The sequence below is a fragment of the Camponotus floridanus genome, unplaced genomic scaffold (assembly GCF_003227725.1).
Source record: "Camponotus floridanus strain SB8 unplaced genomic scaffold, Cflo_v7.5 scaffold104, whole genome shotgun sequence".
Taxonomy (NCBI): Eukaryota; Metazoa; Arthropoda; class Insecta; order Hymenoptera; family Formicidae; genus Camponotus; species Camponotus floridanus.
This window is the reverse complement of record NW_020229220.1, coordinates 245878-534235: the sequence shown is the minus strand read 5'-3', so window position 1 is coordinate 534235 and position 288358 is coordinate 245878. Positions and strand designations below refer to the sequence as shown.

Genomic DNA, 288358 nt, shown 5'->3' with positions numbered 1-288358 from the left:
TATTCATCGAGCTTCTTCTACCAAATTAAATACACAAATAATATATAATTTGCAAAATATTGACAACATGCAACGAACAAAAAATTTTACATATTCTGAGAAGAATGATTTATTAAATATAATTTTTTTATATCGGCACATAATTGAAAACAAAGAAACTGATAATATAACTAATTTACAAAAAGAAGAAATATGGACAAATATAGCAATTGAGTACAATAAGAATAGAACAACTATCAGATCTGAAAAAAGTTTACGTCTTTGTTGGGATAATATAAAAAGAGAAACAAGAAAATACTGCGCAATATATAAGCGTGAAAATTATAAAACAGGTGAATTTATTTATTATTAAAACTATCCTTAAGATTTTAATTTTATGAATTTTTATTGCATTTGTAGGTGGAGGTGTAATGGTTTTAGAAAAAAATGATTTGCTCGAACGAGCTTGAGAAATTATGGATGAAACAACAGTAAACAGATTATTTAATCCATTTGATTCTGATTGTATTATAGATTCTGACTATATTATGGAAAATGTCGGTACTGTTGATAATATATTACAAGATAAAAATGATAATATTACAAGAAAATGATTCAATGTAGGTATTTTCAGTAAAAATTAAATTATATATTAAATTTGTAAAATTTTATTATGTTCTAAATTTTATATTTCCAATTTGTAATATTTAGTTAAAAATTTAGTTAAATAAAGAAATAATATTTAGTTAAATAAAGAAATTAATGATACGAAATCTTGGGACTCTAAAAAATTAAAATTGAAAAAAAATTTCCCGCTATAGATTAAAGATACACCTACGACATCAAAAAATGTAAAATCGAAAAAGATAAAATTCCAAGAAAATGATGTTAACACATGAAGCTAAAACTGAATAGTACTTAATAATACATATACTGAATAATACAGTAGTATAACTATGTCAGTTCTAACACAGGTCCTCTCAGGGGGGGGGGGGTGAGGCGCGAGGGGAACCGCGGTGCAGGAGGGGAGTGACGTCCGCGAGGTGAAGGGGGATCCGCGGCGCGAGCGATGGACGAGGTGGTCCGCGCAGTGAAGGAGGATCCACGGAAAGAAGACGGTGTGTGAGAAGGACAGCGCTACGTGTGGGAAAAGGATAGTGCTACGAGTGCGGCAAGGATGTCATCATCGTGGGACAAGGACGACGCATAGGTGAGAGAAGGACGATGCAAAGGTAAGTGAGCAACGAGTATATTCTAAGCGAAAGAGAGAGAACGATAATATCGAGAATAACAACGCGTGCGAGAGAGAACGATAATACCGCGAGACTTACAATTAGCGCGCGCGAAAGAGAGAACGATAGCGCGAAGACTTACAACTAGCGCGTGCGAGAGAGAACGATAGCGCGAAGACGACGCGTGCAAGAGAGAACGATAATATCGAGATTAATGCATGAGAGATAACGATACTTAAAACTAGCGCAAGAGAGACGCAGGGATGGGAACGCGAGAAGAGGCGCATAAATAATTAGTTCTTTTGTTTAATTAAAATATAAAATATAAATTTATTTAAAATGTGTGTGTGTGTTAATACAATTGTGTGTGTGTGTGTGTGTGTATGTACTTAAATTATGATTATAATAATAAAATATAAAATAAAAATTTTAAAATATAAAATAATAATAATAATAATATAATGATATAATATTTGGGGGGATGGAGGGATCAGGGGAGCCGGATGAGGGTACCGCTCCTGTAACAGAAAAAAATATATATTTATAATATATATATATTTTTTATAAATCTTATTATAATTATATATATATATATATATATATATATATATATATATATAATTATAATAAGATTTATAAAAAATACTTACATCTGTGCTCCCCATTACACATGCCATTGGGTGCCCGAATCTCCCCGGGCACCCAAATCTCCTCCTCCATGTAGGGCTCTTCTCCGAAGAGCCGCCGAAGGTCAAAGATATCCTCTTCATCCGGCGGACTCTCCGGGGCGTCGCCCCACATGAAGGAGAGGTCCTGTCTCCTCCACCGCCGTTCCGCTCGCACCCACTGTCTGCGCCGTATATTCATGAAGCCTGGTATCTCACCTTCATCCTGAGACTAGAAAATAAAAAATATAAAAAATATAATTATTATAGATGTACAATTTTTATAAAATAAAATTTTTTATCAAATAAAATTTTTTTATTATATAAATTTTTTATAAAGTAAAATACAATTTTTTATAAAATTTTATAAAATAATCACAAAATCAATATTTACATTCCAATGGAACGCCAACTTCACTAGCAAGACCGCGAGCAGGTCCGAAAAGGCCTGCTTCCATCCTGGGCAGTTTTCATTGATATACTCCATTCTTTTATAAAATTTTTTTATAATACACTGAACTCGACTCGCGCACCGGTTAGAACTTTCTGATGCGGCAACGAGGTCCCGGCACGAGGTTTTATAGTAGAGATGCCGCATTATCACCATGCCAAAAACGCGTCGTAAGACAAAGTATACCCGGTCCCATGCAACTCAGCGCGGTATAGTATAATATTAATATCGCGACTTTGTGAGCAGACAAACTTCTCGGTACGAAACTTTAGAATAGGGACGTATCATTATCGCTTTGCCAAAAACACGTCATAAGACAAAACTATACATGTTCCCATGCAAATTAGCACGATATAATGTAATGCGTCAACTGATCAAACGGAAATGAATGATCATCGAACACACGTTGAACGGCTATTAACGGCTCTTCGAACGCTCTTCGAACGGTCATCGAACGGAAATGAACGACCGTCAAACGGTAATTGAACGCTCTTCGAACGGAAACGAACGCTCGTCGAACGGTAATTGAACGCTCTTCGAACGGAAACGAACGGTAATTGAACGGCCATCGAACGAAAACGAACGGTTGTCAAACGCCGTCAAATGGAAATGAACAACCGTCGAACGGTAATTGAACGCTCTTCGAACGGTCATCGAACGGAAATGAACGATCATCGAACGCTCGTCGAACGGTCATCAAACGGTCATCGAACGCTCTTCGAACGGTCATCGAACGGTAATTTAACGGAAACGAACATCCGTCGAACGGTAATTGAACGGAAACGAACGGTAATTGAACGGCTATCAAACGGTCGTCAAACGGAAATAAACGGTAATAGAACGGTCATCGAACGGTAATTGAACGCCCGTCGAACGGAAACAAACGATCATTAAATGGAAATGAATGGTAATTGAACGCTCTTCGAACGGAAACGAACACCCGTTAAACGCAAAACTATATTCATTTATCGAACAAATATTTCAATGTATTACGATGTAGTATTATCGAAATACAATATATGTGGCAGTTGTGTCACGTATGGAAACATGATACATACATAGATAGGGATGAGGAAAGAAAGGAGAGAATAAGAAAGACGATAAAAATATATTGCAACATCAATTTATTATAAATATGGATTCGAAGAATCATCATCATGATGTTTCAACCACCAATTATAAATTTTAAATTCATTTTGTAAAGCGCAATTTTTTACATGATTTTCACAACGCATAGTATTCTTAACATCTAACTTATTTAAAAAAGCTACATCCTCATAATCTGCATCAAAGTTTCGATAATGACATCGTTTCTCGCATCATCGTCCAGTATATCGGCGATTGCCGTTTTTCATGGCCTTTAACGTACACGAGAGGTGACGCATCATCCTCCTCCGTTGCACCCATCATCGCCGTTGTGATTAAACGTTTCGACTTTCAATATGAAACATGTCCATCATTCCACGATCATCCATGGTGGTTTTTAATCAGCTATAAAACCTGACATCTTTCAGATTTTGTAAGCGTGTGCCATGGTATCGGACATGTAAAAATGTAATGAGAAAGTACGGATCCATTTCTCAAAACATCAGCTTCCTTCACGACAAAATTTTTCCCAACGATAAATCCTTGCAGATCCACAAATGGCGCAGTCATTATGATAAGATCCGATCGCAGACTGATGTCGATCGTCAAACATCTCAATCTTTTATATTTTTCTTCATGTGCAATGGAGGGGATATTTGCTGACCTATGTAATTTTGCGGACTACATTAGTCAATGGATTATATTCGACAACCCGATTGTGCAAGATGAGACAATAGGCGGTAGTATTCGCCGGTACGTTTTCCCTACACTCAAACTCTATTCTCACGTCCACGGTAGCAGTTTTGACAGACTCGTTTTGTCGCGAGCAATCAATGACCGCTAAAGGACCGCAATGTAGAAATTTTGGAATGGTTAGTAGCGCCGTGCTATTATCGCATCCGTAATAAGTTTTGCGAAAACGAGAGTACATGTCGAATAGGACGGCGAATCTATTTTTTTCAAAATCTAAATTTAAATCATCGTAGGGATAAAATTCCGAGTTTAAATAGAGTTTAACGTTGGTCAATTTGCAGTCATCGAACAATGTAACATCTTGTGGCACTGAATTCTTTTTACCAGTTTGCAGGGCAAAAATCACGTATCGGTTTTTCTCTAGCTGGGAGGCGACTTTCACGGTCCACGAATGTTTGATCGTGCTATGTAGCAGAGGAAATTCATACAGATTCCAAGATCGGAAATTCGTGTTCAAGTACCGCTTTCCAACATTCGCAACATTGATAATTTATTAATCTCGTTCAATATTACATGAGGCATACGCCACTGTATCTTGAGTAATTCAATCTCAGTTTCCAACGACGGATGTCCGAATAGACAATTATTATCGTTGCGTGAACGTATCAAAATCAATTCGTGACGAGCATTAATCACAATGCATTTATAATCTTCGCAAAATTCCAGCAACATGTTGAGCGGCACGCAAAAGTTGAAATAATTTTTGTCACCGTTGTACGTCAAATCCCACGCAGCGTTCTTCAAGTTTATACTTTTCTGGTGCGTTAGAGAGACATAATTTTTGAGCGTCGATGTTATTCCAACATTTCTGTTGCGATCGATCTCTACTTCATCGTTCGTATCGAAGCTCATCAAACATGAATGCGACGCAATTGTTTTCCAATATAACCTTCATTTCATCATTTGCTTTACGCACATTAAACCTTCCCTCGATGTAAAGAAAGCTTTCGCACAGTAACGTGTACAAATCCTGATGTTGTATAGGTATTCGTATCTCGTCACTGTATCCAAGCGTCGTATTGGCGTACGGATTGTACGTATGAGTCTCAATCTTGACGATGCGATCGTCAAAGACTGGCTCACCTCCGATATTCAAAATATCAATCATTCTTTTCGTACGATGAATCCCAATGATTTCAAAAATTCACGATTCAACACGCTCAGCTTCTTTTTAATGGCTATCTTATTATTGTAACCCGATACCGCTCGACTTACCGCAATAGTATTGTCTCTCGCGTGCTCCGTTTCGTTCAGCACGAACATACTATGTTTGTCGCCGCCGTATATGTAATCTTACGGTAATTTCCTCTTCTCGAAAATCGAGCAATCGACCTCTTTGATCCACAATACGTATCGTTAAATCCATAATGCTACGTATACGACGATCGGCAGATAAATGATCTGTGCCGGCGTTTCCGATATCTTATATCCTGGCTGTACGCTCGGTGAAAATTTATGTATCGTGTGTACGCGCATGCCGTTGCTGTACGCACCAGTAGTCACGTTGCATTCTATACAAATAATATTTACGTTTATAATATTAACAGGTTTGTCCGATTCATACCACTTGCGAGGTTGCAATATACGATTCGACGAGAATCCAAGCAAGGATCCTACATTGTCGGGTTTGGTAAAGTTTATTCTGTAGGCGCATTTGATTTCGCTCTTTAGCGTACTGTGATTGGCGCGGAGCACTATTGGATATTCCTCATCATAATCGTTTTTAACATCTCTGGAAAGGTGTTCATCTCGCAAAATTGCGCGTTTGAGATAGTCATTTATGGCATGCAATTCGTACGACTCTTCGGGAATCGTAATTTCCTTGTCGTCGTTGTCAAAATAAAATTTATTATTCGAAAAATTTACGTTTGGAATCGTATGATAAAGTATTGATACTAAGGGGGTTTAACTCAGGTCCTCTCAGGGGGGGGTGAGGCGCGAGGGAAACCGTGGTGCGGGGCGGAGTGACGTCACGCGCGGGGAAGGAGGAACCGTGGCGCGCGGTGGGTGACGTAACCCGCGGGGAAGGGGGATCCGCGTCGCGACCGATGGACGAGGAAGTCCGCGAGGTGAAGGGGGATCCGCAACGCGAGCGATGGACAAGGGGGTCTGCGCAGTGAAGGAGGATCCGCGGCGCGAGCGATGGGCGGGGGGGTCCGCGAGGTGAAGGGGGATCCGCGGCGCGAGCGATGGGCGAGGGGGTCCGCAAAGTGAAGGGGGATCCGCGGCGCGAGCGATGGGCGAGGGGGTCCGCGCGGTGAAGGGGGATCAGCGGAAAGAAGACGGTGCGAGAAGGACAGTGCAAAGTGTGTGTGAAGAGGACAGTGCTACGAGTGCGACAAGGATGGCGTTAACGTGGCACAAGGACGACGCATAGGTGGGAGAAGGACGACGCAAAGGTAAGTGAACAACGAGTTCTAAGCGAAAGAGAGAAAACGATAATATCGAGAATAACAACGCGTGCGAGAGAGAACAATAGCGCAAGAACAACGCGAGTGAGAGAGAACGCATATGAAAGAGAGAACGATAGCGCCAAGACGACGTGTACAAGAGAGAGAACCATAATATCGCGAGACTTACAATTAGTGCGCGCGCGAAAGAGAGAATGATAATATCGCGAAGACTTACAACTAGCGCGTGCGAGAGAGAACGATAGCGCGAAGACTTACAACTAGCGCGTGCGAGAGAGAACGATAGCGCGAAGATGACGCGTGCAAGAGAGAACGATAATATCGCGAGACTTACAACTAACGAGTATGATAGAGATAGCGATACTTAAAACGCAAGGACGCAAGGAGACGCAAGAGAGACGCAAGGATGGGGACGCGAGGAGAGGCGCGTAAATAATTAGATTTTTTTTCTCAAAATATAAAATATAAATTTATTTCAAAATGTGTGTATTTTATACAATTTGTGTGTGTGTGTGTGTATGTGTGTACTTAAAATTATGATTATAATTTTTACGATTTAAATATAAAATATAATATAATAATATAAAATATAATAATAATAATATAAAATATAATTTAAAAATAATTTTGCGGTGCGGAGGTGCGGGGGAGCCGGGTCAGGGAAATGGCCGCTCCTGGAAGACTAGGGGCGATGTGCCGGGTTGAGGGACTTCCGCTCCTGTAACAGAAAAAAGACACATATTTCATTAGATTTTAATAATTATTTTATAATAATTTATTTAATATAAAAATAATACTTACAATGTTATCCATTTATTTAATTTGTGCAAATGGGGCACATATTGCATGGTAATATTTACTGTAAATTTTTCTTGCACTCTTTGCAATAAGTGCCTATTAATAAGGCACAATAATCCGTTTTATGTTTTCGAACGGAGTATACGTTGTGAAATGATGATGCTAATCTTAAAAAACAATCGGAACAATACTTAGTTCCTTCTTCCATATCGTAATAATAATATTTAATGCGACACATTTTTATAGTAACATCCAGATTATTTATTTCATTACGTTTAAATGTTTGTATTTTTTCAGTCTTAATTCTTCATCATTATCACTGACATAATCTGAATCCACTAAAGGTGGTATTTCCTCCTCGGATTCTTCCTCAGAGCCATTCTCATCTGATTGATCTAGATCATCGACATCCATTTGGTGATCTTCATCATCAATGATAATAATTTCTTCAATGTCCTCATCGACGATAATAACATCTTCGTCTTCATTGTCGATGATGATTACGTCTTCATCGGCCATTGCACTAACGTAATACACAAGACGTAATTAACAAAACGCAAAGAACAATGAAATAATATTCTAATGTCGCAGACTCCTCTTCATTATATATCTTTTTAATATCTCGCGTCTCATTCCAACTAGAGCATCGCGTCTCATCTACCTCAGCATTTCTCTACATCTTTGGCGGAGCGTGTTGAGAAAAATCGTCGACTATTCTTATTCGTATGGAAGGAAAGAAATAAAATCATAGATTGAATAACAATAATTATTTATTGCACGCATCGTAAAGAATATCATTTACAGCACATGTTAATAATTCGCAATCGATCAATGATTCGCTGTCAAAGACATCATTCTCGCGTATCGTTTTTACAGCATCGCATACAGTAGTAATATTACTACGTTGTAATACAGTTTCAAATTGTTTAAATTTTTCATTTACGAGATACGTATTCTCGCATAACCAATTGTGCATATGATCGATACAATTTTCAAAATTAAATAAATGTAATAACGTTTCTGGTTTCATATACAAAGAATTGCCACATAATGCAAGTTTTACAATTTTCGATTGATACATTTCAATCGTTAAATCTCCAATTCTTAATGGGGGAGCAGTCGATTGTAGAAATTGTTCAACGTCTGCTTGCTTCCGCATCAACAAATTCCACGTTGAAAAGGGCAACACTATTTGATTGCCTCGATTATCGCCGAGAATCAGCTCCACGTACGATACAGCTCCAACGCTTATTCCAATGTCCAAATATTTGTACGACGTCGGAGTTAGAGCGTACCTTCTTCCAAGTATGCGAGCCGCACGACGAGGCTGAATACTATAAAAATATAAATAATTAGACAACAATATTAAAAATCAATAAGTAAAAAATTTTTTAAACGATTTAAACTTACGTGTCGCATTTCTGCTTCTTACACGGTGAAGTTTCACTGTTTCGAATCGGAACATAGAAATTCATATTTCTTCAGCGATGAACCTTTCCCACGCGCGATTGATGCAATACTACAATCGTATTAGAATCAATATCAATTCAAATAGTATCCCAAATTGTGATGTAGAGGGGATTATTGCTGACGCAACATTTTAATTTCCTCCAAAATTTTGTCGCGGCGATGTACGGCTGCGATGACATCATCATCTTCGGAACAAAGATTTAGCTGAAATTGTTAAAATCGAGCGCTGATGTACGGCTGCTCCTGATACAATCACGTCAAAATTTTCAAATGTACGTGACAAAACGGGAAATATTCAAGGTTAAGATCTGCATCGAAACTAAGATTTAGCTGAATTTGCAAAATCGAGCGCCGATGTATGGCTGCGCCTGATGCAATCGCATTAAAATTATTCAAATGTACGTGACAAATAGTGAAAAAATAACTGCCAAGGTTAAAATGTGTATCATCTCTAGACAAAGATTTAGCTGAATTTATTAAAATCGAGCGCCGATGTACGGCTGCGCCTGATACAATCATGTTAAAATTATTCAAATGTATGCGACAAATAGTGAAAAAATAACTGCCAAGGTTAAAACATGCATCATCCCTAAACAAAGATTTAGCTGAAAGCGCTAAAATCGAACGCCGATGTACGGTTGCCCCTGATGCAATCACGTTAGATTTTTCAAATGTACGTGACAAAACGTGAAATTATCAAGTTGCACACGGTACTACGGGGAATTTTTTGTAAGATGAAATCGTTCTAGAATGTTCGATGATAAAACAATGCATGAGACGATATATAAATCATGATAGAGAGACGCACCCCACCAATAGCTAAAGTGCGTCAGACCTATCATTAGAAACGCTAAATTTTGCAAGTGTACGTTAGCAATATGGAGGAGCAAATTTTGCGAAAACAATCCGCTTTGCTTGATTCGTTGGAAAACTACATTGTGTGGGAGCAACGATGCGACGAGTACATCGAGTCGTTGGAAGAGCAAAGTCGAATCAAACAGCCGCGATTATCGATCGGAAATCGACAATCACTGATTGCTCGGATCGCGCGCCTCGAAGGTTTGAAAAAATCGGTACGTGGACGTTTCGTACACGCGGGTGCCGTATGTAGTGCGCGTCAAAATGCACTTGTGTGGCGCGAAATTAATACGGCGTTCGAGAGTCGCGTATCGACTGGTGCGGTGATAAATTATAATCACATCGAACCGCGCCAATTTCTCGAAGATGCCAAAGACATTGTGATAGAACATGTGCAGGACGCTCTAAAAAAACACAATTGTGTAAAAGTGAACACTATATTCAATGGTGAATTTGTAGCCGGAGATAAACACGCGAATAAAAGTGTGAATACGATACGTGAAACTATGAACTCTTTTGCACGTCCGATTTACGCGAGTGGTACGAACGGCGCGTTATCGAGTCCACCCTAGCGTCTCTGGAAGAGTTTCAGGAACGCGATAGCGGGTGGGCTTTGTCGCGAATACTGAACTTGACTGTAAATATTAACAAGTACAATCCCATGCGTACATCCCGCGGGATATCACATCAAGTTACCGCGGGAGATTATGATGAAGAGAGCGGTGATTAACGTGCAATCTAAAGACAATGCGTGTTTCGTGTGGGCAGTGATCGCCGCTCTGTATCCCGCCGAAAGGAACGCGGAACGGGAATCATCATACCCGCATTACGCGACAGTGCTGAATCTCCGGGACATTGAGTTTTCAGTGACTGTGAATCAAATTAAGAAATTTGAACTTGCAAATGACATTTCAATCAATGTGTACGGCATCGAAGACAAAAATATTGTCCCGATACGTCTTTCGGACCAGAAACGGGATAAGCATGTGAATCTGCTGTACATTGAAGACGACAACAGCGTGGGACATTTCGCTTGGATCAAGAATTTATCCCGGCTCGTGAGCTCGCAACTGAGCAAACACAAGACTCAAAAATATATCTGCGATCGGTAAGTTTATTTTATATTATTAGGATAATTATAGATTATACACTTTGTTACATAAATCTTAATTAAAATTTTTTTTCTTTACAGATGCCTTCATTATTTTCTTTCGGACACCAAGTTGCAGTCGCATACGGTCGACTGCGGAAAGCTGAACGATTGCGCTGTCCGGTTGCCGAGTGACAAGGACAAGTGGCTCGAGTTCAGCAACCCTAATCGGAAGGAGCGGCTTCCATTTGTGGTATACGCCGACTTGGAATGAGTCCTGGCCAAGACGAAAGAAGAAAAATTATATCAACGCCATCGGGTATTTAGTTTAGCTTATTATGTACATTGCTCGTTCGACGATTCATTATCGGCGTATCATTCGCGTCGTAGCGTTGATTGTATAGCATGGTTCGCCGAAGACCTTAAAAATTTGGCGTTACGTGTAAAAAATATTTTAAAAACAAATGTCCCCATGGTAAATTTAACGTCCGAAGAGTGGGAGAAATTCCGTAACGCCACTCGTTGTCATATATGCGAAAAGCCGTTCGCGCAAGACGATACACGCGTTCGCGATCATTGCCATCTGACCGGGCGGTACAGAGGTCCTGCACATTCAAATTGTAATCTAAATTATAAAGATTCTTTTTGTATTCCGATAGTGTTTCATAATTTATCCGGTTACGATTCTCATTTTATCGAGGAAGCCACAGCGTTCGAAGGGAAAATCGAGCTATTACCGATAACCAAGGAAAAGTATATTTCGTTTACTAAAAGTGTTGATCTTAAAGAAGAAGAATCAAAAAATCAAATAAAATTACGTTTCATCGATTCATACAAATTTCTCGCATCGAGTCTCGATAAATTGGCATCATTTTTAGACAAAGATAAGCTTAAAATTTTAAAATCGGAATTTCAAAATTTATCAACAGGAAATTTCAATTTGTTAACGCAAAAAGATGTATTTTCGTACGAATACATCGATTCTGTCGACAGGTTACATGATACGTGTTTACCGTCGCGCGAATCGTTTTACAGTTCCTTGACCGGTGAAACTGTATCCGAGAGCGATTACGCGCACGCCGAGAACGTCTGGACGCGATTCTCCATTCGAATGCTAGGTAAATATAGCGACTTGTACCTCAAAATTGATGTCTTGTTATTAGCCGACATTTTCGAAAACTTTCGAGATAAATGTATCGAAAATTACGGACTCGACCCCGCGTATTACTATACTCTCCCCGGATACACGTGGGACGCCATGTTGAAGCATACAAAGATCACGTTCGAGTTGCTTACAGGCATCGACATGGTTATGTTTATCGAACGTGGTATACGCGGTGGTCTGAGCCGCGGTGATATTCGGGTAGATACCAGTGTTGTGAGACGGGCCGGGTTTTTTCACGCATGCGCGGCGAACGTAATATCAATGAAGTATCTTTATACATAAAAAGGTGTACCATAGTACCACGTTGGTCATCCATTTATAATTTTGCAAAAGTTTTTATAATTTAAGAGAAAATATTATTTTTTAAATTATTTTATGGATATATTCTCTACAGGATGAGGAGTTAACCATCCTTTAAAAATATCTTCATCTAGCCAAGAATGTTGAAAATTTCTAATTTTACGTTTTTTAACAACTCCTTTTCCAATACTACTACTACTACTATTACTACTATTATTATTATAATCCATTTTAATATTTACTCACCAACAACTATCCAATTTCTCTTTTCCTCTATTGCACGTTAAGCCCGCCAAAACTTTCAGCATTCACGTCGCACTAACCTTCTGCAGATACTAGATACGTACCTGTAACTACTAACCTAACAGTCAACATAGCCGCGCATGCGCGAAAAAACCCGGCCCGTCTCACAACACTGGTAGATACGCTCGCGCTAATAACAAGTACATGGAGTCGTACGATCCATCGGAACCATCATCGTACTTGATGTATTTTGATGTAAATAATTTGTACGGATGGGCAATGTGTCAACCATTGCCCTATGCTGATTTTCGATGGGTCGATGATGTGTCCAATTTTGACGTATCATCCATTGCGCTAGATTCTTCTACGAGCTATATCCTCGAAGTGGACCTCAAGTACCCGCAACATCTTCACGATGCGCACACTGACCTACCGTTTTGCCCGACACGCGACAAACCACCTGGCAAGCGGGAATTCAAGCTGCTTGCAACGTTATACGATAAAAAGCGTTACGTGATACACTACCGCAACCTGCAGCAGTGTACGCGTCACGGCTTACGTGTAACAAAAATACATCGAATTTTACAGTTTTCACACTCTCCCTGGCTTCAAAATTACATAGAATTAAATACACATTTCAGAACATTGGCTAAAAATGATTTCGAAAAAAATTTATATAAATTAATGAACAATGCGGTGTTTGACAAAACGATGGAAAATGTGCGCAATCGTGTCGATGTAAAATTATTAACAAAGTGGGACGGTCGGTACGGCGCAGAGACGATGATCGCGAAACCAAATTTCCACAACAGAAGCGTTTTTTCGGAAAACTTAATCGCTGTGGAATTGCGTAAACTCGAGGTGAAATTCTACAAACCGATTTACGTGGGTATGTGCATCCTCGACATATCCAAGACATGTTTGTCCGAATTTCATCACGAGTATATGACACCAATGTATCGCGACAAATGCCGGGTAATGTACACCGATACGGATAGTCTCATATATCACATTGAATGCGCGGATGTGTATGAGAATATGAAGAGCGACATCGCTAGATTCGACACGAGCGATTATGTGGTGGATAATATGTACGGTATACCGCTTCTAAATAAAAAGGTACCGGATCTGATGAAGGACGAAAATAACGGTGCCATAATGACCGAATTCGTCGGGCTCAGAGCAAAGATGTACGCGTTACGAGTGAATGGGAAAAAGGATACGAAGAAAGTCAAAGATGTCAAGAGCAACGTTGTCGCGAGAACGATAACGTTTGACGATTACACGCGATGCTTGAACGAAGAGATTGAAATGACGCGTCAGCAGTCGTGTATACGATCTAAACTACACCAAGTATACACGATACGCGAGACGAAAATTGCTCTAAGTCCGTACGACGACAAGCGGTATATCGTACACGATACCACCGATACATTACCGTGGGGACATTATCGGATACCGTTGTAAATAAATGTATATTTCGTTTATTAATTGTATATATTTATATTGTATATATTTTGTACATTTTATATTATATATTTGTATATTTATATATTTATATTTTAATAAATTTTATATATTTTATACGCATATTTTATGTTTCAATAAATGTTTACAATACATTATTTTTATGAATCCAAGAGTTGTATGATTTATCCATTCCCAATCATTTCACATAAACCTCGTCACCCTTTTTTTGTAAAATTTTTTCCACGAGATATACGTCGGGATTGGCGACGCGTTGTAAATTGTATTCGTAGAATCCTCCAGAGACGGGATTTCCCCGCGAATCTTCGAGTATGCATGTCGCGGGATTAGTTTTCTGCACCTCGATAATCTTAAAAATTTCGGTCGTCCAATTTGGTGTGAAACCATTTTCAAAGATGGTTTTGTATTTGCTCACGCGTACCGAATCGCCTACTTTAAATTTTGCCGGAATTTTTACGTTGCTGTACACCATATTTAAAAGTTTTTCGGCGATCGCTGGAGTGACGTCGACAGGTCTCATACCGATGGTGCGATGTTTTCGCGTATTGTACTCTGCAACGAATCGAGATAGTTTATCGATCCATTTGTAATTTCCATTCAACGTAAACATTTTCCACATATTGTTTTTTAAAGTACGATTGAATCGTTCCACGACCGAGGCTTTCATAACGGAATATGTCGAGTAATGATTAATGTTGTGTTTCTTCATGAGTTTCTGCACACTCGAGTTGTAAAATTCTTTTCCTCTGTCGGTTTGAAAATTTTTCAGACACCTTTTATCGTTTCCAATAATCTTTGCGATCGTTTCGGACATTTCGTTTCCGCTCTTACTCTTGAGCGGTACGGCCCACGCATACTTGCTCAACACATCGATAACCGTGAGTATGTATTTATGACCCTTGTTGAATCGAGAGTACGAACGCATGTCCACCACGTCCGCCTGCCACAGATCATCATATCCGCGTACAATGACGCGTCTTCGTGGAAAATTTCTTCTCGCCGGAGCATGTAATTCCTCGACTAGTTGCCGCTTTTCGGAGGTGTTTTTGTTCTCTCGCACGTTTGATCGAGGCATAAATAATATGCGATATTAGTATATCTCGCTTACTGTGTCGAGTTAGATGTTGCATGTCTCAGCACATTTTTTATCTCATCCATCATTAATCGCAGTGTCTGCACGTTTGTTTCGAGCGCGATAATTTTTTGCTCCATTTCTCCCTGTCGATCTCTCAAAAGTTTATCCACGTATCGTTTGTTGACGACGTCGGTATCAGCTTCCGGTTGCGCTACGCGTTGAATCTTGCGCGACCTTGCGTCAAAGCCGGTAGTAGTTTGGCAGAGAGCGTTATCGCGAACGTAATTTCTCAATAATCCATTCCATTCATAGTACAAATTGTTCGACGTTGCCAGCGATAATCCGAATTTATTAATCGACATTTCGGTACCGAGAACATTGACCGAATGACACGTATCGCCGACGCATAGTTTAATTTATAATAATGCCGGCCTCGCGAAGTTCTTCGATAATCGACAAGATTTCATTGTCATGAGCATTGTTGCCGGCTCGACGCGAGGCGTCCAGCAATCGCAAACGATCCACCAATTCGTTGGGATCGTTCCAATGCACGTAATCGATCATGTTGTCGCTTAGCGTCATAATGCGCGGCGCGTCTATACCTCTTCCCATTTTTCTATCAGGGAATAATGGCGCAATTATATATTTGTACTTGTACTTGCCTTTATTAGTTTTAATAGGATTATTAACTTTGTCGTCGCGCTTACGCGCATTTACTTTGATATTTATACAAATTGTCTCGAGTATATTTTTTATGACTGGGAAATTTTTTAAAAATCAAATCGTAGACACCTTCGGTTCCCTTGTATTTTATTCCATCGAATTATATTATCTTCCTTGTCCACATCGAAACATTTATCACCGAGCATCATTCCTTCGTTGGTAAATTTAACACCGTAGACGTAATCCATGCTCTTATTTTTATCAACACTCATAATATCTCCTATATATTTTTGCGCCAGTGGACCTAAATGCTCTCGGAACGTTTTCTGACCTTCGGACGTTTCTAATTCGTGTCGGACCGATGTTACAAAAGAATCGGGTGTGGTCTCGTAAATTTCTTCGACGGATGTGAATGGTATTGTTTGACGCGGTTGTACTTTTATCGGAGTAGAAACAGTAGCCATATTAGAAAATTGCTTCCTTCACTTTGATCGAGGGGACCTATTTATAGAAGTGTCTCGACTCGAAATCGCTCAGTATCAAAAATGTTTCTCCTTCTGTCGGATGAGAGAGACATTCTCGGGCTTACCGCCAAACAACTGCAGTATATCCCAAAGATTTTATTACTTCAAAATTTTGGTGATTACGTGGAACGATTGTGGGACAAGCTTCCAGAATATATAAAGGCTGATCCGGAGGTTCGACAATATCGTTCGTGCATGCGACATTACAACCAGCCGTGGCAGCGAACGCACATCGACGGTCCGCCTCCATTGATAAAAGATTGCGACGTATGTCAGCGAGAATTGTAAAAGGCAGCGGCCTCTTAAATCGTCCGATAAACGCGCTTCCCATCGAATACATATTCCCGGTTATCAGATTTGCGGGCCAGGAACTCGATTAAAGAAACGATTGGCTATAGGTGATCGAGGCATCAATCCATTGGACGCGGCGTGTCGCGAACACGACATTGCTTTCGCGCGAAGCAACGACCTCAACCAACGTCACATCGCTGATCACATACTAGCTGCAAGAAGGCGAGAACGCATTACCGCGAGGGATTCGTCTCTCGGTGAAAGAGCAGCCGCTACGACTGTTTGGGCGGCAATGAAGGCAAAGACAAAACTCGGCATGGGGATGAAAAAGCCATCGACGACAAAGAGGAGGAAGAAACGAATACTTCCAGTAGCGAAACGTGGTGCTATTTTATCACTTTTACCGTTGTTGGGAGTTGTCGGTTCATTGGCCGGCGGTGCGGCGGGAATCGCAAAGGCGGTAAACGATAGCAAGGCTGCGCAACGTCAGCTGGAAGAGATGCAGCGTCACAATCGCGCTATGGAAGGTCGCGGACTTTATCTCGCTCCGTACAAGCGTGGACAGGGATTCTCAACAAAGTCTAAGGGAAAAAAAAACGTCGAAAAAACATTAAAAATGCCTACGGGTGCGACAACTAACGTGCAATTGGAACAATTTGTGAAACGTATGCGCATACCTTTCTTTAGAGGTGTTTTCATGCGCAATAATTTACCTATAAACGGTGTACGACGAAACGAGAGTGGTATCGTCAATTTGGATGACTTTGATGATCCCGGTACTCATTGGGTAGCGTACGCAAAGAAGGATGATCGTGTCGTATATTTCGACAGGAAATCCTCGACCGCCCAAGGAACTTGTGCGATATTTCGGACGAGTGAAGATTGAATACAATTACACATCTTATCAAAGTTATAATCAGAGTATCTGTGGACAGTTGTGTTTAAAATTTCTTCAAACGATCAATTTAAAGCCTGACAATCCATCGTCATGACTCAGTATTCGTTCGACATGTCACTGACACTTACGTTGACTGGCAGAAGCAACGTTCTCGCTGTAAGCTATTTCCCCGATATAGATTTGACCGATGCCGATTACGAGCTCGGATTAACGGATTTTGAAACTTATCACACGATTCCGAACGTAAATTTTTCGAATAATAAATTTTATTTTGGCAACGACGACAAGGAAATTACGATTCCCGAAGGATCGTACGAATTGCACGCCATAAATGACTATCTCAAACGCGCAATTATGCGAGATGAACACCTTTCCATAGATGTTGAAAACGATTATGATGAGGAATATCCAATAGTGCTCCGCGCCAATCACAGTACGCTAAAGAGCGAAATCAAATGCGCCTACAGAATAAACTTTACCAAACCCGACAATGTAGGATCCTTGCTTGGATTCTCGTCGAATCGTATATTGCAACCTCGCAAGTGGTATGAATCGGACGAACCTGTTAATATTATAAACGTAAATATTATTCGTATAGAATGCAACGTGACTACTGGTGCGTACAGCAACGGCATGCGCGTACACACGATACATAAATTTTCACCGAGCATACCGCCAGGGTATTAGATATCGGAAACGCCGGCACAGATCATTTATCTGCCGATCGTTGTACGAAGCATTACGGATTTAACGATACGTATTGTGGATCAAAGAGGTCGATTGCTCGATTTTCGAGGAGAGGAAATTACCATAAGATTGCATATACGGCGGCGACAAACATAGTATGCTTGTACTGAACGAAACTGAGCACGCGAGAGACAATACTTTTACGCGGGACAATACTATTGCAGTAAGGCGAACAGTATCGGGTGACAATAATAAGATTGCCGCTAAAAAGAAGCTGAGCGCGTTGAATCGTGAATTTTTGAAATCATTGGGATTCATCGTACGAAAAGACTGATTGATGTTTTGAATATCGGAGGTGAGCCAGTCTTTGATGATAGCATCGTCAAGATTGAGACTCATACATACAATCCGTACGCCAATACGACGCTTGGATACAGCGATGAGATACGAATACCTATACAACATCAGGATTTATACACGTTACCGTGCGAAAGCTTTCTTTGCATCGAGGGAAGATTTAATGTGCGTAAAGCGAATGATGAAATGAAGGTTGTATTGGGAAACAATTGCGCATTCATGTTTGATGAGCTTCGATACGAACTCGACGGAGTAGAGATTGATCGCAACAGAAATGTTGGAATAACATCGACGCTTAAAAATTATGTCTCTCTAACGCACCAGAAAAGTATAAACTTGAAGAACGCTGCGTGGGATTTGACGTACAACGGTGACAAAAATTATTTCAACTTTTGCGTACCGCTCAACATGTTGCTGGGATTTTGCGAAGATTATAAACGCGTTGTGATTAACGCTCGTCACGAATTGATTTTGATACGTTCGCGCAACGATAATAATTGTCTATTCGGATATCCGTCGTCGGAAGCTGAGATTGAATTACTCAAGATACAGTGGCGTATGCCTCATGTAATATTGAACGAGATTAATAAATTATCAATGTTGCGAATGTTGGAAAGCGGACGATATTTGAACATGAGTCTCCGATCTTGGGATCTATACGAATTTCCTCTGTTACATAGCACGACCAAACATTCGTGGACGGTGAAAGTCGCCTCCCGGCTAGAGAAACCGCGATACGTGATCTTTGCACTGCAAACTGGTAAAAAGAATTCGGTGTCACAAGATGTTACATTGTTCGATAGCTGCAAATTGACCAACGTTAAACTCTATTTAAACTCGGAATTTTATCCCTACGATGATTTAAATTTAGATTTTGAAAAAAATAGATTCGCCGTCCTATTCGACATGTACTCTCGTTTTCGCAAATCTTATTATGGATGCGATAATAGCACCGCGCTATTAACCATTCCAAAATTTCTACATTGCGGTCCTCTAGCGGTCATTGATTGCTCGCGACAAAACGAGTCTGTCAAAACTGCTGCGTGGACGTGAGAATAGAGTTTGAGTGCAGGGAAAATATACCGGCGAATACTACCGCCTATTGTCTCATCTTGCACGATCGGGTTGTTGAATATAATCCATTGACCAATGTAGTCCGCAAAATTACATAGGTCAGCAAATATCCCCTCCATTGCACATGAAGAAAAATATAAAAGATTGAGATGTTTGACGATCGACATCAGTCTGCGATCGGATCATATCATCATGGCTGCGCCAACGTTTGTGGATCTGCAAGGATTTATCGTTGGGAAAAATTTTGTCGTGAAGGAAGCTGCGGTTTTGAGAAAAGGATCCGTACTTTCTCATTACATTTTTACATGTCCGGTACCATGGTACATGCTCACAAAATCTGAGAGATGTCAGGTTTTATAGCTGATTAAAAACCACCATGGACTATCGTGGAATGATGGACACGTTTCATATTGGAATTCGAAACGTTTAATCACGACGGCGGTGATGGGTGCAACGGAGGAGGATGATGCGTCACCTCTCGTGTACGTTAAAGGCCATGAAAAACGGCAATGGCTGGCCGATATACTGGACGATGATGCGAGAAACGATGTCATTATCGAAACTTTGGATGCAGACTATGAGGATGTAGCTTCTTTAAATAAGTTAGATGTTAAGAATACTATTCGTTGTGAAAATCATGTAAAAAATTTTGCTTTACAAAATGTATTTAAGATTTATAATTGGTGGTTGAAACATCGTGATGATGATGATGATTCTTCGAATCCATATTTATAATAAATTGATGATGCGATATATTTTTATCGTTTTTCTTATTCTCTCCTTTTTTTCCTCATCCCTATCTATGCATGTGCGCAGTATCGTATTTCCATACGTGACACAGCTGCCACAGATATTGTATTTCGATACTACATTGTGATACATTGTAATACATTGTAATATTTGTTTGATAAGTGAATATAGTTTTGCGTTCAATTACCGTTCGTTTCCGTTTGATGACCGTTCAATTACCGTTCATTTCCGTTCGATGAGCATTCAATTATCGTTCGAAGAGCGTTCACTTGCCGTTCGATGACCGTTCGAAGAGCGTTCAATTACCGTTCGATGACCGTTTGACGAACGTTCAATGACCGTTTAACGAGCGTTCGATGAGCGTTCATTTCCGTTCGATGATCGTTCAATTACCGTTCGTTTTCGTTCAAAGAGTGTTCAATTACCGTTCGATGACCGTTTGACGAGCGTTCGATGACCGTTTGATGAGCGTTCGATGAGCGTTCATTTCCGTTCGATGACCGTTCAATTACCGTTTGATCGGTTGATGCATTACATTATATCGTGCTAATTTGCATGGGAAGATGAATAGTTTTGTCTTACGACATGTTTTTGGCAAAGCGATAATGATACGTCCCTATTCTAAAATTTCGTACCGAGAAGTTTGTCTGCTCGCAAAGTTGTGATATTAATATTATATTATATTATACCGCGCTGAGTTGCATGGGACCGGGTGTACTTTTGTCTTACGACGCGTTTTTGGCATGGTGATAATGCGGCATCTCTACTATAAAACCTCGTGCCGGGACCTCATTGCCGCTTCATAAAGTTCTAACTGGTGCGCGAGGCGAGTGTATCGCAAGTTTGCTTTTCAACAATGGAATATATCATGGAAAATTGCCCGGGGTGGAAGCAGGCTTTCTCGGACCTGCTGTGCGTCCTGCTGGCATTTCACTGGAATGTGAGTATTGATTTTGCGAATATTTTATAAATTATTTTATATTTATATTAATTATATTTTTATATTTTTTATTTTCTAGTCCCTATCTGAAGTCCGGATACCCGGCTTTGTAAATATAGAGCACCGGCAATGGGTGCGGGCGGAGCGGCGGGGGAGGAGAACCGACCTCTCCTTCATGTGGGGTGACGCCCCGGAGAGTCCTCCAGATGAGGAGGACGTTTTCGATCTAAGGCGGCTCTTCGGGGAAGAGCCCTATATGGAGGAGGAGATTTGGGCCCGGGGAGATTCGAGCACCCAATGGTGTACAGAATGGGGAGCACAGATGTAAGTATTTTTATAAATTTTATTATAACTATATGTATATATATTTTTTTTTTCTGTTACAGGAGCGGCCCCCTCACCTGGCTCCCCTGCCCCCCCCCCCGCACCCCAAAATTATTTTTAAATTATATTTTATATTATTATTATATTTTATATTATTATATTATATTTTATATTTAAATCGTAAAAATTATAATCATAATTTTAAGTACACACACACACACACACACACACAAATTGTATAAAATACACACATTTTGAAATAAATTTATATTTTATATTTTGAGAAAAAAATCTAAGGATCAATAGAAAAATTGTAGTCGACCAAACTAGCCAAAAAAATTAAGTTTATTAATACGACGTTTCGACCATGTGGTTGTGGTCCTTATCAAGTATACACTAAAAAAGATTTATCAATACATAAATTAACGGTTTGAATACATAGTAACGCACAGAGAATTAAAGTGTGAAAAGATTTTTACCGATGTAATAATAATCAGAAGACAACATTAATGGTGAACATGTAAAACCACGTAATCACGTAATACAACGTTAATTTATGTATTGATAAATCTTTTTTAGTGTATACTTGACCCTAAAAAATTACCCTTTTAAAAAAAAGGTAAAAAAAGGTGCTAAGTCCGCGTAAAAAACAGTATATGTATTTGCAAAATAGTGTATTATTAACTGTAAAAAACTACTGTATTGTATATCCTACAAAAATAATGATATCAAAAAGGTTGCGCTAAGTGAAAATAAAAGCTTATAAAAATACTTTAACCAAAAAAAGTTATACAAAATAGCTGATTTAATTTTCTACATTATATCCTAGAAAAATAATGATATCCAAAAATTACGCTAATTGAAAATAAAAACTTAAAATAATTTAACTAAAAAAAATTGTACAAAATAATTGTTTTAATTTCATACAAATAATATTAAAAAGTTGCGCCAACTGAATAAAAATTTTTACTATAAAATAGACATATTTCTTTTTTATTTTCAATATTAAAAGAAAAATGATATTAAATGACTTGTAATATATCTATTATAAAAAATCGAATTGAAAATATGAACAATCATATACATTGCAATAATCATATGCATATATCCTGAAAAGTTTAATTAAAAAAAAAAGAAAATGATAATACAAAATACCAAATTAAAAATTATTAAAAAAATTAAAAATTAGAAATTAATAAATAAAAAATAAAAATTTATATAAAAATTAAAAATTAATACATATAAAAAAATTTTAGTTAAAAAACTTAGCGCTGCTACGCTGAACAATGTGCTAATGAAATTAGCAGCGCTAAGTTTTTTAATATTGAAAATAAAAAAGAAATATGTCTATTTTATAGTAAAAATTTTTATTCAGTTGGCGCAACTTTTTAATATTATTTGTATGAAATTAAAACAATTATTTTGTACAATTTTTTTTAGTTAAATTATTTTAAGTTTTTATTTTCAATTAGCGTAATTTTTGGATATCATTATTTTTCTAGGATATAATGTAGAAAATTAAATCAGCTATTTTGTATAACTTTTTTTGGTTAAAGTATTTTTATAAGCTTTTATTTTCACTTAGCGCAACTTTTTTATCATTATTTTATGATATCATTATTTTTGTAGAATATACAATACAGTAGTTTTTTACAGTTAATAATACACTATTTTGCAAATACATATACTGTTTTTTACGCGGACTTAGCACATTTTTTTACCTTTTTTTTAAAAGGGTAATTTTTTAGGGATATCACTCTTTTTTGTACTATATGTTAAACATCTCTAAATAAATGAGCAAAGAACCCGCCATCACCCCCGTCATATTTCATTAAAATTAGACGGTCCTCTTTGCTTACTATATGTATAGATATTCAGATCCTTCAAACTTCTTTGCTACTCTTATTGCAAAAATAACGGATAACTACAAAACAATATGTCATTAGAAACCGTACACCTCTTTTCATTCAAAAACTAAGCATTTTAGAGAAAAACGTTTTTGACAAAAATTGTATGATTTTGAGAGGAACATAAGATGGTGTCATTGGTTTGACCTCGGATGGCATCGTTAAGGTCAGGTCAAGGACATCTTTAATTTCTTAAATGGAATCACCTATTTTTTATTGCATATTCTTATAGCTTATATCGAGAGCTTTCCAAAACACTATAATAAAGTATTTTTTCATTGAGTACTTTTCGATTTATAAAACTTAAAATCTTAATTTTACATAAACTATAAAATATCTAGTAAAATATTTATTTCTCGATTATCTTACCTTAATACTTTTATGTACAAAATAATGAGAGGAATCAAATAGTGTGAAAAAAAACACACAGTTGTTTTTAAGAAAAAATATGTAATTGTTAATTGCAAATTACATATTTTTTCTTCGGAACAATTGTGTTTTTTTTTAGACCAATTGATTCCTTTCATTATTTTGTACATAAAAGTATTAAGGTAAGATAATCGAGAAATAAATATTTTACTAGATATTTTATAGTTTATGTAAAATTAAGATATTATTTTAAACCTTATAAATCGAAAAGTATTCAATGAAAAAATACTTTATTATAGTGTTTTGGAAAGCTCTCGACATAAGCTATAAGAATATGCAATAAAAAATAGGTGATTCCATTTAAGAAATTAAAGGTGTCCTTGACCTGACCTTAACGATGCCATCCAAGGTCAAACCAATGACACCATTTTTTGTTCCCCTCAAAACCATATAATTTTTGTCTAAAACGTTTTTCTCTAAAATGCTTAGTTTTTGAAAGAAAAGGGGTGTACGGGTGGTCTAGGACACCCTGTATACAAGGTGTCCCATTTTAATCGATGGATCCAAATTTCTCCTAAACTACGCCAGCTACAAAAAAATGTTTCAGACAAAAGTTGTATGGCTTGAAGGGGGCCATAAGGTGGTGTCATTGCAAATTACATATTTTTTTCCTCGGAACAGTTATATGTTTTTTTTACACCCCAATTGATTCCTCTTATTATTTTGTACACAAAAGTATTAAGATAAGTTAAACAAAAAATGAATATTTTACTAGATATTTTACGATTTATGTAAAATTAAGAATTGATTTCAAGCCTCATAACTCGAAAACTACTTAATGAAAACTAACTTAATTATAGTGTTTTGGAAAGCTCTCGGGATGAACTATAAGAATATGCAAAAGCATATAGGGTGTCCTATTTAAAAAATTGGATGTGATCTTCACGTAACCTTCAGGTGACTTTTCAATGCCAAACCAATGACACCACCTTATGTTCCCCTTCAAGCCATACAACTTTTGTCTGAAACATTTTTTTGTAGCTGATGTAGTTTAGGAGAAATTTGGATCCTTCGATTAAAATGAGACACCCTGTATATAATAGTCTTAACATCACGGAGCGCCGCTAGCGCAATCTTACGTCGAATGCGGCAAACGTACAACTTTTTACGCTTGCGCATTGGGGACTTGGGCGACGATGACCAAGGAGACGTTTCTTAATGAAAATTTTTCATATTTCGACTTTGGATCATAATATTGCTGTTCACGATGCACGTAGAGCAAAAATAAAGACACTTTTCTTATATAAATCAACCTCAAGCTATCCATTAAGCCTAATAAGAACTCGATCTGTTCAGCGATTATTTCAATATGATAATCTCGAACATCTCCAACTATCCGACTCGCGTAATGATACACGGCGCGTCTTGTTGCTTACGCGGGACTTAGCACAAGATACTACCGTGTCTCTTGATAAGGACCACAACCACATGGTCGAAACGTCGTATTAATAAACTTAAGTTTTTTGGCTAGTTTGGTCGACTACAATTTTTCTATTGATCCTTTGATTACTCGACTAGCGACATTAAATTATTTACAATTTAAAAAAAAATCTAATTATTTACGCGCCTCTCCTCGCGTCCCCATCCTTGCGTCTCCTTGCGTCCTTGCGTTTTAAGTATCGCTATCTCTATTATACTCGTTAGTTGTAAGTCTCGCGATATTATCGTTTTCTCTTGCACGCGTCATCTTCGCGCTATCGTTCTCTCTCGCACGCGCTAGTTGTAAGTCTTCGCGCTATCGTTCTCTCTCGCACGCGCTAGTTGTAAATCTTCGCGATATTATCATTCTCTCTTTCGCGCGCGCACTAATTGTAAGTCTCGCGATATTATCGTTCTCTCTCTTGTACACGTCGTCTTGGCGCTATCGTTCTCTCTTTCATATGCGTTCTCTCTCACTCGCGTTGTTCTTGCGCTATTGTTCTCTCTCGCACGCGTTGTTATTCTCGATATTATCGTTTTCTCTCTTTCGCTTAGAATATACTCGTTGTTCACTTACCTTTGCGTCGTCCTTCTCCTACCTATGCGTCGTCCTTGTCCCACGTTAACGCCATCCTTGTCGCACTCGTAGCACTGTCCTCTTCACACACACTTTGCACTGTCCTTCTCGCACCACCGTCTTCTTTCCGCTGATCCCCCTTCACCGCGCGGACCCCCTCGCCCATCGCTCGCGCCGCGGATCCCCCTTCACTGCGCGGACCCTCTCATCCATCGCTTGCGCCGCGGATCCCCCTTCATCTCACGGACTCCCTCGTCCATCGGTCGCGCCGCGGATTCCCCTTCCCCGCGGGTGACGTCATCCGCTGTGCGCCACGGTTCCTCCTTTCCCGCGCATGACGTCACTCCCCCCCCCCCGCACCGCGGTTCCCCTCGCGCCTCAACCCCCCTGAGAGGACCTGAGTTAGAACCCCCTTAGTATCACTACTTGATAAGTTTCAAAATCCGTTAATCCGAGCTCGTAATCGGCATCGGTCAAATCTATAGCGGGGAAATAGCTTACAGCGAGAACGCTGCTTCTGCCAGTCAACGTAAGTGTCAGTGACATGTCGAACGAATACTGAGTCATGACGATGGATTGTCAGGCTTTAAATTGATCATTAATTAAAGTGGTCAAATAGGCGTAGAGAGCTAAAGATCAAATTAATAATGTAGGTAATTATTCAAAAAATATATTAATAATTCATAATGCAAGCTCAAAAAAACACAAACCGATATAATATATAAGAATTAAAGGTGTGTGCGGACGTTTCGACTTATTTTTAAGTCATCTTCAGCGCAAATTTAGTAACGAAGTTAGAACATTTTATAAAACGGTTCGCAGAGAAAGAAAGCGGTGATTATTAAATACAGAAAGAATATAAACTAATATTAATTTTAAAAAGGAGATACAAATCCGATCGCAACGGTTGTTCATATTTAATAGTACACAGCTTACTAATCTTAAAGGAGATGTACCTCCAAACGCAACGGCATTTGACGCAATGACATTTATATTCTTGCCTTCGTAAGAGAAAGTGTTACAGAAGATTTTTTTAAAAAACGTTAACGTACTTGTACATCTGATGATTCTTTTAACGTATATACATGTTCAACTTTATTCCTCATAACAATATTCTCTAAGGAACCATACTCAACTTTGGGCCAATTAACCCAAACAAAAGTGGTTTCACTTATGGAAACAATTGGAAGCCATTTACGTTTAACCATGAATAACCGTTGAGTCTGGAGGTACATCTCCTTTAAGATTAGTAAGCTGTGTACTATGATGTGTAATATGAACAACCGTTGCGATCGGATTTGTATCTCCTTTTTAAAATTAATATTAGTTTATATTCTTTCTGTATTTAATAATCACCGCTTTCTTTCTCTGCGAGCCGTTTTATAAAATGCTCTAACTTCGTTACTAAATTTGCGCTGAAGATGACTTAAAAATAAGTCGAAACGTCCGCACACACCTTTAATTCTTATATATTATATCAGTTTTGTGTTTTTTTGAGCTTGTATTATGAATTATTAATATATTTTTTGATTAATTACCAACATTATTAATTTGATCTTTAGCTCTCTACGCCTATTTGACTTTAATTTTGAATTTACAGAGAGCTTTACCTCTTTTTGTTTTTAAATTGATCGTTTGAAGAAATTTTAAACACAACTGTCCACAGATACTCTGATTATAATTTTGATAAGATGTGTAATTGTATTCAATTTTCACTCGTCCGAAATATCGCACAAGTTCCTTGGGCGGTTGAAGATTTCCAAAACTGTCGAAATGTACGACACGATCACCCCTCTTTGCGTACGCTACCCAATGAGTACCGGGACGATCAACGTCATCCAAATTGACGATACCGCTCTCGTTTCGTTGGATACTGCTTATCGGTAAATTATTGCGCATGAAAACACGTCTAAAGAAAGGTATGCGCATACGTTTCGCAAATTGTTCCAATTGCACGTTAGTTGTCGCACCCGTAGGCATTTTTAATGTTTTTTCGACGTTTTTTTTTCTCTTAGACTTTGTTGAGAATCCCTGTCCACGCTTGTATGGAGCGAGATAAAGTCCGCGACCTTCCATAGTGCGATTGTGACGCTGCATCTCTTCCAGCTGACGTTGCGCCGCCTTGCTATCGTTTACCGCCTTTGCAATTCCCGCTGCACCGGCAAAGAACCGACAACTCCCAACAACGGTAAAAGTGGTAAAATACCACCGCGTTTCGCTACTGGAAGTATTCGTTTTTTCCTCCTCTTGTCGTCGATGGCTTTTTCATCCCCATGCCGAGTTTTGTCTTTGCCTTCATTGCCGCCTAAACAGTCGTAGCGGCTGCTCTTTCACCAAGAGTCGAATCCCTCGCGGTAATGCGTTCTCGCGCTCTGGCAGCTAGTATGCGATTCGCGATATGACGTTGGTCGAGGTCGTTGCTTCGCGCGTAAGCAATGTCGTGTTCGCGACACGCCGCGTCCAATGGATTGATGCTTCGACCATCTCTAGCCAATTATTTCTCTAATCGAGTTCCCGGCCCGCAAAACTGATAACCGGGAATATGTATTTCGATGGGAAGCGCGTTTATCGCACGATTTAAGAGACCGCTACCTCTTAAGATTCTCGCTGACATTCGTAGCAATCTTTTATCAACGATGGTGGCCCGTCAATGTGTGTTCGTTGCCACGGCTGGTTGTAATGTCCCATGCACGAACGATATTGTCGAACCTCCGAATCAGCCTTTATATATTTTGGAAGCTTGTCCCACAATCATTCCACGTAATCACCGAAATTTTGCAGTAAAAGAATCTTTGGGATGTACTGCAGTTGTTCGGCGGTAAGTCGGAGAATGTCTCTCTCATCCGACAGAAAGAGATACATTTTTGATACTGAGCGGTTTCGAGTCGAGACACTACTATAAATAGGTCTCCCCCTCATGATCATTCGCAAAATTGATTCGAAAGAGAAAACATGCGGTTCGTGCGACAAGCGCGGGTAATCAAAGTATCAAATTTCGACGATAGACTAATATCGGAGAAAAAAATACGCAAGCATGGAAACATGCTACCGACTACTATACGCGGTATCGTTTACGGCCCTTCAAACTGTGGTAAAACAAACGTGTTGATTAGTTTGATAGAAAGTCCGCACAGTGTACGTTTCGAGAACGTGTACGTATACTCGAAATCGCTTCACAGCCGAAATACAAATACTTGGAAAATTTTCTAGCACCTATAGACGAAATTGGTTATTTTACATTCTCTAATAACAGCGATGTCATTCTACCGAGCGAGGCGCTTCCGAATTCCATATTTATCTTTGATGACGTGGCGTGCGACAAGCAAGATACGATAAGAGAGTACTTTGCAATGGGTCAACACTCGAGCGTTGACTGTTTCTATCTTTGTCAGACGTACGCCAAGATACCTAAGCATCTTATACGCGATAACGCGAACCTGCTGATCCTGTTTAAACAAGACGGCAAACTTGAAACACGTGCACAACGATCACGTGAATACTGACATGTCTTACGACGATTTCCGTGCATTGGGTCAGAAATGATGGCAACGCAAATATGGCTTCGTAATCATTGATAAAAATAGTACGTTGATCAAGGGACGATATAGAAGAGGATTTAATGATTTCGCGATACCGTAAAGCGATCAGTCGTCATCGACACATCGATCAAGCATCATGAACGGCGATTGTGAAAAGATTGCGACAGAGATTGCAAAAACGAGCGAATCGATTCGCAAAAAATATCGCGTTTTGAAAACTGGTAGAATGGAGGAAGATATCATATTGGAAAGGCAATTTAAGCAGATTACCGAGCTTTTAAAACAGCTTGTCGAAAATACTGTGGAATCTGATGCGTCGAAAATCGAACCGTTGAGTTTGACGTTTGGAGAGAAGCACGAGGAAAAAATAAAAGAGTCAAAGCAAGGAATAAAGCGAGCACGGATAAATATGCCGATAAACGATTCACCGATATATTCGACACCGAATCGATCAAAACGAAGGAAACAGTTTTCTAATATGGCTACTGTTTCTATTCCGATAAAAGTACAACCGCGTCAAACAATACCATCCACGTCCGTCGAAGAAATTTACGAGACCACGCCCGATTCGTTTGTAACATCGGTCCAACACGAATTAGAAACGTCGGAAGGTCAGAAAACGTTCCGAGAGCATTTAGGTCTACTGGCGCAGAAATATATAGGAGATATTATGAGTGTTGATAAAAATAAGAGCATGGATTACGTCTACGGTGTTAAATTTACCAATGAAGGAATGATGCTCGGTGATAAATGTTTCGATGTGGACAAGGAAGATAATATAATTATCGAAGGAATAAAATATAAGGGAACCGAAGGTATCTACGATTTGATTTTTAAAAAATTTCCCAATCATAAAAAATATACTCGAGACGATTTGTATAAATATCAAAGTATATTAAATATAACAAATGCGCATAAGCGCGACAACAAAGATAATAATCTTATTTAAACTAATAAAGGGTACAAGTACAAATATATAATTGCGCCATTATTCCCCGATAGAAAGGTGGGAAGAGGTATAGACGCACCGCGCACCATGACGCTAAGCGACAACATGATCGATTACGTGCATTGGAACAATCCCAACGAATTGGTGGATCGTTTGCGATTGCTAGACGTCTCGCGTCGAGCCGGCAACAATACTCATGACAATGAAATCTTGACAATTATCGAAGAACTTCGCGAGGCTGGCATTATTATAAATTAAATATGCATCGGCGATACGTGTCATTCGATCAATGTTCTCGATCAATGTTCTCGAAATGTCGATTAATAAATTTGGATTATCGTTGGGAACGTCGAACAATTTGTACTATGAATAGAATGGATTATTGAGAAATTACGTTCGCGATAACGCTCTCTGTCAGACTACTACCGGCTTTGACGCAAGATCGCGCAAGATTCAACGCGTAGCACAACCGGAAGATGATCGACGCCGCACAGTGGTCCGCCTCGAGCCAAACCGCGCGCATGAGACCAAATACAATAAGATAGGAATATACAATAAAATACAATAAGATATAAAATTAAAAAATAACTAATTATATAATAAAATGACGATATATTTAATCTTCTGCTTCATCTGTGTCTTCGCCTTCATTTTTGCTGTCTTTCTCATTTTCTTCTTCACTTTGGTTTTCTTTTTCAATTTCCGATTCAATAAATAAGCATTTAATTTTGTTGGGAATACTTTTCCGAACTTTTCGACAATGGCGAACGTGGCCAAGATGCGTTACATATGGATCAGAAGTTAATAAAAATCTGTTGAATATGTCAGTCATTGTTTGAACTCTTGAAAATTTTCGAGCAAAACGTATTCTGTAATTTTTAAAATCTTTGTTCCTGGCTGCTTGGCTTTCTTCAGAAAGTTGTCCTGCAGAATAATTAAACAATACGTATTACGTACATTAATGTATAAATGCATTACATATTAAAAATACAGATTAACATAATATTTAAAAACAATAATGTGAGTAACATACCTAACGGAAGTAAAGAATATTGAATAAAGTCAGGCCCGTGGATCAGAACTTTATGTACAGAAGATGGCATATCGTACCAAGGATACAGCTTTACAAACATTTTTGCAGTTTCATGTGCATACTCGCCGAATTTAATATACGAAATAGTTTCATTATAATTCAACGCGGAAAGTATGTTTCCGAAATGTTTAATCAGAATTTCATCGACTCCTGTGATTTCTGATGACAATTTTGGATCCGCGAAGAATCGTCGAGAGGTATTGCCGTCGTTTGATGATCCAAAACCTAGCAAATTATATTTAAACAAACCGAAAACATTGGTTACACTGACACAAATACGCGGAATATAATATTTATTAACCTGGTTTTGGTACGTCAACTGTTAGGCCCATCTTAGTTTTGAATTTATATTGAATATCTTTCTTTCGATCGTTTAATATTTTTTTTTGTTCTTCTGATTTTCGACTTCCTTTTTTAAGAACCTCTGGTGGTAGATCAAGTCTAAAAAATAATACATATTATTTGTTTATTTACTTATTTATTTATTTATTTATTTATATTATTTATTGTAGCTACTAATTTGTTTTAGCAGTCGTGTGTTTAAAAATATTTTAAATACAACTCACAAACACAAGCATTTGTATATAAAAAAACACCCAAGTACCTATAACTGAGACGCAGCAGACATTCGAAAAATTTAATTCTGGCATGAAGAGGTGAAATTCCGTACTTCAGTTTATCGCGATCTTCGATAGATAAAGACTTTTTCATATTTTCTAAATTATTCATGTCTTTAGGACCGCATTTACAAATATAACACCTCTAAATAAGAGAAAGAAAGTATGAATTGTAATAAGTTCATAATAAATAATTGCATTATTTCAAGTAGCAAATAAAATTGCTTAAACCTGTACACCTTACCGATGAAACTTTATTTTCTACTACAGCACTGATAACTTTTCCATCAACCATTGTTAACATAAACTCGTGTCGAATAACTGTCGTAGTCTTATCATTATTATTAATCACAATGTCAGATAAATTGCGTATTTCGTTCATCACTCTGATATGTTCCCGCTTTATCATTTCTTTCGTTTCCTTTTCAAATGCCATTCTGATCGGTCGGCAATATCTAAATTATAAATTTGACATATATTGATTTGTGTATAAACAATACTTTAAAGACTTTAATCATTATAATTATAATTTAGTATCATAAAAAACGTGAAACCTGGTTGATGATGGAACTGAATTTTGCCAAATAATAGCACGACTTTCATCATCGGCTATTATTCGAATCGGTACCATTGTTGTACTGACCAACGTTGAATCGCTAGCTTCCGGAGATTGAAATAATTGCTTATATTCGGAATGTCCGGAACTACCGTCAAAGCCCCACTTATAAAAAACTAAACATTTTTTCGGTATACGATCCGTTTGTATAGTTAAAAATAGCCGTGATATTGTATGGTCAACAAGGCTCTGTAAATCGACAACAGCTTCCAATTCTGTTATTTTTATATTTTCAGGGTAGCATTGTTTTTTGGCTTCAATAATATTATGCCCGTAATTAGGATATAAATTTACTTCTAAAATAAAATTATATGCTTATATTAAGTACATTTTATAACAACAAATGTATAATTCGAGAAACGATTTATAAAAAATTGTACTTTTATGTTTTGCTGCTGCTGATATTATATTGCACCTTTCCCGACGCCGCGGATCGGCTCGCCGGAATCAGGATTCGGGAGAAGGGGAGGCTCAGGCTCGCAAAGCACCACACAGTTCTGGGCGAAAATATGTTTATTTAAGAAAAGAACAGATAGATGAGAATTTCGGGCGGTAGACCCGTACAAGTATGCTAGGCTTGGTCTTTACAGGAAGCCGTGACGGAGCCGCGGATGCGGCTTCAATTATACTAAATCTAAGAGCTAACGGGTATGACCTAATACTAATCGAGATATTTACAAAACCTATGCTACAAATGCGCGGACGGTCCTTGCGAACGCGGATCGCGGAAAAACCAAAGGGGTCGCGTGCAGTATAGCACGGACGCGGACCTAACAGGGCCTGCCAACCGAGGTCGGCTGAGGACGGGAGAACCCGTCCTCCGGGTGACGTACACGGGTGCCCCGTGGTACGTCGGGATACTGGACGTCGGTAGCAACCAACCGGGCCCGGTAGCAACCGGGCTCTAGACCAGGGGAATTAAACAGGGCCCCCAGAATAAACACGCGGACGACGGACGAGCAGTTTAACGGGCGACCGTGACGAAAGGTCGGCTGAGGATCGGGTAAGAGGAAAAAGAAAGAACAGTTTATTTCAAAACAATATTATTCCGCGGAGGGCCGTGAGATATGCAGAACGGGTGGGGCGGTCATTGTCCAGGAAACGTGGGTACGGCTGTCCTCCAGGAGCTGCGGTGGTTTCCTCAGGTACCGTGGGTCCGGTTGTCCTCCAGGAGTTACGGCGGCGGTCGTTCCCCAGGTGCGGTGCTCGTCCACGTAGGCCGTGAGAGGGGCCCGTTGTTACCGGAGCCGTGAAAACGGCTAGTTGTTCCGAGAGCCGTGAAAACGGCTAATTGTTCCAGGAGCCGTGAAAACGGCTGTACGGATGCCAGGATGCGAGCCGGACAAGTCCGGACGTCGGTTGAGACCGACCGAATACGGGAGCCCCGTACCCTGGACTGGATCGTCCGTGGCTTGACGGAGGGCTTCTGGACGTCGGATGCAGCCGACCGGGCACGGCTAAGGCCGTGCTCTGGACCAGAAGCAAGGATGGAAGAGGAGTTCGGTAGGCTTCGAATGCCCAGGGTGCGCCCTGTGGCTTCTAGCGTCCCGAGAGTCGGGACAGGAATAGGTACCGGTCTGCCGGAGCGGCCGCCTTATATACCCGGCTAGCTACCCCCACTCGATATCCCCACGCGGTCATGCGCGTAGTAGTGGGGCAGGACGTGACTCTCAGTCCGCGGCTCCCAATTCCGCGGCTCGGTCGAGGTGCTCAATCGGCGGCGCTTGGCGCCAAAAAGGCGCCGCGCGGTCTTGGGCGCTAGTAACGGCCTAGCCGTTACATCACCCCCTTGTTTCACGGGGGGACCTCACGGTCCGGCAACCGCTTCACGGAGCGTTGGCGGCCTTGGTGGTCGAAACGGACCATCCAACGCCCCGTGGTGGTCTGCACCCTATATTTCCGGGCCCGGTGTGCAGCGAAGTGCGGGACCTCGGCGGTCTCGCCGTCCGGCATGTGGACCCGGACTGGTGGAGGCAGGGTCGGGTCGATGGTCGCCCGAGCCGATACCGCGCAGGTCGACAGGATTACTGGTGGTGGTAGTGCGACCCTGGTGCCGCTTGCCGCGGCTGGAGATGGTGCGGTGGTCGGAGGCGGTGCGGTGGTCGGAGGTGGGGGCGACGCGGTCCCGGCTCTTGTTGCCGTTGCGGCTGGCGTCCGGCGGGTAGGCCGTCGTCGTGACGGCGCGGTGGGCCTACGTCCCCGGGTGCGTGGTGGTGATGGCGGCGGCTCGGCCAAGAAAATCGCCGATTTACGGGCCTGGTCGCGGTCCGATCGTTGGACCGTGGTCCCGGGCTTCGGTGGCGGTCGGCGTCCTTCCTCCCGCCATTCCCTCTTCCTCTCCTGCTTCTCCCCTTCTGAGGAGTCCTCAGTCTCGCTTCCGAAAAGCTCACGGAATAGCTTGCGCTTTGCCATGCTGACCGGATACTAAACGGTGGAGCGCTCGTCAGCCTTATATACCCCACCGGGCTGGGCCGAGTGGTGGGGCAGTTGTTGAACGGGGCCTCCTTATTGGCCAACGCCCGGACATGTACTTTTTAGGTCGCGAACGTGTACGCGGCGGTGCCACCTACCAGAATCGTCGCGTAAATCCACTATAACTGGAGAAATAATCTTTCGTACGGTCATTGGCCCCCTGATAACGTGGCGCTAGTTTAGCGTTGAAACCCTCCGATTTGTCGGATATCGGATGGTCCCGTTTCCACACGCGGTCCCCTATTCGCGGTCGCCAGTCGCGCCTGCGTAAATCGTAATACCGCTGTTGCCGTTGGAATGCGCGAGCGAGATTTATGCGCACGACTTCGAATGCGTCCTCGAGAATTTGTCGGACGGTTTCCGGGGCGGTAGGAGTTAGGGGCGGTCGCCGATCGTCCGGGTGTGGAAGTGCGAGTTCCCGACCGTGTATCAGGAAGCTGGAGTGAAACCGGTAGCCTCTTGCCTGGCCGTGTTGTAGGCAAATTGTAATTGGGGTATATTTTCATCCCAATGCCGGTGTTTCTTCCCCACGAATTGCGCAATCATTGTTTTAATCGTTCGGTTGGCCCTTTCCACCGGGTTGCATTGCGGGGTATAGGCTGGCGCGAGGTGATGAGCGATACCGAATGCTTTTAGCAGGTCCTGAAAGGGACGCGACTTGAACTGTGTGCCATTATCCGATACCACTATGTCGGGACACCCGTGGCGATATATCACACGATTTGTGACTTCCCGAGTCACATTGTCGGCGGTTGCTTGACGCAACGGGGCTAACTCCAGCCACTTCGAGAAACGATCCTGTACTGAGAGTAGCCAGGTGTGCCCTTGGGTGGAGCGTGGCAGTGGGCCTACCAAGTCTATCGAAACTTGTTGCCAGGGGGCGTCTATATTTGTCGCGTGTAACCGCCCTGCGGGTAGCTGCTGAGCGACCTTGTGAGCGGCACAGCTCAGGCACTTTCGCACGTAACGGGCTACGTCTCGGTACATCCCGGGCCAATAATACAGGCGAGCTACTCGTGCGATTGTTTTCGAAATCCCCAAGTGGCCGGCAGTCGGGTCGTCGTGAAATCGGTGCAATATTTCTGATCGGTCTGGAGTAGCTACGCACCGTTTCCACTGTTCGTGGGCGGGAGTCTCATGGAAATCCAGGCTATGTAGAATGTGATGGTAAAGCTTGCCCTCCTGCAACCGGAAGTCTGGGTAATCTAAAGGGTTCTTTCGAACGTCTTTACTAATTCGTTGGTACCATGGACACCCTTTACTCTTCTGAACCGCGCTACTTTCCGGCTGTCGAGACAACGCGTCGGCTACTTTATTAAGAGACCCTTTTCGGTAGCGGATGTCGAAGTCGAACTGCTGTAGTTCGAATACCCATCTTCCTAGGCGACCGGTAGGGGCTGAGTCGAGGTTCGAGTCGCTGTAGCCACTTCAACGATTGGTGGTCAGTGACTACCGTGAATCGGTATCCTTCGAGGTAATCTCTCATTCGGCGAATTGCCCATACTACGGCGAGGCACTCTAATTCGGTAGCACTGTAATTCTTCTCGGCCTGATTTAACGTCCTACTCGCGTAGGCAATTACGCGTTCCCCTTGCTCTAGGTTTTGGGTGAGAACGGCGCCTAGACCCTGGGCACTGGCATCAGTTTGCAGGATAAAAGATCGGTTAAAATCTGGGCATGCCAAGACCGGGGCCGTAGTGAGCATGTCCTTTAGTCGTTGAAAAGCGTTTTGCTCTTCGTCGACCCAGGTTAATCGGGTGTTTTTCCGCGTTATTGGGGCCGCGATGGCCGAAAAGTTCGGTACGAATCTTCGATACCATGAGGCCATCCCTAGAAACTGTCGAACTTGGCGGACGGTGGTCGGCGCGGGCCAATTCTTAATAGCGCTTACTTTGTCCGGATCGGTGCGGATCCCTTCTCGGTCTACGATATGACCTAGATATTTTAAACGGTCTCTACAGAAATGGCATTTATCGACATTCAGCTGTAACCGAGCTTGTCGTAGTCGCCGGAAAACTTCCTGCAGATGCGTTAGGTGTTCTTTAAATGTCCGACTGACGATGATAATATCGTCCAGGTATACGAGTACGTGGGGGTCTAGGTCTGGGCCTATGACGTTGTCTAGAAGTCGCTGGAAGGTGGCGGGTGCCGAATGAAGGCCGAACGGCATCACGCGGAATTGTAAGAGACCCCGCCCGGGTATTGTAAACGCGGTAGCAGGTCGGCTATCCGGATCGAGAGGTACCTGCCAATACCCGTCTTTAAGGTCTAAAGTCGACAGGTACTTCGCCCCCCTTAGCTTATCCAGTGTGGCCGTGATATGCGGCAGAGGATAGGCGTCTTTCTCCGAAGCCTGGTTCAATTTCCAGAAGTTGATACAGAACCGGAACGCCCCATCCTTCTTTCTCACCAGGACCACCGGGGAGCTCCACGCACTATTGGAGGGTTCTATCACCCCAGCTTCCAGCATCTTATCCACTTCGGTGTTTATCACGGCTTGCATGGCCGGGTTTCTGGGGCGGTATCTCTGCTTAATCGGTAGGCCGGGTTTTAAGCGGATAGTGTGCGCGACACGGTCGGTAGGACCTCGGATTGACCTGAATTTCCGCAGTTCTCTCTCGAGAAATTGTTTAAATTGTCGGTCCTCCGTTTCAGATCGGGGAGCAATTCCCACCGAGATATTGCCGGTGGTAGTTGCTACCTGCGGGGTAGGTGCGACTTGATCGCGCGGCGGGGCCGGTATATTTATTCCTAGTTTGGCCCATAGATCCGTGCCGATGAGCATGGCACTTCGGGAAGCCGGCATGACCCGGAACCTATGGTCAACCCCGATTCCTCCGACCCTTACCGTGAGTTCGGCGACGGCTTTTACCGCGGCCTCGGTGCCGTCGGCCAGTATTATAGGTTCGTCCACGTCTAGTACCGGTCGTCCGGCTGCCTCCATTCTTTTCGCAGTTTCATCGTTGATGAACGAGATTTCGGACCCGGAGTCAAGTAGTGCCCATATCGCGATCCCTTGAGCACGCACCTGAATATGCGGCCTTGGCGTATATCTTATTCGGAAGCGGGTCGGAGTTCGGCCGCCTTGTCGCCGACCCGTGGGTCGTTTCCCGACGGGGGATGACAGTCTCGCGTCAAGACGCCGTCTTTTCCGCAACGAGAACAAAATTTCCTAGGGGGTCGTTTACAGTCGAGGCGAGTATGCCTCGCTGTTTACAGCGCCAGCAACACGTGTTCCGATCATACGGAACGGTGGCCACACTGGCTTCAGGAGCTTTCTTAGTCTCCTTGGCGCTATCCTTGCGGCGTTGATCGATTGCTTCGTACTCCGCGGCCCGACGGAACAGCTCGGATATCGTGGTAATCTCGTCAATTCGCGCGTAGAGCTGAAATTCCGGGTTGGCATTTTCGTATAGCTGATCGATTTGTTCTTGGGTAGTGTAGCCTCCAGCTCTGCGCATCATCGTTAAGACGGTGGTCGCGTATTTTCGGAAAGGCTCGTTGGGTTGTTGCTTCTGGCGCCGAATGTCTCGCCTTAATTGGCGTTGGTACCCGCGGGGCAGGTACTGGTCTTTCAATTCCTCGCAGAATTGCTCCCACGTGTTCCAGGAGGATCGGCAATTTCTGTACCATAAAAGCGCGTCACCGCGTAACAATTCGGGTAGTCCGGTTAATAACCGTGACCCTTCGTAGCCGTAGGCCGTACTAAGTTCCTCTACCCGTTCGAGGAACGAGAGAGGGTCTTTTCCGTCAAAGTGCAGATCCCATTTACGCATTTGATTTAGAATCGGGGCCGAGTCTTCTACGGGTGGCTCCGGGGTACTGGGCACGCTCAGGTAACGATCGTTTCCGGATTTTGCCATCTCGGTGTTTTCAGCGATAATGTGGTCCCGAAGACGCACGGTCTCAAAGTTCCCGGTGGTGTCTAACCCGGCCGCGGATAATCTAGTAGTAATCTCGGATTTATTCAGTCGGTAAATTCCCGAGAGCATGGGTGTGCGAGTCGGAGCCTCTAACGGACAGGTCCCTGTTCGGGCGCCATGTAACGGGGCACCTTTCCCGACGCCGCGGATCGGCTCGCCGGAATCAGGGTTCGGGAGAAGGGGAGGCTCAGGCTCGCAAAGCACCACACAGTTCTGGGCGAAAATATGTTTATTTAAGAAAAGAACAGATAGATGAGAATTTCGGGCGGTAGACCCGTACAAGTATGCTAGGCTTGGTCTTTACAGGAAGCCGTGACGGAGCCGCGGATGCGGCTTCAATTATACTAAATCTAAGAGCTAACGGGTATGACCTAATACTAATCGAGATATTTACAAAACCTATGCTACAAATGCGCGGACAGTCCTTGCGAACGCGGATCGCGGAGAAACCAAAGGGGTCGCGTGCAGTATAGCACGGACGCGGGCCTAACAGGGCCTGCCAACCGAGGTCGGCTGAGGACGGGAGAACCCGTCCTCCGGGTGACGTACACGGGTGCCCCGTGGTACGTCGGGATACTGGACGTCGGTAGCAACCGACCGGGCCCGGTAGCAACCGGGGTCTAGACCAGGGGAATTAAACAGGGCCCCCAGAATAAACACGCGGACGACGGACGAGCAGTTTAACGGGCGACCGTGACGAAAGGTCGGCTGAGGATCGGGTAAGAGGAAAAAGAAAGAACAGTTTATTTCAAAACAATATTATTCCGCGGAGGGCCGTGAGATATGCAGAACGGGTGGGGCGATCGTTGTCCAGGAAACGTGGGTACGGCTGTCCTCCAGGAGCTGCGGTGGTTTCCTCAGGTACCGTGGGTCCGGTTGTCCTCCAGGAGTTACGGCGGCGGTCGTTCCCCAGGTGCGGTGCTCGTCCACGTAGGCCGTGAGAGGGGCCCGTTGTTACCGGAGCCGTGAAAACGGCTAGTTGTTCCGAGAGCCGTGAAAACGGCTAATTGTTCCAGGAGCCGTGAAAACGACTGTACGGATGCCAGGATGCGAGCCGGACAAGTCCGGACGTCGGTTGAGACGGACCGAGTACGGGAGCCCCGTACCCTGGACCGGGTCGTCCGTGGCTCGACGGAGAGTGGGTCGGAAGTAAGCCAGACAATTCCAGACGTCGGTTGCAACCGACCGAATACGGGAGCCCCGTACCCTGGACTGGATCGTCCGTGGCTTGACGGAGGGCTTCTGGACGTCGGATGCAGCCGACCGGGCACGGCTAAGGCCGTGCTCTGGACCAGAAGCAAGGATGGAAGAGGAGTTCGGTAGGCTTCGAATGCCCAGGGTGCGCCCTGTGGCTTCTAGCGTCCCGAGAGTCGGGACAGGAATAGGTACCGGTCTGCCGGAGCGGCCGCCTTATATACCCGGCTAGCTACCCCCACTCGATATCCCCACGCGGTCATGCGCGTAGTAGTGGAGCAGGACGTGACTCTCAGTCCGCGGCTCCCAATTCCGCGGCTCGGTCGAGGTGCTCAATCGGCGGCGCTTGGCGCCAAAAAGGCGCCGCGCGGTCTTGGGCGCTAGTAACGGCCTAGCCGTTACAATATTATATTGGCCTTTTGATAATTGCGCATCTGCAATAATAGACAGAGCTTCACTGTTTGTATGTCGAATTACTGGAGGTTTATTTGTACATTCTTTATATGCTTTAAGCATTTTTGATGTCATTGCTGACGTTGACTGGAGCTCTTTAAGTAAATTTGAGGCGCCAATGTTACCATTCGCTCTCAAAGACGATGCACATGCAAATAATAACTCATCGGTATCCTTCTTACGCACTTCTGCATGCAGTGCAATTACATAAAACGATACAACATGCAACAGTCATGCAACAGTAAATACACACAAGGGAAAAATTATAAATTAAAATGAATTAGGTACATGCGTAAAATGTTCGATAAACATTTTTAGATTATGTTTGATTATGTTAGATTATGTTAAAATGAACAAGTAATATATCTAATATACCACTGGTTCTTCGCCTTTTCTGAGATTCACTTAAGGAACCGAACTCTTAAAGTGATCTTTTACCAATTCGAGGCACTTTTATCGCATCTGATATAGGCGTTTTTATTATAGAAACATCAAGCCAATTCTTATACTTTGCCTCAAATCTAGTATGGATACGATGACATTCAACCCACTTTTTTTTCCAATTTTTTACAAAATTGGAAATGTCACAATAACCCGGTACTTCGCCCAGATGTTTTCTGACGTAAATATCAACTTCTCGAATTGCTTCCGAACTACTTGTTGAAAGTAAAAAATTTTTGTATAAAAAACGTCTTGTAAAATCAACTGTTTTATCTAAAAAAATTAAACAATACATAACAGCAATCCCTGCATGCTATTTTAAAAAAAATCGACCCCGTAAAAGATGCATACTTCAAAAGATTAATGAACAATGCCATACAAACCTTTACTTTCACCCATGATTTTAAACAGTTATTACACAAAAGGTTGCAAGAAGTAGCAGTTTAATCTTATATTGATTAATTGTTTAAACTTCATGTAATAATATAAGCTTTAACTCATTATAACCCAACGTAACCCTAAAAAGTTGCACCATTTACAAAAAATGCAGACTGACTAAATAAGCGTAACAAAATGTTCTATAATAAATAGTTTATACTTGCATGTATATAGTAAAAGTAATGAATTTTTTGCAGAAAAATAAAGTACTTACTATGTTTATTTAGATATATATTTTTCCATTATGTACTTACCAATATGCAATTAAAAAATTGGATCTCACGTATTGAACGATGAGCTTGCACAATCACAGGACTCGATTGAGAAACACAACACGCGCGCAATTCGCATCTGTTAGGAGAAAGGGAGGGACTAAACAGTTGAAACATGCCTATTACTTCTATTCCAGGATATTTCCTAAAGGAGTATTAAAATAATATTATGATGTTTCATGAAAAATTTTTTCATCTCATGTGCGCATTTTAGCCCGATTCGGACCACTGTGCGCCGTCAACAAACGATACGTGAATAAACTTTTGAGAGATTGACAGGGAGAAATCGAGCAAAAAATTATCGCGCTCGAAACAAACGTATAGGCGCTGCGATTAATGATGGATGAGATAAAGAATGTGCTGAGATATCTGACTCGGCACAGTAAGCGAGATATACTAATATCGCATATTAATTATGCCTCGATCAACGTGCGAGAGAACAAACACACCTCCGAAAAGCGGCAACTAGTCGAGGAATTACATGCTCCGGCGAGAAGAAATTTTCCACGAAGACGCGTCATTGTACGCGGATATGATGATTTGTGGCAGGCGGACGTGGTCGACATGCGTTCGTACTCTCGACTCAACAAGGGTCATAAATACATACTCACGGTTATCGATGTGTTGAGCAAGTATGCGTGGGCCGTACCGCTCAAGAGTAAGAGCGGGAACGAAATGTCCGAAACGATCGCAAAGATTATTGGAGACGATAAAAGGTGTCCGAAAAATTTTCAAACCGACAGAGGAAAAGAATTTTACAACTCGAGTGTGCAGAAACTCATGAAGAAACACAACATTAATCATTACTCGACATATTCCGTTATAAAAGCCTCGGTCGTGGAACGATTCAATCGTACTTTAAAAAACAATATGTAGAAAATGTTTACGTTGAAAGGAAATTACAAATGGATCGACGAGCTATCTCGACTCATTGCAGAGTATAATACGCGAAAACATCACACCATCGGTATGAGACCTGTCGACGTCACTCCGGCGATCGCCGAAAAACTTTTAAATACGGTGTACAGCAACGTAAAAATTGTGGCTCCGGCAAAATTTAAAGTAGGCGATTCGGTACGCGTGAGCAAATACAAGACCATGTTTGAAAAAGGTTTCACATCAAATTGGACGACCGAAATTTTTAAGATTATCGAGGTGCAGAAAACTAATCCCGCGACATTCATACTCGAAGATTCGCGGGAAAATCCCGTCGCTGGAGGATTCTACGAATACGAGTTACAACGCGTCGCCAATCCCGACGTATATCTCATGGAAAAAAATTTACAAAAAAAGGGTGACGAGGTTTACGTGAAATATTGGGTTGCCCGAAAAGTAATTGCCGATTTTTTCATTACAAATAAAATACAATTTTTTTGTACATAGAATGAACTTTAATCAATTATATAGTTTCCGTTTTGTTCGATGACCTGCTGCCATCTTTCTGGCAACTTCATAATTCCACGCTCGTAGAACTTCTGGTTTTTATCGGCAAAAAACTGATTTAAGTGCAATTTCACAGCTTCATCATTATTGAATGTTTTACCATTCAAGTAGTTCTGCAAAGATCGAAACAGATAGTAATCTGATGGCGCAAGGTCAGGGCTATATGGATGTAACATCAATTCCCAACCAAGCTCCATTAATTTTTGGCGAGTGACCAAAGATGTGTGTGGTCTGGCGTTGTCCTGGTGGAAGATGACACCCCTACGATTGACTAATTCTGGCCGTTTTTCGATAATCGCTGCATTCAGTTTGTCCAGTTGCCGACAGTAGACTTCCGTATTGATCGTTTGGTTCCTTGGAAGCAGCTCAAAATATACCACACCTTTCCAATCCCACCAAATTGAAAGCAAAATCTTTTTTTGGTGAATATCAGCTTTCGAGGTGGTTTGTGGTGGTTCATCATGTTTGGACCATGATCGTTTTCGATTGACATTATCGTAAACAATCCATTTTTCATCGCCAGTGATTATTCGTTTCAAAAAAGGATCGAATTCATTGCGTTTGAGATGTACATCGCAAGCATCGATACGCTTTGTTAAATGAATTTCTTTCAGTTTATGTGGTACCCAAATATCAAGCTTTTTAACAAGTCCAAGACGTTTTATATGATCGTGGATTGTTGATTTCGGTATTTTCAACTTCTCTCCAATCTCTCGCTCAGTTACATGACGATCCAATTCGATTATGGCTTTGATTTGCTCATCATCAGCATTCATTGGCCGACCTGAACGTTGCTCATCTTTGAGCGAAAAATCTCCAGAACGAAACTTATCAAACCAATTTCGGCACTGTCTTTCTTTTAAGGTTTCCTCATCATACACATCACGTAACTTTTTAGCAGCCTGCGCTGCGTTTTTTCCTTTACGGAAATAAAAAAGCAAAATATTACGAAAATGCTCGTTTTTGGACTCCAAACTAACGCCAAACTAACAATTTTCAACAAAAACACGTCCAATTTGCTTCTAAAGTAAACTAAAAGTGACAGTTGACAAACGTCAGAAGAAAACAAAACACAACATTGACATAAGACATTCACAAATACCATCAAAGCCATCTATGCGTGAAATCGGCAATTACTTTTCGGGCAACCCAATAGTTTGGAATGGATAAATCATACAACTCTTGGATTCATAAAAATAATGTATTGTAAACATTTATTGAAACATAAAATATATAAAATTTATTAAAGTATAAATATAAAAATATAATATAAAATGTACAAAATATATACATGGTTATGTACAAATATATACAATATAAATATACTTTTTAAGGTAGGATACAATATAAATATATACAATTAATAAACAAAATATACATTTACAACGGTATCCGATAATGTCCCCACGGTAGCGTATCGGTGGTATCAGGTACGATATATCGCTTGTCATCGTACGGACTCAGAGCAATTTTCGTCTCGCGAACTGTGTATATTTGGTGTAGTTTAGATCGTATACACGACTGCTGACGCGTCATTCCAACCTCTTCGTTCAAGCACCGCGTGTAATCGTCAAACGTTATCGTTCTCGCGACAACGTTGCTCTTGACGCCTTTGACTTTCTTCGTATCCTTTTTCCCATTCACTCGTAACGCGTACATCTTTGCTCTGAGCCCAATGAATTCGGTCATTATGGCCGTTGTTTTCGTCCTTTATCAGACCCGGTACCTTTTTATTTAGAAGCGGTATACCGTACGCATTATCCACCGCATAATCGCTCGTGTTGAATCTAGCGATGTCGCGCTCCATATTCTCATACACATCCATGCACTCGATGTGATATATGAGACTGTCCATATCGGTGTACATTACCCGGCATTTTTCGCGATACATTGGCACCATATACTCGTGATGAAATTCGTACAAACATGTCTTGGATATGTCGAGTATACACATACCCACGTAAATCGGTTTGTAGAATTTCACCTCGAGTTTACGCAATTCCACAGCGATTAAATTTTCCGCTTCTGCTGTGGAAATTTGATTTCGCGATCATCGCCTCTGCGCCGTATCGTCCGTCCCACTTTGTTAATAATTTTACATCGACACAATTGCGCACATTTTCCATCGTTTTACCAAACACCGCATTGTTCATTAATTTATATAAATTTTTTTCGAAATCATTTTTAACCAATGTTCTGAAATGTGTATTTAATTCTATGTAATTGTGATGCTAGGGAGATTGTGAAAACTGTAAAATTCGATGTATTTTTGTTACACGAATGCCGTGCCACGTACACTGCTGCAGGTTGCGGTAGTGTATCACGTAACGCTTCTTATCGTATAACGTTGCAAGCAGTTTGAATTCCCGCTTGCCAGGTGGTTTGTCGCGTGTCGGGCAAAACGGTAGGTCAGTGTGCGCATCGTGAAGATGTTGCAGGTACTCGAGGTCCACTTTGAGGATATAGCCCGTAGGCGAATCTAGCGCGATGGATGATACAAAATTGGACACATCGTCAATCCATTGAAAATCGGCATAGGGCAACGGTTGACACATTGCCCATCCAAATTATTTACATCAAAGTACATCAAGTACGATGATGGTTCCGATGGATCGTACGACTCCATGTGCTTGTTATTAGCGCGAGCATATCTACCTGAACATTGACTCAGACAACCGCGTATACCACATTCGATGAACATAACCATGTCGATGTCTGTAAGCAGTTCAAACGTGATCTTTGTGTGCTTCAACATGGCGTCCCACATGTATCCGGGGAGAGTATAGTAATACGCGGGGTCGAGTCCGTAACTATCGATACATTTATCTCGAAAGTTTTCGAAAATGTCGGCTAATAACAAGACATCGATTTTGAGGTACAAGTCGCTATATTCGCCTAGTGTCCGAATGGAGAATCGCGTCCAGACGTTCTCGGCGTGCGCGTTAACAAATTGAAATTTTCTGTAGATAAATTTTGAAATTCCGAATTTAAAATTTTGAGTTTGTCTTTATCTAAAAATGATGCCAATTTATCGAGAATGAATCGATGAAACGTAATTTTATATGATTTTTTGATTTTTTTTCTTCTTTAAGATCAACGTTTTTAGTAAAGGAAATATATTTCTCTTTCGTTATCGGTAATAACTCGATTATCCCTTCGAACGCTGTGGCTATTTCCTCGATAATGAGAAATAAAATGAGAATTGTAACCGGATAAATTGTGAAAAACTATCGGAATACAAAAAGATTATTTATAATTTAAATTACAATTTGAATGTGCTGGACCTCTGTACCGCTCGGTCAGATGGCAATGATCGCGAACGCGTCTTGCGCGAACGGTTTTTCGCATATATGACATTGAGTGGCGTTACGGAATTTCTTCCACTCATCGGATGTTAAATTTACCATGGGGACATTTGTTTTTAAAATATTCTTAACGCGAATTGCTAAATTTTTGAGGTCTTTGGCGAACCATGCTATACAATCCACGCTACGACGCGAATGATACGCTGACAACAATTCGTCGAACGAACAATGTATATAATAAGCTAAACTAAATACCCGATGGTGTTTATATGCGTTTTTCTCTTCTTCCTTCTTGGCCAGGACACATTCCAAGTCGGCGTGCACGATGAATGGAAGCCGCTCCTTCCGATTAGGATTGTTGAACGATAGCCACTTGTCCTTATCGCTCGGCAATCGGACAGCGCAGTCATTCATCTTTCCACAGTCAACCGTATGCGACTGCAACTTATCGTCCAAACCAAAATAATGAAGGCATCTGTAAAGGAAAAAAATTTTAATTAAGATTTATGTAACAAAATGTGTAACCTATAATTATTCAAATAATATAAAATAAACTTACCGATCGCAGATATATTTCTTGTGATCTTTTTTGCACAGTTGTGAGTTCACGAGCCTGGATAAATTCCTGATCCAAGCGAAATGTCCCACGCTGTTGTCATCTTCAATGTACAGCAGATTCACATGCTTATCTCGTTTCTGCTGCGAAAGATGTATCGGGACAATGTTCTTGTCTTTGAAGCCGTACACATTGATTGAAATGTTATTTGCATGTTCAAATTTCTTAATCTGATTCACAGTCACTGGAAACTCACTGTCCCGGAGATTCAGCACTGTCGCGTAATGCGGGTACGATGATTCCCGTTCCGCGTTCCTTTCGGCGGGATACAAAGCGGCCACCACTGCTTACGCGAAACACGCATTGTCTTTTGATTGCACGTTAATCACCGCTTTCTTCATCATAATATCCCGCACTAACTTGATGTGACATCCCGCGCGCATGGGATTGTACTTGTTAATATTTACAGTCAAGTTCAGTATTCGCGACAAAGCCCACCTGCTATCACGTTCCTGAAACTCTTCCAGAGACGCTAGGGTGGACTCGATAACGTACTGTTCGTACCACTCGCGTAAATCAGATGTGCGAAAGAGTTCATAGTTTCTCGTATTCACACTTTTATTCGCGTGTTTATCACCCGACACAAATTCACTATTGAATATAGTGTTTTTTTTACACTGTTGTGTTTTTTTAGAGCATCCTGCACATGTTCCAACACAATGTCTTTAGCGTCATCGAAAAATTGCTGCGGTTCGATGTGATTATAGTTTATCACCGCATCAGTCGATACGCGACTCTCGAACGCCGTATCAATTTCGCGCCACACAAGTCCATTTTGACGCGCACTACATCCGGCACCCGCGTGTACGAAACGTCCGCGTACCGAATTTTTCAGCCCTTCGAGGCGCGCGATTTGAGCAATCAACGATTGTCGATATCCGATCGATAATCGTGGTCGTTTGATTCGACTTTGCTCTTCCAGCGACTCAATGTACTCGTCGCATCGTTGCTCCCACACAATGTAATTTTCCAACAAATCAAGCAAAGCGGATTGCTCTCGCAAAATTTGCTCCTCCATATTGTAACACTTGCAAAATTTAGCGTTTCCAATGATACTCCTGATGCACTTTAGCTACTGTTGGGATGCGCCTCTCTATCATGATTTATATACCGTCTTATGCATTGTTTTATCATCGAACACTCTAGAACGATTTCATCTTACAAAAAATTTCCCATAGTACCGTGTGCAATTTGACCTTAATAATTTCGCGTTTTGTCACGTACATTTAAAAAATCCAACGTGATTACATCAGGGGCAGCCGTACATCGGCGCTCGATTTTAGCAAATTCAGCTAAATCTTTGTCTGGGGATGATACTCATTTTAACCTTGGCTGTTATTTTTTCGCGTTTTATCACATACATTTGAATAATTTTGATGTGATTGCATCAGGAGCAGCCGTATATCGGCGCTCGATTTTAGCAAATTCAGCTAAATCTTTGTTCTGAGAATGATGATGTCATCGCAGCCGTACATCGGCGTGACAAAATTTTAGAGTAAATTAAAATGTTGCGTCTGCAATAATCCCCTCTACATCGCAATTTACGATACTATTTGAATTGATATTAATTTTAATACGATTGCAGTATTGCATAAATCGCGCGTGTGAAAGGTTCACCGCTGAAGAAATCGAAATATGAATTTCTACATTCCGATTCGAAACGGTGAAATTCCGCCGTGTAAAAAGCAAAAATGCGACATGTAAGTTTAAATCGTTTAAAAAATTTGTTATATTAATTAAATTATAAATATATTGGTTTAATTATTTATATTTTTATAGTATTCAGCCTCATCGTGGGGCTCGCGTACTTGGAAGAAGGTACGCTCTAACCCCGACGTCGTACAAGTATTTGGACATTGGAATAAGCATTGAAGCTGTATCGTACGTGGAACTGATTCTCGGTGACAATCGAGGCAATCAAATAGTGTTGCCTTTTTCAATGTGGAATTTGTTGATGGAAGCAAGCAGACGTTGAACAATTTCTACAATCGACTGTTCCCCCATTAAGAATTGGAGATTTAACGATCGAAATGTATCAATCAAAAATTGTGAAAATCACATTATGTGGCAATTCTTTGTACATGAAACCAGAAACGTTATTACATTTATTTAATTTTGTAAATTGTATCGATCATATGCACAATTGGTTATGCGAGAATACGTATCTCGTAAATGAAAAATTTAAACAATTTGAAACTGTATTACAACGTAGTAATATTACTACTGTGGGCGATGCTGTAAAAATGATACGTACGAGTTTTTAACAACGAATCATTGATCGATTGCGAATTATTAACATGTGCTGTAAATGATATTCTTTACGATGCGTGCAATAAATAATTATTTTTATTTCATGTATGATTTTATTTCTTTCCTTCCATACGAATAAGAATAGTCGACAATTTTTCTCAACACGCTCCGCTAAAGTAGAGAAATGCTGAGGTAGATGAGACGCGATGCTCTAATTGGAATGAGACGCGAGATATTAAAAGATATATAATGAAGAGGAGTCTGCGGCATTAGAATATTATTTCGTTGTTCTTTGCGTTTCATTAGTCTTGTGTGTTACATTAGTGCAATGGTTAAAGAAAACGTAATCATCGGTAATGAAGATATGGATGATAATGATGATATGATGGATCCTATTGATGTGGAAAAAATTGAGATTGAGAAAGAGAGGAGAGCGAAATGGAAGAAATTGTATGCGAAGGAAGAATCATTCGATAAGGAACCTGATTTCGATTTTCGAATTAGTGATGTTGAAGAATTACTTCAGTATGAGCGGGAACAACTTTCGAAGAAGAATCTGGAAACTTCAGTCGTTCAGTTTACAAGAAATTGAGAGCTCGGCTTGAAAAAACCCCGCACAATTTCGTTGAAAAGATTTCTCAAATTTCAAGATGTTTGTACGACCTCAGTTGTAAAATGTGGTGAAAGTTGGTGCATATACAGGAGAGATCCTAATCACACTAAAGTAAAATGTTTCGGAAATAGACTATATAAAAATCTTGAATCATTGAAAGGCATAGAAAAACTCGATGAAGATGAGCATGAGAATATGCTACGACATTACTGGAAACGTTGAAGGTAAAATATTTTTGTTGATGTATAATAAATTTAAAACATTTACAATTATTATGTTTAATTTCAGAGTTTACGAGAGTATATAAATGGTCAACGAGAGGATAAACAGATATGCGAATCCAAACCTGAGCCAAAATATAAATTGAGCGTATTGTGTATAGATGAGAATGGAAAATATTACTGGCATACCATATTACTAGCATACCATTTATATTTGTAGAGAACCGCAGGGAATGATAGGTTCGTTTACTCAATAACCACACGGTAGCAACGGTAAAAATAACATTTATTTAATATTCATACATCAACGAATATATGATTTGTGATAGTTTCTCGTGTACGTGTATGGATTCGGGGATCGAGTTTGCGTCCCCGCGTTTTGGATCCGGTAACGGGTAGGCTCTTCTCATTTTCCGTCGGTCTGGTAGACGCGTCCTTAGTGTTTATCGATGTCTGCGTGGCCGTAGACCGGGGAACCTCCTGCAGTCTGGATAGCCGTGGGTCCCGTGGCTCCGGGGAAATGCGTGGCGGTGTGTACTGGCCCCAACGATTCCGTGGTACACACCGCCACGCATTTCCCCGGAGTCACGGGACCCACGGCTATCCAGGCTGCAGGAGGTTCCCCGGTCTACGGCCACACAGACATCGATAAACACTAAGGACGCGTCTACCAGAAGTGGAAAGGCGATGGTGAGGCCAGCCCTGTTCCGTCCTCGTCGTAGGGTAGGTGTCAGAGAAGGATCGTATATGACCCTCCTCTTGTCCTCTTTGAGAGAGGCCGGGATGCGGACTCCAAGGATGACCTTCCTGGAGCGAGGTCTATCCTCCAAGAGGCTCTCCCCCGATCGGGGGCTCCTGTTGGCCGAGGTGGCCCTCCGTGGCAGAGAGAGTGCCACGGATAGTCCCGTCATCGCCTCGTTGCTTCGTCGGCCCGTTAGTACCGGAGCTGGTCGCGTCCTCTGCCGGACGGTGATCTCCTCCGAGAGAGGAGGTGAGTTCTCCTTTGCTGCCGTGATGTCGTTTAGGTCGCTGCTCTTCTCGGATTTCTTCGTTCTTCTCGTTGCGCATTAAAAGCGATAGACGTGAGAGAGGTGTCTTGGCTCTGCGGGGGTCCTCCTTATATTCGCCGCATGCTGTTTCTGAATTGCGGGAAAAGCACAGTCGGCGTGCGCCGCCTAGCGGAGGTGCCCGGTACTAGGCGCGCAGCTTATAAGTAGCCGCCGCGTGCCTGCGCGCTTGCGAGAAAGCCGGGTACCCGCGTGCTCGCGCGCTTGTGAGAAAGCAAAGTCGCCGCGCGTGTACCGCCACAATATTATATCATAAAATATCCTAAAATAAATTATTAAATCTAATGAAATGTATATCTTTTCTGTTCCACGAGAGGTCCCTCTCAGTCTGGCACATCGCCCCCCAATTAATTTTATATATTTTATTATATTATATTATTTTTATATTTTATATTTTAAAATTTTTATTTTATATTTTAAATTTTATTATTACTAATCTTAATTTTAAGTACACACACACACACAAATGTATAAAACACACATTTTTTAATAACTTGTATATTTTAATTTAAAAAAAAAGAAAACCTAATTATTTGCATGCCTCTCCTTGCGTTCCCATCCCTCTCGTCTCTCTTGCGCTAGTTGTAAGAATTTATCGTTCTCTCTATCATACTCGTTAGTTGTAAGTCTCATATTATTGTTCTCTCTTGTACACGTCGTTTTCGCGCTATCGTTCTCTCTTTCGCGCTGTTCTCTCTCACACGTGTTGTTATTCTCGATATTATCGTTCTCTCTTTCACGCGCGCTAATTGCAAGTCTCGCGATATTATCGTTGTCTTTCTCGCACGCGTTGGCTTAAAATATTATTGTTCTCTCTCTTTTGATATACTCGTTGCTCACTTACCTTTCCGTCGTCCTTCTCCCACCTATACGTAGTCCTTGTCCCACGATGATGACATTCTTGTCGCACTCGTAGCACTATCCTTTTTCCACACGTAGCGCTGTCCTTCTCACACCACCGTCTTTTTTCCGTGGATCCCCCTTCACTGCGCGGACCCCTCGTCCATCGCTCGCGCTGCTGATCCCCCTTCACTGCGCGGACCCCCTCGTCCATCACTCGCGCCGCGGATCCTCCTTCACTGCGCGGATCCCCTCGTCCATCGGTCGCGCCGCGGTTCCTCCTTCCCCATGGGTGACGTCACCCCTTCCCGCACCGCGGTTCCCCTTGCGCCTCACCCTCCCCCCTGAGAAGACCTGAGTTAGAACCGGCTTAGTATACCTATTCCTGGCAAATAAATAAATATATTCAACAAACGAACGAAATGTGTAAAAGTATAAGATCCGAAAATAACATTAAACAAACGTGCGAAAATCTAAAAAACATTATTAATAACGATTCTGATACACTAGATAAAATAATAAAACTAATAAATAATCTATATAAAATATCATCAGACAGACGCAGAGGTTTGATAGATGGAGTAGGCTCAATAACTAAAACGTTATTTGGACTTATGGACGCAAACGATATAAAACTAATAAACAAACAAATTCAACTATTACAAAATAATCAACAAATACTAAAACACGTTGCGAAAAATCAAGTAAAGTCTTAAACACTACCATAATCCATTTAAATAAATTAGAAAACATTTTAGATTACAATCGTAGATTAATAAGTCACTCTATTAGAGAATAAACAACACGAGAAGAAATAGACGAATATTTCACTGTAATTATAGCAATGATAACGGATTTAATAAGAAACGCGAAAGACATTTTAGAATACCTCACATACATGCATAAAGGCATAATGCATCCGCTATTAACACTAATAAATGAAATAATTTCCCATTTTGAAAGAAGCCGTCTTCTAGTTACCACGAGGTTTGTATTTTCCGTTCGAAATAAAATATGACAAATGGTTAACAATAGAAAATTATATGAAAGTAAGCACGTACTGCGATAAATAAACTATATATGCAATATTAAAGTTTCCAATAATCGCGCAACCAATGTATGATATTTTAAATGTAATATCGTTACCAACATATAATTATATAAATAAATTTGCGTACATGAAAATAGATAATAGATTAATTGCAATAAATAAAGATATGCGTACATATGTAATCCTAACAAAACAAAATCTAAATGATTGTATAAATAATAATAATCAATACTTAAATAATAATCAATACTTATGCGAAAAAATCAACCAATATATCATGTAAGTAAAAACAACGTGCGAAATTAAAATGTATATACGAGCGTAAGATTACCGCGAATATTGTAACATAGACTATACGATAACAAACTGCACTATATGAATTACGTTACAACAGCCACACTCTTGGCTATATTCGATTGCATCCGAGCAGCAAATTACGATAACATGTAATACGTATCCTGAACATAAGAGGATAATTAAAAAATCAAGTCGAATTACTCTACACGACAATTGCAAGATGACAACTACCGATATGACAATATAGACGGAAATAAGCACATAGAGTCATAGGCCAGCAGTGGAAGCAGGCCAAGCAGGTCTTGCTTCCCACGGAGGGCAGAAAGATAGAGACTCTGTCGGCATATAGGCCTATATGTCTGCTGAATGAGATCGGCAAAATCTTCGAAAGAATCATAGCTAACCGACTCATCCAGCGTCTATCCGGGAACGGAGATCTCCACGAGGAACAATACTTCCGTGAGGGACGATCAACCGTGGACGTAGTACAACGCGTCAGGTCCCTTACAGAGGCCGCCATAAAAAAGAGTGGACGGTAATGACGGTGTCCTTGGACATCGCTAACACTTTTAACATCCTATCCTGGGATAGAGTGGGGGATGCCCTGTTGCATTATAGTGTCTCCTATATACAGGGTGTCAATTAAGTCCCGGGACGGCTGAATATTTTCTCATGTAAGGTATTTTTGAAAAAGGTCAAGGTCATTTCTGAAGTAATTTTCAACGAGGAATTCAACGGTGACCTTCAATTTGACCTTGAGCTTGACTTTCAAGGTTATTTGAAGGTCAAAGTGTTTTTTTTAAATAGGAACCCCTATTTTTGATTGTATATTCTTATAGCTGACCTCGAGAGCTTTCCAAAACACTATAATAAAATATTTTTCCCTCAAGCATTTATCGAGTTATGATGCTTCAAATCATTTCTTAATTTTACATAAACCGTAAAATATCTTGTAAAATATTCACTTTTCGATTATTTTACCTTAATACTTTTATGTACAAAATAATGAGAGGAATCAATTGGCGTAAAGAAAACATATAGTTGTTTTTAAGAAAAAATATGTAATTTGCAATTAACAATTCCATATTTTTTCTTAAAAACAACTATATGTTTTCTTTACGCCAATTGATTCCTCTCATTATTTTGTACATAAAAGTATTAAGGTAAAATAATCGAAAAGTGAATATTTTACAAGATATTTTACGGTTTATGTAAAATTAAGAAATGATTTGAAGCATCATAACTCGATAAATGCTTGAGGGAAAAATATTTTATTATAGTGTTTTGGAAAGCTCTCGAGGTCAGCTATAAGAATATACAATCAAAAATAGGGGTTCCTATTTAAAAAAAACACTTTGACCTTCAAATAACCTTGAAGGTCAAGCTCAAGGTCAAATTGAAGGTCACCGTTGAATTCCTCATTAAAAATTACTTCAGAAATGACCTTGACCTTTTTCAAAAATACCTTACATGAGAAAATATTCAGCCGTCCCGGGACTTAATTGACACCCTGTATATGGTGTCTCATATGGTGTCTCAGGGAGTATTTCCGGGATACGAATCTGGAGTTCGTCGGTCAGGACGGACTCCAGAGCCAATGGAGTATTCGGTGCGGGGTTCCATAGGGATCAGTTCTCGGCCCCCTATTGTGGAACCTTGTTTACGACGGTGGCAACCGTGCAATGCATCATGGGTATGGGTCTCAAATTGGCGGCCAATACGACCGAAGCCTTATACTTCTTCGGAAAGTCTTCTGGTAAACCGCCATCGACCCATATCCGTGTGGAAGGAACCTCAATCTTGGGACAGATTAAAATATCTCGGTTTCCTGCTGAACGGTAGGTAGACATTTGGGCATCACTTTGATTGACATAAGGGCAGCATCTTGTCTTCAAGGTTGAGAGTATATCAGCAGCGCTCAGCAGGCTCTTGCCAAACCTTGGGGAGCCGAATAAAAAGGTCCGTCGCATGTATATGACTACCGTGAACTCGGTGGCTCTTTATGGTTCCAGTTTGGGCGATGGATTTTGCGGCCATGCGACGCGCTAAAAACAAGTACAAACGCGTTCAGCGTGGCATGGCCGCAAGGATAGTAAAGGCCTTCGGCACGGTGTCACATGTCGCAGCCACCCTCTTGGAGTTCCTCGCGAGTATGTATGCCGAAACGTACCGGCGTGAACGAGAGCTCCGGGGGAGAACGAGCAAACCACTGCCAGCCAGGATCAAGAAAGCCATCCAGCCTTCCATGCCTAGCAATGATAGAGAAGTGGGATGCCTATCTCTCTGACCCAAATACAACGGATCAACGTCCGGTCCTGTCTAGCAGAGTGGCTGGACAGGGCTCAGGGAGAAATATCCTTCCGAATGACACAGGTGCTCATCAGAAATGGCTGGACAGGGCTCAGGGAGAGATATCCTTCCGAATAACACAGGTGCTCATCAGAAATGGCTGCTTCGGTGGAATACCTGTGTCGCATAGGAAGGGAATGCACCATTGCTTGCCACCATTGTGAGGCGGTAAGGAATACGGCGCAGCACACTCTGGCAGATTGTCCTGCGTGGGAAGTGCTGTGCCGTGATCTCACCAATGAGGTGGGAAACGACTTCTCATTACCAGTCCTCGTTGCGAAGACGGTTGGCAATGAAAGGTCCTGGAAGGCGGTCGCCTCCTTTTGCGGGTAATTCATGCTGCAAGAGGAGACGGCCGGACGGATTCGCCGCCAAGAGACGGCAGTCGCGGAGGCGGCGACGGCGGTTGCCGCAGCAATGGCCCTTAGCGATACTAGCAAGGAGGCTGTAAGTGAAGAGTATACTAGATTATTATCCTCCTCCATTCCTCCTCTGCTAATAAGGCTGCGGCCTCAGAGACCACGCATGGGGGGGGGATGCCACCGTCGCCCTCCTCCCAGCGGAGGAGATGACATTGAGGGGGGAGTGAGAACTTGAACTAATCCTCTAATAAATGCTCCCCTCCACCTTCAGTCCCCCTACCCATACACTTAACCAGGAAGGCGAGGAGGTGAGAGATGAATCTGCCTCCTCTCACTCGCCCAACGTAGCTGCGATAGGTTAGGAGGAGTCACGTCCCTCTTAACTTCTACGCATAGCGCCGTCATTTTGCTTAATTGGGGAAGCTCCTCCGACGGATCTGTTTTGGTTTCGTGGGGGAGAGGGCGGCTTGCTCCCTCAGCAAAAGACAACGCGCCCATCGCTAACGCAATAGTCGCGAGTTTCCCTCAGGATCTGGTAGTTGCCTGGCGTACAGCGGATTGTCTGGCAATCTATAGTGATACAGTCACAAAGATCTTGAATCACGCACTGGTGGCATTTTTAAACGTGTCCGTGAATCGATGCGTCGACACGTCACTACTTGTATTCAGGAAAATGGTGAACATTTTTAATATTTGTTGTAACATACTCAAGATCTTATTAAAATCAAATGTAAATAAGCCTAATTAAACGATTGTCGTCTATAATTAATCTTAAATTTTGTGTAATACAGCTAACAGTATTTTCAACATAATTCCTGAAATAAACATTTCCGCACATAGGTGCGAATTATGGGTGGTTTTTAAAAATTATTATTATACGCTAAATTAATCTTTGTAGAAACCTTAACTAACAGTACAGGTTTCATATTTATGTGGTGCATTGTTTCTGAAATATTAGATTTCATCCCCAAGGGGTGGTTTTTAAAAATTATTATTATACGCTAAATTAGTCTTTGTAGAAACTTTAACTAACGGCACTAGTTTTATATTTTTGTGATGCATCGTTTCGAAATATATGATTTCACACTTTGTAGAAACCTTAACTAACGGCACTAGTTTTACATTTTTGTGATGCATCGTTTCGAAATATAAGATTTCACTCCCAAGGAGTGATTTTAAAAAATTATTATTATACGCTAAATTAGTCTTTGTAGAAATCTTAACTAACGGCATAGGTTTCATATTTTTGTGGTGCACCGTTCCTGAAATATTAGATTTCATCCCCCAAGGGGTGGTTCTTAATAATTCTTATTATACGCCAAATTAGTCTTTGTAGAAATCTTAACTAACGGCACAGGTTTTATATTTTAGTGGTATACCATTTCTGAAATACTAGATTTCATCCCCAAGGGGTGGTTTTTAAAAATTATTATTATACGCTAAATTAGTCTTTGTAGAAACCTTAACTAAGGGCGCAGGTTTTATATTTTTGTGGTATACCATTTTTGAAATACTAGATTTCACCCCCAAGGGGTGATTTTTAAAAATTATTATTATACGCTTAATTAGTCTTTCTGCAAGTCATAACTAACAGTACAGGTTTTATATTTTTGTGGTGCACTGTTTCTGAAATATTAGATTTCACCTCCAAGAGGTGATTTCCAAATTATTATTATTTTTCAAAATTGTTATTATATAACAATAATTTTTTTAGAAATTTTATTTAATTAAATAAGTTCCATATTTTTATGTTCTTGAGATATTAATTTCCATCTCCCAAGGGGTGATCTTTGAAAATTATACGATAAATTAATCTCTCACACGTATGCACACACATATTATACATATCATACACACGTATTACACGTGTGTGCACGCACATATACATATAATCTTATTTCTTAAGGCATATTTGCACACTCGACAGAGTAATCAACATGAGCGTTGCAAACGCGCCTTGAGGGATAAACTTGCTTTGCGTGTATGTGTGCGAGCATATGTACGTGAGTCTAAACCTGGAAATGATTGAAAACGATAAAATGTCACATTTCTGATGTGCGGTCATTATTTCTCGGGATTGACTGCACCAATCTTATTCAAACTGATCGCAATCGAAAGTTTATACTCAGATTATGTGATAAAAGTGCCGTTAGATTTATGATTACAGCTTTAGTTCTTGAGATATTTTAATCGAAAGTTTATAGGACCCAAAATTCCAGATAAGGTACTTGATAGCGCTGCGTCAAGAACAGTGACTCTCACTGCTCGGATTTTTTATGTACTTGGCATCGCGACGCTACCGCATCGCTTGATATATGTATATATATATATATATATATATATGTATATATATATATATATATATATATACATATTGTTATTACAATGTTTATTACAGCGGCCTTTACTGCAATAATAAATCTCTTGCAATGAAAAAACACAATAAATGATACACAAGACGCTGACATGTTACAACTTTGAAAAAAGAAAAAGGGACACATGCACGTTGAATAAAATAACCGGGGCTTACATCTTTGAAACTGGGAGCCCTGATAATGCGCAAAAAGAAGACGCGTTAGCCGAGTGCTTACGAGAAGTCCTGAGAGGTAAGGAGCATAAAATCACCCATCAAACTGTCGAAATCCGCATCCGTAACATGGATAACTCTATCATAAGCACGGAAGTGATGCGAGCGGTGGCTGCTGTCGAAGGATGTTCAGAGACCGTTAAAATCGGGGACGTAAAGTCCGTCAGCAAAAGGCTTGGCACTATTTGGATGCGATGCCCAATGGGTGCGATCAATAAGTTGGTCGCAGCAAGGAAACTGCATTGGATGGATCAATGTCCAGGTGGAGGCACTGTAAAGGAGACTCCTCCAATGTTTCCGATGCCTCGAGAAGGGGTACACCATTGCGCAGTGTGGCAGCAGTCCCAATCACAGCAAATGCTGCTATCAGTGTGGCAAACCGGGAAACGTCGCCAAGGACTGTCGAGCTCCAGCTAAGTGCCCAATATGCGCTGACTTGGGGAGAGCCTCAAATCAGCGTGCTGGCTCCGAGTCGTGCATCTCCCCGAAAAGAAAGAGAAAGGAGGCTGCAAAGCAGCTTATCAGCCTCTTTTTCTAAGGAGAAGAAAAAGGCAGGAACGGAGACACCACACTTTCTCGCTAATAACAGCGAAGAGAAAGATGTCCCCTTGCCACAAAAGCAGGCGAGGAAAAGAAAGACCAAAGAGTCCGTGAATCACCTTTTTTCTGCCGTTGAATCCAAAGAGGAGGTGGAACACACATTGGAGGTCATGGAGGTCGAGTCAGAGGAGCTTCATAGTCAGCCCTAAATGACGACGAAGCTCCTCCAAGCTAATTTGAACCACGCTCGTCAGACGCGGGATTCTTTTCTACTTTGACGAGCGTGGTGTTAGCTTGGAAATCATGGTTGAACCATACAGCGTCCTCGTCAACAATTCTAATTGGATTGGGTCCAATGGCGGTTCGGTTGTGATGGTGAACACAGCCACACGTAGCTCTCCCTCCTCAAGTTAATTGAGAGAGAGAGGAGGGATGCGTTGCGATCAGATAGTGTCCATCAATGTAATAAGATATTATGTCTCCTCCTCTAGCTAGAGTGCTGCCCGATTTAGCGCGCCTCAAACGGATAGGGGATAGGGTTGTTGTGAGAAATAGTTCCCTTTTCCCGTTCATTATCGTCGAAGATTTTAATACCAAATCCCCGGCTTGGGGCTCGCAAAAGTGCAATGCTAGGGACAGGGTCTTACACGATTGGGCGATATTGCTCACTGGTTATCATCAATAAAGACCGAGCGAGCACTTGTATGTGCCCACAAGGAGAGTCAGTGGCTGATTGGTTCCGGGGCACAGTGCAGGAAGTGCACTGACGCTGCGATGCATTGAACTAGATTCTGCTTTCGCCTATTGGTGGACGAAGGAGATCGCCGAGTTAAAGCGATTCTCCGTCCAGGCTCGGCGAAAATTAAAACGTCTCCGCCCGCCAGGTGATCCTGATAGGATCGCGGAAGCTTTGGCCGAGCACAGGCTAACTGTGTTAAAAATACGCTTTGTGCTTAGCTATCTGAAAGTCCAGGATTAAATGATAAGACAAGTTACTACTCTTTCAGCGTGAACCTAGGGGGGCGACAACATCACAAGATAGTTATGAATAAACATCGACGGCGTCCTCCGTGACCGAGTCCTTGGAAGCCGAAATCCTGAATGAGGTGAACATTTTCTTTCCTAGCGGATGAGAGTGAAACGCTCCATTGGGGTCCGGCAGCTGACGGAGCTGGGGTAGGGATCCAAGCCTACTTCCCTCACCGGGAACAATCTCCCTACAATCTTCCCCAGAAACTGGGAGACTGACTCCGTTGTGGGAGGAGCCTGACCCTTAAGCCTCTTGAGGACCATCTTATAGGGTCTTCTCCACGGGTCCTCATCGAGAGGCCAGAAGCTCCTCTCACGCCGTTCTTTTTGACCTCCTAATAGAATCCCTGAGGGAGCACCAGGCCAAACGGTCCCTCTCCGTGTCTTCAATCTCCTCGATGTTACGGTGACGCTTTCTCTTGATCCGATACAGCCTGGTGGCTACCGCAATACGGCGAATTGCAGCGATTTCATCAGTCCACCAGTACGCCGACCTTCTAGGGCAGGGCTTGGATCGCGGCATCGCGGTGTTACAAGCGCACCACATGATGCCGCGATTCCTTTCCCATTCCTCATCAATGCTGCCCTGCCCCTTAGTAATGGGCCAAGTCTGGGCATATAGAGATTCCATTAGGAGGCCCTCGTCCATTTTCTTCACGGACCAGCGATGTTAGTCCGTGCTCCTTCTTCGCTGAAGCACTCCATGGGGGGATGGCAAAATAGCGGAGCTCGGTGAGCCGATAGGGTTTCGAGCTCCGGCGCCACCCTCCATTGTTGGATCCTCCTTGCGGCCGCATGGGAGACCAATGTGATATCCACAATTGATTCTCCCTGCAACCGCACACAAGTGCTCGCTGACCCCACATTTAAAACTGTGAGGTCAAGCTCCGCACCCCACTCTTCAAGGAGTCCCCCCTCCTGTCGATGCGCGGGCAACCCCAAGAGACCGACTTGGCATTGAGGTCACCCGCTATGATAACCGGTCCGGGGAGGTGGGTCCTAATCACAGTTGCTGGAAGGGGGGATAAGCGGGAATCCCTTCCTTTCCTTTTACTTTCTTTCCGGAAGGGGGAGTTGCCTCTTGGCAATATCCCTCTTTCCACTCCTTTCGGGAGAGGGAGATTGCCTTCGGGCAATATCTCCCTTTCCCTTCCTTTCAAAAGGGGAAGGCTGCTTTCGGGCAGCATTTCAATTCCCTCTCCCTTCCGCTTCCTTCCGCACAGAGGTCTGAGACAAGGGGGGCCCAGAACCCCTCGCCTCCTCTCCACCACTCTTCTCCATTCTCCTTCCCTTGTTCCTCTTCTTTTTCGAAGAGAGGAGGGGAGGGGAGGTAATAGGGTGGAGGTCTCCATATCACCACTCATTCCTTCGATCCCTTTTTTTTCCCTTGGATCCTCCTTCTCCGGGGACGGGGAGGGAGCCTTCGTGGAAACTTGTAGTGGTTGTATTCTGACAGACTCCAGAAATCGGAGTTTCTACGAGAGCAGCCTCTCAAATGTCTCCATTTGTTGGAGGAAGAAGGCTCTCACATCGTGGTCCACTGTGGGGGTAGCCGCCGACTGGCTATCATCCCTCTCCCCCAGGGGGAACCATTGCTCTCCTCTGGGACTTTCCCTCCTCCTACTTCTCGTAGAGGGGAAGATTCCCCCCTCATACCCTTCTTTACTTCACCTAGTGCCGTACGGAGGCGCTTCATCTCCTTCTTCATTTCTGAGAGCGCTATCCTTGCGCTCTCCCCTTCCAAGATTAACCGCGCATTATCCGCTTTTAACGTGCGGATTTGCCTCCTCCTTATCTCGATCTCCTTGGAGAAGGAGGCCTCCGTTTCCAATTTTTGCGCTATAATCACTAAAGTCGTCAAAGTCAACTTAACGTTCAGCGCCGCTAAATTCAGGGCCCTCTTTGCTGTCCCCTTCAGCTTGGATGAAGCCTGGGCGACTCTCGCCACCTCGTCCGCATGACGCATTACTTCCGCCGTGATATCAGGGGTAGGAAGATGGTCCATTTGTTCCATCAAATCCTCTACCAGTGGGAGGTTTTTCCCAAATTTCAATGGAAAAGCCTCATCCATGATTTGGGCCTCCTCCCTACGTTCTTTCTCCGCCGCTTCCAGTGCCGCCTCCTGATTCCTCCTCTGCTTCAGGACAGCATACTGTCCTGTAGTTTCCGGTCGCCCCCTTTTCCTCTTCCTTGGCGGAAGTGCTTCTCCGCCGACACTGACAATCGACACGGACTCCCCATCAGCGAGCTCCCCATCTGATGATAGACACGGAGTCCGAGGAGCCAGTATCTCCAGTCGCCCCCTCCATAGTCAACTCCGAAGTAAGAATCAGATTTACACATCCCGGAGGGGGGGGCATTAACTGCTCCAACTCTTTCATTCCCGGTGAGAGGGCCAGCACTTGTTCTTGTGGAGGAACCGGCGTTGGGGCCCTACACACCTCCATCCTATGGAGCCTAATCTGGAGCTTTTTTTTAATAGCTCCTCTGGCCTCCTTATCACTCACATCCGACTCAGTCGGTGCGGCTACGAAGTCGGCAAATTCTGCGAGACGTTTCCGAAATGGACCCCCTCCTCGCCTCCCTCGTCTCGCTACGGGGAGGGTTCGCTGGAGAGAAACTCTCCTCCCTCCGTCGGAGAGCAAGCCGAAAACCCCTCCTCCATCTCGAATATGTCGGGCCTTACACCACCCACAGCCCCCTCTTCCACCCTATCCCTGTCCTGATCCTCCACATTTGTTTTTTTGTTTATCCATTTATCCATACCTATTTTATCCCACTATCCCCCAGTAGCTCCTTCAACCGGGTATATCCTCGCGATAGTGTCCCGAAATATGCGTTGACGCAAACATCATCATTGTGATGAGAGGGAAGACAGCGCAACACACCCTGGCTGAATAACTAGCTTGGGTTAGGATCCGTTCGGTACGGGTGGGGATCTATATCGGCCAGTGAAGGAATCCCGAGGAAGGCGGACGAGTGGTGTGGTTCTACCCGTCCACGGTAGAGAGAAGAAGAAAAGGGGGAAGGCAAATCAATGCCCTCCCCGGAAAGAAAACCCAGAGAACCAAAATCGCCGGGTTCTAAACGCGGAGGGGAACTCACAGACAAGGACCTGAAGTAATGTATCCGCAAGTCCCGGGTCCTTGTCTGTCTTCAGGACCAGAAAGGCCACGGGGGTTTCAGCGGTTAGACCGACACATAGCGTTCCGAGTTACGCATGTAACGCATAGATTGTATTACTGTTGCGCAGCGCTTCGAGATCGTTCCGTTTTATCAATGCGCATGAAACGATTTAGTTATTCGGAACGATTGTCTGCATATATTGTGCGCTATGATTTGAAAATGGACGCCATGCAAAACATCAAGAATCAAATTCCAATAATTGCAATGTTTTCGTTGAAGTTTTTGATAAAAAAGTTTTTGATGATGAAAATGACAGTTCCGAATCGAGTGCAAACGAAGATAGTGAAAATGAAGATGAAAATATACTTCTAAATGATAAGAGGGTGTGAGGGCTGTATGATAAGTACCCGTTAGGGAAGGAAACGCATCTGTTTAAAATTTTTTTTATTTATTTCTCAACATAGTCTCCTTTCAGCTCAATACACTTAGTCCAACGATATTTCAAATTTTTTAAGCCATCCAAAAAATATGATTTGTCGAACTCCGCAAAATAGGCTTTTGTTTCGGCGATAACTTCCTCGTTTGACATGAACCGCTTTCCGCTAAGCCATTTTTTTCATGTTTGAAAAAGAAATCACAGGGGACCAAATCAGGAGAATAGATTGGATGAGGCACAGCAATTCGTAGCGTAATTCGATCAGTTTTGCTGTGGTGATTGCAGACAAGTGAGTTGATGCGTTGTCATGGTAAAAGAGCACTTTTTTCTTCGCCAAATGGGGCCATTTTCTGATCAAGCGTCGAAGCGGCCTAGTAAATAGTATAGTACTGCTCCTCTCCCTTCTCCAAATATGAAGATGATGCGAATCCCAAAAAACGGTAGTCATGACCTTTCCGGTCGATGGAACCGTTTTCGCCTTCTTTGAAGCAGGTTCGCCGGGTGAAGTCCATTGTTTTGACTGTTCTTTCATTTCTGACGTGTAATGATGGATCCGTATTTCGTCAACAGTTATGAAACGCCACAGAAACTTTTTCGGATTGCGCTTAAACATGTCCAAACAGTGCTTCGAAGTTGTCATGCGACTTTGTTTTTGTTTCACTGTGAGCAAACGCGGCACTGATCTCGTTGAACTTTCTCATGCCCAATTTTTCGTGTAGGATATTTTTTACGTATCCAATGAGATGTTAACAATGTCAACAATCTCTCTGATCTTCACCCGGCGGTCTGCTAACACGATATCATGGATTTTGTTGACCATATCCTCCGTAGTCACCTCAATCGAGCGGCCTGGGCGCTCTTCATCAAAAACGGATGTTCGACCACGCTTGAATTCATCGAACCAATATCTGATAGTAATCATCAAAGATGCATGGTTCTTATAAACGGCATGCAACTTCACTTTGATTTCCTCACACATCTTGCCATCCAAAAAAAGGAATCGAATCACTGACCGATATTGTTATTTTTCCATAGTTGCAAACAAACACAAACTTGCCCGCTTCCAATAGCTATCAAAACAAAACTACTCGATAAATCTGTCTAAAATTTTGACAGGCGACGTTCGAAAGATGGCGTTAAATGATTTACAAATTTTGAGTCAGTGGTGCTATCAGTCGTCAAAAACGAGTACTTATCATACAACCCTCGTATGCAGACGTTGCTTTCCATATTAATAGTAAATAAAGTACATGGAAAACAAACAAATTGTAGTTGAAAAAGTTACAGATTACGTCGATCATATGATTCCTAATTACATTAATGTTATATTTAAAGAACATTTTAGGTAAGTATTTCAATATAAATGTCTAGTTAATTTTTTAATTTTATTAAATTCATTTTACTTATATTATAATCTAATATTTTAGGTTGTATCCGACTACATTTGAAATGACTTTATCACTGATTGGACCAGCACTAAGTACTACAGGTACTACAATTGGTAGAAAACCAATTTGAACAGAGAAGCAATTGTATATTGCTATATGGTTTATAGCTATTCCTGATTCAGGTATGCAGTAATTATATTCTATACTTGTGTAATCACCATTACATTTATAGCATTTTTTACTGGATAACATTAAGGGCCATTTCAGAATACATGCAAATATCCCGTTGCCAGTTGCCAAATCACTGCAATCTATTAAGCTAGTTCAACACTAATTGGATCACAATAGTTCACCAATTGACAACGGGACGTTTATAACGAATTCTGGAATGGTCCTAAGTGCTATATTGCATTCAATTGACATCATCTCTCTTATAGCTATTGCCGAATTTCCGAACTAAAATAAAACACATTACCATCATATAATGCATACCAATGCGGCTAGTGAAAAACTCTATCAAATTATTTTGTGACAAGTTTCTCATTGCTTACTTTTTGGATTGTTACAGATCCATTTGTGTCAAATTTGGAGTTGACAGAGCAACTGCTTTTAGGGCTGTAAGATTTGTTACTTATGCACTTCATTTCATTGCACCTCGATTTATACAGTGGGCCAAAGACGTTGTTGCTGCCGATGTCATGGAACGTTTAAAAAAAACTTGTGGCTTTCCAAATATTATCGATGCTATAAATGGAATACATATTAAAATTCGAGCTCCACCAGTTGATGCAGCTTCTTACATAAACCGAAAAGGTTTTCTATCCTTAAGACCCAATTCTATAATTTATCGTAACCGAAATTAGCTCGTTAAAGGAGAATTTACGTATTAAACCTATTGTATCCAATCGGACGTTATACGTTAAACATTGAACGCAATATAAATCCTCGATTTAACGAGTTAAACTTCGGTTAAGGTAAATTGTGGAACTGGGTCTAAATGTTCAATTAGTATGTGATTCACGTGACCTCTTTACACATTATTATGCAGGAGAAGTAGATTCGATTCACGATGCTCGAGTTTTTAGAAATTCTTTAGTAGCACGTTTTCTAGAGATGCTTGACGTATACTTCCCTAATGACTCTCATATTATCGGACTGCATATGCAATTCATCCGCACTTATTAATCCCATTTCAAGGCAATGGAATTTTATCAAATCGACAAAAAAATTTTAATTATTGTCTATATCATCAACAAGAATGGCAATTGAAGTGCGATTGGACAATCAAAAATACATTTTAAGATATTATTAGATTGTCTATCACTGACAGATGTTAAAAAAATTCCGAATTCAGAATTCATCATAACCTGTTGCGTGTTACATAATATTTGCATATTACAAAATGATATAATGATTGCTAGCATCCAACATTATGAACAAGTACAGACACTTGTTCGTAACAATAACACTAAGATGGAAAATGTTAAAAGAATAAAAATAATGAATTGCAAATGAAGCTCAATTTAATGATAATAAATATTTAGTATTATGAAAGATTTTATATTGTTGGTAAATATGTTGAATAGGGGAATCGGAGAGAGAGCCCCTTTTATGCATAAATACTAAAGATTCTGTGTATACTGTCCGTCAATAATTTATTCCGTTTCTCTAATGAGGAAAAGCAATTCTTATCTTTTACTAATGTATAAGAATCCTATGCATTACCAAAGGATAGATATTACTTCTCCTCGCTAGAGAAATAGAACGAAATATTGAAGGACAGTGATTTAAAATTAAAATTTGATTTAAATTAGAATAGGTTTGGGTTAGGATATATTTTCCGGAAGTGGAGCCTCCCCCGTAGAGGGGGGGGGCACAACCCACTGTAGCCATGCATGTATTTTACAAGATAAAACGAAGTTCACATGGGCAACTTTTCACGCAAAACAAAGTTCACCCCAAACTAAATTTTAGTTTTAAATCGAAAATAGATTTGCGTTAGGTTATATCTTCCGGAAATGAGGCCCTTCCGTGGGAGCGAGGCAGAAACCATTGTATCGACGCATGTACATTTCACCTTGACTCTTAAAATGTACATAGTCTGTAAATGTCTAAAAATTACATATAATTTATACAACTTTTTTTATTAATAACTTTTTAATAAATGACGAACGACGGCTAAAACTTTTTGAATGTCACTCAGGACAGTAACTTTGACAACATATGTCAAGGTCAAGGTTATTGGGATTGGGTCCCCTATTCAGCACGTTTACCATATTGTTTTTTTATGAATAAACATTTTGGTTAATAAATAGACATTGATTATGTTTAATTTTTAGTTCTAGTCTTATTATATTAGTCAATCTTACATTTCGTTGTGAAAAATCAATTATAAATAGTATTTTTAAATTATTGTATATATGTTTATGCTCTTAACATTTCAAAAAATAAATTTCTCTTAAAAATAGTTGAAAAGAGAGTTTAAAAGAAATTCCTTGAGACCTTTTGCTCATAAACAATAATATAGTAACATGATATTATATTAAACTTTGAGGAAAATTAAAACTCTATACTTAAAATAAAAAAAATTAATATAAAATAAACAAGGTTTTAAGTAATAACGCTTAACTTAAAAACATATTCTTTACACAAGTCTAGAACAATATAAATTATATTTTATCAAGAAATTGTTACATTATGAAAACTAATGACTTCTGTATGTCTATTTGCTCATTATGTTTTCTGTCACATTCTCTTTTCTTCGCGTATTTTTTCCCTATTTGTTTCTCATCTGTTCATTTCTTCTTTTCTTTCTTCTTTTTCTATTGCAGTATTGTCTAAAAACTCTTCCATGATTTTTTCGGTTCGTTTTCTCTTTTTTGGCAGGCCTGTAGTAGATAATACAAAAACGTCATTATATTATGATAAATAACTGAATTAAACTAAATTAATTTTCTCAATCTTGCTTGCACATTTTGTACTTCTATTAGAAATGGATGCTTTCCATTTAGCGACACAAGTCGACATAAGCATTATTCATTTTTCAGTGAATAATAACAAATAAAGATAGAATGACTCTTGTGTTGATTTGTGTCGCTAAATGGAAAGCAATGTATATTGATGTATGTATGTAAACAACTCAAAAACTATTTTTAAATCACTCTTATTGTGATGAGAGCACTTTACAATACATCATATTATTCAGAAATATTGGTGTAATCTACTAACACAAAACTACAAAAACTTACTTTTCAATTTAGGACATGAAATGTCAGGAGACGAAATCTCCGGAAATGAAAACGACATCCTTGCTGATTTGGGTCCGAGGGACCATCACGTGTGGCAATTGCAGGAGGTCTAATGGACTTGTCGCCAAATAATGAGTCCATAACCTAATATATAATAAAAATAATGATAATTAAGAAACGAGCAATAAGAGCCTAAAAAACGCGGATGGCAATGCGTAAATTTTTTCGAACATTAATTGTTCGCGAAAAAATTTTTAAGACATATACATATATGCCAAGTTATAGATTCTCTTGGTTTGAGACTTCTATAACACCCCCTTTACCCTCCTGGACAGATGTAGACAGGAAAAATATCGGGGCGAGTGGCTGAATCTTGAATCGAACCCGAGTCTTTCGCTTGCCGGGCGACTGCTCTTACCACTGAGCTATTCAGCCCCACACCGACACTTCTCCTGTCCGTTTTTATTAATCTATGGAAATAATGAGAACACGATCATTTTAGTTCGGCGTGTAGTTTTAAATAAATTGATAAATAATACGGCTCTATGTATTTAACGACATGATAATTAAGAAACGAGCAATAAGAGCCTAAAAAACGCGGATGGCAATGCGTAAATTTTTTCGAACATTAATTGTTCGCGAAAAAATTTTTAAGACATATACATATATGCCAAGTTATAGATTCTCTTGGTTTGAGATTTCTATAACACCCCCTTTACCCCTCCTGGAGAGATGTAGACAGGAAAAATATCGGGGCGAAGTCGCTGAATCGGGAATCGAACTCGAGTCTTTCGCTTGCCGGGCGACTGCTCTTACCACTGAGCTATTCAGCCCCACACCGACACTTCTGTCCGTTTTTATGAATATATGGAAATAATGAGAACACAATCATTTTAGCTCGGCGTGTAGTTCTAAATAAATTGATAAATAATACGGCTCTATGTATTTAACAACATGATAATTAAGAAACGAGTAATAAGAGCCTAAAAAACGCGGATGGCAATGCGTAAATTTTTTCGAACATTAATTGTTAATTGCGAAAAAATTTTTAAGACATATACATATATACCAAGTTATAGATTCTCTTGGTTTGAGACTTCTATAACACCCGCTTTACCCCCCTGGAGAGATGTAGACATGAAAAATATACAATTTTAATGTTATTTTAATGGGAACGAATATTAATTCTATAATCTTGTATCTATATATTTCGCTCTTGTATACTAGTGTGTGTGCGTGCGTGTGTGTGCATGAGTATGTAACAAATACATGTATACATATTTAATATTAGTTTTAATGCTAACGTTAATTCCATGATATGTACATATATTTCGCTCTTTTATTTCAAGATCTTTTCATACAAAGACATATTTTTTTACTTACTTGTGTCTTCTATACTTTGCCCGTCCTGTTCTGCTCTTCTTGGTAAATGTTCGAAATGAGAGTACGATGTAGAAGCTATAAAATTTATTTTGATGAAGCACATACATTGTTAACGTTATTTTTAATGGAAACGAATATTAATTTATAATGTTGTATGTATACATTTTGCTCTTCTATACTTGTGTGTCTGCGTGCGTGCATGTGTGGTATGTGTATGTGTGGATCTTGCTTTGCAAAAATATTTTTTTTACTTACCTTCGTCCTGCTTATCATTTTTATCCTTTTTATCTCCCTCGACCTTTTTATTTTCTGTATCTTTATTCACCTCCTCTGTTCCTTCGATCTCTTTTATTTTTTCTCCTGTTGAATTGAAAAAAGAGAGAAATTAGGTACAAAATTATCTATAAAATTTATCTTTACAAAACACATGTACGCATACTTAATGTTAACAATATTAGTTCTATAATATGTATATACATTCGCTCTTTTTATATATGCCAAACATCTTTTTATGTAAAAACATATACTGTCCGATTCGTAAGGGACCAAACGAAAAGTGATGATAGATTGAGTCAAATTAAGAAGAAAAGTCCTTTACCATTTTGCAAAATTCGCAATACTTATTAAGTAATAAGCAAAAATGTCCCGGCGCATGAGAAGCGGTAGACCGCATGCATCGAGCGGCGAGCGACGAGCGACACGCGACATATGATACCGCGTCGAACAGTATTAAAAAGTATTGTCTTTTCATTTCTTCGATAAAATGATGCGTTATCATGTGGTAAGAGCAGTCGCCCAGCAAGCGAAAGACTCATTTCGATTTCCGATTCAGCGACTTCGCCCCGATATTTTTCATGTCTACATCTCTCCAGGGGGGTAAAGGAGGTGTTATAGAAGTCTCAAACCAAGAGAATTTATAACTTGGCATATATGTATATGTCTTAAAAATTTTTTCGCGAACAATTAATGTTCGAAAAAATTTACGCTTTGCCATCCGCGTTTTTTAGGTTCTTATTGCTCGTTTCTTAATTATCATGTTGTTAAATATAGAGCCGTATTATTTATCAATTTAACATAGAGCCGTATTAAACATAGAGTATTAAACATAGAGCCGTATTATTTATCAATTTAATAAGAATAATGTATTAAATGATATACAAATATATCATGTGCATGTTGCACACTTATATATGTTGCATACAATAAAATATGTGTGTATGTACAGTAGGCGCAATAATGCCTTAATGTATGAAATTGGTCGCATTCGAGACTAATAATAACTTAATAATAACTAGTTATTATTAGTTCGGAATGCGACTAATTTCATATGTTAAGGCATTGTTGGCGCCTACTGTAAAAAAATGCCCACGAATTTCTATTATTGCCGCTTTTCTTGTTCATATCAACAATATTTTTATAAGTTCGCTTCAAGCCATACATTTTTGATGTACATTGTTGTGCTGTTACTTATAGGCAAGATTGATTTTGTTCATTTCAACAGCAATTTCAGCCCAAATTTTGTTGCTTCGCTTGAAACCACTTAAGAATTCTTCCTCCTTTTCTGTATACATTTCAATTAATAGAAGTACCTGTGTAGCTTTGTCTGGTCACGTGAATGTTTTTAACTTATCTAAAAATTAAATTACAAAGTAAATAGAAATTTTAAAGAAATATTAATATATATATATATATATATATATATATATATATATATATATATATACAGGGTGACCCATTTTAACTTAGGCAGCCAAATAACTCGAAAAATAAGCACACTACGAAAAAATGATTAGAATCAAAATTTCGTCATTTCGAGGGGGACGTACAATGACGTTAAAATCAGCGCCCCCCACCCCTCTCCCTGGGCGGTGAGGGGGGGCAAGTTTGAAATCTTAAATGGAACCCCCTATTTTTCATTGCATATTCTTGTAGCTTATCTCGAGAGCTTTCCAAAACACTATAATTAAGTACCTTTTTATTAAGTACTTTTTGAGTTATAAGGCTTGAAATAATTTCTTAATTTTACATAAACCATAAAATATCTAGTAAACCATTCATTTTTCGATTATCTTACCTTCATACTTTTATGTACAAAATAATGAGAGAAATCAATTGGTGTAAAGAAAACATACAGTTGTTTTTAAGAAAAAATATGGAATTGTTAATTGCAAATTACATATTTTTTCTTAGAAACAACTATGTGTTTTCTTTACACCAATTGATTCCTCCCATTATTTTGTACATAAAAGTATGAAGGTAAGATAATCGAAAAATGAATGGTTTACTAGATATTTTATGGTTTATGTAAAATTAAGAAATTATTTCAAGCCTTATAACTCAAAAAGTACTTAATAAAAAGGTACTTAATTATAGTGTTTTGGAAAGCTCTCGAGATAAGCTACAAGAATATGCAATGAAAAATAGGGGGTTCCATTTAAGATTTCAAACTTGTCCCCCCTCACCGCCCAGGGGGAGGGGTGGGGGGGCTGATTTTAACGTCATTGTACGTCCCCCTCGAAATGACGAAATTTTGATTGTAACCATTTTTTCGTAGTGTGCTTATTTTTCGAGTTATTTAGCTGCCTAAGTTAAAATGGGTCATCCTGTATATATATATATATATATATATATATATATATATATATATACAGGGTGTCCCATTTTAATCCATCCAGTCGAATATCCCGAAAACCAAGTCCGAGAGAGAAAAATTTTTCAGACAAAAGTTGTATGGTTTCTAGGGGGACATAAGATGGTACCATTGATTTGACCTTGAAGAGTTATTTGAAGGTCACATGAAGGTCACCTTCAATTTCTTAAATGGAACCTACATTTTCTCATTACATATTCTTGTAGCTTATCTCGAGAGCTTTCCAAAACATTATAATAAAATATTTTTTTATCGAGTACTTTTCGAGTTATGAGGCTTGAAATCATTTCTTAATTTAACATAAACCGTAATATATCTGGTAAAATATTCATTTTTCGATTATCTTGCTTTAATACTTTTATGTACAAAATAATGAGAGAAATTAATTGGTGTAAAAAAAACACATAGTTGTTTCAAAGAAAAAATACGTAATTTGCAATTAACAATTACATATTTTTTCTTTGAAAGAACTATGTGTTTTTTTTACACCAATTGTTTTCTCTCATTATTTTGTACATAAATGTATTAAGGTAAGATAATCGAAAAATGCATATTTTACTAGATATTTTATGGTAGACAGCTTGGTGCGTTTTTTTTTTTTTTTTTTTGGTATTATCATCAATTTTTCATATTCGCGGATTAATTTAAAAGTGAAACAACTATAATAAATATAGAAAATATGCACAAAATTCTTCGTGCAATGTCGGCGGAATTTGTCTTATCCCGACAATATTTTGTGGACCGACGAAGCGACTTTCACACCGAGTGGCGTGTAAAAAAAATTAAAAAACGCACCAAGCTATCTATCGCAATGTAGTGTGGAAATGATAGCGCATCATTTTTCCATCGCCAAAGAAACAAAAAAAAATTCTTTTTAATACTGTTCGACGCGGTATCATATGTCGCGTGTCGCTCGTCGCTCGCCGCTCGATGCATGCGGTCTACCGCTTCTCATGCGCCGGGACATTTTTGCTTTATTACTTAATAAGTATTGCGAATTTTGCAAAATGGTAGAGGACTTTTCTTCTTAATTTGACTCAATCTATCATCACTTTTCGTTTGGTCCCTTACGAATCGGACAGTATATGTTTTTACATAAAAAGATGTTTGGCATATATAAAAAGAGCGAATGTATATACATATTATAGAACTAATATTGTTAACATTAAGTATGCGTACATGTGTTTTGTAAAGATAAATTTTATAGATAATTTTGTACCTAATTTCTCTCTTTTTTCAATTCAACAGGAGAAAAAATAAAAGAGATCGAAGGAACAGAGGAGGTGAATAAAGATACAGAAAATAAAAAGGTCGAGGAAGATAAAAAGGATAAAAATGATAAGCAGGACGAAGGTAAGTAAAAAAAATATATTTGCAAAGCAAGATCCACACATACACATACCACACATGCACGCACGCAGACACACAAGTATAGAAGAGCAAAATGTATACATACAACATTATAAATTAATATTCGTTTCCATTAAAAATAACGTTAACAATGTATGTGCTACATCAAAATAAATTTTATAGCTTCTACATCGTACTCTCATTTCGAACATTTACCAAGAAGAGCAGAACAGGACGGGCAAAGTATAGAAGACACAAGTAAGTAAAAAAATATGTCTTTGTATAAAAAGATCTTGAAATAAAAGAGCGAAATATATGTATATATCATGGAATTAACGTTAGCATTAAAACTAATATTAAATATGTATACATGTATTTGTTACATACTCATGCACACACACGCACGCACACACACTAGTATACAAGAGCGAAATATATAGATACAAGATTATAGAATTAATATTCGTTCCCATTAAAAATAACATTAAAATTGTATAAATGTGTACATGTGTTTCGTTAAGATAAACTTTATAGATAATTGTTCCTAATCTTTCTTTTTTCCATTCAACAGGAGCACATATAATTGAGATGGAAGAAATGGCGGTAGGAATTGATAAAGGAGCAGACATGAAAGCGATGATGGATGAAAAAGATGAAAAGGAGGAAAATGAGGAAAATGAAATGGACGACGAGGAAGACGAAAAGTTTAACGGTAACAAAAAATATACATATATTTTTCCAAAAAAAGATTCACATAGGTATAGGAAGAGCGACATATATAATATACAGGATGTTCGATTCGTGAAGGACCAAACGAAAAGTGTTGATAGATTGAGTCAAACTAAGAAGAAAAGTCCTTTATCATTTTGCAAAATTCGCAATACTTATTAAGTAGTAAGCAAAATTGTTCCGGCGCATGAGAAGCGGTAGACCGCATGCATCGAGCGGCGAGCGACGAGCGACTAGCGACACGTGACATATGATACCGCGCCGAACAGTATTAAAAAGAATTTTTTTCGTTTCTTTGGCGATGGAAAAATGATGAGCTTTCATTTCCACACCACATTGCCATAGATAGCTTGGTGCGTTTTTTAATTTTTTTTACACGCCACTCGGTGTGAAAGTCGCTTCGTCGGTCCACAAAATATTGTCGGGATAAGACAAATTCCGCTGACATTGCACGAAGAATTTTGTTCATATTTTCTATATTTACTATAGTTGTTTCACTTTTAAATTAATCCGCGAATATGAAAAATTGATGATAATACCAAAAAAAAAAAAACGCACCAAGCTATCTACCGCAAGATGGTACTGAAATGATAGCGCATCATTTTATCGAAGAAACGAAAAGACAATACTTTTTAATACTGTTCGGCGCGGTATCATATGTCGCGTGTCGCTCGTCGCTCGCCGGTCGATACGGTCTACCGTTTCTCATGCGCCGAGATTTTTGCTTATTACTTAATAAAATTATTGCGAATTTTGCAAAATGATAGAGGACTATTCTTCTTAGTTTGACGCAATCTATCATCATATGTATGTATGCATGTATGTATATATGCACACATATGTATGCATGTATGTATATGTATGTACATTTTTGCTTATTACTTAATAATTATTGTGAATTTTGCAAAATGATAGAGAACTATTCTTCTTAGTTTGACCCAATCTATCATCCCATTTCGTTTGATCCCTCACGAATCGGACACCCTGTATATACAGGGTGGCAGGGAATTTTTGATCTTAACGAAGTAAGGAGGTAGATTAGTTCAAATTAAGAAGGAAGGATCTCTATTGTTTTGTGATTGTCGTAATAATTAACGAAAAATTAAATAAAGAAGATCGGCCAATGCGCGTGGCTAGAAGCACACGACGGCGAAGGCGGTCTGACTGTAACATAATGGTGGCGCGCGGCGAAGCGGTGATTGGGGAGGGGAGGAGCCTTTGCGCTTACACACTCATCGCTCCTCCCCTCCTCACAGTGGGGCGAAATGAGAAATCGTGTTTCATAATTGTCTACAATCTTCAATTCCTAACGTATTTTAATGCTTTTTTTAAATTAAATGCTTATTTAATTGCTAATAAAGTTATCGAAGCCGATTTTTTAATTTGGGCTTTTTTTCAAAATGGCGAATGTAATACGGCAGTTGAAAAATAGGAAATTAAATCGATTTATATCAAATTATGTGTATGCATGTTTTTGATGTTACAGATTATAAATCTATTATTAAAATTACAAAATTAACTATATAATAAATTGAATATGACTGCCATAAACAATAAAAATAATATATATATGAATAAATGATAAATGAATCGTTACGAACCGATTAACACAGCATAGGAATAAATATTTTTAAGGTCTTTAATTGTAAATATGTTATAATAATTTTAGGTCACTGATTATTCGCGCGAATAGTTATACTTCCCTTATAATCCCATTATACAACAGTGTTATTTTCATCTAACAGTAATTGTTGAGCTTCGATGTCAATATCTTTCGAAGAATGTTTCCATTGATTCCGTTGACTACTTATATAGAGATCAAACGAAATTAATAGCTTTTTAATAATATCTTCATTTGTAACACTTCTACAATGTTTTCGCGTGTGGTATTCTCTAAAACGTTTGAAATATTTATTACGTGCTTCCTGCGCTTCTTCAGATAATTCACGATTGGTAATAAATGTAATTTTATAATCTTGCTCCCATGAAAAAGAATTTTGTGTACTGAAGCAGGCATGTAATACCAGGGATAAAGTTTTATATACAGTTCTGCTGTTTCAAATGTATATTTTTCAAATTGAACAATATTTATTTTTCTTCCACAAACAAACGTCTCTAAAATAATTCCAAATCTTTGAATAAGATTTTCATTAACACCAGTTATTTTTTAAGTTGTTTCAGGATCTCTAAAAAAATCTTCTCGCCGTGTTCTCATCGTTTGAGGATTCTGAACCTTGTTGTGGAATATCTATATACAGACCCATTTGTTTTCTAAATTCTTCTTGAACTTTTTTTGGTTTTCTCCATATTATCCTGAGGTTCCTTTGCAGCCCATTTATTGGGTTGAGTAAAAAGTCATTGCGTATTTTTGCAACAGATGGCATTAATTCAGTTTTGGCAATACTAGAGTCATTCACACATATGTTTGTCATATGCCGTTTAACAGCTGACGGTTTAAGCTTCATTTGAAAAAAAAATTGAACGATTTAGTTGAGTTTTTGGAGATTTTACAACAAGTTGAGGATGGAAGGCCAAGCTGTGCATTTTCGCCATATTTTACTGTTTTATTTCCGTAAAGGGAAGAACGCGCGTCAAGCTTATGAAAAATTGCGTAAAGTTTACAGTGACGATGCTCTACAAGAACGCCAGTGCCAAAACTGGTTCAAGAAATTCCGCGCTGGTGATTTTAATCTCAAAGATGCTACTCGGTCAGGAAGGCCCACCGAGGTTGATGACGACAAAATAAAGGCATTGATCAAGTCAAACCCACGTTACACGACACGAGAGATTGCAGAAACATTGAAGATCAGTCAAAAAAGTGTCCACCTAAAGAAGCTGGGATACGTAAGCAAGATCGATGTTTGGGTTCCTCATGAACTCAAAGAAGTTCATTTGACGGCGCGTATAAACATCTGCGATATGCTCATAAAACGTGAAGAAAACGATCCTTTTTTAAAACAAATGATAACTGGCGATGAGAAGTGGATTGTTTACAACAATGTGGAACGCAAACGGTCTTGGTCCCGACGTGATGATTCGCTTCAAACAACTTCAAAAGCAGAACTTCATCAGAGGAAGATTATGCTCTCAGTGTGGTGGGATTGGAAGGGTGTGGTGTTTTTTGAGCCCCTACCAAGGAACCGAACAATCAATTCGGATGTGTACTGTCGGCAATTGGACAGTTTGAACGAATCTGTCATCCAGAAACGTCCGGAGCTTGTCAATCGTAAAGGAGTTGTGTTCCATCACGACAACGCGAGACCACACACATCTTTGGCGACCCGTCAAAAATTATTAGAGCTTGCATGAGATGTGTTGCCCCACCCAGCATACTCGCCTGACCTTGCGCCGTCAGACTTCCACTTGTTTCGCTCTTTTCAAAACTCCTTGCGTGGAATAACATTTAATTCAGATGAGGCGGTAAATCAGCACTTTATTCAGTTTTTCGCCAATAAAGACAGGTCCTTCTACGGGGAATTATGAAGCTCACTGAAAGATGGCAAAAGGTCATCGAACAAAACGGACAATATATCATTGATTGATCTTTGTTCTTCATATAAATAACTTTGAAAAACTGACTTTGAAAAACATACAAAAAATACGCAATGACTTTTTACTCAACCCAAACAAAACTTAGCCGATAAGATATATGCAATATACACTCCATAAATCGAATCCACGCGTGCAATGTTGAGAGATCATATTCAAAATGTTGTACAATTTCTTGCTTGTTTTTTAATTTAGAAAAATTATTCATTTCGGATGGTTTTGCTCCGCATATCATACATGTTGATGCAGATAATGTTCCAGTTAAGGCCTGACATACTTTTCCATCTATCATTGTTAAAATCATTTTATGTTTCAGTTCGTAGTAACCCGTGCCAGTATCTATAATAGTAGGAATTTTTTATTTGATTAACTTCAAATATTTTTTTTTTTTATTCGGAAGCATATTCAAATTTAATGGGTCGACAATACTTTGTTAATGATGGGCGAGGATTTTTCCATAGCTCTTTCCATTCAAATGAAATGTTAATTTCTAAACGTAAAGGAACCATGAAAATCATGAAAATACTTTCATCTGATAATGTTTCATCAGCAAACTTTTATTTATATTTTGTATGTCCTGATGCTTCATCACATCCCCATTTTGTTATCAACCGTAATGACATTTTTTCTTGTACAGCAAGTGGAAGTTCAACATTTAGAATTAATAATATGCAATTAACAGTGTGATCTAACAGTTGCTGTAAGTTAACTTTGTAACGGAATACCTTTCCCGATGCCGCGGATCGGCTCGCCGGAGTCAGGGTTCGGAAGAAGGGGAGGCTCAGGCTCACAAAGAAGCGCAGGAAGCATGTAATACATAATAAATATTTCAAACGTTTTAGAGAATACCACACGCGAAAACATTGTAGAAGTGCAAGAAATGAAGATATTATTAAAAAGCTATTAATTTCATCTGATCTCTATATAAGTAGTCAACGGAATCAATGGAAACATTCTTCGAAAGATATTGACATCGAAGCTCAACAATTACTGTTAGATAAAACGTGAAAATAACACTGTTCTATAAGGGGATTATAAGGGAAGTATAACTATTCGCGCGAATAATCAGTGACCTTAAATTATTATAACATATTTACAATTAAAGACCATAAAAATATTTATTCCTATGCTGTGTTAATCGGTTCGTAACGATTCATTTATCATTTATTCATATACATAATATTTTTATTGTTTATGGCAGTCATATTCAATTTATTATATAGTTAATTTTGTAATTTTAATAATAGATTTATAATCTGTAACATCAAAAACATGTATACACATAATTTGATATAAATCGATTTAATTTCCTATTTTTCAGCTGCCATATTACATCCGCCATTTTGAAAAAAAGCCCAAATTAAAAAATCGGCTTCGATAACTTTATTAGCAATTAAATAAGCTTTAATTTTAAAAAAAGCATTAAAATCGTTAGGAATTGAAGATTGTAGACAATTATGAAATACGATTTCTCATTTCGCTTCACTGTGCGGCGCTTCGAAAATGTAATGAAAATTTCGATCTACTCGTCAGATTCTTGTACAGATTTTATCCTTTTTTCTCTTTTACTCGATTCTCTAAACAACAGCAATATATTCGACAGATTGAGTAATAATCGAGAATGATTAATTTACGAAGACGGAGAATCTCGCTTGCGACAAGCACGGTCGATACGATCGATATTTAGCCGTCGGATGACGGTTTTCTTCTCGGCGTAACGCCTTTTTTTACGCAAATTCTCAACTTTCGGCAATCTCTTAATTTGTTGAAATCTACGCATCGCGACACACTTACTTACGCGACAAATATCACAAAATAGATACAATTCACACTCGTAACGAGCGCGACAAAGATAGCACGATATTCACGTCACGATACGCAGCGGTCACACCCTCACATACACGCTAATTAACGAAGATCGATTACGGGAATGTCTTACGCGGCTTCGACAACTCTTTTCAACAGCACGGATAGTGAACGCAATCCCCGCGATTTATTGCGCACGTGATCGATATACGAGAGCTGGTTCGCTACGCGTTTTACGACACCCCGAATTCCGGAGAGAGACGAACGGTTCTTTATCGATTACAGCCGACGTTACGATCGTCCTTAATGCCTCAGTCGCTTGTCTCCGGTCGCCCGAAATGCATGCGAGCTCGGTACAAAGCCCGAGCGACAACGTGACACGAAAATAGCGACGGCGACAAGACAGCCGGCTTACGGACGGAATCGCGTACGTGACTTTCAATATAGCGATGAGTAATCTCAACGATCCTTGCTCCCGCAGTCAGGGGGATGATCCTCGGCTCATCCTCTCGGTCAGATCTTGATAGCGACACACGACGAACAAGACTCAAATCAACTACACGATATGACCGTCCGCACCAGAGTGAGTCCCTGGATCTCGCGATCGATAGCGGCATCAATTCCTACGCGCAGGAGTGCGCGGCTTCGCGGCCAATAGCGCCGCGACACGCGAGGTATTAATGCACCCCGCGACAACGCCGTATCGGGGGCCGTAACGGCCCCGAATATTCGAAAATCTTGCTGTCGACGACCCGGCTATCGACGGTCCTCCCGAGGATGATCGTCCGTTCTCTATCCTTGGAGAGTAGCGTTATATACCCCCGGTCTACAATAACTGTTTCTTTCCGGCTTTTCTTCCTCTGGCGGTTGGAGCGAATTTCCCTCTCGACTCTGCGCTGTTTTGATGTTCAGGCACTATCTCCGCTCTTGATTAGAAAGCCGAGCGCGCCGGATCGGCTGTTGTAACAATCCCTCTTCTTCTTCTTCCTCAAGATGTTCTCCGGCGGGTTGCCTAACATACAGGATAATAAAAAAAATAACAAAAAATAATTATTAACGAACGCGAAATACCACTACGGCTCGTCTCTCCGGATATTTCGATACGGCTCTTGCAATCTTTCTCTGGTGCGGCCGCTCGGCTCGCGCCCCGTCAAGATTTCCGGGGCAGGTGGACAGCGCGCGTCGGGACGGCAACGTCACAGAATTATTAATTCACAATATTTTAATATTTTAATTTTTCTTTTAAAAAACGTAGACTCAAAAAATACGTTCAAAAAGAAATTTGTACAGGGAAAAAAATGGAATTGTTGAATTAGCAAAGCTACATTTTGTTGCATAAATTTAATATTTATAATTAAGCAGATTTGTTAGTGTAGCGAGAAAATTACTAAAAGCAATTGTCAACATGTTCATAGAACAAACTCAGTTTTAGTATCATTCTAGTAATTCAAATTAGTTAATCTAGAAAACTAATATGAATTTAAAAAATATAATCCAATAATTTTAATAAAACATGATGCTGCAGTTACAAACTATTAACTACTACTAACAGTTATTACAGTATTAAACAGTTGAAAATATATACTTTTTAGCAAAATTACTTTTTATGGTAATTAGGCCTTTTAATGTTTAATGATAACTTCTTTAATCATTATTAGTAAATATATTGTAAAGAATATATTGCAAAGAATATATTGTAAAGAAATTTGTTTTATGTATGAATAATATTTATAATTTTATTTAAAATTTATTACTATTATATTATTAAAAACGATCGACCGTCACTTTCGTTGTTGGCTTGATAAAAAGAAGATAAAAACAGTATATTTATCTTCTTCTACTTTTTCGGAAGCGCCAAGCAAGTAATGCCAGTTTCAAGCAGCTGCCCGCAGCGCATACAAAGAAAAAACCGTGTCTGTTTACGTTCTTAGCGCTCGGTTAGCTTTGGACAGAAGAGCACAGACATATAATCTGCTGTCTTTTTCGCAGTTATAACTTGGGAAGCACATGCGCTGCAGGCAGCGTCTCGAAACCGGCGTCAGTAGCGTCGAGCTTACATGCGATTTTTGCTTTTGTTAAATGCGAAAGTCTTTTGTTTCGTGCGTGGTGATGTTATATACAGCCAAGTGTATAACTTTGTGGAAATATGTGATGTGACGTGGCCGTCCCGTCGCGTCTATCCGCCCCGGCAATTTTGACGGGGCGCGGCGGGAGCCGAGTGGCCGCGCCAAAGGTCAAGAAAGAGAGAGAGCTACCGTACTCCCCGGAGAGACGAGCGAATTGGTATAGTTGCGTATAATAGTAATTGTTTTTTTTTGTATTTTTTATTTTGTATCGAGTCCGGATCGAGGCACCTCATCACCGAAGAACAGGAGAGAACAGCATCGCCTCTCCGCGACAGCTAAAAACGACGGTTAAAAACGACAGCCGAGGGAAATTCATAAGAGCCGAGGATCCTGGCCCAGAGAGCCCTGCATTGTGAACCCGGGCAGGGGAGAGCAGCATCGCCTCTCCACGACCGCCGGAAGCGACAGCCGTTGCGACAGCCATCCTCCAGGAGAGGATAAGTCCGTGAAGGACCTCACCCGGGCCATACAAGGGCCCGCGACAGCATTCAGATTTGGCGCTATTTCGCGCGGGGCGCGATAATGCCTCGCGTGGCGCACGAGGCACCAGGACCTCGCGCGTGTCGGCCGCTAATTGGCCGGGGGTCCGCGCATCCCCCTGCGCGGCCAACGATCCCGCCATCGACCCTGGATCGCGAGATCCAGGGCGCACTTTTGTCGCGGCCGCTCGACTGAAACAGTCAGAAGCATTAGTCGGATTGTTTTGTGCGCTTGTGAACCTCGCTGACGAGACGAAACACCGAGGACGAGGCCGAGGATCATCCCCGCAGGCAGGAGGAGCTCCATCGGTGAGGTTGCCCACGAATTATTGTGCACCGCGTAATTAATTGTGTCCGCTTGCCGGCCGTTCTATCGCCGTCGCCATTGCGGCGTTTATCGCGACCGCTCGAGCCTTCTGCTGAGTCGGTCGATTTTGGGCATTTCGGGCGACAGGAGACAAGTGGCTGAGGAAGCGCGGACACTGGCGACGGAAGTGCATATCGTAGGGTAATTCTCGTCTCTCTCCGGGTGTCAGGGTGCGTAATACGCGTAGCATTCGACCGTTGGGTATCGACCGCGTGCGTCGTAAATCGCGAGCGATGCGTAGTTCGCACGGGCTGTCGTTTGGTTGTCGAAGCCGCGTTTCGCACCTCTGGAAGAGGTCTCAGAGCGAGTCTGTGGAACGTAATTGGTCGTGATTAATGAGTCCTCGGGTAGTATCATCGTCGTTCGTGAATATTGCGTGAAACTGCGTATTATTGTCGCGTCCATTGTGTGCGTGCGAGTTGATCGTCTCGAAAAAAGAAACTTAATTTCTCGAAATTGTCGCGGTGTGCGGGTATCGCACGATTCCAAGTATCGATATCTGAGGTCAGGAAATTCCTGGCAAATATTGCGGCTAACGAAGGAGGCGCGGTGCGGGACTGTCGCCCGGCCTTCCTTATTGCCTTGAGATCGAGAAGATAATTAATTCTCACGCTGTTGAAGGTATCGGGGGTGTGACACGACATTGTCGCATCGCCCCGATTGCCAGAAAAATTTAAGTTGCGAGCGTCGCAGAAAAAGGCGGAAAAATCTTCGACCGCCGCCGGCTATCGAACTTCGCCGGTATCGTCCGCCAATCGTATGCGAGATCTCTCCTCGCGAAACTAATATCTTTTCGCTTATTGCGTAACTAATCGGCTGTCTTATTTCTGGGTTGTCGACTTCGAGTACGCTCGGAGGAAATTGCGAGATACGCAGTTAATTAGTAAGATCTCCGCGAGGCTGTCGAAGCTGCGAATGATAGGCAGGTACTATCGCTCTCTCTCTCTATCGCGTATTGTACGACCGTTAGCGAGAATTCGAATTACCGAAATTCCGTTATAGAAATTATGGTTCTCAGGAGCTTCGACTTTAGGAAGCCTCCGTAATAGACGCTCTTTGTTAGACCGACTTAGAATATCGCGCGTTTTTCTAGCGTTTCGAGATTTATTGTCAGTTCGTGGCTAGTACATTATTTCTGTTTCCATTCTGTATCGAATTTTATTTCTTTTCTGTTAATACTTTCTTACTCTCTTAATAAATCTGTTATTTTTTTTTATTAAATCTCGCGTTCTTTATTTGGCTGGCGATCATCTGTGATTTCTGTGTTGTCTGTCAATTTAGTAAGCTCGCTCAATCAATTAACTTTTTCTTTCAAACCCCACCCCTCTACCGTTAGGCGAGCTAGCCAGCCCGTGGCGAAGCGGGCTGTCGTATCCTTTCGCGTTTTTCGAAAAATTCGTGAAAACTGGTACGTGAGAGACCGTGCCTGGCGCCCATTTCCGAGATATCGAGACGGCCTTCGCTCCGCCGCGGCTCGCGCGCGGACACCCTCCATCCCTGTCCCGCCGATCGCGAGTACCCCAAAACCCTTGTGTTTTTGACGGCGCTTCCGCTCCCCCGCGAGAATAAAAATTAGAATTGAAAAAGCGTCGCAGTATGAAACAATACGAGTATTACTAGAAGAATGGAATTTTCGCTGAAGAAATTATCAAGGAATTTGAGAGTAAGTAAGGAAGAAATCATTATTTAGATAATACTTTTAAATATACAGAAAAACAATAAATGGTCCAAATACCATAAAAATACGAAATAAAATTAGAAGGCTACGAAACCGTAGCTCAAGGTGTTAGAACGTAAAAAATAAAAGTAATAATAAAAGACTCTAAGTAAGAGGCATAATATATTAATAATCAGTTAGATATAAAATACATACGTACGTTTCGATCTATTCAAGATTCTTTTCAATGCTCAAGAAGTCGTTAGGATATAAACAAAATTGAATTTGAAACGGCTCTGCCGTTCCTGAGCACTGTACGCATGCACGCTCGCGCCAAATTGGCGCCGAGCGCCGCCAATTGAGCACTTCGGCCGAGCCGCGGATTGAGAGCCGCGTACTGAGAATCCCGGCCTTCCCCACTTCGACGCGCATGACTGTGTTGGGGATAGAGCGTGGGGGTATCCAGCCGGATATATAAGGCAGCCGCTCCTATTTCTGTCTTGATTCTCGGGACGCTCGAAGCCACAGGACATTCTCTGGGAATTCGAAGCCTACCGATCTCCTATCCTTGCCTCTGGTCCAGAGCACGGTCGTCACCGTGCCCGGTCGGTTGTAACCGACGTCCAGTGGTATCTCGTCTAATCACGGACACTTACTACTAACTCGGTATAGGGCAGTGCTGCCAGAAATGAACCCCTGCACGCTCGGCACGGTTACGCACACAAAGAAGGGGGACCGTGTACGCTCGGCTACCTTCGGCTCGGCGCTCGGCTACCTTCGGGCGACTTCGGATAGAGTAGAGGAGCGCCAACGTATAATCTACTGTCTCCTTCTCTCTCGTGCTGTAGCTATAGCTAACGTCTCGAGAATCCTATGTTAGCGGTTCGATCTATTTATGAGGTCTCGTGTGAAAACTTGTAAAATTTGCGCGTAAAATTTAATAAATCCTTAATCCTGTCAAAATTTAAATAAATTAATTAAATAAATATTTAATAATAAAGGATGAAAAAAGAATAAATTATAAAAATCCACTCTTGGCCAACGTGTACGTTTTTCTCTTAAGAAATAAATATAATTAATTTTATATATCGCGCATTACATGTGTAATCACTTGATAAAAATAATATATGTATTTTAAACACATGTTTTATACACAATGGACATTAAAAACAATAGGACTTTATGATTTTATTGAGAAATATCTTATATATTTAAAAGGGGAATGTCTTATTTAAAATAATTTAAAAAATACAATTTTATAACGTCAATTGTATAAATACATATTTATAATAAGTATATTTATATTTTTTATTCCTATAATAGAACAATTTTAAAGGTAACTCTTTTGTTATTTTATTGTTTTATTGTTTTCTATTTTATTTTTTTTTAATGAGAAATGAGTATGCCGATCTAATGTTATGTAATATATATCAGAAGCAAATTGACTGGATTTTGCAAATCGTGTGTGTGTGTATACACACACACACACACACATATACATACACAACTTGCATATATACATATACATGCCAGCATATGAATATTTAGATTTAATTTTTATTTGGTTCATATAAATTGATTTAATGCATTTTTGTGCAAAATTTAATTAAGCATTAGTTTTCATACTTTTTCAAAATGAAAGTGTAAACCGATTTTTCTTCCGAATATTTAAATATCCGATTTTTTAAAATACATAAAAACGTGTACATAAAACGTAGTGACGACTTACTTTTTCTTTCTGTCGCGTGTCGCGCATCGCGCGTATTTGTTTTCTGAGATGCGCAATTGTTACTTGTTGCACGTTAAACTGCGTTTCGCTACCAAGCCGCTTGCACGTGCGTGATATCGAGACGATCAAAGAGTTCTCTTCTTCAAACTTTCCACGGTACTTTTTCTCATTTTTCCAATTTCCGTTTTTATTCTTTAAGTTCTTTTCTATATTTTTTTGCTTTTCTTTCCTTCTCTTTCTCTTTACTTACGTCTTTCTTTTCTTTCTTCGTCTTCGTTTTTCTGCAATCTTTGTCACTTCTCTCTTATCTATTTCTCTGTTCTCTATTAATTTTTTAATCAATATGGAAACATGCAATGAACTGAAGAAAAAGTCAAAACAAAAATTCTCGTCAGCTTGGCTTAGCGATGATTGCTATAAATCTTGGATTTGCCAAGTATCCACGGAGAGACACCTCCGATTAGACACAGTACAATTGAACACAACTGACTTTGATTGGCTAATCGTGCTTGATCGTGCTGGTTACCCTAGACATCGGTCGATATGATTGGCTGTGTCTAATCGTACTGTGTCTAATCGGGCAATCCCCTCCACGGATGACACTCTTTATTTTTGTAGTATATGTAATAAAACTTTTTCTTGTTCATCGCGTGTTTGCAGGCATACGGATTCTGCGTGTCATAAAAAAAATAAAGAAAATCTCTAGACTGATGCCAAAAATTCATTAAAAATAGCTAAACGTTTTAGACTGCTATTAATATACTTGCAATTTTTCTCAGAAATTCTTCACAACATTCAGGTATTTTAGCGCATGCAGCGTGTGCAGCTAACGCAGCAGAATGACAAGGACATGCAAATGTTAATAAATTTTTGCATTTTGATTCGAGATTTTTTTTAAAAGATAAATGTTTTCCTGATTCGAGATTTTTTTAAAAGATAAATGTTTTCCTGTCATGACAGAAGCATTATCGCATGACAAAGCAATAATATTTACAAATGGAATCTGAATGGAAGTTTAGTCATTTCTAATTCAAAAGCTTTAAATAATTTTTCTGCGCTACAATCTTGGCTTCGATATCAATTAATTTTACTAATTGCATTCGAATATCTAAAGTTTCAGGATTAATATATTTAACGAGAAACGTCATTTATTTTGTTTTCATTATATGAAACGTGTTATCAACAAAAACCAAAAAAATTTCATATTATAAATATTTTTAATTGCATGTTCAGTCTTACATTAGCTGAATAGGGAACTCTTCTGATCTCTGGTACACACGTGTATTAACATTACAATGTATACGCATACACACACACACACACACACACACACACACACACACACACAGGTAAAAAAGGTTTAGAGTCATTAAATACTGTGGGAGCGAACCACGGGGTCCTGATTTTTATCTGTAACACTTTTTAAACTTTGTATACTCATATTATTATGGCCAAAATATTAAATGTTTCATTTGTTCGTTTTTTTCTCTAAATTTCTTAGAAACTAAAATTTTATTTGAAAAATAAAGTTTGGTATCCGTGTTACTCAAAACAGAGTGACTTTTTAGTCCTATGGAATAAAAATTTTACAATTATTGAAATGTTATTTACTATGTGAATGAATTTTTCCACACTAGATATTATATAATTCAGAATTTATTCGAAAAGGAATGAAAAATTCATTGTAATTGTAATTTGAAACATTTATTTATATGAATTGCAAATTTTCTCTATAAATGTGATTAAATATTTATTTTTATAAAAAAATGAAAGGTCACTTCGTAATAGTAATATTATTACTACAGGGTGTATCCCAAAAGTCATGAAATATATTTTTTTGTCGCATCCCTACTGGTCGCAGCGTGTTCGAACCGGTTGGGTGAAGTAGGGGGACCCTTAGCTTCACAGCGCACCAACGGTCAGTCTGCTGCGAGAATCAGAAGAATCAGAATAGCTAATTTAGTGCAACCTTGTTTCAAGACCACGTCACGACGCGCGATGGGGGATACTTTCGAACAACGTTGGGCGATCAAATTTTGCACAAAACTCGACAAAAAAGGGTCATCCGCGTGCGAAAAAACATCGCTACTTGCTGCATCATGACAATGCGTCCAGCCACACGTCTCTGCGCGTCCGTGAGTTTCTGGCGAAGCACAACGTGGTAACGCTGCCACAGCCACCCTACAGTCCCGATCTAGAACTTTTTTTTGTTCCCGAGGATCAAGACCACACTCAAAGGACGCCATTTTGACAGCATTGACGCTATCCAAGCGGCCGTGACAACAGCTTTAAAAGAGATTCCCGTCGAGGCCTTCGAGAGGGCGTACCGGGCATGAGAGAGTCGATGGAAAAAATGTGTAGATGCTCGTGGAAAGTACTTTGAAGAATATTAACAATTTGTACCGATATTGTCAATAAATCTTTTTAAAAAATATATATTTCATGACTTTTGGGACACACCCTGTATTGCTTCAAAGTCTTATTAATTTCGAATGGAATGTCACTCCAAAAAATTTAGAGAATTTATGTTTTACTCAATATAATACATAAATTTATCTCAAATTTATATTAAAAAGGAAATTACATATTACTTTTAAATAATATAGAGAATACTTTCCTCTAAACAAAGATATGTTTTATTTTAATTTATAATTTTACACACAAAATAATGTTTAGTAAAAAAATTGCCTGGTATAAAAAGAACAGTTTCAATATTATTTTTTACATGTTTATAAAAATTTTTTTTTACATTTTTAAAAATTATTTAATTTACAATTTTAAAGTTAACTATATTGTTATAACTATAAATATTGTGCACCACTAATTTAACATTATATGATATGTGAAAATTTGTTCTTTCGAATTTTACATGTTTGTATAAATATATATATTATACATACATATTTGTATATATATATATATATATATATATATATATATATATATATACTTTGAATTATAATAATATTAACCTGCATTTTTGTAAAAGTGATTTGTAAAAGTCTCCGGATTGTTAATCTTAGACTACTAGCAATTTGTCTTAAAAAAATATTCATTATCTACTATTGAAAAATAATGAAAAAAAATAAAATAGCCACCGATATATTAATTATAAACCGATTTAAAAGAGCTTTATGAAGAATAACAAGATGGATTTGCGAAAATTGTAAAAATTTCTCAGATCTGTATTCTTCTAATTTCGACTCTTGATTTATACACAGCCTTTCCCCAATTGGCAAAAGCAGGAATCATCTTCTGTGTCCATCCTGCCACATCTGTGATGTGAAATTGCACTATTAGCAATCATTTTTTTGACCAGCCTGTTACATCTATGATGTGAGGTTGCATTATTAGCAATAATTTTCTGTGTCCAGTCTGCCACATCTATGATGTGAGATTGCACTACTAGCAATTTGTTGCTAAAAATATTTAGCAACTAATATTTGAAAAAAAAATGAAAAAAAATAAAAAGCAGTTACCGATGTATATCAATACATAAAAATAGAAGATATATACATCCAAAAAAATGATATTAGAGTACATAGGCATATACAAAGTGTGTGTGCGTGTGCGTGTGCGTGTGCGTGTGTGTGTGTGTGTGTGTGTGTTCTATATAATCCTCAAAAACTTACCTTTTTAAAAAAAGGGCGCCAAGTTCATGCATTAAATATATCCAACTGTCACACTGTAAAAAAAGTCGGTAAATTTACACAAATAATAGACGTAAAAATTACATAAATAATGCAGTAAATACACAAAATCATGTAATTTTAAAAAAGTTATATTATTTTACAGAAATTTTGTAATTTTACAAAAATTATGTAGATTTGTCTATTATTGTGTAAATATATCTTATTTTATATGGAAAATTACATAAATAATATAATATTTCAAATATTTTATGTAATTATCCTAATTTTTGTAATATTACCAAAATATAATGGTAATATCTCGCTGCAGAATATGCGCGATGTGATGGCATTAATGGATTTGTTCTTTTTAGCTGAACTGGCTGTACTAGCTCAGAGTTTATCTTTTCTTCTCCATATAGAAAGGAGAAAGACAAACTCTGAACTAGTGCAGTCAGTTCAGCTAAAAAGAACAGACCTTATATCTCGAGATAGGCGCGCAGCAGCTACTCGTAGTTGATTGTTAGCGATCGCGTAAGCAGCGCTGTCGCATGCGTGTTATAAGTCTGACGTACTAGTAATGAATTGGCTAAACCGTCGAAATGACGATCGGAAAGCTGCCAGTTCGTGTTCGTGCGTGATTGCATATTGCATCAGCCATTAGCCATTGTACTTTCTAGCCCTAAGCATTGTCCGATTGTCCGGATCCCGAAGTGCGTGAATTTTTATATATTTCTGCTGTGAGAGAGAGAACATCCGTATAACATTCATCGAGATTATCGTCTTTGTTCAATTTGCCTAAATCGTTATTGTTTGTTCAATCACGCAATCTTTTGGTCTCACAAGATAGGTAAGTAAAATATTTTAATAATTAGTTTCGAAACATATACATTATAAAGAATAGCTGTTCATTGTAATTTCGTTCAATCTTTATAATATCATTATTTTTTATATTGTAATGTTCAAACAAAAAATTTTTTGCATATATATTTGTAAATTAATAGAATCTTTCATGCTTTTTAAATAAAATTTTATCGTTTTTACATAAATTCAACTTACAATCGTAAAAATTATTTGAAAAATCACAGTTTTACATACATATAATTTTGTATTTTTAATTTTATAAATATTAATTTTTAAATTTGTTAAAATCTAAGTTTGTGCTATGTAATCTGACATATTTTTAACTTAAAATTTGCAGTGATATATAATAAAAGAAAGAGGATTCTTCTAATGACCTTGAGCAGATCATCTCTAACTATTAACTTCGTTCTGTTTATTTCCTCATACAACGTTTTCTAAAGCAACATTCCAAACAGTTGAGTGAGTCTACAAAAAAAATTTACCAAGGACAAGGTAAGATCATAATATGATATGTTTTATTAATTGATTTCAAAACATGTGCAACATACAAATGTTATAATTGTCATTGTAATATCATTCACTTGTGACTTGTGACATTCAGTTTTATTTTCCTTTTTTCAATAATTCTTCATATGAAATATGTTGCAGTTACTACTTTGAAAGGAAATATCCTTATATGAATCCTATCTCAGTCCAGTTTTATTTCTCCTTTCACACAAACTCCTTCCTACACAATTATAAATTTCTTTATTTATTTATTTGAAGATTAAATATTGAACAATGTTCAAATGTGTAATGTGCAACAGTACATTTTCATCCATTCTTTTGTATAACAAGCATCAAATTTTTCATAAAAACATGCCTTATTTAAAAATTATTTGTCTGTTCAAAAACTGTGGGCAACATTTTAATAAATATGTTAATTTTAAAAAACATATTCTTAGATGCCACACCAAAAATTATAAAGAAAGAACATGTGTTACTTATTGTTGCAAAGAAAAAAACTGTAACAATTATTTTACAAATACAGTAGATTTTCATAAACATTTATATAATCATATTAGGCAAAGTAAAATTGGGATTTGTTGTGGATATCGATCTTGTCTTCTAAATAACACAATTTTCAAGACAGTCAATAATTATGCAGTGCACATATGTAGACATCATTCATATAATAATAATGAAAACAATTTTGATAAGCAGTTTATTGTTAATAACGAAGAATTTAATTTTGATGTGAGTAACAATTTCAATCTTGTTTCTCAAGAGATAACTTCAAATCAAGTTTTTGATGATATAGAAAATACTAAAAAAGCTATTTCACAATTATATTTAAATTTGACTGCAAAATATTTTCTAACAGAATTTGCTCTACAAGCTGTAATAGATGGTATGTCATCTATACCGAAACTTATTCATGAACACTTTATTAAGTCTTTAAATGAAAGTGATATTCAAGATGATATAAAAGATAAAATTAAAGATATGTTTCAACACAGTTATTCTTTTTTTGAAAATATTCATAATTCCATTAATGGTAGTCTTCGAAATACGTATTCAAGAAATATATATTTTCAACAAAATTTTCACATTGTGATGCCTGTACAAATTAATTTAGGAATTGATAACAATCACAAACAATGTTTTTATTATTATATTCCAATTATCAAAACTATTAAGGTTTTATTACAAAATTCTGATATTCAACACTTTTGTTTAAATTTATTTCAGATTTATAATAGTAATGCGCTCTTTGATATTAAAGATGGTAGTGTAATAAAAAACAATAATTTCTTTCGTAATAATAAATATACATTACAAATTTTATTGTATCAAGATGCATTTGAAATATGTAATCCTTTGGGTTCAGCCAAAAAAAAATTTAAACTTGTTGGCGTATATATGGTGCTAGGAAATTTACCCCCTTATCTCAGATCAAAAGTTGATAATATACAGCTTGTTATGTTATGCTATGAAAAACATGTAACATTTTTTGGTTGGGAAAAAATAATGGAATATCTTATAAATGATTTAAAATGTTTAGAAAATGGAGGAATAGATATTAATGTTGATAATAAAACAATAAATTTTGTTGGCACTGTTGTTGCTATGTTGGGAGATAATTTAGGAAGCCATCAAATTGGTGGTTTTACCGAAAATTTTAATTCTGAATATTTTTGTCGTTTTTGTGATATAACTCAAAATGAATTCCAATCAAAGTATGCATGTACTAATATAAACAGAAATTCAGATAATTACAATTTGTGTGTCACACAAGCAAAAAATATCATGAAAGCTGTAAAAGGAATAAAAAATGATTCGCCTCTGAATAAACTTAATTATTTTCACATTTGTAATCCAGGATTACCACCCTGCATAGCACATGATCTTTTTGAAGGAATCGTTTCATATGATCTTATATATTGTATAAAATATTTTGTGAAAGAAGGTTGGTTTCCTTATCAATTTCTAAATTATAGATTGCAAAAAATGAAGTTTTTGTACGAAAATGTACGTAATTGTATTCCTCTTATAAGAGATTCAACTAAAATTGCAGGCACTGCAAGTCAAATCAGAAAAATATTATTAATATTTCCCTTAGCAATCTTTGATGTAGTTAAGAATATTAAGGATGATGTTTGGATATTAATGTTATATCTTCGAGAAATATGTTCTTTAATTTGTGCTCCTGCTTTGTCCTTTGGTCAGATTGCGTTATTACAAGAAAAGATAAATGATTACTTATCATTGAGAGTAAAATGTTTTCCAAGTATCAAATTAAGGCCGAAGCATCATTATATTTCTCATTATCCCATTTTAACTACATGTTTTGGTCCATTGAAACACTTATGGACCTTGAGGTTTGAAAGCAAACATAGGTATTTTAAAAACATTGTTAAACATTCCCAAAATTTTAAGAACGTAATTAAATTATTATCACACAAACATCAATTTTTGCAAAATCAATATTTCAATAATAATTATCGTACTTTAGTAATAGCAGATGATGCACAAGAATATATTTCTCAAAACTTTAATGATCAAATTTCTTTCATTATAACAGATTATTTTCATAAAAGAGAAAATGAAAATATAAAGTACATATCCTCACAAGTTACTTTTAAAGGTATAACATATAAAAAAAATATGTGTATCTGTGTAGGTAAAGATTGTTTTGATTATTTCACTCTATGTAAAATTAAATACATTTTGATAAATAACTGCTATACAAACATTTATTTTTTAGGTACCATAACAAAAATTACATATAATCCTGATTTTGGCATATATGAACAGTTCGAATTGAAAGGTCTAGATTGCAATGTAGAGAAAATGTTGTTGTTCCCATACACTTCCTTACTTGCACCACATCCTATCCTGGAAACTAATTTAAATTCTATTCCTGTATATGTCTTCAAGTATGCACCTCTTGATTCATAAATTTGGATCTTCAAATGATGTAAGCAATTTATACTTCAACGTAAATTGTTACATTATGCATGTATATATATGTTTCTTTATTTTAGATGTCGTATCTCTATAAAGTCTGGTCTGCCGATAGAAAAAATAAAATATCACTTATACTTCGTGAATCAGATGATATGCTAACAGATCTTATTACAAAAAGTAATATTAAACTTGGAATTGTTGGTTCTGTTCTTGTCATAGAGAAAGATGGCACAATAATTGATGACAATGAGGTTCTAAAATTTTGTTCCGGTGAAATTTTAATGTTACTACGACCAGAAGAATCCTGGTCTGTACAAAATGAAACTGCAGTTATGTCTTCTGATACTGCTTCACTCACATCTAGTTTAAATGAGGAAACTTTTTCGCCATCAAATTCGCTATCTATTTCATCTCCAATAAATGAAATATCAAATAATAAACAAGTAGAACTTGAATTTTGGATAAATTTTCAAATACCATGGAATAATTTAGAACCAACAGTGCTTAAAGAACTGCAAAATGGAAGTCGCAGCAAATATGTAATAAATGCAGTTGTGAACCGTACCGTTTCTGAAATGAGAAACGTTCAAGAATTTATACCATCCAAAGCGTTTAAAATAATAGCTGAAAAAATTGTTAATAAATACCCACAAACTTTTAAAGATATAAATGAAGATGGTACATGTTTTGGCGATGGATTTCATACCACATATTTAAAACTTCGAGACCGAAATTGTTACTTAAATAGGCCACATATGAAAAGAAGTCTAAGCCAAAGTTTAAATATACCTATAAAAAAACAAAAGAAAGTATTATCCGCTAAAGCAGGATGTAGTAATTGGCAACCAGAAAAATATATTGATACAGAAACAGAGGAAACAATTGAAGAAAAGACTAAATTTCTATGTCAAATAGTTGACGATGATTCATCAAGAAACGATCTTAAAATTCAACACAAAATTAATTCCTATCTTGAAGCTACATATCCTGCGCAAAGATTATTTTTGAACAATGTTCATGAAATACCTAGTATCAAAAATATTAAAACCACGTGGCCGATACTTTTACAAAAAAAATTTATGTTTTGGCATTATGAAAAACTAATGGGACATTCTATAGATCTTCTAAAGGAAGAAATTATAAAAAAACAAGAAAAAATTCTCAATTATGGACAACATAAAAAATATAAAGATATCAATGATTCTAATAATCCAACAGAGATAAAATTGATACAAATTATAATGAGACATTTTAAAGAAGATTTTGAAGGATTATTTAAAACATATCCTGTAAATATTTTCTTTAAATATATTTATTTTGCTTATATGAATGTCATAGACTTAATTAATACTGAATATAACTTATTTAACAGGAAGGAACATCATTGCAGGATATAAAACCACCAACTGTGGCACCATGCATCATAATCATAAGTAATTTCACTATATGTAGTTATACTAAATTTAACTTTAGTAAATTTTTATTGTTATATGTTTGTAATTGCTTTCATTATCGTATATTATATTATTACAGATGACGCAGCATGTCGAATGTTTTATTTATATATAGAAAATGTATTGATTGAGAGGACATTTTGCTTTTATGAAGCTTTGAAAATGTTGATGTCCGTATATTACATTTTCAACATGGAATATCCCATAAATTGTACATGTACTTTAGAATTTTTACAAAAGTACTTTTTAAATATTCATCCACTTGCTGGTTCAAAATCTCGTAGGATATCAACAAAATACAAAGTATTATCACTCTTTAATAAATTAAGAGAAACGTCGAACAAAGAAAATACTGCTACACACAAATAGTGTAGTGTGTATGTACATATGTATGTACAACAACAGTAAGCATTATTATGTTATTTATATCAAATTTGTATTAATGGCATATACACACATTGTATCTTTATGGTACATTTTTATTTCATTTTATAATCTTTATTAATATTTTTATTTCTTTCAGAAAAAGATAAAAATCCTATATATTATAGCATGATATACTTTTCCTATGATATACTTCCTATCCTATGATATACTTTTTAGTTTAGTTTCTAAGAAAAATAAATTTTTAATTTATCATAAATACTGTCAATTGATTGCAAAGGTGTTACATTTCGGATACGTGGTTAAAATGAAGACATTTTTTCATGAAAAAAGAAGATTTTTTTTCTGTGAGTTCTTAAGTTTGGGATTAAATTGCATATAAATATTTACTTTATAATCTGTGTTATTTTTTTTTAGTTTCAGAAAGGGATATTTATGTACATTACGATATGCTATATATGTTACTTTTTAATTTATACTTTCTAATTAGAATAAAATTTAAAAATTTTATTCATTTTATCAAATACTATATAGACTATACAGTCAAAGGAATCATTACGGATACATGGTTTAAATAAAAATTAAGAGATCATTTCCTTACGATTTTTTTCATGAAAAAAGAGGATATTTTTTTTAATTTGTGAGTTCTTAAATAATTCTAGAATTAAATTGAATATAAATATTTACTTTATATCTGTATAATCTGTATTAATATAGTTTTTTGTTTCAGAAACTGATAAAGTTCTATACATTGCGGCATCCTATAAAATATAAAATCCGAAAAAATATACGATATACGAATGTATCAATGAATGAAAGCGTATCCTTATGGATACGCTATAATACCGATTTTAAGTTGAGATCGAAATTTGACTTTATCAGTTGGTTTCTCGCATTCTTTCTATTTATATTATAATTTAACCTATCTATGTAATTTTTCGTAATAAAATACATTCTGCATAGAGCACAATTCATAATTCATGTCATGCGGCAGAACCATGCTGATAAAAAACAACTTCGATTTAAAGCGAAAAAAAAGTTTACGCGCATTTCGGAAATTGCGTGATTTAAGTCAATTTAGCGGGTACATCAGTATTACAACTTCGTGATTTTAGGATTAAATGCAATTTCCAAAGATAATATGTTTAAACGAGAGAAATCTTAAAAAGTTGAGGCAACTCGATTAAACAATATGTTATTATCAACAGGCAATAATTTAGACATAAGATATTTAATATATTACTTACAAAAAGCTCATTGCTTTTCAGATGATTATAAAAGGAGCTTATAATTTAAGATACGTATTGTACTTTTATGCTTTATTAAGTGATCTATAATGAGATTATATTCCAAAGATTTTTGATACAAGTACGTATTTGAGTTTAGATATAACGTGCGATAAAAGTAGGGAGATTTGTAAAGTCCATTTTAGATACATATTGGATTTTTATTTCGAGCAAATTTTGAAAACTGCGTACTTACCACGTTTTTTTTTTTTTAATTTTCCATTTATATTCTGACATGTCAATAACATGATTACTATTTTTTTCTTGCGATGAATATTAAAGAATCAATATTATTTGCGACAATTATAATCCACCACAAAAAAATCGTTAGATACTTTAGACATAGATTTACGATGATATATTTACTAAAAAGAGATTGCATTGTTTTTTTTTTCTTTTTTATAATGCAACATTCGTAATATCGAAACGTTATAAAAAACTTGACATTGTAAATATAAAACTTAACATTTTATAATAAAACAATTATTAATATTGTAGAAAATGATTGAATTATTTTAAAGCATAAATATTTATTTCTCCAGCCATCTAGTGTATATAAATAAATTTATTTGTTATAAGGGGTGTCAATTAAGCTTGACGTTTAAAAATAGGTCGATTTTCAATATTTTTTTTCACGCTGGTATTGACAAAATCAGGCTTTTATATATAGTATATTGTTTCAAAAAATGAAACTTATAAGTTTTTCAATAAATGAAACTTACAAGTAAAATTTATATGTTTTAAGTATGCAAAAGCCTTTGTCATGCCAATATCAGCGTCAAAAAAAAAAAATTGAAAATATATCTATTTTTTCAGCGTCAAGCTTAGTGATACCAGTTAAATAATAATTAAGCAGATTGCAGAAGTGAATTTACATAAAAGTAAAATTAAAATAATAATGTAATAAAACTTTTTGAAGTTAAAATATTTAATATTTTAATAGTAAATGTACACAACAGAGTGTATTGAAAATTTTACTTACAAGTAATTTTCTTTGATAATTTTTGTAAAAATAACATTTTAAAGTGTAATATCGCAAACCTGTATAATATTATTACAAAAATAATGTAAACTTGTAATCGTAAAACATAAATTTCATATTTTTATTTGTAATAACTGAAATGCGTGAAGTATTATTACATTCTGTTGTGTAAATTCAATATTTGAATGTTTAGTATTCCAATTTCAAGAAGTTTTATTACATTTCTTATTCTGTAATTTTGCATGCTATTGTTAATTTATTTCTGTAATTTGCTTAATTACAAATTAAAGAATTTATTTTACTTGCATACTGCAAATTTACAAATGAGTGGAAATTTACACCTATTATAGTGGGTCTTAAAATTACCCACAATAATAGGTGTAATTTTACACAAAATTTTTTTACAGTGCATATTATCTACTAAAATAGTGATATGAAAACATTGCGCCAACTAAAAATAAAAATTTGTACAAGATAAATAGAAGTACAAGGAAGAAAACTTGTACAAGTTAAATAGAAATATTTTAACTGAAAACATTGTTCTACAAAATAGTTGCTTTAATTTTCAAAAATAATAATATTAAAAAATTTTTAATTTATTTAAAAATTGATAATTTTCTCGTCTACGTCTCTTCAGGGGGGTAAAGAGGGTTTTATAGAATTTCTCAAAAATGAGAATCTATATCTTGGTTAAATGCACCAAGTAAAATATATGCATATGCCGTGTTTTCGTTTAAAAAATTTCGCGTACAATTAAAAAGAATTTTTCAGGCATTTACCATCCGCTGTGGCTCGTAGACGCTAGTTTTCTTATCATGTTATTTAATATAGGACGAGCCTAATTCCTTTCGATTTAGTTTAAAAATTGAAAACTGGAAATTAATATAAAACAGGAAAGTATAAAAAATTTAATTAAAAAAACTTGGCGTTCCTAATTTTATTAATATATTGTTCAGCTTAAAAGTCTAAATTTCCAAATGTAAATCAATATAAATTAATTAAATAAATTAGATCATTAAATTTAAATGTTAGACTAATAATTGAAATATGTTCCAATCTGTTAGATTTCCATACTATATATATAAAGTTGATAAAATAGAAAAAACATAAGCTTGAATAAATCTCATAGAAATTTCTAAAGTAAAAAGTACAACTTGTGAAAATAATATAAAAATTATAATAATTAAGTTATTAATTGAAGATCTTAAGAGAATTAATAATAAATGTCCAGCAATTATATTTGCTGTTAAATATATATTTAATTGGAATATATGTTAATTTTATTAGCAGTGCTAAGTTTTTTTAATTAAAATTTTTTTTATTTTCTCGTTTTATATTAATTTACAGTTTTCAATTTTTAAATAAATTTTTAATTTTTTAATATTATTATTTTCGAAAATTAAAACAACTATTTTGTATAACAATGTTTTCAATTAAAATATTTCTATTTAACTTGTACAAGTTTTGTTCCTTGTATTTCTATTTATCTTGTACAAATTTTTATTTTTAGTTGGCGCAATTTTTTTATATCACTACTTTTGTAGACAATATGCCAGTTGAATACAATTAGTGCATGAAGTTGGCGCCCTTTTTTTACTTTTTTTTAAAAAGGTAAATTTTTGAGAATTATATTACTTCTTTTTTTAGTCTAATTTGCTAAGAGATATTATATTAAAAAAAAGTATATATGTACATATATACATATATACATATATACATATACAGGGTGGGCCACTTTAAGTGATCCACTCCAATAACTTTTTTATATTTGAATGTACAACAAAATGTTTCAAATAAAAGTTGCTTGACTTCGAGAGGGACAGAAGATGGGTGGCAAAAATTTGACCTTGGATAATCATTTGAGGGTCACATAAAGGTTACCTTCAAATTCTTAAACGGAACCCCCTATTTTTCATTGCATATTCTTGTAGCTTATCTTGAGAGCTTTCCAAAACACTATAATTAAGTACCTTTTCATTAAGTACTTTTTGAGTTATAAGGCTTGAAATAATTTCTTAATTTTACATAAACCATAAAATATCTAGTAAACCATTCATTTTTCGATTATCTTACCTTCATACTTTTATGTACAAAATAATGAGAGGAATCAATTGGTGTAAAAAAAACACATAGTTGTTTCTAAGAAAAAATATGTAATTTGCAATTAACAATTCCATATTTTTTCTTAAAAACAACTGTATGTTTTCTTTACACCAATTGATTCCTTTCATTATTTTGTATATAAAAGTATGAAGGTAAGATAATAATATTTTACTAGATATTTTATGGTTTATGTAAAATTGAAAAATTATTTCAAGCCTCATAACTCGAAAAGTACTCAATGAAAAAATACTTTATTATAGTATTTTGGAAAGCTCTCGAGGTCAGCTATAAGAATATACAATCAAAAATAGGGGTTTCCATTTAAAAACTTTTAATTGATTTTTCCGTGTCCTTAACAACACTATCCAAGGTCACACTAATCATGCTATGTAATGCGCCCCTTAAAGTCCTACAACTTTTGTTCGGAACATTTTTCAAGTAAATGCGTATTTTTCGAAATACCAGCCTGATACGGTCGCTCTGATACATCCTGTATAGGTATACAGGGTTGGGCAAAAGTCCGGAAACGGTCAAATATCTCGAAAAGGATCAACTATAGCGAAAAATTGTAAATAGCAAAGTTGTAGGGCTTAAAAAAATGTACCTAATGATGACTAAAAATTTTACTTTGAGTGGAGGACGAAGATCATATAAAAGTCAAATTGAATTTTTTAAATGGAACTGCCTACTTTTTATTGCATATTCTTATAGCTGACCTCGAGAGCTTTCCAAAACACTATAATAAAATATTTTTCCCTCAAGCATTTATCGAGTTATGAGGCTTCAAATCATTTCTTAATTTTACATAAACCGTAAAATATCTTGTAAAATATTCACTTTTCGATTATTTTACCTTAATACTTTTATGTACAAAATAATGAGAGGAATCAATTGGTCTAAAAAAAAACACATAATTGTTCCGAAGAAAAAATATGTAATTTGCAATTAACAATTACATATTTTTTCTTCGGAACAATTATGTGTTTTTTTTTAGACCAATTGATTCCTCTCATTATTTTGTACATAAAAGTATTAAGGTAAAATAATCGAAAAGTGAATATTTTACAAGATATTTTACGGTTTATGTAAAATTAAGAAATGATTTGAAGCCTCATAACTCGATAAATGCTTGAGGGAAAAATATTTTATTATAGTGTTTTAGAAAGCTCTCGAGGTCAGCTATAAGAATATGCAATAAAAAGTAGGCAGTTCCATTTAAAAAATTCAATTTGACTTTTATATGATCTTCGTCCTCCACTCAAAGTAAAATTTTTAGTCATCATTAGGTACATTTTTTTAAGCCCTACAACTTTGCTATTTACAATTTTTCGCTATAGTTGATCCTTTTCGAGATATTTGACCGTTTCCGGACTTTTGCCCAACCCTGTATATATATATATATATATATATATATATATATATATATATATATATCATTATACAAGGTCTGTAAATAAAGTAATGAGACTTTTTCGAGATGAACTTTTATATATTTATAATTTAACTATAATTTAATTCTGTCTCCTTCAAAATAGTTCCGTTGGGAAGCCACGCAGCGCCTGAGACGTTGTTTCCAGTCTTTATAGCAGTGCTGGAACTCAGAAACCCGAATGGCCTTCAGCTGGTCGGTTACAGCCGCTTTTACGTTTTCGGTCGTATCAAACCCAGTGAGAAATGTTAGTCGAATCTACATCAATTCAACATTGATTCGACATCGATTCGACAAATCATTTGTCGAATCTGTTAATAAATAATTTGTGTGCAAGTATAATATAGAAAGTAGGATGTGTCACACAGATATCGTTCGTTTGTAATTCGCGCGAAGTAAAATACAGGAAATCAGACAGGTGGCAGTGATGAGTTTGAGGTTTATTGAAGGGTAATCGTCGGCTTATCACTCTCTCTGTTGTGGACCATGTGTGCGTGCGGACGTGGTTCTGCGTGACGAGCGAGTGAGCGTGTGAGAGAGCTAAGTATCTCTAGATCTATCGGTTAATTATAAGATAATATTTGATTTGTTTATTGTAGCATCAACTTAAGAGATATTTTTTTTTGCTTTCTAATATTGTGGCAATTTGCCAAACCGCATTTTATTTTCCTTCCTTGTATGCGCTCTGAAAGGGACATGATCGCGAGCCCAGCATAAGGCGAATTGCGCGATATCAATAGAATCATTTTTTGTTGTAATATTCTTAAATAAAAATTGATAAAGGTATTAAAACCTCAACAGGTTATGGGCCCAGGTACGGCCGCTTGCGTTTGCGAAAAATTTGCGAAAGCGTGCGCGTGTGTGTGTGAAAGCGCGCGAGAGAGAGAGAAAGAGACTGAGATAGAAAAAGAAACAGATAGAGAACAGCCTGTCTATAGTGACGAAGTAGATTTGGTCTAGAGGTTACAGAAGTAAATAGAGAGCATTAAAACTAGGCATAAAATAGGGTAATATATACAGACATACACATATAAAGGAAGGCAGAGGAAATACAGGAAAGTACAGTCGGAAGCAAATGTATTGCACGGTCCAACAAATAATAAAATCAAAATTTAGTAATAATAATATAGATAATAGTAATAAAATTAATAATCGTAATAATAATATTCATTAAAAAAATAAAATTAAACAATGGCAAAGTCGCTCGCGGAAGATATCTTAAATGTAGAAAAGTTAACAGACTCCGAAAATTTTCAAATTTGGAAATTTCAAATTAATATATTGCTTGCAGCACATGAGTTGAATGAAGTAGTACTGCAAAATGTTCGAAAACTAGAACGAACTCCACAATGGAAAAAGAAAGATGCAAATGCACAAAAATTGATAATTACGACATTAGATAAAAAATCGTTGTTGCATATGTTAGATTGTAAAACCGCGTACGAAATGTGGATAAAAATATGTAATATATATGAAAGAGACTCGGAACAGCAAAGATGTAGTTTACTTCAGACATTTTACAGTACTACATATGATAAAAATACAGATATTGCGACATATATCAGTAGATTAAAAAATTTAGCTTATAGATTGAATGCACTAGATACAAAAATAGATGATAAAATGATGATTGCGAAAATATTAGCTACTCTACCTGAAGAATATAGATATTTTGCAAGTGCTTGGGAGTAAAGGGAACAGAGAAAAAAAACATTGGAGAACCTGACAGCCAGATTAATTGCTGAAGAAACGAGAAATAAGTCCAAGGAACTGGAGGAGAAGGCGGTGACGTTCAAAGCTGCGGATAAAAAATGTTACAAATGTAACAAATCTGGACACTTTGCAAGGAACTGCACTAGAGCATCTAAAGGAAGCGAAAAACGACAGGTACGTTGCTTCAAATGTAATAAAATGGGACATGTTGCAAAGTCGTGTGGAGGAAAACAAGAATCAGGCGAATAAAGATACAGCATTTGCAAGAAAATTAACCATAGTGATAAGAATTGCTTTTTTAGAAATAAAAATAAAAATAACGAATACGAAAATAGAGTAGCATTTTTGACAGCTGAGATGACTGCCAATGATACATGGATCGTGGACTCTAAATGTACATCGAATATGACAAAAAATAAAACTTGGCTACGACAGTACAAGAAGATGAATTCGATAATTGGAGTCGCTAAGCCGAATCAATGGAAGCAAAGGAATCTGAAAGAATTCGATAAATGCAGACTGGAAAAGGTGCTATATGTTCCTGAGCTCAGCACGAATTTGTTGTCGGTAAACGCGATAACAAATAATGGTGGAGAAGTACTTTTTTCAAAGAATGAAGTAATAATAAGCTGTGAAAATAAAACTGTCTTGAAAGAAAAGAAACTATCTAACGGATTATTTTAGGTGAAATTAAAAACTGAAATGGAGAAGAATTCTTACCTGACGGAGGATCTGAAAGCTGATGCCTGAACCTGGCATAGGAAACTTGGTCATCTGAGTTATGGAAATATGAAGAGACTGCCAAATTATGTGAAGGAATTAAATTTAACATCGGAAGACTTGAAGCAAGAGGAATCAATTTGCACAGTTTGTCAAAAGGCGAAACAAGCTAGAATTAAATTTGGTGAACAAACGAATCGAGCTACGAGACCGCTGCAAATAATACATACGGATTTGTGTGGTCCAATAGACCTTTTGATTTGGGATAAAAAGAGATATTTTTTTACTTTTCTGGATGATTATACACATTTTGCAATTGCATTTTTGCTGAAAACCAAAGATGAGGTTTTGGAGAAAATAAGAGAGTTTGTCGAAATGGTAGAAGCTCATTGGAATTTAAGAGTGTCTAAATTAAAAATTAAGATGAGACAACAGTAAAGAATACGTAAATGAAAAAGTCATAAAATGGTGTAAAAATAAAGGTATAGTGTTGGACACCAGCGTGCCTTACACACCACAGCTCAATGGAAGAGCAGAAAGACTAAACAGGACTTTGACATAGAAAGTAAGAGCACTTTTATTTGATTCAAGAATGCACAAAGAAATATGGGGTGAAGCACTTTACACCTCAATATATCTGCTCAACAGATCTCCCACAGAATCTCTGCAAAAAACTCCATATGAAATGCGGGGGAAAAGAAAGCCGAATATAAAATCACTGCAAGCGTTTGGTTGTAAAGTGTATGCAAAAGTGCTGGGTCCACAGAAGAAACTAAATGAAAGAAGCAGGGAGCTCACGTTCGTCGGCTATGCACCAGTAGGATATAAATTGTGGGATCTTCAAAAAAGAAAAATAGTCATCACCAAAGACGTTACATTTGAAAAAATAAATACAACACGTACAAGTAAAACAGAATTACGACGAGTTGGATTGACGTTACTAAACGAAGATGAAGAACAGGAACAAGAATAACAATTCAGAAGGACAAAAAGAAGAAGAAGAAGAAAATGAAGAGTTTTTAGATCCACAACAGGATGAAGACGAAGACAGTGATGCACAGGAACAACACATAGAAAGGAACTCGAGAGAAAATTTAAGAAGATCCAAGAGAGCAACGAAATGTCCAAATAAATACGGCGACTATGTGCTTTTAACATATAAAGAAGCGATAACAAGACCTGATAAATACAGATGGATGCAATAAATGAAGAGAAGAATTCACTCAAAGAAAATAACACTTGGCACATCAAAGATATAAAAAAATTGAAGTCGCATAAACCACTGCAAGGAAAATGGATATTTAAGATGAAACAAGATGGAACCCATAAAACAAGGCTGGTGGTAAAAGGATATGAGCAAAAATACGGAATAGATTATACAGAAACCTTCAGTCCTGTAATAAGTACGAGCGCTCTTAGAAGTCTCTTTGCAGTAGCTGCCATGAAGAATTATAAAATTATAACGTTTGATATTAAAACCGCATTCTTATACGGAATTCTGGATGAAAATGTGCATATGTATCCTCCGGATGGATATAATTATAAAGATAAAGTTATCAAACTAAAAAAGACACTTTATGGATAAAACAGGCTCCTCTTAAATGGAATGTTTGATTTACGACATTTCTCAACAGAAAAGGATTTGAGTCTCTCGAGAGTGAACAATGTCTGTTTACGAAAAACAACAGCGATATTGGGCATATATGTGGATGACGATATCCTAATGGGAAGAAACCTGCAAGAGATGAAGCAAGTAATTAAAGAACTCACGTCCGAATTTAAAATGACAGTAATGAATAAACCGAAAGCCTTCGTGGAATTCCAGATAATAAAAACAGAACAAATAAAACTCCTGAAATAACTCCTGATAAAAACAGATTATATAAATAAAATTTTGCAACAATATGAGATGAGTAATGCAAAATCTGTAAAAATACCATTGCTTAAACAAAACGGAAATAAAACTCAACCTAAAAGTAAAAATTACCCGTACAGAGAAACTATAGGAAGTTTGCTCTACCTGTCAACAAAAACAAGACCGGATATTACATATGGTGTAAATTATTGCAGCAGACACGTGGAGGATTATTTACAGGAAAACATAAATGATATAAAACAAATTATGAAATATTTAAAAGACCATATAGAACAAGGAATCACCTTCTACAACAAAAAAATAACAAAAAAACAAATCTACTTGAAGCATATTGTGATTCGGATTATGCTGGCGATCAAGAGATGAGACGCAGTACAACAAGATACGTTATATTTTATGCCGGTGGCCCCATAAGCTGGTGCTCTAGAAGATAGTCAATTATTGCATTGTCCAGTACAGAAGCAGAGTACGTGGCAGCAACAGAATGCTGTAAAGAACTTCTGTACCGAAAACTTCTGTACTGAAACATTGATAGAGAAACTCACAACAGAAAAAATTTCCGTAGAGTTAAATATAGACAATTAAAGTGCGATGACTCTAATGACAAACGGAGTCATAAACAGACGTTCCATGCATATTGATGTGAAATATAGATTTGTACATGATGTTGTGCCCGGTACGGCACGGGGTGTGGGATAGCCGGGAGAATCGAATCGAACCCTTGGATTAGTTAACGACGGTTTTTTATTATAAAATTTTTCTTATACAAATAGATTCTCATATCTTATTTTTAGTTGGTTTCTTTACAAGTCTTCTTTCCTTATTGTCGTCCTTTTCTATCGCTTCGTTTTTAGATTTAGAGCGTTTAACAATTTTTTGAGTGAATCGTCGCACAGTATAGCAGTTAGCTCTCGGTTTCGCACTATTTAATGATTGATTTATTATTAACGACTGTCTGCCGCGGATTCGCGGTGGACGGCTTTTATTTCCTCGGTTTCGGGGGTGTTTTGGAGGGGATCGCCTAGCGACATGACCATGTATGGTCATGGGGGTTCGTGGCGTCCAAAGTCCAAATGCAAGCGAAGGAGGTTCAAAGTCGAATCCCTTCGTTAGCGTCTTTCGTGTTTCCGGCGAGCGTTCTCGCGCGTGGTTTGCTGAGATGGCGGTTTTGCGCGGTTCACGAATGTTCTATTATATATTCTGTTATAATGAAATAATAAGTTATAGTCTTTCGGACTATAACAATGACTTAGTCAAAACTAATGTGATAAAGCTTAAATATTGTCCAACTAATAATCAAGTAGCTGATATTTTCACTAAACCATTGAACGTGGAGAAATTTAATAATTGTAAGAAAAAATTAATGAGTCAACTTGCACAAAATTAAGAGAAAGTGTTAATTGTTGAGCATCATATTTCTACGGTCGATAAAACAGACGGTAACTTATCGATTAGTCACATCCTTAACCGTTAACCATTAACTAAGTACGAGATAGAGTTTGTTGTTGTTCTACTGTGTGCATAATATTCGTCACACGTTGTTCTTTTTGTAAAAAGAAGAAAACCTGTTCGCGTTATAAAGGCACGAGACATAAAAACTGTTTTTTTTCTTAATGCATTGAATTGTTCATGTGTCAAATATATATTCTATTAACATAGTTCATGTGGTGACTATATTATTTCGCACGAAATAACCACCGCCCTACAGGTTATGGACCCAGAAAGAAAAATATAGTCGAAAACAATAAAATACTAAAAAGTGTTAAAAAAAAAAGAAAGGAAAATAAAAAAAATGGCTAAAATATCAGTGGAAGAGATAAATCAAGTTGAAAAGCTGAACGGAGTGGAAAACTTTCAACTGTGGAAATTTGAAATAACAATTCTGCTGAAAGCGAACGATCTATATGAAGTAGCTACGGAAGTTTCTGCGGTACAAGACGCAGCTTGGCTCAAAAAGGACGCAAATGCACAAAAGGTAATCGTATTATCTCTCGGTAAGAAACCCATGACTCACGTATTAAATTGTAAAACGGCACAATCCATGTGGGCAAAATTATGTGCAATATACGAGAGAGATAGCGAACAACGAAAGTGTGCACTAATGCAAGAATTTTTTAGCTACACTATGGACAAAAGCTGCGATGTGACAACACACATTAGTAAACTAGTCAACATAGCAAGTAACCTAAAAGCCTTGAATGCAGACATAGCAGATCCGATGTTAATCTCTAAAATTCTGGTTACACTATCAGACTCTTTTAAAGGATTCGTCACAGCATAGGAATCAACCGCCTCAACGGACAAAACTCTGGAAAACTTGACATCAAGAATACTTGCGGAAGAAGCGAGGAACTCTGAACAAGAGGAAAAAGAAAACGCTGTAGTATTCAAAGTCACTAAGAAAAGATGCTTTAAGTGCAATTCGACGAGTCATCTGGCTAAAGCATGTAAGAAGACAGTATCGAATAATGAACTGATTCAAAGGAGAAGCAGCTATATTGCAAGATATGCAAGAAAAATAATCACTTAGAGAAGGATTGTTTCTTTCGAGATAAGGAGACTAAGAAAAAGGATCAGCAAACTGACAAGGTGTCGTTTCTTGTGCACAAACAAGAAAATACATCATCATGGATAGTGGACTCAGGCATGACATCTCATATGACTAATAAGCTGGAACATCTGGAAAATTTTAAACAAGAACGATCCAAAGTCGGCGTAGCAAAAGCAAATGAATCAATGTTGTCCAAAGGAACAGGTACATTATAATCGGAGAATTGCGTACTGAAAAACGTAATGCACATTCCAGACCTGAATTCAAATCTGATATCAGTTTCTGCTATCACGGATCATGAAGGAGAAGTGATATTCACTGGAAAAGAGGTAATAATTAAAAAGGATAGAGAGCAAATTCTCTGCGGAAGCAAGAAGGAAAACGGACTGTACGAGATAGAGCTTTACACAAACAAACGAGAATCAGAAGAGAAATCGTATGCAGCATACAGATTGGATTCAATAAAAATCTGGCATAAAAAACTAGGTCACTTGAGCTTCAATGGAATGAAGATTTTAAAAGAGATTTCAAAAGGCATGGATTTCATTGCGAAAGATCTGAAAGAAGTGGAAGCAACATGTGAAATTTGTCTGAAAGCTAAACAAACAAGAGTGCCATTCGAAAAATCTGAAACAAAAACAAAACGACCCCTAGAATTAGTACACTCTAACGTCTGCGGTCCTGTGGAAACTCAAACGTGGAATGACAAAAGATACATTTTAACAATGTTAGACGATTATACACACTTTACTGTAATCTACTTACTGCAAAACAAGTATGAAGTCGCGGATACAATTAAAGAATATGTAAAATATGCTGCAGCTCAGTGGAACACGAAACTGACAAGATTAAGATGTGACAACGGTCGCGAGTATGCAAACAAGAATCTACAAAATTGATGTAAAGAAAATGGCATACAAATGGACTTTACTATACCCTACACTCCGCAATTGAACGGGAAAGCAGAAAGACTTAATCGTACCTTACTGGAAAAAACCAGAGCACTGTTAACTGAATCAAGCCTGAAGAAAGAAATGTGGGGAGAAGCGGCATACACAGCCGCGTATTTGTTAATAGAAGTCCCACTAAACTGCTTAAAGTAACTCCTTATGAAATGTGGAACGAGAAGAAACCTGATCTGAATTCACTAAAAATATTTGGCTGTGCGGCACATATTAAAATTCTAGGATCACTAAGAAAACTGGATAATAGAAGCAGAAAACTTATCTTCGTGGGATATAATCCTAAAGGTTATAGACTCTGGGACGCTGAAAGAAGGAAAATAGTCGTCTCAAGAGATATTAAATTTGAAGAAAAGCCTGAAATCGTAAAAAAAAGAGATAATAAAAATATATTTGTTGGACTTGACAACGAAGAAGACATGCAAGAAGATCAAAATGAAGAAGAGGAAAACATACAAGAAGAGCTTGAGAAATGAAAATGAAGAAGAAATAGAAAACGATCAAAAGGAAGAAGAACAATCAGAAAAATACGAAGATGCAGAGGAAGAGAATGACATAGAACAAATACAACAATTGCGAAGATCGGCTCGAACAACAAAATTTCCACAAAAATATAACGTTTATGTTTTTCTAACCTACCAAGAAGCCATCACGGGTGCGGAAAAAAAGGAATGGAAAGAAGCAATAAAAATAAAGAAGAATTCTTTGGAAAAGAATAACACATGGAAAGTCGTCGATAATTTCGAAGCAGAAGGAAAAAAAAATATTAAGCAGCAAATGGATTTTTAAAACGAAAGACAACGGAAAAAAGAAAGCAAGATTAGTAGTCAGAGGATTCCAACAAGTTCAAGGAATAGACTACGAAGAAACATTTAGTCCTGTGGTCAATAACGCATCTCTGAGAATACTATTCGCTTTGGCTGTGAAGAAGAACTACTCGTTGATTACATTCGACATAAAAACGGCCTTTCTATACGGAAATTTGGATGAAGACGTTTACATGTATCCACCAGAAGGTTATGATTATGGTGATAAAATATGTAAACTACAGAGAGCCTTAGACGGACTAAAACAAGCACCGTTAAAATGGAATCGGAAATTCTCGACTTTCTTGAGCAAGAAGGTCTTAAATCAATAAAGTCGGAACAGTGCATCTATGTAAACGAAGATAGAACACTTATTCTAGGATTCTATGTGGATGACGGAGTACTGTTGTACAAAGATTCACAAAAATGCAATCAGTTTATTGAAAAGCTTGAGAATGAATTTGAAACAACAATCACTAAAAACCCGAAGAATTTTTTGGGCATATGAAATTAATCGATCTCCAGGAAATTTAAAACTAACACAGAAAAATTTCTCGAAAAGATTGCTGAATAGATTTCAGATGGATGAATCAAAGTCGGTAGATACTCCATCGATAAAATACAACGAAGAAACAGAAGATCTAGAAAAGACAAACTACAAATACAGAGAAGCAATTGAAGGTTTACTATATCTAACAACGAAAACACGCCCGGATCTGGCACAAGCTGTAGGACACGGAAGCAGATACCTGAACAGCTATACAAAACAACATGTAACGGAAGAACATAAAACAAATGTTTAGATATCTCAATGGTACAAAAGATCAAGGGATAAGCTTTGATAACATACACAACGAAACGGAAGTGATAGCTTATTATGATTCTGATTATGCCGGAGACATAGATACGAGAAAAAGCACTACGGGATACGTAATACTTTATTGTGGCGGACCAATTGCATGGTGTTCAAGAAGACAACTCATAGTAGCAACATCTAGCACCAAAGCGGAATACATTGCTGCGGCAGAGTGCTGTAAAGAAATACTGCATACAAAGACTCTAATTGAAGAAGTGTTGAACGAAACTGCGGGTGTAAAATTAAAGATAGACAATCAAAGTGCTATTAAACTGATTAAAAATGGTGTTACTAATAGACGCTCAAAACACATTGATGTAAAATATCATTTTATTCATGAGGAATTAAGAAAAGGTACAATCAACATTGAATATTGTCAAATTGACAAACAGCTTGCGGATCTATTTACCAAACCGCTTGGAAAAACTAAATTTAATACTCACAAGATCACTTTAGTTAAGTAAATAAGAAAAGACGTTATTGCTTAAATAATATATAATGAAAGTTAAAAAAACTGTAATAGAATAAATTTTTTTTAAGAAGCATATCTATATGTGACAGGTAAAAATTAAGAGAGGGTGTTGAGTGTTACGTCCCGGTTACTAAATAATAGAGAACTACAATACCGAGGTGGTTAACATAATTATTTTATTCAAATGTCTCCCGTGTTTTCAGTCACCCTGCATTCACCGGGTTTACTGGGGATGAGGGAGATTGTGATCTATTGTCAAATTTAAATTGTATTTTAAATGAGAGTAAATAGAATGAAAAGTTAAAATAAGATAATATGATATAACTAGATGATTAAATTATTTTAGAGAACGCAATTGATCATGAAGTAATGCTACCAAAATAAGTAAAATTAAAATAACCAAGATCAATACATAGATTACTAATTCTTTCATAATACGTATTAATAATTAATAATAATTAAGCAATAATAATTGATCTTAAATAAGTGAATAATTATATCAAATAAGATAATATTGACAAAGACGTATTGGTAATTAATAACTCGGTAGAAATCTAATTGATAAAATTAATTTCTATTATAATATAATTAAAGAAAGGAATAAAATAAAAATAAATTTTAACTCACCAAAATTATAACTACTCCCTTCTTACTGGGAGAAAATTTGAGATTCTTCCTTCCTTCTAAATTTGTCGGAAGTAGCGCTTGAAATTCAAAGACCCAGTAGCGTGAATTTTCCAAGGGATGACAGGTTTTAAAACTCAGCGGTAGAGAGTGGTTCTCAATAAAATCTCGTAGAACTTTCCAATTAACTCTACGTATATTGCATAAAATATAAGTATATAGGTAGATACAATCAAGTCAGAGAATAATGCAGTGAACAATCAGCGAAAATCAGAGTTCGTCCTAACTGTAGGCCGGAGAAAAATCTACTGGCGCTCCGTGACAATGGCCGGTAGACGCTGGTCCTCCTTGGTACGAGTCAGTAAGGACTTGGATAAGGCGAATTTCATCATCTCCTTTGTCCATTCGAATATCGATCTGCCTTCTTGGTATGAAGATGTTATGTTTAGCTGATTAGCGAGAGCGAGTCGCCGTGTGAGAATTACATGGATGAACCTTACAATTTATTACAGATTTACTTCCTTCTTCCAATGCTGGCTATGTACAATTTTGAATGTTTTGTTCTTATTACCTAGACCTGATATTACTTAAGTGGAATAATTAACCAAAATTTTACAAATGATGTCATAATGAGGAATGAGTTACCAGTAATAGTCGTTATCTGTGATTATGATTTACATTCCATGATAGATAAACGCCAGCTGAATCCCGAAGGCGTTTTAAAATCGCTCCTTTGTACAATGCATTATTCGTAGACGAATTTATAATTCTTTTATATCTTCATAATTTTAATACTATAACTCTAATGAATTTGGTTAAAATAGTTATTAAAAGTAACTAAGTAATTAGAATATGAGTAAGATTAATTAAAGATAAACGCAATTATAGCGTTAATACAAAAAGAAAATAATATCTCCTTCAATCTTGCTCTTACGTGATTAGATAGAACTGAACAAATTCCAACAGGGTAAAGAAGGAAGCTGTTTATATGGTAAAAAGAGAAAGTTTATTGGTCGGGACGTCACATGAGCATCATATTTCTACGGTCGATAAAACAGACGGTAACTTATCGATTAGTCGCATCCTTAACCGTTAACCATTAACTAATAGCGATTTCGGCTGGTCTGCACCAACTGCACATTTCGGGTGTTGTATGTTCGGCTGGTCGAATGGTGCAGTCCCTCACTGGAGCTGCGTATTCGTCTGGACTCAGTACACCGCACAGGTGCATGTTGGGTGTACACAAAGTGGCTCTCACAAATTTGTTGGAGCCAGTTGGTGTAATCGGTAATTGTCGATAACATTGATGGTAATTTAGGTGAAATTACCGACGAGAAGATATTATAATATTATAAAGACTGTCAGCCTTATCTCGTCGGTGGGTGAACTATCATGATGAGTGATTTATTTGTGTTGAAGACGAAGATGAAGCCATCGCGATAAATTTTGCAATTTTAATTTCACTTGTATCATAAATGTTGTATGCCGATTCGCGTCTCATGACTCTTTGTGTTCGGCTAAAAAGATATACACTGCCGTGGTGGTAGTCCAAATATCGAGTGCAACACTGCATGGGTGTACGCACTGCACACACTTGCACCAACTCTACACAGGTGGCACACCAGTGCAGACCAGCCGAAATCGCTATAAGTACGAGATAGAGTTTGTTGTTGTTCTACTGTGTGCGTAATATTCGTCACACACGTTGTTCTTTTTGTAAAAAGAAAAAAACCTTCTATTCGCGTTATAAAGGCGAGATATAAAAACTGTTTTATTTCTTAATGCATTGAATTGTTCATGTGTCAAATATATATTCTATTAACATAGTTCATGTGGTGACTATATTATTTCGCACGTAATAATCACCGCCCTACATTAATAAATGTAATTTGTGTGCAAGTATAATATAGAAAGTAGGATGTGTCACACAGGTATCGTTCGTTCGTAATTCGTGCGAATTAAAATACAAGAAATCAGACACTTGGCAGTGATAAGTTTGAGGTTTATTGAAGGGTAATCGTCAGCTTATCACTCTCTCTGTTGTGGACCGTGTGTACGTGCGGACGTGGTTCTGCGTGATGAACGAGCGAGTGTGCGAGAGAGCTAAGTATCTCTAGATATCGGTTAATTATAAGATAATATTTGATTTGTTTATTGTAGCATCAACTTAAGAGATATTTTTTTGCTTTCGAATATTGTGGCAATTTGCCAAACCGCATTTTATTTTCCTTCCTTGAATGTATGCGCTCCGAAAGGGACATGATCGCGAGCTCTGCATAAGGCGAATTGCGCGATATCAATGGAATCATTTTTTATTGTAATATTCTTAAATAAAAATTGATAAAGATATTAAAACCTCAACAGAATTGATGTCGAATTGATGTCGATTCGATCAACATTTCTTACTGGGAAGTGATGTCCTTTAAGATGAGTTTTCAATTTCGGGAAGAGAAAGAAGTCACAGGGACTCAGGTTAAGCGAATACGGGGGCTGGGGGACGACAGAAATGTTTTTCTGTGCTTTCGATTACAGAGTTTTTGGTACAAAAAAACATTTCTGTCGTTCCTCAGCCCCCGTATTCGCCTGACCTGAATCCCTGTGACTTTTTTCTCTTCCCGAGATTGAAAACTCATCTCAAAGAACATCACTTTGATACGACCGAAACCATAAAAGCGGTAACCGACTAGCTGAAGGCCATTCGGGTTTCTGAGTTCCAGTACTGTTATGAAGACTGGGAACAACGTCTCCCCAGGTAGCAAGATGACGTCTAAAGACGTCTTAAAGACGTCTATTAAGACGTCATTAAGACGTTATTAAGACGTCATTTGACGTCATTCTGCTACTAAGGTCAGGCGCTGCGTGGCTTCCCAAGGGAACTATTTTGAAGAAGACAAAGTTAAATTATAGTTAAATTATAAATAAAAGTTCATCTCGAAAAAGTCTCATTACTTTATTTACAGACCTCGTATGCTCGATATGAAAAATGTAATTTGCAATTAACAATTACATTTTTTTAAAACAATTATGCGTTTTCTTTACACCAATTGATTCCTCTCATTATTTGTACATAAAAGTATTAAGGTAAGATAATCGAAAAATGAATATTTTACAAGATATTTTACGGTTTATGTAAAATTAATAAAAATAAAAGAAATTATTTCAAGCCTCATAACTCGAAAAGTACTTAATGGAGAAATACTTTATTATAGTGTTTTGGAAAGCTCTCGAGATAAGCTATACGAATATGTAATAAAAAATAGAGTTCTGTCTAAGAAATTGACGGTAACCTTCACGTGACTTTCGAATAACTCTCCAAGATCAAATCATTGCCACTATCTGATGGTCTCCTTCAAGCCATACAACTTTGGTTCGAAACATTTTTCTCAGAAATGTTTTGTTTTCAAAATATTTGACCGTTTCCAGACTTTTCTAATACCCTGTATATAAATATAACAAAACATATTATAAAAAAATATAACAAGAGCAAGCACTATTCAATAAGTGGAATAGCCTTGTTATATTTCTTTATAATATATTTTGTTATCATCCTTTCGATACAACCGTTGAGACATTGAAAATGATCAAAAATTGATCGAAACATACAACGTATGTTATATTGTATTCGAACTAATGTTGAGACAATTTATATACTTATCTCCATCTAATTTAATTTAATGAATATATAATTTTCTGTTTTTGAATTTATTACGTTCTAATATCTTACACCACGTCTACAGCCTCTTACTCTATTATTATTTTTGATTTATATAATTCAATAAATATCGATATTTATATAACGTTAACGTTAACGTTATCATCATATAAATACAATACAAATGAATATTATAGATAATATTGCACTAACTAGTAAACTACCCAGATAACATTCCTTGCGCGCAAAGTTTGCGCGTCTTATGTATATAAACTGTGTACGCGGTTTGCGTGAGTTTTGCCCGCAAGTTGGTTAAGCTCATGTACACCAGCGAATCACATGCAAATGGATACCATATTTGCTCGTTTTGCGTACATATCGCTTATTGAGTTCACGCGCAAAATGTGCTAGCGTTTTACTACCGCTATGACGACGCACTGGGATAGGGTTTTGCTTGCGCGATATGAACCATATTTGTGCGCGACTTGCTAGATATTTACGCGCAAAATGTTTTCTGGGTACTGACTAATTATAATTTTCATTCGTAAATGTAACATGTCATATGACAAAATTATCATTACATTATAATTACATATAATATTTATAATTGAATCATTAGACGTAATTAGACAAATACTAAAATAAATTATATATAATTTATAAACTCAAGATTTAAAAATTTAAATGACATTTTGTTACTTAAGTTGATATTAAGATATATCTATAAAATTTCAATGTAGACACAATCAAGTCGTTTTTATTCGCATAATGTAGATAATATACATAAAAATCTATTATTAAGGTCTAATATTTTGATATAAATATTGATAATAATCAAATTCATAACATTGTTAAGATGTTAACATATATTACATAGACTTAATCATAGTGATTTAATTGGTTACTATTTTTTTAATTGCTTCTTAATTTTTTAATTTTAGTATTTTTATAAAAAATTGAATTTTGATAATTATTCTTTTTTTTAATAAATACAACTGTTATTATTAGATGATCTTTATTCTGAATTTTAACATAAATCTTGATTTCTATGAAAGTAAATAATCCTGGTCGTATTCAAAGATTACGTCTTTTAAAAATTATAAAATATAGAAATAATTTTTACACATTGTTCAGTATTTTAACTCTACAAGACGAAGTTTATAATAATGAAGTTTTATATGGATTTATAATTTTTTGCGTGAAATGATGTCTATTTTATATCAATTCAAAGTGATTGTTCCGATTATTTAATACAATTTTCGGAATCAAAATCAATATTAAAATAAAAATCATCCAAACTGTGTCTATTAAAACAATTACGAATTTTTTTAAAAGATGAAAATTGTAGAAATTTTTAAAACAAAATTTAGTTGCACAAAGAATGTTCCGATGTTTATGGAATTTGGGTCCTGAGCAAACTGATATGACTTATATACTTGTGTTAGGGGTGTTATTACAATAATAATATCAAGGTCTTGAATACCTACATTGTTTGTGGAGTTATAACAGGGTTCAAAGTATACATACTCTGACCAAGATCTTGTGTGCAAAACACGAAGAAAAGATAAATTCAGAAAAAGATAGAATACAAACCGACATACTAATAGAGCAAAGTATTACGTCTATGTAATAGCAGAAAAAAACGGCGAAGGATAGGATTCAATTCGAACGCATTACTGCAAAAATAGCGCCCGTACTGTAGGATGCTGTGTTCATTGCAATGATAATATGGTATTTAGGATACACTCGATATCCAAACCCATAACGCTATCAGTGTATAACATATATATTTATTACGTTTGACATCTCCGCTGATCCGATTTTTTACTGAATCTGATTTTCTAACCCCCATACATTCTACATGCAGATGCAGACAAGTTTAGGAGCTAACATGTTTGTTTTCTTAATGTTTTCAGTATACCCTCTATACATATAAATATATAAATCATCAGTATTCATTCAATTCGGGACAGTTCTTTTAAGAAAATAATAAAAACAATAAAATAAAACATCCTGTTATTTTTATTTCTCTAAATAATGATTCATACTTCACTCTTTCAATTATAATATAATATATAATTAATTTATCTTGAAATCTCTTGTAGAAAAAAAATTTATAGAAATTTTTGTAGAAAATTTCATTGTAACAAAGGATAAGTATTCTTTTTTTTAATAATATACAATACATAATAATCATTTTACATAATAAAATAAAATTTAATCTAACACATTAGTAAACAGTATTTCTTAATTAAAACACATTTTCTCATTTATCCAATTTTATAACAAATGCTTCTCCAGGTGGGACAATAAGTTCTTTAAAGTACACATCTCGACTTAGTCTGTAAGCTGGTCCTACCACAACATGGCCACCATAATAGAGAAATGATAAGTCCTTCATGCGCGTCTCGTTACCAAAATTTGCGACAAATACATAGGAATTTCTTCGTGGATACCATCGCTCAATCACGATCATTTCATCTTCAACATATCTAAATAAAATTACATCAAGTTAAACTATACATACATATTTTTGTCAGCAATATGAAACAAGCTAAGAAATCTGCAATCTGAGAAAAATATAAAATCTGCACAATTAAAATAACGAAAATATTATATCTAGTCACATACAAAACATATATCAGTAAACACTATTATATTAATATTATATAAAAACAATGCAAACGGAATATTACAAATAATATACATGAATACTACCGGCATGTTACTTATTAATTGTATAATTTCCTATAAATGTATAATTTCCTTATAAATGTAATATGTATGTTATATTATTGTTATATCATAGTTATATTCTATATAAAAAATTGGTATGAAAGGTATCATATAAAATTGATATAAAAGGTATCATATAAAAATTTGGTATAAAGGTATCATATAAAATATTGATCATACAGAATATTGATAATATTGATAAATAAATAAAATAAATTATTTATATTTAATTTATAAAATTCAGAATTTTATTATATAGAAATTTTTTTTTAGATTTTCTTTTAGATTTTTTTTTACTTAATATACAGTATATAATAATAATTTTAAATAATTGTAAATAATCTGTTTAATATTTCATGTAAATTTGTTTAATATTTCAAATTTTTGTTGGTATTATATTCGAAATTAATCTGATAAAAAAAGATATATTTTAAGTAATATATTAGTATCTGTGTTTCGTTATATCCATTTGATAAAAATTTAGATAATTATGTAAGTCTGATTTTACCGTGTAGCAGCAAGCGTAGAAATACACACATATAACATACAATTATATTGCAATAATATTTTGTTACATTACTGTTATAATATTGCAAAATAATGATATATTACAGTTTTATATCATACATTATATATAACTTGCATATATTACTTGTTACTTGTTTTATTATTGTTTGTTATACTTGTTATATTATTGCAACAAATAGTGTTTACTGAATATTACTCAAGTGAATTAAATTGTTATTGTACACTCTAGTCATTATAGATTATATTAACTTAAGAAAAATCTCAATTTTAAAATGTTAAAATTTTTTAAATGTTTCATGTTAACAAAAAACTTTACCTAATATCACAATTCGCCTTAATTTGACCTTCTCTTAATACTGATTTAACATAAATTGGTGTAGTTTCCGCTCTTAATCTTGTCATTTCTTTAATAGTGCCTGTCAAACTAGTTTCCATAGGTTTTCCAGCTTCTGGCAACCAGGTAGGGATTTCTGAGAATGAAAAACTGCTACCAGGACTATCCTTCTTTTCCCAATACATAGGAACTAAATTATGCACGTGCACCAAATCTTTGTGATCCTGACATTCACAATCTTCGATTCCTATCTAAGTAAATAAAGGACATAATACAATTATTTTTTCTTATAATGATTTCTTCCTATTAAATCCCTTAAAAATTATATTTATTGAAATATCAAATTGCATCTTGTACTTGTAATTATATATCTGTATTTTTTAGATATATATATAAAAAATATACAATAATATACCATTTTCAATTGGTAATGCTGCTAGAAATGTGAATATAAAATAAAAAACAAAACAAAATATTAATGTAAACGTAGATTTTTCTAGTTTTTAATACACGTAGATCTAAATTGTCTAAATTTTAAATCACTTCAATCACGATGCATACCTCATCTCCATAAAATATACTAGGTGTTCCAGGTAGCATCATGCTAAGAAGAGAAGCTGCCACGCTAGCATTCTTGACATTTATAGTAGAAGCTACTCTACTAGTGTCTACACCGCCTACAGACCAATGTATCCATGGATAAGCAGGTTTGTCGAAGACTATACCCTTCGTGACTTGTTCTATTTGTGACTTAATATCTTTTGTACTATTCGTTAAATGAAGAGTCACATCAAGTAAATTTATTCTGGATAGGATGGAATTCCTTGTAGCTATGGAAATATTCTTTAGGACTTTCATATGACAAATAAAAATATTGTTTGGATATAGAAGAGACTTCCAATATATGAGACTGCTCACGAATGTGTCTTCATTAACATAATGTTCCAATCCCTGTAGATAGAAACCGTTCACTCCTTTCAACTGCCAAAATTTGATAGCCTCACTAATGGGATCTTTTTGTTGATTTGAATGATTCGATGAGGATATTTCTCTTCTCGCCTTTTTTAAAGATGATGGTCTGAATGATAAGACATCACGAATAGTTTCGACTGATGAAGACAGTATTGATAGTTGGGGAATTATTATTCGATTCTTTGCGGCATCTCGCCTATCTCGAATCAATTCAGTGCCATTTACTTTCGCTATAGGCGTCGCTTGATTGCTCAAGCTCTTTACAAACGGATATAAAGGTAAATCCAAAACTATACTCATGTTTCGCTTTTGAATCTCGCGCACAAGAGCAGAAAAATCTTCTAGTGTTCCCAGGTTTTCATTCACGTCTGTTATATTACTGATTTTTGAGTAATATTCTGGATAATCTAACGCTGGAAATATTGAATTCAATCGAATAGTTCGCACTCCAAGTTCTTTTAAATAATCTAGCCGCATAATTATTCCACGCAAATCGCCGATTCCAACTCCTTTGGTTGTTCTGAATGATGCAGTATCCTGAAAGGACGCCGGGAATATCTCATAGAAAGTGCTGCCTTGCCACCATTCCACCGGAGGATCACATCTATAATAAATAGTTAAAAATAGTGATTTTCTTATCACATTAGATTTTCATTATATCAATAATTTTATTATATTATTTTTTATTTCACCAAACGTATTAATTGAAAAAATAAAATACTATTTTTTCTGATATTAGTCCGTGTATTTATTTTTTATCTACTTAAATATAATCACATATATTTTTAAAATTACCTAAACAGATAATTAAACCATGCAGATTCTTAAATCTCATCTATAAGTTTATCTACATTAAAACCTCCATAAGAATAAACCGCGAAAGAGTACATTGCATTTCTTCCACGCGTTAAAACACACAGACAAGAGACTTCACGTCCCAATCGATTTCAACAAAACTCGTTAACAATAGATTTTTACGTCAAGTAATATTGGGTAAGAGATAAGATGCGTTTCTCAAACATTTACAAGATAGATCAAAACTAAAAAATCCCAAACACTTATGAATAAATGAGCAAAAAAGTTTGATCGAAGAATGTTGACAGCGTGTTAGATTCGTAGCGTCAATATTGTTAGTTTAAGTCTCGATAAGTAAATTTCTATTTTTAAAATACAATTTTTGTACAGTAAAATATAACTATTACACGAAATAAATATACTTCACATGGATTAATACTTCGGACACCGCGCAAAAAAAGCTAAAAGATGATGACGAAAAGATGTCTTTTTTTTTAATTGTCTTTTTGACAAAGCGAAAAGATGTCTAAATAGATGTCATAATAGATTTTTCGCTTTACCGAAAAAACGGAAAAGATATCTTTGCATCATCTTTTTATGGTAAAACAAAAAGATGACTAAAAATGTCTTTTTGATTCAACAAAAGGTTTGCTTATTGCTATATGCGACAAGTTGTGAATTATTTATCTCATATTTAAATTTTAATCGTGAGAACTATATGTATATAAAACTTGCAAAATGCGGCTGATAAGGTTATAATTATTTCTATTAGTTTAATTTCTCATGTAATCTCCATATACAAAAACGAAATTTAAATAGTTAACTGATTTTTTAGAAAATCGAATAGGTAAGATCGATTTTTACTCATTCAGATAGAGTTTGTATGAACATGTGAAAGTATGAAATTATTAATCTACCCATAATACGTAATATTATTTGTAATACTCAATCTTATTATACTTATATGTATATTAATAAGCATTAATATAACAATATTTATAGGATTCTAACCCTTAATATAATTAGAACTACTAAAAAAATGTCTTAAATTAATTATCTTTTAGTCGTCAGCCTATAAGATGATTTTTAAGACATATACCATCTATTAGTCATCTTCTCAATGACAATCAGCCAAATTTGATCTAACAGATTTTGCCAAATGCCTGCTACAAATTATTGTTAGCAAAAAGACTGCAGATTGTATGCAAAACCTGCCATGTTAGATAATAATAGCAGAATGTTAACAGAATAAAAGGCATGTTATAAAAGACATAATTTGATAGCAGGACACTAGCCAGAAATCGAGCAGGATTGGTACAGAATTATCATAACAGATTGGCAGCAGAAATCAAGCAGGATCTGCGCAATCAATTTATAACTACAAATTATAAATAATAAAATTATAATTCATGAAAAATAATTTAAAATATTTAGATAATGTAGTTTATATACTAAGTATTTAGTAATTATGTAATCTGTGTATCATACGTTTTGTTTAAATACATATATTCAATTACTTTTTTAAATAATAGTGCTGGTTTAAATAATAATAATAATAGAATTTGTTTATTTTCTAAACTTACTTTATTTTTTCGCTTATATTCAGAAACAACACAGGTGGCAATATCTTATAAACAGCTATTGAAAAATCTTATTTTATTACACATTATCGAATTTGTCAAAAAATATCTTACAAAATTGTAATAAAATAGATACTATTTCATTTAAAAAAATAAAAATGTCATAGATAACAATTTAAAAAAATTAATTAAAATCTTTTGTTTTATTTATTAATTCATATAAATCTTTTTAAACAAAATAACTTTGATTTGTAGTATATATTTTTATAGCTCTATTTAATACATATCTATTTAATACATTTAATACATAAAATTGAATGTATATACTTAAATCAAGTACATTGTAGATTTTAAAATATATATTATATATATATATATATATATATATATATATATATATTTTTTTTTTTTTTTTATTTTATATATATATATATATATATATATATTTTAATATATATATATTTTATTTTATATATTTTATACATACTTCTTAGGCATTGTAGCAATTATGCCAACAACAAGAGCAGTGCATCCAATCAATATCGACATCAGTGTCCAATAGCATGTCTTCCGTATCAGCGACCAATTCCATTTCATAAAATGATAGTCTTTGGGCGGCTTCGGCACCACCAATTGAATCCCAACGAGTGGTGGCTTACCACCGTTGTCCTGGTTGTAAAACTAAACAGTTACAGCATGAGTACATATGGCGATGTTAGCAAGCAGCAAGCGATGAATTAGTATACACATCCATGAAACCATTGAGGAGAAATCAGAATCCTCTTGCCCGTTTATCGGATTCATTTCAATTACAATGCGAGACAGCAGAGCATATAAAATCGAAAAAGGCAAAAGAGAGGGCGGATCTGCAAACATATCTGTATCTGTTCTAAGCGAGTGACAATGCGATGATGAAGTCAATCCTAAGGTGACCAGAAATTCCAATTCTTTATGTTTTTTCATGAAAAATCTTCAGGATCTTTGTAGATCTTCTTCTTTAAATTTTTATTCTAATTTTTTTTATATTTACACTTCATAATTTAGAAATTAAATATATGTACATATATCTTTTATATATATATATATATATATATATATATATATATATGTCATTTATATTATATATTTATTATATATTTATTAAAAGTTTCAATTTTATTGTTCTAGACTATATACACTCGCAATAATAGTTACACTTTCCCTTTGTAATCATAATTTATTTAAAATTAATATTAACAGAACAAGAATTAATGTGTCTTACTTTTATCTATGATTTAATTGCTTAGTTTTACATGGTCACCCTAGTCATATTTTATTTATATTGAGATTATATGCATATAAGCAACTGAAATGACAAATCAATATTCAAGATAACAATTTAATTAGGTGTGAAGAAACATATTGCAATTGTAGCTTTGTAAATGCAATCACAATACGGTATTGTTCACGAGTGATACATTTGATAAAGTATTCCTCATCTGTGCCAGGCGAATGTAATAGATGTAATGCATGAAAGAACATTGATATATTCTTCGCTTCCGTGAATAACAGAGACGAAATTCATGAATCTTGCAATAATAAACATTTAATATGTTAAGCACAACAGGCATATATACATATACATAAAATAAAATAGTGTTGTTACAATCAACAAGTGAATAATTCTATAAAAAATGTCGAAAATGCAAAGTATAATTTTTTTATTTAATTGTATTTTTTTATTTATTTTTAATTTACTTCTAGAAATTAAAACATTAATAATATAAATATTTTTCTAATTTATTTATTAAAAATAAGAAAATGGAGATAGAACTGTCTAATTTTTAGATAATAATACATTTTTTAATCATTTTTATTACTCCTTATGTAAAACAACATTCTCTTGTCTAAATAACACAAGTCTGCAAAATTTTAAGTTTGGTTAGTTAAAAAAGCAGAATAGGTGAATCTGATAGATTTTTTGACGCTGAAAACGAATCTAGTTGCAAAATTTCTCCAGCACATCAGATTTTTGAGTAATGTGTGGTTAAATAGTCCAAATTTCTATTTTGGCAATTATGAATTTATTATGAGGGAATCTAATTTTTTGAACCTAATTTTTTTACCAATGGCATCGTATAGTATTAATATTCACCTTCAAATCCAATTTCGATTGCTGACACATGATTTTTTTCGCTGAGTTATAAAGTTATATGATTGGTCATGCATAGTGATATACTGATGCATAGTCCAATAAGCCATTCCAATTCAATCGTGTTACCTCTTTGTTTTATCATGAATTAAAATTTGGATAAAAACATAAATTTTTGTACGTTGCATGCCATTTTTTTAAATTAAAAATGGCGGATCCAATATGGCGGACAAAATCACAATAAAAAAGTTTAAATTAAGTTAAAATTTAGAAAAATTTATCAAAATATATAACAACTGTGTTAGATATATTTTCCCATTTTATAATATTTTAGATATATTTTCACATTTTTCTTTTTTAGACACTCGAATCTGACATATGTAAGTCTTTTCAAAGGACATCATATATTTTATATAAAAAAGTGGCTTCGATCAAATTGGTTGAAATTGAAATATGTTGTAGTTTAGATAGTGCTGATCAAAAGTCTCATGAGGCAGAAAGTCCAAAAATCAAAAGCATAAAAGATACGATGATTTGAAGTAGGTGATATTGAAATTTAAAAAAAAGTCTGTTTTTGAATACAGAGATTAAATTAATATATAAATATTTGGAAAAATATATTTATATATAATGTGTCTCACTCTTTTTAATATTTAATAGTTCTAAACTCTTTTTGTCAAACGTGTCTATTACACAGAGATCAGGTACAGCGCGCGCACACATACACATGCACGCATATACATATAATAGAAAGAATTTGGAATTATTAAATATTGTAGAAGAGTGACACACATTATATATAAATATTTTCTTTCAACATTTATGTATTAATTTAATCTATATATTCAAAAATAGACGTTTTTTAAACTTCAATACTACCCACTTTAAATCATCAATCTTTTATACTTTTGATTTTTGGACTTTTTGTCTCAGGAATCTTTTGATCAACACCACTACAACATATTTCAATTTCAGCCAATTTGACCGAAGCCACTTTTTTTCATATAAAATGTATGGGATCCTTTTAAGATATGCCATATTGATGCCTATGAATAAATTTTCTTTAACGTAAATTTTTTTATAACTTCATGCTTGCATTTCAGCGAAAAAAATCGTGCAGCGGCAATCAAAAATGGTTTTGAAAAGTGAAGATTAATACTATACAATTGGTAGAAATATTTCAAAAAATTAGGTTTTTTTATAATAAATTCATGAAATTTGTCAAAATTGCCATTTATGGACTATTTAATTATAAGTTACTCGGAAACCTGATGTACTGAGGAAATTCTGTGGCCAAATTCGTTTTTACTATCAACAAATCTATCAGATTCACCTACACTGCTATTTTAACTAACTGATTCGCAGGCCTGTAATTTTTTCTTTACAAATTTTTGTTATCTATAGACCGAAAAATTTATGAAAAATACCAAATTCTATTTTTGTAATACTTACTAAAGCTTGAGCATCCGGTGCAAGATGTTGATAGGCAGTATTTAATTGTGTTAACAATTGTGCGCAAACGGGTTCGTTTGTATCACTACTGCTACCGCTGCTAGTGGATTCCACCATGGGATCACGTGAACTCGGTTCTATAATATTGAACATAATACTTAGTAAGAATAATTAATTATTTAATTGGATTTTAAAAATAATATTAGACTATACTAATAATTAGAGACTATAAAAATATTTCTACATAATATAAATTGATAGTACAAATTTTTTTAAAGAAACTTGTCATTTTGCCAAAAAGTAATCAAAATATAATTTAACATTTAATTACATATATGTATAATACAAATGGAAAGGTATCTTATTTTATTACATATACACACACACGCAGACGTATACGCACACACACACACACATACACACCAATATAAATTTCTAATTTAATTAATTATCACATTAAGAGTAATATATATATATATATATATATATATATAATATTCTATAGAACATTAATATTGAAAATTAAATAATCCTCTATATTTAAGTAGAAAATCAAAATAACTATCTCACATTTTTTTCTCCTACTTTCAATTATTTTTATATAAATATTTACATTTGCTTGTTTTTTTTGTAAGACTAAATTTTAGATAGTTCTGCTTGAATGCAATAATCTTAAAGTAAAAGAAAAATGCAAAATATTTTATATGAAATAGATGAAACGTAGGATATTATATTCTTTTGAGTTAAACAACTGTAACACTGAGCATGTAAAGCTTGAATGACGCATGTAGTCACCGTCAGAATTAATCATCGCTTAAATTGAAATTGAATCCTATCAAAGTACTTTACTAAACAAGCATCGACATTATATAACAACAATTATATAAATTCTTCAGTTGAAAAATGTATTTGCTATTTAATAAGTATATACCTAAAGAGAAAAAAGTTTCAATGACACAAAAATATGAATGTGTATACAATATTAATTTTTTTAGAATATTTTTTAAGAATATATACATGCATACAGACACGCGCGCGCGCGTGTGTGTGTGTGTGTGTGTGTGTTAATTTTAAAAGGTGTATATGGGTGATCGGGGATCCCCCATATATATATATATATATATATATATATATATATATATATATATACACACACACCCATACACACCTTTTAAAATAAAATAAATGGCTTTTATCAAAAATCGCGAACAATTTTTAAGTAAATCGGGTACGCTCTATCAAATGATGATATTTTCAATTTTTGATTCCGATCAGAAATACGCCATCTGGATCGGAAGTTGAATTTTTTTAGGTGAACATGGTAATTTTTTATTACAGATTCTAATTGTACGTGAAAAAATAATTGTACGTGAAAAGAAATTTTTGTATCAAACGTTTTTTCTAAAAGTGCCTCTGCTGAAGTTCATTATTTCATCACAGTTACTTTCAAGGTCAATTTTAAGATTGACATAAAAATTGTTTCATATTCAATTTTTTAATGAAATATTCATATAAATTATGTTTAATATTAATTTTTCATATTAACAATTTACATTCGAAGTTTACTTTATATTGACTTTTATTTGTGAATAGCTTTGTGATAAATGTACTTTGGCAAAAACCTTTGGAAAACTATTCATAATAATGCTCATATGGTAGATTGTTCAAATATATTCATATTCCCTTATTTATTTCTTCATATATATAAAGATATATGTACATTTTAATGTAATGAATATAATTATAAGCATATTAACAGTATAATTTGAATTGTATAAATATTAAGTAAATGTTTATAAAAAACATAGCTAAATATATATAATCCAATAATAAAAAAAAAGAGAATACTCGGGAAAAAATCTATATATAATCAAATATATACAAGTTGCCCAATAATAATCGTATTACATCTCATGTGCACAAGAGTAGATTAAATGGAGTTTAAACAATAAAGTTCTCTATCACTTTACAATTTTTACATTTTAATTAAGAGAATTTAATTTAAAACATGAAAAAATTAATTTAAAAAATCAAGAGACACGTAGTGTCTCGCGCCAAGTTCATGCGAAGCATTGCGCGGCACTCCGTGTATCTATACGCGACAGTTGAGAGTAACTCAAATTATCGGATTTCAATAACGGCTGAACGGATCGAATTCTTACTAGCTTTAATCGATAGAGCGAGTTTGAATTGTATAAAGAAAGTATCTTTATTTTTGCGCTGCGTGATCTATAAACGGAGATATCATAATGCAAAGTCGAAATATGAAAATTTTCAATTAAGAAACGTCTTTATCATCATGGTCATCAACGCACATGTACACAACACATAAGTTTTTTTAATTAAAATTTTTTTACTTTCTTGTTTTATATTAATTTTCAGTTTCCAATTTTTAAATAAATTTTTAATTTTTTAATATTATTATTTTTGAAAATTAAAGCAACTATTTTGTATAACAATGTTTTCAATTAAAATATTTCTATTTAACTTGTACAAGTTTTCTTCCTTGTACTTCTATTTATCTTGTACAAATTTTTATTCTTAGTTGGCGCAATTTTTTTATATCACTATTTTTGTAGACAATATGACAGTTGGATACAATTAGTGCATGAACTTGGCGCCCTTTTTTTACCTTTTTTTAAAAAGGTAAGTTTTTGGGGATACCATTTACATGAGTATTAGCGCATGGCGGAGAAAGATTTTCTACTGTTACTAGGCACATGATAAAGCGTTGGGAGGAGCACTCTAACAAATAACAACTACGTATAAATTGGATATAACGTTTCTCAAGCACTAACGTATTTAGTAACAACGTGAAAACGAGCTGTTTTTTTTCAGTGCGCGCTAATATTCGTATATATACGTAATAAATATGTTGAACTCGAGAGAAGGCCGAAAATATCACGATGCAAACGATTCTTTCTTTGTTTGACTGAAAACTTTACGATGCTCATGCATCAATTTTCAATTCATCTTGTTATCCTACTTTTTTATATCCACAATAGTATCGTCTGTACACAACGGCCAATTTCTTCTGTCTCACTTTATCAATTATCTCTCCACTTATGGGGACTAGCAATATATCCTTATTATATATATGTATTCACAGGAAATGATCGATCTTTTTAATTAATCTTTCTTCTTTAATTCATTATTGTGAAAATCGTGGAGATTGGTTTCAAAGTCATGTAACTCGATCAAAAAAAAAATCGTAAGAAAATTTTAAAAAAAGCGTTGCGTAGGCAAAATGTTGTAATTTATGTAATTTAAGGTGAATGTTTTCGAGAAAAGTTTTTTAGCGAATTGCAGAGTGTCAAAAATACATAATTTTAAGGAATAAAATACTGTTCTTTTTTAAAGCACAGAACAAGGAAGATAAAAAACTTGAAAAAACTAATGATAGCACGTTAAAGTTAAAATTTCAAGCTTAAAAATGCTTTTTTTATTTTTTGTTTATGATGATTTTTTGCCGACTATCGACATCATATCTAAAAAGTACTGGTTTATTTTCAAAATCGTATAACTCGGTCAAAAAAAAATCGTAGGAAAATTTTAAGAAAAGCGTTTTGTAGGCAAAATGTTGTAATCTGTGGAATTTAAGTTGAATTTATCGAGAAAATTTTTTTTAACAAATTTCAGCGTGTTAAAAATATAAATTTAAAAAGCATAATTTTAAACAAAATTTTAAAACATAATTTTGAAGAACTAAACAGTGTGTTTTTTTTTAAAGCGCAGAATAAGAAAGATAAAAAAATTTTTTTAAACCACCAACTATATGTTAAAGTTAAAACTTCAAACTTTAAAATACTTTTTTAATTTTTTGTCTACGATGATTTTCAACGAGTTTTAGCGGTTTGAAAATAGCCCAATTTTTAGGGTTCAAAAAGTATTCCTTATTTTTTTTTTGAGTAGTGTATATATATATATATATATATATATATATATATATATATATATAATTTTATTTTAAATGATATCGAAATCGATTATCTGGAAAAATATGAAAAATATGAAAAATGTAAAAAAAGATTTTAGATCAAATTGGCTCGAAAAAAGATAGGGAAATTATAATATAATTTGATCTTAAATGTAGATACTAAGGTTATGTGAAGATCAATCTAATTTTTTTTAAATGAATATAATCCATATATATATCCTAATTTTTTATATAAATCAGTTCCTCGCAATATTTGACATATAAAAATAGAATAGTCAAAAATTGAATAGTTTATAAAATATTTTATACTTTATGACTTATGCTTATACTTTTATACTTTATGATTTTATACTTTATACTATAATGACATAACTTTACATAAACTATGAAATATTCATTTTTCAATTATTTTTCTTGAATATTTTATGTATAAAATAATGAGGAGAATCAATTAGTATAAAGAAAAAACATAATTGCTCTTAAGAAAAAATATGAATTTGCAACGAGCAGCTATGTATTTTTTATCTTTTCGTTGCCGCGCAATATTCGCTATTAGTACGTCTAGAGCACACATCACATGATCTAGTTACGTGAAACACACGCTCATTTGTCAATTCTTTTTAATATTTCAATAATTACTGTGAAAATTACAAGATAGAAGGAATTTTCTGTACAGTTTTATTACACTCTATTTGCTTACGAGCGTTGGTCCATTCTTTACCAAATCTAATCTTTATCTCTGTATATATATATACATATTTGATTATATATAGATTTTTTCCTCGAATGCTCTCTCTTCATATATATATAATTATAAAATATATTCATATGTTTTCTTTCTCTTGCACATCTTATATAATGTTTGTATTTGTAAAAAAATAATAAGAATAATTAAAAATTAATTTTTGTACTTTTTTTTTAAAATGTGGAATATGAAGAAAAATGTACTCTTATATTAATTTTACATGTGATTATATAAAATGGTCAATTTTTCCCAAATTTCTTCAAATTTTATAATTTAACTACACTAATTAACAATATATATGGTTTTTCCTCAAGATAATAAAAAAGAAAAATATAAAGGAATGAGAAAAATAAGAAGAAGCATATGTATAAATAGTGTATGATAAATATATATATAAGTAACAGTATTGTAGATTCTGACAATGAGATAAATATGTTAAGAAAAAGAGAATGTGCATACATTAAAATAGTTGAAAAAACATACCATCATTTAAAGGTTTACTCGAACTATTCACTATATTCATGAAGTTAAGTCCATCTTCCGTATTAATATTCTCAAGCGTTGGTGTGGATATCATCTCTAAAGAAGCACCTTCCAGAACATTGAATATTGGCGTCAACTGTGGAGTTTTATCCGTTTGGATAGGTGGTGGACTAGGTGTTAATAAAGGACAATCAGATGCTTCTTCATCCTTAAAAATAAATACATATAATACTTGGTGCAAAAAATTTATAAAATTTGCCATTTATTTTTCTCTATAATATTCTATAATTTTTATAAATCATTGAACACATCTTTTGTATCAATGTCTTATACATGCAATTATTATTGCATTTTATTGAATACTTTATTATTTCATTTTTTTAAATATTATGTATATTTAACGTGAAACGCCTATGATAATTATATCAAATTAATAAAGAATTAAATCAAACTTTTATCAAGAAAAAATAATTTCTAAATTTATCGAAAAATTTGTACCATCATCATCATATACAAATTATATTAGTTGTAAAAGTTCAGATAAATAAACATAAGACACATAAAAGATTAATAAACATACCTGTTGCTCTTGATTTATAAATAATTCTTGTGAATTCGGAGACGGTGAAAGTTCAGTTGATATAACTACTGTTAAGAGATCTTCAGACTTCTGGACACTCATATCTGTTACACAAATATTATATTTGTGTATATATTCGTATAATTTTTAAATTTTTTTAAAGAAGCGCATGAGTTTGTATAATACATATAAAACTGTACACAACATACATCTTTCCTCTCATATACGAGTACATACAGGATAGGGCAAAAGTTCCGAAACGGCTAAATATCTCAGAAAATATTAATTTTTTTGAAAAAATTTAGACATAAAAAATGGCTTTAAAAAATCTATTAGCTGATAGTATTTGACCTTGAAATAATCTGGAAAAGCGCGGTCAAGGTCACCATCAAAATCTTAAATAAAAGGCAAGCCCTATTTTTTATTACATATTCTTATAGCTGAGGTCGAGAGCTTTCCAAAACACTATAATTCAACATTTTTTCATTAAGTAACTTTCAACTATTATCTAAAACAACTATTATCAACAACTATTATCTAAAACAATTTTCTATAAAACTTATATTTTTCGAGATATTTCGAAATTCTGACTGTCCCCATCCTGTATACATATACACGCACGCACGCACGCGCGCGCGCGTGTGTGTGTGTGTCTATAGTCGTAAAATTGAAAACCAAGGCACATGAGCAAGCGATTTTAAATTAATGTTAAACAATTTAAAAAATCAGATACAGTATCATCTTGCGCCAAATCATACGTACAACAATAGAGAAAAATGGACTGTGTATTTATTTGCAAACCGCCTAGTTGTAAATATCTTAGATTTTAATTCTCAATAACGGCTGAATCGTTTTTAATAGATTTATTCGATTGTTTGAGTCTCGATTGTATCAGAAAGATATCTATATTTTCGTTTTATGCCTTATAAACGGAACTATTCCGATAAAAAATCCAGAACGGTATAGTGTTATTCTCAGAAAGATTTTTTGCGCATTGAATATGATCTCATTTAATATGAAATTCGTAGAAAAAAAGCACTTTTAGACTTCTATTCCCAGAAATCTTTCTAGACAACACAAAGTGAAAAGATCTTTTTTCAGATTGTCTTTTCGGTAAAGCGAAAAAATGTCTAAAAAATGTATAGAAATAAAATGTATAATTTTTTGTTTTACTGAAAAGACAACCTAAATTTAAAAAAACGTCATCTTCGTCATCTTCGTCATCTTTTTATAAATGTTTTTCTTTTAACAAAATGAACAAAATGTCTTTTTGGCTGAACAAAAATGTATATTTGTTTATCGCTATGCGACGCGTTGTACGCGTTATATATATCATAATTAAATTTTTATCATCAGAACTATATAAATTTACTATATAAATTTTTTTTCCTCATCATGAGAATTATATAAAAATTTTAAATTTAAAATATATAAAAAGTTAAAATCTGCAAAATTGCGGCTAATAAGATTGTAATTAATTTTTATTTAATTTCTAATGTAAATCTCCATATGTATTCAAATAATAAGCTGATTTTTGGAAAATCGGATAGATAAGTGTTCGATTTTTACTTATTCAGATAGAAATTGTATAAACATACGAAAATATGAAATTAAAATCTACTAATAATATGCAATATTATTTGTAATATTCAATTTTATATTATATTATTTATAATATTCAATTTTATTATATTTAACTAATATTAATATAATTATTTATTGGATTCTAATGTCTCAATATATATAATTAAAATGATAAAAAATGTTTTAAATTAGGTTATAAATAGTCAAATTAAAATGACTTTTAATCAAATATGCCGGTTGTTAGTCATTGTTTCATTGAATATATTCTATACATTCAATGTATATTCAATATATATATATATATATATATATATATATATATATATATATATATACTGTACGTTGACTACGTACTAAAAGATATCTTTAAAGAAAATATATTGTTTTTTAATTATCTTGTAGATGACTTAGTGCTGACTGGAGATATTTAATAAGGGAATCAACATTAATTTATATTAATCATTATATTAATTCTCGATATAAAATCTCTTAAATATCAAATTAAAAAATATTAAACTAAAAACTATAATAACAGGCTATAAGAGTCACACACGATAATTCATACGCAAAAAAAAATTTTTTTATTGATAAATTATAAGTTAACAGACTTATAAGTTTCGGATCTTTCTTTAGTTCATCTTTAACGCAAAAATATTGAAATCGATATTCGATCAACGGTTAGAAATGATGAAAACAACACAAAATATAATACAATAAGGATCTCTAGCAATAAATATTATACATAAGCATAAATATTATACATAAACAAATTTTAATGCTCGAAATTAAAAACAAAAACAATCATAGTTAAATTATGTAGATCATTCGTAAATCAAATAATAAATAGATGTAAATTTAAATAAATATGTAGTGTAAAATTGGATTTGCACTTACGATGATCTACATTCACTTAAGACCTTTGCATGTTACAAATTTTTAATCATAATCGTAAGATCATAAAAAACTGACCAATCACAGTTGATTATTCTTATTCGTAAGCCCAGACAGCACACATGTCCAAAAGACGTCTAAAAGACTACTTCCCAGACAGCATAGGACATTCTATGAACATTCATTTTATGTCCATTTGACGTCCGCACGTCCATGGACATAAAATAAATGTCCATCGACGATCCGATTTAAGACATCTATTTGGTCAATATTTGGACGTCCACAAGATGTCTTGGAGGTCAAAGTTTCTCGCGAGCACGCAAGCATGTATTAATTCGTTCGTTTACCGCTACGCGATGCGCTATCTTTCTCGTATTTAAGTTTCAGTTATGAGAATTATATAAAGTTTGCAAAAGGTAACAAATAAAATTAAAAATGTATTGTTCAATTTAATTTCTGATCTAAAAGCACGGGTTTCAGATATTAAATTGATTTTATAAGTCGGACAAGTAAATGTTCGGCGAATAAACGAAAATAATTTTTCATTATCTATTTAAGATGTAAAGTGCAATATGCAAGTATAAATTATAAATAAAATTTTTATATAAAATTTTTATGTAAAATTTTACATGAAATAGATAAATTATATTATTATTTAGGGATTGAAATATATATGTTTTGTTTAAAAATTATGATATGTTTAGATCATAAAGGTTGTTCTTTTTTCACATATAATACACTTTTTTTTTTAAATTATCTGTTTTATAATCGTTTTGTGCAAAAAAAGTAACATTTAAATAATATGTGATATTGCATTAATGTATACATTCATTTTAATCGCCCCAGGCGGATATTTCAAATGCTGTTGAGTTTAGAGAAAAATGTTTCAGACAAAAGTTGTATGGTTTCAAGGGGGACATAAGATGGTACCATTGGTTTGACCTTGAAGAATTATTTGAAGGTCACATGAAGGTCACCTTCAATTTCTTAAATGGAACCTACATTTTCTCTTTACATATTCTTGTAGCTTATCTCGAGAGCTTTCCAAAACACTATAATTAAGTACCTTTTCGTTAAGTACTTTTTGAGTTATAAGGCTTGAAATCATTTCTTAATTTTACATAAATCATAAAATATCTAGTAAAATATACATTTTTCGATTATCTTACCTTAATACTTTTATGTACAAAATAATGAGAGGAATCAATTGGAGTAAAGAAAACATACAGTTGTTTTTAAGAAAAAATATGTAATTGTTAATTGCAAATTACATATTTTTTCTTAGAAACAACTATGTGTTTTCTTTACACCAATTGATTCCTCTCATTATTTTGTACATAAAAGTATTAAGGTAAGATAATCGAAAAATGTATATTTTACTAGATATTTTATGATTTATGTAAAATTAAGAAATGATTTCAAGCCTTATAACTCAAAAAGTACTTAACGAAAAGGTACTTAATTATAGTGTTTTGGAAAGCTCTCGAGATAAGCTACAAGAATATGTAAAGAGAAAATGTAGGTTCCATTTAAGAAATTGAAGGTGACCTTCATGTGACCTTCAAATAATTCTTCAAGGTCAAACCAATGGTACCATCTTATGTCCCCCTTGAAACCATACAACTTTTGTCTGAAACATTTTTCTCTAAACTCAACAGCATTTGAAATATCCGCCTGGGGCGATTAAAATGAATCACCCTGTATGTGATATAAATTTTCTTTAATAAATGTATTGCTTAAAAAAATATATATTTCATCTTTTTAATATGTACATTCAAATTTTGTATGTAATCGCTTTTTCATCTCCTTATTACGTCCATATAAAGTCCGTTTTGTGTATCTGTTGTTGCTAATTTATGTCCATTAGTCATCCATCGGATGTCTTTTGGACACGTCAGGGATTAAATTATGACCACCAATTTCATAGTTGAATGTGCTATGGATATCCAGTGTATATTTGAGGGACATAAAACGGACATTTTATGGATATTTTCAATGTCCTTCAAGGATATTTGTAGAATATTTTATGGATATCTGTGTGCTGTCTGGGTTAAAGACATTTTAAAGTCCTTTAGACATCTTTAAGACATCTTTTGGCCTTTTTGTGCTGTCTAGGAGGAGAATACTCGATTATGATTTGTCAGTTTTTCTTACGACCTTATGGTTACGACTAAAATCCTTATATGTGCAAACGCTTTTATGATTAAATTCAACTAATAAGTCCATTGTCAATTTGTAGGCCAGGATGTGAATATCGATGTTGTACGTTTGTAAATCATACGACATGTCCAAATAATTATCCTCTTTGTATGATATAATTTCAGACTTTCGGATAATAAAAAAATAAGTGAATTTGTCTCGAAGACATATCGTAAAAGGCAGTTATGAAAAAGCGTGTTCTTATTTACGAGTGTATGAATAATAAAGTGACGAATGTTCGCGCGTTCAAGTTATCGATATCAATACGCGGACGCAATATGTACATATGACGCATATGTATACTTTAATATATCAGATTTTTACAATCACTTCCCGCACTTCGGCTCTTATACCAAGATTTTTATTTCTTGCATCTTTACTTTAAAATATTAAAATTAAAATTAAAATGTGTTAATTCTACATACAATTTTTTTGCATTAAAACTCTTACTTCTAATTACTTTCAATTACTTTAATTACTTTAATTACTTTAATTAAATCATATTTATTAACACATTACACTTTGATAAGTTTTTCATTAGAAAATATCTTATTATAATTTTATAATTATATTAAAATAAATAAATAAATAAATATATTCAAAATGACTTCAAAATGACACTATTTCTGCTATACATATATATACTCCAGATAGCAGAAATAGTGTCATTTTGAAGTCATTTTGAAGTCATTGTGACATCAAATTATGACAAAATGATCATGTTTACAGTCTAGAATTATACTTTTTTAAATAAAACACAATTTTAATATTAAATATAATAATAATATAATATAATAATAATATAATAATAATAATAATAATAATAATAATAATAATAATAATAATAATAATAATAATAATAATAAATATAATAATAAAACAATTAACTTTTTTTAAATTCTATATTCAATGCATAATTTTTATTCTTAATTAATGCACTCTACTAATATAATTTTTATAGGAAAAACAATAAGAAGGACCTCGCACATTTTATATGAAAAAATTGGCTTCGGTTAAATTGGCTAAAATTGAAATATGTTATAGTTTAGATAGTGCTGATTAAAAGTTTTCTTGGACAAAAAGTTCAAAAATCAAAAGTATAAAAGATATGATTTTTTATTTTTAAATGGGTGATATTGAAGTTTAAGGAAATTTTTGATCAGCGCCACCTAAACTGCAGCATATTTCAATTTCAGCACCACCTAAACTACAACATATTTTAATTTCAGCCAATTTCAGCTAACCAAAGCCATTCTTATAAAATGTGCGGAGTCCTTTAACTAATAAAATATATTGTTGCGTCCCAGTATCCCATCCCTGAGGATGTATTTGCCACCCGTTGTATCCCATCGGCGGAAAGTACACCGACGAAAGAAGATCGTCTCCGCGTGCGTTGTCAAGATGTTATTAACAATGACTGTCGGAAAGTTAAAAGATAGGACGCGTTTATGAATCGTTATCGTGTTTCACGTTATTATCCATTGTTTGAGTATATTCTGTATTCTCATTATGTTCCATATTGTTTTAAAAAATGTGTTGTTATTTAACGCGGTCTACGAGTGCCAATCGGTATCGTGCGTGTTCGATATATATCGTTTCGCGGGCATAACAATATGTTAAAATAATATTTCTTATAAAAATTTATTAAATGGTTAAATACATTATACATATAAATATTTTGAACAGACGTGAATTTAATGCTTCTTTTCATCTTTTTTTTGAAAAAATTTTTATTTATATTATTTTAACTTATTTTTTATTTACAAATTATCTTTCGTTTAAAAGAATATTTTCAAAATAATGTAATGTTTTGAACGAAATTTTTTGTAAGACATTGTTATTATAATTTCTAAGAAATTATAATTGTTTATCAATATTATAATTGTTTATATATTATTAATAATATCAATAAAACACATAGCAAAAAGAATTATTAAAATTAAAACAGCCTAAATATAAATTAAGTATAAATTATTAAAATTAAAACAGCATAAGTATAAATTAAGAAAAAAATTTTTTTTAAATAAAGTCTATAAATAAAGTGTTTAAAAATAAAATTTAGGAATATATAACTATAATATCTAAATTTGTCTAAGAAATCTAATTCAATAAATTATAAAAAAAGATAAGGACTGCATGCAGTAGGAGATGCATGATAATTAATAAAATTTGTCTTAGGAAACATACAACTAACTAAATGTTTTGATTCTGTATGGATCTTCCTTGGTAAACAAGTAAACATTAAATTAAAATAAAAAGATCTAAAAAAAATAAGTGAGTCAAAAATATAAAAGTCACTATCAAAATGTAATTCAAGTACACACACACACATACACACACACACACACACACACACACACACACACACACACACACACACACACATGTACATTTGTATATATACATATACAGAGTGGGGCAATAACTATTACCACCCTAAATATCTTCGAATCTATAAGGTGTAGAAGAAACTGTTTGAAACCAAAATTGTACGGTATGAGGGGGGGCTATCATATGGCGATAAGTATGTTTGTCCAGATGGAGGCGCTTCGGAGATATCAAGGTCATTTTTTTTTTAATGGCATGTTATACTTTTTTATCCTTAATTCGATAGCGTCTTTTGAGGCAATTTCAATGACCTATAATTAAAGGTCATTCAATTGATATTTGAATGAGTTTCGGATAAATAATGATTGTTACCTCATAAGTGCTGGAAGTGACGTTCGTTTGCATCGATGCAGTGCTGCAATCGTTTAATTCCTGAAACACATATACTTCTCAATACTTTCGAACCGATTTTCGCACAAGCTGCATAATTCGTTGCTACATATTTTCCGGCTTGATCGGTCTTTCCTCGTACACGATGTTTTTTAGTATTTCTCATAAAAAAGAAGTATTGAGAAGTGTACGTGTTTCAGGAATTAAACGATTGCAGCACTGCATAGATATAAACGGACGTCACTTTCAGCATCTCTTATGAGGATCTCTATTAACAATCATTATTTATCCGAGACTCTTCTGAATATCATTTGAATGACCTTTAATTATAGATCATTGAAATCGTCTCAAAATACGCTATCGAACTAAGGATAAAAAAGTATAGCATGCCATTAAAAAAAATAAAGATAACCTTGATATTCCGATTAGTTTTATTAAATTAATTAATCAATTTGCAGATATTTTATTTTTTCAATATCTTTAAATATTAATATTTTTTATTTAAATACATATGAACTATAAAAAAACAAAAAGAATAAAAAATTATGTTAAAAAATTAAAAAATGTATATTAAGATTATAAAATTGCTTATTAAATTTTTCTTAATCTAGTAATTATCAAAATTCATAAACAATCAATTATAATTATTAATTGTGAACCAATATTTTTTCAATCTTAAAACTTTATTTTTAAAGCTGAAATGTAAAACATAATAAGAATTTTCGTATAATTACAGTTCAAGATAACGCTAATATAATATTTATTTATTTTTTAAACAAAACGTCTTTAACAAATAAGGCCTCTCTCTCTCTCTCTCTCTCTCTCTCTCTCTCTCTCTCTCTCTCTCTCTCTCTCTCTCTCTCTCTCTCTCTCTCTCTCTCTCTCTCTCTCTCCCCCCTCCCTCCCTCCCCCCTCTCTATATTATATATATTTTATATATATATACACATATGCACATACACATTTATATATAGTATAAAAATATACATACATATATATATATATATTTATATATATATATATATATATATATCTTATTTTTAAAAAATCTTAAAATTCGTACCTACGTTTTGGTAGATGTTATATGACTGTTATGTTGTATGTTACGCGATCGATTGAGCCTGGCGAAGAAGCTTCAAAAATAATCCCACAACTCTACGAGCTTATATTATATTGTTAGATATCTTACTTATTATTAGATACCTTATTTATATATGCTCTTCGTAACAAATTAATCACCTCGTTTTTCATAGTCTTTTCACAAGAGACACAATAATAACATTCGTATGAATGATTATCGTTGATAAAGGCGACGAGTTCAATGTGAATGTCTCAAACGATTATCATTGCTATCGCCATTATACTGCCCGTTATATCCGTAGGTAGTGAAACCGCGTGCCTTACTATATTATATTTAGCAACGCAATATCGTTTCTCGTGTTCCTTCGCTGACTGACCGACTATCCGTTCAGCCGACTGACGCCTCGTTCTCTACGATTCTGCGCTTTAAGAACGATATGGCACGCGCGTGCGATGTGTCACGCATCATTTGCATCTAGCAACGACAGCAACTAATTCAGAATATATATGTACCTAGGATGTTCCTAAAATGAGCGTAAAATTTCGGAAAATAAATCTTGAGATAATTTTTTGAAAAATATTTCATATATATCAATATTCCAAATAACATATTTGTTAGTTACAGGATATTCAAGATTTAAAAAATAAAGTTATTTTAGAATACATATTTTGATAAAAAAAATTAAACAAAGTAGGATTGCTAGAAATGACCAATTCAATGATATACATATATACATGAATCTATCTATATTATTCTCATTCATTATTCTCATGATTAATGAATATATATAGAAAATATATAGAAAAAAATCAGTTATACAAATAATTGTTCTAACACTGTGATTCCTTAAATCTTCAATTACGATAAAATAAAGTATTTAGTATCATTAGTTTAATGCTGCTTTGAACATTCGTTGAGGCAAATTAAAGATCAATTCTTATATAATATTCGTTTATTTTTGTAATATCTGAGATTATCTAGATTGCAATTTTTTTATTATTATCAATATTAAATAGGACACAAATTTATAAATAGTAAAAATTATATGGCAAAATTATATAGTAAAATTTAAAATTTTGCATATAATCCAGTCAGGAATATATAGTTGATAAGATATAATATAAGATATTTTTCTTGTCTACATCTCTTCAAGAGGGTAAAGAGAGGTTTTATAGAATTCTCAAAACATGAGAATCTATATCTTGGTATACAGAGTGTCCCAAAAGTCTCGGACGCAAAATTAAGAAATGATTTCAAGCCTCATAACTCGAAAAGTACTCAATGCAGAAATATTTTTTTTTTGTGTTTTGAAAAGCTCTCGAGATAAGCTACACGAATATGTAATAAAAATAAGGAGTTCCATTTAAGAAATTGAAGGTTACGTCACCTTCAAATGACTCTCCAAGGTCAAATCATTGCCACTATCTGATGGCCCCCTTCAAGCCTTTCATACAACTTTTGTCTGAAACATTTCTTTTTAAAGTGCATAGTTTATGAAATATTCGATTGGTCCGGGACTTTTGGGACACTCTGTATACACCAAGTAAAATATATGTATAAATGCCTTGTGCACGTTTAAAATTTTCGCAAACAATTAATGTTTATGAAATTTACGCATTACCATCTGTGTTTGGCTCTTAATCGCTCGTTTCTTAATTATCATGTTATTAAATACATAGAGCCGAATTCTTTATCAATTTATATATAATATAAGATTGAATTAACATCAAAAAATGTTGAAGTAAAGTTATAAAAATTATAGTTTATATTAGTTAAATTAGTTTATATTAGTTAAATTAGTTTATATTAGTTAAATTCTTTTCAATTTATAATTAACTAAATATGCAATGCGTAAGATGTTTTATGAAGTTTGTTTCAAAAAATGTTTCAAAATTAATACTCTGACAATAATTGCAATGAGTATATAATATTTAGTTTCTAGCTTTTAGTATGTGGTACCTTAGTATGTGTACTTAATATTTATTTTAGTTTATTTTTTATTTTAGTTTAGCTAGACAGAAAATGTTTTTTATTATTGTATTTATATTTAAATTTCATATAAATATTATATATAAATATAAATATTTTATATAAAAATTTCATATAAAATATTTTATATTACTATTCCATATAAATATTTATATTAATATTTTTGTTTTATTTTTTTTCAAAGAAAATAAATACTATATATACCTTCACTTTTGGATATTCATAATATCTTCAATTTTCTAATAAACCAGCATACATATTCTCTTATTGATAATATAGTTATATTAAAACATTATATAGCGCGCACATTTATACTACGTAATATAATTCAAGAAAAAAATATACAAGATGTAACTGAAAAAACATACATGTAGTACACCATTAGATATAAAACAATTCAAATCTTGAACCCCTTTTTCTAAGCTTTGCTTCCGTTTTTATATGATATTAAAATTAGCTACTCAATACCTATAGCAAAAAATAAAAAAGATAGGACAGACGGGATCGAAGAACAGCGAAATGATCCGTCTGTAGAGAGACAGACTATAGAGAGGATTTGATTAACTAATTTTAATATCCGTGTAAAAACAAAAAAATTTAAATAAAATAGTAGCTCCGAATTTTCCAATTTGGATTGTTGTCTTGTATCTGTCCAGATAGCAAGCACACGTCATTTTGACGTTTCAAATCATTCACTGACTATTCTCGACGTCATGAATTGACGTTTTTATGACGTAAAAGTGATGGTCTAATGTCACAGATTCTTAACGTCATAACATGTGCCGCATTTTGACGTCATAAAACGTACCATATTTTGACGCCTTTTTCGTAATAATGTATTTAACAGGGGGAAGTAACGCGTTACTTCTAACGTTACCGTTATAGTTACTTTTTTTTGGTAACGGACTAGTAACGGCGTTACATTTTTTTCTGTAATTGTAACAATAACGTAATAACATTTTTTTTTAGTAACGATAACGAATTGAACAATTACATTTACCGTTACTTTTCATATTTTGAAAATACTTATGACATCGTATTTATGTCATATTCAATTTTTAGTCATCGACCGACATTCATATAAAATTCAATAATACTTCAGATGAAATTTATTACTCTGAGAAGTGTCTGCGAAGCTGACACGACAATCTACGAATTTCAAAAAAATACTGAGTTCTGATAGCACTTTTAATAGTTCTATAGTACCTGATAAAAATTAAAAAAAGTTTCGCATTCCTTATGTTAAAAAATCGAAAAAATGTCGTGCTAACTTCGCAAATCTAGCACACTTTCCCCTAAAGAACCAAACCGTGTTGAATATTCTTACTTTTATTAAGAGTTCCCCGAGTTTCCCGAGTTTTGCTATAACCTATATATGCAATTTCAGATCGATATTCCAAAAATTAATAATTTTTTATGAATTTTTAGTGTTCTTGACCAGTACGACACTTAGTGAAAATGTGTCATGCTGATGATTTTCCCCAGTTTTAACGGCAATTTTGGACAGTTCTATAAAAGTTCTATCCTTTAGAAATATTTTTACGCAGAGTTCTGACCGTTTACTATTTTATAAATAATTATTTAGTAAATAAAAAATTTGTTGCTTTTATTAATATTTTAATAAAAAAATATTACCAAAGTAAATTTTTTATTTAATCCTATCTTGTTTTAACATTAAAAATAACGAGAAAAAAAACGAATCGTTTTGAAATAACGATAACGGTAACTACTAGGTAGCAAGCACATTTTGACGTTCCAAACTGGTCATTTTTGGTCATATGTCATCAAAATGACTGATTTGTTACATGACTTTATATTGACGTTTTGATATAACATTATTTTGACGTCATTTTTCAGTCATGAAGTGACGATTATTTTATTATTAATATCATCGATCACATAAAAAAATCTTTTAAAATTTTTTATATAACATGACTTTCGCGATCAGACTTTAACAATTGTTAAAGTAAAATTCACTAAAACCAGTAAATTTCAATATAAAATCAATAAGAGATATTACTGATTGAAATAGTCAAAATTATTAACTGATTCTTTTAATAAAATATCACTGATTTAGAGTGGTGTACTTATAACTGCTCTAATCAGTGACTAATCATTTACTGTTTTTTAGTGATAATGCACTAATTCACTTTTAGACAATGCTTTATTCGACAACACTATTAAATATATTATTATTAAATATATATTAATATATTTAATATATTATTATTAAATACATATTAATATATTAAATATATTATTATTAAATATATTATTATGAAATATATTAAATATATTATTGCTAAGAAAAAGAACGTCAAAATATGGGACATTTTATGACGTCAAAATGCGGTACATGTCATGACGTCAAGAATCTGTGACATTAGACCGTCACTTTTACGTCTTAAAAACGTCAATTCATGACGTCAAGAATAATCAGTGAATGACCAATTTGAAACGTCAAAATGACGTGTACTTGCTACCTGGATAGTTACTTTTAAAAATAAGTAACTACCCAGCAAACACCAAGTAACATTTATAACTGTTAGTTGTAATTTCCCACTCAACAATATAACATATCTGTTATGTAACAGTTATATTGTTGAGTGGGAAATTATAACTAACAGTTATATAACTGTTATTTGGTGGTAATAACAGTAACGAGTTACTTATTTTTACTCGGTAACGAGTAACGGTAACGAGTTACTTTTAAAAAGTAACTTTCCCATCCCTAGTATTTAATAGCGTTATCGAATAAAGCAGATTAACCGATTCGAGAGCATCATTGAACAATTATAGCCATTCTATTCTTCAGAAAAATCTCGGATCGATTAAACTGCTTTATTCGAAAACGCTGGAAAATGCAAATACGGTAAGAAAATAGGTCACAAGTTTTATATTTGTTATTATTATTTTATTTAAACGTAAATAAAAAAACTTACCTCTAATATCATATAAAATTTTAACAAATAATATCTTCCGTTGCCTGCGTTTTATAAAAATATATTTTGCCAATTAACTATATTATTAAAAAATGTGTATATTTTTGGCATTTTATTTACACTCGATTATAGCTAATATTTTCACTGCACTAATGTGCACTAATTTAATGAACACTTGAGTAGTTAAGCAACATAAGTCATGCACAGATAAACGCATGTGTCGAAAGAAAAATTGTTAAAGTCTGATCGCGAAAGTCATGTTATATAAAAAATTTTTAAAGATTTTTTTATGGGATCAATGTACTAACTAATCATATTAATAATAAAATAATCATCAGTTCATGACTGAAATATGACGTCAAAATAATGTTATATCAAGACGTCAATATAATGTCATGTAGCAAATTTTAACATATATGACTAAACATGATGAGTTTGGAATGTCCAAATGATGTGTGCTTATATTAGCAAGCTTTGCTCCTTTTTTGCTGCCCATTTGCTGTCAGGTTTTGCCAACAATCTTTAATAATCTCGGTTTTTGCCGCCAATTTGCTATCAAAATTTGTAATAACAACTCTTGTACGCAAATTGTGGCTTTTTTGGTGACAAGAATTTGTAGCAAGCCCTTGACAAAATCTGTTCGAGCAGACTTGGCTGCCCACAGGGCACAAAGACGTCTAAAAGACGACTAAAACTGGACATATTTTCGTCAAAGACGTCTTTTAGTTAGAAACAATAGTCGACGAAAAATCGACTAAAAGTCGGCTCATGACCCGAATTTAGTCACTAATCTGTCAAGCCAAAAAATGACTAAAAGATGACTAAAAGACGACTAAATCATATCATAATTTTTAAACGAAACATATATATTTCAATCCCTAAATAATAATATAATTTATCTATTTCATATAAAATTTTACATAAAAATTTTGTATAAAAATTTTATTTATACCCCAATAGCCAAGTCTGCTAAAGCAGATCTTGTCAGGGAATCTGTTAGAAATTGTTGTCGACAGAAAGATTACAGAATCGATGCAGGTTCTGATATATCATGTGATGTCGCCAGAATGTCAACAGAAATATAACAAAGCTTGTTAACATAATCAGTTACCAGATTGGCAGCAAAAATCGAACAGATTCTGCCGGCATAACTTAGTGGCAGATTGGTGGCAGAAATTGAACAGGATCTGTGCGATGCAATTTGACAACAGATTGTCGGCAAAAATCGAACAGGATCTGCGCATACAATCTCTGATAGCAGATTGATGGCAGAAATGGAACAGGATTTGCATGATTCGATAGTTCTTTCACTTACCGCTACGTGAGCTGTACTTTCTCGTAATTGAATTTCTGTCAGAAATATATATAAAGTCACGAATATGAATAAAAGACTAAAAATATAGTAATTATCATTTTAATTTTTCACTTTAATTTCTGATATCTGATACAAGCAAATGAGAGTCAGAATTCAGAATATTAAACTGATTGGAATCAATATAATATATGGAAAATTATTCATGCACTGGCTATTTGAGGCATAAAGCAAGAATTTAATTCTAAATAAATTACATCTCAAGTTTTACAAGTTACATTTACTTTATTATTAATTTAATTAAATAGAATTGAAATTAGTCCTTCGCTATATGAAATATAACTATGATATAACATATTACATATATGTCATTTTCTATAAGAAAATTCTAATTAACTTGCCGATAATATTATTATTTAGCACCTGTAATAATCAATTTTGTTGCATTTATATAATATTAATAAAAGTGCAAATCTTGTGAAATTTCTACTGTCCATTTGCCATCAGGTTGCATCCGCAGATTCTGTTCGGTTTCTGCGGACAATCTAACATCAAATTGCACGCGCAGATCCTGTTCGATTTCTGCTAACAGTCTGACATCAAGTCATGTTAGCATTGATAGCAGATCCTGCTCAGTTTCTGCCGACAATCTGATATCCGATTCTGTGAGCAGGTTCTGCTAGCAGATTAGAAGCAGAATGAGGACGCAGTAGATGTCATTCTGCTGACATGGTTTGATCAAATCTGTTGCCAGTCTGTCGACATACTGCTTACATTTTGCTTATTGGGTAATTTATACTTGCATATTGCACTTTACATCTTAAATAGATAATGAAAAATTATTTTCGTTTATTCGCCGGACATTTACTTGTCCGACTTATAAAATCAATTTAATATCTGAAACCCGTGCTTTAGATCAGAAATTAAATTGAACAATACATTTTTAATCTTATTTGTTATCTTTTGCAAATTTTATATAATTCTCATAACTGAAACTTAAACACGAGAAAGATAGCGCATCGCACGTCGCGTAGCGGTAAACGAACGAACTAATACATGCTTGCGTGTTTTGACCTCCAAGACCGGACATCCAAATTGTGGACGTCCAAATATTGACCGTTAATGGATGTCTTAAATCGGATGTACGATAGACTTTTATTTTATGTCCATGGACGTGCGGACGTAAAATGGACATAAAATGAATGTCCATAGAATGTCCTGTGTTGTCTGGGTTTAAACGTACAAATTCTAGACTTTAAAAGGTCGACGAAAGGACGTCTTGTTTTAGTCGTCTTTTCGACTTAGAAAAGACATCTTTTCGTCGTCTTTTAGTATTTTGTGCCCTGTGGGACTGGATATTTATTAAGATTACTGTTTTTTTTTTAACTATACTGTTTTTGCTTGAATTTTTTTTCAAAAAAAGTATTTCTTTCGAGATATTTTAAATAGACATTTGAAATAGATTCGTATATATAATGATTTCCTCTGGATCAGTTTAGGACAATGAAAAAGATATTTTAAACTTCCAGTGGATATTATTGGGATTTAATTTTGTTACGTAAATCATCCCAAGGATATATCTATTTTTGGATCTTGGATTTATCTATTTTCTCCTAAGGATAACGGGAAAGCAGACATTCAAATATCCTCAGTATATCCTAAATATGTCCTAAATATGTCCTAAGGTTTTACACAGATATCTTTCGAATTAAGTTTTTGAAGTATATCCGGTGGTCATATCTATAGGATCAACTTTTGCTCTGCAGGAATATCTTAGAAACATTCTAGAGCATCTTGAACATATTTAGAATAATTCTGAAATTATCTCAGGACATCCTGAATATATTTAGGATGAACCTGAGGATCTTGTTCTATCTGGGCTTTCATTTGATGATAAATAAATTTCAAAATTGAAAAAAGAAATATTTATTGGTGGCGGTATTTTTAAAAATTAAAAAAATAAAAAATTTTTTTGTCATTGTTATAAAGTACTCTTGAAATTATTTAATTTAATTGAAAAATTTTGTCTATTTCTTATAGTTCCAGAGATATTCATTTAGATAGGAAAAAACCGATTTTTTTTAAAAGAGGTATTTTACCCCCTAAACGCGTATGCATAAACAAAAAATACGTGTCTATTATTTCTGTATAGAAAACAACATTAAAAGCTCATTAAAATCGAAAAGGACACTTCCGTGCGTCTCCTTGTCAGTTATATACATTTTTAATTTTTTTTAAATTTAAATTATTCTTTTATCATTTTTTCGCAAATTAAAATATCGCAAATATTTATAATTAAATATAAATATTTAAAAATGGGAGGATAAGAAAAACTGAAGATTCATGAATGTATGAAAATATTTGAATACATTAAATAATTTGTTTACGCTTTATTGCATTATTTTTATTAGGAAATAGATAATAAAAAGATAAAATCATAAGTATAATGATAGTAAATTTACAATTTTCTTAAAAATGTATAATATAAAGCACAATATGCCCAACAAAATGACAAAATTTTAAAACATTCTTAATATCTAAATTTGTTTAATAAAACATTTCATACTATTGTAATTTTTTACCAAAAAAGACATATAACTATTTTAATTTAATATAAAAGTTTGTTATGATAAAATTATATATTTCTGTTCAACACATTTAACTTTAAAATTGCTTGTACATTTTCTTTATCTTCTCTCTCTATTCTTTTCTTATATTCTATGAATTATTTACGTATATTACGCGATTAATATATTTAGAACATATGAATAGATCCAGATCCAGATCTATTAAAACTTTTATGCTACTGATGATATTTTGAATATTTGGTAAGAAGTTGACGAGCATCGTTTTGTATTTTTTCATCATCTTTGCTCACAACTGAAAAGTCGCAAATTTTCTCCAGCCAATTGCAAGCCAATTCATACTTGCTCAAAGCTATATAACATTTGCTTAGAAATAATTGATTTTCCAGATTTACTTCGATTGAAAAATTTTCTGCCTTCTGGAAGCTATCAATTGCATCTTCATATGAGGCACTTGGTGGCTCCGAGAATAATGTTGCAGCGACCTTATTATCACAACAAAACCAGCAGAAAAAATCAGTGTTATATGAGATCCTACATTAAAAGCATTTTCTTTTAATGCGATAGAGAAAAGATCGAGAAAAGAGATTACTATAAATATTATATATTCAAGTAAATAAGGATGAAATTGAAAATTTTTATCAAAATATAAGATCTATTTAAAATATAAGACTAGAATAAAATGAAAAATTAGACTTTATTTAATATAAGATCTACTTAAAAATTAAACAAAGAATATAATTTACTTATGTATTTGTTTTTTTTTTTATTTTTAAAGATATTAATTAGATATAATTATATTTAAAAGCTGTCTCAATGTTATAATGAGAAGAAAATTGATTCAAAATTAATTACAATCGAAAGAAAATGCATTTAATGAGAAATTTTTTATTTAATAATTATGCTATTAAATCATAAAATGTATACCTTTCTTTCAATCCAACTTAAGTTAGCCACCTCATATTTGAATCTACCAAGTAAATGATGTAGATCAGCATCATTTGGACTTATTTCTAAGGCCTTCATTACATGCTCCTTGAAACGATAACCGTTTTTTATTTTCTCTGTTATTGGCAAAAATTCACCATATACACCCACGAGTATAGCATACCATTTATGCAAATATGCATTTGATACATTAAGAAGCTTTTCACATGCATTAATACCTAGGAAGATAAATATTTTAATTAAGTATTTTAAAGATTTGATTTGTGCACAAATTCAATTACACACCTGCACAAATTGTAACTTTTTTTGCATTTGGGTCAATAATACAGTGCGAATATTTGTAACAACTTCTGGCATACCTCCAAACTATATCTACATTATCTGGATAACTGTCTGTAAAGCTTTGTAATTTGAGATAATCATCTTCTTCATATCCCCCATGATGATAATGTATATCAAAAATGGAAAAGTCTAATCCAAAATAGGTGGCTTCAATTGCCCTGCATCACTAAGCATATAATACATCTTTTCCTTTTGAGATTTGAAAATTTGTGATTATTGTAACAAAAAGAAAAAGCTAAAGCTTTGTGCAAACATGGATCCTTTTAGAAAATTTATCCATTAATCTAGTGTCCAAATATTGTCTAAATAGAATAATTTTTTATCTAAAGCAGTCTATTTGAATGACTAAACTTGTTTTTCCAAAATTTTTTGAAATAAATAAAGGTACTAATTGCACTTATAACTATAAAAAAATCTTTGTAAGTCGAATTAATAATTCTAATGTAAACAAAGCAAATAATAAATGTATTAATAAACTGACCTATTTTCAATGTCACTTATATTATTTTCACTGTCTGAGCAATCAAAAAATTCATCATCTATATCTGTAGCTGCTATTGAAAAGCGATCAGTATCATTCTCTGTTGTAGTAAGTGTATTATCATTATCACGTTTACGACTAAGTTTCTTCTTTCTCTGTTGATTTTGTTGTATTCTAAAATAAGATAAAGAACATATAGTATTTTGTAATCAATTCTCAATTAGCAATGGAATATTTTTAAATATTTGATTCCTCCTAATTTTATCAATGTGTAATTAATCATTCTGATAAAAAAAATGTTATAGAAATATAAATCCTCAAATAATATCTTTCAAATATGAATATTGAAAATTACAATTTCTGCAAAATAGAAAAAGTCTCTTCAAACATCTAATCAATATATAATTAATATAATATTTGATTGAAAATATTTTAGATATATATCCCCTTCATACGTTATTCAAAATATTAGTCAATAAGAGGTAATTATATTTATTATTACCTCAATCTTTCCAATTCTGTTTGTAACTCCGTGAGACGACGGTCAACTTCATCTAAGTGAGCGTTTTTCATAGCATGTTGTTGTTTTTCCAAAACTTTTTGGTAAATAAAGATACTAGCCGCACTTATAACACCGATAGTTGCTCCAATAGCAGCAGCGATTAAATGAGTTTGCAATTGACTCATTTTTTGACTATCAGAACTTTTACTTAAAAATAGCTGTTATGTTCTAAAAACAAAAAGTACATACATACATACATATATATATATATATTACATACAATTATTTTTATACAATATTATACAATTATGTAGGTATAGATTTATAAATTAATTAATAATCTTACTTAAAATCTTATAATTACTTAAAAATATAATCTTATAATTACTTAAAAATCGTTTTGAGAGAATCTTAAAAGTTGGGTCTCTAAAGATTCTGATACGTATATTTGTCAACATGTGTTTGTGAAATGTGACCTGGACAACACGAATTTGCCGCGTTTATTAAGTGACGTCACAATTTGTTAGAGTATCGTATCATATTTAAGCTCCTAGTGTACTGTGGAATAAAGAAATGCGTCTTTACGAATTGCTTTGTTAGATGAAGATTAATTAATCGTCATGTACTTCTATGTGACACATTTACCTTGAGAAGTGCCACGTGTTTTTGTTCTTCTACAGGAATACAATAGTGGCGCGCGTATCGTGCATATTGCTTGTCACGGTTAAAGGGCGACCGTGACATAACTGTCACGATATATAATACAAATTATCATTTTCTATCTCTTTTCCTTCCACTTTCTGTTTCTTTTTTTCTTTGTCTCTGATTTTCAAGGTTAAACCTGTAGAATTTTTACTTATTTATATAAAAAACATTTTTTTAATATATTCTACTATTCGAAGAGCTCTCTATATACGATCAAAACAGGAGCTAGAGAGAGAGAGATAGAGAGAGAATAAAAAAGGATGAAAGGAGGAAGGAAGAGTGGGGAAAGAGACTGAGAGAGAGAGAGAGAGAATGAACATAAAAAAGGACATGAAAACGGATAGAAACATAGGCCGGTATTCATAGTCCGATCTTACATTTAAGATCATCTTAAGAACTCATTCCACCAATCAATGGCTGCATTGTAGCTATTTGATTGGTTGAATGAGTTCTTAAGATGATCTTAAATATAAGACCGGATTATGAATACCGGCCACAGGCTAGAAATGGTTGCGTTCGATTGATAGCAAAGAACGAGCAAGAACGAGACGTAAGCGCTTACGTCTTGGGGTACTTCCCGATTCACGCATGATACGCATGAAGCGACAGAAAATGTATAATATGCGTGACATGAACTATATATTTTCTGTCACTTCATGCGCATCATACATGAATCGGAAAATATCCTTGGGTGTTTACGATAATCAATCGGATCTTTGATCGGATTGAACAGTGGTACTCAGCGATACACTTTCTAAATTACCCTAGACTAATCCGGATCAATGATGTGTCTCTGAAGTAATCGAATTAGATTAACAGTCATCGGAAGAAATTGCGATCGAGCTGATCGAAAAAATTGTAAAAAACATCATAAGAAATTATAAAAAATACTTTATTATTTTTTGAATTAATATATCTTTATTTATCAAATATATTAATAAACAAATGTATTTTACTGGAATAAGATGTTTTTTATAAAATAAGAATAAGTTAATCTAATTCGATTACTTCAGAGACACATCATTGATCCGGATTAGTCTAGGGAAATTTAGGAAGTCTATCGCTGAGTACCACTGCTCAGTCCGATCAGAGATCCGATTAATTGTCGTAAACACCCCTTGTTTCCTGCCATCAGCCTTCAGGCCGAAGTCCCATGGAGCGGAAATATTCAGCGGAACGCGCGGACCCAACCCGACCAATCACAGTCATTCCGTTTCTTTTCCGACGCTTTTTCTATTTTCCTAATGTCCCATGGAGCGGAATAAGCGGAAATAAATCAGGCGGAATGATAAAGAAGATCGCTTTTTTATGTTATTTTCAATATTTATAATAATTAGAATAATATTTTATACAAATAAAATAATATATGATAAAGTAATTAACAATAAAATTGTTATTAACAATAATATTGTTTTTTCTGTAAAATATTTTTAACATAAATGTAGAATTATTTTACGATTGGTTGAAATATAATTCCGCTATCACGTTTATCGCTTAATGGGACATTAGGAGAAATACATCAGCGAAAACATAACCGCATCTTTACAGATAATGCAATTAATAATTTATAAATAGACAACTTTAGAATATTCTCTGTTTTCATATTACAGATCTTTATCTCACCAATTAAGTTTCCGAGCAAAGATACTTATAATGCTGCAAGAATTGCGGTTAGAATAAATTATCCATTATCATTCCACAGATTTCAGTGGTAAAATTATAGCGGAATGGTTCAAAAAGAAACGGAATGACTATGATTGGTCGGGTTGGCTCCGCGCGTTCCGTTCCGCTGAATATTTCCGCTCTATGAGACTCCGGCCTCAGCAAAAAAAATTGCTCTCTATAATGAAATTTTAAGGAAACTTAAAGCTATAGCACATACTTTCCATAAAACATAACAGTAAGGTTTCGACCAATCGCATTGCTCAATTTGGCCGTCTGTAAAAGTCATTCTACAATGGCCGTAGCATAAGGTTGTAAGACTCAAGGAATTGACCAATCACAGTCAAGTATTAGGAGAATACTCGACTGTGATTGGTCAATTTCTTGAGTCTTACGTCTTACAACCTTATGCTACGGCCATTGTAAAATGGCCTTAAAGCAATATTTTGATTGGTTCTTCAGCTTACGTTTACGTTTACGTTTATGATTGTGGCAATTCATGTGCGAAAGCCTTTAGGGCCTATCCAGACAAACTTGCATAGGTGCATATGCCACAGACTTCTATAATACACTAGACTGCTAGGCTCGTTATATATGCCCCACCTAGCGTGTACCCCGAAAGTATGTATACATAGGCACTCAAAGGTGGCAGACTGAGTTACCGATTGGAATGCGACTAATATTTTATAGTCCTACGACTATGGATTACTGAGTGAGATATGATATATATACTATATATCGTCGTTGTTCCATTTATGTATGTATAAATTAAACGGGCAAAATAAATTAAAGTGCATAGGTATATATGGATATATATATATATATATATATATATATATATATATATATATCCATAATAATGACAATAAGATGCGTGGTGCAAGGATGCACAAATATATATAAGAAAGGATGTGGTATACATTTTTTAATATATTGTATTAATATTATATTAATTCGAACTTAAAAATATTTTATTAATTATTATAACATTTTTATGTATTAATTATTATAACATTTTTAAAAACATGTGCTGATTGTTGTGCACGACGTTTTTTATGAAAAATAAAACTAAAAAAAATGATATAACCTAACATAACCTCAAGTGCATTTTTATATAAAATAATCTAATATTAATAATATTTTTTTATATTATTATCATTTTTTAAATATAAACATTAGAAAAATGTTGACAAATTATAATACAATAATACATTTCACTTGACGATCGATATATGTACATAGCAGACGACACATTCCAATCGGTTATTCAGTTATGTATAAGATATACATTATGTACTGGTACGTCTAGGGAATCAAGGTTAGCAGTCTAGTATATATATAGAAGTCTGTGGCATATGCATAACATAAGACCATATGGACCAATGAGCTTCGAGTATTATGTTATGTAAGTCAATATAGCGATTTAATACTCGATGCTCATTGGTCCATATGGTCTTATGCATATGCACCTATGCAAGTTTGTCTGGATAGGCCCTTAGGGCTATCGCACACGAAATTGCATAGCTGCATGTGCATAGCATAAGACCATATGGACCAATGAGCATCGAGTATTAAGTCGCCATATTGACTTACATAACATAATATTCGATGCTCATTGGTCCATATCGTCTTATGCTATGCACATGCAAGCTATGCAATTTTGTGTGCGATAGGCTTTACACAGTGTCGACTTGTAGCTGGAACGATTTTAGCTTTCTTATTTTGCCACTAGAGTGCAGGACAGTCACTTTTAATAGTTGTCACTAGGTCTAAATTTTCAGAACGTTCCCACACAACATTATGTCGTCTTAAAGACGTCTAGATGTCTTTAAGTCGTCTTTTTAGCGAATATAAAAGTTTGGTTATCTTCTATCACGCAATACCATTCTTAAAAAAAATTAATGATACCAAATATGAAATGTTATGTTGGCACTCACTGGGGTGCTACAAAACGACGACACAGGCGAACACAGCATTTTTGCTGTGTACGATTGTGTCGACTTGTGTCGTAGTTGGAAAGCACCTGTATCGACACTGTAGCGACACAGTGTCGCCTGTGTTGCTTGCTGGAAAGCACCCATTGTCACGTCTCAGTGACTTACTTTTCCCCTAGATACCTCGGTTCTAGAGTAAAGTGCGCTCTCTTTATTTTCAAGGCAATCTGCTTACACCGGCTATACCTTGGGGATGCCGAGAGCGAGGATCTGACTTATCGATAACGGAAAAATTGTAGAAGCCGCGAAACTTTAAGATGAGATTATATACGTGTATACTAAATATTTATTAGAATGGAATTTCAAAATTCTCTATCAAATACATTAATTGATCGATATCAATATCATCCGAGATATAGTGAGCTATGAACTCTAATAAGATTTCGAGAATTTGAGTTTGCTCTTATTCTTTGATATCGACGGAATCGAGAGATATCACGATATTCCCTGGTTATTTTTCCCGCTCTATGTCTTTTCTTTTTAGAATTTAGTCGTGAGTTCACCATTGATTGAGGAAATTAGTGGATATTTTCTTTTGTTGATGTTACTATCTGATTAGCGTCAGCTCAAGTGATCGAATTTTACAATAACGAAAAAGATATATTTCTTTTTATTTAGTTCAACTAAAACGTCAGTAATTTACAAGGATATGGATGTCTCCGGCATGACGGAGGATGCCCGGAGACGACGGGACTCTTAAGATGGAGTAACGTTAGGATGATAGAGTTTGTATAAGGAAATTAGGATGCATCCGGCATGACAGAGGATGCCCGGAAGCGACAGAAAAAGGGAGAGAGAACAAGAAGGTTTTCAGGCGGCACCGAGAAGATGCTGTTTCCCTGTATGAGGAAAGACGTTTGAGTTGAATGCAGTAGATTATATAATTTCAAATTTCGTTTATATATTCCGTGAAACGCCGATTAACGAATTAATTTAGGAAATTAGGATGCCTCCGGCATAACAGTGGATGTCCGGAGACGATGGAAATCGAGGGTCGGCTAAACTACCCCAATAGCCAAGTCTGCTAAAGCAGATCTTGTCAGGGAATCTGTTAGAAATTGTTGTCGACAGAAAGATTACAGAATCGATGCAGGTTCTGATATATCATGTGATGTCGCCAGAATGTCAACAGAAATATAACAAAGCTTGTTAACATAATCAGTTACCAGATTGGCAGCAAAAATCGAACAGATTCTGCCGGCATAACTTAGTGGCAGATTGGTGGCAGAAATTGAACAGGATCTGTGCGATGCAATTTGACAACAGATTGTCGGCAAAAATCGAACAGGATCTGCGCATACAATCTCTGATAGCAGATTGATGGCAGAAATGGAATAGGATTTGCATGATTCGATAGTTCTTTCACTTACCGCTACGTGAGCTGTACTTTCTCGTAATTGAATTTCTGTCAGAAATATATATAAAGTCACGAATATGAATAAAAGACTAAAAATATAGTAATTATCATTTTAATTTTTCACTTTAATTTCTGATATCTGATACAAGCAAATGAGAGTCAGAATTCAGAATATTAAACTGATTGGAATCAATATAATATATGGAAAATTATTCATGCACTGGCTATTTGAGGCATAAAGCAAGAATTTAATTCTAAATAAATTACATCTCAAGTTTTACAAGTTACATTTACTTTATTATTAATTTAATTAAATAGAATTGAAATTAGTCCTTCGCTATATGAAATATAACTATGATATAACATATTACATATATGTCATTTTTATGTATTTTCTATAAGAAAATTCTAATTAACTTGCTGATAATATTGTTATTTAGCATCTGTAATAATCAATTTTGTTGCATTTATATAATATTAATAAAAGTGCAAATCTTGTGAAATTTCTGCTGTCCATTTGCCATCAGGTTGCATCCGCAGATTCTGTTCGGTTTCTGCGGACAATCTAACATCAAATTGCACGCGCAAATCCTGTTCGATTTCTGCTAACAGTCTGACACCAAGTCATGTTAGCATTGATAGCAGATCCTGCTCAGTTTCTGCCGACAATCTGATATCCGATTCTGTGAGCAGGTTCTGCTAGCAGATTAGAAGCAGAATGAGGACGCAGTAGATGTCATTCTGCTGACATGGTTTGATCAAATCTGTTGCCAGTCTGTCGACATACTGCTTACATTTTGCTTATTGGGTAATAATGAATCCTTTTGGAGTAAAAACAGGAGAATGCAGAAGTCTCCGGCATGACAGAGGATGCCTGGAGAGATCTTAAATAAAGGAAGGAGGTACTCGACGCTTAACGGATGAGAGCTATATAATTTTAATTAATGATTATCTTGACGCTTGCCAGAATAAAATGATAAGGTATTACGATTTTATGCTGATTAGGAAAGGAATACTATCAGCGGCATGCCGGTGCTTGACAGTATTATTATTTATTCATTTAATCTTCTATTTCTTGTTTCTGGAGGTATAAAGAATGCAAGGAAGGTGAACGAACAATTGAATTTGAAAACGAGAGATTAAAAAATAAAGAATATAAAAGAATCTGGTACTTACCACTCCGAGATGAAATTCTGTTGATTGTAGTCGCCTTCGTATACGGGAAGTCTGGGTCTTTCCAAAAAAATGGACACGGTAGATATGCACAATTATAGCTCTTTATTCGAGGTCCACCGAGAGAAATAGCAAATTGACAAAAGTTAACTTAATTATTATTAATAGCTAGGATATACGAATAATAGCGATACTTGACAAAACGACTGGTAGCAAGTCCTTTCTACTGAATGGTTATTATTACTACTGTGTTTCGCGCCCGAAATCCGGGGTTTATATACTGGTAATTCCTTTGTTACTTGCATGATCTTTTGCTAAAGGAATTCTCGAGTAAGGTGATCTCTTCATCGGACCACGTCGTTCTCGGAAGCACCACCGAATTTCTTATCAATTGTTTAGACATAGATATCTTTTCATTGAAACGCGGCGGTGATCAAAGGGTAACGCGTGAATTTCATCGGAGATGTCGGTTGACGTCTCCAAAGAGACTGGTGTTTGACATATTTATGACTTCCTCTTTGATTACCTCGCGCAAAAGTTATTCGTTCTTAATTTTAATACTAATGTCTAACGCAATGGTATTGAGATTATAGAATCGTTATATGTATAACTTCCCTTATATTTTAGAAAAGATTTAGAAATATAACTCAATTTAGATAGAATATTCAAATTTAAGTTACAGCATATAAAGGAAATTATTTACACTGGTTGTGAATTAATAATGAGTTTAAATAAAGCATTTCAAAGAGTTAAAATGGTTTGGTAGTTATTCGTTTAAAGTTAATCCAATAATTTCCTTGAAATACCTTATTTACGTAATTATCGATTTTGGTCGCATTTATTTAAATCTAATTTTTAAATTTAATATGTATAAAAAGTCCTTATTATGTATTGATTAAGGGGTACATATTTTTTTTTTAATGTTTTCTCGTACGAGAACGCTCTTAACCGGTTAGGTCTTATGGCGATAAGGGGTACATAATTAATTAGCAGGTTAAATAACCGTGTATAATAGGAACGGTAAGCAAGTGTTGAATGTTATAATTCATATATTAAAATTAAAATCTATAGTAATAATGAATAAATTCGGATTATAATTAATGAAATTGAATATTCGCTCTTACTCCTTGGTTATAATAAAGAAGCAAGATGGATAAGCGAATAGTAACTAAATCTAGTAATTTTTAAAATGGCGGGACGTCACACCATAAGCATAAGAAAATGAACCAATTAATTTCTTATGCTTATGGTTATGCGCTTATGCAAAAGTGTGTGCTGCGGCCTTTAAAGGTCGCAGCACACACTTTTGCATAAGTGCATAACCATAAGCACAAGAAAATTGATTGGTTCATTTTCTTATGCATATACTTGAGGACCAATCAATTTCCTTATGCTTATGGTTATGCGCTTATGCAAAAGTGTGTGCTGCGGTCTTTAAGGCCCGATTCCACAACTCGAGTTAATCCGAGTTTAATACGTTAAACTGGGTCCTGATTGGTCCATTCACTACTTAAACTCAGATTAATTGGATTGTGGAACCGGACCTAAATCCGATGCGTACCGAAGCCCTGAAGCAGAATCGGACTGAAAACTTCGGTGGAAACTAGACCATTGTAGTTCTACGGATTTGACGTTTATGTGCGCATTCTGGATTAAATAATAATATGTAATAAATATATTAACAGGCTGAAAAAATATTGAAATAGTTTTTGATCAAAAACTTTGTACATAAAGAATGTAAAATCTCAAATATTTTCACTATTGTATTTTTAAAGTGACTCATAAAATATACATAACCTTTAACTTTTACATTTTAAAGTGACTCAAAATAATATAAAGTTTCAAATATTCAATGTTCTTTTGTATGGGATAATCTTTTTAGATTAGAAGTATCACACTAAAAAGAAATTTGAAATTCTTACGAAATTAATAAATATATACTACATATATATATATATGCTGTATATGAATTGATAACAAAAATTATTAAATAATAATATATAGGATACAGTATTTGAATATAGTAATACATTTATATTTATAATTATTTATAATTATATGTATTATAATTTTACTATAAATTAAAGTACATTTTCTAAAATATTTTATTTTTATATATATATGTATTTTTTTATCTTTTACTATATATTAATTCTATTATATATCAATTTAACATTTTTCTTAACCATGTATAATTTAGTATATTTATATTTTTATTATATTGATTTAATGAATAATTTGCCATATATTTCAGAATCATGGAATGGCTATTTGGCAAGCGTATAACTCCTGAGGAAATGCTCAGAAAAAATCAAAGAGCATTGAATAAGGCAATGCGAGATTTAGATAGAGAAAAAGTACGAATGGAACAACAAGAAAAGAAAATTATAGCTGATATAAAGAAACTTGCAAAGGATGGACAAATGGTAATCTCTCTCTCTCTCTCTCTTTTGTTATATATAATTATTTAATATTATTTCGACTTTTTTTAAAAATTGTTATAGGATGCTGTAAAAATTATGGCCAAAGATCTAGTTAGGACAAGACGTTATGTAAAAAAATTTATGCTGATGAAAGCAAATATTCAAGCAGTATCTTTGAAAATACAAACCTTACGTTCTCAAAATACAATGGCACAAGCTATGAAAGGCGTGACTAAAGCTATGCAAAACATGAATAAGTAAGCTATGCAAGATTGATGAATAAAAGATTAATATAATTTACCAAGTATTACACAGTTTATATATGTGGCAAATATTTTTATTGCAAATATTTATTTTATCTAATTTATTTGTGCATTTGTTAAACAAAACAATTTATATCTTTGTTTCTTAATATTATTAAGCGATATTTTTTATTTTTAGTTTTATTTTATTCTTACAGACAATTAAACTTACCACAAATACAAAAAATATTACAAGAATTTGAAAAACAGTCAGAGATAATGGATATGAAAGAAGAAATAATGAATGATGCAATAGATGATGCAATGGAAGATGAAGGCGATGAAGAGGAAAGGTATAAAAAAAATTTTAATATACATAAATATTCCTTATATCAATTATATAATATACATAAATATTCCTTATATCAATTATATAATATACATAAATATTCCTTATATCAATTATATAATATACATAAATATTCCTTATACCATACTAAAAAATTATTTAATATTTATCAATTAATTATAGATTAAAAACTATTTATAGGTAATATATTTTTTATTATTAAGAAGTAATGATATGTATCAATTATATTTTCACAGTGATGCCATAGTTGCTCAGGTATTGGACGAATTAGGTCTGCAATTGACGGATCAACTTTCTGGATTACCACAAGCATCTGGATCACTAAGTGTAGCTGGTTCCAAGCAGCCAGTTGCTGCTGCAGCAGGTAATGAGGAAGGAGGCAATCTTGCGGATGCTGATGCGGATTTACAAGCTCGACTCGAGAATTTACGACGTGAATAAATCGAGATTCAAAATGTTATAATTTAATAATGTACAAAAAATGTAAAAAGAATTTGCTTTATACTGGACATTAGATTTAAAGAAATAGCACTAATGGAGTACTCAAATGCTTGTATATTAATATAAGTATAAACTTAAAACAAATATTTCTCTTGTTTATATACGAATATTTGAGCTTTATGTTATATGCTTGAATTTTTTATAATAGCTTCTGTAGCAAATTTTTTTATAAATATCTAAGTTTCTAATATAGGTACGTGCAAAAATTATTGTATAATGTATAAGATATATATTTATTCCTATGTTTAATCAATATGTTTAAAAAATTGTCTTTTTTAACCTTAATTTATATTTATATTTTATAATGTTTTATTTAGATATTTGCTATATGTATAAATACATATGCTCTCCTATATGTATTTATATATATACACTACTCAAAAAAATAGGGAACACTTTTTGTTTCCTAAAAATTGGACTTTTTCAAATCGTTGAAACTCGTCGAAAAATCATCGTAGACAAGAAGTTAAAAAAGCATTTTGAAGTTTGAAATTCCAACTTTAACGGGCAGTTGGTTTTTAAAAAATTTTTTATCATATACATATATATTTTTTTATTATATTATATATTATATTTATATATATATATATATGTGTGTGTGTGTGTGTGTGTGTGTGTGTGTGTGTGTGTGTGTGTGTGTGTGTGTATTGTATATATACAGGGTGAGTTTTAATGCTTGTGTCAATCTTTTATCATGCAGAAAATTACCGACTGCATAATAAATTGATTGGTAAATGTCAATTCCCACACAGCACAAATGACTGTTTGTCGACTAATAGTCGACTTTTTTCAGGCGACTTAAAGTCAGCTGTTAAAGTCGACATTTAGCCGATTATTTCCAGGATGATTTTTGTCGACTTTAAATTGTCGACTTTAAGTCAACAATTTAAAGTCGACAAAAATTATACTAGAAATAGTCGGCTAAATGTCGACTTCGAAAGTCAAAAGTTGGCGCGTAATGCGCGCGTGACATGCGATCGCCGCGATTTCATCCTTTCGATCGTCTCTGTAGTGTGTGCCCATTGTGCCTCCCGCGTGCCGGCTTTTTGTTCCAACTGTGCAATATTTATCAAGGTAATGTCCTTCTTTCATAATTAATATTATAGCATAAAATATTAAAGGATATCAGAGATATATTGTATATACATATGTAAATTTTATATGTAATAATTCCTGATATGTACAATTATGTACAAGTGAGGTTAGAATCGTCCTCTTTCTTCTCTATTGAATTTCCGTGTATCTGTAATTAGTAACAGTATTTTTATTTTCAGCTTATCTTGTGCAATAGAGGCGGTGCTAATTCTGCAGTTAGCCGAAACAAAATATCTGCATGAAGCAGTACGAAAGACGAAGCGCCGGCGAATTTGATTATTGACTTGATATTGAGCGAAGCAGCATACGATACATAATCAAGGTAATTTACATTTCTAATTTTTTATTTAAATAATTTGAAAATATAAATAACAAAGTGCCGTAACGGTCATTGCTAGGTCTTAGTGTTGATATTTATTGTGTGATTGTATATACCTTTTTAAGAGTTCACTAAACTGCACGCCAAATATGTTTTTAATCATAACAGCTCCAAGTTAAATTAATAGTAATATCACTTTATTTATTTGAAAATCAATTTAATAATTAATGATGCTAACTTGCATCGAAATATGAAAACCCATCCTCCCCCCTAAAAAAAACTGTAAAGAAATTATTGCAAAAAATAATACCTCAGCCAGGGGAAAAATCTATTCGGTGCACAGTTTAATGAACTTGAAAAGATATATATAAAATCACACAATAAATATTACATTATCAAGGAGAATCCTGCAGTAGCTAATTGCTGATTTTATTAAAATTTTAATACAATTTAATGGATTTGATAATATTCACTAAAACATTTTATTAAGCAGTAAAGCTCCAGGTGCCATTATTCAGGCATCCTCGAGAAAATGAAGATTTCCAGCATCTATATAGTACCGTTATGGAAAAGTGATTGTTGAATCAATGATGTAGCGTTAAAACGTTGATTGTTATGCTCGGAGTTCCAGGTTCTGTCCTCGAAGACATTTTGTTTCATTTAAATCTTATATTTTTAAATTGTTATATACAATTTTTTAATCATTATTAATTATTTAATATAAAATGTTATTTTGTTAAAAATCACGGAATTTAAAGATGTTCTTCTGTTAATAATTAAATTAAAATTTTTTATGAATACAAAAAATATATTTGCTTTACTGTAACAAATGTTTGAGTGAATACTACACATCCATAAAATGTTATTAAAATCGGTAATCAGAGACTGCCAGGTTTCCCTTAGATCTAGCTATGACCGTTAAAGCACTTCATTTATATTGTGTTTTCACACTGTCGGTCGAATAAATTCTTTATTTGGTAAGTCGATTGTCCATTTGTTCTATTTTGTATATTTCACGTTTTTGTAAATGAATAATTATTTTAGTTTAATATTTACATTTTTGATAACCATAGATATTTCATCATAAAAAGAAACATCATACATATACATAAAAATTCCCTTTTATTAAATATGCAATAATTTAAAAAATTTATTCATTTAAAAGTTTATGCAACATGAAATAAAAGAGAAATAATCTAATATTCATAGTTGATTCTTATTTCAAGACTATCTTAAATATTTTAAGATGTTAATATAGTTATTATATCAGATTGGTTAATGACATCTTTAGATAGTACTTAAGACGGTCTTAAATATAAGAATCGACTGTGAATACTGGCCTGAAAATACATATTTCATATCTGCAAAATGAGCTTAATAGATACTATTTACAAATGTTATTCTTAAAAATAGGAATTATAAGTATATATGCATATATGTACACACACACACGCGCGCGCGCGCGCGCACGCACGCACACGCACACACACATATACGTAAATACAGGGCCGTGCAGGTAAATCCGGAAAAAGTTTAGATAGGTATAGTGAAGTGATGTGTTATTGGATTTTTGTGTTCTAGGTTTCTAATTAAAGCTTAAGAAGCGTACTTTGACAATGAAACAACGTATAAAGTGAAAGTGGAAAGATGAGCAAAGAACAGGACAGGAGAGCTGCGAACCTGGAATCACTGCGCGCCGGGAAGACCGCCAAGGAGATTGTGGATTGGTTTGGCTACTCAAAAACGCAAGTTTACGAGATAGCCAAAACCTATCGAGAGGCGGACAACAAGGACGATGTTACTTCGGACCGGGTAAGCCACAGCAAGCGATCAGACCGGAAGCGGACTGGTGAATTCATCGATCAGTTAAAGGATCGGATTGACCAGAGTCCTGGAACCAGTATGGCAAAGTTGGCCAAAGATATGGGCGTACATCGTGCAACAGTGAGTCGTGCAGTTCACCAGGATCTGCATTATAAATCGTATGTACTACGGAGGCGACAATTGCTGACGGACGCCATGAAAGTCAACCGGAAAATCAAATGCCAAGCACTGCTAAACGACATTAAGCACGAGAGCGCCCATCATCTTCGGTTCTTCACCGACGAGAAAAACTTTATTCAGGACAGAAAGGTCAACCGCCAAAACGATAGGTGGATTTGCGAGGACGCTTCCGATGTGCCGACGGTCATGCATACGAAGTTCCCTGCGTCGGTTATGGTTTTGGGCGTCGTCAGCAGTGACGGAGACGTGATGCCGCCGTATTTCTTTGAGCAGGGACTCAAAATCAACGCGGCAGTGTACATCCACGTGTTAGAGACGGTCGTTAAACCGTGGATGGACCGTGTGGCCGATGGACGTGAATACGTCTTCCAACAGGATTCTACGCCAGCCCACAAGGCGAGAGTCACGCAAGCATGGCTTCATGACCAATGTTCCTTATCATTGGTCGCCGGACTTGTGGCCGCCCTCCAGCCCAGATTGCAATCCGCTGGATTACTACGTGTGGGGCGTAGTAGAGGCAGAGGTGAACAATGAACCTCATAACACAAAGGACGCGCTACGTAAAAAAATTACGGCGGTAATGACCAATATGAACAGAGAGGAGCTGGCTCGGGCGTGTAGGCGATTCAGGTCTCGGCTGGAGCAGGTCGTTGAGGCGAACGGGGATTATATAGAGTAATATTAACGTATGTGGTGAGTACTTTCATTTTGCCAAGTTGTGTGCATGTAAAAAAATTTTTGGGGATAATATAATTATTTTTTTCTTTCAGTAAATTTTTCCGGATTTACCTGCACGGCCCTGTAGTATATATTTCCTATTTTTAAGAATTATAATTAATGCAAGTATATGTAACAATTTATATGTAATATATATAATATAAATACACTATATATATATATATATATATATATATATATATATATATATACAGGGTGTTCAAAAAGTCCCGGTACGGGGGAATAACTCGAAAAGTAAGGGTCGGACAAAGAAACTTTTCCGACAAAAGTTGTAGCGCTTACTCCGAGCTTTTATCTCGTGACCTTGAGTTTGACGTTGAGCTTGACCTTCAAGGTTATTTGAAGGTCAAAGTGTTTTTTTTAAATGGGAACCCCTATTTTTGATTGTATATTCTTATAGCTGACGTCGAGAGCTTTTCAAAACACTATAATAAAATATTTTTCCCTCAAGCATTTATCGAGTTATGAGGCTTCAAATCATTTCTTAATTTTACATAAACCGTAAAATATCTTGTAAAATATTCACTTTTCGATTATTTTACCTTAATACTTTTATGTACAAAATAATGAGAGGAATCAATTGGTGTAAAGAAAACATACAGTTGTTTTTAAGAAAAAATATGTAATTGTTAATTGCAAATTACATATTTTTTCTTCGGAACAATTATGTGTTTTTTTTTAGACCAATTGATTCCTCTCATTATTTTGTACATAAAAGTATTAAGGTAAAATAATTGAAAAGTGAATATTTTACAAGATATTTTACGGTTTATGTAAAATTAAGAAATGATTTGAAGCCTTATAACTCGATAAATGCTTGAGGGAAAAATATTTTATTATAGTGTTTTGGAAAGCTCTCGAGGTCAACTATAAGAATATACAATCAAAAATAGGGGTTCCCATTTAGAAAAAACACTTTGACCTTCAAATAACCTTGAAGGTCAAGCTCAAGGTCAAACTCAAGGTCACGAGATAAAAGCTCGGAGTAAGCCCTACAACTTTTGTCCGAAAAGTTTCTTTGTCCGACCCTTACTTTTCGAGTTATTCCCCCGTACCGGGACTTTTTGAACACCCTGTATATATATATATATATATATATATATATATATATATATATATATATATAACAGTAACATTATATCCATCTTAAAATTTTGCACTCAGTAATGTAAATATAACACATATTGTTATATTGATCAGTGTCGATTGGGGTGTGGCTAAAAAAATATTGTCATAATTTTTATTTTTTAATATTATTTATTAATAAAAAGAAATTATTTGTTGAGTTGTTAAATATTGTATTCTAATTTTTACAATATGTGATTGAACTTTTCGACGTAAAATATAAAACTTCTTGCAAATTATTTTTTTATTTTATTCTTTATTTTTTTTTATGTATAGAAAATGTGTCAGTACTTTATTGCAAGCAAATATTTACTTTTTTTTATAAACTTGGTGTAATACTTTTATGATATAACACTTTACCAGAATATGTGTGTTACAGAATCAATTTTTTCAAATATGTGATTACAGGAATCACATATTTGAAAAAATTGATTCTGTTTTTAAGAACAATTCTATTTTTAAGAAAACAGGCTATGATTTTTATATTATATTGGAAGATACTGTTTTTTCCAAAACCGGATTTTATTCGTCTATTGCTCATATCTTGTAGCTTTTATGTGAAAAATTTTGTGTAAAAAAAGAAGTATTTCAGTGAAAAGTTTAAAATAATCCACCTTGTATAATATTGCAATAATTAATAAAATAATAATATTGCAATAATTAATAAAATAATAAATAAATATTTGCGTTATTATGTAATAATATTCATTATTAACAGATGCCTAAAAGATTCCGAGAATTATCTTTACGCCAAAAGAATCGGCGCCTTGAAGCTTTTGCAAGACATGAGCGGCAATCAATTATACATAGACCTATCAATACGACAGTCAACTTAGAAACGCGAGATCATAATAATGTTCTTCCAAAACAGTGTATCATTACGGATGATTCTTGTACAGATAACGAAGATAATCTCAATATATCTTATACCGATGTTCCACATTTTGAGCACGTAATTGTTGAACCGGAAAATAAAGAGAATGGCGAAGACAAGACTACGCTTTAACCAACGTGCCAACCAAAAGTGTCAACGATATTAATGAACCTGAGATCAGTGATGAAATATTGGAAACTAATTTTGTAGACGTAACCTCATTAGATTCATACGAAGATGAGTCGTCATGTAGTGACACAGGTACATTGATATTTATACATTGAATATGGATATACATTGAATATATTTTTGTACGAACAAAGATTTGTTTTGTTTAAAAAAAAAATCAAAATAATTTTGTATATGCAAACATAAATACTGTCGTAAATAAATTGTTATATATCTTATTATCATTTATTTTTTTTTGTTTATTGAGTAAAAATACGAACAATTTAAATAAAAATCTTATATTTCTCTTGCTTTTCAGAAATGCAAAAAATGATACACGAGAAGCAAGAAAGTCGAAAAGTTGTAAAAGGTAGGTTTCAAATTATTATGTCATCAATCTTATTAAATATCCTATTCTTTCTTCCGTATCTCTTGCTGCTCTTGTATCTTAATGAAAAATCCTCTTTTGCTTTCTTCAGATTTAATATATGCCTCTTTCTTGTTTTTCTTGATAATTCTATGAAACTACTTCCAGCAGTTTATAGGAATATTTTCATCTATTATTTCTTTTTCCTATATTTATTAATGTACTTCCATGTACTTCCACATACGTCCAATATCCTCCTTTCTCGTAGCTATTATTTTAAATTGACCATCCTTGATCTTTAGTTTTGCTTATCAATATTTGGCCTTCTTTATCAATTTCTTCTTAGATTATCTTGATTCCCCATCTTTTTTCTTCTTTCCTTATCAAACCTCCCTTATTACCTCCCAGTCCATAATAGAACTATTTCCTATTCTGCTATTTTTGTTAAGTATTTATTAATTGTAATGTAATAATTGTAATTGTAGTAATGATTTCTCTTTTCATTCTTTTCTTTTGTTTTATTGCCAAAATAAAGCTCTACACAAATTTATCCTATAATTTATCTATAATGTTACATTTGTATCACTGCAATGCCAATAATGTAAACGATATATTTCTTTCAATTACAGGGAACGTAACAGCTCGACCAACAATTGTATCACAACTGATTATTCGTCCTTCCACGAGCAATGATGGCACTAATGTATTAAATATAATACAAAATATTGAAAATAATTCAATGAAATTGGAGCATTCATTTTGTTGTGGTAAGTTTTATTTCATTTTGTACTATTATATGTAATTATTATACAGGGTGTATCAGAGCGACCGTAACAGCAGTTTTTTGAGGAACCTAAGTATTTGAGAGAAAAATGTTTTGTACAAAAGTTGTAGGGCTTAAAATAATCTATTTATAACGATCGTATCAGTTTGACTTTGAATAGCACCGTCAAGGTCGCATAAAAAATACTTTGCATTTTTTAAATGGAAACCCCCATTTTTTATTGCATATTCTTGTAGCTTACCTCGAGAGCTTTTCAAAACACTATAATAAAATATTTTTCTCCTAAGTACTTTCCGAGTTATGAGATTTGAAATCACTTCTTAATTTTACATAAACCGTAAAATATCTTGTAAAATATTAATTTTTCGATTATTTTACTTTAATATTTTTATGTACAAAATAATGAGAGGAATCAATTGGTGTAAAGAAAACACATAATTGTTTCGAAAAAAAATTTAATTAATTGCGAATTACATTTTTTTGTTCGAATCAATTATGTTTTCTTTACACCAATTGATTCCTCTCATTATTGTGTACATAAAAATATTAAAGTAAAATAATCGAAAAATTAATATTTTACAAGATATTTTACGGTTTATGTAAAATTAAGAAGTGATTTCAAGTCTCATAACTCGAAAAGTACTTAGGAGAAAAATATTTTATTATAATGTTTTGAAAAGCTCTCGAGGTAAGCTACAAGAATATGCAATAAAAAATGGGGGTTTCCATTTAAAAAATTCAAAGTATTTTTTATGCGACCTTGACGGTGCTATTCAAAGTCAAACTGATACGATCGTTAAATAGATTATTTTAAGCCCTACAATTTTTGTACGAAACATTTTTCTCTCAAATGCTTAGGTTCCTCAAAAAACTGCTGTTACGGTCGCTCTGATACACCCTGTATATTCAGTAATTGAATAATGAATGTCATTCAATAATTGAATGTAGTAATTTTACACACTTAGTAAAATAGAAAAGGCAATTGGTTATAGCTGGATCTCGGCGCTAATATCTTATTATGCAATTTTATATACATCTTCAAGATCAAACTGCACATCGAATAAATTTGAGATCCTCGAAAAGCTATAACTAGAATGAGAACAATATCGCGATATTATCACGATTTTAACTGAGGTGTTATTTTTTGAAACAAAATTCTTCACTTGCAATATTTTAAACAAGAGGGGTTTTATTAGATAGTTGTTATCATTATTATCTAATCATCAATTTAATCTCTTGGTACTATTCTTCTTGTTTTCAACCTATAACTGTATCAAGACCAAATATTTGTTCGGCGCGCAGTTTGATATATGTAACGATATATGTAAAATCACAATATAATATATTAAATAACATAAATTTCAGTTGCATTTTTGCAGGTTAATTTTTAATTATTTACTTTTAAATATTTCTTTTGTTGTATAGAAAAATGCCGCAAAAATTACTTGGACAAATTTGTGACAATTGAACGGAAACTCAATCGGATCATTCATTTTCTAGAAAATGAAAATAATGTACAACGGAATGAAATAGAACAAGACGATGTGTCGTTGTTACCAAATTTTCCTCTCACTACAGTTGAACAAACAGAAATGTTCAATAACAGATTGGAAGATATTAATGTTCGGCGACAATTTGTAAGTATCTTGTCACATTAATTAATTGTAATTATATAAATTAAAGCCTATGATAACAGTAAGCTAATGTTAATATTTAGAAAAAAAAATAAATTGAAGAAATTGTGCAATAAAATAATAAATGTATTATATAATATATAAAAATATATAAAAATATTGTTTTTATTTATTACAGATGAAAAAAATGGCGCAGTTTGGCGGGGATACCGTAGCCAAACTTGTAAAAAATATAATGTTGGAAACTATCGGATATGAAGTTGCGGCAGCGTACACGTGGACAGGCCAAAAAAAAAGATTATCATTCAAAACATCGAAACTGGCTGACACAATAATTGGTATATAATTTTAACATTTTTCTTCATTCTTTGTAGTTGCACTGAACTGTATTTAAACAAACTTTTTTTTAACATTAAATACAATTCAGATGAGAATTTTTTTAGAACTACTTCATGTCATGTTAACATGTATTTTAACATGATCCAATTATTATGTTTGTAGCAATTATTTTGAAGAAAAAGGATACTACTACAATTATTGAAGTGGAAGGATGTATTCAAGAGTGGTTGAGACGATCCGGCGACAGAAAGAGAGGCTTAAACAAGTAAATATATTGTATGTACCTGATATGTTAAATTTGTCATTTTCTTTGGAAACTATTAATTTTATATAATATTAATATATAACATAAAACATTGATATTTTGTACTGAATAAAACTTAATCTTCGATCCATCGTGCTGGGACTGTCTTCTTTCGAGAACAGAGTCCGCGTTGATTGACGCTCTTGATCAAGCTTCAATCAATGGGTGCTGAGACTGTTCTCGAAAGAGGATAGAGTCCGCATTGATCGACGACCAAGGTTAATCTTCGATCAATGGGTGCTGGGACTGTCTTCTTTCGAGAACAGAGTCCGCGTTGATTGACGCTCTTGATCGAGCTTCAATCAATGGGTGCTGGAGCTGTTCTCGAGAGAGGATAGAGTCCGCATTGGTCAACGACCAAAGTTAATCTTCGAAACTGGACTTGGAAACAATAAAAGTTCGAGAACAGAGTCCGCGTTGATTGACGCTCTTGATCGAGCTTCAATCAATGGGTGCTGGGGCTGTTCTCGAGAGAGGGTAGAGTCCGCATTGGTCAATGACCAAAGTTAATCTTCGAAACTGGACTTGGAAACAATAAAAGTAAGGTAGAGTCCAAGGTAGAGTAAAAATTCTCGCAATTCTGTTGTTTTCCAACGTCTCAATTCATCCAGAGAACGTGATTTTCAGATCAAACTCCTTCGGTACCTACTTTGTACATTGCAATTAATTTTTCCAAGTCTATTATAAGTTTGCTTTCACTTTGATGTTTGATAACTACTTATCCATAACTGTAATACTTTTTTCATGACTCCTAGACATGACATATCAAGTACATATAATTTAAAGAGAACTGTGTAACATTAGCAGTTGTATTAACTCGAAAGGAGATATAACCAGTATGACGATTTTGTGATTGTAATAAGTACCTAATTCTTGTATACTTTCCACATCCAAAAAATCTGTTATGTGCAATTTATTTAAATATAATTATATATGCTTGTTATAATTCTAACAAGCATATATAACTATTATTTTCTAAAAAAAAATAATTTAAAAACAATATATATTCTATTTATATATATCCTACAAAGCAGGAATATTCTCTAATATTTTATTCTTCGGTCTTTAAAATTCTATTTTTTCTCATTCAACATTGCTCAGAAACATATATTTATACATAATTAGATCTCTTTGACGTACATCCAAGTAAGCTCTGTTATAAGTGGAAGTATTTATGCGAGATAATGAGACTAATAATATTATTTATTGTTAGAGAAAACGGTACGTAGATATGTTCTAGAGACAAAGTAATTCATACGATGGATAAACTGTTTTGAATGCAAATAGTAATATGTTATTAGAAATATTAGTTATACTGTAAAATATTATTATTAAAAATCATTAAATAGAGAAGTACTTTGTGTAATAAAAACAGTCATTTAAATACAAGTGCTATTATATTTATAATTATCTTTATGTAGTAATGATTAAATATTGTTATTTAAAACTGAATATATAATCTTCATGTATTTCAAAAATTCTTACTGCATTATTTGCTTGCAAAGCGTTATTATGTTTTATCATATGTAATTATTATATTTAATAAAAATTTCTGTCATGCAAAACTGCCAATAATATGGAAGGCAAAAATATATAAAAAGATTATATATATAATCTTTTCATATATATATATATATATATAGTAAAACAAAATTTTTTGTTAAATAACGTCTGTCTTTAGAACATATCTTCTAGGTCTATGTACAATTGGCATTCATGCCTTATAAAATGTCTTTCAATATGTTTGAAACTGCGTTAAAAAGCATGTTTAAAATAAGAAAACATGTTTTAAACATATATGTATTACTTTTCATAATTAAAGTATATAATTTAGATGTATATACGTATATATGTACCTGATGTTACGTTGAATTTTATTTCGAAACTATGTATTTTATGTAATATATATTAAGATGTAACATAAAACGTTTATATTTTTTCTAAATAACATTAAATATTATAAACAAATAACTTTTGTTCTCTCTTTCACTATTTTATTATATCCACTTACATTTGTACATTTACTACCAAATTTTTATTTTCATAATGACATTTGTCAAAAATTTAGTTTTATTACTTTCAATGTATAATGTATATTATATATTTAAAATATAAAATTAAGTTTTTGATAAATGTCATTATGAGAATAAAAATTTGGTAGTAAATGTATAGATGATTTCAAATTGATTACAAGTCGACTTATTGCCGACTAAAAGTCGATCTAGTCGCCATAACCTCAAAAACAATGTCGGCTTATAGTCGCCATAAAGTCGACTTAAAGTCGACTGTATATACTGACTTTTAGTCGACTATTTTCGGGTCATTTGTCGACTAAAAGTCGACAATAAGTTGACATTTAGTCTGACTTTGAAGTTGACTTTAGACTCCTTTTGCCGACTGACAGCCGACTAATAGTCGACTCGGTACTGTTTAGGTATTTACATGAACGCATGACGAAGCCTAGTTTTCTGCATGCACGATTCACCAATGTCTGAATATGGAGTTCCCAAGACAGGTTCGAGCAAAAGATAACCCCCAGGTCACAAATGGAGTCAGTTGACGCGAGAGAGACTCCGTTTAAAAAATACACGTGCTTGTTTACATATTTTTTACGGGTGAAGTGAATCACTTGACATTTAGTTAAGTTAAAGCGCAAGCCATTCTCAGAACACCAATGATCAAGTCGGTAGAGATCAGACTGCAGAAGCCGCGCATCGTCGGAGATCGTAACACGGCAGAAAATTTTCAAGTCATCTGCGTATAACAGAAAATTGCAGTTCTCAAATATATTCTTAATATCATTAATAAATATATTAAATAAAAGCGGTCCCAAGTGCGAGCCTTGAGGCACCCCCGAAGAAGCAAGAATGGCCCGAGAAAAGCAATTATTAAACTTAGCAACCTGCAATTTATCTGTCACAAAATCCGATAACTATTTCAACAATAATCTGCCGATCCCAAATGCCTGCAATTTGCGCAATAATACGGCGTGATCAACGCTGTCAAAAGCTTTCCGAAAGTCAGTGTATACCGCATCAATTTGTGAGCTCTCCTCAACGGCAGAAATTATAAAGTCATGGTAAATAAGTAGATTGGTTAAAGTAGAGCGATCAGCCACAAAGCCGTGTTGCTCATCGATTAATGCATTTTTTGACAGCGCCGATAGTTTTCCGGCAACAATGTTCTCGAAAATTTTTGGCATCAGGTTTTGTTTGCTTATTGGTCTGTAGTTGGAGACTAAAGACCTATCACCACCTTTAAACACTAGAGTGACAATGAACAATTTCCACAATCTCGGAAAAATACCGCACGACAAAGATTTCTCAAAAATCAACCAGAGTACTCTCGACATTACAAAGTTACATTTAATTTAAGAAAAACTGGAGGAATGCCATCCGTACCCGGGGCAGAACCGTCATGCAGAGAATTAATGCTATTAAAAATGTCACCAATAGTGACGTCGATGTTTAATATATTTAAGTCATGATTGTACTTCGACTCCCCACCACTGCTCCCATTACCAAGTGAGTACACGGATTCAAAAAAGTTCGCAAAACAATTGGCAATCTCGGTACCGTTTTCAATAACACGGCATTATGATAAATATAAGGTGCTGACGATTTAGACGAAGACATGGAACTAATAAAGTTCCAAAATACTTTCACATTGCTAGAGATTGCATGTTCCGACCTTCGAATATAAGCCCTCCAGCACTTCAACGAGAGAGAATTGCATCTGGCTCTTAACTGAGAGAAAGCAAGATAGTCCGAGTAGCGTTGCATGTTTTTAAATTTATAATGAGTGGATTTCTTTTCTTTAGTAAGAATTATTAAATCTTTAGAAAACCAGGTGGGATAAGTCGATCCTCGCGGCAAGTATCTTGGAACAAAAGCAATAATTGCGTAATCGAGGTGACTATATAAAAAATCTATCGCGCTATTAACATCCAGATGACTTAGTTCATTATCCCACATAATATTTCCCAAGTAATTATTTATCTCTTCATAATTAGCACGCTTGAAGTTAAACCTCCATTCAGAGGGCGATGGAAAGGACAACGGCCCCGTTGACATCGGCAAGGATATTGTGATGACAGGATGGTAATGATCACAGGTACATATTGCTTCCGATACCGGATGAACCGAGACATCCCGCAAATTAGAAAAGACAAGATCGAGTATATTATGATTTATGTTGACAATATTATTATATTGGCGAAGATTGAATTCATTTAAAAAATGTGATATTGTATTCGCCTGTTCTGTCATATGATAATGATTAGAACGATTATCACTATTGTTAAACCAATGCACATTAGGCAGATTATAATCGCCAATTAATAAAATATCTGCATTAGACATAGACGATTTTACTTCCTCGACCAAAAGACAATGTGCCTCATAAAGTGAGGGTTCTGATGAGGGCGGTATATAAACAGCTCCTATAATCAAGTGTTTATGCCCGAGCCGAATGTCAACAAACAATTGCTCTACACGCGTTGTCATTGTTTTTAAAACACGACTAAACAAGCACTTGCGGACCGCAATCAGCACATCATCGCCTCGTGAATAATCACTACTAGCCGAGCATCTATCCATGCGAAAAACATTATAATCAACTAAGCCCAATTCCATATCCGCAATGCTGTCATTCAGCCATGTTTCAACTAAAATATATACATCAAAGTTATCTGTCATCGAGGAAATAGCACAGCGCAAGTCCCATAGATCTAGGCCACGCACGTTTTGTTAATACACTAAAGGGAAGCGAGTCAGTTTTTTGTGCCGGAGCCACGTTTAACGTTCACAATTCTGGGGACCCCGTTCTTGTAACGAATGGTGTTGTTCGTTTCGCCCGCATCGATGAGTGATTTCAATTGAGATTATAATTCATGTAGATGTTTCCTCTGCTTTGGTCTTGTGAGATTTTTATAGGCCAGCATAACGGTATTTATTCCGAAGAATAAACAAAGCTTCTTGTTTTGAAGGAAGAAAAATACGCAACGGTCTGGAGTGACCTTGGCGCTTTTGGCCTAGTCTTAAAATGTTATTTATCTGAGGAGTTTTCCCTGGATTAATCTTCCAAATAATCTCATTAGCAAGATCAACGTCATTACAGCCGTCCTCAGCTTCATCCATATTGTAAAAGATTAGGTTTGCTGTCCTTCTCCCTCTATTTTCCAGCTCTTCAATGATGTCGTCCTCCAAAAGTGATGACGCCTGAGGATGCGACTTATTCAAGAGGCCTTCGAGTTGCTCCACTCTGTTGCACAATCCCTGGATATCATTATTCAATTTATCAAGTTCAGCCCAATACAATTCTCTCATCTCCCTGCGGAAGTCTTCGAACTCAGCATGCAATAAATCTTTCATTGCATCGAGAAGAGTGGAGTTCATATCCATCCGTTGCGACGCGCGAGATGTCGAAAGTTCCGAGCAATCCCCAAATTGACCATTAAAATGGGGGTGTCCAGTGCGGGAGATGCATGCAGGATGAGATGCAATACCGCAAGTTTTGCAGCTAATTGATTTTACAACGACTTTGCCACAGCTCTTGCACGTTTTTCTACCATCCATGATCGATAGAAATAAAATTAAATCGAGAAACGTACGAGATTAGAGCAGAGAGTAAACACGTCTGTCCTTCGTCGCTGTAAATACTATACTACTGATTATATTATGTTGCTAACAAAACTAAGCAATAAAAAGGCTTAAAGAATTTGAATTTATTATTGAATTTATTATACATTTGAAATTATTATTGTTATTTTTGGGAATTATAATGTCTATTTCTACTCGCTTATCTTGAGTGATCACATCGACTGTGTCTCATAGAACGAATTCCCATTGTGCTTTTGTTTGCGATTTTCAATATCTTACGATTTTTTATCGTTGTTATTGAAATAATTATTGTGAATAGTGTGACGTGATGTGTGTGTGTGTGTGTATGTGTAGTGATCCGATTTTACGAATCTACAGTTTTAACGAAATTGTAGTTCCGATAAAATCACGAGATTCGCGGAAATTGCGTGATTTTTCCGGCGTTTTTCGTTTGCGATTGGCGGTTTGTTTTCGATTGTTGCAGATACTTTTCATAGATTAAAACCCATACAGCACAAAAAGGCCAAAAGACGTCTAAAGGACTTTAAGACGTCTTTAAGTAGTCTTTTAGATGTCTTTTGGACATGTGTGCTGTCTGGGAATGGATAAGAATAATGTGAAGAAAATCATGATATTCGACAGATGTGCATATAGTAACTGTAATAATATCAAATCAGAGAACTGTAAATTGTTTCGTTTTCCACAGAAGACTGATGAAAAATATTTGACATTTGGATAAGAAATTAGGGTAAGTAAAAATACTAAATTCTTTTCTTCCTCTTCTTTTATATTTATTGGTTTTTGCTGATCTCAAATTAAAGACCTTATCTTGCCGACCATTGATCTTCAGTGAACAAAATTGTTGAAAATACCAAAAATATTTAATGATAACAAAAAAGCTGAATTTTGTGAAAAATGAAGAAACGACTGTCTTAAAAATTTTAAGTAATTTTCTTTAATAAAATTTAATTAAAATTTTTTGAAGTACACTGTCAAGGAAAGATTGCGGTTGACTTTCATCAATTTTGATCTCCTTTCTTGTGGTGAATCTGTATTAAAATTAAGTTGATTTGTATTCAAGCTTTTCGTCCAATACGCCTTGTAATATTTTTTTATACTTGAAATTTTCATGTTTGCATAAAGACATATGTTTAATCAGTGAAGCTAGCGCAACAGAAAAGTTTTATCTTGAGAACGTAGTTAGTAGTTATTACATTGGCCACTACTACGGTATGGCGCTGAAATCAGTGAGAAAGTGCCGGTCTGGTCTTTATCCGGGTCATTGGCTATCTGTCTATTAGGGCCTCCGCACAAGGTGTTCCGTATCGCATTACGTTACGTTAAATATAGATCGTAAAGGGTACCCTCGGTTAACAATGGTGAAATGCCCTCAATTTTTTTTTTTTTTTTTTTTGGTAAAAATGTCTTGGGCCTCAAAATGAAGGGTCAACCAGGTCCCAAAAATTTTTTTGGGCCTTATAGGGCCCAAAAACATCGTTTTTTGCGTTTTATTTTTTTTCTCGCGTTCTAATCATCGGAAAAATCTGAAAAAATTCATGAGTATATATCTTTTGATTACTTTTTTGTGAAATTTTTTTGGAAAAAATTGGAGTCCAACATAATCTCGAAAAAAATTATTTAATATTTTAAACGCGATTTTGACCAGCTTCCAGTTTTGGAACGGTCAGAATTCTTTTTTTCTCTTGTAGAACGGAAAAAAATACGTCGAAAATGTATTTTTTCAGATTTTTTCTAGTGGTGCGCCATGTCGAAAAATAATAAAAACTAATAAATCGTCGATTTTTCGACGTTAAGGCATCATTCCCCAAACAGTTATTTGTTTTTATCATTTTCTGATCATCGAAAAAAGTTTAAAAAATTCATGAGTACTCTAGAAGTTATACTATTTGAATAGAATTTTTTTGAAAACGATTTAGGGTCAACATAATCTCGAAAAAAAAAAATTTAATGTTTCTAACGCAATTTTGACTATGTTCCGGTATTGAAACACGGAAAAAACTCACGATACATGTATATATATTTGTTTCTATTCATAAATAGTTTTCTTAGTAAGTGATAACATATGCTGACATAAATAGGAACGAAATATTAGTTATGCTGACTTTGACAGACATGTGCAGACATCAGCACAATTCCAAGAGAATATTAGAATTGTACTAGGACTTACGTTGACCTAAGGGTCCTGTCATTAGTGTAATGTTGTTTGAATGTCAACCACAAACCGCGTTCCACTCACTATTGGTAATCGGTACTTAATAGTTTCATCGGTACTCAATCATTTCAATGCTTGCGCGCGTTTCACTATGCAAGTTGTTTGCGTTTTGGAAGTAGAAAGCTTTCTTATTCCCTTTTACTTCCTCCTATTCACTTGTAATTCAGAGATGTGAATACACCTTACAATAGTATAGCTACACGTATAACAGTAATGGAGATCATATCTATATATTTACATCAAATGTAGATTCATAATAATCCCCATTACATTGGTAACGTTGGTTCCCGCCCATCGAGGCGGGAAACTTACCAATAAGATACTAGCAAAAGAGACAGACATAGGCCTCCCATGTAGTACCTCTCTCTCTACAGCGGGCGATTGCCTGTCTATCGTGATGCTCTGTCCATTATATATGTCTATGTAAAATAGGCATAAACTTAGCCCGTTCTACGATAAATGGAACAAAGTTAAATAAGAGGGAATATATGGGATCAAGACGGGGATGTCAATACACCTTTCACTTGTATAGCTACACGTATAACAGTAATGGGGATTATTATGAATCTACATTTGATGTAAATATATAGATATGATCTCCATTACTGTTATACGTGTAGCTATACTATTGTAAGGTGTATTCACATCTCTGAATTACAAGTGAATAGGAGGAAGTAAAAGGGAATAAGAAAGCTTTCTACTTCCAAAACGCAAACAACTTGCATAGTGAAACGCGCACAAGCATTGAAATGATTGAGTACCGATGAAACTATTAAGTACCGATTACCAATAGTGAGTGGAACGCGGTTTGTGGTTGACATTCAAACAACATTACACTAATGACAGGACCCTTAGGTCAACGTAAGTCCTAGTACAATTCTAATATTCTCTTGGAATTGTGCTGATGTCTGCACATGTCTATCAAAGTCAGCATAACTAATATTTCGTTCCTATTTATGTCAGCATATGTTATCACTTACTAAGAAAACTATTTATGAATAGAAACAAATATATATACATGTATCGTGAGTTTTTTCCGTGTTTCAATACCGGAACATAGTCAAAATTGCGTTAGAAACATTAAATTTTTTTTTCCGAGATTATGTTGACCCTAAATCGTTTTCAAAAAAATTCTATTCAAATAGTATAACTTCTAGAGTACTCATGAATTTTTTAAACTTTTTTCGATGATCAGAAAATGATAAAAACAAATAACTGTTTGGGGAATGATGCCTTAACGTCGAAAAATCGACGATTTATTGGTTTTTATTATTTTTCGACATGGCGCACCACTAGAAAAAATCTGAAAAAATACATTTTCGACGTATTTTTTTCCGTTCTACAAGAGAAAAAAAGAATTCTGACCGTTCCAAAACTGGAAGCTGGTCAAAATCGCGTTTAAAATATTAAATAATTTTTTTCGAGATTATGTTGGACTCCAATTTTTTCCAAAAAAATTTCACAAAAAAGTAATCAAAAGATATATACTCATGAATTTTTTCAGATTTTTCCGATGATTAGAATGCGAGAAAAAAAATAAAACGCAAAAAACGATGTTTTTGGGCCCTATAAGGCCCAAAAAAATTTTTGGGACCTAGGATTTGGTTGACCCTTCATTTTGAGGCCCAAGAAAGACATTTTTACCAAAAAAAAAAAAAAAAAAAATTGAGGGCATTTCACCATTGTTAACCGAGGGTACCCTTTAACTCCGTACGTAACTTTCAGTCAACGCACAGAAAAAATCGTAACGTAAAGACATATCTTTAAATTTAACTGTAAATTTATCTGTAAATTTAACTCCGTACGTAAATTTAAACTTCAATCAACGCACAGAAAAAAAAATCGTAATGTAAAGACATAGCTTTACGTTACGATTTTTTCTGTGCGTTGACTGAAGTTTAAGTTTACATACGGAGTTAAATTTACGATCTATACTTAACGTAACGTAATGCGATACGGAACATCTTGTGCGGAGGCCCTTAATCTGTGCCAGTGCGCACTAATGCCTTCAAATGGAATTGCTATTAGGGCTATTAAGGCCATTCTACAATGGCCGTAGCATAGGTTGTAAGGCGTAAGATTCAAGAAATTGACCCATCACAGTCAAGTATTAAGAGAATACTCGACTGTGATTGATCAATTTCTTGAGTCTTACGCCTTACAACCTTATGCTACGACCATTGAAGAATGGCCTTAAGGTTGTAAGACGTAAGACTCAAGAAATTGACCAATCACAGTCGAGTATTCTCTTAATACTTGACTGTGATTGGTCAATTTCTTGAATCATACGTCCATTGAATAAAGAATACCAGGAAGGAACATGTAGCGATATATCGCGGGATATTGGGTTAGGTTTTTATGACGTCATGAACGTCATAAATGACGTCATCACATATCTGGCGGTATATTTCAAACACACTAAAAATGCATCAAACAAAAATATGAAAGTAATGTGAATAAATACTTTACTAAACATGACTATTGTTAAATATAAAATACAAATTAACCTACAAGTTGTAATACTTTTATTTTGACTCTATTATTTTAAATAGAATATATTATACCACTTACTATATACCACTATGAAATGTTTCTATGCGTCCTTTTGTTTTAGAAAATCCACATAAGCAACAACTGACCATTTTTTATTTTTTTTTCTTTAATTCTCACTCTATTCAATTTTCACAGTTCTTACACAGTTCTTACACATGTGACGTCTATTGAATTCAATGGTAACGTCACAGTATATACTACAATGACGTCATAAATTCGATTCTATCGATATTTGGGCTGCATTCCAAAATTCACTGCCAGTACTGAAAATCTATAGTTTACATTAGAGAACCTCTAGGAGAGAGAATGGACAACTGATCATGTGACATGTGATCAAGCTTTTTCATGATTGGCTGGCAGAAAATGTATCAATTTTAGCTATTGCGACGCCAATGCAAAATATCATGACACAAATAGGTTATATTAACTGTGTGTGTGTGTCATCATATTGTGCATTGGCGTCGCAATAGCTAAAATTGATACATTTTCTGCCAGCCAATCATGAAAAAGCTTGATCAGTTGTCCATTCTCTCTCCTAGAGGTTCTCTAGTTTACATGACGTACACTATAGATTTTCAGTACTGGCAGTGAATTTTGGAACACAGCCTTGGTTTACTTTCATTACGTCACACGGCATATCCGTCACATCCGTTGCACGGCAAGCAAAAGATTTTCGGTCATATGCTCCTTCCTGGTATTTTTTATTCAATGCTTACGCCTTACAACCTTATGCTATGGTCATTGTAGAATGGCCTTTACAGTTGTTAATCCATTTTTAAAAAATTTAATAAAATAATATATTTACTTCAAATTATTAATCACTATATCAACCAGTATTTGATTATTTTTATTCTTTTTGTTACGCATGTTATTAATTGATAACACTTCGACATTCTTACATTTCGATTTGAGGCATTTATACTATTTAGCATTTACACATTTTCCATGGATAACTTACTTTACTTTGTTTAGAATTAAAATAGTTGTTTAGAATCAAAATAAAGTATGAATTAAATTAGTTTACACCCGAGAAATTTCACTTCGAAATAAGTCGAGATTAGATGGCTGGGTGTGAATGAATCATAATCTGTGAGATACTACTCCCATAGATATATTAACATAGACTGCTTATAAGATAGTGGTGTCCTCCTGAGAGAAAAGGATAGTATAAATTTACTTCGGTTTTTTTCTGACACACGCATGATGCAATTTCAGATTATTAAAGTCATGCATACTAGTGCGCTGATATATTTATAGAATGATACATTGTTAGAAAAAGACAGACACACAAGTAAATTCATGTTATCCTTTTCTCTCAGGAAGACATTTCAACTTTAGGCTTCACTGCCTTGTACTCAGTCTATGTTAACATATCTATGGGTACTCTGCACTGATCTGAGTTTTTTTCACACTTAAAAAATTTTATCCATTAAATTGGAAAGAATTTATTTTTTCCCAATATTTTTATTTACATGTAATATTATAGGATGAGAATTTAACAGAGAAGACAAAAATAGAAAATTGAAGAGCAATTGCAGTAACAAAAAAATTGGTGTTCCTGAGAGGATTTGGCCATTGTATATTATAAAATATAATTGCATATATCATATATATTGCACAAAGACTGAATGTATTACATTATAAGTATATAAAACATGCAACTTTTATCTCTTGAAAAAGTATAGCATGTGCACAATATATACATACACATAATTATTTATAATTTTTCTTTATAGATAAATCATGTTCGTGGATGTTTAGAAAAAAATTCAGTGCCTTAAAAATGTTTGAATTATAGATAATTATAAGTGATAATTATAAGTTATAAGTTTCTCTTTTTCTTATAAATGTTTATTTAATCCCACGTCTTCACTCGATGTTCTGGTTCAAGAATGGACCAATTTGGCGAATGTTTTTCACTGGACAGCCAATTGAAATCATCTATACAGTTCCAATTGTTAATCTTTGGATCAAGACCAGCTAGGTTAAAGTGGTTTGTTTGATCTTCATAAGACCAATTGTAAGGTGCTACATATATCTTTGTACAATCTTCTATAATTGCTCTACTTGTAACATGCAAATAAATGGTACAATCTGTCGATGAATGTAATCGCAATTGTTGACATGCAAAAGCGAATACGCATTCACTACAGTCGTGCGCAAACACAGAAGATGTCACTGGTCCTACTAATATAGTGCATTGTTTTAGGTTTACCATATGCAATGTACTGGGTGTACCATATATTCGTATAGTACACTTAATTAGATCGGAAAGTAGAATATCATTTTTATTTACATTCTCAGCATCCAATACCAGTTGCTCGTTCACCTTGCTTAGAAGCATACAAGCGTTATCTCCATATTTGCTTGATAATTTATTGTTTTGCTTTGATGAACCATTTACAATGCTTTCAGATATCTGGAGATCTTTTAAGCCATCTGTGATGTCGAGTCCCTTATCAGAAGGCTTCTTTACAATTCTACGATTTTTAAATCCAAACTTTTTCTTAGGCAAAAGTTTCATTTCTAATTCGGAAGCTTCATTCTCTAACATCTGCAAGTTTTCTTGTGCGCGTCTTATGTCATAAACTTTCAAAAATATTTTAGATTGCAATAAGTAATTCTTAAGTAATTGAATTTCTTTGTTGGATTTCTCGAAAATTCCTGGCAAAGCCGAGGATGATATACTGGGCGCATCATTTAGCATATCTTTAATCTTTTTGCAGGAGGAATAAAATGTATCTTTAAAATAATTGCTCTGCTCGGATTCCACGATAAGCGATTGCCGTTCTTCTTTCCGTCTTTCAATAATATTTTTTCTTTCACGGTCTCTCTTCGTAATGCGATCTGGCAAACTCCCTTCTATGAGTTCCGTAGAATCCATTTTAGCATATGAATGTTATTTTTCAATATTTGTGCTATCTTGAAGTTTTTTAGAATTTATATTCAATTTATTTTGGCTTGTAAATTCTTCAGATGGCTGTTTATATAATTTGAAAAGATTTTGTTTCTGCGATGAATGTGGTGGAAGATACTGAAATGATTTATTATTGCGATTATTAATAATACTGAAATGATTTATTATTGTGTTTATTAATTGTGATTATCATTATGATTGATTATTAATAGAAAGACTCCACAACTTTTTTATTAGAAATTTTAATTTGTTTAAAATATATATACAATCAAAGTGAGGCTTTTCGAAACTTTTTAAAAAGTAATAAATCTTTGAGCATTGATGTAATACAATATTTATAGTATATTACTCTCGATAAGGAAAATTATTTTTAATTGTAAAACTATGAAAATAAACTTTTTACTTTTAGTCAGATTCTAATCAATCAAAAATCAGTTAATAATTGAATGCAATTACACAAACTTTTTGCATCATATCTAGTACAATACTTTCAAGTTAGTGATTTTAAATAAAACTGAATAAACAAAATATTTTTAAAAAATCTGTCAATAAAAGTATGAAATATTATTGTAAGAGAAATATATAAAAAATTATTTTATTAATCAATAAAAAAAATAAATTATCCATTTCAAAACGTTTTTTTGCTATTTTATGTAAAGCATCTTTGAAACAAATAACTTATTGTAATTATAAAGCGTAAGATAGACAAAACATTAATTAATAACAATCACAATAAATACAATTATGTAATTAATATATCACAATGATAATGTGCAATCTTTATCTTAATTGTGATCTTTTATATAATAATTTAATAAGTAGTGATTGAAACTTTATGTGATCAAATTTGTTTAAATTAATTAAGACACTGAAACATTCTATCAGATTCTTATTTTAGAATTTTTATACATCTTCAGATGCTGACTTAGAAGAAAATGAAATTTTCTATGGTTATGGATAGGTTAATATCATTCCTATCATTGAAAAGTTGCTTGATTGAAATAATTTTAGTACAATGCATTTATATATTATTAAAACTTTAGAAATATTTTTATAAAATATTTTAGAAATTTTAGAAACTTTAGAAATATTTTTTATAATATAAAAAAACTTTATAGGAATATTTTTATAATATAGATTTATATATAATTAAAAAAAATATGTGAACTTATATAAAAATAATAAAAAAACATCTATCAGTATTTGTTTTAGTATTTATACAATTTAGTAATTAAGTAATTATATAAATTTTTTAATTACCTTCACAATTTCTGATTCTTTGGGTGAAACAATTTGAAGCAGACCATATCCTACACCTACACCAAGAACTATTGATGCTGCAAATTTCAGGAACGCCATGAAGGTTTATTGTTCATTGCAATCTTGTCCAAGTTGCGTAATCAAATCTTCTCAATTGATTGCTGCCAGATAATTTTTCTCCAATTATATAATAACCCTCCAATATATTTGGGAAATATTGGTGCATATAATATCTGAAATCTATACGTTTTGCAAAGTTTAGAGATCAATATATCAATATACCAATTTAATTATGTATAAGTTGAGATAAAAGAGAAATAATTTTTTAAAACTAACTTCAAAATTATCCCTTGCAGTATCATTCATAGATTTGATTGTTACATTGGTACAATTTCATGTGGAAGAAAAATCTTATGATTTGGGACTGCGGGAAGACGCTCTGGATGCTTTGAAATATCATTTTATCTTTGTTCTACATTTCATGAGAATAAAGATAGAATGATGTTTCGGAGCATTCATAGTGCAATGTTGACCGTAACCTTGATATTATATTTATATACAGAATGTTTTGATAAAGATGGATAATTTTTTATGAATATATAAAGCAGATAAAAATATATATTCTTAATTATCTTAAATTTTTTTCTATATTTTTTATCATCATTTATTTTTATTGATTAAATATGTTTTTCTCGAAAAAGTTAGTTCTGATGAAATAAAGCATGAATGCACTTTTTTTTTAAAAAAACATATAGAGAATCTAAAAACATATTTAAAAATAAAAGATACCTACTAGTTTCAAAGTTTTTGTAATTAGAAGGCTTATAGATGGTTCACTCGTAGTACTCCAATTAATATTAAAAATCTATTACGCTATTTTAAATACCATTATTTAACATAAAAATAATTGTTATAAATTATTAAAATCTATAGTAATATAAGTTATAAAAGCAAAGCTTCTCAAATTTTATTATAAAAACAAATCTTGGTAGCATTTAAAAAATTTTCATAAGAACTTATTGAGTTATTTTTATCTCATGAGGTTATTTTTACCAGAGAGATAACTTATTTATAAAAACATCCTGTATATTTTATACATTTTTTATGTTAAGTATTACGTATAATAAAAGTGATTATAATATAATTTAATAGCCGTAAAGTAGAGTAACCTAGAAATTATAAATCTTGCAGTAGAGTGAGTAATTCACCTTGTGAGGTATTCATACGATGCCAGAGTCCGTATGATCCGAGTAACAATACACCCTCTAATATAAGAATTGCCTTGGCACTATTCTTGAATGTTAGCACAAAGTTTGATCTTGGTCGTTTTATGAGCATACTAGGTAGAAACGGAAGATTTCCTAAAATGGAAATCACATCAATGCCGCAAAATATATCTCGTATCAATGTGGAAAAGAGGAAGGAGTAAAGTGAGGAGCCGAGGAGTTGAATAATTGCAAGCATGCAAGTATCAGACCTACCAGCCAAAGGGTGCTTTCCATTTAACGACACAAGTCGACACAGGTGTCATTCTATGGCCGTGTTCCGAAATTGCTGTCAGTTTACTGCCAGCACTGAAAATATGGGTACTTTCCAATTCACGCATGATGCGCATGAAGTGACAGAAAATGTATAATATGCGTGACATGAACTATACATTTTAATGTACGTAATGTGCTATAAAATTTGCAATACTGGCAATAATTTCGGAACACGATCTATCTTTTTTCAGTGAATGACACAAAGAAAGGACGGAACAGTGAACCCTATACTGGAATGTGCACTGCCTTTGTTAAGGCTATAGTACACACTTTCCATTTGGTTACGGACGGCCAAATTGAGCAACGCGATTGATCGAAACCTTACTGTTATGCTATAGCCTTTGGGTGCTTTCCAATTGAGATATCCCTAGACACTTTTATGCACACGGCGACACAAGTCGCGTTCCAATTGCCGTAACTGCCGACACAACTTTACACATCCGTACTCAGCTCGAGGGCTACTAGTCAACTTGTGTAACCTTCTGTTTTCTAGGGACAAATGAAATATGCGGTTACAGACTGACGGCGATTATGTTGGCAATTTTCTTTTCGTTTTATCCTTTTTAATTAAAAGACAACCATTAAAGTACACCATACAAATACAAAAATGGACAATAAAAATATTAAAAGTATCATTGAAGTAAGTAATTCAAATTAATGAGTTTTTGTACAATTAATTTTTTTATTATATTTAATAAATAAAATAAAATTGTCTCTTTTGCATATTTGCAGGTTAGATATATTACTGATTAAATTTTCATTCATATTTATATATTAATATAATATGCATTTATATATTTTATTTATATATTATTTATATATTATATAATATTATGCATATATATACATCTATGTATGTTAATAACTTTGCTTCGAATTATTTACAGACTAATTACACAAATTTTACGTGTGCAACATGTTTTTCCCTTTTACCAAATGGAGAAGAATTGTATGAACATATTTGCTTTAAGGAAAAAACTATTTATTCGAATGAGGGCGTTATTTATTGTTTGAGTGATGATCAAGAAACTTTCATCGAATTTGATGCCTGTCTACACGCAATGGTCAATCCATTTTATATATCGATGCTATCACCCTCAGCATGGATTAAAAAATATCAAGATGGACATGGTTATGAAGAATCCTAACCCTCCACTCGAAAGTCGCACATTAACTTTGTTCCAATTGAGTCGTGCACATCGCTACACTTTGTGCCTTCCTGTGTATGTTTGTGTTAAGATGTGTTAAACAATTGGAAAGCACCCTTTGTGACGTCCCGCCATTTTAAAAATTACTAGATTTAGTTATTATTCACTTACCCATCTTGCTTCTTTAGTATAACCACGGAGTAAGAAGGAATATTCGATTTTATTAATTATAATCCGATTTTATTCATTATTCTTATTAATTTTAATTTTAATATACGCGTATATGAATTCTAACATTCAACATTTCCTTACCGTTTCTATTACACACGGTTATTTAATCTGCTAATTAACTATGTACTCCTTAATCAATATATAATAAGGACTTTTTATATATGTTAAATTTAAAATTTAGATTTAAATAAATGCGACCGAAATAGATAATTTAAGTAAATAAGGTATTTCAGGGAAATTATTGGATTAATTTTAAATGAATAACTTCCAAATTATTTCAACTCTTTGAAATGCTTTATTTAAACTCATTATGAATTTACAACCAGTGTAAATAATTTCCTTTATATGCTGTAATTTAAATTCGATTATTCTATCTAAATTGAGTTATATTTCTAAAATAAAGTGATCAAGGCTCTAATTAAACAAAATACAAATAGTTAAAAACGGGCGTATAGAGCTAGATAGAAGTGTATTAACAGAGTTTAATTATATCAAGAAAAATAAATTCGAATAAGTCTATGTCGACGGTGACATTACAATAATACCAGACAAGCTAAACATATGTACATTATTAAAGGCGAACGTAACATTTCGATCGATTTTTCGATCCTCTTCAGCGCAAACACATATAAGTGAATAAATTCGAATGAAATTAACGAAATATAAGTTAAACACTCAGAAATTAAGAAAATTAAAAAATTAAAAAATTAAAAAATATAGTCTATTCAATCATATCAACCGATGCCTAAGGTAACCAGCACGATCAAGCACGATTAGCCAATCAAAGCCAGTTGTGTCCAATTGTACTGTGTCTAATCGGAGGTGTCTCGTTCGTTCACCTTCCTTGCATTCACTACACTTCCTGAAACAAGATATCAAGAATTAAATAAATAACAATACGGTCAAGCACTGGCATGTTGCTGATAGTATTTCTTTTCTAATCAGCATAAAAATTGCAATAACTTATCATTTTATTCTGGCAAGCGTCAAGGTAATTATTAATTAAAATATATTATATAGCTCTCATCCGTTAAGTGTCGAGTGCCTCCTTCTCTTAGGATTTCTCCAGGCATCCTCTGTCATACCGGAGACTTCTGCACTCTCCTATTTTTACTCCAAAAAGGTTCATTACTAGTTTTAGCCGATCCCAGATTTCCATCGTCTCCGGGCATCCACTATCATGCCGGAGGCATCCAATTTCCTAAATTAATTCGTTAACCGGCGCTTCACGGAATATATAAACGAAATTTGAAATTATATAATCTACTGTTATCAACTCAAACGTCTTTCCTTATACAGGGATACAGAATCTTCTCGGTGCCGCCTGAAAACCCTCTTGTTCTTTCTCCCTTTTTCCGTCGCTTCCGGGCATCCTCTATCATGCCGGATGCATCCTAATTTCCTTGCCCTGATGCCGTTATCATAATGTTACTCCGCCTTAAAAGATCCGTCGTCTCCGGGCATCCTCTGTCATGCCGGAGACATCCATATCCTTGTAATTTATTGACGTTTCAGTGAACTAAAATCACAGTATATACAGTAGCGCAACTCCCTGTCGGCACCTTTGAAGTTTGTGTAGCATAAAATGAAATGCGCATGCGCAAAGTCAACGAGTATACCAGTACTGCCATCTGTACTTTTCTCTCACTTTCTCCTTTGATTTTCGCTCTCTCTCTTTCTCTTTCTTGGCGGTAAAATCACATCTGTGTTTAAATCACAGTTTAAATGCTCACTGATCTCAGTATTAAATGCCGGCATAAATATTTGTCAGCAACAATTACGCGAGTGAAATGAGAATACGTGATTAGAGGTGCAAATTAAGCGAGAAGTGGTGAAGTGGTGAAGTGGTGAAGTGAAAAAATTATTTGTGTGTAGAAGCTTTCCTGAAGAGGATAGTTAACCTATTTATTTATATAGGTTTTCAATTCTCTTGTTAGGAAATTTTTGCATCTTGATCTTAGCTTCTTTTTCAGGTGCTCCGGTTTGGTGATCCGGAAGGCCTAAGGGAAACATGGACAAGAAAATCAAACAATGGTGCGCAGTGCCAGGATGTATGAGTTTTATCAACTTAGAAAAACGGCACTTTTTTAGATTTCCAAAGGAATATGACAGGTATGATAATGTTTTAATTATTATTTATAAAATATGTAATTTAATTATATATATATGTATATTTTCATATTTTTAAAGTAAATAATATATACATATCATATACTTTTATATTTATGAATTTTCATTACACTTTACAAGTGGTTGAAATGGATAGAGGCATCAAAAAGAATGGATTTAAAATTGAAAGAGCCAAAGTACGCATACCAAAATTGTACACTATGCCACTTGCATTTTGAGGACAAGTGGCTTATAAAAAAGGCTGTCATTCGTTTACATCCAGATGCTGTACCTACCATATTTTTTGGTCCAGCTTTTCAAAAGGAGTAAGGTTTTATTTATATAATTTATATAATTTATAATTGTTTATTAATTGTTAAAATTAATTGTTATATTTATTAATTGTTAAATATTTTATTTTTAATAATAACATTATTTTGTTATATTATGATAACTGTATATATGTACACACACACACACACACACACACACACACACACACACACACACACACACACAGAAAGAGAGAGAGAGAGTATTATAATATATATTGCTTTTATAGAAATACAGAAATAGAAGGAAGGACAAAAGGAGCAAGTATTACAACATTGGAGAAGCAACAAGAAGCAACAAGAAATGAAATGGAAGAAGCGGAAAAGACACTAGCAGTACAAGAAAGAAGTAAAAGGTAATGATAATAAAAAACAATATTCTTGTTATTTCAAATGAAAATAACATAATGTAATAATCCAATTGCGTAAAATTTTTCAGTAATGTCCAAACAAAGGAAATGGACATCCAAACAGAAGATCAAATAGATGACAAAGATAAACAGTAAGTTTTAAGTTTTTCTTTATTATAAAATATTAGTTTTGCGACACACACACACACACACACACACACACACACACACACACACACACACACACACACACACACACACACACACACACACACACACACACACACACACACACACACACACACACACACACACACACACACACACACACACACACACACACACACACACACACACACACACACACACACACACACACACACACACACACACACACACACACAGACACACACACACACACACACACACACACACACACACACACACACACACACATATATATATAGGATTATATATATACATATACAGGGTGAGGCATCTAAAACAGGCCACCTGAATAACTCCGTTGGTAAGCCGAATATAAAAAAATTGTTCAGACAAAAATTGTATGGTTTCAAGGGGGACATATGATGGAGTCATTAGTTTAATCTTGAAGAGCCATCCGAAGATCACGTGAAGGTCAGCTCCAACTTTTTAAATGGGACACCTTATATGCTTTTGCATATTCTTGTAGCTCATCTCAAGAGCTTTCCAAAACACTACAATTATGTTAGTTTTCATTAAATACTTTCCAAGTTATGAGGCTCGAAATCATTTTCTAATTTTACATAAACCGTAAAATATTCATTTTTCGATTATTTTACCTTAATTTGCAATTAACAATTACATTTTTTTGTTCGAAGCAATTATGTGTTTTCTTTACACCAATTGATTCTTCTCATTATTTTGTACATAAAAGTATTAAGGTAAAATAATCGAAAAATGAATAGAATTGAAACCATACAACTTTTGTCTGAACAATTTTTTTGTATTCGGCTTACCAACGGAGTTATTCAAGTGGCCTGTTTTAGATGCCTCACCCTGTATATATTGCGACGTTTATTTCAATTGAGATTCAAAATGAATCGCGACACTCCTCGAGATGTTGGACGGGAGCGTGCGCGGGGGAGCGAAAACGCCGTCAAAAACAATAACAAAATTATTATACTCGCGTTCTGAGAAACAGGGATGGAGGACGTTCTCGCGCGAGCCGCGGCGGAGCGGAGACCGTATCGATATATCGAAAAGCTGGGCGCCAGATGCGGTCTCTCACGCATCAGTTTTCGCGAAAAGCCGAAAGACGTTAAAAGAAAACGATGGCCTGCTTCGCCACGGGCCGACTAGCTCGCCTAACGGTAGAGGGGAGGGGTTATTAGAGAAAGTTAATTGATTATGCGAGTCTTCGCGGAAATAATGGACGACAGACAAAACGACAATCGACAACCAAGCGAGACGAACACTTAAATAAGTTACGCGATTTGAACAAAAAAAGATAACAAGTTTATTACTAGAAAAATAACGTAACACTACGAGTGAATAATTAACAAATCAATAATAAGAGTTGGATCGGTTCTGAACAATGACTCAGCAAACAATAATAAGCGATAATTGAACTGAGATTAACAATTCCTTACAAAGATATTAGTTCGCAATTAACTTTCCGAAAGAAACGAGAACGAATCATACAACTAACAAAAAGAATGACGCTTCACGACAAATCCATCCGAAATACGAGAGCGAAAAATACAATATAATTAATCCTGGCACGAAAATTGCGACGGTATTCTGAGCGAGTATCTGCTCGAATCGACAACGATCATGATAGCGCTAATACTATCCGGTTATTTATCCGAGCCCGTTTTCATGGCCGGAGTTCGCAGGACAGAGCGAGGCTTTACGGAATAATAAGAATTTTCGGTACAAAAATATTCGCGGATATCATTAAAACGAGAGCATAATTTCTATAGCCAGATCTACAACTTATCGCAACGGAATCTTCCCCGCAATTTCCTAATTCGCGAAACAAATCGGCAGCTTAATAATTCGACAACATAAGTAATCGAAAATACGGAATAATTTCGCGAAGGCGGATAATGTATGCGATAGGCGAACGCTATTCTCAAACTGTTATAGCCGACGGCAAACGGAGAATTTTCTCCGCCGATATCTCGCCTCTTTCTTCCGCCCGAATCGCTCAATTTTAGTCTCAAGTCTCTGGCGATTATCTCGCACCACGATAAATTCGGTAGACGCTACCTATTATTTATTACGCGTCATTCGACAGCGTAACAAGCGCGACAAAGACGACACTATTCTGATATCCTTTATTACGCTCTTTTCGGCGGCATAATAAGCGCGACAAGGACGCAAATACTTTCACGCTCACTCTACAATGAAATATCACAAAAACGCTTACACGCACTCTTACAATTAACAACGACATACACGCAATCAGACATCCAAAAATCGCCCGGAGATACGTCCCGGGATTCTCAACGCGGCGACAACAGCGGTACGACAACCCGTGCGGTATTCGCTTTCACGATCCTTCGCGCACGCGGTCGATATTCGCCGGTCGATAGCTTCGCGTAAAGAACACCCGAAACCCGGAGAGAGACGAACGTTGCCTTATCAATTTATCGCCGACGTTACAATGGTCCTTCCTCGGTCGCTTGCCTCCGGTCGCCCGACAAATTCACGAAATATCACCGTCTCGGCAAACAGCTCGAGCGGTCGCGAAACACGAAAAAGATGGCGACGGCGACAGAACGGCCGACACGCGGACGAAATCGCGTACGTGGCTTATACGAAAAGAGGGGCAACCTCACCGACAACGCTTCCTCCCGTGGGGATGGTCCTCGGCTTCGTCCTCTGCTCGGTCTCTCAATATCAGCGACACACAAAAAGGGTCTCACGCGACAATCAAAACGATAGGACTCTATTAAGCAAGCGTCCGCACCAGAATGATCCTGGGATCTCGCGGCCCGGGGTCGATAGCGGCGTCAATGACCGCTTAGTGGGGTGCACAGCCCCGCGGCCAATCAGGATACGGCACGCGAGAGGTCCTAGCGCCTCGCGAGATCCGCGGCGCTTTTAGCGCTTCGCGCGCAATTAATTCAATTTGAATTATAGATTTGTTGCTGCGGGCCCCGGTACTAGGGCCCGTTGGAGGCTCCGCTGTCGTTTGTCCTCCTCGGAGGGTAGCGTCGATCGGACTTCCGTCTTCCTTCCTGGGACGCGGGTAAATTCCCCTGGTATCGTCCTCTCAAGCGCTATTATCTCCTCCGTTCGCTGTCATTAAGCGTCTTGCTGCTATCTTCCTTGCTGTGCTTCCGGTCCGCTGGATCTTTTCCGGCGAGGTGCCCGTTGTCGTTTTTGACAAACAAACAAAATGCGAGATAATTAATAAAAGGTCCTAATAAACTATCGATAGCGCTCGTCTCTCCGGGGATTTTTAGCTAACGCTCTCTCGAGGTTGATTCTGGCGCGGCTGCTTGGCCTGCGCCCCGTAAAATCTCGGGGCGGATGGACGCTCTAAAGGACGGCAACGTCACAATATATATATATATATATATATATATATATATATATATATATATATATATTGTGACGTTGCCGTCACGACGGACGTCCATCCCCTCAAAAAGATCGCGTGTCGTGGGCCGAGCGACCGCGCCGGTCGAGATATCGAGAGCCCCGCCGTGTTTACAGAGAGGCGAGAGCGTTGTAATCAACCGTTTTTCGTAGTTAGTAATCCTATTTGTCTAAATTATTGTTCGAGAATAATAAATCATCGCTGGCAATAAAGAAGATCAACAGAAGCTGGTGAAAGTAGCAACATCGCCGAATCATCATGGACCAAAACACAGCCAACGGGAAAACAAGGGTCGGCGATATTCGACCAAAATCGAGCAACTTCGGTCCACGGGCCCAGCATCACAGGGCCGGCCGACTATCACGGGCGCCAATGGCACCCCGTAAGAGGTCATAATCTCTGCAAAAAGATCCGGGAACCTCGCCATCCTCCACCGGCCAACGGCGGAGGCAGCAACAATCGGCAGGCACAAAAAATTCAGAGACAACCGGCGCCGAGGAACTCCAAGGAGCGGCGGACCAGCGGAGGCGCAGGACCGCGGGCGCGCGGTGCGCCCTTGCGCCACGCGCGAAAATCAGAGCGCGCGAGAACGGGCCTAGCACCCCTCTTGATGGGGTAAGGGGCAGTTATCGGGGAATAAATACGGCGATTCCCAGAGATCTGCAGCTTTAGCTTTTCGAGTTTCGAGATTTAATCTCTGTCTTCGGGAATTGTGCGAGCGCTTGGCAAGTGAAGCGACGATTGGAAGAAGACGACACGTGGAGAACAGCGGTGAGGTCGCCCAGCTATCTTCGCGAAGTAATTGTCGAAACATTGTACGCCCACCGATACGGTTCGCGGGTTGACCCCTCTGGCCGGTCGCGTTTAGTGTTCGGAATAAAAGAATTAGCGGTAGAGTAAGGAGTTTTGAAGCGGCCGCAGTCAAGGGGGCGACAAAGAACCGTCGATCGGTCTCACCCGATATATTCGCTCGCCTCTCCGTGATTTGAGGGTCGCGCGTTGGGGTCCGCGGGAATTATCTTTTAAATTCATAGCTATCGCCGATCGGAGTGCGCGACTCCGATCGACCGGGAGTGCGGTCGATCACCCTCCTACGGCGGAAGTATCCCGTCTCGACTGCAAAATTCGGACCAAGTGTGCGAACGCGAACGTAGCCACCCCCGCCGAGGGCCGAGCTCCGGTAAGTACCTTGGAAAGGGTTACTGCGGGCCGTAAATTATCTGGCGACAAGGGGCCTCGATTCTCGACCATCTCTTTCCGTGCGTCCCGTTTTGCCCTTCAAAGTCCGCCGTTCGCGGACGCGCGTAAACTCAGCTGTCGAGGGCAAGCTGTCTACACCCGCCGTGCCGGGGGTGCACCGGCGGGAACGCCTTGTAATTTCGATATATAAATTCGGCAGACACTATTGCCGTCCGTTTAACCGATTAAATAATCTTGGCGTTATCTCCGTTCACTGCAATTACATGTGTTAAAGTACGTGTTTATTTCCGTATTCGACTATTGTACGCTATTCTATTTCTGTCTATTCTCCTGACTCGCGATAGCCCGCGCTTTATTCTGTTCTCCGAAATCGTAATCGCTCGCGCCCTTCTTTTTATTCTCCGTAATTGCATGAGCTCGCGCACTTCTTTCGGTTCTCCGTAACTGTAGCGTTCGGTGCGCTTTTCCCCGTTCATTGTAATCATCACGCTGTCTAGATTTAATTCTGCTTTCGTTTAATAATAGCGTCTTGCGCATTTAATTTTAAGTTTCGTAACCCTACAACCGCTTCTGTTTTTAGTGATTATAATTATGTCTCCTCTATCTGATATTGTTTCCTGAAATTCTACTCATCTCTTAGGGTTCAGAGTCTGTTTTCTTTGTAATTGCGGTAATAACTCGCGTACTTGATCCGGTCGTTTTTTTTTGTTGTGGATGTAAGAGCTCACACCATTGATACGGTTATCCGTGATTACCGATTCTTGCGAATTTAAGTCTATGCTCTGTAATTGCGAAATCTTATTCACTGGATTATATTTTCGGCGATTCTAGAATCGTGCGTGCTAACGTCTGTACAATATTTTACTGACTCTCCGAGTCTATCTCTGCAATACACGATTATCCTTTTTTTTTGTTATCTTCAAAACGTGTACGCTTTATTTATTTCTCGCCACTTTCGGCGACGTCCATCGCTCCTTTCGAAAGATCATTTAATTCCCTCGGGATCCTGCCCCTCTACCGTTAGGCGAGCCAGTCGGCCCGTGGCGAGATCGGGGAACGTTTTTCGCATCACGGAGGTTTAGCGAAAAACTGATACGTGAAAGACCGTATCTGGCGCCCAACATTATACGATAGAGACGAATCTCGCTCCGCCACGGTCTCACGCGAACGATCTCCACCCCGTTCCTAAGAGCGCGAGTGCGCAAAAATTCACCTTGTGTTTGCCGACGTGTTTGGTCTCCCTAAGTTCGGCGAAAAAGGGATTGTAACCCGGATTAGGGTAGAAAAAAAATCGTCGCAATATATATATATATATATATATATATATATATATAGTTTCAAATAAATTTATTAAAATTACTATTATTAGATTTTACAGATTAAGATTTTCTAACCTTACAAATTTTATATTTTACTCAACAGTAACTGGTAACGATTTTTACTATATAAATTGTGAACATTATATATACATATATATATATATATATATATATATATATATATATATATATAGTGCGGATGTAGTTATTGCCAGAAAGACGGTAATCAAGGGAGATTCCGAGGAATTTATAAGAATCGGTTGAGTAGACAGTGAAGTTTGCGAGATTAATAGAAAAGGCAAAAGGGTTTATATGCTTCTTGGTGAAGATCATTCAAGGAGGTTTTCGAAGGAGAAACAGTGAGGCCTTTGGAAGCGAGATATTTGGCGGCTTTGTTTGCCGAAACTTCTAGCTCCGCGAGCGCTTTATCAATGAGACGAAAGCTGACATAAATAGCAATGTCATCCGCGAACTGGATTATTTCGCAGTCTTCCCCTATGAATTTATTTAATTTCGATACGTATATATTAAAGAGGAGGGGGCTAAGTATGGAGCCCTGAGGGACTCCTTTGTAAGTATAGCGTACATCAGAGATATCTCCGTTAATTACGAACTGAAGCTTACGTGCATGGATGAGTGAGTAGATGAACTGACACAGGATGGGAGGCAAGCCTAGATCGACGAGGTCTGAGATAAGGATGGAGGGAATAACGTCGTCAAAAGCATTAGAAAGATCTAGAAAAAGGCATGCAGTGGAAGTACCTCGAATAAAGCTAGTGTAAATTTCCGTGGTGAGGATAGACAGATTATCTTGGCATGAACGAAACTTACGGAAGCCAAATTGTATGGAGGAAAGTTTTTCGTATCTTTCCATCCACCAATCCAGTCTAAGAAGAATGAGTTTTTCAAGGATTTTAAGGCAGCAAGAAGTGAGGGAAATAGGGCGAAATTTACCTGGGGTTGTTTTCGGAATGAGGTAGACCAGCGAGTGACTCCACGACTCAGGGAACTCTCCGGAAAAGAAAAGGTCATTAAGAATTGAAAGTAACAGGGATAAATATTCAGTGGGAAGATTGGAGAGAGTGAAATAGTCTATTTGATCGAAGCCAGGAGAGGACTTCTTGTTCTTAAGAGAGAATATTGCGTGGTGAAGGGTTGAAAGGGGTTATCGAAAATGTGGCAAGAGTGGGAGCGGATCAGTAGAAAGCAGGTCGGAGGGAGTTTGTGAAGACATAAAGGGGGGGAAATAGAATTGATTAAGTCTAGAATTGCGGGCGGCATGTCCCCATGCTGTTGGGAGGAGGAAGAGAGGTAGTTGTACTGAGAAATCTATTTTTAAATGTTCTTACAATACGCCATAAGGTGGAGATACTGGTGGAAGAAGTGATAGACTCACAAAAAGATTTCCAGCTCGTGCGTTTAGCATGTCGTAGGATTTTTTTGGTGAGTGCTTCCTGCTTCTTCAGATTGAGGCTGGAAGGATGTCTACGGAACGCGCTGAGTGCTTGTTTCCTAAGCTCGACGGCTTCAGAGCATTGCTCGTTCCACCAGGAAGTGGGAGGACGAGTGAGTAAAGAAGGTTGAGCTCTGCTGTTTGGTTTGGCTTTTCCACGGCTTTGGGAGGGGATTTCAATAAATAGTGATTTTTGATGTGATTTAAAAAATTTTTTTTATTTGGTTTTAATGCGAAAAAAATAATGCAAAAAGGAGATCTGTAAATACATTATATTAAATTTAAAAAACAGTTTATAATCGTATTGAGAAAAAATAGTTTATATTGTATTTTATATGTGTGTTTTACAAATATATTTTACAAATAACTACAATAAAATAGAAATATTGACTCTTTTTCATAGAAAAAAGAGAAAGGGAAAGAAATCATAGGTTAGAATAATAGATTTGTTCTCTTATAATTATGATAACATTCACTCGTAATTACGTAAGTAATGGGTGCTTTCCAGCTATGGTAACACAGTGATACACTGTGTGACACAGTGTTACACAGTGTCGACTTGTAGCTGGAACGCTTTTTAGCTATTTTATTTTGCCACTAGAGTGCAGGGCAGTCACTTTTAATAGTTGTCACTAGGTCTAAATTTTCAGAACGTTCCCACACAACATTATGTCGTCTTAAAGACGTCTAGATGTCTTTAAGTCGTCTTTTAGATGTCTTTTGGACGCAATATCACGCAATACCATTCTTAAAAAAATTAATGATACCAAATATGAAATGTTATGTTGGCACTCACTGGGGTGCTACAAAACGACGACACAGGCGAACACAGCATTTTTGCTGTGTACGATTGTGTCGACTTGTGTCGTAGTTGGAAAGCACCTGTGTCGACACTGTAGCGACACGGTGTCGCCTGTGTTGCTTGCTGGAAAGCACCCAATGTATTTGATATAAGAGTATTTAATAAATATTTATGTATATAATCCTACACTTTTTTTTTAAATTAAATTGTATTATTAATAACTTTTTACTGGATTACACTAACTTTTATTGGCACTTTACTAGCAGTAAAATAAAAACGCAATACCAGTAATTTTCACTGCTGCCAACTGCCCCGGTTTTACTGCCAGTAAATATAACTATTTTTGAACACAACCTGTATATGTCGATGGAATGTTCCGAAACAGAGAGAAACCTGAGAGCGGCCAGCAGCCTCGACGGACACATTTCTCGATGCTTGACGCGCCGTCTGACAAAGTGGACGTGAACTATGTCCATTACGCTCGGTAACGAAACATGGTTTGTGTCTATGATATGGTTCATGTCCGAACTATTCAGAGACAGTCGGATAAGAACCGATAATCCATCGTTCTGTCTTTGTCTCATCAATGACAGACCACGCGACGAGCTTACGATTTTGCTTTCCCCTTTCTCTCGTCGCGCTTTTACTTTCTTCGTTATGATGTAATAACGAAATCTTCACATAATTCTAATTTTCTAAGGGTATTGGTAGACAAGTTTTCCAATTTTGTATGTCCTGTAACAAAAATACAACACATTATGAAAATTACGATTACATGCTTATTTCAAACTGACATAGCAATTGGTATACCGAGTGTTTGGTAAAAAAAATTTTTTTATGTCAGGCGTGTTGGTTATAATCAATTTGATAAAACGCTACTTCATAATAGCGCTACTTTATAATAGCGCGTAGCAGTGCAAGTAAGATGACTGTTTGTCACGGCGCTGACCCGAGTTCGAATCTCCCTGTTGTCGTTTTTTTTATTTTTATTTTATGAAATAATAAAATAACAAATAATATGTATTGAATTTGGGAGTAGAAAAGGCAAAAAATTAATAAAACAATGACAATTATTGCACAAAAACATACCTGTATTGCGTATCCATGTATTGCATCTTGTATCCTTCTGCATTGGAAATCGGAATAGCCGTTTCCCATGCGAAAATCTCTCATTCTTATATTTTTTGTACACGCACTTATAATAACTATCTACAGGGCACTGACTCGACATAGTGATTGTTTATTATAATGCAAAACAAAAAAATATAAAAATAAAATTAAAAAAACTTAAAAGTAGAACAAAAAGTGATAAAGCTCTCTGTAATTTCAAAAATAAAAGTGGTCAATAAGGCGTAGAGAGCTAGAAATCAAACTAATGGTGTAGGTTAATTAGTCTAAATATATATTCATAATTCAAAATACAATATCATAATCAAATTCGAAGTAATATATATAACAAAATTATAAGAAAATTGAAGTTGAGTGCGGACGTTTCGACTTACTTTTAAGTCATCTTCAGCGCAAATATTGAAAAGAAGTTAGAGCATTTATAAAACGGTTCGCAGAGGTAGAAAACGGAAATTAAAAGTAGAAAAATATACAAACATACGATAATCAAAAAGGAGATCAACTCCACATGCCAACGGTTGTGTATAGTAAGTCGTAGACCGCTTACAAATCTTAGCGGAGATGCAACTCCAGACACAACGGTTGTTCATGGTTTGATTTTGACCGGCTTCCAAATGTTTTAACACACGGAGGATGTTTGATAGGAAGTTTAAATTAATCATCGAGAAACAAACGAATAGGTCTGACATTAAACCGATCCATTATATTAAATCATTAAATGTGCAAGAGATGTTTAACGAGGAAATAGCACTGGACCACCAAGTTCATAATAATCACTCTTCTCCTCACCAACATACACACAATAACAAGATCACTATTGACATTGATTCTTCTTTATTCTCCGATTTTAAATATAACGTATCTAATATCAATGATAAGTGGTTCATCAACATGTCATCAACCCAAATTCCTGATAATGTCAAAAGTTTTCTTCAACTTGGTGGTAATTTTAGTTTACCAGTAACTAATAAGACTCAATTAACAACTGATTTCATCATCAATTTTGAAAATAACCTCAGGAAACTTTCACCTGAGAAACGTATTGCAGTCCGAAACAGGTCTACTGGTATTATCAATTCTATATCATCTTACCATTATCCACTTACTAAAACGCATCATTTGCTACTACATCTCTGCAAGATTACAAAAAATTTTCTCAATGATAACCAGAATCTCATCATTACACGAGCAGACAAAGGTAATATCACGGTCTCACTGGATAAAGATAAATATATCCAGAAAATTGAAGAACTACTTAGTGATGAGGAAACTTATATCGTCGTCGATAGAAATCCTATCAACAAAGTAATTTCTAATTTACGAGCATTACTTACGAGATGGAAGAATAATTGTTATATCACACTAGCTACATACCGCGCATTATCATATAGTGAAGGTTCCCTTCCGCGAGCCTACGGCTTACCGTGCATAAACCTGAATGCCCGTTTAGACTTATTGTCTCATCGGTTGATAGCCCTCTTTATCAATTGGCTACTTTCTTACATAAAATTATGAGAAAGGGTTTCCCTACTGCGCACAGTTTTATAGATAATAGTTTTGAGTTATTAAAAAAACTTAATAACGTACAATTAGATAGTGATTTCAAACTTATCTCCCTTGACGTGATTTCTCTCTTCACTAATATTCCCATCGACCTCGCTATTGATAGCGTTTCAAACAGATGGAAATATATTAAAGACGACACTGACCTTCCAAAATCCGAATTTTTAATAGGAGTGAAAATGGTATTGAATTCCACCTTTTTTGTTTTTAACAACACTTTTTATCGACAACTATATGGCATTCCAATGGGTTCACCTCTTTCACCAATCATAGCTGATATTGTAATGCAAGATATTGAGAACAGGGCTCTAAATACAATCAATTTCATACCTCCTTTTTATTTTAGATATGTAGATGATATAATTACCGCGTGTCCTTCCAATCTTATTGACTATACACTAACGATTTTTAACTCGTTTAACTCTCGATTACAATTTACATTGGAAGTTGAAAGGAATAAATCACTTAATTTTCTGGAGGTTACTATTATATCTGGTCATAGTAAATTACATTTTGATTGGTACCATAAACCAACCTATTCGAGCAGATATTTGAATTTCCTATCACAGCATCCGTACTGCCAAAAAAGAGGCACAATAATTAGCCTTATTGATAGAGCCTTTATGTTGTCACATCCGATATATCATCGAAAGAACATTATGCACATCATTGAGATCTTACTTAACAATGGTTACCCACTAAAATTTATATTCGACACGATCAACCATAGATTCAAAGATGAAGCTACTTCTTATTTCACGGTTCCATTTTTACCTTCATTAACGGACAATTTAAAATACATCCTGAAAGACACGAACACAACGTTGTCATATTACAGCCTTAATAAGCTGAACACGATTATTAAGGCTCATAAAGACGTAATCCCGAAAGATTCGAACAAAAATGTTGTTTACAAGATTGAATGCGGGAATTGCGATGCATCCTATGTCGGACAGACAAGCAGAAGGTTAATCACAAGAATAAACGAACATAGGAAACATATGAATAGATCTACAACTAATAAATCTGTCATCACCGAACATAGGTTGAATTTTGATCATGAATTCAAGTGGGACGAGGTCAAGATACTAGATAAAGAATCCTTTTATAATAAAAGGCTTATTTCCGAGATGATATGCATTAAAAGACAACAAAACGGTTTGAACGGTTTTACAAACGGACACAGAGGGTTTTCCTGATATTTACAACGATTTAATAAATAAACTTCCGAATTTCTAAGGGTCATACACAGAAATCTACACGACCATATGTACGTTATTTTTCGTCATTTATATTCCTACCTTCGTATAAGAAAGTACTACAAAGGTTTTTATAAGGAAATGTTAACATAATTGTTCACCTGACGATTCTTTTAACGTTTAATCATGTCCAACGTTGTGCCGCATAGCAATGTAAGTTAATTTTATCTTTTTTATCTTTCTTATCTTATTGATTTTTATTTCCGGATAGATTGTTAAATTCCGCTCTTTGTTTTGATATAAAAGATGTTTTAATTTTGATTATCTTTTTCTTACTTTAATCATCTAATATTACCGCATATATACTTTTTTCGGTTTTTTTTCCGATTTTTATGCTTATGACTACCATTATTTTATACTTCTGACTTGCTTTGTTCATATTCTTTATTTATTATTAATTATTATATTGAATTTTTTGACTCTCGATAAATACTTACATTGCTTAATTATTTTCCTACTGTATATTTTCTTTATTTTTATTTTCACACGGCCTTACAGATTCTCTGATGAACCATACTCAACCTTGGGCCAATTAACCCGAATGAGAGTTGGTTCACTCATTGAAAACATTTGGAAGCCGGTCAAAATCAAACCATGAACAACCGTTGCGTCTGGAGTTGCATCTCCGCTAAGATTTGTAAGTGGTCTACGACTTACTATACACAACCGTTGGCATGTGGAGTTGATCTCCTTTTTGATTATCGTATGTTTGTATATTTTTCTACTTTTAATTTTTTTCGTTTTCTACCTCTGCGAACCGTTTTATAAATGCTCTAAGTTCTTTTCAATATTTGCGCTGAAGATGACTTAAAAGTAAGTCGAAACGTCCGCACTCAACTTCAATTTTCTTATAATTTTGTTATATATATTACTTCGAATTTGATTATGATATTGTATTTTGAATTATGAATATATATTTAGACTAATTAACCTACACCATTAGTTTGATTTCTAGCTCTCTACGCCTTATTGACCACTTTTATTTTTAAAAGTAGAAATAAAAGAGAAATACAACACGTGATAAAAAAATAAAAAAATTACAACCAACACAATAAAAGTATACAAGCATGTACGTGTACACGCAGAAATATTTACAGATAATGTGTCGTGTTCTATAAAAGAAACGATAACACGTATTGCAAAATACACAGATCTTACAGATCGTTAAAAAAATATAAATTTAAAACAATAGAAGAGATCTGTTATGCACAAATAATGAAGCACCGCAGAATCGAACGTCACTTTTAAAGCTCGCTACACTGATTGATTATTTCCAGCGTGTTATCGCGCATTACTTGTTTCATAGCATCAAATAGCCGCGAAATCACGACAGTGAAACGTAATTCTTTTATATGTATATTAATAAAAGATTAAAGAATCTGTTTATTGTTAATGTAAAGTTATTTTGTATATCATCATACAAAGAATTATAGTTTCACAACTGGTTTATCTATCTTTTTGTTATTATTTTCAAAATTAAATATGATTACATAAAATTAATCATCCGAATTATCGATCTCATCAAGACATGAGCCAGGATGATATTTATCATAAAAACATAATGTAATACAATATTTAGCGCATTGGATGCTGTATTGTGCCGTATATGTGTGAGCAATCTTATTGAAATTTTATTTTTTTACAAGAAAACTATTCACCATTCGATACACTAGATGTTGTATTACATTATGTTTTTCATGTCTAACACTAACATGCAAATGCATCAAAGTAAGATATCATTCGCATTGATATGTCTATTTTTTGAATTAATTGATTATTTAAAAAATATATAAAATAAAATAATACTATAATAATATGAGAGTTGTAAGCATTTATGAAATACAGATATAATTATTTTAAATAAAAAGAAAAGGTTTTATTAAAAAAACATTTTTAATAAATGTCTTTATAATCAATAAATAAATTTGTCTTTATGTATTGGGCGCCCGAAGTCGTCTCGAAATCCTATCCGAATTATGTAAAATGTAGCGTGTGAAAGATGAGACGGAACCGACGAGGGATAGAAGGAGACATGAGCTTTACGATAGAAAATCACCGTTCGCCTCATGCCTACCGCCGCGTGGTCTGCCATCGTTGGTGAGACAAAAACAGAACGATAGATTATCGGCTCTTGTCTAACTCTTATGTCCATCTCATGTGAATAATTCGGATATGAACCATAACTCGGACATGAACTATAGCTCGGACACGAACCATAGCTCAGATACGAACCATAGCTCGGATACGAACTATGTATCATTATCGACTGTAATGGACTGTAGTTGATGTCCACTTTGTCAGGCGGCGCATTAGGACAATGTGCTCGTTAAAGCGAAGTGGCCGCTCTCAGGTTTCTCTCTGTTCCGAAACATCATTTTATCTTTATTTTCATGGAATGTAGAACAAAGATAGAATGATGTTTCAAAGCATCCAGAGAGTCTTCCCGACCGCAGCCTCAGGGCTCCTGCACAGGGAGGGTCCCGTTAGCCCACAAGCCCGATAGCACACAACTACTCATATCGCCCAATGCTTAAAGGTGCTTTTACATGGGAGCGTCTGAGCGTCGAGCGTTAAAGCGTCGAAAAGTGTGACATGCGCAGTGTGCCTATGCCAATGTTTCATGCATTCGTGATTAAAAATATTGTTTTTATTGATTTTCAACGTGCACACTCCACACGTTATATCCTATACAAAGAATTTTCATTGTAATAAATAATATTCATGTTGTAATAATATATGTTTAGAAAACATATATTTATGCCAATTATTCCTTCTATGTTTGGTTATGTTGTAATACGCTGCTAATCGCGCAATTCTATAATATATATTGTATAATAATATCTATTATACATATATACAGGGTGAGGCATCTAAAACAGGCCACCTGAATAACTCCGTTGGTAAGCCGAATACAAAAAAATTGTTCAGACAAAAGTTGTATGGTTTCAAGGGGGACATATGATGGTGTCATTAGTTTAATCTTGAAGAGCCACCCGAAGGTCACGTGAAGGTCAGCTCCAACTTTTTAAATGGGACACCTTATATGCTTTTGCATATTCTTGTAGCTCATCTCAAGAGCTTTCCAAAACACTACAATTATGTTAGTTTTCATTAAATACTTTCCAAGTTATGAGGCTTGAAATCATTTTTTAATTTTACATAAACCGTAAAATATCTTGTAAAATATTCATTTTTCGATTATTTTACCTTAATACTTTTATGTACAAAATAATGAGAAGAATCAATTGGTGTAAAGAAAACACATAATTGTTTCGAACAAAAAAATATAATTTGCAACTGACAATTACATTTTTTTGTTCGAAACAATTATGTGTTTTCTTTACACCAATTGATTCTTCTCATTATTTTGTACATAAAAGTATTAAGGTAAAATAATCGAAAAATGAATATTTTACAAGATATTTTACGGTTTATGTAAAATTAAAAAATGATTTCAAGCCTCATAACTTGGAAAGTATTTAATGAAAACTAACATAATTGTAGTGTTTTGGAAAGCTCTTGAGATGAGCTACAAGAATATGCAAAAGCATATAAGGTGTCCCATTTAAAAAGTTGGAGCTGACCTTCACGTGACCTTCGGGTGGCTCTTCAAGATTAAACTAATGACACCATCATATGTCCCCCTTGAAACCATACAACTTTTGTCTGAACAATTTTTTTGTATTCGGCTTACCAACGGAGTTATTCAGGTGGCCTGTTTTAGATGCCTCACCCTGTATATATATATGTATATATATATATATATATATATATATATATATATATATATATATATTGAAATATAAATTTTGTAAAATTTTTTTTGATCTAAAAAAAACTTCTACTTTTATACTTACATTAACCTTTAAGTTTTGAAATTGTCGGCTATATTCAGTGCAGGAATAAAAAACACCTCCTTGGTTGCTCTACACTGCTTGCACTACCTCCGGACCTAGTGCAGCCAGTTCAGTGAACTCGTGCACTAAGTTTTCCTGCGCTGGAATAACGAACGGTATCGGTTACACCAATTCTGGAATAACGAACGCTTTAGTGTACACTTTTTGAACTAGTGCAGCCAGTGCAGGAATAAAAAACAAACCTTTAATAATTTCATTATTACATCAGTGTGATCAAGATTTCCCTTAAGCTTTCTCTTCATAAAATCCCCGCGGTTTCTTCCTAGCCCGCTCGACGACCCTTAAGACGTCTTTAGATGGAAGCGTTTAGCGTCAAGCGTTGAGCGTCAAAAACACGTGCGCAGCACCCTTGCGCATAATTCTGAACAGGCAGATTCCAGCATCTTGACGCTAATACAATGTTTAGTAATAAAAATTTAATAGATACCGTAGAAATAAGTAGATTGTATATTCTTCATAGAAAATGTATTAATATATATAATATAATAGATATTATTATAATAGATATAACTATTATAATAGATATTATAATATAATAGATATTATATAATAGATATTATTATACAATATATATTATAGAATTGCGCGATTAGCAACGTAGTACAACATAACCAAATAATTGGCATAAATATATGTCTTCTAAACATATATTATTACAACATGAATATTATTTATTACAATGTATTCTTTGTATAAGATATAACGTGTGCACGTTGAAAATCAATAAAAACAATATTTTTAATCACGAATGCATGAAACATTGGCATAGGCACACTGCGCTTGTCACACTTTTTGACGCTTTAGTCCCGATCTACAATAGGTAATTTAAGCCCTAAGCCTTAAGAAATTGACCAATTACAGTCGAGTATTCTCTTCATACTTGACTGTGATTGGTCAATCTCCTAAGGCTTAAAGCTTAAATTGCCTATTGTAGATCCGGCCTTAACGCTCGATGCTCAGACGCTCCTATGTAAAGGCACTTTTACAGTACCATTGCTCTCCTCGATGGGTGGGAATCAAAGTTACCAATGGTCGCATTCAGCGGACTCAACTGCTAAGTAACAATCGAACATGATTGGTTTTTACTTTCAGATCTGACCAATCAGTGTCGAATTACATCGGAAAATCTAGAAATGTTGCTCAACTGAGTCCGCCATGGACGTAAGAAATACAGGACAGAGCATAAAGTACTCTTTTAGACGAGGGGTGTGGGGGCCTGAGGGGTAAGGGATTTATTGTCGCGGCCATCTTAGATGCCTCAGATTTAGCGTCTATTTTCACGTCGCACGGACGTAAATCGAATAAAATATGAGAGATTCCGTGAAATCATCTATCATCTGAAATCGCTGTGTTATTCCGAATCACGTCTGAATATTAAGAAATTCAAAAATATCACACTCCGTGAAATTAATATCCGTCGCCATCTTACATGCCTCATATTCCGTTGCAGTAGACATTTCTTTCCCCTCACCCTTTGAGCTTCACCCCCGCAATACACTCTGTCCAGTATTTTTTACGTCCCTGGAGTCCGCTGAATGCGGCCAATGAGATACTAGCAAAAGAGAGACATAGGCCTCCCATGTAGTATCTCTCTCTCTACAGCGGGCGCTCGCCTGTCTATCGCGATGCTCAGTCCAGTGTATATGTCGATGGAACATTCATAGGCTGCGTTCGTTTTGACGATTTTAGCACTTCTCTCTATCTTTGTTTGATATTCGATGTGCAATAAAGACGGAATGATGCTCACAAGAGACACCTCTAGAGAACCTCTAGGAGAGAGAATGGACAACTGATCATGTGACATGTGATCAAGCTTTTTCATGATTGGCTGGCAGAAAATGTATCAATTTTAGCTATTGCGACGCCAATGCAAAATATCATGACACAAATAGGTTATGGGTGCTTTCCAGCAAGCAACACAGGCGACACTGTGTCGCTACAGTGTCGATACAAGTGCTTTCCAACTACGACACAAGTCGACACAATCGTACACAGCAAAAATGCTGTGTTCGCCTGTGTCGTCGTTTTGTAGCACCCCAGTGAGTGCCAACATAACATTTCATATTTGGTATCATTAATTTTTTTAAGAATGGTATTGCGTGATAGAAGATAACCAAACTTTTATATTCGCTAAAAAGACGACTTAAAGACATCTAGACGTCTTTAAGACGACATAATGTTGTGTGGGAACGTTCTGAAAATTTAGACCTAGTGACAACTATTAAAAGTGACTGCCCTGCACTCTAGTGGCAAAATAAGAAAGCTAAAAAGCGTTCCAGCTACAAGTCGACACTGTGTAACACTGTATCACACAGTGTATCACTGTGTTACCATAGCTGGAAAGCACCCAGTGATACACTACTGTGTGACACAGTGTTACACAGTGTCGACTTGTAGCTGGAACGCTTTTTAGCTTTCTTATTTTGCCACTAGAGTGCAGGGCAGTCACTTTTAATAGTTGTCACTAGGTCTAAATTTTCAGAACGTTCCCACACAACATTATGTCGTCTTAAAGACGTCTAGATGTCTTTAAGTCGTCTTTTGATGTCTTTTGGACGCAATATCACGCAATACCATTCTTAAAAAAATTAATGATACCAAATATGAAATGTTATGTTGGCACTCACTGGGGTGCTACAAAACGACGACACAGGCGAACACAGCATTTTTGCTGTGTACGATTGTGTCGACTTGTGTCGTAGTTGGAAAGCACCTGTGTCGACACTGTAGCGACACAGTGTCGCCTGTGTTGCTTGCTGGAAAGCACCCTGTGTTACCATAGCTGGAAAGCACCCTATATTAACCTATTTGTGTGTCATCATATTTTGCATTGGCGTCGCAATAGCTAAAATTGATACATTTTCTGCCAGCCAATCATGAAAAAGCTTGATCAGTTGTCCATTCTCTCTCCTAGAGGTTCTCTAGACACCTCCGATTAGACACAGTACAATTGGACACAACTGGCTTTGATTGGCTAATCGTGCTTGATCGTGCTGATTACCCTAGGCATCGGTCGATATAATTGGCTGTGTCTAATCGGGCAATCCCCGCTCACAGCGCATGAGCGTGGAAAGCGAACGCAGTCTTGACCGCGGTCTGAGTGAAGGAGAGAAGTAAGAATTTTTAATTTCAGCATACCTAACGTTATATTCCGAACAGAAACAAATTTTCCCAATATGGATAAAAGAAAATTAATATTTAATACAGGCTTGCATAAAAATTTACAATCAGTCAGTCAGATATTAGAGCGAACTAGTTCTAATAGCTCTATTATAAACGATAAACAAACAAATTTTCATGCAACCAAGATTGCAATGCAAGAAAAGGTAGATTTATTTTGTGATGAAAAATTATCAAATATTGGATCATCAAAATCATTGGTCAGTCAGTCAGTGGTAAAAAATAAATCCTTTGTTGAAAATAAAGAAATAAATTTTTGTGAAACTGAGGAAGATATATCGAAAAAGGAAAATTTTATTGTTGACAATAAATTGTTGAAGACTAAACCATTAATATCAAAACAGCTTAATAGCCAAATATTACAAAACACATCTGCAACAAGTCAACAAGACAATGATGATCATTTGTCAGGGATAAATAAGTCCTTACATACTGTTAATTATTCAGTTAGACGGAAACGTAAAGTTGTTTGTTCACCAGAGGAAGCTTCAGAGAACGATCTTGACTTTTCATATAATGAGCATACAGCTATAAAGAAGAAACGGAATGAAATTATACTCGATCGAAATTTGGAACATGATGCCCATGATGTTAATCTTAACGATTCTTCTGGAAAAAGATTTTCTTTGGGTTCTAAGTCATCAATTACTAAATCTACTTTCCATAAGAAACAGAATAGATGTGAAGAATCTCTTTCACCTACAAAGTTAAAGAAAAATAAACCTAACAAGAATTCAGAGCAATATAGAATTAACAATGAGGAATATCTTTCAAAAGAACAAAATTCCTATATACCACCTATTTTTTCTAATTTTTTACAGAAATGTAGTATCACAATATCAAATGATAGTACATATGTACTTAGTAAGTTTTTAATACTTTTATATTTAATTTTTATATTTTATTAAAATAATGTTGAAATTTTTTTCTTTATATAGATGCTCCTTCAGCTATTGCTAAATTGAAGATGAGAAACTTATTAAATTCAAAGCAATATCAGAAAAAAGATATAATTAAGTCAATAGAGGAATATATTAGAAATGAAGATAGTTTTGAAAAGATGTTAAATGATATGGAATTATCTACTAATAATAAAAGTTTTAGTATTCTAAATAAGATATCTCTGGCAAGATTACTACTAGAAGTTACAGAAATTCAAACAGAAATATATAATATATTAATATCTAAACTTAATGAATCTATTCTTTTAGTGTAAGTATATATATATATAAAATTTACATGTATTTGTATAAATATATATATATATATATATTTATATATATATAATTTATAATTTACATGTATTTGTATAAATAAAAAATCAGTGTAATTAGAAAAATTTAATTTTTGATATTCTGATATATACATGAAAATTATAAATTCAATTGTTTCATGTACAGGGATCCTATAAGAAGTATTACAAGATATATTTTCTTTGGTATTAGATATATTAAAAATCACAGGTAGAATTTATAGTGTTTTGAGAGGCAAAAAAAAAGTTAATCTTAAATTTTAACTAATGACATTTTTCAAGGTCATGTAAAAGTCAACCTAATTCTTTTTAAGTGGGACTACTCTAATTTTTCATATAAATAATTCTTCACAATATTTAGTGTAAGAAGTTATAAGAACAGGATAATCAAAAATTGAATTGAGTTTATGAAATATTTTATACTTCAATTTTTGACAATTTTACATAAATTGTGAAATATCTTGTATTCACTTTTTGATCATTATTTTTTGTAATATTTTGTACCGCATATTGCAAAAATTTATATAAAATTATTTCATTAAAAACTAAATTAATCTGCACATGGCTTTGAAAAACGATTTTAGTTAAAATTTAAGATTATATCAACATTTTTCTCTCTCAAAATTTTATCTAAATCATTTTTTTTGTGCAATGTTCAGTTTTGGAAAAAGCAAAGTTTTGTAACATTTTATATAAAACATCTTATTTAATGTAATTGTAATATTGAAAAAATAATCATATTTTAATTAATATATATTGTGTATTTTTTTATAGAGATACTCCAGAAAAAATACCTTGGGCTATACCATTGTTACATCAGTTTCGTTTTTTAGATACTATAACTAACGTTGATGTAGTAACTACAAATATAGAACAACTATTAGAAACATGTCCATTATGGTTTCAATATGAACTCATTTTATTCTTGCCTGATATTTTATCAGATATTCAACATCGAAATATTGCTGAAATATTAACAAAAATGTTAGAAGAAAATTGTGAATTGACAAATGTAATCTTAAATTGCATTGCTAGTTTTAATCTTGATAAAGAATACTTAGAAGAATATAAAATTAAAGTATTACATTTGTTAAAAACAAATATAAAAATAGAATTTATTCCAATTGTTATCAGGTATGTATATATATATATTTTTTTTGTATCTCTAAATTGTTATTACATATGATATAACATTTACTTATAATAACTTTTCCAATTTCTAGATTTCTTCTTAATAATTATACATGTTCTGATACTGTTAAACAAATGTTACTTATACTACGCAATATAGAAATGCAGCCTCTTGTTGGGGATAAAGTTGAGGACTGTTATAAACATCAAGTACAAATAATTCAAACATTAAAGACGTTTATGTTATTAGATAAAGATATTATAAATATTGCAATAATGATAGTAAAAGATATCAATAAAGACCCCAAACCATTAGATTTAATCATTTTGCTTCTTGTATTCTCTGGAACAATAAAACAAAAAAATGCAGAAGCCTTATTAAAACAGAATATCCGTTGTGGTTTTTATAGAATAAGTCTGCTTCATACACTTTACAATGATTATAAAGAGGTTTGTATCTTTTAAATAAAAATATATATGCGAAATCTCTATTTAGTAAATACATATGGATTGTTATGCTTATATATTTGTTTCCAGGTCATTCGGATATTACAATCATCAATATTACAATTAGCAAGTAAATTGCTAAAATCTGAAGAACAAGTGTTTATTAATTTTGCAATTGAATGGTTCCGATTGCAGTTTCTCAGTCAGAAAGGGGCGTTGTTTCAACAACGTGAGATTATAGAAAAGATTATTTTACTTATGGGTAATAATGATCAAACTGTAAAACATGCGATGACTATACTTTGTAAAATGGCAGAGAATACAGTTGAAAGAGATTGTTTAGTATCTCAATGCAATCATCTAAGAATTTTATTAGAGAAAATAGATTGTTTTGGACTTGAAGAAATTGGCACTTTGAGTGATTTATTGCACAAATTATGTTTAATTGACAATGCTACTTTAGAATCCTTACGAGATGACTTATTTATATTGTTGCAAAAGCAATTGTCCGCCGCCAAACCAATGTAAGCAAGTATAGAATTAATACAATATATTTTATTTTAGTATATGAGATATATAAATATTTAAATAATTTTCAGTACAAAATGCAAAGGTGTCATGGGAGCTGTAATGGCAATAAAACATCTAGCAGGAAAAGCAGAAAGCTGTGATAAAGCTATAAAATTATTTAGTAAGTGCTTATTATTTTATCTTTCAAATTTTTGTATGATATATAAGAAAGTATATAATAAGCTGTTAAATTCGAGAGACTTATGTTTGATGAAGTTTAAAATATTCTTTAATGCGTTATATTTTTTTATAAGACAGTGATAGAGTAATAAGAAATTTAATATGAATATTTTTTTGTGGGTGTGTGTATATATAGATAAAGTAATGAAGAATGTGAAAAGTTGTTCTAAATCACAACCTTTGTTTTACGACCAATTGGCACAAATTATTGCAGAAACTGAAACTATTAATGTTAATTTTCTTCACAAAATTACTAACCACATTGAAGACGAGTTTGTTAATACATATATGACAGATAAACCACAATCCAGGTAAATGACATCTTAAATTTCTGTATGTTATATTATGTTTTTTTATAAATATTATAGAAAAAACCTGTAAAATTGATTTAATTTCATAAATATTTATTTTAAACGTCATGTATTGCAACACATACGTTCGCGCTTTTGTGTGTGCGTGTGCGTGTGTGTGCGTGCGTGTGCGTGTGTGTGCGTGCGTGTGTGTGCGTGCGCGCGCGTGTGTGTGTGTGTGGAGGGGGAGGTGGTAAGAGAGAGACAGAGAGAACAATTTATTTATAATGTTTACATAGAGGATGATATAAATATATATTGTAATATGTAATTTTTGTTTATATTAGTGAAGATTTAGTACCTAAATTTGGACTAAATAATGTAGAACATGAACCAGAAAATTATGTACTAAATTTTGGAAACAAAAGAAATGGTCCAATTGCACCAATATTGTTTAAACTTCTCAAGACATGTTGTATGAAGACCAACGCGCATGGAGAATTGGAAGCTATAGATGCTCTTTTAGGGTGTAAAATGTTAATGCCACAAAATTTTGATATACCGGAACCTCCAATATTAGATCTTATTATGTGTGGTATTAATTGGTGAGTATTAAAATTAAATTTCTTTTTTTTTCTATAATATAAAAGTATGTACATAATTTCTGTTTAATATTTTGTCAAGTCTAATTGAAGTAATTAATTGTGAAAGGAATATTATTTTACAGGCTTAGGGAGATAATCACAGGCTTTGTCACACAAACAGATCCATTATTACGAGAACAAGTATTAAAACGTTTAGATACTTTGATATATTTGCAAGGTGAATTGAATATGCTATTAACATTATGCGACGTTAAATATCAACCTCCACCATGTTACTTTCATTATTTTCCACTACCACAATTTATCAAAATTGAAAGAAAGACTAATAAAAAAGGAAAGAAGCCTATGAAAGGAAATAAATTGAACATTTCTGTAAATGTAGAAGATGAATCCAGTGAGATAAGTTCTATATTATGTTCTAAAAATCCAGCATATTTCAGAAAGTTCGATGCAAAGGTATTAATAATAGGTAGTAATAATGACTTTTAGCATAGCTATATGTGGAATATATATTTCAACAAACGGAATTATTTTAAAGACATCCAATTGAAAAAAAAATTCCTATAAATATATATTCTCGCTTTTAGATACAATGTTTCTAAGTTATATTTGTTTCTTGCTGCATTGAGTTTTACTTCATAGCTATCAATTGTATATACTTTGTAATTTTGCCATAAAATCTTGTTGATAAAGTTTGCTTTATTAAAGAATTTAAAAATTAATTAAAGAAGATTAATTTGCAAAAATTTTTAATTATTAATTTGCAAAAATTTTTAATTATTAATTATATTTAAAAGTTAGAGGAATATGTCATTTTTTTAAAACATTAATAATTAATAAATTTAAAAAATCTTAAAAATTGATAAAATTAATATAATCTAAAAATCTTATAAAAAATCTTATAAATTTTATATACAGGTCCATTTTGAAACTTTTCACCCGTTTATTTCATGATTGACTATTTTTTGCAAAAAATGCCAAAACATATCAATTTTGTTTTCGAGGAGGACATTTAAATACATTAAATATAAACGAAATTTTTTCATCCGCTTCATGGGAGTAATTACTCCTTCAAGAATCTAAATGGGTAATAAGGCTCAAGTGGTATATCATTTTAAATGTCTTGATTCTCTATACTTGTTTTTTATTTAAGTGAATATTTTTCGAGAAATCGCACTTGGAAGTTTGAGTGTAAAAAATGTTTTACATACAAAGATACTAGAGTAGAATTAGAGTAGATATTAGAGTAGAATTTATTTATTATAACAAATATTCAAAACGTTCTCATTTATTATAACAAATGTTCAAATCGTTTTGTAAACAATATAAAATTCTCAAATTCTGAACGAACATTTTGAAAGTTTCTACAGGAAGCAAGCTCTGCATGCTTGTGCAATTCTTCGATGCAAATCGTTTACATTTTTCACTGATGTTTCATAAACAACGGATTTTAAGTGCCCCCACAGAAAAAAAGTCTTTCAAAATGTTCATTCAGAATTTGAAAATTCTTTATATTATTGTTTAGAAAACAATGGAGAACATTTTGAACATTTATTATAATAAATTACTAATAAATAAATTCTATTCTAAAATGTATCTTTGTATAAAACATTTTTTACCTAAAACTTCCAATTGCGATTTCTCGAAAAATATTCATTTAAATAAAAGAAAAAGAGTTTTATAGAGAATTAAAAGATCTTTAAAATGATATATTACTTAACTCCTATTGCCATTTAACAATAATAAGATTTTTGAAGGGGTAACTATCCCGACGAAAGGGATGAAAAAATTTGGTTATTAATGTATTGCATTTAATGTACTTAATGTTCCCCTTGAAAACAAAATTTATATCTTTTTGCATTTTTCGCAAAAAATAATCAATTATGAAATAAACACATAGAAAGTTTTAAAATAAACACTCTGTTGTCATTCTCAATTTCTCAAATCACTAAATATTGATTGTTTCTTAATACTGTGTCATTATTATATCTCTAGATAGCTCATCTTTTGGATATTAAAATAAATTCACAATCATCACAATCTGAGACAAAAGGCATATCGATAAAACAAGTTTGTTTTGTTGTAAGAGAACTTTTAGCAATATTTGAAAATGAACCTTCCAAATCTTTTGTGAAAGATTTAATACACCTACTACCAAAAATTTGCTCAAAATTAGAAGATGTTGTTGGCAGATTGAGACAAGAAAATACTCATGATTTTAGAAAAGCGGCAAAATTATTATTATGTCTACTCGCTACAATTTTTAATTGGAAAGGATTTTTGAGTGTAACATATAATACATTGCTAAGAGGTACGATAGTTTTGCTGAAAGTTTGAAAAGACATTTATATTATAAAATTTTATAAAAATTTTATACTTATATTTTGTCAACAAATTATATATATATATTTTTTCTAGAGGGATTACGTAGTTTAGCTGCACAAATTAATGCAGAAAATGTACGATTACGATCTTGTAAGGAACTTGTTACGGAATCATACAAATATTTTGAATCGTTGTCAGACATTGCTACGGAAATATCGTTAGCTACCGCTCTTGTTAATATGTGTCAATCTTTAATGAAACATTCTGAGACTTATACTCAACAACATAAAAATAAACATGGTAAGTAATACATAAGTTTTTTTTATTGAATACCAAGAATTTTTAAAATTTTTTATTATATATTTTATTACTACTATACTATTCTTTTCTATATATTTTATAACTTTAGCAAAACTAGCTTATGGATTTCTTTGTCTGGAATGGCCTGAGGACAGATATGCTGATTCTCAATATAAATTATCCATTATTCAATTATTAAATAATTGGATAGATAATGAACCGTCGCCACTAGATACAGTGACATCAATTTTGGAATGGTTACCAGACGAAGTTTCCAATTTTGAAAATATCTTAACAAGAATGCCTTCTCTAAATAAAAAGATTTTTCATTTATTATACAAAAAACTCTTTGATGGTTTAAATAAAGGTATCGATATATCACTATCAGCAGTCAATTCGTAAGTATAGTTATGTTATTCTTATTAAGAAATAACTTTTTTTCTAGAATAACAAAGCTCATTATATTTTGTATTAAAAGTATTTAACGAATTTAAATTAGTACATAATACAATTTTAAGAATTTGTCAATATAAATACATTTTTTTTAGTGATCCAAAGAGAATCAAAGTATGGTACAGTATTGCATCAAATGTTCAAAAACTTGTGCAAATTTGTAAAACATTGAAAACAAATGTTAATATACAACTATATTTAAGATATATGCCTCTTGTAATAAAACAGTTTTTAAATATTGGTATGCCAATATTAGAACATAATTTAAAGTATCAAACAGATGATGTAACTTGTATTCTAAAAATGATGCAAGGTAAAGATTAATTTTCTTGTGAATGAGACATATGCATGGCAGATATTTTAATTACATAAGACAGTGCTGGGATTTACTTGCAACTTTCGGCCGAATTTCTTAGTTTACGCCTACTGTTTTCCCCTTACCGCTCGCGCCGCTCGTAACTAAGAAGCGCTCAGGAACGTGTGCGTCACAAATGTAATGTGGCAATCTATCTATCTAAATTCTCTTATTGTAATTACGATTCAAAACACAAATATTTTAAATTATTACAGAACATATACGTAATTAATAATAGAATACTTATTTTTATTATTAATAAACAATAAAGAGAACTTAGATAAATTGTCACATAACATTTGTAACGCGCACGTTCCTGATCACTCCTTAGTTACGAGCGTCCGGTGGCGCGGTCGCTAAGGAGCAAGCAATAAGAGGGGAATAGTAGGCGTAAGCTAAGAAATCTGGCCGAAAGTTGCAAGTAAATCCCAGCACTGACATAAGATATTATCTTAATTTTAATAACTTCTTTGGTAAATTTGAAATGCCAATTTCTTAATAAAGCACATAGAAGATCATCATTTATTATAATTTTATTTATAACTAAGTTATACATTTATTTAATTTTATTTGTAAGTTACTTAAAATTAAAATATATCTTTTTATCCTATTAATAAAAGAAAGCATTTTGTTTTTTTAAATTATAAATAAAAAGTAATTTTACTTGAGATAAATCAATATCAAAATCGTCAAAATTTATTCGCAAAATTAGAATCATGAATTATTAACTATGTATATATAATTAACAATAAAAAATATTCTTTTTTAATTTATATAATGTTACTTTTAGGTGGTACACGATATTTACATGCTATATGTTGTGACTGCACAGAAAAAAAGAACTTGCCATTGACTAAATATGTGCCTGCAGCAAAATCTATATTGGAAAAATTAATTTATAGTGTGAAAGGAATGTTAGTTCTTAATGATAGTGCAGCAGCTTTTTGGATGGGAAATCTTGTTAATAAAAATTTAGAGGGTCGCGAAATTTTTTCACAGGTTTTTGTCTAAATTATTATAAACTGTGCAAAGTTTTATTATGTTTATAAATTGAAAGAGAAAAATAAGTAAAAATTTTAATGAAGCATTAATTTATTATATTTTTAGACATCGTCAGAAGAAACCACTTTATCAGAAATTAATGCAGCTTCTGATGAATTAATAAATGCATCATCTGAAATTTTAGATTCTGACTTAGATGATCCAATAGAAACAGAGATTGAAGACAATGACAATGACATTGATGATTTATAATTTTTTTACAATGGGTAAGTTAGAGAATAAAGTAAATTTCCATAATACATATAATATTGTATAATATAATGTAATATTGTGAAAAATATATAATATAATATAATATTGTGAAAAATATTGGTAAAAATTTGTGTACTAATGATGTAGATAAAAATTTATTAATTTTTTGCTATTATATTTTATACAAAAATTTAGAAAAATTACTAAAATTTAAAATTTGTGATATTTTTAGGTCAACAATGAAAATAAAAATTCACAAAATCTTAATATAAAGAATTAATAAAGGATAGATTAATAATAAATATTCATTTAAAATTAATATTCTATTAAACTCATTAGGATTATATTATTACAACTATATTAATATTATATATTCATATGTTATTATAAGATAGCCACTAAGAAAAAAAATGAAGTACATATATTTTGTTTACATATAAAACAATAGAATTATTCATTATATTATAAAATCTAAAAGAATTATTCATTATATTATAAAATCTAAAATAACAAGTTTTAATTATTTATAAAATATAGGAATGTTTATATACGTTTATATACGTTTTCCATAATTATTTCATTAAATAAGAATATTTTACAACAAATAATATTGTTATTTTCTTTTGTTATATTAAATATGTTATGTTAAATTAAAAACAAAAATGTATCCCCAGTCAGCAAAGTCTGTTCAAACAGATTTTGTCAATTTCTGCTACAAATTTTTGTCGACAGTATGATGGCAGATTGTATAAAAAATTTGTTATATCAAATAATGATTACAGAATGTCAGCAGAAATATTACATCTGCTTACATAATTTGATAGCAGAAACTGAACAGGATTTGTTTAAAATTATCATAGCGCAGATTGGTGGCAGAAATTGAACAGGATCTGTGCGACGCAATTTGACAACAGATTGTCGGCAGAAATCGAGCAGGATCTGCGCACACAATCTCTGAGCAGATTGATGGCAGAAACGAAACAGGGTTTACATGATTCGATAGTTCCTTCACTTACCGCTACGTGAGCTGTACTTTCTCGTAATTGAATTTCTATTAGAAATATATATAAAGTCGCGTAATATGAATAAAAGACTAAAAATATAGTAATTATCATTTTAATTTCTATCACTTTAATTTCTGATATCTGATACAAGCAAATGAGAGTCAGAATATTAAACTAATTGAAATCAATATGATAAATGGAAAATTATTCATGCACTGCCTATTTGAAGCATAAAGCAAGAATTTAATTCTAAATAAATTACATCTCAAATTTTACAAGTTACATTTTATCATTTATTTTATTATTAATTTAATTAAATTGAATTAGTCCTTCGCTATATGAAATATAACTACGATATAACATATTACATATATGTCATTTTCTAATAAAATTCTAATTAACTTGCCGATAATATTGTTATTTAGCACCTGTAATAATCAATTTTGTTGCATTTATATAACATTAATAAAAGTAAGCGCAAATCTTGTGAAGTTTCTGCTGTCAATTTGCCATCGCAAATGCATGTGCAGATTCTGCTCGGTTCCTGCTGACAATCTAATATCAAATTGCACGCGCAGATCCTGCTCGATTTCTGCTGTCAATCTGCTGTCGATTTATGCTGACAGATTCTGCTAGCAGAACCCAAGCTTAATGCGGACGCAGTTGATGCCAATCTGCCGCAATATTCTGTTTGAATCTGGTCGCATGCTGCTGGCAGACTGTTAACATTTTGCTTACTGGGTCATTGAAAGTAGAAAGTGGAACAAATAATTAATAATAATAATAAAATAAATTATATAAAATGTAAATAGTAATAAATAACAATTTTTATTAAGAATATCTTATAATCTGTAGCATACATTTGTGATACATATTCTTGATAGAATTGAATATATTTGGATATATTTGGATATAGTTTTAAATATATTCTATTTTTTTACTTTCATTATCATTATACAGAGTGTGCCAAAAGTGTGGAAATAGTCGAATATTTCATAAACAATTCATTTTAGAAAAAAAAGTTATAAGGTTTAAGAAGGCACATTCAGTCAGTATGTATTCGACATGGATAGCGTTGTCAAGGTCAGATTAAGGTCAACTTAATTTTTTTTAATGTAAATTATATTTGTTATTATGTATTATTGTAACTGATGTCAAGAATTTTTCAAAATGATGTAATATAAAGCTCAATTTCGTTCAGTACTTTTCAAGTTATCAGTTTCACAAGTTTCAAGTATCGTATTATCCGAAATGTATGTACTACGCGAAGATTGCATGGTTAGGTTTATAGTTACTGTATATAAACAGAAAAGCTTCTTCTTCAGTCTTGGCACTGAGCAATATTAATCTTCGCCCATGCTGCCAGATATCTTCATTGTGTTCAAAATTGCAATAAGTAAAGAGTTCAATTTATCCGGTCGGACTATGAATGGCCGAGTTATATAAGCACCTCAGTCTTATGGAGAAAGGTTAAAATAGGATTTATAATTTTAACAGAAAGATTTTCAGGAGTTCAAAAATATTGTAAGGAGGAGAGGTGCCCAGGGCTTTCCCGTTTGAGCACGTCAGTTGTGTTCGGTGACTTCTTAGTAGTGGATGGGATCACAAAATATGTTGAATGTCTTGTCGGGGTGAGCCACAGGAACAATCAGATCGTCCGACTAGACACCTGTGGAGGCTGTAATTTAAATTATAGTGGTTAGATCGGATTCTACATATACATAGTTGTTATTTCCACTCGACTAAGATTAAGTCAAACCGCGGTCGCCTCGCGAAAGTCGGATAAAGACGGATAAATATTGCGCGCCTCAAATCTCAGATTGGGCAAGCAAATATTTCTCGACAGTATGGCGTTTCTCCCGTACGATCGAGTAAAAGTAAATATGGGGAGGGAGATAATCGATCGTTTCCCCGTCTTGAGCAATCTTCTCCGCCAGGAAGTTCGCCGTCTCATTACCGAGAATACCCACATCGGGAGAGATTCAAGTAATAGCAATGTCCAAACTCTGCAAAAAGGCTGACCTCAGCTTCTTTCTCAATACTAATATAAAATATGAAAGATTTCCGTCCAACGAACCGTTGGACAGAGTCTCTACAACACTGCGGGAATCAGTAAATATCGAAGCTCTTTTGATGCCTCTTTCAAAGATGCAATCCATAGCACAAATAATGGCAATGCATTCAGCCGAAAAAATAGAGAAACAGTCATCAAGCTTCTTCTGTATTGAAATATCAGGAGAGCGCATAAACTGCGCCTAAATGCGGGAGTAAATCAGATTTTAATGCATCTGTATAAAAGGAGCATCTGCCCCCGATGGGATACGAAAAATGAGAGAGAAAAACAAGCTAAGGAAAAGCTGCCGAGGTGATTTGCTCAACCACATGTGGAGGGGGGGGGGAGTGTAATCGACTCTCGGAACGAAAGTAAAAGTTTTGTAAGAGAACAAAAATAGCGGAATCCTGGTAGGCTCCTAAAGGCTGCGATTCTAGATCTATAATCTTTCGCGAAGCGGTAGGCCCGATAGAGGGGGAATCTACCAAGTAAATCAGTACGAAAACTAGACTCAAAATGAGAAAAATGGAAGACTGGAGATTATCTATTAAAATATTAGGCCTAGTAGCAAGAGATTTAAATAAAAATTTTTGAGCCAGAAAATCCGATCTAAAACGGGCAGGGCCGACACATAATTCTGCGTATACTATGTTACATGGTGTGGAACGTCTAAGTCCAATACAATACCTCAAGCCCTCCGTGACACACGCTCAAAACGTGAGGCTCTTGTTATGGAAACAGAAAAAGAAAATAAGCGTAGTCTGAGGTCCCCCTGATCATAATCCTTTTATATATGCCCAGCAGAGTCTTAGGGTTAGAGCCCCACTAGACCTCCCCCTTAAGAATTTTATTAGTAAGTTTGCCACATTTATTAATAACGTATTTGGCATGAAGATAGCCGGTGAGGTGAGGATCGAGAAGAATCCCCAAAAACCTGACTAAAGGCACAGGAAAAATGTTAGAATTCTCTAAGAGAATGAAGTAGTTCGCAGGATTGATTCTTTTATTCGTAAAGATCATGAGAGTCGATTTGGCGAGAGAAATCACCAGGCCCCTCTCGAATAAAAAGGCCGAAAGAGCATCCGCAGATCGCTCAAGTGACAATAGGAGGATTCAATATCAGGAGAACGCTTATATAGAGCGATGTCAGCAAATTATATCATCCGGCAGCCTCTAGATAGAGCGGATCTTGACAAATAAAGATTGAAGAGCAATGGACTCAAAATTGAACCTTGAGGAACACCCTTGTGAGAAAAAAGATACTCCATCAGGCTTCCATTTATGACAAACTGCAACTCTCTGAGACATGTCAACTCCCAGCAAACACAGAATATTACAGCAATATTGCGGCAATATTACAACATTGCAGCAATGTTGCGGCAATGTAGCTGCAATATTTTGGTTTGCTGGGCTGATATATAAACCAACAGAGTTTAGGCGGAAGGCCCAAGTCAATAAGTTGAAAAGTCAAAATAGAGGGGATGACGTTATCCAATGCACCTTGGATATCAAGGAACAGGTAGATTGTTGATTGTTTAGAAATAAATCCATGATGGATTTCAGTAGTTAATATGCCCAGGTTATCAAGACATGAGGCTCTTTTGCGAAATTGAAAAGGAGGAAGGATAAGAGAACACTTCACCCACCAACCAAGGCGATACAAAATGAGTCTTTCAAGGACTTTAAGGAAACAGGAGATTAGGGAAATAGGGCGGAGTTTATCAGGAGATGACTTGGGGATAAGAAATATTAGAGTGTCGCAAGTGCTTGGAAAACAACAAAAGTCAAAAGTGGAATCAAAAGTGGAATTAAGAATATCGAGCAAAATTGATACTCTTCCGGTAAAAGAGAGAGCATTCTATTATCTATTTTATCAAGTCCGGGAGAAGTATGAATTTTTAAATTACGGATAACCGAGATCAGTTCTTGGATAGAAAAAGGATCATTAAATATTTTACATGAGTAGAGTTTATAGGAAAGTCACCGATCGATGAAAAAACACGATGAAAGACAGATAGAGGACAGAGAGAGTTGATGGAGTTCTGAACGGAGGGTGAGGGATGAAGATTAGAGGAATGGGGAGTGATGGGAACTTCAAATTGACGGGATCTGAAACGTTTGATAAAACGCCATAAATGTGAAATGGAGGTGTTCGGATTGAGTCTATCATAAAATTCCTTCCAGCCCTTTCGCTTCTCCGTTCTCAAAATTCTCCTAGTAATCGCCTCTTGTTTTTTAAAGGCGAGATAGTTAGAAAAGATAAATATTTTTTAAGAATAGAAAGGAGAGCGCGTTTAGCATTCACCGCTTGTTGATACGTGGAGTCACGTATTGACACGTCATTCCACCTAGGAGCTGGCGGGGAAAATTTTTTTCTTTTTCTTTGAAGAAATCCGCCGCTCGGATGAGTGTGGTTTTTCAGGACTGAAGGGGCGAAGAAGATGTTCTGTAAAACGAAAGTATCTCTGGTCAGGATTTAACATAGGGTCGCTTAAGGACTTCTTCAGCGAGTCCAATGAAGAGAAAAGATTTTTGATAAATAGTTCATCCAGCAGCTTTGAAGAACAGAAAAGCGCATTTCGTACTTTTTCTGTTCATTCTCCTCTAACCATGATATCTTCTCTCCTTCAATGCTGCGAGAGAGAAAGAAATCCGATCGCTATCGCTCTCTCTTTCTAATGTTTAAAACAGTCTTGCGCAGTCTATTTCTATAAGTCTATGGTAAAATACATAGATTTATATTGTTTGAATATGTTAACTATTTAAAGTTATTTCACATATTCTAATATATTTTTATATAGTATTAAAATGTATAGTATTAGAATTATGTTGTATTAGAATTATATATATATCGCACTTGCAATGTGTATTAATACATTACGATTTTAAATTGTACAGAATACAGAAGAGATTGTTACGTAAATTAATCTATGATGTAATATTGTACATACACATATAGATATATAATTTCAAAAATTATTTACTTTACATCATTATAATAGTTTAATTCAAATCTATTCGTATATCTATAACTATATAGTGATTATAAACTCAGATTATAATTGATTTAAAATATGACCTATAATATATATTTTCAAGTTCATTTTAGACGATATAATTTATCTATAAATTTGACAAAATTTAGGATAAAATTCTATTTAAAATAAAATGTGTATCCTTTAGTACAGACAACATTCGAAAATGCATATAAAATAAATTAATTACAAATATATATATATATATATATACACACACACAGGGTGTCAAGAAATTTTTCGTAGTCCCGAAGTGTGAAGGTAGAGTGGTTCAAATTAAGAAGGAAATTCTATAATATTTTGTGATATTCGCAATAATTAACGAAAAATTAATTAAAGAAGATCGGCCAATGCGCATGGCTAGAATCGCGCGACGGCAAAGGCGGTCTGACTGTAACATAATGGCGACGCGCGGCAAAATAATGATTGGGGACGGGAAGAGCCTTTGCTGTGCGCCTACACACTCATCGCTCCTCCTCTCCCCAATCACCGCTTCGCCGCGCGTCGCTATTGTGTTACAATGGGACCGTCTTCGCCGCCGCGCATTTCTAGTCATGCTCATTAGTTGATCTTCTTTAATTTTTTGTTAATTATTGCAAATATCGCAAAATAGTATAGGACCTTTCTTTTTAATTTGAACCAATTTACCTTTACATTTCAGAACTACAAAAAATTTTTTGACAACCTGTATATATATATATATATATATATATATATATATATATATGTATGTATATATATACAGGGTAGATCATTTTAATCAATACACGCGAATATCTCAGAAACACTGCATTAAATCGAAAAATGTTTTAGACAAAAGTTGTATAGCTTGAAAGGAGACGGTGGCTGGGTAAGATGGTGCTATTAATTTGATCTTGAAGAGTCACCTGAAGATCACGTGAAGGTCACCTCCAACTTTGTAAACGGGACATATGCTATTGCATATTCTTGTAGCTCATTTCGAGAGCTTTCCAAAGTACTATAATTAAATTAGTTTTCGTTAAACTTTCCGAGTTATGAGGTTTGAAATCATTTCTTAATTTTACATAAACCGTAAAATATCTTGTAAAATATTCATTTTTTGATTATCTTACCTTAATATATATATGCACAAAATAATGAGAGGAATCGATTAGTGTAAAGAAACACATAATTGTTTCGGAGAAAAAAAATGTAATTTGCTATTAATAATTACATTTTTTTTTCGAAACAATTATGTGTTTTCTTTACACTAATTGATTCCTTTCATTATTTTGTACATAAAAATATTAAGGTAAGATAATCGAAAAATGAATATTTTACAAGATATTTTACGGTTTATGTAAAATTAAGAAATGATTTCAAGCCTCATAACTCGAAAAGTACTCAATAAAAAAATATTTTATTATAGTATTTTGGAAAGCTTTTGAGGCAAGCTACAAGAATATGCAAAAGCATATAAGATGCCCTGATCAAATTAATGGTACTTTCTTATGTCCCCTTCAAGCCATACAACTATTATCTGAAACATTTTTCGATTTGCAGTGTTTCTGAGATATTCGCGTGTATTGATTAAAATGGTCTACCCTGTATATATGTATATTAAATTACAAAGATATTAAAATATATGTCAGGATACACACTTAAATATTAAAAAATATATTATATAAAAAATATATAAAATTATAAATAGCATTTTGTTTTGAATATAAAGGACAAATTAATTAAATTCAAAATAAATATATGTAAACATACACATGTAACATATATAACATATATAATATATATTATTATATATAATGTATTATAGTATTATATAATGTATAATATTTTATATATAATATACACTCGTCAACAAAATTATACCCAGACAGCACATAACACTGAAAGATATCTTTAAGAACTCTTTTTCAAGACGTCTTTTAGAACTGCGAACAAGATCTCTTATAGAACTCTTTTTCAAGACGTCTTTTAGAACTGCGAACAAGATCTCTTATAGACGTCAATATGAAGAATTTTTTTTTTGTCATCAGAAAAACTTCTTAATTCAGACTACAATTTGTTATCTCATTTACGACGAGTTTTAGACTGACTCATGGCTTTCACTGAATTTATTTCTACATGCGCGTCATATACCCAGACAGCACAGGACATTCTATGGACATTCATTTTATGTCCATTTTACGTCCGCATGTCCATAGACATGAAATGACCGTTCATCGTACATCCGATTCAGGACATCCGTTAACGGCCAATATTTAGACGTTCACAAAATGTCCGATCTTGGACGTCAAAGTTTTACGCGAGCACACAAGGATGTGCTAGTTCGTTCGTTTACCACTATGCAACATGCGATGCGCTATCTTTCTCGTATTTAAGTTTTAGTTAATGATTTATATAAAGTTTGCAAAGAGTAACAAATAAGATTAAAAATATACTGTTCGATTTAATTTCTGATCTCAATACAAGAGTTTCAGATATTAAATTGATTTTATAAGTCGGACAAGTAAATGTCCGGTAAATAAACGAAAATAATCTGGTACCTATTTAAACTTGCTTATTGCACTTTACATTTTAAATTACCTATTTAAAATGTAGAGTGCAATAAGCAAGTATAAATATAAATAAAATTTTTACATGAATTTTATGTAAAGTTTTATATGAAATAGATAAATTATATTATTTTATTATATTATTTAATTTTGTTGGGCCAAAGAATTTTTGTTTTATATGTTATAAAGGATGCATAATGCGATTTATTTATGAATAATAAAGAATAATTTTTTATATATGATTAAATTAGGTCAAAATCCATACATAATTATATCTACACAATTATACATAATTAAATATAAATTTTTTTCTGAGTTTATGAATTTTTGATGTTTATTCCAGCAATAATTTGGAAGAGTAAGACACTGAAAATGGTCCATTTTAGATCCTTTTTTGAGTATTATTTTGAACGTCCGAAAGGCATCCGAAGTTGTGATAAACGGACGCCTTATGAACGTTCAATGGATGTCCGTCGAACTTAATTTACACGTCTTTTGGATGTCCCAATGTCCAAACTCGGACGTCATCCACTGGACGTCAATGGAACGTCCATGCGCTATCTGGACTATAATTAAAATTTAATTACAAGTAAGATACCTATTATACTAGTTTATTTAATTAATAATTGATTCAATACATATTGAATGTATTGAAATAAAAATATCATTTACGAAACATTAATTCTCAAAAAAAGAGTTTTTATTGTCGTCTTTAAGAAATCAGAAAAAAAGTCTTTAAGACATCTTTTTGAAGAAGTTTTACTTATTTCTTAAAATGGCGCATTAGACTACTTTCTGAAGTCATTATTAAGTCTTCTTTTAGAAGACTTATATTCGGATGTCTAAATCTTACGTGAGAACTCTTTAAGAGTTCTTTTAGAAGTCATATTGCTGTATGGGTAGGTAATTTCATGTCAAATTTTCGTATAAGTTCAAATAAGTATAACTCCATTAAAAATGGTCGTATTTAAAAAATTTTTTTTCATTCTCAAGCTTAAAACCTCTATTTTAAAAATCATTTATCAGATTTAGAATTTATTCTCCCTTCCGCCCCCCTCACGTCATCTTAAAAGTAAGGACGTGTTTCGTCTTCAAAAAATTGTATAATTGATGCATTCCGCAGGGAGGAATCAATTTTTTTCGCAAATTTCATAATAATCATCGTAAAATATGGACTTTTATGTGTGAATTAAAAAAAAAATGAAGTTTGTACGATTTTTTTCGCGGAGTTACGACAATTACATCAAAGTTACCTATACATTTTTGTTCATTTACCGCCAACATTAGCATTATCTGATGCGTATCATGAATAAACTCCGGATTTTAGTGCCGTTTTTTCCACTCCAAGTGCATGCTAGCGGCCGAGCGCCGCGAAAAGCAGTATCGTCTATGCCGGTCTAGTGATGGTAGCAAAGAGGGCACCGTTGCGTAGAAAAAGAAAATATAATAATTTATTATATTATTTTATATTTTATATAATATATATACTATTTTTTTATTATATTATTTTGTATATTATATATAATATTAAATAAATATATTCTATGTTAATATATATATATATATATATATATATATATATATATATACAGGGTGTCCCAAAACTCATAAATCTTTCAAAGACAGATTCCTGGGATCATTTGGAGACGATTTTTCCTCAGCAAAAATGTCGATGAAGGCCATCATTTTTTGCATGTTCCCGATTTTTCATCATATATCTTTGCAATTAAGCCTTAAATTAAAACTCAACTAAAGTAAACTTTAATTAAAATTAATCGAAGAATGTGGTTTTGTTAATATTTTATTTCTACAAAGCTTAGTTTACGAAAAACCTTTTATTTCCAATCACTTATAATTCGAAAATTATTAGTGCCTCGACATTTTCGTTGAGGAAAAATCGTCTTTAGATGATCCCAGGAATCTGTCTTTGAAAAATTGATTATGAGTTTTGGGACACCTTGTATATATACAGGGTGAGCCATTTTAATTTATCCACCCCAATAACTTTTTTATATTTGAATGTACAACAAAATGTTTCAAATAAAAGTTGCTTGACTTCGAGGGGGACAGAAGATGGGTGGCAAAATTTGACCTTGGATAATTATTTGAAGGTCACATAAAGGTTACCTTCAATTTCTTAAATGGAACCTCTTATTTTTCATTGCAAATTCTTGTAGCTTATCTCGAGAGCTTTCCAAAACACTATAATTAAGTACCTTTTCATTAAGTACTTTTTGAGTTATAAGGCTTGAAATAATTTCTTAATTTTACATAAACCATAAAATATCTAGTAAACCATTCATTTTTCGATTATCTTACCTTCATACTTTTATATGCAAAATAATGAGAGGAATCAATTGGTGTAAAAAAAACATACAGTTGTTTTTAAGAAAAAATATGGAATTGTTAATTGCAAATTACATATTTTTTCTTAGAAAGAACTATGTGTTTTCTTTACACCAATTGATTCCTCTCATTATTTTGTACATAAAAGTATTAAGGTAAAATAATCGAAAAGTGAATATTTTACAAGATTTTTTACGGTTTATGTAAAATTAAGAAATGATTTGAAGCCTCATAACTCGATAAATGCTTGAGGGAAAAATATTTTATTATAGTGTTTTGGAAAGCTCTCGAGGTCAGCTATAAGAATATACAATCAAAAATAGGGGTTCCCATTTAAAAAAAACACTTTGACCTTCAAATAACCTTGAAGGTCAAGCTCAAGGTCAAACTCAAGGTCACGAGATAAAAGCTCGGAGTAAGCCCTACAACTTTTGTCCGAAAAGTTTCTTTGTCCGACCCTTACTTTTCGAGTTATTCCCCCGTACCGGGACTTTTTAAACACCCTGTATATATATATATATATATATATATATATATATATATATACAGGGTGGGCCATTTTAAGCTTTGTATATATATATATATATATATATATATATATTTTTTTTTTTTTTTTTTTCTACGCGACGATGCCCTCTTTGTTACCATCACTAGACTGGCATAGACGGTACTGTTTTTCGCGGCGCTCGACCGCTAGCACTTAGAGTGAGGAAAACGGCATCAAATTTCTCATATCCTGACTTTAGTCCTAACTTCGCGAAAAAAATCGTACAAATTTCATTTTTTTAAAATTCATATATAAAAGTTCACATTTTACGATGATTATCATGAAATTAACGAAAAAAAATTATTTCACCCCGTAGAATGTGTCAAATTATGTAATTTTTTGAAGACGAAACATGTTCTTACTTTCAAGGAGATGACAAGAGGATAAATTCTAAATCTGACAAATGATTTTCAAAATAGAAGCTTTAAGCGTGAAAATGAAAAAAAAATTTTCAAATACAAAAATAATCATTTTTGACAGAGTTATATTATTTGAAGTTATGCGAAAATTTGATATAAAATTACCTATGCCATAATTTTGTTGACGAGTGTATTACACATTAATATGAAATGTGTGTGTGTGTGTGTGTGTTTGTGTGTAACATATATATAAACATGAAATGTGTATTCAATTTATTTACAAGTAAGTCTATATCTTGAATCTAGACCTACTTAAAAAATAATTTATTTGATTATAAGTATTATTCCACAGGTACTAAACGTCAAATAACTCGTAGCTGATTGAAGTTACAAGAAAGTTTAATAAGAGAAATTTGCATAGTTTTAGTTTACAATAAAATGCATGTAAGAAAATGTTTTTTACTCGTAATTTTTTTTAGTTATAGTTAAAGTTATTGAGTTAACGTTTTTTTTAAATGGATACTTATACTTTTTATGTTATATATTTACGTGGAATCTATAGAAATTAAAATCATATTTAATGAAAAATTGGTACCATGTATTGTTTATGAAATAATCAGAATCTAAAATATTAAATCAATTGCATTCTAAGTATTTTTAAATTTAAATTGGAATGTCGAAGATTTTAAAAAACTTAATAATTTTTTTGAAATTTTATGAAATATTTATTAACAGATATAAATTGCTTGAAATCTTGCCCATGTTCGATACAGCAGTTGACGCGTTTTAAAACGTTTCTTATCGTTAATAGCATTATTTCTGCTGTAATGCCTTGAATAACTGTAGAATAACTATATAATCTTATATTAAAAATATTTTTTATTACAGTATTTCTGCTATAACGCGTTGAATAGTTGTAATAATTTTACATTCTAAATTTTTAGAAGCAGTTGTTTAGATAGTATTTTTGGCGGTGGGTCGTTTAGCGATCCAATTTTTTCAACGACTTTTTTAACAACAAATATCAGATTTTTTACTTCTACAAGGTCCCTTGAAACATCAATAAGTTACAAAATATGAAGTTATTAATTATTAATTGCAAAAATAAGATATATAAAAACAAATAGTTAAAATTAGTACTTTTTCACGGAGAAATGTATCTTCTACTAATTGAGAAAATGAAAATAATAAATTTTTTTACAAACTTAATACACTCTAAAGTATTTTTTAGAATTTTGCACCATATTGTATTTGTTATTAATTCTATATAAAAGTACAATTTTCTACTAAATTCAAACTAACAATTGTATTTTCTTCAAAATTGTTCTTTCCCTTTGAAACTTTTTCCTTAAAATTTTCTTGTTTTCTCTGTTTTTTCGTAGAATCCAAATTTAATGGAAAAAATTTATAATTTTTGTTTTAATTATAATTTATAATTTTCTGCCATATTAGATATACCATTTTGAATTTTTTAAAATTGGAAATGTTGACATTAAATTCAGGCTCAGTAACCAAAAAGAAATCCTAGAAAACAAATTTGTTAAAATTTTGGATATGAAGAAAAATATATAGCTGAAAGGATATATGTCAAGCAGAGAGAGAGGGAGGGGGAGAAGAGAGAGAGAGAGAGAGAGAGAGAGAGAGAGAGAGAGAGAGAGAGAGATGCAACAAGGAATGAGAAATATTATAAAACGTGCGGACTGCTATATCGAATATGATAGACAACATTTCGAACAATTTATATGTTATAAATGTTTCATAGACAATACCCAGTAAGCAAAATGTTAGCAAGTTGGCAGCTGATTGGCAGATTAGATCAGAATTCTACACCAGAATCATAGTCATCTGTGTCCGCATTAAGTTTTTGTTTTGGCGACAGAGTTTGTAAAACATAACCTGTCAACAAACTATCGGCAGAAATCGAGTAGAATCTGCGCGATGCAATTTCCCAGACAGCACATAACGCTGAAAGATATCTTTAAGAATTCTTTTTCAAGATGTCTTTTAGAACTGTGAACAAGATCTCTTATAGATGTCAATATCCTAGCGAAAATGAATATTCGGAGTGTAAGCCGAATGTAAGGAAGTGTAATAGAAGCGTAAACGAAGCTCCTAAGAAGCGTAAATTGAAACGTCGAAGCGTAAACGAAGCATTAAACGCTAACAAAAATAATCCGTTCATTATCTATTTTAAAATGTAAAGTGCAATATGCAAGTATAAATTATAAATAAAATATTTATATGAAATTTTTATGTAAAATTTTATATGAAATAGATAAATTATATTATTATTTAGGGATTAAAACATGTCCACCAATTTCATAAACAGATATACTATAGACGTCCATTAAATGTCCGAAGAACATAAAACGGATCATCTGGATATCCTCAATATCCTTAATGTCGTCTTATGTTCTTCAGATATTTGTGTACTGTTTGGGTAGTGAAACGCTTAGTGTAATCTAACCTATAATTAAGATTTAATTACAAGTAAGTTTTGATACCTATTATACTAGTTTATTTAATTAATAATTGATAATTAATAATTAATTCAATACATTGAATGTATTGAAATAAAAATATCATTTCCGAAACATTAATTCTCAAAAAAAGAGTTTTTATTGTCGTCTTTAAGAAATCAGAAAAAATAAGACATCTTGAAGACATCTTTTTAAAGAAGTCTTACTTATTTTTTAAAGTGCGCATTAGACTACTTTCTGAAGTCATTAAGTCTTCTTTCAGAAGATATATTCGGATGTCTAAATCTTACGTGAGAATTCTTTAAGAGTTTTTTTAGAAGTCATATTGCTGTGTGAGTTGATATTAGATTGCCAGCAGAAACCGAGCAAAATTTGCGCATGCAGCCTGATGGCAAATTGACAGCAGGAACTGCACAAAATTTGCGCTTACTTTTATTAATGTTATATAAATGCAACAAAATTATTATTTTGCTAAATAAGAATATTATAGGCAAGTTAATTACAATTTTCTTCTAAAATGACATATATGTCATATGTTATATCGTAATATATGTTAATGTAATATATGTATATCGTAGTTCCCACACAGCAATATGACTTCTAAAAGAACTCTTAAAGAGTTTCATGTAAGATTTAGACATCCAAATATATCTTCTGAAAGAAGATTTAATAATGACTTCAGAAAGTAGTCTAATGCGCCTTTAAGAAATAAGTAAGATTTCTTCAAAAAAATGTCTTAAAGACTTCTTTTTTCTGATTTCTTAAAGACGACAATATACAGACAGCACGGAGACATCTTATAGTAGCTCTTTATGAGTTACATAAATTTTTATGAGTTCCTCAATTTTTTTCAAAAAGAGATGCTAAGATGCTCGGATTGTGATCTTATATACGCTTATGCCACCTAAATGGACATTTTGTGAGCTAGTCATAATGAGTTCTTTAAGAATAGTATTATGAACTTATTCTAAGGACGAGATCGTAGAAAAGTTAGTTGTGCACATTATTGCGAATTGTAAAAATTTCGGTAATTAAGAAAATTTGTGCAATTTATAATAGGTTTTTAATAATTTTCTAAATATTCTATAATTATTTTAAATTCAGTTTGTCAGAAATTAAACTGATAAATAGTTATATCAGCAAGATGCGGTTCACACACAATTATGCTGCGTAGTACATGTATGTGGCTCTCTCTGTTTGTGTGTGTATGAGCAGTGTGTCCTCTTTCTGGCACTACTGCTCATAAAAGAAAAAAAATATACTTTAAATCTTTATATATTAATTATTAGTTATTTACATACATTTCATGATAAATCTTAAATATGAGTTAAATTAAGAGTTACTCGCCGCCTAACTGCACGTAAAGAAACACGTGCCATATTTCTGATATCAAAATTATATTTTTCTGACCATTATATGAATGTTATAACAGGTTCATATATGGGAACTCATAATCAGCTGCTTATGATTTAATGTTCAAGAGTTTCAAAAAGTAATATTTTTAGATCACATCTTGAATTCATTTAATGCAAATTATAAAGAGGTCCAAAATATGAGTTCTTTATGAACATATCTTTATGAAAAGTCTGCTGTCTAGGTATATATATATATATATATATATATATATATATATATACAGGGGGGCCATTTTAAGTGATCCACCCCAATAACTTTTTTATATTTGAATGTACAACAAAATGTTTCAAATAAAAGTTGCTTGACTTCGAGGGGGACAGATGGGTGGCAAAAATTTGACCTTGGATAGTCATTTGAAGGTCACATAAAGATTACCTTCAATTTCTTAAATGGAACTCCCTATTTTTCATTACATATTCTTGTAGCTTATCTCGAGAGCTTTCCAAAACACTAATTAAGTACCTTTTTATTAAGTACTTTTTGAGTTATAAGGCTTGAAATAATTTCTTAATTTTACATAAACCATAAAATATCTAGTAAACCATTCATTTTTCGATTATCTTACCTTCATACTTTTATGTACAAAATAATGAGAGGAATCAATTGGTGTAAAGAAAACACATAGTTCTTTCTAAGAAAAAATATGTAATTTGCAATTAACAATTCCATATTTTTTCTTAAAAACAATTGTATGTTTTTTTTACACCAATTGATTCCTCTCATTTTGCATATAAAAGTATGAAGGTAAGATAATCGAAAAATGAATGGTTTACTAGATATTTTATGGTTTATGTAAAATTAAGAAATTATTTCAAGCCTTATAACTCAAAAAGTACTTAATGAAAAGGTACTTAATTATAGTGTTTTGGAAAGCTCTCGAGATAAGCTACAAGAATATGCAATGAAAAATAGGGGGTTCCATTTAAGAAATTGAAGGTAATCTTTATGTGACCTTCAAATGACTATCCAAGGTCAAATTTTTGCCACCCATCTTCTGTCCCCCTCGAAGTCAAGCAACTTTTATTTGAAACATTTTGTTGTACATTCAAATATAAAAAAGTTATTGGGGTGGATCACTTAAAATGGCCCACCCTGTATATATATATATATATATATATATATATATATATATAAAATTATTTTTGATTATATATAAGTGGATGGCATTATGTATCTTTTATAATATATAAAACATTTGGCTCAACAAAATTAAATAATAATATTATATAATTTATCTATTTCATATAAAATTTTACATAAAAATTTCATATAAAAATTTTATTTATATTTATACTTGCACATTGCACTTTACATCTTAAATAAATAATGAATTATTTTTATTTATTCGCCGGACATTTACTTGTTCGACTTATAAAATCAACTTAATATCTGAAGCATTGAGATAAGAAATTAAATTGAACAGTATATACCTTTAATAGTATATACCTTTAACAGTATATATCTTTAACAGTATATATCTTTAATGTTATTTGTTACTCTTTGCAAACATTATATAATTCTCCTAACTAAAACTTAAATACGAGAATGATAGCGCATCGCACGTTGCGTAGCGGTAAACGAGCGAACTAACACATCCTTGCGTGCTCGCGCGAAACTTTAACGTCCAAGACCGGACATTATATGAACGTCCAAATATTGGCCGTTAACGGATGTCTAGAATCAGACGTACGATGGACATCCATTTCAAGTCTATGAACGTCCATAAGACGTTCTGTGCTATCTAGGTGGATGCGCATGTAGAAGTAAATTCAGTGGAAGCCATGAGTCAGTCTATAACTCGTCATAAATGAGATAACAAATTGCTGAATTAAGAAGTCTTTCTGATGACAGAAAAAAGATTTCTTCAAATTGATGTCTATAAGAGATCTTATTCGCAGTTCTAAAAAACGTCTTAAAAAAGAGTTCTTAAAGATATCTTTCAGTATTATGTGTTGTATGGGTTATATCTCATATAGCGAAGGATTAATTCAATTTAATTAAATTAATAATAAAATAAATGATAAAAGTAAATGTAACTTGTAAAACTGGAGATGTAATTTATTTAAAATTAAATTCTTGCTTTATGCCTCAAATAGGCAGTACATGAATAATTTTCCATTTATCATATTGATTCCAATCAGTTTAATATTCTGAATCTCATCTGCTTGTATCAGATATCAGAAATTAAAGTGATAGAAATTAAAATGATAATTACTATATTTTTATTCATATTCGCGACTTTATATATATTTTTGACAGAAATTAGATTACAAAAAAGTACAGCTCACGTAGCGGTAAGTGAAGGAACTATTGAATCATGCAAATTCTGTTCCGTTTCTGCTGTCAATCTGCTATCAGAGATTGTGTGCGCAGATCTTATTCAATTTTTGTTATCAATTTGCTATCAAATTGCGCCTCACAGATCCTGTTAAATTTCTGCTATCAATCTGCCATCAGCTATATCTGCAGGCTTTACTCGATTTCTGTCGATAGTTTGACATCAAATTTCATTGCGCAGATCCTGCTCGGTTTCTGCCGACAATCTGACAACAAACTGTTTTGTACAAGTCCTGTTCTGTTTCTGTCGCCAATCTTCTATAATAATTTTATACAACTTCTGTTCGGTTTCTGCCAACAATCTGACATCAAATTGCATTACTCAGATTTTGCTCGATTTCTGCAACCAATCTGATATCAAACTATGTTGCGCAGATCTTGCTCGATTTCTGCCACCAATCTGCTATGATAATTTTAAACAAATTCTGTTCACTTTCTGCTATCAAATTATGTCAGCAGGTTTTGTAACATTTCTGCTGACATTCTGTTATCATTATTTGATATAATAAATTTTTTATACAATCTGTAATCTTACTGTCGACAAAAATTTAACAGAAATTAACAAAATCTGTTTGACAGACTTTGCTGACTGGCTAGTTTATTTATATAGTTTTTTAATTTCTTCGACTCCTTCCAATTCAAATTCAGAAATACTTAAAATACAGTTTATTATTTTAATGCTAAAAAAATCGATTCTTGTAAACGATATATGATATATATGATATCAATTTTTCATTACGACATATGTGATTTTAATTTCTACCGATTCCTACTACATAAATATACAAAAAAATATAAATAGAATATTTATCAAAAAAACAATAGTAACTTTCATAACTTGAAAAGAGTAAAAAATTGTAAGGTTATGAATATCTTGATGAGTAAAAAATTGTTTCACGCGTACTTGGAATTAAAACTATGCAAATTTTTTTTATTAATCTTTCTTGTGATTTCAATTGTTATGAGATATTCGCTCGGATTACATTTATGGATGGATGTGTGTGTGTGTGTGTGTGTGTATTATGTATATATATATATATATATATATATATATATATATATATATACTACATTAAAATATTTTTATACTATTATACACATAAAAATAAATATGTGCGCGCGTATATAAATAAATGTACACACATACATACACATAAGCGTATGGATATATAAATATACAATAAATAGGTTTTCTATATTCTATACCCCTTTCTTTCTAAATTTGTATATCTTCAATAAACTCTTATAAAACTATTTCAGCTCTTATTTTCTTTTTTCTTTTTCTTTCCTTTTTTCTTTCTCATCCTTTTTCTTTTCCATTTTTCTATATGTCTTCTTTTTTTTCTCTATTTTTTTCATACCTTCTTACTCTCTATCTCTCTTTCTCTATATTCGTTCTCTTCTTTCTTTTTTCTGTTCTATTTTTCTTCTCCTTGCTATTTTTCTTTTCATTACTTTTAAATTTTCTTTTTTTTACTGTCTTTCATCTCGTCCATTTTTCTCTTTTTCTTTCTTTCTTTTTCTCTTTTCGTTATCTTTTCACCTTTTTCACCTTTTCTCCTTATCTAGTGTTACCTTATCTCCTCTTTCTTTTCCTCTTTCTTACTTTTTTTCTCTTTTTCTGCTTATATTTTTTGGCACATGAATTCACTTTTTGTAATATTTAAAATCATTTAATAATTATTCTACACTTTTTAATCGAGAAACATTATAAATAATAAATATTTTATATCAATATCTGTTATTAACTGCATAATATTGCTTAGTATATGCAACATTTATACACGTTTTATATTATAAATAATATTTTATACAAAATATTATTTATAATATAAAACGTGTATAAATGTTGCATATAGTAAGCAATATTATGCAGTTAATAATAAATATATATATGTATATATATATATATATATATATATATATATATATACACACATATATTAGAAATTACACATAGAAATTACACATAGAAAAATTAATAAAAATTGCAGAAAAACTTTATATTGCTTATACATCTCTATTATTGAAATTTATACAGCTAAAAATATTTTATATCAATATTTATATCAATGTCTATATTAATATTTCAATATTTGTTTCTTTATTAGAAATTTATTGCAATAAAAACTAATAATTTTTCCAAAATACTGCTAATCTCTTTTTGGTAAGAAAGTTTCTAAGAAAAATTTATACATCATATATCTTTTACAAATATAGATACATTTTCATGAAATATATGTAGAAAGATAGGAAACATTTTTTTCTCCTTGAAAATTATTTAATTTGAAAATATATAATTTAGGATAAGTATTTATTTATATGGACCACCTCCAATTTCAATAATTTTCACATATGTTATCAAGATCACTCTGAGTAATGTTGTGAAGGTTTTAGTCGGCGGTCATTAGTTATATCTTCTGAAAGTGGTGCCCACCGCACCGGGGAGCTGTATCTATGCATGTACTTCCTAAGATGAAGCAAAATTTACTCTTAATAGAGGTCCAAATTAAGTGATATTTACTTCATCTTGGAAAGTACATGCGTGGACAGTGTGTTTCCGCTCCTGTGGACTCCACTTTCAGAAGATATAACCTAACCCAAGCCGTGTTTGTGATGCGGGATATACTTCACTTTGCATAGAAAGTTACAAATGTTATATTTTTCATGCACACATAGATTTATAACTCATCCTATTTTATTGTTAAAGTGAGAAACTCATAGAATTTTATGTTAACTGTACAGTAAATGTCTTGTATTAACTCCTTTTCTTAAATATTTTCAAAATCCTAAGAAATATCAAAAACATAGAAACCTATCATTGTTCCACTATCTCTCAGACAGCACAAAAAGGCCAAAAGATGTCTTGAAGATGTCTAAAGGACTCTAAGACGTCTTTAAGTCCTCTTTTAGATGTCTTTTGGACATGTGTGCTGTCTAGGTGATTTCAATATAAGAAAGATAAACAATGTCAAACGACAACATAATTTATATACGATGTCATAAAATTACCCATATAACATCTATGTTCAAAAGACATTAATAGGACATCCTGAAGATGTCTAATCGCCCAAAGATTTTCTGGATATTTTCTGGACATCTTTTGGATATGCATGCTATGTGAATACATATTATTCATTAGATATTTTTTGTTTATAATTTTTTAATAAACAATGACCGCCGATTAAAATCTTCACAACATTACTCAGAGTGATGATCTTGATAACATATGTGAAAATTATTGACATTGGGAGAATGTCCGTATAAGCAAATAATTACCAAATCATTCCGTATTTTTTCTTAAGCAGTGTATATTCCTTAAAAATATAATTTTATTTTGATGATTATAACGTTAATATTCTAGTTATTTTGTATTTAAAAATGTGATATTTATATCTTGTAAAAATATAATACATTTGCAGTAAATATAAATTCCTTGAAATATATTACATAATTTCGATGATGATTAAAATACAAATTCAATTTTTACAAATAAAAATAAATAAAAAATATCATTCATATATATTTTCCAATTTTGCAAATAGATTATTTTAATATTAAACTATATGTTCCCATTTTTTTCATTATGTTATACTACTATTTTTAAAGCTGTATAATATCGAGACATGAAAATGTAAAATAGTTAAAATAATGTAATATATTACAATTAGAATTGTGATATTGCACAAAATGCTCGAAATAATGTGCTTTTCTTCTAATTTTTCTAACTTTGTATACAATGTTATCACAGAGATAAAGATCTATGATTCTCCAAAGGACTTAATAAATTAAGATATGATATCTCTTGACTAACTATATTTAGTTTGAAAAGTATAGCGTTTCCAGCGCCAATACCATCCTATTTCAATCTGATTAAAGCCTATATTGAGAATCGATAATCCGATAAAAAAAATTGTGTGAATCAAAGCCCATAATTGGAAGATCGGAGAAATAATGAGTAACAGTATTGCCATACCTGAAAATGATGAAAAAATTTATTTTTAATAAAAAGATTAATATAATTAACAATTTATTTTTAATAAAAGAAATTATTTTTTATTATTCTTTCCTAATGGTGAAAAAATCTGGATACATTCCAGAAAATGTACCTGTTAATATACTCCAGAATCCTAATGCTGCTTGTAATGGTAACGTTTTCATTACCGTTATCGGCCAAATTTCAAAGGGAAATGCTTTTTGTTCATAAAATTGCTTCAATATTCTTTCCTTGACGGACCATCTATCTTCCAGCCATTTTCTCAAAGTCATATCGTGTATTGGTATATCTGCGGATGATATTCGTCTTATATGAAAGTATATCTCGTCCGGGAATTTACCCCTAATTAAGTCGATTTCAGATTGTGGTATGCGATCCGGATATGCTATTGTTAAGTCATAAACAGCATCAAGATAATTCGCTCGCTGAAGATGTTGGACCAAATAAGTGAAGCCCGTAGTTTTCGGATGCAGAGTGTATATATACTGTGGTAAATGACGCTGTACAGCATATTTGTCCGACTTCTCCTTATTGTTCTTTGTCAAATCAGTGCCCTCGGGAAATATCAGCAACTGCGAGTGATTATCTAACGCGATCAAGTAATCGAGAGTACGTGATAATCGCCCTTGATCTTCTTTCCAACGTCGCGTTATGTAAAGGAAACCATTTATTTGCATCATCCATCCTGTTAGAGATGCATAAAACGATTATATATATATACAGGATGAGTAAAAAGTTTCGCACCAGTGAAATATTCCAAAACAAAACGTTTTAAAAAAAAATGTTTCATATTAAAGTTATGGTTCAGAAAAATCTATTTACCGATTTTATCAGTTTCATCTTGAGAGATGTCTCCAACATTAATTAAAAGTCAAGTTGAATTTTTTAAATGGAACTTCACATTTTTATTGTACATTCTTATAATTTATCTCGAAAGCTTTCCAAAATACTATAATAAAGTATTTTTTATTAAATACTTTTCAGGTAATGCGGCTTGAAGTAATTTTTTAATTTTACATAAACTAAAATATCTCGTAAAATATTCATTTTTTCGATGATCTTACTAAATACTTTTACGCATAAGATAATGAGAGAAATCAATTGGTGTAAAAAAAACACATAGTTGTTTCAAAGAAAAAATATGTAATTGTTAATTGCAAATTACATATTTTTTCTTAAAAATAACTATGTGTTTTCTTTACACCAATTGATTTCTCTCATTATTTTGTACATAAAAGTATTAAAGCAAGATAATCGAGAAATGAATATTTTACGAGATATTTTATAGTTTATGTAAAATTAAGAAATTATTTCAAGTGACATCACTCGAAAAGTACTTAATAAAAAAATACTTTATTATGTGTTTTGGAAACTCAAGATAAGTTATAAGAATGTACAATAACAAATGAAGGGTTCCATTTAAAAAATTCAACTTGATCTTCTCCTGATTTTGACGACGCCTCCCAAAATCAAACTGATAAAATCAATAAATAGATTTTTTTTTAATCCTATAACTTTTATGAAACATTTTTTTTTTAACATGTCTTGTTTTCAAGATATTGATCCAATATATATATATATATATATATATATATATATATATATATATATATCGGATCAATATCTTGATATAGGGCGTCTCGTTTTAATTTCCCCAGGCAAATATTTCGGAAAATAATGAAAAATCGAAAAAATGTTTCAGACAAAAGTTATATGGTTTCTAGGGGGACATAAGATGGTGCTATTGGTTTGACCTTGAAGAGTCATTTGAAGAACACGTGAAGGTCACTTCAATTTTTTTAAACGGAACACCCTATATATTTTTGCACATTCTTGCAGCTCATCTCGAGAGCTTTCCAAAACACTATAATTAAGTTATTTGCAATTAACAATTACATATTTTTTCTTTGAAACAACTCTGTGTTTTCTTTACACCAATTGATTCTTCTTTTTATTTTGTACATAAAAGTATTAAAATAAGATAATCGAAAAATGAATATTTTACAAGATATTTTACGGTTTATGTAAAAGTAAGAAATAATTTCAAGCCTCATAACTTGGAAAGTACTTAATGAAAACTAACTTAATTATAGTGTTTTGGAAAGCACCATTTTATGTCCCCCTAGAAACCATATAACTTGTTTGAAACATTTTTCCCTAAATTGCTTCGTTTCCGAGATATAAATTTGTAATATATATACTCATCAGGGTTGGGAAAGTTATTTTTTAAAAGTAACTTGTTACCGTTATCGTTGTTTTTTCTAAAAAATAACTCGTTATCATTACTTGTTACCAATTCAAAAATAACTCGTTACCGTTTCCGTTACTTAAAAATAACGCGTCATTACAATTTTCGTTATTTTTTTAAATATAAGTTTATTAAATATTACAGAGTTTATTTTAAAATAAATAAAAACATTACTAAATTTTATCGAAATTCTTTATTAATTTTTAAAAGAATTTGCTGTTCAACTGTGTCATCATTTAGCTGCCCTCTTTATGGCGTTAATACAGATCCACCGACACTGAACATCTTCACTTAACTTTTTCTTTCACATGTATCTAATGACGCGTTTATGTACATGTGATTCTGCATTCCACACTCTTCTTTGAATAAAAATTACACCGAGTAAATTTGCAAAAAGTTGCAATAAAAGTAACTGTTAAATTCGTTACCGAAAAATGTAACGAAGTTACTTTTTCGTTACAAACGAAATTTGTAATATCGTTACCGTTACAGTTACCGAAAAAAGTAAGACATTACAAGTAACGCGTACTTTCCAACCCTGATGATACTCTTATATATACAGAGTGTCTGATAACTTTTTGCAATACCGAAGTGTGAAGGTATAACAATTACATATTTTTTCTTAAAAACAATTGTGTATTTTTTTACACCAATTGATTAGTATCCTTATTTAGGTGTCCCTCTGAACCTTATATACCCTGAATCCTTTATACAACTTTTGTATAAAACATTTTTTTCCATCTTGCTTACTTTACGAAATATTTGCGTGCGTCGATTAAAACGACTCACTGTATATATTTCTAATACGATTTCAAAAGAGAAAGAAGAATATTAAATTAGAATATTGAAATATTAAAATTAGAATGTGTCAAATTGATTATTAAAACTTAATTATTTTAATAATTATGTTAATCATATTTATCATTTATATTATATAGATAATTACGATATAACATTACATTTATGACTGGAAAATTACAAATAACTGACTTATTGAGATATTTATGCCATAATATTTATAATATCTAGTTTATAATTTTTAATTTAGATAATGCTGCATTTTTTGTTATATTTTTATTGTTACAATACGATAGCACTTCATGATTTAACTTTTACTGTTTTTGTGCTGTTGATTTCGGTAGACTCTGCTTAATATTTGCTATCACATTATAATACTTCTTGATAATGCTCGATTTTTGTTATATATTTGCTTTCACACTATGCCAACAGCTTATAATAGAAAAACCATTGTTTTAATAGAAAATAAGCAATGCGGACGGAGTGGATAGAAATCTATTAAATCATGATTGCATTTGCTGTCAATATGCTTGGCATTTTGTTATGTGGAATACTTTATCTTTTTATATATATTTAAAATCACTATCGAGAAAAAATATGACATAAAATCGCTATTTAAATTAAAAAAAAAACATGAAAATATGTTCTTAATTATAAAAAAAGTTTTAAATTAATTTTTTCTTCAGAAATAAAGTAATATGAAAATACATTATTCTATATTTACTTTTTTATACAAAATCATTATCTTCCCATCATTGTTTCAGCAATTAAATATGATACAATATATAGGATAAATTAAAATGTATTACCAGGACCAGGAATATGTCGTAGAGGATCCTTTAAAATAAATTTCAATTTATGACAGGCTACATTGGGCATACACGCTTGGTACATTGCCGCCCATAAGAAATTCCAATCTACCCTTGTTCTGTGATTCATCACAAGAACGGCCGATTCATCAGGAGATATATGATCGCCAGACACAAAAATTTTTACACCAAGCACGTTCATCAAAGCCTATAAAAAATATTTAAGATTCTATAAATTTAAGACTCTAAGTGACTGTATCGGGAATGAAACTAAATATTATTATATATGATTTTGCAATGCGACTTGTGATAGGTATTATTAATTAATAGATCTACTTACAGTAGGATAAAATTCCCAACATGAAAATAGGAGCTCTGCACATTTTCGAAATCTTGGCGGACTAAATAACAACAGTGGTAGAAGTGGACAGGCAATGAACAAAAATCCTGCTGCTATACTACCGTAACACAAAGAACAATATAATACACCACGTAAAATACCGCGCATTACAGTCTTGAAATCCTGAAAATATGCAATATATATTTATGCATATTTTTAATAATATATGCAATATATATTTTATATATTTAAGTATAATAAAATTTTCAATTGATTTCATGTATAATTCGCCACTTGCATTTTGCTTAGAACACTTGCAGTTGCTTAGAACACTTATTCTCCGAGAACAATTATTAACAATTACACAAGAACGCTAAAAAATAATATTAAATATCTCACATTTGATCCGTACAAAGAAGATGGAAATTCAAATTGATTTTTCATATTCTTCTAGAATAGCAAAAAAATCGTATTAAAGTGTGATGTTTGGAAACTCACTTTCACATGTGCACTGTGTAATAGAAGCACTTTTTATGAACATTGAATCTCTACTATTTCCTTGGAAAAAACTGGTTTTTATTGGCTTCCTCCTGATTTTATTACACAAGGGTTTCTCTCTGTTCTCTACCCCTTTTACCCTCACTCTCTATCTGGTCTTTATCAGGTTGAGTTAGTAGATGCTGTGTTGGACCATTATTGATCTGTTGAGGAGGGCGTCTCAAAAAGATTGAAGATTTTAATTGGCTCTTCATCTAACAATAAACTATTTTATATACATATCATATTATTGATAGTTTTATTCTGCTAGGTTTTTCAAGATTTAGTTTTAGCATAATATTTATCAAGAAATACAATACTGTTTCGCATTAAATATAGTAAAAAAGCTATGCGCAACAACAGCGAGATGGAAGCGCATATCTATACGCGAGCATATTTCATTTATGTATCTTATTTTTTATCATAATAATGAATTTTAATAACGGTTAAATCAATTATAAGCTTATAATAAATTTAATCAATGGCTTGAGTTCGTTATATAGAACGAAAATATTTTTATTTTATTCTACATGCTCTCTATAAACAGATTTTACTATACAAAATCTTAATGAATTAAAATATCTACTAAAAAATCTGATCATTGTTCTCATTATTATTAAAAAATTATTTTTAAAAAAAGTTGAAAAATGAAAATTATAATTAATCAGGCGACGTTGTAGCGTCGCGACGCTAAATACATAAAAAACTGGATCCGAGCATTGAGAGTCACTGTTCTTAACGCGACGCTACAAAGTAGCTTAGCCAGAATTTTACGTCAAATAAACTTTTGATTAAAATATCAGAAATTAAAGCCGTAATCAAAAATCTAACGCCATTTTTATTATATAATGTGAATATAAGTTTTCATCAGATTGACCAGTTTGAATAAAATTGGTGCAATCAATCCTAAGAAATGATGACCACATGTTAGAATTGTGATATTTTTCATTTTTCTCCATAAGTTTAGACTCACAAATATCTTCGCACATATTCAAAGCGATTTTGTCTCTCAAGCGGCGTTCACACCGCGCATATATGATTATTCGCTTTGGTGTGCAAAAATACTTTAAGAGACAAAACCATTTATGTACCTGTGCGTACATACGTATGATATGTATATGTATATGTGTGTGTATATGTATGAAAGATTAATTTATCGCACAACAATTTTCAAAAACCTTTCTTGGGAGTAAAATCTAATCTCGAAAATGGTGTATCACAAAAATATCAAAACTCTACCGTTAGATAAGACTTCTAAGAAGATTAATTTATCGTATAATAACAATTATCAAAAACCACTCCTTCAAGATGAAATCTAATATCTTAGAAATGGTGTATCAAAAGAATATAAAAACTGTACCGTTAAATAAAACTTCTAAGAAGATTAATTTATTGCATTATAACAATTTCCAAAAACTACTTCTTGGAAGTAAAATTTAAAATATTGAAACGATGTACCACAAAAATATAAAACCTGTACCGTTAGATAAGACTTATAGAAAAACTAATTTAACGTATAATAACATATGATAACAATTTTCAAAAATCAGCCCTTGGGAGTAATATCTAGAAAATGCAGCAAAGTATATTTTTATGACTAGATTTTATTAATAAGTTAGTTCAGTGTTATGACATTCTTATAAAGTTAAATATAATTCAATATGATAAGATTACATTCAGACGAGTTTTTTTATAATAAAATATTATGAATCATCTCTTATAAGAAAATATTAAAATCGAAAGTATTAAAATAGATAAAACATTATATAATTTTAATTAGAATTTTACTTACATTTTAATTACAATTTTAAAGATGTACAATGATATTCAAAGTGATTACAGTAAAGTATACTTTTATGACTAGATATTATTAACAATATTCCATGAACAGAAGCATTAAAATGGAAAAGTAACTTTACATTAAGTTTGATTTATTGAGAATTAAAATTTTCCAAAGATTTTAAAATAGATTATGATTAAACTTATTTGTATAAATTATTATATTGAATAGTATTTTAAAACAGGTTTTTATAAAAGAATATTATAAGCAATTTGTCATAAAATAATTATAAATATACGACATAACTTTTGACATATAAAAGAATATTTATTGATATACAAATTTTCATATTTAATAATATTAAAGAGAAATAGTATAATAAACTATTATTAAACTACATTGGAAGTCTATATAGTGCGGCATTGGTTAAAGACTCGTCGTATCCCAGACAGCACACATGTCCAAAAGACATCTAAAAGACTACTTAAAGATGTCTTAAAGTCCTTTAGACATCTTTAAGACGTCTTTTTGTGCTGTATGGGATTAATCAACATGAAGATTTTATGTTATACTAATGACATCCATTCATCTTTTATCTACTATTTTAATTAGGCCTGTAGCACACAATACGATCTATAATGGCTGCGTTCCGAAATTCAGCTAGTACTAAAAATCTATAATATAAGTGACATGTATTATAGATTTTCAGTACTGGTAGTGAATTTTGAAACAGCCAATATACAGGGTGTCCGTCAATTTTCGACCTTAATGAAATAAAGAAGTAGATTGGCTCGAATTAAAATGGAATGACCTGTAGTGTTTTGGGATTGTCGCAATAATTAACGAAATATTAAATAAAAAAGATCGGCCAATCTGGGTGAGTAAAAGCGCGCGGCGACGAGAGTTGTCCCACCGTAATCTGATACTACGAGCGCGGCGAAGCGGTGGGCGGGTCGTTCTCCGAGACATGATGGTGGTTTGCGATATATCGCAATACCGCGCCGAAAAATGACCCGTCCCCCCTTTTCGTGGCGAGAAAATAATGCGCTATCATTTCCACACCACCTTGCGGTAGATAGCATGGTGCGCTTTTTTTATAATGGTTTCCCCCATAGGGCTATTCCACTCTCAATTTAAAAATTATTCAAAATGCCATTTACTATACGCTGAATATATCGTAAATGTAAAAAATTAATGGACAGTACCTTTACAAAAATTGATTCGTGGTTGAAAATCCCTCGATAAAATGTATTGCACACGTTGATAATGTGATACGATGATAAAATTCTTCAAGAATCCTTTCTTCATCTCGTACACGAAGACGCACTGCTGGACCCAGTTATCCCGATATTATGCACGACACTCAGTTTCACATAATTATTGTACAACACGTAAAATTGTACGGCCACTTGGTTTTCGCATCATAGTGCGCAGGCGTCGAATTCACACGTACGCTTACACTCACATATCCGCTCAGCTGTCAGCTGTAGTTGCGTGCTGCTGGCGTACGCAGTCTGGTAACAGCGTGCGAGAGCTAAGACGTTTTAATAAAAATCTTGTGTTTGCGTAGTAAATCTTGTGTTTGCGTAAATTAACAGAGAAAATGAAGTGTACTCTGCAGGAATATACGGATATGATTGTGGCATACGGACTAGCGGGAAAAAATACTTATCATGTGGCCGCAATTTACATGGAATCATTTCTCGGGCGTGCACGAAAACCAAGTGGTCGTACAATTTTATGTTGTGCAATAATTATGTGAAACTGAGTGTCGTGCATAATATCGGGATAACCGGTCCAGCAGTGCGTCTTCGTGTACGAGATGAAGAAAGGATTCTTGAAGAATTTTATCATCGTATCACATTATCAATGTGTGCAATACATTTTATCGAGGGATTTTCAACCACGAATCAATTTTTGTAAAGGTACTGTCCATTAATTTTTTACATTTACGATATATTCAGCGTATAGTAAATGGCATTTTGAATAATTTTTAAATTGAGAGTGGAATAGGCCTATGGGGGAAACCACTATAAAAAAAGCGCACCATACTATCTACCGCAAGGTGGTGTGGAAATGATAGCGCATCATTTTCTCGCCACGAAAAGGGGGGACGGGTCATTTTTCGGCGCGGTATTGCGATATATCGCAAACCACCATCATGTCTCGGAGAATGACCCGCCCACCGCTTCGCCGCGCTCGTAGTATCGGATTACGGTGGGACGACTCTCGTCGCCGCGCGCTTTTACTCACGCAGATTGGCCGATCTTTTTTATTTAATATTTCGTTAATTATTGCGACAATCCCAAAACAATACAGGTCATTCCATCTTAATTCGAGCCAATCTACTTCTTTATTTCATTAAGGTCGAAAATTGACGGACACCCTGTATATGTAACGTGCATTATGGACATATGACGTACATGTATTTTACGGAATCCAACCGAAGTCAGCCAAAATTTATACAGGCCAACAAAGATATAAAAAACAATAAAAAAGAGAACAAAAAAATACAGTAAGTAGAAAAATATAAAATAAGCTCTATATAATTATTAATCACAGTAAATCCGATTACTTGCACTACAATGCATTACAGTGTATATCCATTAATATATTTATTCATAAAATTATGTAAATACTATTATCAATGTTTTGATTAATTTCATGTATTTTACTTATTAATATCATAAAATTGATATAACATCAGTATTGAATAATTATCGATCAAAAATTTGTATTATTCTTTTGTAGATAACTTCATGTAATTCTTGTTAATAACTGATAATAAATTTTGTAGATAATCTCATGTAATTCTTATTAATGTACACTAACGCAATATAATACAAATAAGTAAATTCTATTGAAATTCTATTTTAATTAATAAAATTTTAACAGAGATGACGACATAGAAGAAGCTATTCCAATTTTAATTGATGCATACAAAAATGAGCCGTGTCTATATCAAACAAAAAACCTAAATATTTATAACAAACATTTATAACATTTATAACATTTATATATATTATTATAACAAACATTTATGTTATGAATCATTAAAACGTATTTGTGGAATAGTTAACACTATTAGACCTAACACTACAGAAAAAGAATGCAGTATCAAATTCAATAATTTAAGAAGTCAATTTAACTCTGAAAATGCAAAAGTGAGAGCATCGATTTAAAGTGGTGATGATAGTGGTGTAGATAGTGAAAATGTGAGTATTAAAATATTTTAGTGGCTAAATAATTTATATATTCAGCATAAAGATTAATATTATATAAATTATAAAAATTATAAGTATACAAACCCAATTTGTGATATTTATGATGGAGGAATCCCAATTGCGCACAGAATGAAACGGACACAACCAATCACATCGACCGATGCTTAGAATCTAGCACGGTTGACTAATAGAGAGTCCTGTGTCCGATTTATTCTGTGCGCAACTGGGCCTCACTCTTTATGATACTCTAAAATTTCCCAGTAAGCAAAATGTTAGCAGGTTGGCAGCAGATTGGCAGCAAATTCGATCAGAATCTCACATCAGAACCGTAGCCATCTGTGTCCGTATTAAGCTTTTGTTTTGGCGACAGAGTCTGTAAAACGTAACCTGTCAACGGAACTGTCGGCAAAAACCGAGCAGAATCTGCGCATGCAACCTGATGACAAATTGACAGCAAAAACTGCACAAGATTTACGCTTACTTTTATTAATGTTATATAAATGCAATAAAATTGATTATTACAGGTGCTAAATAACAATATTATCGGCAAGTTAATTACAATTTTTTTCTAAAATGACATATATGTCATATGTTATATCGTAATATATGTTAACGTAATATATATTGTATTATATTGTAGTTATATCTCATATAGCGAAGGACTAATTCAATTTAATTAAATTAATAATAAAGTAAATGTGATAAAAGTAAATGTAACTTGTAAAACTGGAGATGTAATTTATTTAGAATTAAATTCTTACTTTATGCCTCAAATAGGCAGTACATGAATAATTTTCCATTTATCATATTGATTCCAATCAGTTTAATATTCTGAATTTCATCTGTTTGTATCAGATATCAGAAATTACAGTGATAGAAATTAAAATGATAATTACTATGTTTTTAATCTTATTCATATTCGCGACTTTATATATATTTCTGACAGAAATTAGATTACAAGAAAGTACAACTCACGTAGCGGTAAGTGAAGGAATTGTCGAATCATGCAAACCCTGTTCCGTCCCTTTCTGCCGTCAATCTGCTATCAGAGATTGTATGCGCAGATCCTGCTCGGTTTTTGTTATCAATTTGCTGTCAAAATTACACTGCACAGACCCTACTCAGTTTCTGCCATCAATGTACCATCAATTATTAGGTATGTGAATTAATTCGGTCCATCTGGCGGTCAATTGCTATACTATGTAATTTTTTAACCTCTAATGTCTGCAAAAGGCTTTATGGTTTAGTATTGACATCTGGCAATAATATTCAGTTGATAAACGTTTGAGTTTGTAACAATTACATCGTGTTTATCTGATTCGAAACTGTCGAAATTCAAGCCCAAAAAGCATCATTTCCGGAAAGTTCTCATTTTCTGTTTTCATTTGAAGAAATCAACCGCTGAAGCTCATCGAATGCTTGTAGAAGCTTATGATGAAAGTGCTCCCACCGATAAATCATGCAGAGAATGGTTTCGACGTTTCAAAAGTAATGATTTCAGTGTCGATGACAAATCTCGTCCAGGTCAGCCGAAGAAGTTCGAGGACGAGGAATTGCAGGCGCTAATCGATGAAGATTCATGTCAATCGCAACATGAGCTCGCACAATTGTTGAATGTTGATCGATCAACAATTTTTGTGCGTTTGGCAGCCATGAGAAAGATTTACAAAGAAGGAAGATGGGTGCTATACGAACTGAAAGAAAGAGGCATCGAGGAGCGAAAAGCCATATCTGAAATTTTGCTTGCCAGGCAAAAAAGAAAAGGTTTTTTGCATCGTATTGTGACTGGAGACAAAAAGTGGATATATTTCGATAATCCCAAACGAAGGAAATTCATTTGCGTCCCAGGAAAACCATCCACATCGACACCAAAGCGGAATATTCACGGCAAGAAAGTAATGCTCTGTATATGGTGGGACCAGAAGGGAGTGCATCATGAGCTATTAAAACAGAGCCAAACCATCACTGCCGAACTTTATCAACAACAATTGATTCGTTTAAACAACGCATTGAAGAATAAGCGGCCAGAATATGCAAAGAGACACGACAAAGTGATCTTCCAGCACGATAACGCTCGGCCACATGTTGGAAAGATTGTGAAAGCCACCTTGGAAGCACTTGGCTGGACATTTTACCTCACCCGTCGTATTCACCAGACATTGCTCCATCCGATTATCACTTGTTCAGATCGATGGCACACGGACTTTCGGACCAACACTTCAACAATTATGAAGAAATAGAGAAATGGCTCAATGAATGAATCCCTTCGAAGGACGAGTCGTTTTTCCATCACGGAATACAACAACTGCCATACAGATGGGATAAAATAATAGCAAACGATGCAAATACTTTGATTAGTGTACTTTTTCACGTAAAGTTTTTTCACAGTAAAGTCTTTTTTGGAAGAAAAGAATGGACCGAACTAATTCACACACCTAATATATTAAAAAGTTCTGGTTTCTATTAACGATCTATTGTCCAGTTATGTGAACAGATTTTGTTGATGTCTGCTGACATGTTATGTGAACAGATTTTGTTGATGTCTGCTGACATGCTAGCAATATGATCGAACATATCAATTCCTTTATGCAAACTAGTCTTTCTGCCTTTAAAATTTGTAACGGGTTAAGTTAGGTTAGGGTGTTTGATGAAAATGTTCTAACAGATTTGGCTATCTGGGTTGTAGAGGAATATATAATTCCAAGAAAAAATAAAACATCACATTTGTCAAATATTGAAACAAATACGCCTGTTCATTTATTACAAGTAAGTATTTATATATAGAAATATATTGCATAATTTACAGAATTTAAATATTTATATAATACAAAGATTAGGCATGTTTTAATTTTTTTATTATTTTGTAGCACGATTATTACTCACAAGAACAATCAAGAGTCAATATTAAATATAAATGAAATATTGCTTGAAAGTGATAATACACTACATAATGAAGAATATTTAAATAATAACAATAATAAAGAATCATACTTATGCAAGTCTTCGTCTTCTAACAACATAATTACTGCAACACAATCAAGAAGAAACAAATTTGCAGTCAAGATTTTTGCCATTTACAAATTTATCTAATATAAATATATCAAGTTCATCAAAATCATGTTCAACACTGTTGGATAAATACTCTTGTGCTTGCGCGCTTTACGCAGTGTTTGGTCATGGGAAGGGTGGCGACAGCGCATGCGCCTGCGCTTTTCTTTTATGTTTTTTGTCGCTTGAGTTGGGTCGGTCTTATACGCAGTCTTAGCCCACAATTTGTTTTGTATTCTTCTATCCAGTGCTTTTGGTAAAGTCACAATTCGATTTGTACGATCCGGAATATAACATTATTTGTCTCACTGTGTGTGCCAAGTTTCTTTTACGCGGAATTCCCGAAAACCACCCGTTCCTGATACTTATTCTCAACAAATATTAAGTTCTGTACAGTCATCATCAAATATATGCGATATGACACAATCATCTCCATCCATTTTTCGTAATCCTAAGAAGCATAAACGTAACAATGATGATGTTTATATAGAAGCAATTCAAACGATTGCACAATCTTTAAATATTCTATCATCAATACTATCATCAGTTAATGTTACGACAAACTCTACTACAGACTCTATAGATATTACATGCATGAATTTTTTAGATTCTCTTCTGAAAAAAATACAATCTCGAGACATAAAATTAGATATTATGAATACTTTAGTACATACTGTTATAAATGCTAGTGACAGACTTAGAACGAGCTAAGAGAAATATATATACAGAGACTAATTATTAAGACTAATTACATTTATCGATGAGTTTATTAAATGTACAAATTGGTTATCAGATAAGGAATTTATAGAGTTTCTTAGAATCTCGATAAAAATTGTAGAAATTTTTCATTTGATTGACGCAATTGTTACATTCGACAAAATCGTACGACAATTGTAATGTAAATCTAGGGTAGACCTAGCTTTACTTGACACCGCCATCTTTTCATTGCGCGTGCAGCGTTGAATTCCTGAGCGACACGGTGGTGGCGATGGGGGTTAGCGATAAAAAAAGACAACGAGCAACGGGCCTGGGTGAGGAGAAGCCAGCTCGTCTATGTACGATATAGGCGATAGGCGGGTTTTTGATGTACGGCGTTACCGTGGTACGACATCCTAGTTCGACTAAGTCAGAATAAATCTACGTCTGAAGTATTACAGACGGAAAATATGATAACACGTGTTATCTTTATCCTCGGCTCTCCTGCTTCGAATTATCCTGCCTAATCGCTAGTCTAAATCCCTAAAAGTTCAGAAGTGGTATTATCATTCGAAGTTTTTTTTATGTGTGTGCTCGTTTCCGATACATTTATATTTTTTCGCTGAGTGTTTTCCAGCATTACGTACACTCCGCGACAACGATTCGTTTCGTGGTCCCTCTCGCGGGGCAAAGGGAGCGTAGCCTCTGACCAATCAGCCACTGCCACGCTGCCAGCTAATTCACGTCTACGCTTCCCTTGCCCCGTGAGAGAGGGGCCACGGAACGAATCGTTGTCGCGCAGTATACTCTAAGTATACAGAGTCGCGATTTATGTGCTAATTCAGACTTTTAGACTGATAGTGCGCGATATTCATTAAACATTTTATGAATATTATCTATATCAAACAATAACCAGTTGGGCACGTTGATCTAACGAGTTAGCTCACCGTTGTGATCACGTGATACGAGAGTGTAACCGCCATTGTGGTTACGTGATATAACAGTATTCCTGCCTTTATGTGCACGTGATACGGGAGTGCCCACCATTTATGAGTACGTGATAAGACAGTATTCCAGCCTTTGTGTGCACGTAAAACTAAAAAAAAATAATAATAAATATCAGTTAAAAATAATGGATCGACACCGTTTGGAAAATCTTTCCTTTCCGAAATTGCAAGAAGAGGCGTTATTTTATGGACTTTCAGTAGATGACAATCGTAACAAGTGCATTGACATGATTATGACCTTCTTGGAAAGGTCTGCACCTCCTTTGGATTATTATGGTGGAAAAACAGTTGAAGGAGAAATTAACGCAACCGGTCCTTGAGCAACTCAATCTTTACTTAAGGTCGGTAATAACTCAATAAACCAACCTGCTAATAAAGAAGCAGATAACACTGATTCTAATATCTTGACTCAATTTTGCTCTCTTTTAACTATTCAAATGCAACATCAAAATGACCTAGGTAGCAAGATGACGTCTAAAGACGTCTTAAAGACGTCTATGACGTCATTAAGACGTTATTAAGATGTCATTCTGCTACTAGGGGAGCAAATGCGTAATTATCAAGAAATTTTGGTACAAACATTATCATCAGTTTTTATCTAGAGAACGCTCACTAGATAGAAATACATCGTATAACCACCGTTCCAGTTCTTCATAAATTACGGAGGATTTTACAACAGCTTCATATAGTGCTGCCAAAATTTTAGTCAATCAGATCCCATATTTCAATGAATCAGACGAAGAGGATATTGAGTTATGGCTTGAAAAATTGGAAAGTCTGGCTCAAATTAATGGATCATCCCATAATGTTATTTTGGCAGCAGCCATAATAAAATTGGCAAAAACAGCACGTAAGTAGTTTGATCGAGTTTCTGGATTTGCTAATACTTCTTGGCTAGATTTCAGAAAAGCACTGCTCAGTCGTTTTAAAAGGGACATCTTATACACTATGAAGATATAGAAAATTGAACTTCGCAAATGGCTTTTCTATAAAGAATCCTTTTCAGAGTACACTACTGATAAAATAACCTTAATGAAATCTTTAAGATTGTTAGATCAAGACGCAATTCACCTACTTATCAATGAAATCTCCAGTTTATCTATCAGAGCAGCAGCAGCGTCACTGCCTAAAAATTCACTGGATGAATTTCTGAGGAAGATGCAATATATCACTTTTTCATGCAATCTCAAGAAATCTTCACCTACGTTCATATGCAGAAACAATCCTGCATAAGGATACTTCATTAGGAAGATCAGATTCCCAGAATAAATCTACTGAAGATACCTTCTGCTCTTATTGTCGTGGCAGAAATCATACAAAAGAAAAGTGTTTTAAACTCAAGAAAAAAGAAAGGATGTCAAGAAGTCCACAGCCTTGCGCAATCTTCTATTCTTCCAGTGGCAGCGATCAGTGACTCAATAGCTACATCTTCAGTCACGATAGCTTGCGTAGACTCTACTAACGGTAGGAAAATCGTCATTAATGACACTTTGTTAGAAGTTACACATGTTAATAATATATCTTGTATTTTGTTTGCGTTACTAGACACGGGAAGTCTTATTTCTTTTATTTCTGATAAAATCTTTTTAAAGTATTTTAATCCTTCTGATCCTTCTGATTTTAATCCATCTGTGTATAAAAGTCATTCAATCTTATAATGCTCTAAATGGTACTCCTATTAATATTATTGGATCAATTTCAATTCCTATTAAATTAAAGCTACTTATGAATCAAATAGTTAACATTTCCTTTTTAGTTTTTTCAAATAATTCTGTATCATCATATTTAATACTTGGACATGATTTTCTAGAAGAGAATGAAATCTCCATCACGGTCAATCTTTCTAAAAAAGACTTAAAGGATAGAATCCACTTGTTTTCCCAAGTCGCTTTCGCTAACAGTACAATTCTATTGAACGACCAAAAAGAAGATTTATTATTGAATATTGCCCATATAGCATCCTATGTCCAAAAGACATTAACAGGACATCCTGAAGATGTCTAATCGCCCAAAGATATCTTCTGGATATCTTTTAGATATGCATGCTATGTGGGTGATATCGACTTCAACATTAATACTAAAAATCAATTAATATCTGTCATTAAAGAAATTCAGAAGTAATAGTAATATCATTCCAATAGATGATAACTATTGTGTTAAGATAAATTTGAAGGACGAATCCGTTTTCGTTTTTTCTCCTAGACGCTTTGCTTACAAAGAAAGAATTCAAATAAGAGAAATAATAGATGACCTGTTGTCTAGAAATATTATCAGAGAAAGCAATTCTCTGTATTGCGCACGCGTTGTACCTATTTGTAAAAAGAATAGTTTACTAAGACTTTGCATAGATTTGCAACCGCTAAATGAACGAACTGTTAAGTAAAAATACTTTTTTCCGGTTATTGAAGATTGCTTAGGTCGTTTAAGTGATAAAAAAGTGTTTACGCTTCTTGATCTCAAAGATGGTTTCCACCATATCAAAATTCATCCAGATTACACGAAATATTTTTCGTTTGCGACCTCAGGCGGTCAATATGAATATTTAAGATTACCTTTTGGATTCTGTGAGGCGCCCGCAGAGTTTCAAAAGCGCCTTGTTTTAATTTATTACAGTCTTCCATTAGACAAGATAAAGTACTGGTTTATATTGATGACATACCTTATTCCTTCTACATCAGTCGAGGATAATTTAGACACATTAAAGCAAGTATTATTACAAGTATTATTACACTTAAACGTTATGATTTTTAAATTAATTTGCAAAAATGTCAGTTTCTGAAAACCACTATAGAGTATCTTGGTTATATAGTTTCCCCTTCTAGGATAACTCTTAGTTCTCGTCATATCGAAGCTATTACTAATTTTCCAATACCTTCTAAAATAACATTAAACTCTTAAAGGTCGCCAGTAAATAAAATACAAGAAGTAATTAAAAACGACCACACTGGTAAATTTTATTACAGTAAATCATGACGTTTCGACCATGGTTTTGGTCCTTTTCGAGTGAAAATAATTTAGTTAACTATTCTATCGTGAGAAATAAGGAAATCATTTCGTCAAGATTGTCATGCCAACCGTCTCCATCAACACACAGAGAAAGACAGTCTTTCTGGTTGCTGGAATTTTATTACAAAAATCAAAATCGGATCAGTGGGCTCCGATAGCATTTTATAGTCAAAGCACTAATAAAGCAGAGGCTAATTATCATAGCTTTGAGCTGGAGATGCTCGCTATTGTTAAATCTGTAGAAAGGTTCCATCTATATTTATATGGAATTCACTGTTGTGACAGAGTGTCACGCTTTAGTATATGCGGTTAATAAGGCGCATATCAACCTCCATAACTCACTGAACTTTAAAATTACAGAATTACAAATTTAAGATATCTCATCGAGATGGTTGAAGAATGGTACATGTTGATGCTTTAAGTCGCATCACTCACGTTATAGAAACTATGCCTTTAGGAAAGGAGCTTCAGTTCAGACAATTGCAAGACCCTAAATTGAAAAAATTGGCAGAAAATCTGGAATCTAAAGAATATGAAAATTACAAACTCCTCGATAGTCTAGTTTTTAGAAAGGGGCACGATAGGTCTCGCTTCGTTGTACCAGAGGTAATGATTTCTAATCAAATTCGTTACTATCATGATGACATGGCGCATTTTGGTTTCGATAAAACAGTCAAAGGAATTTCTTCTAATTATTGGTTTCTGTTCTTTAAAAAGATAATCCAAAATTATCTAGATAACTGTTTAATTTGCTTTCTAGCTAATTCAGCCATTAACTCACAAGAAGGTGGACTTCAAATAACTGACACTCCTTCTCATCCGTTTCAAATTTTATACATACGGATCACTTTGGTCCTATCCAAGAAATTCGCGGATTTAAGTATATCCTGGTAGTAATCGACGCTTTTTTTAGATACACTTGGTTGTTTCCAACTAAATCTACAAGTTTCAGAGAGACAATAAAATATCTTTCGTATCTCTTTCAAAATTTTGCTAATCCCATTATACTAGTGTCAGACAGAGGTACTGCTTTTACCTCCCATGAATTCTCAAATTTTTTAAAGTATTATAATGTAGTTCATCGTCAAGTGGCGGCGCCTTGGGCAAACGGCCTAGTGGAAAGGATTAATAGATTCCTGAAATCTTCCCTTAGAAAAATTATCGATGACGACCTCTCTTGGAATTTGCACATCACTACTATTCAATATGATGAATAATACATACCACTCTTCCACCAAAACCTCTCCATACTATTATTTAGTATCGAAATGTATAACCATCTTGATAGTAAATTCGTTACTTTCCTCAAGGATCTAACTAAAACAAGTCTAGATATTATAGAAGAACGAAACATTGCCAGAGAATTGGCTATCGAATCCACAAATAGAATTAAAGAATATAACAAAATATATTATGACGAGAAGCATAAGAAATCGTCTCAATATAAACCAGGCGATTACGTTCTCATCAGAGATTCAATTATCAAACTAAGTGAGGACAAGAAGTTGAAACCGTTATATAAAGGATCCTACATGGTTTCAAAGGTTTTAAATAAAAATAGATACGTAGTTCAGCACATTCCAAGTTTTAATTTAACATCTAGAGCATATAATTCTGTGCTACAGACCGTATGAAACCATAAAACCTGTACCTGATATTACTTAGTTATGTATAGTATATCTGTACATAGTCAATTATATTTAGATTTATATTTTGTTAGATTAAAGACATGTCTTTACGTTACGATTTTTTCTGTGCGTTGACTGAAGTTTAAGTTTACGTACGGAATTAAATTTACTATTGATACTTAACGTAACGTAATGCGATACGGAACACCTTGTACGGAACACCTAACGTATAGAAATACTACACCACGGTGACCATAGTGCTACGATATTAACTAAAAGTGAGTACATATTTTAATAATTTTTAAGTAAATAAAGAGTAAGCATATTTAATCGTCCAAATTTATTATTTAACTGCTAAATAAGATTTTTATTAAGTCTATTATGAAGTAATGATCATTACTTGTCAAAAATCAATTTTTTGTAAAATCTTTCGTTCACGAACTAGATCAATTCATACGACAGCTAAATCCTTTTATAAGAAAAATGGACCGAAGATATCAGTTGATATTGAAGATGATGAAACCAACAAAATTTATACAATATTAGTAACAGTAGAAGAAGCCAAACGTTTAGAAACTGGTAAGATTATTATTAATATTTATATTATTCAAAATTTATATTATGTATTAATATAATAAAGTGGAATGAAGTTATGTAGACTTTTCTTTTGAAATGTGATTTAAACTGTATATCCGTATATGATGGTAAAATATTTTCTACGTAATCCTTTAATCGTAATATAGGATTTTTAATGCGATGTTTATTAAGAATTATAAAAATATTTTCTAATAATTCTGTATTGCTTGGAGAATCTTCATTTTCAAACAATATTTTAAAAAATATTGCAATTAATGAGCATAAAATGACAATTTCTTTTTCGTCCATTTTTAAACATTCGTACTGCTCACACTGCTCACGCATCCAAAAGAAACGACCTTTTGTTTGTAATTTTAAGCGCTTAAGCAGCAAATGGAACGGTTGAAAATAGCGCTTATAAGCGTGAGCGCTTATAGCGCGTGAGCGTTCAAATGGAACGTACCCTATGAATACCGACCATTGAATATGTTTAACTAAACTTATGGCCGGTATTCATAGTACGGTCTTATATTTAAGATCATCTTAAGAATTCATTCAACCAATCAAATAGCTACAATGCAGCCATTGATTGGTGGAATGAGTTCTTAAGATGATCTTAAATGTAAGAGACCAGACTATGGCCGATATTCATAGTCCGGTCTTACATTTAAGATCATCTTAAGCTCTCATTCCACCAATCAATAGCTGCATTGTAGCTATTTGATTGGTTGAATGAGTTCTTAAGATGATCTTAAATGTAAGACCGGACTATGAATACCGGCCTATGGCCGGTATTCATAGTCCGATCTTATATTTGAGATCGTCTTAAGTTCGAGCTTGAAATGCTACGCAGCTATTTGATTGGTTGAATAAGGTCTTAAGTCAACCTCCAAGCAGACTTAAGACGATCTTAAATATAAGATCGGACTATGAATACCGGCCTATGAATACTGGCCTTATATCTTACATGACACAACTTCGAACATTTGTAGAAATAGGACGCTGATTGGTCCAATATTGGCTCTAATAGAATTAGTGGGAAATCAAAAATTTTATGTTGTATATCAATTTTATTATATAATAAATATCACATATAAATCTCCAATTGTTATAAGAAATGATCCTGTAGTGTAAATACAAAGTGTGAGTAATAATTATTCCATAGGAGAAGTTGCTCTGTTTCTAAAAAATAAAAATATATATTATTTGTATAAATTTAATTTTATATAATTATGTAATTATAAAATTATTATTAGAAAATAATTATATTATTAGAAAATAATTATTAGAAAATAATTATAAAAAACTTATTTATTAGTTAAAAACTCTAATTCTTCTGTAATATTTTCCAGTATTAATAATACTGACTCTTTACTTAAACGAAATCGCATTTTAAATTCAATGTTGTCAAATTCTTCGAAAAAATTAATGTGCACTTTAAATTTTTTCTTTCTCTTCTGTTAATTTGTTGAAAAATTTCTTCATCATCAGAAGATGACAATACATCATAAAAATGTGCCATGTCCGAAACAATAGGTTACAGATAACAAATAGGTTAAGTATATATCAAAATAAAATGTGACACTAGTTATAATTTTTAATCGTAGTTTAATTGTCCTTAATTGAGTGAGGCTTAGTTGCGCACAGAATAAATCGGACACAGGACTCTCTATTGGTCAACCGTGCTAGACCTCTAAGCATCGGTCGATTTGATTGTGTCCGTTTCATTCTGTGCGCAATTGGGATTTGGGATTCCTCCCCTTAGGCCCGATTCCACAATTCGAGTTAATCCGAGTTTAATACGTTAAACTGAGTCCTGATTGGTCTATTCACTACTTAAACTCGGATTAACTGGATTGTGGAACTGGACCTTAGGCCCAGAGAAAAAACATAGTTGTTTTTAAGAAAAAAATATGTAATTTGCAATTAACAATTACATATTTTTTTAAAAACAACTATGTGTTTTCTTTACACCAATTGATTCCTCTCATTATTTTTACATGGTATTAAGGTAAGATAATCGAAAAATGAATATTTTACTAGATATTTTATGGTTTATGCAAAATTAAGAAATGATTTCAAGCCTCATAACTCGAAAAGTACTCAATGAAGAAATACTTTATTATAGTGTTTTGGAAAGCTCTCGAGATAAGCTACACGAATATGTAATAAAAAATAGAGTTCCATTTAAGAAATTGAAGGTGACCTTTACGTCACCTTCAAATGACTCTCCAAAGTCAAATCATTGGCATTATCTAATGGCCCCCTTCAAGCCATACAACTTTTGTTCGAAACATTTCTTTCTAAAGTGCATAGTTTATGAAATATTCGACCAGTCCGGGACTTTTGGGACACTCTATATAAGTTTTTTAAAATAAATTTAATTTATTCCATGATTTACATTTTTGGTTTTCTAAATATACATACATATGTATATATATATATATATACATATATATTTGGATTTTTAAATATACATATGTATGTATATTTACAAAACCAAAAATGTAGATCATGAAATAAATTAAATTTATTTTGAAAAAACATATATATATATACAAGATCATTTTGTTGGATGTGTGTATGTATGTGTGTGTAAACCTCACAATGACATTTTATATAATATTACAATGATGTCATAGTGATATCACATTTGTGACAAAGCGGACATTTGCATGTCACTTTGTTGTGATTTCATTGTGACATATTATTGTGATATCACTGTGACTTTTTTTGCTATGGGGGAATATTATTATATTCGACTGTGTGTATATATATAAATGAAGAAACAAAATTACATTTATTATAAAGTTTTATTTATCATTGAATTTCAAATATCCCAAATAACATCAAGGTCTTGCAGAAATCTAAAAGATATCTCATTAAAGAAATTTTTAAGATATATGAATATAATAACTTTATTTTTGACTTCGCTTATTTCAATCCTTTTTAATACCGCTTTTGATACAGAAATCCCGATCGATTCGAATTACTTTTTATTTTAATCGGTTATTTTAATCGATCATTTTCGGCAGGGTTTGCCGTAGTATTTTTTTCTATTGTGTGTAAAAATTATGTCTCATCTCTCCAAGCAGGAGAGATGAGACGTAAAAAAATATCTTTTTTCTTATCCGTTATATATATTACAGATACACACGTGAACTGGAAAGCGAAAGAGAAATAATTAAAGCGCAAAGTGTAACGAGTCCCCACCACACATGCGCGCGCGCGCGCATTCGTACACATGCGGTACCGTTATACATAGATCCACACACACATAACACCATTCATTGCGGTGGCATAGGTAACCTTGAAAAGACCACCCTCGAAGCGCTACTACACGTTTCAGTTCTGTAGTGAATCCATCAGAGTTTACTATTAGTCTGTTTTTAACTGTAATCGCAATTGGCCACAATCCTTCTCTTCCAAAAAACATTGCGACACAGTGCAAAATAATCATTTTCAACGAGCAGAGGTAAAGATGCCTCGTTGATCCTCATTGTCGTCATCCTTATCGTTGTCTTCATCGCCTCATCAAAATGTCACCGTGAAGAGAATCACGATCGATGACACTCGACGGGAGTGTTGCGGATTGTTGACGTCCGCTCATAGGTTATACATTGCGGTGTTAATTGAGATTCTCTCTCTCTCTCTCTCTTTCTTTCTCCCTCTCCTCCGGAAGGATGCCATCCGCGAGGAATTGAAACACGGCGAAAGCTGTATGCAATAATCATTACGGTGCTTAGACAGCATGGTGCAACGTCCGGTCGCGCCTCGGCGCAACGTGAGAATATTGTTGATCGGCGAGCGAGGTGTCGGCAAGACCTCCCTAATATTGTCTCTGGTGAGTGAAGAATACGCGGAGGAAGTGCCCAGCAAGGCTGAGGAGATCACGATACCGGCCGACGTCACGCCAGAACAGGTGCCGACGCATATAGTCGATTATTCAGGTATCGTACAGTGCTCTGTATGTACATTCCTTTCTTTATTACTTGTCGCTCACTATTATACTACATGTTTACAGCGGTGGAGCAAACGGATGATCAACTGGCGGAAGAGATTCAGAAGGCGCATGTGATATGCGTGGTTTATTCTGTGGACGACGAAGATACTCTGGATAGAGCCGCTAGCTATTGGTTACCCTTAATCAGAAGATGTTCGCCTGACAATCGATGTCCAGTTGTGCTCGTAGGCAATAAGATCGACCTGGTAGATTATTCCACTATTGAGGTTTGTAAAAAGGTTTAAATAGCAAGCATTTATTTTATTTTAATAGTGTTAATAATTGTTGTTTCCATTTGCAATTCAAGGCTGTGTACCCCATTATGAAAGAGTTTACAGAGATTGAGAGCTGCATAGAGGTAAGATTGATTAATATGATATATAATGAAGGAAGCTGGAGGAAAGCTATAAAGAAATATAATTTATCTGTTTTTAGTGCTCGGCGAAAACACTTCAGAATGTTTCAGAAACATTTTATTATGCACAAAAAGCAGTTTTGCATCCTACCACACCTTTGTACAATTATGACACACAGGAGGTGATATATATATATATATATATATATATATATATATATATATATATTTATAATTTATATATTTATATATTTAGTTACTTTTTAATTTAAGCTTTCTGATTAAACTTTATTAATATTTCCTATTCTAGCTCACGGAGGAATGCAAAACTGCCCTAAAGCGAGTCTTTAAAGTAAGTATGCACCATAGTTATGCAGGATTTTTTATTTTTATTTCTACATATATATATATTCTATTTTATAATATGAAAAGTAAAAATATTTTCTAAAATATATATTTTTTGATACTTGTATATCTTAATATGTTTATAGTAAATTGTTTTATACAAAATCATTGAAAGAAGTAATTTATATAAATTATTTTAAAAGAATTATATATATGTGACTTTATTTAAAAAAAAATTATAGTTGCTTACAGTCTTGAGTGTAACTCTATTTAAACTATATAATTCTATTGACTATTTTCTTGAACAATTATTAATTTCAAAAATAATTGCATAAAGTAATATAATAAATATATTGTATATATTGGCCTCTTTATTTCTACAAATTCTCTATTACATTATTTTTTTTCTTATAGATATGCGATGTAGATAACGATAATCTTTTAAATGATATGGAGTTGAATGCGTTTCAACAGTGGTGCTTCAACACACCATTACAACCACAAGTACTGGAGGATGTAAAAGCTGTGTTATCAAAAAATATTTGTGATGGTATATGTAACGGATGTGTCACGATGAAAGGTATGCAGTTAATTCAATGTTAAACTTATACAAGATATACTAAAGCTATTAATATAATTATCTCTAATTATATATAGGTTTTATGTATTTACAATGTTTATTCATACAACGTGGAAGGAACGAAACGACTTGGGCTGTGTTACGAAAATTCGGATATGATAACGAGCTGCAAATGTCAAAAGAATATATTCATCCTTCGTATGTATAAAGAAGACAACAGAGTCACGTTACTAATATATTTTAAATTAATATATTTTCATATTAATAATTAAATATCTTTATTTTAGATTAAAAGTCCCGCCTGGCTGCACGACTGAATTATCACATAAGGGACAGGAGTTTTTGACATTATTGTTTATGCAACATGATCGCGATCGTGACGGAGCGCTTTCGCCCTTAGAAATGGAGTCATTGTTCTCGCGTTGCCTCGTCCCACCATGGGGCGACGAATACAAGTACACTGTATCCACAAACGAAAAGGTTTATTTTCGCCTTTATTATTCTTAGAAAAATATTTGTAAAATGTAAAAAAACATATATGTAAAATGATAAAAAACCGGTATATCTGTTTCTGAGAACCGGAAAGCTATATTAGTAAAATATAATTGAACATAATTTAATTTATATAATAATGCTTAGGGATGGATTACGTTCCAAGGATACATGTGCCAATGGGCGCTATTGACACTGACGAACGTGCGTAAGACCTTGGAATATATGGCGTATTTAGGCTACAATATGTATCATAACGAGTCTCAAACGAGTTCAATTATCGTGACTCGTGAAAAGAAAGTAGATCTAGCAAAGAAGCAATCGAGTAGAAACGTTTACACCTGTCATGTGATAGGTCCGAAAAGCAGTGGAAAAACTACATTATGCAGAACTTTTATCGATCCTAAACTTGTGGTAAATTATCACTTATTAATAATATTATAATACAGGGTGTATCAGATCACCCGTGCCAGCCGAATATCTCAAAAACCGAGAACGGCAGACAAAAATATTTCCAAAAGTTGTAGGGTTTCGAGTATCGCATTACATAGTAATATTAGTATGACCTTGAATAGCGTTGTCAAGGTCACGTAAAAATCATCTTCAATTTCTTAAATGGAATCCCCCATTTTTCATTACATATTCTTGTAGCTTATTTTGAGAGTTTTCCCAAATACTATAATAAATTATTTTTCCATCAAGTACTTTTTGAGTTATAAGGCTTGAAATTATTTCTTAATTTTACATAAACCATAAAATATCTTGTAAAATATTCATTTTTCGAATATCATACCTTAAAATTTTTATGTACAAAATAATGAGAGGAATCAATTGGTGTAAAGAAAACACATAGTTGTTTCTAAGAAAAAATATGTAATTTGCAATTAACAATTCCATATTTCTTCTTAAAAGCAACTGTATGTTTTCTTTACACCAATTGATTCCTCTCATTATTTTTTACATAAAAGTATTAAGGTATGATAATCGAAAAATGAATATTTTACAAGATATTTTATAGTTTATGTAAAATTAAGAAACGATTTCAAGCCTCATAACTTGAAAAGTACTTGATGGAAAAATAATTTATTATAGTGTTTTGGAAAGCTCTCGAAATAAGCTACAAGAATATGTAATGAAAAATGGGGGATTCCATTTAAGAAATTGAAGGTGATCTTTACGTGACCTTGACAACACTATTCAAGATCATACTAATATTACTATGTAATGCGTTACTCGAAACCCTACAACTTTTGTAGGAAACATTTTTGTCTATCGTTCTCGGTTTTTGAGATATTCGGCTGGCATGGGTGGTCTGATACACCCTGTAATTGAAGTTAGATAAAAAATCTTGATCATGTATTATAATTATCTTTGTATGATTCTAGAAATTAAATGATGAGACGGTACCGTCAAATGCCCATATTACTGTGAATACATTGCATGTATATGGGCAGGAAAAGATGGTGGTATTGAAGGATATAAACGTGCTGAATGTGCAGGACGCCTTAACGCCAGCAGAAATACAGTGCGATGCGGCGGCTCTCGTTTACGATGCCAGTAATCCAAAATCGTTCGAATATATAGCACGTATCTATATTGTGAGTACTTTCTCGTATCTAATGTAATGATCTCATTAGACTGATTATATGATTTTTATGATAAACATATGTATGCTTTTACAGAAATACTTTGCCGATAGCAAAATTCCTGTTCTGATAGTAGCGAACAAAAGCGACCTTTCCGAAGTGAAACAAGGATATCTACTGCAACCGGCTGCTTTTTGCAGCAAATACAAACTGATGCCTCCACAACCGTACAGTATTTCGCGCACAATACGCCGTGAAATCTTCGTCAAACTAGCTACAATGGCAGCATTTCCGTAAGTTAAATTTTCTCTGTCATAAATTAGAAAAGAGTAACGAAACGTCCAGATAGATTTCGAGGCTTTTTCAATTTAGAAAAAATAGACGACTTTTTTTCTTTTTAATCGATATATTTAAAAGTATATCGATTATGTCGAGACTTAGAGCTTTCTCGCTTGTTTCTTCTTTTATATTTATATTCATATGTGAAGTTATGTTGAGGCAACAATGATTTGCATTTATTTCTATATGTTTTTCAAGGTATCTCCCCAATTATTTTCTTATATTTTCTTTAATTTTAAGGAAAGATAATAATGTAATATAAAATTAAAAAAAAAAACAATCGGTATTAACAAAAAGATATTTCGTGTTTAGCCGCTTTCAAGGAGCATGGGTATTATTTTACAGAGACAGGTTGGTCCAAATTTCAATTCGCACTGTGTAAAGATCTAGAAGCTTGAGCAAATCGTAAAAACTGCATTTAACCATCATCATTGTGTCAACATTCCTGTCAATGCATGCATTCACGTTAACTCCATCTTGTCATATTAAATGTACTGTCGAGCGATTTGCTCACATATTAGAAAATTTGGTCATCGCACGGATGAAACTATACGTAACAACATATTGGCTCTTTTCAGCCATTTGAGGCGTATGGTCCACATGTTGCTTGTCGAAACCTCACCCTCTCAGTGGTGGAATTCTTTCACAAGGTTTTATTTCGTATTATTGATTGTATATTTCTTCTTCGCGTTCAGTTGTCACGAGTCGTAGCTTAATAATAAATCGACCGCTTTTCATTGAAGCATGAGCATGCAACACGGTCAATCTCTCGCAAATTTCTCGTCAATTTGGTTTAATTTATATGCTTAAATATTCTAACAGGAGAGATTTCTCTTTCGATCTAATGTTGCTTATCGCATATGATAAAACTTCATTGTCATAATTGTGATCAGAATTTCATCTACACTTGTGTTTATATGTGCTCGTGGTGCATCGTTAAAATAATTAAGATTATTTAAGATTGACTTTGTAGTTTTATCATATTGAAACATTTGAAATTTTTCATACATTCGAATTATTGCAGCAAAGTTTTGTACTTGGACATTTCAGACACATAAATCAATTCGGCCTAATGCAAGGGGATTCCTTGGTGTGGTGGAAGGCAGGACTTGGAATCGCAGTCGCTACGGTCGCTGGTTACGTAATGATGCGCGTATTAAATACAGAAAAAAGATAGTCTACCATATTCGTGCTACTCGTGCGCGTTTAACTGCCTCCTATTATCGATTAAAGAAAGAGAAATCCGTTATTATAGATAATCGCGTTATATAGGCTGAATATGCGGTGTACGTACATATACATATACATATATATATTCATAAATCATACTCTAATTTTCAAAATATAAAATAGCCAAGTATTAGAGAGAGAATTACGCGATAAGTGCAAATACTTTTGTGTAGCAATGTGCGCTTATTTTATTCTGGTCAGAATACTCCAGTTTTTATTTACTGTTTTCTCTTCCGATATGTATCATCTTGTAAGAACTATTTTCATCTTATAATATAAATTATTATTTAAATGTATTGTAATATATATAAAATAAGGAAGAAAAACGTGATGCATTGTATATTATTTGTTAATGTCATCTTTATTTTTCTATGATGCATTCTTATCTATCTTTGAAAAAAAAATTATCACGTCAGATCTTACAAGGGGAGGGCGCGACTTTCGGAATACCGAATTAAATCATACTTTAATGCAATATAGTACTCTGCCTAAAGAATACTTGGGTAAAATATTAGAGGCCAATGGTTTGCCATTTTCGAAAAAAACCGATTGAAAAAATACTGATATTTTGTATATCGGTGAGTTGTCGAAAAGGCGGTAGAGCCCGAAACTATTATGCTGCAAGTCAAAATTTGATCCTAATCTTTTGAATCTTTTTTTTCATTTTTTTATAATGTAATCTGCAATATTAAAATATAATTAATTTGATCAATTTTGTATTTTCATTTGCATTATTAAATTTTTTTAAATTTAAAATCTTTTTTATATATTTCGATATAAAAGAAATATGAAACGCTATTATTTAAATATAGTTATCACCCAAACAATTATACTCGATCTAGAGAGAATGTAGGGCCGGTATTCATAGTCTGTTCTTATATTTAAGATTATCTTAAATAAAAAAAAGAAGTTTGAAAATGTTATACGACTATTTCATTGGCTGAACAGAATCTTAAGATGACCTAAGACCAGACTTAAAACAATCTTAAATATAAGACTATCGGACTATGAATTTCGGCCTAGATAATGGATAATGAATAAAAAAATACAATTTTTTGCATTTGTAATTTCATTTTATTAAATTATACCTTTATTTAAATAATTATAGTGTTTATATTAATTTATATTTAATATAATAATGGTATTTTATATTTCATTTTATATCGGAATATATAAAATATATTTTAAATTAAATTAATTTGATAGTGCAAATTAAAAAGAAACACAAATTTGATCAAATTAATTATATTTTAATATTGTATTATAAAAAAAAATTGAAAAAATTTTTTCAACATTTATAAATGCAAAAATACAAAAAAAAACTATATATGACAAAATTTTTCGAAAATATACTTTAGTCAATGCACTATGTTTCCTATTACTGATTTTATGTGGTTTTTTAAGTTTAAAGTGCCGCCCAATGATATTAATCGATGAATATGTACGTTAAAGGTGCAATTTCATTGACGCTAAAAAATAGCGTCAACCATTGGTTGAACAAAGAAGTAAGTAGTTGCTTCTTTGTTCAACCAATGGTTGACGCTACTTTTTAGCGTCAATGAAATTGCACCTTAAGGCGTCTTTAGATGGAAGCATTTAGCGTCGAGCGTCAAAAACACATGCGCAGCACCCTTGCGTATAATTCTAAACAGGCAGATTCCAGCATCTTAAGGTGCAATTTCATTGAGGCTAAAAAGTAGCGTCAACCATTGGTTAAACAATGAAGCAACTACTTACTTCTTTGTTCAACCAATGGTTGACGCTACTTTTAGCGTCAATGAAATTGCACCTTTAAGGTGCGGCCTCATTGATGCTAAAAATTAGCGTCAACCATTGGTTGAACAAGGAGGTAAGTATAGTTGCTTCTTTGTTCAACCAATGGTTGACGCTACTTTTTAGCGTCAATGAAATTGCACCTTAAGATGCGGCCTCATTGACGCTAAAAAGTAGCGTCAACCATTGGTTGAACAATGAAGCAACTACTTACTTCTTTGTTCAACCAATGGTTGACGCTACTTTTTAGCGTCAATGAGGCCGCACCTTAACGCTAATACAATGGGTGTGTTTCGGAGTCGCATCGCTACAGTAGCGCTACAGCTTTTTTGCTACAATTGTAGCAGAAAAAAATGGCGACCGTTACAATTGTAGCAGAAAGTCCTGAAACGTACTTTTATAGTGCTACCCAGACAGCACAAAAAGGCCAAAAGATGTCTTAAAGATGTCTAGAGGACTTTCTAGAAGACGTTTTTAAGTCATCTTTTAGATGTTTTTTGGACATGTGTGCTGTCTGGGTACTATAGCGCTTTAATAACGTGAAACACGCTTATGTAGCGCTACAGTAGTGCTACTGTAGCGATGCGACCCCGAAACACACCCATTGACATAGGCCGGTATTCATAGTCCGATCTTATATTTAAGATCGTCTTAAGTCTGCTTGGAGGTTGACTTAAGACCTCATTCAACCAATCAAATAGCTGCGTAGCATTTCAAGCTCGAACTTAAGACTAGAGAACCTCTAGGAGAGAGAATGGACAACTGATCAAGCTTTTTCATGATTGGCTGGCAGAAAATGTATCAATTTTAGCTATTGCGACGCCAATGCAAAATATGATGACACACAAATAGGACACACATGACACACATATATTAACCTATTTGTGTGCATCATATTTTGCATTGGCGTCGCAATAGCTAAAATTGATACATTTTCTGCCAGCCAATCATGAAAAAGCTTGATCACATGTCACATGATCAGTTGTCCATTCTCTCTCCTAGAGGTTCTCTACTTAAGACTATCTCAAATATAAGATCGGACTATGAATACCGGCCATAGGCACCTGCGTATGTCACACTTTACGACGCTTTAACGCTCGATACTCAGACGCTCCCATGTAAAGGCACCTTTAGAGTCGATTTTCAAGTACTCTATAGGATTTATAAAAACGTGAATAGTTTCTATTACTTAAATTCCATATTTGATTTTTGGCAAAGAATTTGGATCTCTTGGCCCACTGTAGTGCGATCAAAGAGATGTTGAAGATGCTTTGCAGCGTTCGATTGATCAATCAGGATAAAAGGAGTAAAGATTTCTTGAACTTGATTGGTCAATCAAATGCTTCGAAGCATCTTCAGTGTATCTTTGACCATAATCTTAATTCGGTGTTTCGAAGGTCGCGCCCTCCTCTTGTTAGTATAATTTCCAAACTATACTTTACATTTTTTCATTTAAATTATGCTATTGTTACATGTATTTTTAGTATAAGGTAGATTAAAAATGAGCCATTTGTATAAAATTTAATTATTTATTGTTTTTCTAAAATTTGTATAAACTAAAACAAATATGGATCAAAATCCTAGGTTGGTTTATATTGCATTTAATAATATTAATGCATATGATAAAAATAAACAAAGCTTTTCATTGTACATATAGGATATCTTTATCTATATAATTACAGCATATACTTGAATTTCACCTAGAAAATTTCTAGATTTTTCGTTTTCTACATTAATTTAGATATCTGAAAACAAAAAACAAGACAATTATAAATTCAATTAGTGGGACTGTTTATAAAAATATTAGAAAGAATAACATTAGTGTGACAAATTAACATCCAACAAGATTACTGACTATTGGCAATTTTGCACTGACGCAGTGCCTCGCTGAATCCTTGGCATAGGCTCAAATCAGATTGATTCTCGGCACAGTCCAGGAACTGCTTAACCTCCAATGAGCAAGCACCTCCGGGGGCTGGTGTTGGGGCAACCTGGGTCGCAGCCGGCGGTGCAGCAGGAGCAGCAGCAGTCTCGCTGGATCCTCCACTGAGGAGTCCAGTCATGGCGTGACCGATGGTATGTCCCACGGCAGATCCGAGGGCTACACCGCCAGCAGTAGCGGCCATCTGGCCCATGAGCGATGGTTGCTGTGGCTGGGCCACCATGGGTGCCGATGGTGGGGCTTGAGCTGGGACTCGAGCTGGGACTCGGGATGGCACGGACGCGGGTGCAATCACGGCCGGTCTCATGCTGAAACAAAACAAAAGTTTCAGACAATTTCAGAGACATTCGTCGAAGTCGAGTACAATCAGGAGATGGACATTTAAAATATCTACGTTTCTGGAAGACTACGACTACGTGATATAACGCCATGCAGAAATGACGCATTATCGATATCAAGATGATGAAATTTGTATTGACTTACATTCTTGGAGGAGGTGCGGCAGCGCGTCCACGTCGTGGCATTTTCTCTTGTTTTTTACTAGATCGACTTGCGAAATGACTCGAAAGATACTCTCGCAATGCGCGAATCTGAGTTGAACTTGATTCTTGATCCCTCGACTTCGTTCGACAAATTACGATAGATGCTGCGCAACGCTGTGCGATTCTTTGATTGCGCAATTGAATGATAAAAAGGGGTAATATATGGAACAGAGGGCGTCTAGAAGCTTCTTGAATGTTCTCATGTGAGCGTGAGGCCGAGTTTCCACTGAGCGCGTCTCGCATCGCGTCAGCCGGCGCATCACGAGTTAACCAATCAAAACATCCCATTTTTATTGCATAATTTGTGACGTATTGGTAAGGTTACTTTTGGATGAAACCGCGCATTCGTCATGATGCAGCCCGCCGATAATGAAACGATATTTGTAAGTACAAAATTATTATCAAAATAATATTCTTAAGTTCCAATTATTACTCAAATATTTGGCTCCATGAACTTAGCCGGCCAACTTCGATTTTTTCAATTTTTTTTTATAGCAAATCGTTTGTTGGTCGTTTATTGGTGATTGTTGGCCTAATTACAGCTTATAATTTGTTGGTTTATATTTTTTTGTAAAATAAAGAAACAAAAATCAACGTGAAGTTAGCCGAAACATTTCATTTAAAATTCTCATTTTCGTTTAAAAGGCAGTTCAATCTCTCATTTTCGTTTAAAAAGCAGTTCAATCGATGCGAAATCGTTTGGATGATTGTTGGCCTAATTATAATGTTTGTTGGTTCATTATTTGCTTTAAAAACGAAAAATAATTTTTGCATTAAGGCCGAATCTACAATAGGAATAAGCCTTAAGGAATTGACCAATCACAGTTGAATATAAAATAGTAATCGAATATGATTGATTAATTTCTTATGACAAGACTTTACATAAATATCAATAAATTTAGGGTCAATCGTCGCGTTTTTGCATAAAATTAAGAATCTATCAGAAAAAGCGTCGCTCTGCACCACGAATTGAAATATTCACGATTAAAGTTAACTACTATTTAAGTTAGAATATTTGTCATACTAATGGCACTAGTGCGCACGCATGCGCGCGCACAACACACACACGGTGGCGGGTGCAAGGAGGGCCTTCGGCCCCTCCTCCCGCACTCGCTCTGTCCCCCTCGCTTCGCGTGGAAAGTTGCAAAGTGGAATCTCGCTTCACGTGGAAAGTTGCACCCTACTGTAGACGAGACACCTCCGAATAGACACAGTACAATTGGACACAACTGGCTTTGATTGGCTAATCGTGCTTGATCGTGCTGGTTACCCTAAGCATCGGTCGATATAATTGGCTATATCTAATCGTACTGTGTCTAATCGGGCAATCCCCCTAATTTCATGTTAGTACCAGTCCTTTATGTCCATTTCACCAAAAATTAAGTACGAGTTTGATAGTGCGCGTAGCGGCAAAATGAGGAAACACATGCAATATTGTAGAATATCCTGAAAATATACGAGAAAGAATATACTAATACGAGATATTCAAAGTATATTTTGAGAATATATGAAAAATAAAATGCAACAAGAGATGTTATGGGATTATTCTCAGTATATTACATCTGTAACTGTATATTTATAGTATCTGTATATTTATAGTATGAGTATATTTACAGAATATTCGAATGATATCATGTACTGTTAGGGATATCAAGGTCGCTGTCCGGAAATTTAAGTGACAAAGCCCCTGCAAAACAAGGATTAATGAAATTATTGGAGGCTAAGAATATTCATATTATGTTAACAAAATATATTATATTATGTAAACAAAAAGAAAAGAAATTATAGAACATATTTACAGCAATAATAGCAAACTCGAGATTATAACATATTTATTTTTCAAAATTTAGGTTCGTTAAAACGTTAAATTAAACGATTGTGCGGATCGATTCTCCTTGTAGTATGATTCTATAACTCGCTAAACGATAAGATAACGACATTGATACGTGTTATTGTGCATATATTGGGTGTGTTTCGGGGTCGCATCGCTACAGTAGCGCTTCAGCTTTTTTGCTACAATTGTAGCAGAAAAAAATGGCGACCGCTACAATTGTAGCAGAAAGTCCTGAAACGTACTTTTATAGCGCTACCCAGACAGCATAAAAAGGCCAAAAGATGTCTTAAAGATGTCTATATAGAGGACTTTCTAGAAGACGTTTTTAAATCGTCTTTTAGATGTTTTTTGGACATGTGTGCTGTCTAGGTACTATAGCGCTTTAATAACGTGAAACACGCTTATATGTAGCGCTACAGTAGCGCTACTGTAGTGATGTGAAACACACCCATTTTTACATGTCAAATGCACAACGATGGGAGCATCCGAAATGGCCACGGATAAATTTGACCACGTTCGAAATGGCCACGTTCGTAATGGCCACTCGTTCGTAATAGCCGCGCATCATGTGTGTATGTAGCCACAGCGAAGAAGTGTCGATTAAGTGTAATTCTTGAGTGTACCTCTTTATGTAGACTGTCAATGTTTTTTTTTTTAATTCCGAGCGTGGCCGTTTCAAACATGACCATTACGAACATGGCCGTTTCAAATTTATCCGTGGCCATTTCGAACGTAGTTAAATTATATCCACTCATATATATATATATATATATATATATATATATATATATATATATGTACATATATATATATATGTTAGTGAATATCATTTAAATAACGTTGTAGTAATAATTTTTTGCTTACTGGGGAGCTATGCATACGAGTAAATGGTCAAGTTTTTGAACATTTAAAGTAATTGTACACAAAAGAAGATCTTGCCTTGACTGGCTGAATCATGCTCGGATCTTGCCTTGACTGGCTGGATCATGTAAGATAAGACTATCGGAAAGTGTTTTACGAAATATTTTGTATTTTTATCAAAATTTTGTAAATTTGGAGCTTTATAACTCGAAAAGTACTTCACGAAAAAACATTTGATTATAGTGTTTTGGAAAGCTCTCGAGATCAGCTACAAGAATATGTAATAAAAAATAAGGGGTGTCATTAAAAAAAATTGAGGTAACCTTCACGTGACCTTCAAATGACTCTTTAAAGTCAAATCAATGGTACCATCTTATGGCCCCCTCGAAACCATACAAAACATGTCCTAACCATTTTTCTCTAAAATAAAAAATGAGAGATTTTTGAGGTGGACACTTAAAATGGGACACCCTGTATACTGTGACGTAGGGAAAACGTCTCATGAAAAATGGCAGCGTGGCCCCTCTCAGGCTTCTCTCTGCTAATATCAATTATTTTCCGTATAGCTTGATATCAAATATGACAAAATTTAGATAATTTTTATGCTAACTAAAAATTATTGAAATCATATTGTTTGATGTAATTTGCCGCAAAGATCTCATTAATTTATTAAAATTACTTTCGAAAAAATTAAATATACATATAAATTAAAAATACAAAAATTTTATATATTTATATTTTATTTAAAAAATATGAAAAAAAATATTATCAATGAAAATTAAATTTATTTTCTTTTTAATGCAAAAATAATATATATTTTTTGAACGTTTACTTTTTATTAGAAGAAAAAACAGTTTTTACATTTTTAATCACAATAATTGCTTGTATAATTTATGTGGCATTTAATTCATGTATGTATGTTACAAAAATTCTACGTTTATAACAAATGGTAGGTAATGTATCTGAATCAATTAATGATCAATATATGTAATGTGAACAAGTTATTAACAATTTACTCACAATCTCTGTGGTAAATAATATTATTTTTCACTGCAATTTTTGCCAATACGTATATTAGAATTACATATTTCTATAAAAAGTGGAAAAGTAGATCTAAAAAAATCTGAAAATTATAAGTATAGTTATAGACATATAAAAAAGGCATGTTTTATACATAATATAATGGCATTTACAATATCACAAAAGGATGGCATGGCAGTGACATACACAGAACAGTAAATGTTTATAAAATTTTTGCTTTTCTTTGTTTTATCATAGTTAATGTCCCTTATATCTGTATCTAGAGGCACTCACACACAGGAGAGATTTGATAAAAATGTTGATTTTCAATTCTAAATGGCATCGTAGAAGTCTTATGAAATAATTTTAAATTGCAATTTCGTCCTAATATACTGCTTTCAGCCCGGTCTGCACAGTTGATAACATCTTAAGTCTGAAATAAGCTGAAGAACTGATCTTGTCAAAGTTGGTTGATCCTAAAAAAAGAAAAAAAAGTTTGTTTTGTTTTATCACAAGCGTATTATATATTTTTATATTTAAAAAATGCTAAAAGTTAAATGTACCGTGGATTTATCAAAATTTCCCAACAACGTGGCTCTCTGCATATCGTCGACACCTTCGCAAGTTGCCAAAAACGTTGGCAAAAAATGGCCAAAGAACCACCCTATATTGACAGATGCTAGACTGTGAATAGCGACAGCTATTTCGTCCGCCAGCAAATTGTGAGACCTATAAAAATTAATACATTATAAATATAATTAATAATAAGAAATATATTATCGATAAAGAATAATACCTACTGTTGAAATAAAACTGTAAACAATGCCATCAAAAACCTCTCGAGAAGATGAGCCTTAAATATGGCTCGTTGATAAAGTCGCCACCTGATATTTAATTGCTCGAGACTTTGCAAACTCTGTCGAAATATATTAACATCCGATTGAAGTAGAGCTTGACCAAATGCCTCTAAAATAGCTACTAATTCTTCTTTATGCTCGATAGGTTCGTCTTCATCGGGATGTCCAAGAGTACGTAATATCGAAGTATTATAGAAATATTGCCATCGATGCATAAGAATACTAAAAATTAATAATTTTTTGAAGATATTGATCTCTCCACTCTTTCTCTTTCTCTCTCTCTCTCTCTCTCTCTAAAATAGAAATAAAAATATATGCTATTAATATATTACCTATGGAAAAGTTTTAATAAAACTAATGTTGTATCCGGATGAGCACTTAGGCTGTTTCCGATTGCAAGCCATACTTGACCTAAACATAGACTTGTAACAGAAGGGACAAATGCCTTAAATGCATTGCCAGGTGCTGATACGACGAGTATCAAAATTTCTAACAACTGATCCAATGCAGGACCAGCAGAAATATTTTCTCTGTAAATTAAGTAATTACTCTGTTAAGTAAAGTGATTAAAATACTTTTTGAGCTTTAAATATATAATTTTTTTTTGTATAAAATATATAATAGTATATATGTATAATATTATATATGTATAATATTAATATATAATATTGTTATAATGTATAATTTTTTCATTTGTTGTTCATAAAAGTGATAAGAGAGCGATTTTAATTCTAAAAACTTTTTAGAAAAATGTTGATAAATGAAAATATATATTTATTAAAATATATTATTTATTAAAATAAGGAAAACGAAAGGCATATTTTTGGATATCATCTTCGATAACGCAATCTACTATTACATCTTGATTAAATACCTCTGTTTCTATACTGTAATAATATCTTATACAAACCTGGTATAAAGCTGCAGCATGCCTTGAACTGCATTTTGCATAAATTCAGGACCTAATTGTTGTTGTAATACTGAAAATGCCGAATGTAAGAAGCCAAGTAATACTTCACATATAACCTGACATCTTATAACATAAGACAATAACTCTAATGCTCTATTTATGATCGATTCTAAACACGAATGTAACATTTTCTTTATAGTTGTAGACGAGGATGCACAATCTTCTAATAATTGAGTTAGCGGCATTATTGTAACTGAAATTGTTGATTCTAAAGGCACTGGTTGTCCTTGCATACCCAGAGGTGCAGACAAGGCCAATATCATAGTATCTAAATAAGAGATTTTCTTTATATATCTTTTTATAAAAACAAAAGCTGTATATTTTATAGTTATATAGTCTTATATAGTTTTTAAAATCTGACAGCTTACCCAACAATCTTTGCCTTAACGCTGCATCACCGGGTGGTAATATAATTCCATTTATCAATGCCCTTCGCAGAACTTTGATTGTATCTGGTTTTAAGTACGGGTATGTGCCCGTAGAAATTAAATTCCTAAAAATCGGTTGGTCCCATAGGATTGGTTTCAAAATAGCGATGATACTTTGAAAAAGATGAACGGCGGAATGAACAAGATTTACAGGTGGTGAATGATCACAGGGAGTGGTATATGTCGTCACCCAAATACATGAATCGATGCAACGTTGACAGAGTGTCTCCTTTGTTTTCTCTGGTTTCCTAACTATCCAATGACACCATGCTTGAAGAGAAGCCAAAAGCTGGGAATGTCTAAACACAAATGAAGGTATAATGAATGCTTTCACGATTATATCATTATACAGGGTGGACCAATAACTCTGTCTACCTGGAATATCTCCGTTATTTTTAGAGATACAAAAATTTTGTACGGTACCAAGAGGGCCGTAATATGCTACTAATAATTTGTTTGTAGGTGGAAGCGCTTCAGAGATTTCAAGGTCATTTCCATTTTTTTAAATGGAACCTCCCATTTTTTATTACCTATTCTTATAGCTTATCTCCAGAGCTTTCCAAAACACTATAATAAAGTATTTCTTCAGTGAGTACTTTTTGAGTTATGAGGGTTGAAATTATTTCTTAATTTTATATAAACCATAAAATATCTAGTAAAATATTCATTTTTCGATTATCTTATCTTAATGCTTTTATGTACAAAATAATGAGAGGAATTAATTTTTCGATTATCTTACCTTAATGCTTTTATGTACAAAATAATGAGGAATTAATTGGTGCAAAGAAAACATACAATTGTTTTTAAGAAAAAATATGAAATTGTTAATTGCAAATTACATATTTTTTTTTAAAAAACAACTATTTTTTCTTTACACCAATTGATTTCTCTCATTATTTTATATATAAATATATAAAAGCATTAAGGTAAGATAATAAAAAAATGAATATTTTACTAGATATTTTATGGTTTATGTAAAATTAAGATATTATTTCAAGCCTTATAACTCGAAAAGTATTTGATGAAAAAATACTTTATTATAGTGTTTTGGAAAGCTCTCGACATAAGCTATAAGAATATGCAATAAAAGATGAGTAGTTTCATTTAAGAAATTAAAGATATCCTTGATCTGACCTTAACGATTCAAGGTCAAACCAATGATACTTATGTTCCCCTCAAAACCATACAATTTTTGTGGAAAACGTTTTTCTCTAAAATGCTTAGTTTTTGAAAGAAAAGGGGTGTACGGGTCTAGGACACGCTGTATAATTATATATGTTATATATGTTATATATGTTAATATATGTTAATTATGTATGTTATATATGTTAATTATATATTAATTATGTTATAATTATATGTTATATATGTATGTATGTTATATATGTTAATTATACAATTCAAGTGTAAAATTATTAATATAATTTAAATTAAAAAATAACAAATTATAATTAAATTATTTCATTAACAAATTATAATCAAATTATAATTAAATTATTTTATGAAGATGAAGAAATACTTTATTATAGTGTTTTGGAAAGCTCTGCAGATAAGCTATAAGAATAGGTAATAAAAAATGGGAGGTTCCATTTAAAAAAATGGAGATGACCTTGAAATTTCTGAAGCGCCTCCACCTACAAAAAAATTATTAGTAGCATATTACAGCCCTCTTGGTACCGTACTACTTTTATAAGTACAAAATTTTTGTATCTCTAAAAATAACGGAGATATTCCAGGTGGACAGAGTTATTGGTCCACCCTGTATAGTTGTTAGTGTACATTAGTGCTGGGATTTATTTGCAACTTTTGGCCAGATTTCTTAGACTATTGTTACCCTCTTACCGCTCATGCCTTATCGATCGCGCCGTTAGAGAATCGTAACTAAGGAGTGCTTAGGAACGTGCGCGTCACAAATGTAATCATCTAAGTTCTCTTTATTGTTTATTAATAGTAAAAATAATTATTCTATTATTAATTACGTATATGTTCTGTAAGAATTTAAAATATTTTGAAACGTAATTAATAATAGAATAATTATTTTTATAATTATTTTATTATTAATAAACAATAAAAAGAACTTAGATAGATAGATTACCGTATTACATTTGTGACGCGCATATTCCTGAGCGCTCCTTAGTTACGAATGGCGCGAGTGGTAAGAGGGGACTAGTAGGCGTAAGCTAAGTCTGGCCGAAAGTTGCAAGTAAATCCCAGCATTGGTGTACATATTTAAAAAATTATATACGAGATGTAGTTAAGAACTTACACTTCTACAAGATCTATTACGATGACAGCTGGTTGAAGTGTTGCTTTATATAATTGGTTATCTCTTGCAAATATACATGCATCTAAAGTTTGCGATATAATTTCTTCAGCTAAAGCTTGGTCGATATTTGTTTGATCTCCTATCGACAAATAATCGTATTATTAGCGTAAAACAAATTAATAAAGTTGTTCAAAATAACTTACCAATAAAAAGAGAATACAATCTTGTTAAAGCTTGTGTAATCGACGCAAGATCTCTCAAATGCGCATGGACATTTGCTGCATCTGCATCATTTAATAAAATAACTTGACCATTGGCGACAGCAGCACCTAATTCTCCAAAAATAATTAATCCTTCTCTCCATGAACGATACTGAAAAAAAAATTATAACTAATATTATAACTAATATTAATATATTGTCATTTATAAAAATACATTTGATAGATATTATTATAGTTATATATAATTTTACATATAATTTATTATATATAATTATAAATTACTAATAGTGTAAATATTGGAACAGGCGAGATGTCGGCGATTTTTGCTAAACATTCTACATTGCATCTCAAAAAATGTTGCCACTCTGTCTCTTCCTGCAAAAAGAGAAATTATAAGATTTAATCAAGTATTTGATTTATTATCTCTGATCTCTAAATTATATTTATACAAGTTATGTACAGATTTATACCTACATTCTCGTCCAAACTTTCCGTATCGAGATCTCTTAATACTCGAGCATTCAATTTGAAACTTATTTTTTGCAAGATCCGTTCAGCGAGGGCTAATGCGACGGCAGAATATCGCGACTGAGTACTCTCCAAAAGTGTAGTCCAAACGTCTAAACAACGCAAATAACCATTCACGGTGGAAACTTGTTGAAACGTATGATGACACAGTACTTCTAATAATGTATTTACTGGAAATTTTGAGCTTGACTCCATCCTCTTCAGATGATTCGTTACAAATAATTGTAAAAACTCCGTCATTTTTTCTGTATAGCTGAAAGAATATATTTTATTTTGTATTTTATGTTAACATATTATATTGTATAAGAATATCACAGTAGATTTTTCCTAGAAGGAAATTCGCCATACTTTTCCTCTATAGAATCTAGACGTTCCATTAATTGGAATAAACCAATACCATTTTGAAATATTTCTAATAACAATGTGTCAGTCGCGTCAGGCGAGCAGAGTGGTCTATACAAAAGCTCATTAATCGTTGTCAAAGCTTGAACAGCCATTTCTATTTGTTTGCCATTCTAGTGAAATGTAGATATATATTTAATAATTTTCTTTCTGCTAATTCATGTTCTAGCCATTGAAGTAAAATCCTACCATTGCATCGTAATATTTAGCACAGGAAAAAATAGCATCCAATAAATTAGTAGAGATACTGCTTGATAGATCTATCCAACTAAACAGATGTGCTAAAACTTCAAGAGTAGCTGTGCAAACTTCGCTAGTGCCTGTCGCCAATCCCTCAACATCTAATACTGTACGTGCAGGTGCTAGACTTTGTCCACTGGTAGGTGACGGAGGTGGTGTCACAGTTCCAGAACGACTTTGCAATTTTGTAGTCTCTTTTAAAAGAACTAATATGACAAACAAAAAAGAGAAATTATAAAATTATTCACAATACAATATACATTTCTAGATTCCTATAATACAATTATACCTGTAAGTGTATCTAAAGTCAGAGGCACTTGGGAACTTAATAATCTGAACAATTCGCTTTTTCGGTGAATCGGCAGATCTTCCCTTGGTGTGGCTAATTCCTCCGAAGCTGTTCTCAAATATATAAGTCCTAACAATCTTGTATGTTTGTGATCTAATAGCTATTATAAAAATTAGAAAATTATACACAGTCATATCCATTATAAATACATTATTTATGAAAAGAAAGAAAAACAATTCTGTTTATTCTGTTTATACAAACCTGTAAAATGTTAGAATAAAAATCGGGATAAAAATGTGGCCAGTCATGTCTTGCTATATCTACTACCAATTTCACTACTTTATTTCTTACAAAGGGTGCTACATCTCTTTCTAATGATAATGTATACAAAGTAGATCTTGTGAGAGCTCTATCCTCCCATGGAAGGATAGGCCATCGTCTTCCTATAGTTGTCTGTCAAATAATTCATAGATTAAAAATTATCAGAAAATATTAATCATATTACAAAATCATATTATACAGTTACCTCCAGAGTAGACAAAGCAAACATACTGACATAGTGATTGCTTGTAGAAGATAAAAAATGCAAACACGGTTTCCAGGAGTCAATCTGTGCAGCAAATTCCTGAAAACTATGTTCAATTGTACGTTTTCTTTCATTAGTTGTTTCTAGAGAGAAAAATTCTGTCATAAGTTGTTCCAGATTCTGTAAAGCAGCTATATCGTCGTCCTGAAAATTTTAAATCTATTTTAAATATCTATATTAAATATATTATATGTACATTGTAAATTTTGTAAATTTTTTTATTTATATATATATTTATGATATATAAATAAGTCCCATTATTTTTATGAAATTCAGTGTTTACTAACAAATTATATATGTACGATTCAAAATAAATCTATTATCTTTCAACATTTTCTTTCATATTTCAAATAAATTATACATTCTGCACCAACAGAAAGTCCAATCTGTGCTCGTAATGAATTCATCAAACTATTTTCTTATTTCTTCGACATTTCAAAATTTTCTATTAAATAAAGTGTACAACATCAAAACAAATAATAGTTTAAAGGCACCAGATTGAATAAGGTAGTCAAATAAAAGTGATTTACTATAAATCCGATAAAATCGAAATTGCTGATTACTATTATTGTGTTATTTTATTTGAATGAGAAGTAGGAAAGAATAAACTATAGAAAATATTTGTACAGGAAAAGGTCACCTAGTTAAATTTTTGCACAATAATACTTGGCTTCATATGGTAATCAAGAGAACTTAGTTAAATTGTCTTGTTCCACTTGGCATATTCACTAAACACAGAGAAAGAAAATAGCTTGATGAATTCATTGCAAGTAAAGATCAAATTTTTTATGGATCCAGAATTCACTTGCTAGACAGATGGAAGAAAGTGCTGGAAAATGATACAGATTACTTTTACAATTAAATTGTACATATGTGTAATTTATTAATAAACATTAAATTTTAAAAAATAATAAAAAAAATTATGTATACAATATATATATATATATATATATATATATATATATATATATATATATATATATACACACATGACAAATTCTTTCTGTACGTAATGTATAAAACATTAAGATGCAGACTCTCTATCAGATTGTATCAGCATACATTGATTTTGATATAACAAGAAAAAAAGATAATAATTTCTTTACCATAATAGTCACTGTGGAAAATATTATATTGTTGTAAATGCAATATATAAAAAGAAAAATTTTGAAGATTTTTCTTCACTTGACGAACGTCATTTTAAATCGACTAATTGAGGTCAGTCCGTCAATCAAAATCGCCTGTTTTTTTTTTTACAATTTGGATTGACAACGATTGAATAAGATAAAATTCAATTTCATTGCCATAATAATAATAACAATAATCAAAATTGTCAAGACCTCTGATATATTCTGGCTGGATTGACGGGCAAACTCCGAATTGATATTGGAAACCTCAGGGTGCTTTTCCATGCGGCGTAAGTTGCTTAAGCGTAACTTGCGTTAAACCGTGTCAACCAATCAAATCGTCTCAGCTATTATACCAGAGAGAAATCTGAGAGCGGCCACCAGCCTCGACGAGCACATTTCTCGATGCTTGATGCGCCATCTGACAAAGTGGACGTGAACTATGTTTATTGATTAAGCTCGGTAACAAAACATGGTTTGTGTCTATGATATGGTTCATGTCCGAACTATTCAGAGATGGACAGTCAGATAAGGATCGATAATCCA

The 288358-nt window shown here is 33.8% G+C and overlaps 13 protein-coding genes, 1 long non-coding RNA gene and 2 pseudogenes across 32 annotated transcripts; 9 read left to right on the top strand and 7 right to left on the bottom strand.

The window, feature by feature from the left end:
• Positions 1 to 67: 67 nt before the first annotated feature.
• LOC109610332 lies at positions 68 to 800 on the top strand (annotated as a pseudogene).
• A 67321-nt stretch (positions 801 to 68121) lies between these two features.
• Positions 68122 to 73648, bottom strand: LOC112638794 (annotated as a pseudogene).
• Positions 73649 to 73883: 235 nt separating this feature from the next.
• Positions 73884 to 78100, top strand: LOC112638793 (histone-lysine N-methyltransferase SETMAR-like). Its single transcript, XM_025411070.1, has 5 exons — positions 73884 to 73887; positions 73961 to 74065; positions 74246 to 74320; positions 74634 to 74774; positions 77370 to 78100. The coding sequence occupies exons 1-5, from the start codon at positions 73884 to 73886 to the stop codon at positions 78098 to 78100; spliced, it is 1056 nt and encodes a 351-aa protein (XP_025266855.1).
• Positions 78101 to 90560: 12460 nt separating this feature from the next.
• LOC112638800 lies at positions 90561 to 97938 on the top strand. 2 transcript variants are annotated; one of them, XM_025411097.1, is made up of 7 exons: positions 90561 to 90983; positions 91335 to 91489; positions 94245 to 94457; positions 94525 to 95736; positions 95820 to 95880; positions 95981 to 96305; positions 97016 to 97938. In XM_025411097.1, exons 3-6 carry the CDS (start codon positions 94407 to 94409, stop codon positions 96268 to 96270), a joined length of 1614 nt encoding a protein of 537 aa, XP_025266882.1. In that variant the 5' UTR covers positions 90561 to 90983; positions 91335 to 91489; positions 94245 to 94406; the 3' UTR covers positions 96271 to 96305; positions 97016 to 97938. The 2 variants fall into 2 exon arrangements, with proteins under 2 accessions (XP_025266882.1, XP_025266880.1); XM_025411095.1 differs by lacking the exon at positions 97016 to 97938 and adding an exon at positions 96425 to 96622.
• A 10248-nt stretch (positions 97939 to 108186) lies between these two features.
• On the top strand, positions 108187 to 109844 carry LOC105249334 (copia protein). Its single transcript, XM_025411066.1, has 3 exons — positions 108187 to 108369; positions 108879 to 109149; positions 109201 to 109844. The coding sequence occupies exons 1-3, from the start codon at positions 108187 to 108189 to the stop codon at positions 109842 to 109844; spliced, it is 1098 nt and encodes a 365-aa protein (XP_025266851.1).
• An 8700-nt stretch (positions 109845 to 118544) lies between these two features.
• LOC105254012 (neutral and basic amino acid transport protein rBAT) lies at positions 118545 to 141465 on the bottom strand. Of its 7 annotated transcripts, none has more exons than XM_011262442.3 (9): positions 141222 to 141465; positions 141046 to 141144; positions 132591 to 132694; positions 132011 to 132218; positions 126846 to 126982; positions 123750 to 123931; positions 120477 to 121491; positions 119898 to 120166; positions 118545 to 118809 (listed from the first exon to the last, which is right to left on the bottom strand). In XM_011262442.3, the coding sequence occupies exons 3-9, from the start codon at positions 132690 to 132692 to the stop codon at positions 118584 to 118586; spliced, it is 2139 nt and encodes a 712-aa protein (XP_011260744.2). In that variant the 5' UTR covers positions 132693 to 132694; positions 141046 to 141144; positions 141222 to 141465; the 3' UTR covers positions 118545 to 118583. The 7 variants fall into 7 exon arrangements, with proteins under 7 accessions (XP_011260744.2, XP_011260739.2, XP_011260742.2 ...); XM_011262437.3 differs by having other exon boundaries at positions 118546 to 118809; positions 123750 to 123943; XM_011262440.3 differs by having other exon boundaries at positions 118546 to 118809; positions 123750 to 123943; positions 141050 to 141144.
• Positions 141466 to 149991: 8526 nt separating this feature from the next.
• Positions 149992 to 153089, bottom strand: LOC105254011 (regulator of microtubule dynamics protein 1). The gene is made up of 7 exons (XM_011262436.3): positions 152810 to 153089; positions 152553 to 152722; positions 152165 to 152392; positions 151663 to 151836; positions 151125 to 151339; positions 150819 to 151057; positions 149992 to 150376 (listed from the first exon to the last, which is right to left on the bottom strand). Exons 3-7 carry the CDS (start codon positions 152347 to 152349, stop codon positions 150110 to 150112), a joined length of 1080 nt encoding a protein of 359 aa, XP_011260738.1. The 5' UTR covers positions 152350 to 152392; positions 152553 to 152722; positions 152810 to 153089; the 3' UTR covers positions 149992 to 150109.
• Positions 153090 to 160573: 7484 nt separating this feature from the next.
• On the top strand, positions 160574 to 162621 carry LOC105253966 (charged multivesicular body protein 2a). Of its 3 annotated transcripts, none has more exons than XM_011262367.3 (5): positions 160574 to 160693; positions 161310 to 161481; positions 161560 to 161735; positions 161939 to 162073; positions 162327 to 162621. In XM_011262367.3, exons 2-5 carry the CDS (start codon positions 161314 to 161316, stop codon positions 162529 to 162531), a joined length of 684 nt encoding a protein of 227 aa, XP_011260669.1. In that variant the 5' UTR covers positions 160574 to 160693; positions 161310 to 161313; the 3' UTR covers positions 162532 to 162621. The 3 variants fall into 3 exon arrangements, with proteins under 3 accessions (XP_011260669.1, XP_011260668.1, XP_011260670.1); XM_011262366.3 differs by having other exon boundaries at positions 160619 to 160721; XM_011262368.3 differs by having other exon boundaries at positions 160637 to 160792.
• Positions 162622 to 163436: 815 nt separating this feature from the next.
• On the top strand, positions 163437 to 173296 carry LOC105248516 (hypothetical protein). Of its 4 annotated transcripts, none has more exons than XM_025411014.1 (10): positions 163437 to 163665; positions 163866 to 164008; positions 165587 to 165817; positions 166283 to 166695; positions 168772 to 169007; positions 169234 to 169284; positions 169911 to 170048; positions 171491 to 171702; positions 171878 to 172037; positions 172201 to 173296. In XM_025411014.1, exons 6-10 carry the CDS (start codon positions 169236 to 169238, stop codon positions 172305 to 172307), a joined length of 666 nt encoding a protein of 221 aa, XP_025266799.1. In that variant the 5' UTR covers positions 163437 to 163665; positions 163866 to 164008; positions 165587 to 165817; positions 166283 to 166695; positions 168772 to 169007; positions 169234 to 169235; the 3' UTR covers positions 172308 to 173296. The 4 variants fall into 4 exon arrangements, with proteins under 4 accessions (XP_025266799.1, XP_025266798.1, XP_025266806.1 ...); XM_025411013.1 differs by having other exon boundaries at positions 166283 to 166702; XM_025411021.1 differs by lacking the exons at positions 165587 to 165817; positions 166283 to 166695.
• Positions 173297 to 184461: 11165 nt separating this feature from the next.
• Positions 184462 to 187094, bottom strand: LOC105254697 (tubulin-specific chaperone C). The gene is made up of 2 exons (XM_011263532.3): positions 186906 to 187094; positions 184462 to 185762 (listed from the first exon to the last, which is right to left on the bottom strand). The coding sequence occupies exon 2, from the start codon at positions 185610 to 185612 to the stop codon at positions 184584 to 184586; it is 1029 nt and encodes a 342-aa protein (XP_011261834.1). The 5' UTR covers positions 185613 to 185762; positions 186906 to 187094; the 3' UTR covers positions 184462 to 184583.
• A 24693-nt stretch (positions 187095 to 211787) lies between these two features.
• Positions 211788 to 221230, top strand: LOC105257880 (Fanconi anemia group D2 protein). The gene is made up of 15 exons (XM_011268802.3): positions 211788 to 212896; positions 212971 to 213244; positions 214059 to 214418; positions 214508 to 214865; positions 214953 to 215386; positions 215462 to 215553; positions 215749 to 215923; positions 216250 to 216507; positions 216630 to 216963; positions 218503 to 218818; positions 218926 to 219132; positions 219242 to 219530; positions 219681 to 219898; positions 220731 to 220939; positions 221048 to 221230. Exons 1-15 carry the CDS (start codon positions 212029 to 212031, stop codon positions 221192 to 221194), a joined length of 4539 nt encoding a protein of 1512 aa, XP_011267104.1. The 5' UTR covers positions 211788 to 212028; the 3' UTR covers positions 221195 to 221230.
• Positions 221231 to 223173: 1943 nt separating this feature from the next.
• Positions 223174 to 248141, bottom strand: LOC105257879 (lysocardiolipin acyltransferase 1). Of its 4 annotated transcripts, none has more exons than XM_011268801.3 (5): positions 247894 to 247985; positions 247495 to 247677; positions 247155 to 247362; positions 243412 to 243984; positions 223174 to 223876 (listed from the first exon to the last, which is right to left on the bottom strand). In XM_011268801.3, the coding sequence occupies exons 1-5, from the start codon at positions 247936 to 247938 to the stop codon at positions 223860 to 223862; spliced, it is 1026 nt and encodes a 341-aa protein (XP_011267103.1). In that variant the 5' UTR covers positions 247939 to 247985; the 3' UTR covers positions 223174 to 223859. The 4 variants fall into 4 exon arrangements, with proteins under 4 accessions (XP_011267103.1, XP_011267101.1, XP_011267100.1 ...); XM_011268799.2 differs by lacking the exons at positions 223174 to 223876; positions 247894 to 247985 and adding exons at positions 243004 to 243278; positions 247993 to 248141; XM_011268798.3 differs by lacking the exon at positions 223174 to 223876 and adding an exon at positions 243004 to 243278.
• Positions 248142 to 257313: 9172 nt separating this feature from the next.
• LOC105257881 lies at positions 257314 to 263020 on the top strand. Of its 2 annotated transcripts, XR_889700.3 has the most exons (4): positions 257314 to 258127; positions 258434 to 259250; positions 262513 to 262698; positions 262866 to 263020. It is a non-coding gene; the product is annotated as an uncharacterized LOC105257881 (long non-coding RNA). The 2 variants fall into 2 exon arrangements; XR_003123161.1 differs by lacking the exon at positions 257314 to 258127 and having other exon boundaries at positions 258399 to 259250.
• Positions 263021 to 266131: 3111 nt separating this feature from the next.
• On the top strand, positions 266132 to 272199 carry LOC105257882 (mitochondrial Rho GTPase). 3 transcript variants are annotated; one of them, XM_025410964.1, is made up of 14 exons: positions 266132 to 266946; positions 267021 to 267226; positions 267307 to 267357; positions 267435 to 267536; positions 267665 to 267706; positions 268114 to 268279; positions 268357 to 268477; positions 268567 to 268759; positions 268919 to 269185; positions 270157 to 270369; positions 270454 to 270650; positions 271009 to 271047; positions 271275 to 271346; positions 271747 to 272199. In XM_025410964.1, exons 1-14 carry the CDS (start codon positions 266748 to 266750, stop codon positions 271871 to 271873), a joined length of 1995 nt encoding a protein of 664 aa, XP_025266749.1. In that variant the 5' UTR covers positions 266132 to 266747; the 3' UTR covers positions 271874 to 272199. The 3 variants fall into 3 exon arrangements, with proteins under 3 accessions (XP_025266749.1, XP_025266751.1, XP_025266754.1); XM_025410966.1 differs by lacking the exon at positions 271275 to 271346 and having other exon boundaries at positions 266134 to 266946; positions 271747 to 272198; XM_025410969.1 differs by lacking the exons at positions 271009 to 271047; positions 271275 to 271346 and having other exon boundaries at positions 266134 to 266946; positions 271747 to 272198.
• A 3139-nt stretch (positions 272200 to 275338) lies between these two features.
• LOC105257883 (coiled-coil-helix-coiled-coil-helix domain-containing protein 10, mitochondrial) lies at positions 275339 to 276338 on the bottom strand. The gene is made up of 3 exons (XM_011268804.3): positions 276125 to 276338; positions 275555 to 275949; positions 275339 to 275444 (listed from the first exon to the last, which is right to left on the bottom strand). The coding sequence occupies exons 1-3, from the start codon at positions 276163 to 276165 to the stop codon at positions 275437 to 275439; spliced, it is 444 nt and encodes a 147-aa protein (XP_011267106.1). The 5' UTR covers positions 276166 to 276338; the 3' UTR covers positions 275339 to 275436.
• A 3401-nt stretch (positions 276339 to 279739) lies between these two features.
• Positions 279740 to 288077, bottom strand: LOC105257884 (exportin-6-B). Its single transcript, XM_011268805.3, has 16 exons — positions 287792 to 288077; positions 286626 to 286829; positions 286361 to 286552; positions 286100 to 286259; positions 285760 to 286016; positions 285517 to 285683; positions 285115 to 285421; positions 284923 to 285015; positions 284623 to 284791; positions 284420 to 284558; positions 282094 to 282452; positions 281666 to 281993; positions 281088 to 281285; positions 280699 to 280977; positions 280462 to 280627; positions 279740 to 280374 (listed from the first exon to the last, which is right to left on the bottom strand). The coding sequence occupies exons 1-16, from the start codon at positions 287792 to 287794 to the stop codon at positions 280297 to 280299; spliced, it is 3099 nt and encodes a 1032-aa protein (XP_011267107.1). The 5' UTR covers positions 287795 to 288077; the 3' UTR covers positions 279740 to 280296.
• Positions 288078 to 288358: the final 281 nt, after the last annotated feature.

Coding starts and splice junctions, on each gene's coding strand:
- LOC105254697 (XM_011263532.3), bottom strand. CDS start 185,612: ATGGATTCTACGGAACTCATAGAAGGGAGTTTGCCAGATCGCATTACG.
- LOC112638800 (XM_025411097.1), top strand. CDS start 94,407: ATGTCTTCAAGTATGCACCTCTTGATTCATAAATTTGGATCTTCAAAT. Junction 94,458..94,524: donor AATTTGGATCTTCAAATGAT/GTAAGCAATTTA, acceptor TCTTTATTTTAG/ATGTCGTATCTCTATAAAGT. Junction 95,737..95,819: donor GATTATTTAAAACATATCCT/GTAAATATTTTC, acceptor CTTATTTAACAG/GAAGGAACATCATTGCAGGA.
- LOC105248516 (XM_025411021.1), top strand. CDS start 169,236: ATGCAAAAAATGATACACGAGAAGCAAGAAAGTCGAAAAGTTGTAAAA. Junction 171,703..171,877: donor TTAATGTTCGGCGACAATTT/GTAAGTATCTTG, acceptor TATTTATTACAG/ATGAAAAAAATGGCGCAGTT. Junction 172,038..172,200: donor ACTGGCTGACACAATAATTG/GTATATAATTTT, acceptor TTATGTTTGTAG/CAATTATTTTGAAGAAAAAG.
- LOC105257883 (XM_011268804.3), bottom strand. CDS start 276,165: ATGCCACGACGTGGACGCGCTGCCGCACCTCCTCCAAGAAT. Junction 275,950..276,124: donor GCCGCACCTCCTCCAAGAAT/GTAAGTCAATAC, acceptor GTTTTGTTTCAG/CATGAGACCGGCCGTGATTG.
- LOC105249334 (XM_025411066.1), top strand. CDS start 108,187: ATGGCTAAAATATCAGTGGAAGAGATAAATCAAGTTGAAAAGCTGAAC. Junction 108,370..108,878: donor AGGACGCAAATGCACAAAAG/GTAATCGTATTA, acceptor ACTGATTCAAAG/GAGAAGCAGCTATATTGCAA. Junction 109,150..109,200: donor AATGTTGTCCAAAGGAACAG/GTACATTATAAT, acceptor TGCACATTCCAG/ACCTGAATTCAAATCTGATA.
- LOC105254012 (XM_011262438.3), bottom strand. CDS start 132,692: ATGAGTGTCCAGAAGTCTGAAGATCTCTTAACAGTAGTTATATCAACT. Junction 132,219..132,590: donor TTATAAATCAAGAGCAACAG/GTATGTTTATTA, acceptor TTTATTTTTAAG/GATGAAGAAGCATCTGATTG. Junction 121,492..123,749: donor ATTGCTACAATGCCTAAGAA/GTATGTATAAAA, acceptor TATTTATTATAG/ATGTGATCCTCCGGTGGAAT.
- LOC112638793 (XM_025411070.1), top strand. Junction 74,066..74,245: donor AAATGATAAGCAGGACGAAG/GTAAGTAAAAAA, acceptor TAAATTTTATAG/CTTCTACATCGTACTCTCAT. Junction 74,775..77,369: donor GGAAGACGAAAAGTTTAACG/GTAACAAAAAAT, acceptor ATTTCCGTAAAG/GGAAGAACGCGCGTCAAGCT.
- LOC105257879 (XM_011268798.3), bottom strand. CDS start 247,938: ATGAAAAATCAATTTGAATTTCCATCTTCTTTGTACGGATCAAAT. Junction 243,985..247,154: donor ACGACATATTCCTGGTCCTG/GTAATACATTTT, acceptor CATCTCTAACAG/GATGGATGATGCAAATAAAT. Junction 243,279..243,411: donor ATTCTGGAGTATATTAACAG/GTACATTTTCTG, acceptor CATCATTTTCAG/GTATGGCAATACTGTTACTC.
- LOC105253966 (XM_011262367.3), top strand. CDS start 161,314: ATGGAATGGCTATTTGGCAAGCGTATAACTCCTGAGGAAATGCTCAGA. Junction 161,482..161,559: donor TTGCAAAGGATGGACAAATG/GTAATCTCTCTC, acceptor AAATTGTTATAG/GATGCTGTAAAAATTATGGC. Junction 162,074..162,326: donor GAAGGCGATGAAGAGGAAAG/GTATAAAAAAAA, acceptor ATATTTTCACAG/TGATGCCATAGTTGCTCAGG.
- LOC105257882 (XM_025410964.1), top strand. CDS start 266,748: ATGGTGCAACGTCCGGTCGCGCCTCGGCGCAACGTGAGAATATTGTTG. Junction 267,358..267,434: donor AGATTGAGAGCTGCATAGAG/GTAAGATTGATT, acceptor ATCTGTTTTTAG/TGCTCGGCGAAAACACTTCA. Junction 268,760..268,918: donor CTGTATCCACAAACGAAAAG/GTTTATTTTCGC, acceptor AATAATGCTTAG/GGATGGATTACGTTCCAAGG.
- LOC105254011 (XM_011262436.3), bottom strand. CDS start 152,349: ATGAGTCAATTGCAAACTCATTTAATCGCTGCTGCTATTGGAGCAACT. Junction 151,340..151,662: donor ATAAGTGACATTGAAAATAG/GTCAGTTTATTA, acceptor TTAGTGATGCAG/GGCAATTGAAGCCACCTATT. Junction 151,058..151,124: donor AAAAGTTACAATTTGTGCAG/GTGTGTAATTGA, acceptor TTATCTTCCTAG/GTATTAATGCATGTGAAAAG.
- LOC105257880 (XM_011268802.3), top strand. CDS start 212,029: ATGGATAAAAGAAAATTAATATTTAATACAGGCTTGCATAAAAATTTA. Junction 215,387..215,461: donor TTGTCCGCCGCCAAACCAAT/GTAAGCAAGTAT, acceptor AATAATTTTCAG/TACAAAATGCAAAGGTGTCA. Junction 219,133..219,241: donor ACAACATAAAAATAAACATG/GTAAGTAATACA, acceptor TTATAACTTTAG/CAAAACTAGCTTATGGATTT.
- LOC105257884 (XM_011268805.3), bottom strand. Junction 286,017..286,099: donor GACTTTAGATACACTTACAG/GTATAATTGTAT, acceptor TTGTCATATTAG/TTCTTTTAAAAGAGACTACA. Junction 280,375..280,461: donor GAAATTTTGATAAATCCACG/GTACATTTAACT, acceptor TTCTTTTTTTAG/GATCAACCAACTTTGACAAG.